At 45.4% G+C, this 263,286-nt stretch overlaps 1 protein-coding gene and 2 pseudogenes across 7 annotated transcripts; all 3 read right to left on the minus strand.

Annotated features, from left to right (window-relative positions):
• Positions 1-31,817: 31,817 nt before the first annotated feature.
• On the minus strand, positions 31,818-196,180 carry INSR (insulin receptor). Of its 7 annotated transcripts, none has more exons than XM_036315560.1 (22): positions 196,113-196,180; positions 181,707-182,258; positions 98,007-98,328; positions 93,472-93,620; positions 92,270-92,414; positions 89,032-89,246; positions 87,976-88,102; positions 79,200-79,450; positions 78,718-78,885; positions 72,475-72,676; positions 71,004-71,039; positions 65,727-65,998; positions 64,708-64,847; positions 58,235-58,394; positions 54,745-54,847; positions 52,831-52,898; positions 50,996-51,240; positions 49,615-49,725; positions 49,371-49,530; positions 47,636-47,765; positions 39,193-39,327; positions 31,818-36,605 (listed from the first exon to the last, which is right to left on the minus strand). In XM_036315560.1, the coding sequence occupies exons 2-22, from the start codon at positions 182,245-182,247 to the stop codon at positions 36,263-36,265; spliced, it is 4,023 nt and encodes a 1,340-aa protein (XP_036171453.1). In that variant the 5' UTR covers positions 182,248-182,258; positions 196,113-196,180; the 3' UTR covers positions 31,818-36,262. The 7 variants fall into 7 exon arrangements, with proteins under 7 accessions (XP_036171453.1, XP_036171449.1, XP_036171448.1 ...); XM_036315556.1 differs by lacking the exon at positions 196,113-196,180 and adding an exon at positions 195,685-196,106 and having other exon boundaries at positions 54,745-54,844; XM_036315555.1 differs by lacking the exon at positions 196,113-196,180 and adding an exon at positions 195,685-195,784.
• LOC118657818 lies at positions 59,489-61,009 on the minus strand (annotated as a pseudogene).
• Positions 196,181-241,230: 45,050 nt separating the features above from the next.
• LOC118658022 lies at positions 241,231-241,611 on the minus strand (annotated as a pseudogene).
• Between the last annotated feature and the right edge of the window lie 21,675 nt (positions 241,612-263,286).

A 263,286-nucleotide genomic window follows, 5' to 3' on the forward strand; every position in this document is an offset into this window, starting at 1 on the left:
GTTTAACTTTGGATCCTACTAATTGCCAAATTCATTTATTAAGTCTTGTAATTTTTTGGTGGAGACTTTAGGGTTTTCTATGTACAATATCATGTCATATACAAATAATGAGAGTTTTACTCCTTCTTTCCAAGTTGGATGCCTTTATTTCTTTTTCTTATCTGATCACTGTGGCTAGGACTTCCACTACTATGTTGAATAAGCATGATGAAAGTGGGCATCCATGTCTTATTGCTGTTCTTAGGGGAAATGGTTTTAGTTTTTGCCCATAGTGTATGATGGTCACTGTAAGTTTGTCATGTTGAGATATGATTATGTTGAGATATGATCCCTCTATTCCCACTTTGCTGAGAGTTTTTATCAAAAAAGGGTGTTGGATTTTGTTGAATGCTTTTTCTGCATCTATTGAATGATCATGTGATTTTTGTCTTTCAATTTGTTATGTGATGCATGAAGTTTATTGACTTGTGAATATTGTACCAGCCTTAGAAAAATCCTACTTAGACATGTTATATGATGATCTTTCTAATATATTGCTGGATCGATTTGCTAATATTTTGTCAAGGATTTTAGCATCTATGTTCATCAGGGATATTGGCCTGTAATTCTCTTTCTTTCTAGTTGTGTTCATCTGGTTTTGGAATTAGGATAATTCTGGCCTATAAAAAGAGCTTGGAAGTGTTCTTTCCTTTGGAATTTTTTGGAATAGTTCTTCTTTGAATGTTTGGTAAAACTTCCCTGTAAAGCCATCTGGAACCCAGGCTTTTTATTTTATTACTGCTTCTATTTCCTCAGTTGTGATTGGACCATTCAGGTTTTCTGAATCTTCCTGATCCATTTTGGGAGACTTTATTTTCTAGGAACTTGTCCATTTCCTCCATATTATTCAGCTTGTTGACTTATAGTTGTTCATAATATGTCTTACAATCCTTTGTATTTCTGCGGTGTCACTTGTTACTTCACTTTTGTTTCTGATTTTATTTATTTGTGTCCTCTCTTTTTGTTTCTTGATGAATTTGGCTAATGGTTTATCAATGTTATTTATCTTTTCAAAGAACCAGCTCTTGATTTCATTAATTTTTTGTATTATTTTTTAGTCTCTATGTAATTTATTTCTGCTCTAATATTTATTATTAACTTCCTTCTACTTACTCTGGGCTTTTCTTGTTCTCTTTCTAATTCTTTAAGGTGTAAGGTTAAATAATTTATTATTAATTTTTATTGTTTTTTGAGATAGGACTGTAGTGCTATAAACTTCCCTCTCAGGAGTGCTTTTGCTGTGTTCCTGAGCTTTTGAGTTGTTGTGTGTTCATTTTCATTTATTCCAGGAAATTTTTTATTTCTTTCATGATCTCATTGGTAACCCATTCATTGTTTAATAACATGCTATTTAGCTTCCATGTGTTTGAGTGTTTTTGAGTGTTTTTACTGTAGTTCATTTCTAATTTTCATTCCCTTGTGATCTGAGAAGATGCTTGATATGATTTCAATCTTCTTGAACTTGTTAGACTTGTTTTGTGTCCCAACATGTGGTCTCTCATTGTGAATAACCCATGTGCACTTGAGAAGAATGTATATTCTGAAGTTTTGGGATAAATGTTCTATAAATGTCAGTTAAATCTATCTGTTACTGTGTCATTTATTTTTTTCTTTAAATATGTTTTTAAATTATTGATAATATTCCAGATATCTCCCATTTCTACTTCTTTTACCCCCCTGTTTATCCCCCTCCAACCAGACCCTACCCATCCCTCCAGGTCTTCACCACCCTATTGCCCATTTCCATGGGCTAAGCATACAAGTATATAAGTTCTTTGATTTATCTCTTCTCATCCCCTCCCAATTCCACATCATGGTATGTCAGTCTGTTCCATGCCTCCATGCTTTGGTCTTATTTTGTTGGTCAATTCATTTTGTTCATTAAAGTCCACAAATAAGGGAGACCATGTGAAATTTGTCTTTCTCAGATTGGCTTATTCCACTTAGCATAATACCAGTATGTCATTTAGAGTCACTGCTTCCTTGTTAAATTCCTTGTTCTTCCTTGTATGGAAGATCTATCCAGTGAAGTCAGCAGGGTGTTAAAGTCCCCTACTATGACTGTATTGTTATCAATCTCCACCTTAAAATCCTCTAGAAGTTTTTTAAAAAATATTTTTAGGTGCTCCTATATTGGGTGCTACATGTTTCCAGGGTTATAGCCTCTTGTTGGATCAATAAATTAAATATTATGTAGTGACCTTTGTTGTCTCTTGTGATAGCCTTCATTTTGAAGTCTATTTTGTCAGATATGAGTATTGCTACCCCGGGTTTTTTTTTTCATTTTCATTTGCATGGAGAATTTTTTCTGACCCTTCACTCTCATCCTGTGTGAATCTTGCTCTGAAGTTGGTCTTCGCAGATGGCATATAATTGGGTCATGCTATTGTATCCATTCAGCTACCCTATGTCTTTTGATTAGTGCATTTAATCCATTTACATTTAAGGTTATTATTGATAGGTACTTATTTATTGTCATTTTAAATTATATATGGCTAAGTTTCTCTCTCTCTCTCTCTCTCTCTCTCTCTCTCTCTCTCTCTCTCTCACATTACAGCAGTCCCTTTAGCATTTCTTGCAGTGCCAGTTTGGTGGTGAATAACTCCTTTAGCTTTTTTTTGTCTGAAAACTCTTTATTTCACCATCTATTTTGAATGAAGGCCTTGATGGATATAGTAGTCTTGGTTTCAGATACTTGCTTTTCATTACCTTGAATACTTCATGCCATTCCCTTCTGGCCTGTAGAGTTTCTTATGAGAAATCAGATGACAACTTTATGGGAGTTCCTTTGTAGGTAACAGTTTGCTTTTCTCTTGCTGCCTTTAAGATTCTCTCTTTGTCTTTAATTTTTGGCCTTTTAATTATGATGTGTCTGAGCATGGGCCTGTTTGGGTTCTTCTTGCTTGGGAGTCTGTGCCTCCTGGACCTCTCTGACTTTTTCCTTTACCAGGTTAGGGAAATTTTCTGCCATTATTTCTTCAAACATATTCTGTATCCCTTGCTCTCTTTCTTCTCCTTCTGGCACACCTATTATATGAATAGTATTACATTTCATGTTGTCCTGTAGCCCCCTTAAGCTGACCTCCTGTTTTTTAATTGTTTTTTTCTTTTGTTGTGTTGTTCTCTGATTGAGTGACTTTTTTTCCTACCATCTTCTAATTCACTGTTCAGATCCCTTGGCTTTCCTTAATCTGCTGTGGATTTCTTCCACTGTGTTATTTATTAGTTCTATGTCATTCTTCATAGTTATTATATCTTTTCTCATCATTGAGCATCTTTGCCACCATTATTCTGAACCCCATGTCTGCAAAATTTCTTAGCTTCATTTCATTTAGCTCTTCTGGAGAATTCTCTTGTGCTTTCATTTGTGGGTTGTTGTTTTTATCTCCTATTTTGGCTGCCTGTTTGGGTTTGTGACTATGTATTAGGTAGATCTGCTACAACTTCCAATCTCTAATGCAAGACACTGTCATACACCATTTCTGACTAATTAGATTAGACAAAGTCTCAAAGCTTCCAGAGACCCATCTCTTCCTGCAGACCGATTGGATTCAGTCCTGACTAGCCTCAAGCAATCATCCACAGCTGGAGTGAGAAGTTTTCCAACAGGGTGGGCAATTTCTTCTGCCTGGAGGCTATTTATTATTGTCAGTCTCTAAATGGGCCTTAGAAGCTCCACAAGGTTGGGCAAGGGATTTTCCAATAGGATGGGGAAACTATCTTTCCCCAAGGTAAAAACTGCTTGGATAGCAAAGGCCTGCCTGAGAAAAATGTCCTCTGCACCATGAGGGCTCAGAACCAGAAACCAGGATAGCTCTCTTCTGAGCTCTAACACCAGAGGCCCAACCCTGACTTCTGCTCACATAGCTCTAGTCCACTCTGCCTTCCTTCTGTTGGGCCACACATCAAATTTTGTGTGTTGGCCCTTTAAGAGGGTGCCTGACTTTCCAGCTATCTCTCCCTAACAGATAGCACCCCGGCTGCTTTTCACAGCCAGATGTTGTATGGGCACCTTTTTCAGTTCTGGTGCTCTCTGCTGGGAGGCCCAGATTTGGGTTTAGACCTGAGAGGCTCAGTGGCAACCCCCTACAGCTGAGATATCTCTCTGGAAATTCAGTTGCTGGCTGTGGGAGCCTGGCCAGCCCTTTTGCACCTCTGCACTTCCTACCAGTCTCTATGCAGTCTCCACTTTCCATCCTTAGTTATCAAGGTTCTTTCCAGATAGGCTTCAGTTTATTATCCTGGATGGATTTTTTTTTTGTATTTTAGTTATAACTTCATTTTGGACCTGGGAGCATGTTTGTGTAGCATCCACTTACTCCACCACCTGGTGCACGAAATTTGTGCATGGGGGATTCCCCTCAGTCAGCCTGCACCCTCTCACAATCCGGGACCACTGGCTCCTAACTGCTCACCTGCCTGCCTGCCTGCCTGATCGGCCATAACTGTCTCACCTGCCATCCTGATCAACCTTAACTGCCTCTGCCTGCTGGCCTGATCGCCCCTAACTGCCCCTCCTGCCGGCCTGGTCACCCCCAACTGCCCCCTGCCAGCCTGGTTGCCCTCAACTGCCCCCCACCACCAGCCTGGTCACCCATTACTGTCCCCCCTGTCGACCTAGTCACCCCCAATGGTCCCCCCTGCTGGCCTGGGTTGCCCCCAATTGCCTTCCCCCCATCAGCCTGGTCACCCCACGCAGCTTGCTGTTCGGTCATACGTCTGTTGTTTTGGTTGTGATGGCCACTTGGTTTTTATATATTAGGATGCCATTGCTCCCCTCTCTCTCACACACACACTTCCTCCTCCTCCTCCTCCTCCTCCTCCTCTTCCTCCTCCTCCTCCTCCTTCTTCTTCTTCTTCTTCTTCTTCTTCTTCTTCTTCTTCTTCTTCTTCTTCTCCTTCTTCTTCTTCTTCTTCTTCTTCTTCCAATAGTTCCTTCAGCATTTCTTGCAGTGCTGATTTGGTGGTAACAAGCTCTTTCCACCTTTTTTGTTGTTGTCTGTGAAGCTTTTTATTTCACTTCAATTTTGGATGATATCCTTGCTGGATAGAGTAGTCTTGGATTCATTCCCTTGCTTTTCATTAGTTTGTTTACTTCATGCTACTCCTTCTGGCCTGTTGAGAAATCAACTGATAGTCTAATAGGAGCAGGTAACTTTCATCTCTCTCTTTCAGCCTTTAAGATTCTTTCTGTTCTTTGTTTTTTCCCCCCATTGATTTCTAGAGAGAGAGAGTTAAAGGGAGTTAGGAGGGGGGAAAAGAGAGAAACATTGATGTGAGAGAGACACATCAATTGGTCACCTCTGTCATGTGCCCCAACTGGGGCCAGGGAACCTGCAACTGAGGTACATGCCCTTGACTGGGATTTGAACCTGTAACCCTTCGTTCCACAGGCTGATGCTCTAAACACTGAGATAAACAAGCTAGGGCTCTTTATTTGCCTTTAATGTTTGCCATTTTAATTTTGGTGTGTCTCAGTGTGGGTCCTTTTGGGTTCATCTTTATTGGGACTCCCCGTGTTTCCTGAAATTGAGTGATTTTTTTCCTTAACCTGGGTTGGGAAGTTTTCTGTCATTATTTCTTCAAATAGGTTCTCTATTCCTTGCTCATATTCTTCTCCTTCTCCTTCTGGGACTCCTATTGTGCGGATGTTGTTATGTTTTATGTTGTCCCAAAGCTCCCTTAAACTCTCCTGCTTTTTAATTTTTTTCCCAATAGCTGCTGTAATGGGTGTTTTTTCCTACCTTGTCTTCTAATTCCTGATTTGGTCCTCTGCTTCTAATCAACTGTTGATTCATTCCAGGGTATTTTTATTTCAGCTATGTAATTGCTCATTTCCACTTGATTCTCATTCATGGTTTCTATCTCTTTTTTATGTTGGTGTAGTTCTCATTAAGTTACATAAACTTCTCATTAAGATGCGTATAGTTCTAAGGTTTTTGAGCACCCTTATAACCATTACTCTGAATTCTTTCTCTGACATATTGCTTGCCTCCATTTCATTCAGTCCTTTTCTTGTGATTTCTCCTTTTCTCTCACTTGGGTTTTTTTTTTTGTCTCCCCATTTTTGCTACCCCTTTGTATTTGTTTCTTGTATTGGATCGAACTGCTATGCCTCCCAGACTTTTTGGGTGGCCTTTTGTAGTAGGTGTTTTGTGGGACCCAGTGGTACAGTCTCTTAAATCTCCTGAGCTGGGTGCTCTAGGAATGCCCCTTGTTTGTGTTATTGGGTTCTCCCATGGTAATTGCATCTTGAATGTTGTTGCCTTATTTGTGGATAGATTCTCCTCTCAGGCTGGCTGACTATGAGACTCCCCCCAGACAATATCATGTGAGCTATTGTGGAGCTGCTGACAGAACAGAATGCAATAACAAAACCACAATAAAACAAAAACATACACAAGACTCCTACCACATCAAAAGCAACTACAAAAGAAGAGAGGATTATGAAAAAGAATGGAGAGCAAGAATGATAGAAGAAAAAAATACGAGAAAAAAAGGGGGAAGTAAAAGGAATATGAAGGGAAAGAGATGTAATATAAAAATAAGGATAAAGAATAGGGGAAGAAAAATGGTATAAAAGGAAAGAAGAATAAAATAATTTGAAAAGGAAAGTAGAGAAAAATCAGATAGAACAAAATAAGAAAAAAACAGATGATAAAGCAGGAGAAAAAGGAAAAAATAGAGTAGGAGAAAAATTATATATATATATATAACAATAGAAAAATTATATATATATATATATATATAACAATAGAAACTAAAATAATAACAAATCAGTAAAGCATACAGATAAAGAAAATTTTTTTTTTATTGCTTAAAGTATTACAAAGGGTATTACATATGTGTCCATTTTATCCCCCCGCCCTAGACAGTCCCCTAGCCTCCCCTATCCCCCAATGTCTTATGTCCACTGGTTATGCTTCTATGCATGCATACAAGTCCTTTAGTTGATCTCTTACCCCCCTACCTCCTGCCCCGCAACCCTCCCCGGCCTTCCTGCTGCAGTTTGACAATCTGTCGAGGCAGCTCTGCCTCTGTATCTATTATTGTTCAAAAGTTTATAATGGTCTCTATTATCCATGAATGAGTGAGATCATGTGGTATTTTTCCTTCATTGACTGGCTTATTTCACTTAGCATAATGCTCTCCAGTTCCATCCATGACGTTGCAAATGGTAAGAGTTCCTTCCTTTTTAGAGCAGCATAGTATTCCATCGTGTAGATGTACCACAGCTTTCTAATCCATTCATCTACTGATGGGCACTTAGGCTGTTTCCAGATCTTAGCTATGGTGAATTGTGCTGCTATGAACATAGGGGTGCATATATCCTTTCTGATTGGTGTTTCTGGTTTCTTGGGATATATTCCTAGAAGTGGGATCACAGGGTCAAATGGGAGTTCCATTTTCAGTTTTTTAAGGAAACTCCATACTGTCTTCCATAGTGGCTGCACCAGTCTGCATTCCCACCAGCAGTGCACAAGTGTTCCTTTTTCTCCACATCCTCTCCAGCACTTGTCGTTTGTTGATTTGTTGATGATAGCCAGTCTGACAGGTGTGAGATGGTACCTCATTGTTGTTTTGATTTGCATCTCTCGGATGATTAGTGACTTTGAGCATGTTTTCATATGTCTCTTGGCTTTCTGAATGTCCTCTTTTGAAAGGTGTCTATTTAGGTCCTTTGCCCATTTTTTGATTGGATTGTTTATCTTCCTTTTGTTAAGTTGTATGAGTTCCCTATAAATTTTGGAGATTAGGCCCTTATCAGATATGACATTGGCAAATATGTTTTCCCACACAGTGGGTTTTCTCGTTGTTTTGTTCATGGTTTCTTTTGCTGTGCAGAAGCTTTTTATTTTGATGTAGTCCCATTTGTTTATTTTCTCTTTCGTTTCAAGTGCCCTAGGAGCTGTATCAGTGAAGAAATTGCTTCGGCATATGTCTGAGATTTTGTTGCCTTTGGATTCTTCTAGAATTTTTATGGTTTCCTGTCGTACATTTAAGTCCTTTATCCATTTTGAGTTTATTTTTGTGTATGGTGTAAGTTGGTGGTCTAGTTTCATTTTCTTGCATATATCTGTCCAATTTTCCCAGCACCATTTATTGAAGAGACTATCTTGGCTCCATTGTATGTTCTTGCCTCCTTTGTCAAATATTAATTGAGCATATTGGTTCGGGCCGATTTCTGGGCTCTCTATTCTATTCCATTGATCTATATGCCTATTCTTGTGCCAGTACCAGGCAGTTTTGAGAACAGTGGCTTTGTAATACATCTTGATATCTGGTATTGAGATCCCACCTACTTTGGTCTTTTTCAGGATTGCTGCAGCTATTCGAGGTCTTTTTTTATTCCAGATGAATTTTTGGAGAGTTCGTTCTAGATCTCTGAAGTATGCCGTTGGTATTTTAATGGGAAGTGCGTTGAATTTATAGATTGCTTTGGGTAGTATGGACATTTTAATGATGTTGATTCTACCAATCCATGAACACGGTATGTTCTTCCATCTGTTTATGTCTTCCTCTATATCTTTTTTCAACGTCCTGTAGTTTTCTGAGTAGAGGTCTTTTACCTCTTTAGTTAAGTTTATTCCTAGGTAGCTTAATTTTTTTGGTGCGATGGTAAACGGGATTGTTTTTATAATCTCTCTTTCTGAAAGTTCACTATTGGTGTATAGAAATGCCTTGGATTTCTTGGGGTTAATTTTGTATCCTGCTACATTGCCAAATTCATGTATTAAGTCCAGTAGCTTTTTGATGGAGTCTCTAGGGTTTTGTATGTATAATATCATGTCGTCTGCAAATAAGGAGAGTTTTACTTCCTCTTTTCCAATTTGGATGCCTTTTATTTCTTCTTCTTGCCGAATTGCAATGGCTAACACTTCCAGTACTATGTTGAACAGGAGTGGTGAGAGGGGGCATCCCTGTCTTGTTCCTGTTCTTAGGGGAAATGGTGTTAGTTTTTGTCCATTGAGTATGATGTTGGCTGTGGGCCTGTCATATATGGCTTTTATTATGTTGAGGTATGATCCTTCTACTCCCACCTTGCTGAGAGCTTTTATCAAAAATGGGTGTTGAATTTTGTCAAATGCTTTTTCTGCATCAATTGATACGACCATGTGGTTTTTTTCTTTCAATTTGTTTATGTGATGTATCACGTTTATTGATTTGCGGATATTGTACCATCCTTGCATCCCTGGGATAAATCCTACTTGGTCATGGTGTATGATCTTTCTGATGTACTGCTGGATCCGATTTGCTAAGATTTTGTTGAGGATTTTGGCATCTATGTTCATGAGGGATATTGGCCTGTAATTCTCTTTCATTGTGTTGTCTTTACCTGGTTTTGGTATTAGGGTGATGCTGGCTTCATAGAATGAGCTTGGAAGTGTTCCTTCCTCTTGAATTTTTTGTAGTAGTCTGAGGAGGATAGGTTTTAGTTCTTCCTTGAATGTTTGGTAAAACTCCCCTGTGAATCCGTCTGGTCCTGGGCTTTTGTTTGCTGGAAGCTTTTTGATGACTGCTTCAATTTCTTCCATAGTTATTGGCCTGTTGAGATTTTTAGATTCTTCCTGATTGAGTTTTGGAATGTTGTATTTTTCTAGGAATTTGTCCATTTCCTCCAGGTTGTCTAGTTTGTTGGAGTAGAGCTGTCCATAGTATTTTTTAACAATCATTTGTATTTCTGTGGGGTCTGTTGTTATTTCGCCTCTATCGTTTCTGATTTTGTTTATTTGGGTCCTCTCTCTTTGCTTCTTGGTGAGTCTGGCTAGAGGTTTGTCAATCTTGTTTATCCTTTCAAAGAACCAGCTCTTGGTTTCATTGATTTTCTGTATTGGTTTTTTTGGTCTCTATGTCATTTATTTCTGCTCTAATCTTTATTATCTCCTTCCTTCTGCTCACTCTGGGGTTTTCTTGTTGCTCTCTTTCTAATTCTTTGAGTTGTAGAGTTAGATGATTTACTACCATTTTTTCTTGTTTGTTGAGATAGGCCTGTAGAGCTATAAACTTCCCTCTCAGGACTGCTTTCATTGTGTCCCATAGGTTTTGGATTGTTGTGTTTTCATTGTCATTAGTTTCCAGGATGTTTCGAATTTCTTCTTTGATTTCATTGGTAACCCAATCAATATTTAATAGCATGCTATTCAGCTTCCAGGTGTTTGAGTATTTTGGGTTGTTTTTATTGTAGTTTATTTCTAATATTATGCCATCGTGGTCTGCGAAAACGCTTTTTATGATTTCAATTTTCTTGAATTTGGGGATACTTTGCTTGTGACCCAATATATGGTTTTTTTTTAATATGTCCTATGAGCATTTGAGTAGAATGTATATTCCCTGGCTTTCGGGTGAAGTGTTCTGAAGATGTCTATTAAGTCCATCTGATCTAGTGAGTCATTTAGGATTGCTGTATCTTTGCTGATTATTTGTCTAGAGGACTTATCCAGTGCTGTCAGTGGTGTATTAAAGTCCCCTACTATGATTGTATTGTTGTCGATGTCTCCTTTGATATCTTCCAGGAGTTTTTTTATGAATTTGGGTGCTCCTGCATTGGGTGCATATATGTTTACCAGGATTATATCTTCTTGTTGTATTGATCCCTTTAGTATTATGAAGTGGCCTTCCTTATCTCTTGTTATGGCCTTCACTTTGAGGTCTATTTTGTCCGATATAAGTATTGCTACCCCAGCTTTCTTTTCCTTTCCATTTGCCTGAAAGATATTTTTCCATCCTTTCACTTTCAGTCTGTGTGAGTCCCTTCTAATGAGGTGGGTTTCTTGTAGACAGCAGATGTATGGGTCATGTTTTTTTATCCATTCAGCCACTCGATGTCTTTTGTTTGGAGCATTTAGTCCGTTTACATTTAAAGTTATTATTGAAAGGTACTTGTTTGTAGGCATTTCTGTTTTTGTGTGGCTGTTTTCTTTCTGAGCTTTTTATTTCTTATTTTTATACCAGTCCCTTTAGCATTCCTTGCATTGCTGGCTTGGTGGTGATAAACTCCCTTAGCCTTTTTTTGTCTGTGAAGCTTCTTATTTCCCCTTCAAGTTTGAATGATAGCCTTGCTGGATAGAGTATTCTTGGATTCAGTCCTTTGCTTTGCATCACTTTGTAAATTTCCGTCCATTCTTTTCTGGCCTGATGTGTTTCTGTTGAGAAATCATTTGACAATCTAATGGGAGATCCCTTGTATGTAACTTTCCGTCTCTCTCTTGCAGCCTGTAAGATTCTCTCTTTGTCCTGAACATTTGCCATGGTAATTATGATGTGTCTTGGTGTGGGTCTTTTTGGGTTCACCTTGTTTGGGACTCTCTGGGCTTGTGTGACTTTTTTCTTCCCCACCTCAGGGAAGTTTTCTGATATTATTTCTTCTAATAGGTTTTCTAATCCTTGTTCATCCTTCTGTTGTTCTGGTACCCCTATTATTCGTATGTTGTTTCGTTTCATGTTGTCCCAAAGCTCCCTTAGGCTCTCCTCCTGTCTTTTCATTTTTTTCTCCAATTGCAGTACGTTTTGGGTGTGTTTTGCTTCCTTGTCTTCTAAATCACTAATTCGGTCCTCCGCTTCTCCTAGTCTACTGTTGATACTTTCAATGGAGTTTTTCATTGCAGCTATATCACTCTTCATTTCTACTTGGGTCTTACTTAAGTTGTTGATTTTTTCATCTGTTTCTTCTAGCTTCTTGCTGAGGTTGTCAATTTTTTCCTCCATCCGGTTTATGCACTCTAGGACCCTTATTCTGAATTCTTTTTCTGTCATGTTGCATGCCTCTGTATTACTTAGCTGCTTTTCTGGAGAATCCTCCTTCTCTTTCCTTTGGGGGTTTCTTTGTCTACCCATGTTTGATCTCACTGACATACCTAGACGTTGAGTCGTTCAGTGGCTGCTCCCTTGGTGGCAGTGACTCCTTGGTCTGCGGTTGCTCTTCGGGCGGTTGCGGTAGCAGCTGCTCTTCAGTTGGCAGCAACTCCTCTGGTGGGTGCTGTTCACAGCTGTGGTGGCTCTTCTGGCTGGTGGGGCGAGGTTTCACGTACAGCTGCTGTTCCTCAGCAGAGGGTGTGTTGCTCAGGAGGTTGCTGTTGCTTGGATCTGCTGTGTTGATTTAAAGGCATAAAATACAACACAGCAAGGCACCACGTACCAGGCACTATACACAAATATATTCACGATATTAATAACCCCAAATAAAGGTGACCACCTGAATTAAGAGAATTAGGGGATAAGGAAGAAGGAAGAGAAAAAGAGAAAAGAGAAAAAAGAAAAGAAAATTAGGGACCAAAAAAAGGAGTGCAAAAATGAAATTGGGAAAAAGGAGGGGGGAAAGTAAAAGCGAGAAAAGAAAGGAAAAGAAAAAAAAAGAGCGAAAAGAGAGAATGAAGTGGAAGAGGGGAAGAGACTTTTTTATATGAGGAGAATACTCCTATAGAACAGCCATTAATCCCAACAAATTCCAGCAACAGCTCCCTGGAGATGAATGCAAACTAGAAACAACCAATAATATAACGATGAAAATAGAATGGAGAACACTAATCCCAAAATAAAATAAAGAGAAAATAAAATGGCACTTTAAAAAAAAAAATGGTAAAATGGTAGCAGTAATAATACTGGTTAAAAATAAGAAGGTAGTAATTAAAAGGGTAAAATCAGGTGATGGAAAAAAGAAGAAAAAAAAAAGAAGAAGAAGAGGAAAAGAAAAAAAAAGAAAAGAAAGAAAAAAAATTGGTTTCTTAGTTAAAAGGTGAAAAAAGAAAAAAAATATTGCAGTAGTGAAGGTCCTTCGGATCTTCTATTCTTCAGTGTGGCTCGCCTTAGACCTGCCAGGTATTCAGGAGAGTGTTGAGTTTCCCTGCGATACACTGTTCCTCTGTGTTGTAAACCACAGTCCTTATTTTAAAGCAAGCCGCATTTGTTTCCCAGACTGCCTTATTTTGTGTTTAGCAAAGAGTCAGTTTGTGGGTCAGCCTCTGGGTGGCAGTGTTCTGGGGTTGGCCTCTGAGGCTACAGGGCCTCTCTGTCCAGTGGAAGTTCACTGCCCAGAGCTGGCTGCGTAAGAGTTACCAGTGCTGTGTTGTTGCTGGGATTGAAAATCCCTCTATAGGAAAATTTTTAAAAAGAGAAAAAAGTGACGTGGCATTCATCTCAGTGGAGTTTAGTGCCTCCTGGGAGCTCTCTTTTGATCTTGCTCTCTGATAACTGTGGCTGACCTGTCTGCAAATTCTGGGCTTCCCGGGAGGTACTTAGGTGCTAACCACTATCAGAAACTCATCCTTTGTTGTTCAGCAATCTGTTTGAAGCTCCAAGCATTCCACAGTTCGTATCCATCTCCACAGGAGTTAGCTGTGCATGGGAGAGGCCAAACTGCCCTCTAAGGCTGGGTTGTTAGCAATATGGGCCAACAGCTGGGTCAGAAAACTTCCCCATGTTCCCCAGGGGTAACATGCCAGCCAGTCCTTCACCTGCCAGCCAGTTGTCAATCTTAATTGCTCCAGTCTGTTTCTGAAGGGGCTTTAGGCAGGATTCCAGTATAGACCTTTGGCATTCCTGTGAGGGGGAGGTGCTGTTCAGATTTTAGGGAAAGTGGTGGGTGTGTTTCCCCATCCTCGAGCTACTCCTCTGAGAGTGTTCAAGAATATTACCCTGCCCTTGGCTGGGCAGATCCTTGTATGCAATCCAGAGGGGTTAACTGGATACCAGTAGTTTCTATCAGCTCTCCTGTGTGGGGAAGCACCAGTCAGGTTCCTGGGATGGGGGGTGGACGGCTTCACCCCCAATCCAGTCGCTGATGTTTCCTAAGACTGTTCAAACCTATAGGCTTGGCCTCTGCTGCTCTCTCCTCTGCAAAGGTCAAGACGCAGGGTATGGCAGTGAAGTTCCTGAGGGTGTGGTGGGCTGTATCACCTAGGGAAGGGTTTTTCCCTTTTCCTGAGCCATGGCTTCTTTGAGATGCTAGTGCCTCTCAGGAAAAATGGCCCTTTTGGTTTGGGGGAGGGTGGTGTGACTGAATGCAGGACTCTGGGTTGCTGCTTTTCCCCATATCCACCCCCTCCCCCAATGCTTCCTACCCTGGCTGCTCCTTAGGACCTGGAGTTGGCGCACCCCTCTCTGGATCAAAGCCTTGGGTGAGTACCTGCTAACATAACTCCTGTGCTCTGGATTAAAAAACCTGTCTCCAGTCTACAGCTCGTCTCCCAGGTCGCCAGAAGCCCTGCTGCCCTTCATGGTTAATGTTATGTGGGTTGCTGCTCTCGGCTGTAGTGTTCTGGCCTGTGGAGCTCAGACTGGGTTCTAGCCCTCAGTCTTCTCAGGGAAACAACCTTCCCATAGTTGAGAGATCCCTCCTCACACTCAGCCTGCTGCCCATGGGAGCTGGGTCAGCCTCTCTAGGGACCTCGCCCTCCCGACCAGTCCAGGTGTTTTCTATCCCTTCTTGGTATGTCTCCTCAGCTGGAACTCAGTTGGTAATTCCGGGTGACTCTTCCTCAATTTAGTTTTATTTCCAGTTTGGCCCTGGGAGGAGGTAAAAGGTCTACTATTTGGCTGCCATCTCTCCTCTCCTTAACCCATTTTAAAAGCTCAAACCCTCACCTCAGAGTTAACTCTCACCATAACACTGAACCAAAGAATAATTCTAAACTCAGTAAAAAAATTACTCTAAGAATAACCTTAACCATCATGCTTAAGCTACTCATTATGCAAATTTAGTGAAGTTTGAACACACTTGTAAATGATATAGACCAAATGGAAGTTTTGAAACTGTTTTTATATATTGTACATCCAGTGGCCAAAACTCGTGCTCATTAGGTAATAATTATAGTTAAGTGTATACTCTCAGAGGTAATAAAAACCTATTAACTAAAAAGGCACTTGCAATGTGTTCAACACCACGAGTTTCAATGAATGGAACTTAGTAACGAATGTAGTAAATTGTTTTCATTAATTGTTACAGTGATATCTCTAAGATGATATTAGTACTCGAGAACACTATGTTCAGCATAGGATTTCCTAGTAAATGCAACACCTCCATTCTGTAATATATGTAGTGTGTGACCTACTACTTATGTAACTGCTCAACTGCCTGCCACCACGGAAACCAAACTTTCGAGACAAATGCTGGTGAGAAAGGAAATAGCTTTATTTGAGTGCCGGCATCTCCAGAACATGGGGGACTCTTGTCCAAAGCCTGTCTTAGCATCTCAGTGCAGTCATGGGTTTTTATAAGGAGGGAGAGGGGAAGCAGGACAAAGCCATCAGGAGGAGGACTGTGAGGAGCAGGCAGTGTCCTTGCTGGTCCCGATATGGATGTAGCGTCAGCATCTGGAGCTGGTCAGTGCGAGCCAGATCCCTGCCACTAGGCAGCTGCATCAACCAAAGTCATGGCCGAGGCCGTCTTTTGCACAAGCGGTCACTGGAACTGCTGATGCCTGCAATGTGCTTGTAAGGCAACTGTCAGTATGTGAGTTCCTTCTATCCGTTTTGGGGTGTTTTTTTTTGGTACATTTTATTCTACTTCCATTTCATAGTTAGAGTAGTATAAAGTTTTATTCCCTGTTACAGTTATAAATATATTTTTTGACCACCTATTGCCACACTGATCCCAATATTGTGTTCTCTCAGTAAAAGGAAAACACAGAACATTTAGTGCTGAAATGGGGGAACTATTGCAATCAGTGTGGCATGAGATGTAGTAATGAAATACTAAAACAACACTGCGCTGAACAGTTTGTCCATAGTTTGTTTGTTAATCCTCACCCGAGGACATTTTTCCATTGATTTTTAGAGAGAGTGGAAGAGAGAGGGAAAGACAGAGAGAAATATTGATGTGAAAGAAACACATTGATCGGTTGCCTCCTGCAGAAGCCCCAACCAGGGCACAGGCCAGAGAGGAACCTGCAACCAAGGTACATGCCCTTGACCGGAATCGAACCCAGGACCCTTCAGTCTGCAGGTGACTCTATCCACTGAGCAAAACCGGCCAGGGCATCCATAGTTTGTCTTTGAAATGCACTGATTGTGTCTTACCATGTAACTAGTGAGCTAGCATGCTGGTAGCTTCTTTCAACACATTGCTACACTACAGTTCCATTTAATGAGTAAACACTGTGATATGTACAAGTCGCAAGTAGCTGTTTAGAAAGGATTCATTATAACTCAGACCATAGGTTAATACATGCACTCACTGAACAAGCACAGTGCTTCATAACCTGTGCCAGTAACGGCTTAAAACAATTAATTACCAGTCACGTCAAACATTTTACAATGACCAATACAGACTGCATAATAAGTATTCATTATAAATGTTTGATAACGAGTGTGTAGAAAGCTTTATCATTAAAATATTGGTTTGAGTTCAGTTTACTAAAAGAACACAGAAGTGTGCTAGAAGCTTATTGAAAAACCATTTTACAAGTCTGTACAAACACATTACTACATATGTTCTGGAATATGTATGACTTTCATTAATTGAAAGCACACATTGTGTGTTTTATTTACTAAAACATCACTGTCCTATGGAGTTTGCATGTAGCTTTTAAAAATCAAGTCTTGCAAAATGTTTTACTACATTTATTACAGAAAATGTAGTATTACTTGCAAGTAGCATGTAGTGGGCTGAATATCTTTCAGTATCTTGTTAAATACAGAAATTACAAATCATTTTGAAACACAATACTACATGCATTTCAGGTTTGGTTTTAGTACAATTCACTAAAATAAAGACAATGCTGAATGTAGTATGCCACTATGCTGCTAGGCAAGAATCAATGATGGTTATGTTAAGAATTATTGATTTCAATTTTTAAACACATTTTACTACATGCTTTCAAATATGTGTTTTAATTCAATTACAAAGAAGACAACATGCTGAGATAAGATTTGCTAGGTTTTGTTAAAATGACATTTATTACAAGTTCTGTGTAACACTATATTACATACCTTTTTAAGGTTATTGCTAAAAACATTTTTTTACAATCTTTGCCAAACGTTTCAGTATATGCACTGAAGGAATACTACCTAGACAAGCCATTTTCAAGAATTTTGTAAAAACTCACTTTATGGGGTTGGTTCTACACTTCTGCACATGTATTTAAAAGTAGGTATTAAATTTATTCTTTAAAATAACACTAATAATATCACGTTCAGCTATCCTGTTAGAAATACTTTTAGAAACCTTTAAAAAACATTTTTTTTTATTTATTTTTTTTAATTAAATCTTTATTGTTCAGATTATTACATTTGTTCCTCTTTTTTTTCCCCCCATAACTCCCCTCCTCCCAGTTCCCGCCCCACCCTCCGCCCTCACTCCCCACCCACTGTCCTCATCCATAGGTGCACGATTTTTGTCCAGTCTCTTCCCGCATCTCCCACACCCCTTTCCCTCCCAGGAATAGTCAGTCCATTCCCTTTCTATGTCCCTGATTCTATTATAATCAACAGTTTATTCTGTTCATCAGATTATTTATTCACTTGATTCTTAGATTCACTTGTTGATAGATGCATATTTGTTGTTCATAATTTGTATCTTTACCTTTTTCTTCCTCTTCCCCTTCTTAAAGGATACCTTTCAGCATTTCATATAATCCTGGTTTGGTGGTGATGAACTCCTTTAGCTTTTCCTTATCTGTGAAGCTCTTTATCTGACCTTCAATTCTGAATGATAGCTTTGCTGGATAAAGTAATCTTGGTTGTAGGTTCTTGGTATTCATCACTTTGAATATTTCTTGCCACTCCCTTCTAGCCTGCAAAGTTTCTGTTGAGAAATCAGCTGACAGTCGTATGGGTATTCCCTTGTAGGTAACTGAGTTTCTTTCTCTTGCTGTTTTTAAGATTCTCTCTTTATCTTTTGCTCTTGGCATTTTAATTATGATGTGTCTTGGTGTGGTCCTCTTTGGATTCCTTTTGTTTGGGGTTCTCCTCGCTTCTTGGACCTGTAAGTCCATTTCTTTCACCAGGTGGGGGAAGTTTTCTGTCATTATTTCTTCAAATAGGTTTTCAATATCTTGCTCTCTCTCATCTTCTGGCACCCCTATAATTCTGATGTTGGTACGCTTGAAGCTGTCCCAGAGGCTCCTTACACTATCCTCGCATTTTTGGATTCTTTTTTCATTTTGCTTTTCCGGTTGGGTGTTTTTTGCTTCCTCGCATTTCAAATCATTGACTTGATTCTTGCGCTCCTCTGGTCTGCTGTCGGGAGTCTGTATAATATTCGTTATTTCAGTCCGTGTATGCTTAATTTCTAGTTGGTTCCCCAATATAAGATCGAGGGTCTTATTAGTTTTCTTGTAGATCTCATTAAGTTTATCGACGGCTTCTAAACAGTTCTTGAGAGACCTTAAAAGTGTGGTTCTGAACTCTATATCTTCCATTGACAATTTTGTCCTGTTTCTTTGTCTCCGCATTTTGTTATGCTTCCTTGGTGCACCCCCTAGTGGTCTTTGTTCGCAGTCTTATAGTTAAATCTTGATTGTTGTAGCTAATTCCAGGGAGGGTTTGACCTCCAGGCCAAGTGGCTATGAGAATCAGCTGTGTCAGCAGTGAGAGAACTTCTGTCCTCTAGGGAGGTGCTAATCTGGCGTTTGCCTGAGGCTATCCGGCAAATGCCTGTGTGCAGGGCTTGGGCGGGGCGGGTCGCACAGGCTCAACAGGGTGGGCCGGAGAGAGCAGTTATGGCGGCTCTCAGTCCTGTCCCCAGGGGCTCTGCCTCTCTGAGTCCCAGCACCCGCTGCAAACCTCAGAGAGAAAGCTGCACTCGCTCTGACCGAAGCCAGACAGTCCCGCTTCTCCCGTTTGAGTCTGGGTCCCTAAAGACTCGCCGGGATCTGGAGCTCAGAGTCTGCGACTCCCTCCCGATTGAAAACGCCAACCGCGCCCTCCGCCGCCAGCCCGCTCGCGCACTCCGCACCTCAGAATTTGACTTCAGCACTGCGCCTCCTCTGAGTGTCCGTATGCGTTTCTCTTTCCTCCTAGTTGTAGGACTTCCACTCAGGCAGCGTTCCTGTGGTTCTGGGTGATGTCCCTTCCGTTTTTTGGTTTCACTTTTGAAGTAGTTGTTCAAAGCAGCAAACTCCAGCGTTAACCTATGCCGCCATCTTGGTTCTAAAAAACATTTTTCTTCATTCATTACAGACCCTCTATGCATCCCATTCACAGAGAGAACAAACACTATGAGAATTTTTCGAGTGTCTTATTAAATTCACCTTCATTACAAGCCTTGGGAAACATTTCAGTGCATGTACTTTTAAATGGGTACATAAGTTCCATTCACTGAAAGGACACTATGTGAAAAAAAACCCGAAACACCCACTTTAAAGTATTTTGTTTCAACTTTGTGTAGCACAAGCCTTGCACGTGGGTTCAATTAATTTGAGAGTATACTGTGTTTTAACACAATTTTTAATTTCTTCTTATAACAGTTTTCTCATAAACTGTTCAACACACTGTTCTTTTAGTGAACAAAATGCTATACATTCTGTGATGCCCGTAGAAAAGTGTTTTAGGAGACTTTGGGTTCTACATACTAGCAGCAAGCTCTGTTCAGCACCGTGCTGCTTTATTAACTAGAACTCATCCGGTGTGCCGTTAATGAGTGAAACATACACATTCGAAAATATGTGTGGAGGGGGATCCAAGATGGCGGCAGAGTAGGTAGATGTTACACTCACCTCCTCACAGGACCAAAATGGAATTACAACTAATATATAGAGCAGTGATGGCGAATCTTTTGAGCTCGGCGTGTCAAAATTTTGAAAAACCTTAACTAACTCTGGTGCCGTGTCACATATAGACATATTCATAATTTTTTTTAATATTTGCAACCATAGTAAAAAAAAGATTTATATTTTTGATATTTATTTTATATATTTAAATGCCATTTAACAAAGAAAAATTAACCAAAAAATATGCATAAAATGAACAAAAACAGAAAAACAATGTACATTTAGGAAAAAATAATAATAAAAACAATGATAATCAAATGGTACGAAAACTAGAAATTACATTCTGTGATGACTTTTTTTAAAAATATATTTTATTGATTTTTTTTACAGAGAGGAAGGGAGAGGGATAGAGAGTCAGAAACATCGACCAGCTGCCTCCTGCACACCCCCTGCTGGGGATGTGCACGCAACGTAGATACATGCCCTTGACCGGAATCGAACCTGGGACCTTTCAGTCCACAGGCCAACACTCTATCCACTGAGCCAAACCGGTTAGGGCAATTAGTGACTTTTTTGCTGCTGAAGTTTGTCTGCTAATTCTTCAATTGCAGGTTCATACTAGATAAACTTCAAGGCCAAGCAAGCGCCACTAACTTCATCTGTTAGCCGGTTTCTTTTGTTTGTTTTAATATTATTTAATGCTGAGAACAAAGTCTCACAAAAATATGTTGATGAAAAAATTGCTAGCAAAGCCATCGCTAGATTTTTTATGTCGCTAAAAGTGTCAGGTACTCTGTTCCAAGCACTCAAAATTTCTTCTTCGTAGTTGCACTCTTCTTCATTATTCAAATGATTTTTTTCCAGATTTTCAAGTTTCGACCTTAAGTTGACAAACACATGAATCCAAATGCTACCTTGAAAATCTGCAAGTTGGGAGAAACCAAGATGGCGGCATAGGTAAACACCGGAGTTTGCTGCCTCAAACAACCACTTCAAAAATACAACTAAAAGACGGAATGGACATCATCCAGAACCACAGGAAGGCTGGCTGAGTGGAAGTTCTACAACTAGGAGGGAAGAGAAAAGCATACCGAGACTCAGAGGAGGCGCAGTGCTGAAGTGAAATACTAAGGTGTGGAGATGCATGCGGAGCGGGCTGGCGGCTGAGGGCGCGCTTGTCTGTTTCAATCGGGAGGGAGTCTCAGGCTCTGAGCTCCAGTTCCGGGCGAGTCTCAAGGGACCCAGACTCATACAGGAGAAGCGGGACTATCTGGCATCGCTCAGAACCCTAGGGCAGCTTTCTCTCTGTGGGGCTTGCAGCGATTCCTGGGACACTGAGAAGCAGAGCCTCTGAGGGCAAGACTGAGAGCAGCCATAACTGCTAGCCCTGCCCTGTTGATCCCGTGGGACCCACCCCACCCAAGCCCTACAGGGAGACTTTTGCTGGATAGCCTCAGGCAAAGGCTAGATTAGCACCTCCCTAGAGATCCAGGAGCCAGGAATCCCACAGGTAAGAGTGGGACCATCCAGTTTGCAGCTCAGTGGAACCATAAAAGACACACTCAGGGGGCAGACTCAGTGAGCACCAAAGCCCCATCGAAGCAAGTCTAGCTCCAGAGGGGTGTCTCCAGCACAGAAGTTCTCTCACTGCAGACACAGCTGATTCTCACAGCCAATTGGCCTGGAGGTCAATTCCTCACAGTGATAACTACAACAATCAAGGCTTAATTACAACAAGACTGTTCACAAAGCCCACAAAGGGGTGCACCAAGAGTGTCTACCTCAGGTAATTGGGACACTTAGCACAGAAAGGCACTCTATCGACACAGCAAAGCATAAAAAATGCCAAGACAAAGAAACAGGACACAAACAACAGAATTGGAGGAAAGCAAACTGTTTGATATAGAGTTCAAAACCACACTCTTAAGGTCTTTAAAGAACTATCTAGAAGCCGCCAATAAATTTAGTAAGGCCCTCGAAAAGACTGGTGAGACCGCCGATAAATGTAGTGAGATCCTCAAGAAATCTAATGAGACCCTCGATGTTGTGATAAAGAACCAACTAGAAATTAAGCATACACTGACTGAAATAAAAAATATTATACAGACTCCCAACAGCAGACCAGAGGGTCGCAAGAATCAAGTCAAAGATTTGAAATACGAAGAAGCAAAAAACACCCAACCGGAAAAGCAAAATGAAAAAAGAATCTGAAAATATGAAGATAGTGTAAGGAGCCTCTGGGACAGCTTCAAGCGTACCAACATCCGAATTATAGGGGTGCCAGAAGAAGAGAGAGAGCAAGATATTGAAAACCTATTTGAAGGAATAATGACAGAAAACTTCCCCTACCTGGCGAAAGAAATAGACTTACAAGTCCAGGATGCACGGAGAACCCCAAACAAAAGGAATCCAAAGAGGACCACACCAAGACACATCATAATTAAAATGCCAAGAGCAAAAGACAAAGAGAGAATCCTAAAAGCAGCAAGAGAAAGAAACTCAGTTACCTACAAGGGAATACCCATACGACTGTCAGCTGATTTCTCAACAGAAACTTTGCAGGCCAGAAGGGAGTGGCAAGAAATATTCAAAGTGATGAATGCCAAGAACCTACAACCAAGACTACTTTATCCAGCAAAGCTATCATTCAGAACTGAAGGCCAGATAAAGAGCTTCACAGATAAGAAAAAGCTAAAGGAGTTCATCACCACCAAACCAGTATTATATGAAATGCTGAAAGGTATCCTTGAAGAAGAGGAAGAAGAAGAAAAAGGTAAAGACACAAATTATGAACAACAAATACACATCTATCAACAAGTGAATCTAAAAATCAAGTGAATAAATAATCTGATGAACAGTATGAACTGGTGATTGTAATAGAATCAGGGACATAGAAAGGGAATGGACTGACTATTCTTGGGGGGGAAAGGGGTGTGGGGGTAAGGGAAGAGATTGGACAATAATCGTGCACCTATGGATGAGGACAGTGGGTGGGGAGTGAGGGTGGAGGGTGGGGTGGAAACTGGGTGGAGGGGAGTTATGGTGGGAAAAAATAGTAACTAATGTAATAATCTGAGCAATAAAGATTTAATTGAAAAAAAATTAAAAAACACAAATAAAACTTACATAAAACAGCAAAAAAAAAAGAAAGAAAGAAAACCTGCAAGTTGCATCTCTAAATCGTCAATTTGCATCCATTGGAAATCCTTTAATTCCAAAGTACTGTAAACAACTACATCCGGATACTTAATTATTTTAATGGTCTGTTCTAGGCTTCTAAATTGGTTGAATCTTTCACTGAACTGTTCAAATAACGAGTTTACTATATTCTGGTACATACGTATGGACTCCATTACACTCGTAATGGCCTTCTCGAAATACTTTTTTATCCGAGGAAAATACTTATAAGTTTCAGTTTCAATATCTTGCTTGAAAATTTTAAGTTTACTTTCAAAAGATTTGATGTATCCAAACATAACATCAATACTTTTGCCAAAACCTTGTGATTTTAAGTTCAGTTCATTCATATGAACAGAGAGATCTGTAAAAAACATCAAATTGCTGACCCACTTATGATCATTGATCTGAGGAAAGTTTTCCAGATCCTTATTCTCAATAAATACCGTAATTTCTTCAAAGCACTCCACAAATCGCTCAAGTACTTTACCTCGACTCAGCCATCTCATGTTATTGAACATCAGTAGTCCACTGTAGGTTGAATCAACTTCCTGTAAAAGTGCAGAAAATTCTTGCTTGTGAAAGGGTCGAGAAGCTATAAAATTCACAATTTTTGTTACAACTGACATTAAATCATTCAATTCTGAGAATCCCGATTTGGCACACAACACCTCCTGATGGGTAATGCAATGAAAAGGTACAAGTGGATGTCTAATAGCTTCCATAAACAATTTCAGGAATCCCACATTTTTTCCCACCATATTTGGTGCCCCATCTGTCATGACTGACACGATTTTAGAGATATCAATGTTCAGGTCACTGAATGTTTTTATAACAACCTTATATATTACGTTTCCTGATGTATTTATTGGCACTGATTCTAACTTTATCAACTCTTATCTCATTGTGAGACCATCAGAATATTTAGCAATAATGGCCAACCGAGCATTTGATGTGACATCAGTAGTTTCATCAAGAGAAATCGAAAAATATTTACAACTATTTAAGTCTTTTTTTTTGTTTGTTTAAATATATTTTATTGATTTTTTACAGAGAGGAAGGGGGAGGGATAGAGAATTAGAAACATCGATGAGGGAGAAACATCGATCAGCTGCCTCCTGCACACCCCCTATTGGGGATGTTCCCACAACCAAGGTACATGCCCTTGACCAGAATCGAACCTGGGACCCCTGAGTCCACAGGCCAACGCTCTATCCACTGAGCCAAACCGGTTAGGGCTTTAAGTCTTTTTTTAATTGATGTTGTACGTTTTTGTTAAGATCTATTATTCTGTCTTTGATAGTATTTCTACTGAGTGGTAACTCAGAAATTCTTTTAATAATATCATCTTTATTTTTCATATCGTGAAATAGAGCTGGTGCACATCTTAGAAATGTTTCCTTAATAAATTCTCCATCACTGAGGGCTTTTCCATGCTGAGCTATGGAGTGAGCAATACAGTAACTTGCTGATGTTAAATTTGTAGAGCATCTTACAAATTTAATGATGGAATTTGATTGACTTTTATAGAGGTGTAGCTGCCTAGAAATGTATTCCTTCTTTTCATCAATACTTTTTTTTCAAGAGCTGACAATGATTAGTTTCAAAATGTCTCTTTACATTCCATGTTCTGCTTCACTACCTTTTCATTACACAGTATGCACAATGATCTGTTGTTTCCGTCGACAATCCTGTACATCTCGGTCCAAATGTCTTGAAAGGGTCAGCTACTGCTACTTCCACTTCCTTTATTATTCAATCTTGCTTTTTTATTTTTTTGATTCTCCATCACAAGGCTGCAAAAATAAATAAATATAAATCACGGCATTTTTTATAAAAGGTTGATAGGTTTCTTACCTATTAACTTTTTGCAGTATTGTTGCACTGACTCCTGGTGCAAAACAATTCAAAGATAGTATGTATAACCAACAAATATATGGTGCTGTCCAACACACGGAATGTCTCGTCGAGCACTGTTGCACTGTATATCTTTTTTCTTCTAACCCTCCCACTCCTGTCTCCTAACGAACATGGCAATCAAGTGTGTCCGTTTGCCGAATGCACCCGAACACACGGGAAGCTTACCCAAGGCACATGTTGACAATAACGAGGCCGTTTCCAGAATTGGGCATTTTGTCACTCGAGTAAAAATAAAATGTCATGAGTAAAGATTAATCTTTTTATAGTGCAATTCTTAACCTTTTTATATTAATGTCAATATTGGAAAAATGTATCTTGGATGTTTTCACTATGTATCTTTGCTATGCAACACCGATGTACATGTTTACATCCGGTTTTAGAATTGCATTATTGATCATGAGTAATATGAGTAATAATATTACTCGAGTGATGCCCAACTCTGGCCGAGAGACAAATATTTGAATTATGCAATTTTTTGTCTCTGTCGATGCGTGTCACCCAAAATGAGTTCGCATGTCCCCTCTGACATGCGTGTCATGGGTTCGCCATCACTGATATAGAACAATCAACCTGAATAAGCAATGGAAGACCAGCTGAACAGAAGTCTTATAACCAAGGATTTACAGAAGAAGCCACATCAAGCCTGGTAGGAAGGGCAGAGACATGCGAAGAGTTGGCCCTGCTCCCTCAGGCAGCAGCTGAGATTCTGAAGAGCTATCTCAGCTGCAAAGCTTCCCTCCTGAGAAGCATGGAGTTTCAGCCTCACACCAGGTTCCCCAGCTAAGAGCACCCGACCTGGTAAATACATCACATCCAGCTGTGAAAATTAGCGGGGATCCTGTCCATCAGGGAGAGACAGGAGACTGCTAGATATTCAAAGGCCCTCTTAAAGGGCCAATGCACAAAACCTCATTTGTAGCCACTCACCTTGGGCTCTGGTGGAGGGAGGGCAGAGAAAACCAAGGGATGTGTGAAGAGAAACTAGGGTTTGTAGCTCTGGAAGAGAGATGAATATGCAGCCACCAGGATTCCTATGCTTCATCTCCCACACTGCATACTCCATCTTTCTTGGGTAGAGCATGCCCCTCCATTTGGCAAAAGCCTGGGGAAAGTTGTCCCATCCTCTGGAGTCCCTCCCTCCCAAGCAGAGCTTGGGCCCTGCTGAGGAGTCTGCTGCCTGGGTCAGGGTGTAGAGTTCCAAGCAGACACAGGGGTGTAAGTGATTGAATTATGTGGCTTTCAGGTACAGGCCACTCCTCCCACTTTTCAGTGAACCTGACCAGTGGCACCTCCCCTAAATGGGAGGTCCACTAGGCCCACCCTCTCAACTCCTGGTGGCTCCACCCTGCTGAGGTCTGGGCAGGATCTGGGACAAACTGAGTTGTGTGGCTCTTGAGTGGGGGCCACTCTCCCAACCGTCCCTTAAGCCTGACTGACACCTCCCTCTCTCCTAATACCCAGCATCCTCACGCTGCTGAGATTGGCTCCTGGCAGAACCTGGAACAGACCGAGTTGTGTGGCTCTAGTACAGGGGCCATTTTTCCCTTGCACACCCAACCAGAGAAGAACTCTCCCTTCACATACCCAAATCTTGGTCTGTCTGGGCCCAATCAACTCTGCTGACCTCATCCCAATGACGTCCTGAGACCTCGCCCAGCCACAAATGTGTGCAAGCACCCGGGGTAGAAGGTGCACTTGGTATCCCCTGGGATATTTGCTGAGTGGCCTCAGACTCAGCACTGCCACCGAGTTTTAACCTGTATAGATCTCATGAACACCATTCGCCTTTACCTGGTGACTAACTGAGAGCATACTTCATGCAATTTGAGTACTGCCAGAGGGTCTTTCACTGAATGAGCCTAACAGGCAGCCAGGAGGAGGATGCAGGCACAAGTGGATCTTGTGGTTCCTTGGAAATTTTTGCTGATCTGTTCTGGGGCCCAGTGCTGGGATAGGCCAGTCCTGGTGTGCAGCTTGATCTCCCACCACACACCCAGGTCCAGCAGAGGCAGCCACAAACTGTGGATCACATTCCAGCTCCAAAACAGGTTGCAAAAGACCATGCACAGCAGCATATGACATTGGCCTGAAACAGAGTCCCTCTCAAGAGGCCCCAGAATCAAAACACCCAGTCAGCGTCAGACCTCAGAGCAGAATACAATCACTTTTACAAGTGGCATATCGAAGAGAGATCTCAGCAGGTGCCAGACCCTGCTGAGGTGAATTACACTCCATGTGGTGCACAGCAGTCAGGGTTGTACCTCAAATACAGGCAGCCTGAGTGTTGACCTCACACATGAACCAGCCAATTGCAAAGAAGACTCAATTAGAAGAGGGGGGCCCACATAACCCACACAAGGGGCATTGCTGGAGAACCAGCTCAGGTGATCAAGGGGATTGTGCCACTGGTTACCATAGGACACCTATTACATAAGGCCACCCTACCAAGACTGGGAGTCATAGCAGATCTACCTAATACATAGAAATAAACATAAATAGGCAGCCAAAATGGGGAGACAAAGAAACATGTCCCAAATGAAAGAGCAAGAGAAATCTACAGAAAAAGAGCTAAGTGAAATGGAGGCAAGCATTTTACCAGATACAAAGTTCAAAAGGAAATTAGTGAGAACTATAGTAGTATAAAAAGAAAATAGGAAACATAAAAACAACCAGGCCTGACCGGTTTGGCTCAGTGGATAGAGCATCGGCCTGCGGACTGAAGGGTCCCGGGTTCGATTCCGGTCAAGGGCATGTACCTTGGTTGCAGGCACATCCCCAGTGGGGAGTGTGCAGGAGGCAGCTGATCGATGTTTCTCTCTCATCGATGTTTCTAACTCTCTATTCCTCTCCCTTCCTCTCTGTAAAAAAACAATAAAATATATTTAATAATAATAAAAAAGAATGTAAGTCTCTGTTTTTGAAAGATGATTTTCAGTTCTCCTAGCGGTTCAGTGGTCCATTGTTCTTCCGGTGCTTTTTTTACTGTGGTGTGATGATCCAAAGTTTTATTCCTGCCAATTTCATTGCAGTTGGAATAGTGAGGAGTACCTCCCAAAGTCCGGCCCACTTTTCTTCTAGTTGGCTTTCTGGGGATCCTGTCTTGGGGGGGGGGGGGGCGGGCAGGACCTTATCTCCATGCTCAGAGGAAGTTACTGAGTGTGTGAAAGAGAGGTCTCCAATACAAGCAAGGCCATTAAGTACAGCTACGGTCCTACTTAAAAGTTGTACATACTTTTTTACCTTCACTTTTGTTTTTGCTAATCCTCACCCAAGGATATTTTTGCCATTGATTTTTAGAGAGAGTGGAAGGGAGGAAGGGGGAAGGAGAGAGAGAGAGAGAGAGAGAGAGAGAGAGAGAGAGAGAGAGAGAGATCAGTGTGAGAGAGACACATTGATTGGTTGCCTCCCACCGCACCTCAAGGGGAGCCGAGGATTGAACTTGCAACCAGGGTATATGCCCTTGACTGGGAATTGAACCTGTGACCCTTCAGTGTGCTGGCACTCTAACCATTGAGCACACCAGCCAGGGCTACCTTCACTTTTTGTAAAAAATATATTTTTATTGATTTCAGAGAGGAAGGAAGGATAGAGATAGAAACATCAATGATGAGAGAATCATTGATCAGCTGCCTCCTGCACATCCCACACTGGGGACTGAGCCTGTAACCTGGGCATGGGCCCTGACCTGGAATCAAACTGTGTCTTCCTGGTTCATAAGTCGATGCTCAACCATTGAGCCATGGGCTACCTTCACTTCTTGATTTACATACATATCTCCCACCCCAATCATATCCTGAAATGGTTGCCTGTAGGCAATTTCATAAGGACTCAATTGAATCCCACTTCAAGGGTTCTGAGCAGGGCAATAGGTAAAACTTGATTCCAATGGAGATGAGTTTCTTGACACAGTGTAGCTATATTTTTCTTCAAGGTGCGATTCATCTTCTCTGCCTCCCCAGAAGCCTGTGGTCTCCATGCTGTGTGGAGTCTCCACTTGATTCCTAAAAACTTACTAACCTGTGTCATTTCTGAAACAAAAGCAGGCCACTCTGGATGCTTCTGGGTAGGCCAGAGCGATGAGTTATTTCCTTCAGTAAGGCTGTCACTACCTCTGAGGGTGTCTCAGCGCGAGCAGGATAGGTTCCTACCCATCCTGAAAAAGTATCAACAGAGACTAACAAAGATTTCCACTCTCAGACCCTTGGCATCTGGGTAAAATGTATTTGCCAGTCCTCAAATGGGCATTGTTCTTGGTATTCCTTCCTTCTTTCTTTCTTTTTTAAAAACTATATTTTTATTGACTTCAGAGAGGAAGGTAGAGGAAGAGAGAGATAGAAACATCAATGATGAGAGGGAATCATTGACTGGCTGCCTCCTGCACGCCCCTTACTAGGGACTGAGGCATGTGCAACCCAGGCATGTGCCCTTGACCGGAATCGAACCCGGGACCCTTGAGTCCACAGGCTGACGCTCTAAACACTGAGCCAAACCAGCTAGAGCTCCCTTCTTTCTTTTTATGGGGATCTGTGTTGGGGTTGATCTGGCACACAACACACCTAGGTATTATTTTTCATATGACTGTGAGCCACGGTTTAATATAAGTAGCTGTTTCCTGGTAATGGGAATTTCCATTTGAATTATGGCTTCTTTTCTGTTTCCATTAAGACTGCTTTTGCCAGGTTCAAGCAGGAACCTAAGAAACCTGCTTGTTGGCAAATCCGGGACTTCTGTGCTGAAACTTTATAGCCACAAGATGCCAGATGGTTCAAGGTAGCTATAGGATTAAACACTGCTGAAATGATGTCCCGGCAATTAAGAGGTCATCGACATACTGTATTGTAAACAGTTCCTCCTTCTAGGTTTAGGTCCTTTAGGTCCTTGTCTCAGAGTCTCCTCAAAAATCATGGGGGAGTTCTTGAACCCTTGTGGTAAGACTGCACAGCGCCACTGAGTCTTGACCCGAGATTCCAGGTCCTGCCATTCAAAAGCAAACAATGGTGGAGAGTCTTATTCAATTAGATGCAAAAGAAGGCAGCCTCTAAGTCTGGTACTGAACGCCAGGGGCTGTCCCTGGGTGTACTGTTCACCGAAGTGTAAGGATTCAGGGTAGTGGGGTGAATGTCCTGTACAATGTCATTTATGGTCCTAAATCTTGTACAAATTGATACTCATTTGAGTGGGGTTTCTTAACAGGCAATATGGGTGTATTGTGCGGGGAGCGGCAGGGCCAAGTCAGTCCATATTCCTGAAACCTCTGAACTATTGGGCATATTCCTTCTAGGCTCTCTTCCTGCAAGGATTACTGCCCCTTACTGGGAGCCCCTGTCCTTGGCTTGAGGTCAATTGCAACAGGCCTGTGTGCAGGCCTTACACAAACAAACCGTTGTATCTCCCACAACAGCCCTAAGATCGTTAACAGACAAGGAATTGGGACATAGGGAGATCCTTATGGCTCCTCATGGCAGAGATTCCAAGCCAGGCAGAGGGCTTCTGGCGTGGATGCCCGAAACACTAAGACAAATAACGATTTCCAGGTGGCAGGCAGGCAGGCAGGCAAAAACCGAAGCTGAGCCAGCCACGTCCCCTGGGGGAGGAGGGCGGTCATTAAAAGGTGGGCCCAGGCCTTGCCCCATAGATGCTCTGGGGCCTGGGTGTAGCCCAAGAGGGTACCTGTCTTGTTAACAGGTTGGGATGCTGACAAGCAGTCCCTCTGAGACCCAAGGCCCAGGATGAAGCTTCAGGACCCCATGGACAGATAGACACCTGCCACTCCAGGCCAGGGCCCCAGCGACGCTGCTAAGCTGCACCTACATCACTTGACCAGGAGTTTGAGGAGCCTGCATGGCCCCTCTGGTCAAACAGACCATCCACCCACCTCATCCTGAGATTCAAGAATCCCTGAGACTCCTTCCTGGGGAGAAAAACATTGTCATTTTCCAAGACACTGCTATTGAATTTCACCCACCCGGGGAGGCAGAGGTGAGGCTACCGACACTTCCAATTAGCAGTGGCATCAATTTCTTAGAGAACAGGAAACTTAGAAAGGTTTTGGGATGTGGGAAGGACGTCCTGGGAGGAGCATGAATAAGCCTTCCCTCAACTGAACTTCACTACTGTCATGTGAAGCAGGGTCTACCATCTTCAACCCTAGATGGATAAAGGTGACTGTTGCAGGATTGACTCCCAATTGGTTCACACCTTCCTGTATCCAACCCTCCTATGGCCCCTCCCCATTCTCACTCCATGTTGACTCAACCCCTTGGCAATGGGACAGTAGCAAACACTACACAAGCAAAACTTTGGAAAGTGCTTGCATATTTGGGGCTTGCTCTCTCATCCAGGGATACATTGCAACCCCCGCCGTATGAACAAGCCCCGGCTAGCTTCCTGGAAGATGAGCCATCCCACCTGCCCCAGGAGAGGCTTCAGACATAGCAGTGAAACTGTGCTGAGGGCTGCCTAACTAGCACACAGAACTAAAAAATAAATGTGGTGTTTAAGCCACTAAGTTCCGGGACTGTTTGTTACACGGCAACAACTAACACGAGAAATAATGTGACTTGTTCAAAGTCACACAGGCTGGTGAAGGCAGGGAGTCTGTCTCCTTGGCACAGCACTCTTTATTCAGCTCAAGAAAGGGTGTTGAATCTGCAGTGCCACACTGGCCACCACCCTGGGGACAGGGCATGTTCCCAGAATGACACTGAAAATATTTAACATGTAAGTCTCTAGCCTGTTGAAATGGAGCAAGATCCCAGAGGCCCCCTGGTATTCTTGGAATGAATCCTAGTGCTGGGATCATGGCAGGTCCAGGGTCCTTGTGGAGCAGTTATATACCAACTGGTGTGGAAACAGCTCATGATTTAAGCCACCAACTCAGCTGTGCAGGCAGGTACCCGTGCATCGCCAGGCCTGCTGGTGACCACACTTAACCTCCTGCTTCATTGCTTTGAAGACCCTAGGGCTTTGTCGCACAACTTCCTGGATTTCCCTCAACATAGCCCACCCCATAGTCACACCACATGAAAACAAGACTATTCTCAGATAATTTATTCAGAATTTTCATATAAACAGGTAATTACCCCATGTCTTACATGCAGAGCAATTTCAATACCCCCACCCCCCAAAGGCATATTCTATACATGGCATTACTTGGCTCTTATAGAAAAACATTGAAAATAATGATAATTGAGCTATTTGGTGTGTTTTGTGTTTCCAAGTTTTTTTCCACGTAAGCCGAGGCACATTTGATCCTGTGAGGCTGAGGGTGGACGGAGGTGTCTCCTGCTGACACACGGCTGAGGCCAACCTCCCCAGACACACGAAGTGGGAAAACGAAAGCCATTTGTCACACACTCATGTTGGGGGCCACTCCTTCCTTCTCAAATGGAGCGAAGAGCCTCAGATCCGCGATCTGTTTTTAACAGGGACTTACAGGGCGCATGCCCAAATGGAAGTCTGGCTGGAGGTTGGTTCTGGACCTTCTCCGGAACCAGGTGACAGAGAACAGTCATTGTTTCCCTTTGTGGGGTGACCGTAAGGAAACATTCGCCTTCAGTTGCAGCCCCTGCAACTTGTTTTATGTGTTTGAGACGAACACACGCCCATCTTCTTTCCATTTCCAACCTCGCCTCCAGCGCAAATGAGAATTCTGAAAAACATTCTGGAAGGTTTTCTCAAAGGACACCATTCTACATGCACCCTTTATATACAACCAGTCTTTCCTCGTCCCCCACCTCCAACAAAACCATCATTTCTGAATCGCCTGAGGTGTCAAGGACTCGCCAGAAAAGCATCCAAAAGGTTTTAACACCAAACGTCCACCAAAGCAAAATGATTGTCGCTGAGACTACAGCACAGCCACTCACCCCGACGGCTGGCAGGGGCCAAGCCACTGGCCAACGTTACACGGCTGCACGCAAACACCCTCCCGCCGAGCAGGCACCCTCCCGGCAGCCTGTCCACTCCTGCGGGAGACGCGACAGCTCTGTCCGTGCTGGCAGCAGTCCGCGTGGGCCTGGGTGGCATGCCCAGACCCTTGCGTCAGTTCCCGAATTTTCTCTCAGCAGCTCACCGTCTCTCCAAGGGAACACCGCCTTCTTCCCTTCCTCCCGGCCGGAAAGAACGGGAGGGCACCCAGGACAGCTCCCCGACGTGTTGGGTGTCACCGGTCCAGGGAGAGTAATAGGTGTTCTCTTTCCAAAAGAAACAGTGTGGATTTCACCACGTGACTGAAAAGTTTTCATAATAGGGGGACATCTTCAAAACAAACCAAAGTGTCAACCCAAGCTGGCGTTGCTGCGTTGTAAGCCGTCGCTACAACCCCCAGGACACCATGACTTTCTAGGATCAAAGTTCTGTTGTCAGAGCCAACCTTGTTTCAGAAGGTTTGTGACCCCACAGCTGCTCACACGGCAGCGGCAGAGGCAGCTAAATAGCCTGTCAACCCCATTTGCAAGGGCCGCCCAGCACTCTGCCTGCCTCTCCAGGGCAAGCGGACAGTGAACCCTCAGGGGCGGTGCCTAGAGGCACTGCCAGGGCAGCAAGGCTTGGTGAATATGACAGTAGCCCGATAGGCCCCGTCCAGACATCCACACGGGTTCGCAAAGCCCCACAAGGTCAAAGAGCATCGGTTTGAAATCAAACTACAACAGGGGGCGCAAGGTTTTGTTGCTAAACTGTGTTCCGTATGCTGGTGGGTTTGGGGTTGAGATTCCCCAAATATCTCCTGGGAGGCAGTCACTGCGTGTTTGCATGTGAGGTGCCCATGAGTGTGACTGGGTCCACCCTCAAGTAGCATCTCAGCCAGAAAGGATAAGTCAGGGAGCACGTTGGCGCTCACTCCAAGGGGACGCCAGCTCGGCACAAGGCCTGCTCTGCCCTGGGGGAGACAGGCAACAGCTCCCTCCGCAGGTGGGCAGCTCAGGTCTGGGCACCCCGCACATCAGATACGTAACCATGGCCTCACATTTGGTACCTGTTTGGGAAGCATGGTGTCAATGGAGATTAAAAAAAAAAAGGAAAATTAAAATCAGAGAAGATGATTACCTGTTAGAAAAAAGGATCTGTGCTCACAAAAGGCCACACTTTATCCCAAACCCCTCCCTCAAATTTCTGACTGGTCCCTGGCATTCGGAATCAGCCGATACAGATTTTCCCTGATTCAGACTGGATCCTGGCAGAAATCTGAAGCCTCGAAAATGTCCATTCTTGAACCTCATCCTGACAATGCTGAGGTAGACTGTGCTGGAAAAGAATCACTGCCCCACATTCACCTGTTTATTTTTCTTTGATAAAAATGTATGTGCCCTCCATTTTTTTTTTTTTTTTTGGAAAGTGATTTTTACAGTGATTTTATATATTAAAATAAATTATTTTCCCCCTAATGTAAGAAAACCTTTCTGAATTAGAAAAACGTGAAAATTGCTGCAAGTATAGTCTACAGCCACTATTAATTTACTATGAAAAGAACTAAATACCTAGGCCTACGTGTTGTTTGTTTTTTAATGTACGTACAGACCCTCTTCTATGTACAGAGTAAATTTGGTGTAAAGAATTTCTGTACTCTTGCGCCTTGTACCCAATCATGGAGGCTCCCAGAAATATTTCACGTGCTCTGATTTCGCAAATCGTCTCGATAAGAGAGCAATAGACAATGGGGATTTGTGTCGCCCTGTGTTCTGACCAGGAGTTGAGAAGTTTGGAGTTGCCACTGCATCTCTATCTGTTGTTAAGCCCACAACTTTGAAAAGAAGAAGGCAGCCAGCGAAACTTGTGAGAAAATGCACCCAGGGAGGACCCGGGTGATGATTCTGATGAACCAAAGACAGGTTCACCCTGTCCTTTATCTGGGCGGCTGTGGTTCTTCTCCCCAAAGGGAAGAAGCTGGCTTCTCCCTGGGCTGGAAGTTCTGGGGAGTGGGACAGTCCTTAGCGGTTTCTCCCCTGGGCTCTACTTCCTTAAGGGACTGCAACATCGAGGGCAGCTGGGAGTTCTGCTCAGGCCTCACAGCTGGCCCAGCCGAGCTCTCAGCACAGGGCAGCGTCTGGAGGTCAGTTCTGAGGACAGCTGGGTGCCCTGAGGGTGGAGGGGACGGCCTGGCAGTGCCTCTCGCGTCGTACTGCTTAGTGTTCTCTGAGTCCGTTTGTGCCATCACACTTCGGGGCCTGACCCTGTCGTGTCTGCAGAACAGCTGGAGGACGTGCACACCCCGTGGGAAGAGCATAGGTGCACACAGGGAAGCAGGAGATCCAGGAGCCACAAGTGTGTTTGAAGGCAGGGCTCAGCACCACGTGGCTTCCAGCTTCCCCAGCAGAAACCTAGCCATTCATCAAACCCAACTGCCCACCCCCTCAGCGTGGCCTCACAACACCCCAAAGGGTTAGCAGCGAATGTGGCTTTATGCCTTGAAGACCAAGCAAGGAGGCTCCTGGTGCTTTGCTTCTCAGGCCCAACAGGCAGACCAACACCAGCCCTCCCCCAACCAAGGAAATAGTCAATAACTTATGAGGCTGACTGGAGATAGTTAAAAAATTAAATATGTTATAAATATATTCTCAAAACTCTTTGTCATCTCGGGAGTTTTTTTCCTTTTCCTTTTCTTTGTTATGTCCTGGCTTTGTTTGGTCTTGAAAAGACCCATTATCACTCCAAACCACTCCTCTGCCCCTAGAGAAACCTTTTCACCAAAGTTAAGGGAGAGAGGACTCCTGAGGCTAGACTAGGGCACATGAGAACCTGCGGGGCACAGCCTCCCAGTGAGGACGGAGAGCGGAGGGGAGCCAGGATGCTCACACACGTAAAAGTGGAACCTTCAGGAGCCAATCCCCAAACTTCATCTCAGCGTGAGTGCTTTGCACGCACGTGCACACACACACACACCAGCTGTGTCTACTCTGAATACACATGCACACACACCTGGGACTGCAGAATCTTATCAAAAGTACAAAAGCAGCAGCTATTGGTCAATTTGAGAAACTACTTTTGTGAAGGAAAAAAAAAAGTTCAGCCTGGATGAGAAAAACCTTCCTAAAATCCACTTCCTAAAGCTTTGAATTCTACTAGAACAGGGTTTGTATGTTTTTTTTCTTTCTTTCAAACTTTTGTTCCACAAACAAGTTACACCAGCCCCTGTCCGCAAAAATAAAATAAAATGAAAATAAAAAAGAAAAGAAAAGAAAAAGCCTTTGTAAAAACAGGTGCTTTCTTTCAATTGACTAGAAAAAGAAGTCACACCCTGGCTTGAGCCCGCAGTTGCTGGAAAGGACCCCTTCTCTCTATGTTCACGGTTACATTCTCTGATCACTAGTCAGACTGGCGATCAAACATGTGTTTTAAGTTGTACCATAAACAGAAATGGAGAGTAATGATCTCTTAGCTCCACTGGACACTGGCAGAGTTGTGGGAAAATCCTGAGTTTTCTGGAGACCGTCAAACCAGAGGAGAGTGAAGTTGGGATTCCCTCCCCAAAACAGGTGCCGTTAGGAAGGACTGGACCGTGGCAGAGTCAAGACGCGTCCGTTTTTCTTGCCCCCATTCATGTGGCTGTAGGACATGTGATCCTCGTAATTCCGCTTTAGGGCCAGCGAACATCCCCCATCCTCCTCCCTCTGACAGTGTGAGGACCGATCCAGGGGTACACTCTCCATGTCCTCAAACTCCATCTCCAACTCATCGTTCTCAGGTGCCTTGTTCTCCTCACTGTAGAAGAAGGAAACTTCTGGAAAGCTGGGGTGCAGGTTGTCCTTAAGCAGGTCAACGACCTCCAGGAAGGTCGGCCTCATCTTGGGATTGAAATGCCAGCACATGCTCATTAATTCACTGCTGTGGGACAGAGAAAGATGCTGGGGGTGAGTCCAGGAGTCCAGCCAAGCAGTCCCGCAACCCCCAGTGGCTCACACCACAGATGACCTGTTCATTTCAGGCAGTGGCTACATGTGCAGGTAACCATCAAGCGAAAGCAAGTAAGTCTATTGGTGCTGAAAGGGGGTTTTAAAAAGAGGGCCCAAGAGGCTGCCCTATTCCAGAACCATTTCAAGAAGGGCCTCTCCAGCATGGCCAGCGTGGCTCAGTGGTTGAGCCTCAACCTATGAACCAGGAGGTCAAGGTTTGATTCCCAGTCAGGGCACATGCCTGGGTGTTGGCTTGATCCCCAGTGGGGGGTGGGGGGGCATGTAGGAGGCAGCCGATCAATGATTCTCTCTCATCGCTGATGTTTCTGTTTCTCTCTCCTCCCTATCTCTCTGAAATCAGTAAAAAAATATATATATATTTTTAAAAGAAGGGCCTCTCCTGATGTTGCCACATGTTGAAGACCACAGTTCCTCATTTGATCATTTGCTGTCTCCTCACACCTGGCAGCTGTAGCTCTGTGGACTGAAGCCAGAGGGCCGTCCTGCAGGCCCAGCTGTCACTCTTTTGAGGATGGCCAGAAAGCATCACAAGTTTACTCAGCCAACAGCAAACAGGGCAGGGGCTGAGGGCTTAGGATTTCCATTTCACCTCTTCCTTTCCCCACTTCTTCTAGGGCAAGGTTGCCAAACTTTAACCCCTGAACCAAACCTGGCTCCCTGAGTGTTTTTGTATATAAACTTTCATTGGCACACAACCACACACTATGGCTGCCTTCCAGCTACAGTGGCAGTGTTGAGGAGCTACAACTGAGAAAAGCATGGACCACAAAGCAAAGATACTTAGAAATGGCCCTTTACAAAAAGTCTGCAGACTCCTGCCCTAGGGCCTCCTGAATCTCCCTGGTCCTGGAACCACAGCTGGCTGCTAACTGGCCTGACTAGCAAAGGATCTTCATGAGGCAATGTTTCAAAACACTTTGCTCAGAGACTCTAAATGACTCTGCATCATACTTTTTTCCATACAAGGTCTCTTCAAACTAGATTTTTAAGTTGATGTCTTATTCTATTGGGATGGAGCAAAGAAATGGCCTCTGCCCATAAATTTTCAGGTCAAATTTTTTTCTTAAGAAACAATGATAACAGATTTTATATGTAATAGATGCTCATTCTATAAAGTTAAAAAACACCCCAAAATATAGGGGAAATGCAGCTCACACACAACTCTCCTTCAGATATAAGCTCTTGTCTTTTCTACCTGGACATATTTGGAAATGTAATACACACACGCTTTTTTCACTTAATGTATTAACAGGTTTATCCACTGAGTTATAAAACATTTTTTAAAAAATATATCTTTATTGATTTCAGAGAGGAAGGGAGAGGGAGAGAGAGATAGAAACAACAATGATGAGAGAGAATCATTGATCGGCTGCCTCCTACACGCCCCCCACTGGGGATAGAGCCCACAACCTGGGCATGTGCCCTGACTGGTAATCAAACTGTGACCTCCTGGCTCAGGTTGGCCGTCAACCACTGAGCCACTCCATCCTGGCTTTAAAACATTTTATAAGCATCATTTGAAATTTCAACTGCTATAACATTATATTAATGTACAATTTACTTGGCAATTTTCATTTTGTTGATCAATTTTTAGATCATTTCAATTTTTTGAGACTTTAAATTGCTCCGAGTAGCTCTTCTAATGGGGCAATAAGAATGGTTATCTAGCCATGCCATTGCTAATACTGAGTGTTAAGACTCACCCTGCTTTCTTTCCTCTCCCTCCCTCTCTCCATTCCTTCCTTCCTTTTTTTATTTGCTAATTAAGGAAGAGAGTATTTTCTTTATTTTATTTTATACTCATTGAACTATTAGTGGGGCTGAATAATTTTGCAAGTGTTTAATGGTATGTGTTGTCCATTTGGTCCCATAAGAACTATTTAAAACAAAATATTTTTTAATGTTTATGCTTACTGACTTATTTTTTCCAGTATTATTGAGATATAGTTGAATATAACATTGTGTTACATTCATGACAGAACTTTAAGTGTATAAAGAACAGAGAGTTAAACATAAGTCTCCCATCCCAGCTCCCGAGTTCCCTTCCCTTCCAAAGATATGATATGCAAACACAAGGGTCATACCAAGATAAAATATGCAGCTTACACACAACTCTCCTTCACAAGCATACATATAGACATATGATATAGAATCATAAGTATGCATGTGAACACATGATATGCAAATACCAACATGCATGTACATATATGTGCAAACACAAGCATGGATGTATACATACAATTAAAAACACCAGCACTTATCCATGTAAACATATGATATGTAAACACAAGCACACCTGTAGACATAAGACGCAAAAACAAGCACACATGTAGACATGATATGCAAACACAAGCACACAGGCAGACATGATATACAAACAGAAGAATGCATGTAGAATATGATACAAAAACATAAACATTTATGTAGACATGACATGCAAAACAAACGTGTATGCAAAATGCAATGCCTTTTAAATGAACACCCCTTTCTATACTTACAGTCTCTCTGGACAATTGTCAGGGATATCCAGATACCCTCCATCCATAACGAATTTCAACACCTGCTCATTAGAGAGGCCTTGGTAAGGCTGTTCTGCCAAGCTGGTGATTTCCCAAAGGACCACACCGAAGGACCTGCCAACAATAGTTGAGAGGAGTAACAAGAAGCCATTAAAACACACACACACATAATTGTCTTGGTTTACTAGAAACTGGCTGGCCAGTTAATTAAATAATTCAGATTCACTTCCTATCAAGATGGAGGAGTAGGTAAACTCTGCTCATTTCTCCCATGACCATATGAAAATTACAACTAAACTGTAGAACAATCAACCTGGAGAACCATCTGTAGACTAACTGAACAGGATTATAACTAAGGATATAAAGAAGAAGCCATGTCACGACTGGAAGGAGGGGCAGAGATAGGGAACAGGCTGATCCCACACCCCTGTGTGGTGGTTGAGAATCAGAGGGACATCTCAGCTACAGAGGTCTCCCCGAGAAGCCAGGAGTCCTAGGCCTACACTAGATTCCCAAGCCCGGAGCATCAAGGCTGGGAAGAACAGCCCACAAACATCCAGCTGTGAAAATCAGTAAGGAGTCCATCCATCTAGGTGAGAGGAAAGGCTGCTGGAAAACCCAGGCATTCTCTTAAAAGGCCCATGCACAGACAGCACCTGGGGAGCTGTTTGTGGGGGTGGGCAACAGAGACATACAGGGAGAAGCAAGTTGTGTGGCCTCAGGGCAAGGGTGGGGAGGGATAGCCGCCATTGTCCCTGAGTTGAGCCCTCTTCCTCGGCCAAATCTTAAACTGCATGACTCTGATGAACTTCACTTGCCAGAGCCTGACAACTCCCTGTGATTTGGCCTCACCCGACTCACCTACCCGCTGAGAATCTTGCAGCAGCTGAGCCACATGGGCAGCTGGTAGGCAGCTATAGGCCTTAGGATACCCTGCGCCTTTCGCTGAGCAGCCCAAAGTTCGGAACTGGTGGCAGGAGGCCTCGGTTCACAGCATGGCCCATCCCCTGCACCTCTAGACCCAGAACAGGAAGCTACCAACCACAGAACACTTTGTAGTTCTTACCAGGTAACCCCATGCCAGTCACAGGCAGTGGCTAACATAGACCTGCAACAGAGTCCCTCTAAACAGACCCCCAAAACAACATACCCAATGGCCGGCTTCAGACCACAACTCCCCACCAGATAAGCTAAACAAGTGGCTTGCACCAGAGTCCACTCAGGCAATTCCCAATCTATGAGGTCAGCACCCACACAGAAGCTCATTCGCTGTGGTTGTGGCCAATCCTCATAACCAGTAAGCCTGAGGGTCAATCCCACCCACTGACATGACAACAGCAATCAAGACTCAATTATCACAGGAGGGCACTCCTGGAGCACTCAGCTTAGGTAATCAGAGAGAATGCACCACTGGGTGCCACAGGTGACCTACCACATAAGGCCACCCTTTCAAGACTAGGAGATGTAGCAGATCTACCTCATACCTAAAAGCAAACACAAAAATGCAGCCAAAATGGGGACAAAGAAACGTGTCCCAAATGAAAGAACATGAAAAAACTCCAGAAAAGAACTAAACAAAATGGAGGGGAACAATCTACCAGATTCAGAGCTGAAAACACTGGTTATGAGGAGGTACAAGGAACTTAGGGGAAGAGTAGATGAACTCAGTGAAAACTACAACAGATAGTAAGCATAAAAAAGGACATGGAAACCATAAACAAGAACCAGTCAGACATAAAGAGTACATTGGAATGAAGAATACACTAGATGGAATCACAGCAGATTAGATGAAGCTCAGGATCAATTCAGCAATTTGGAAGACAAGACAATAGAGAACACCCAATCAAAACAGGAAAAAAACGACAAACAAATTATTAAGAATGAGGACAGTTTAAGGGACCTCTGGGACAACATCAAGCCTAACAACATTCACACCACAGGGAGACCGGGAGAAGAGAAAGACCAAGGGATTGAGAACCTATTTGAAGAAATGGAAAACTTCCCTAATCTGGCAAAGAAAATAGCCACTGAAGTTGAGGAAGCGCAGAGAGTCCCAAAGATAAACCCCAAGAGGCCCACACCAAACCACATCATAATTAAAATGGCAAAGGTTAATGACAAAAAGAAAAGCTTAAAAGCAGAAAAGAAAAGAAAAAGCAGTTACTTACCTAGAAGCAATTCTAATACTGTCAGCTGATTTCTCAACAGAAACTTCACAGGCCAGGAAGGATTGGCACAATATATTCAAAGAGATAAAAAATAAGGAACTACAACCAAGACAACTTTACTCAGTAAGGCTATCATTTAAAAATTAAAGGAGAGGTAAAGAGCTTCCCAGACAAGAAAAAAGTTAAAGGAGTTCATTGCCACCAAAACAGTACAAGAAAGGTTGAAGGGATTTCATTAAGAAGAAAAATATTTTTAAAGATCATAACTATAGGATTCCAAGACAACTGCAGAGTAGCTGGAAATTCCATCTGCTTGCTCCCAACACTAGACTGGACTTGCAGCCAAACTGCAGAGCAAGCAGCTTGAAAAGCCAGCTAAAGTGTAGCTGATCTGAAATACTGAAAGCAGGGAATGTGGGGAAAGACAAGAGAAGATGCAGAGAGGGTGAGTCAACTTGCGCAGTTGCACAGCTAGAAAGCTGGAGGGTATGGCAGCAAAGCCCTCACCCTCTGGAAGTGTGGTCTCAGACCAACACAGGGATCCTCAATCCAGAACAACAGAGAGAGAAGCGCAGGCCACACAGTATCAGATAGTGGGGATCAGTGGGGATTTTGTCCACCTGGGAGAGACAGACCACACCCATCCTAGGCAAAGAGCAACTTCTTTGTTTCAACACCAGCCTGGGAAGTGAACTTCAATCTGTGCATGCTGGAGGGGCCATGCAGCAGAGCTGGGGGGCAAGTGGAGGGGTCTGATTAGTACACGCAGCAGTGATTCTGAGGGACCCTCTTTTCTTGGGAAGACCTTTGAGCAGAGAGCCAGACAGGGTCTGGTCTGTGTGAATTGGAAAAGAGGACCCGTCTTGCTGACCTCAAGCACACCAGTGGTGCCCTGTCCCCTCACCTGCAAAACTACTAGGTCTGCCCCATGCTGCTCTGATCCAAGGCAAAGGGGAATGGCGTTGGGCTGGAAATGCTGCTCTGTTTGATGGTGCCACGGACTTGGACATTTGGCCCGGAGGGGAGGCTAGGCTGAGGCCCCACTTAGCAGGGGCTAGCCATGTGAAAAGATTAAAGTGCCAAGTGAGGATGAAGTTTTTTAATCCCCTCCTACTTGGTGTGGTGGTGAGGGGGTGCCAGAAAGCCAGGCAAAGCTGAAGTACTGCAACTGTGTCTTCTGGGTGGGCTTCTGTCCAGGAGACAGACAAGCACGGGCTGGGCTTTTCGGATGCATTACGGGAAGTAGACAGAGGTCCCTAGTAAGTTCAGACAGCACAGCCCTGGAGAGGAGAGGAAGTACCCGCCACCCCTCCTACAGGTTACAGACAACACTCCCAACACTGTCTGTTTAAACCACCCTGGCCAGATCCCGGATTCCTCCACGGAACACAGTTTCATGGGGTAAGGGAGAGCATCTCAGAGCAGGGACAGTCAAGGCATAACCGGAGACAGACCCAGACCTGGGCTCTGGAGGCATTGCCACCGAACTACTTGGGGCTCCACCCTGACAAGCTTCAGACAGGTTGCTGAGTGCCAGGCAGGGATAGTGACTGACACTGGCCTGCACCAGAGAACCTCCAGAAGACCTGGAATCAGCACACCAAGTGGCCAATTCGAACAACATCAGAGCAAAATCCAGCAAGCTCCACAAAGAGCAGATCCATTCTATTTTTTTCATTCTCTTTACTTTCTTCTTTTTTTCATGTTTTTCTTTTCCTATTCTATTTTTCATTTTACATTACTATTTATTATTTTTCATTATTATTAATACTTCATTTATTTTCTTATTTTCATCTTTTGTCTTTCTTTTCTTTCAGATTCTCTTTTTTGGTTTCTATTTTCTTCCCTAATTTTTTGGTCTCATGTCTTTTAGTATCTTTTTCTTTCTTTTCTTATTCTATTATTTTATTGTTGTTGTTTCTGTTCTGATTGTTGTTTTGTTTTTTCTTCATGTTGGTTTCAGTTTGGGCTTATTTTGTCTTGTTTTGTTCTGTAAGCACCTGTATAACGGTTGGCAGATATGGTTGGGATTGAGCCTCACAGGACAGCCAGAGGGTTGAGCCTTCCCATGAGTGAGAAAATAGCAATCGAGACCCAAATACAATAGGAGGGCCAACATAACCCACACAAGGGGCATTCATAGAGCACCCAGTTCAAAAGATCAAGGAGACTACACCACTGGATCCCACAAGACAACAACTACAGAAGGCCACCCCACCAAGACAGGTAGAAATAGCAGTTCTATGCAATACATCAAAACAAACACAAAGAAACAGCAAACATGGGAAAACAAAGAAACAGGTTCCAAATGTAAGAACAAGAGGAATCTCCAGAAAAAGAGCTAAATGAAATGGAGGCAAGCAAATTATCAGAAAACAGAGTACAAAGTAATGATTTTAAGAATGCTCATAGAAACCATGAAAAACAACCAACTGAATAACATATCTTAAATAGAGGAATAAACAGTAGGTTAAAAGAAGCAGAGAACCAAATCACCAAATTAGAAGACAAAGTAGGAAAAAAATCATTCAATCAGAGCAGCAAAAATAGTAACAATAATAATTAAAAAGCATGAAGATAGTTTAAGGGAACTTTGGGACAACATGAAACATAACAATATCAGCATCATAGGGGTATCACAGGGAGAAGAAAGTGACCCAGGGACAGAGAACCTGTTTGAAGTAATAATGACAGAAAACTTCCCTAAACTGGTAAAGGAAAAAGTCACACAAGTTCAGGGCACACAGAGAGTCACAATCAAGATGAACTCAAAAAGAACCACACCAAGACACATCGTAATTAAAATGGCAAACATTAAAGACAAAGAGAGAATCTCACGGGCAACAAGAGAGAGACAGGTTACCTATAAGAGAGTTCCAATAAGGTTGTCAGTTGATTTCTCAAAACAAACACTACAGGCAGATGAGAATTGCGTAGGCATTCAAACTTATGAAACGCAAAGATCTGAAACCAAGACTATTCTATCCAACATGGCTGTCATTTTAAATTTAAAGTGAAATAAAGTGCTTTCCAGACCAGGGGGGGAAAAAAAGACTAAAGGAGTTTATTACCACTAAATTAGCACTGCAAGAAATGGTAAAGTGAGTGCTGTAAGAATAAGAAGAAATAGAGAGAGGAACATAGGCATAAATAATAAGAATGGTGATAAGTACCTATCAATAACAACCTTACACATAAATGGATTAAATGCTCCCATCAACAGGCATAGGGTAGCTGAATGTATAAGAAAACATGACCCATATGTATGCTATCCACAAGAGACCCACCTCAGAACAAAGACTCACACAGGATGAAAGTGAAGGGGTGGAAAAAATTTTCCTTGCAAAAGGAAACAAAAAATAAGCTGGAATAGCAATGCTTATATCTGACAAAATAGGCTTCAAAACAAAGGCCATAACAAGAGTCAGTGAAGGTCACTACATGATACTAAAAGGATGGGTCCAACAAGAGGATATAACCTTGGTAAACAAATAGGCACACAATATAGGAGCACCTAAGTATATAAAAAAACAAACCTCTTGAAGGACTTTAAGGGAGAGATCAACAGCCATACAATCATAGTACACAGTGTTAACACCCAATGACATCACTGGATAGATCTTCCAGAGAAAAGAGCAACAAGAAAACAGCGACCTTAAACAACACTGAATCAGATGGATTTAATTGACATTTACAGAACATTTCAAACCAAAGCCGCAGAATATACATTCTTCTCAAATGCCTATGGAACATTCTCAAAGACAGATGAAACGTTAGGAAACAAAATGAGTCTTAACAAATTCAAGAAGATTGAAATCATATCAAGCATCTTCTCAAGTCACAATGGCATGAAACTAGAAATTAACTACAATAAAAAACCTTAAAAACATTTAAACTGTGGAGGCCAAACAGCATGTTATTAAACAATGAATGTGAGATCAAGGAAAAAATAAAAAATTTCCTGGAAACAAATAAAAACGAACACACAACAATCCTGAATCTATGGTACACAGAGAAAGCAATCCTGAGAGGGAAGTTCATAGCATTACAGGCCAACCTCAAGAAACAAGAAAAAGCTCAAATAAACAATCTAACTGTACAGCTTAAAGAACTAGAAAAAGAACAACAAGAAAACTCCAGAGTAAGTAGAAGGAAAAAATAATAAAGATCAGAGCAGAAATAAATAATATAAAAACAAACAAACAAAAAACAAAAAATCAATGAAACCAAGAGCTGGTTCTTTGAAAAGATAAACAAGATTAAGGAATGTTTAGCCAGATTCATCAAGAAAAAAGAGACAGGGCCCAAATAAATAAAATCAGAAATGAAAGAGGTGAAGCAACAACTGACATCACAAAAATACAATGGATTGTAAGACATTACTAAGAAAAACTATATGCCAACAAATTGGACAAGCTGAGGGAAATGGACAAAATCCTAGAAACATACAGTCTTCAAAAACTCAATCAGCAAGAATCAGAAAACCCAAATAGGCTGATTAAAAATAATGAAATTGAAGCAGCAATAAAAAAAAAAAACTCCTAGCAAACAAAAGTCCTCGTCCACACTTCACAGGCAAATTTTACCAGACATTCAAAGAACTAACACCTACCATCCTCAAACTATTCAAAAAATTCAAAAAAAGGGAAGACTTTCAAGCTCTTTTTACAAGGCCAGCATTACCCTAATTCAACAACCAGATAAAGATACTACAAAGAAAGAAAATAACAGATCAATATCCCTGATGAACATAGATTCTGAAATCCTCAACGAAATATTAGCAAATAGAATCCAGCAAGACATTAAAAAGATCATACACTAAGTGGGATTTATTCCAGGGACGCAAGGTTGTTGCAATATTTGCAAATCAATAAATGTGATACATCACATAAACAAAATCAAGGACAAAAATTACATCGTATCAATAGACACAGTAAAGAATTTGACAAAATCCAATACCAGTTTATAAACAATCTCTCATGAACCTCTCAGCAAAGTGGAAATAGAGGAATCATATATCAACATAATAAAGGCCATATATGAAACGCCTACAGCCAACATCACAATGGGCAAAAACTCAAAGAGTTTTCTTTAAGATAAGGAGTAAGACAGCAATGCCCTTTCATCACTTTTATTCATCATGGTACTGGAAGTCCTAGCCACAGCAATCAGAAAAGAAAAAATAAAAGATATTGAATTGGAAAGAAGAAAATAAAACTGTCATTATTTGCATGTGACATAATATTGTACACAGAAAACCCTAAAGCTCCACCAAAAAAACTACTAAATTTAATAAATTAATTCAGCAAAGTATCAGGACACAAAATTAATATTCAGAAATTGATGGCATTTTTATACACGAAAAATGAACTCTCAGAAAGAGAAAAAAATCCAATTTACCATTGCAACAAAAAAGGTACCTAGAAATAAACTTAACCAAGGAGGTAAAAGACCAATAGCATATTGAAACTATAGCATATTGAAAAAACTATAGCATATTGAAAAAAAGAAAGTGAGGAAGATAAAAGTGCCCATTAATAGACAATTGGATAAAGATGTGGTACATACATGCAACGGGATATTACTCAGCCATTAAAAAGAACAAAATCTTACCCTTTGCAACAACATGGATGGCCTTAGTGGGTATTATGCCAAGTGAAATAAGGCAGACAGAGAAAGACAAATACATTGTGATTTACTTACATGTGAAATCTAAAAAACAAAATAAGCTAACAAAACAAAAACAAACTCTAGATACAGAGAACAAACTGAGAGTTAACATGGGAGGGTGAGTTGGGGGTTTTGGATGGAAAGGTAAAGCAATTCAGAGGTACAAATTGATAGTTACAAAACAGTCACAGTACAGCATAGGGAATATAGTTCATAATACTGTAATAAGTATGCATGATGCACTAGACTTATGGGGGGATTGCTTCGTAAATGTTACAGATGTCTAACCACTATGCTGTATTCCTGAAACTAACATAATATTGAATGTGAACTGTAATCGAAAAACAAACACATAAGTAAATAAAAATGAAAAAAAAGATTTATGCTGCCTTCAGAAATGCCTATAAAATTAGTCTCCACTGGAATGTAGCAGTAGCTGTGCAAGGGTCCTCAGACATGACCTTCCCTTCATTTTGTTGATGACCAGGAGGAAGGCAGGTGTTAACTGCCCCTTTTACTCAAACTAGAGGAGCATCCTGGAATTCAAGCCCAGCGCTCTATCAGCCGGCCCACGCACAACTCACCACATGTCGGAAGAAGCGGTAAAGACCCCGTCCTTCAAAGATTCAGGTGCCATCCACCTCACAGGAAGCAGACCTTTGCCACCTTTCCGGTAATAATCCGTTTCGTAGATGTCTCTGGTCATTCCAAAGTCTGACAACAAACAGTTCACAAACTCTTACCTTCAGCCTGTGGCTCAGGTGTCCACCATCTTCACAGCCCCACCCCTGGCCGAGCCCTCACACAGGCTCACCTGCGGCCACCAAATCCCAGGAGAATGGATTCTGAGGGTGCTCATGGGACGTGGAGGAAGAGGAGGGCCACCATTTACAGGAGCAAAAACCGATGTTCTGGCCGGAGCTTGGGAATCCCATTCTCAGAAACACGTCCTCCTCACCCATGACTCACATGTAACCCAAATCGAACTATTAACTCTCTGCAGCCAACCTACTTCCCCCCACTGGATATGGCCCCACCTAACAGCCAGTTGCCCCGCCAGAAACCCAGAGTTGGGTCCTCTTTCGACCACCCCCTTTCCTCACAATGAGAAACAGTGGGGAGTCCTACCCACTCTCATTCCACACCCCTCTCTAACTCTCTATTTCTCTCCATTGTCCCAGAACCCACCAGGCCTGACACCCTCGCTCACCTACAGGACCCTCCCTCCATCCTGACTGACAGCCACTGACCAAGAGAAGCTACATACATAGAATGACATCACTTTGCCATTTCCTGCTTCCCTTGCTGATACAGGATAAGATCTTTGGGGATTATAAAGAGGATAACATCATTCCTTGCTTCCCACTGACTGCTAACGAAGGGGAATGTCTTTTTTTGGTTCATAAAGAGAATCACATCACTTCCCGCTTTGCTCGGACGGCCTAGGATAACGTCTAGGTGACTTGCCGTTACTTGCAAGATCCTTCTGGGTCTGGCTCCTGCCTCTCTCCCTAACCGCATAGCTCCTGCTGCTCTGTACCCTCCACATTCAGCCATCGCCCGGCCTTGTGGCCTTTGCATGTGCTGTAACGACCCCTGGGATGCTGTCACTCAGGTCAACTTCTAATCCTCCCAGTCTTGAAATGGTGCCTCTTTTCAGAGAGGAAGTCCATTTCCTTCCCCACCGTCTTTAGCTTGTCTGAGTGTGAACTATTGTATTGTTCACCTAGAACAGCTCTGTCCAGACTGCCTGTGGTGATGAACACGGTCTATACCCACACCGTCCAATATGGCAACCACTGGGCTCAAGGTGGCTACTGGACACCTGAAATGGCCCAGGCACCAGCAAGCTAAATTTTTAATTTTACTTAATGCAAGTTAACGTAAACGCAGGTGGGCACAAGCGGCCAGTGGCTACTGTGCTAGACTGTGTGGATAAGGACTGCAAGCTCATGAGGGCAGAAAAGCCAGGGGGACTTGCTCAGTGGCTTGCACATACAGGGTACACTAACGTTATTTAAAGAAGTGAGTGGGTGAGTTAGCAAACAAATGCAATTAAATCACAGGGTGGAACTTTGTAAAGTACACGATTGTCAAAACTAATATGAATGTAAAATGCAATTAAAAAATAAAAAAATTTAAAATTTAAAGTAAAGAAAAAGAACTTTTGGGAAAAAAAATTACAGTGTGGGGATCAGGGGCCCATCCCAAGCCTTGCCCCTTTGCACTGGAAAAGCTTTAACAACCCATGACAGACAATTACTTCTGAAACGGAACGTGACCTGGGCCATACATTCCCAAGCAGAAAGGCAGACAAACCTCCAATTTTGACGGTAAAATCGTGGGCGACCATGCAGTTTCGAGCTGCGAGGTCCCGGTGCACAAACTTCTTGGCGTTCAGGTATGCCATTCCGTCAGCAATCTCCGCTGCCATCTGAAACATCTCTTGCAGGGTCGGGGGAGGTCGGCCAGGGTTATTCTAAAGTCAAAACAGGAGGCTGTGCTCAGCGACACTGGGTCAGGGCCAGGAGGGAGCGCCCTGTGGAGCACCCGGGCAGCTCACCTCAGCGTCAGGCCGCAGGGAACGCAGGTGGCTCTTCAGGTCTCCGTGAGTCATGAGCTCCATCACCACCAGTGTAGGCTGGCCTTTGGACACCACCCCGAGGAGGCGGACCTGCAGGGCAAGCATGTGGGGGGTCAGGGAGGTCTCGGGTGAGGGTCTATGGGAAGATTTCAACTCGCAGGGGCCTCCCTGTCTGGTCACACACAGCATCCTGCTGCCGGGTAAACCCTAGCCTGTCCGATCAAATGCCAGGGTCAACACCTGGGGAGGGAGAACAAGGAGGGGGAATTCAGAACTCCCAGTGGTGGGTGGCGCATTCCCACAGTCAGACCTCTGCACAGCTGTTCCCTCTGCCTGAGGCTCTGTGCCCTCACATGTCCACATGGCTGTCCCTGTATCTTTTATGTCTTTGCTCAAATACACCTTCCCCACTCCCGAATTCCCAACCCCTGCCCCCACCCTGCTCTCCTTTGTGCCACAGCGGCGCCTCCTAACAAGGGACCCAGTGGGGTTGGAGCGCCCGGACAGCTGGGCTGGAAGCACCACAAGGGCAGAAGCTGACTCATCACAGACATGGGAACGGGGCTTGGCACAGAGCGGGAGCTCTGTGAGGGCGCGTGGGGCGGAGGCAAAGGGACGTGAGGTTCACGGAGAACCGAGGCAACGTGGAAGCAGAAGGCAGGAAGAGTGTGTGCCGACCTGTGGGGGCGGGGCAGTGGGAAGGTGCACCACTGTGTGTTTCAGGGTTAAAGAGGTGCTGAGAGGACGATGAGATGGAAGATTCGAGAAAGCACTCGGGCAAAAAGAGTTTGGTTCCAGGTGAGGTGGGACTGGAGAAGGGCTGGGGCGGGACAGGGTCCACACCCGCTGTCCTCATGCTCTGTGCACAGGGGGGGAGAGCAGCAGAGCGGAGTGGGAGAGGGAACCCACAGGCAAGTGATGATGGAAAGAAGTAAAAGGAAGGCGCATCACTGGAAGGGTCGCTTTGAGAGGGCTGTGAGGCCGAGGGAAGTGGTGCTTCTGCATGTCTCAGGCCTCCGTTCTTGGAGCTGCTCCTCACTTGCTAACCCGCTGCTAAACTCAGCGCCAGGCCAGGTCATAAACATCCTGGAACAACACGGGCCAGTTTCCACCCCCCAACTAACCAGCCTGGTGACCTGCCCCCTGCCTTTCCGGGAGAATTACACCAGCAGTTTCTGCCTTTATAAATCCTGCCCTTCTTCCTTCTCTCTGGAGCGCAGTGTAGCTGTCACCTGAGTTTGGGTCTCTTGGGTTACAACTCTTTGCTCAAATCCATGCCTTTTTTCTCCATTACTGCCAGGACCTCTTCTCCAAGGAACAGAGGTGCCTTTGTCTGCTCCCAGGGCACTTCGGGACTCACCACGTGATGGCAGGCGAAGCCTTTCATGACGGAGGCCTCGTTGAGAAACTCGATCCGCTCCCGCATGCTGGCCGACTCGTTGACTGTCTTCACCGCCACGCGAGTCTCCGCCTCGCCCTTGATGATGTCCTTGGCGTTGCCCTCGTACACCATGCCGAAGGAGCCCTGCCCCAGCTCTCGCAGGAGGGTGATCTTCTCCCGCGGCACCTCCCACTCGTCCGGCACATACACAGAACATGGGAACACTGCTCCTCACTTATCCACACCGTGTCTTCGGGGGACCCCGCCACCTCCCACCCCAGACCCCACAAGTGTTCATTAAGTGACTTCTGTGATCCAGGACCTCTGCCAGGCACACAGCCAAGAATAGGACACAGCCAAGTATTGGTCCCTGCCCTCATGGAGGGCATGGCCGACACTCAGAGAGAAGCCACCCCAGCCCAGGGTCTTTCCCGGTAAGTGCCGAGCTGAGCCTGCATCCCACCCCATCTGTCTGATTCAGAGACCCACTGTCCACGGATGCCACTTCCCATCTAAGGCTGCTGTTTCTGCAAAGTGCCAAGGGGCTGGGGACCACCAGCCTGTGAAACCCAGACACGGAAGTGAGCCCATCCAGGACCGCCGAGCGTCAGCGGGTCCACAGGCAGGTGCGGCCACGCGGGTGAAACCAGAACTGCCAGCCGAGCACAGCCCTGGGAACAGACCCACCAAACTGTGAACTAACTAATGGTGGGTTTAAGCCACTGTTTGGGGGGCTTTGTTATACAGCAAACAAATGCAGACAAATGCACGAAGGCCGGGTAAGAAAAGCCCAATGGTCCCTGCCTTCCCCTGTGCCATCCCGGTGACGGGCTAACTGCGTCCCTCCCCAAACTCATAGGCTGAACCCCTAACTCTGGGACTCAGAATGTGCCTATATTTGGAAATAAGGTATTTAAAGAGAAAATCAACGTGACGTGAGGTCACAGGGTGGGCCTTAGTCCGACATGACTGGTGTCCTTACAAGAAGGAGATTAGGACACAGACACTCAGGGAAGACCATGTGTGGACACGGGGAGAGACAGCCATCGACACACCGAGGAGAGCAGACTCTGGAGAGGATAAGCACCTCCCTTCATGAGAGTCACCCGAGTCTGTACGTCTCATCGGAAAGGATGGAAACGAACCTGGGCACCTAAAACACCGCCCCGTCTCCCACGCCCGTGTCCTGCTGGGCAATGGTGCTCCTGCCTTAAAAGTCACTTTTTTACTTTTGTTGCATGAAGTAGTTTAGAAACTTGTCATGCAACAGGTGCCTTCCGCTGGGAAGGAACGGCCAGGCCTGCCTACAGCGGCCACTCACTGTCTTTGGGACAATCAGGGAAAGTATGGGTGTCAGACCTATGCTCCCTCCACCAGCATCACATCCAGTCTCAGCAGCCAACAGTAGGTGTGTCCCTGGCACTCACACCGCCTCCAACCCACCCTCATGTCCCTGCTTCTTGTCCTCCTCACCCCATCCACAATCTCCCATTTTGGCTCCCAATTCCCACCTCCCAGCTTGGGCACCAGGTTCAGACACTGCGTTCTCGTTCTGACCCTGAGCAAGCTCTGGCACAGTCCCCAAGCTCCATCCCCCCCAGCTGGGCACCAGGTTCTCGCCTCCCAGCCCAGCACACAGGCCCAGGTGGCCCCTAGTGCTGTGTCTCTGCAGCAAGGGCAGGTCTTCACTCCAGTGAACAAGGGCTCGTCTCAGTCCCTTGGGGTGTCAACCCTTGACTTTCACCTGACACTGATGGCAAAGGAAACCGGACAGTAGGACTCTGGCCACCCACAGGGAGCAGGATGGTACTCACCATCGCTGGCACTGAGGTACTCAGGGTTTGAAGAAGCATAGAGTGGTCCCACTGGCCCGTCTGACTGCCTGGACGAGAAAAAAGGGAGGCATCCCAGTTTGAGATTCTCACGCGACTTCATGGGTCACTACAGGCTACAGGCCTTCCCAGTGTAAACAGCACTTTTATCAGCAGCATCTACCCACTAGTGCGGCTCTGTAGCCATCTCATCCCAGGTCACAAGAAACAATGGTCAATAAGTGCTGGCGGGCTGCTCAGTGGTTAGAGTGCTGGCCTGCACACCGAAGGGCCATGGGTTCGATTCCCGATCAAGGGCATGTACGTGGGCTGCAGGTTTGATGCCCAGCCCTAGTTGGGGCTCATGCAGGAGGCAGCCAATCGATGTGTCTCTCTCACATCCACGTCTCTCTTATATTGATGTTTCTCTCTCTTCCCTTCTCACTGCCTCCTTTGCACTCTCTCTAAAAAATTAATGGGAAACATATCCACAAGTGAGGATTAACTAATTAACCAACTAACTAAACAAACAAATAAAACAGGCTTACAATTAAATAAATCATATTAAAAGCAAAGGTAATAATATTCAAAATTCACCACATCCTCATTATCATACTACATCTTACTATGATCAGTGCTCTTTTTAAAAAATACATATTCTTATTGATTTCAGAGAGGAAGAGAGAGGAAGAGAGAGATAGAAACATCAATGATGAGAGAGAATCATTGACTGGCCACCTCCTGCACACCCCTTACTGGGCATGTGCCGTTGACTGGAATCGAACCTGGGACCCTTCAGTCTGCAGACCTACGCTCTATCCACTGAGCCAAATTGGCTAGGGCTGACCAGGGCTCTTAAGGCCATCTACATCACCTCATTTATTTACATTACTAGAGGCCCGGTGCATGAAATTCATGCACGGGGGGCGGGGGGACTCAGCCCGGCCTGCACCCTCTCCAATCCAGGACCCCTCAGGAGGTGTCTGACTACCGGTTTAGGCCCGATCCCTGTGGGCCTAAACCGGCAGTCAGATATCCCTCTCGCAATCCGGGACCACTGGCTCCTAATTGCTCACCTGCCTGCCTGCCTGATTGCCCCTAACCGCCCTCCCCTGCCAGCCTGATTGCCCCTAACCGCCTCTGCCTCGGACCCTGCCACCATGGCTTTGTCCGGAAGGAGAACTGGAAGGAGGACTGGACGACCAAAGATGTCCGGTCGACCTGGTCTAATTAGCATATTACCCTTTTATTAATATAGATTCTATATGTATGGCAGAGATACTATACAATAGTGAGCAACTGCACATCCGTTCCCAACTCTGCATTCAGTGACATCATGTCTGTAGCTTGAAATTGAGAAAGTGACAGAAAAAATGTTAATAATGCAGATTAAACTTAAATGTGTCATCTGTAGCCATGATGCCGTAAATGGCACAAAATAGTGAGAAAATAGTATTTAAAAATTATTATCTGATTCTGGAAAGTCACTCCTGTTAACATATGTGTCTTATTTCAATTTTATCCTACTCTTTAACGTAAACAAAATATCAATCAACATTCATGAACACTTGTTTATCAACTGCAACCATAGGCTGGCTACAGATACAAAGGTTCAGAAAAAACAATCAACGAAAACATTTGGTGAGGGAATTTACGATAAACCCGCATTGTATATTGTATTACGGCCATTATCTGTAAACTGCAAGCTACACATCCTTGAGATCAGCAAAACTTATAACAAACTCAGATACAGCTGTATCTATATCTATATCTATATCTATATCTATATCTATATCTATATCTATATCTATCTATATCTATATCTATATCTATATCTATATCTATATCTATCTATATCTATATATCAGCTTAATTTTTCTGGAAAGCCGACTGTTCTGCATCCCCCACTGCACTAACCTCTTCCTCAGGAATAGGTAAATACTTCCAATCACAACACTGAAGAGGAAGACAAAGATGAGGGGGCCGATGATGATTTTTGCAATATTGGAGGGGACGTCTACTGAAATAGAGTAAGAAAACACATGTTTTGTATCAAAACGTGTTCACATCACAAATCACAATCACAAATGTAACAGTGGGCCACACACACTTGTCCCCCATCTCTCTTCTGTCCCTGAGCCTCTCTCTGCTGGTGTCCTAGGCCCCGTTTCCCAGCAGTCCTAAAACACCACTCGGCTCCTTGGGGCTGGGCAGGGGGCTCAGACGGCTGCGATCAGGAAGCACACCCGGCCGCCCGCTTATCTTCCCCGCCCAGGGCCAGCTTCCTCACCATGCAACCCAGGCACCACCCAGGCCCACGCTCAGGAGGGCCATGCTCTGGGCTGAATATTCCATGGTCATCATCTTGAAAGTTTTAATTCTTAGGAGTACTGCATTTTCATTTTGCACTGAGCCTCGCAAATTAAGCAGCCTGTCCTGATTCCAAACAGCAGCTCTGCGGATGAAACGTGCACCAGGGGGTGTTCTCTGTGTGCTAGAGGCTCCTGCCCCGTCTCACTCGATGGCTGGCCCACGGACCTTGGTGGGTGGCCCTGTTGCCAGGAAGAGCACCAGGCAGGATCAAGTGCATTTTCCCCAAAGAACCTCTTTTAAACTAGCTGAAGAAACGCTATGTGGCCTTTATTTTTTAAATTTGCATTAAGGCCAAGTTGTCAGAACTTGTAAACAGGCCCATTTATTCAGTCTCTTCCAAGCCAAGGAAAGAATGGGTTGGGAGAAGTCAGAGAAGGAATCTGGTCATCTGGGTCCTTCAGGAATAGCAGTTCACTGAACAGGCACTGTTTGGTGTCTCTGTGCGGCGACCGTATTTAATCGTCCCATACGGCAAGGTGGGAGGTGCTCGGACTGCCAGCTAACAGGCTGGCAAACAGGCTCAGGGAGGAGAGGGGCCTTGCCCAAAGCCCCAGAACTGGCCCACAGGGCAGCATGCGTTTGGCCCAGGCCATCGGAGTAAGCTCTGACCAGCGTCCCATCCTGCCTTCGGTGGCCAGCTCCATCCTGAGGTATCTCGCCCTCCCGCACCTCGCACCTCCGTAGCTGACAGCAAACCCAGTGCCGTGTGCGGCGGCTTCTGGCAGGCTGAGTCTCCACAGATGTTTGGGGATTGAATGTGACATGAGAAACAGAAATGGCCCGGTTCTGGGCAGTTGCCGTGCAGTTAAATATCCCTCCTCCCCTCCCTTTTTCCTAAGGAGCAGGAAAGCTGGAGGCTGATGAGGGGCTACGACTGAGCCTGTCTCAGAGCAGAATCTGAGTCTGAAAGGAACTCTTGCTCTGGGCCGTGCAAGAGCCGGTCATCCCCTGAGCGTGAGCACCCGCTTACATCCTGCATCCTGGTGCCTCGCTCTCTCCGTTATAGGATGTGAATTTCTTTAAAAAGTATAGTTGACCTTTGAACACGCGTTTGAACTGTGTGGTCGCACTTATACATACTTTTTTTCAATAAATACACACAGTATTGTAAATGTATTTCTCTTCCTTATGATTTTCTTAACATTTTCTTTCCTCTAGCTCACTTTATTATAAGAATACAGTATGTAATATATGTATGTAGTTCAGTTTTTGGGGAGTTGAAAGTTATACAAGGATTTCCAATGGCACAGGAGGGCCCATACCCCTTACCTCTGTGTTATTCAAGGGTCGCCTGTAATCTAAGTGTAGCATTTAATGGTCCAGATCTTTGGCTATTGTAAGCAACGCAGTACGGAATTTCTGTGAGCACCTGTCTGTCTTAGACAGCTGTTTCCTTCCTGTACGTTTCTAGGGCCCACGCTGTGGGCTCAGAGAGTGAGATCTCTGCTAAGACTTCTCATGCACGTTATTTAAACATGTTAGTACTCACCACCCATAGAACAATTCCATGTGCCTGAGCTCCTGGACAACACCAATTATTGTAATTATAAAATAAAGAAACCAATAACAACTTTGCCAATTTGATAACCTGAAAATTACAACTTGTTGTAATTTGCATTTTTTCTTTTTTAGTGTGAGTTTGACAGAATATGGACTTTTTTCTTATGTTTTCTATTTATTTTTAAATGGGATATCTATGCTCTTTGTTTATTTTTATGTTAGGACATCTATCTTTTCCTCACCCTTGAACAACACAAGGGTGAGGGGTGCTGACACCCCCTCCCACAGTTGAAAATATGCATTCATCTTTTGACTCCCCCAAAACTCAAATACTAATAGCCTCCTTACGAATAACATAAACAGATGAGTAACACATATTTTGTAAGTTATTGGTATTATATACTGTATTCTCACAATAAAATAAGCTAGAGAAGAGAAAATGTCATTAAAAAAACATAAAGGATAATACACTTATTTATTTTTAAAAATTTGCATATATGTGGACCCACGCTGTTCAAACCCATGGAGTCAACCATATATTCATTTATATTAAGGACATTAACTCTGTCAATGATGCGACAATCATTTTTGCCACTCGGATATTTTCCTTTGCATTTTATTCGCTGGTGTCCCTGGTTCTTAAGAGGCAGATTCCAAATCGTTGGCATCCTAAGGAGGAGAGTGTCGGTTACTGATGAGCTCTTGGAACACACCGGAGCTTATGCTAAGAGGTGGGATGACTCCGGACGGGGCTGGTCACCAGAAGAGCAAGCCTGTGATGGGAGGGTGAGACCTTCTGCCCGCCTGACCTCGAAAGAGGAGGGAGGCTCGAGATTCGGTGCTTCGATCAATCACACCTAGATAATGAAACCCCAAGGAAAACTCCGACGGCAAAGCTCAGAGGATGAATACGTGGATGTCGGGAGGGTGACATGACGTTTCCTACTCAATGAAGAGGACACGGCAGCCCTGTGTCCAGGACCCTGCCGGCCCTGGTCCTGGCTGTCTCTTCGTTTGGGTGTTCCTGACTTATCCTTCACTGTGTTTGTACTCACAGCACTTTCCTGAGTTCTGTGAGCCACTCTAGCAAAGGATCTAATAGGAAAGGGTCGGGAACCCCGAGCTTGTGGCCAGTTCGTCAGAAGGGCAGGTGGCCTGGAGAATCCCCAAACTTGCATCTGCCATCTAGGTGAGAGCAGTCTTGTTGAAAACTGTGCTCTTAACCTTGTGGGTTCTGTGCTAACTCCAGTGGCAGCGTCAGAATCACAGTGCAAGACACCCAGTTGGTGTCAAAAATCTCACCCTAGTCCTGACCCTGACCACAACCATCCCAGCAAGAATCACCCCACTTTCCATACTCCCACCACGCCAGGTACGCGAAATTCCAGCCAGCCAGGCAGAGGCCACACCCCACCCCTGCCCACCCAGGTCCCGCTCCCCCTGGTCTAGAATCTCCCGACCATTCCCAGAAATGTTCTGCTGTTCCCAGCAGCAAGCACAGCCCCAACTAGTCTAAGTCACCATGCAGACTCACAGTAGTTCGTCACATAGAAATAGGTGGGTTCTGTCCAGGAACCATTGCCCGCCAGGGAGGTGGCTCGGACTCTCACGCTGTAATTCCCGGGCGACAGCCCGCGCAGCCGGCAGCCCCGCTCCAGGGCAAAGTGCCTGCGGGACACACACAGGTGCAGCTCCTGGAAGGCAGGAGGAGACACAGTGTCGGGGCTGAGCTCCGTCCGTGCGGGAGCGCCCAGCCTGGGTAGGAATGTCATGGACAAGATCTGCTCAGGAATGACACACAAGGAGTTAAGGCCCCATTAGTGCAACATGCAAGGAACTTCGAGACTTCTGGAATTTTAGAACCTTAGCTCTACTGAAACACAGGTTACTGTGGTTGATAACAGCCACTCTTCCTAAACCACAGCCAAACATTTGACCTAGATTATTTCATTTAATTCTTACAACAACCCCATGGCTTAGCTCTCCTTAGAGACGAGGAAAGTGAGGCTTAGGGGAAAGTCAGAACTTTTGCTGTAAAGGGCCAGAGAGTAAATATTTTCAGCTTCAACGGGGAAGATGGTCACTGCCACCAACTCAACCCTGCCGTCACAAGCAGCCAGAGACAAATCCCAACCCTGCAGCATCTGTAATCAAACACAGTGGAGGCACCACACAATACTATTATTGTGTCCATTTTATTGCAACCATTTAAGATGTGGAAGCATTTCCTAGCCCACAAGTTGTACAAAACCAGGCATATAAAAATAGTTTGCCCACCGTGACTGAGGATGTGAAATGATTAGTCAAAGATCTTATAGCTGGTGAGTGGCAGGGCTGGCCTTTCAACCCTAAACTTTTTGGCTCAAAACTTCTTGCTCCCACTCTGGGATAGTTTTTTTTTTTGTTTTGTTTTGTTTTTTGAGAAAACGCAGAATATAAAACCTTTATTGCTTAACTGAAATGTTAATTCTTGGTTACAACTATTCATATAACTGCTCCATGTAGGAATCACAGTAGTCAACATTAAGTACAAATTTATTACCATACTAGAGGCCCAGGGCACAAAATTCGTGCACTGGGGGGGTGGGGGAGGGAGGAGGGTGGGGAGTCCCCCTCAGCCCGGCGTGCACCCTCTCGCAGTCCAGGACCCCTCATTCCCTACCGCCCGCCTGCTCGCTGCTCCTTAGCGCTGCCACAGAGGCAGGAGAGGCTCCTGCCACCGCTGCTGCGCTCGCCAGTCATGAGCCCGGCTTCTGGCTGAGTGGTGCTCCTGCGTTTAGCGTCTGGCCCTTGGTGGTCAGTGCATGTCATAGTGACTGGTCGCCCCACCGATCGTTCCTCCATTCGGTCGATTTGCATATTAGTCTTTTATTATATAGGATATTTCTTAAGATAAGATCATTCATGGTACACTGCCCCTTAATCCCTAAATATGCAGTTAAAGTGTTTTCAGAAGTGACTATGAAACTGGTAAGAAAGCTAAAATAATTTCTGAAGTCAAATAGCTATGAATCTGGGCCAGAGAGCTCCTTAATTTCTCATCTTCCATAAACAGCTTCACAAATCATTCAGAAAATCAGCCTAGATATAAACATAATAAACCACATTTCCTGTCCATTCTTGAAGTTGATCTTTCTTAAGAAATGATCGAACAGCACCTGTCTTTGAAGATGGCAGTGAGGCCTGACCCTGATACTCAAGCTCTGGCTCTGAATCAGCTTTCTGCGTTGGATTGGTCAGGAGTCACTTCCTTCCGCATCTTCATCAGGGAACTTAAGTGAGTGTGTGTTAATATTATCTCCTCTTTTCGCATTCCATTTTGTCACTGGAAAGGCAGAAGTGACCTTTCAGTGCAGCCAGGGCAGCATGAGTAGAAAACAGATGGAAACCAATGGAAATCCCCCAGGAACTACAGAACAAAAGCTTTAAGTGCTGCCCTTGAGTAAACCTTCAACGCCAACAAGGAAGGAAGCTTCCAAAACAACATTATTGGTAACCCCGGAGAAGACGACGGCCGAAGGACCGGCGAGGGGCACCGAGCTGGCGAGCACAGAGCACAGCGCGGCACCACGCGCACGGGTACCACGCACACGCAGCCGGTGGCGGCTCCTCTGTCCCCAGTCCCTCGGAGCCCAGCGGCGAGGACCCCTTCACCCCCTCCGTGTCCCACTCCATGGAAGTAGCGGAGGATCCGTCAATTGTCTTCGTGCCATGCCCGCTGTGGGATGTTTTCACCGGACCTCCAGACGTCCCAGAGGGCAGGAAAGAAGGAACCCCTGTCCCCTAAATCACATTTCAAGCTCCCCACTGTGCCTCCTGGCCTCTGCCTCACCAGAACCAAACGGAAACATGGCTTGATGTCTTAACAAGTTTAAATTCTCCTCCCTCCCTGACCTTTCTTCTACTTCATTTAGAAAGGCGGGGATCTGCCTAAATGTCTGATAAAGAGAGCAGGTAAGCACATACACCCCAGGGGTAAACAGCCAACTAGAGACTCACCCAGAGCTCATTAGGAGAGGCAGGAGGCTCACAGGGCCAGGCTTTGAAAACTTCCCAACCACTCCGAGCTCACAGTGCGTGCAGAGAACTGGCCAGGAAAAGTTAGAGAGCAAGAACTGAGAGCTCCCGTGCCCGTCGTGCGACAACAGCAACCGGCAAACAGACCGGCTGTAGGCCAGGCTGGGAGCTCTAGTCCAAAGGTTCTTACAAGGATGAGTCACCAAGTAGAAAGCGACAAACAAGTAAACATAGAAGCCAAAGGTAGCAACTATCCAGGACAAGGGGACATGCAACCTCCAACCTCAGTCATTTGCCCCAGATGCTTCAGGGGTGGGGACTGAGAAGGGAGCATGATGGAAGGAACTAGAACTTGATAGTCTCCCCACAGACACCATAAAAAAAAAAAAAAAAAAAAAAGAAGCCGGTGAGAGTTTTGTAAGGCTGGCAAAGCCATAGTGGTGCAAAACATTTTTAACTTTTATCAAAGCGATGCTAGACAAAAACTAAGATAGATTGTTGGAGGCCATCGACCAGTCGTGGCTATGAATAGGCTTTTTAAGAAGTTCCAGTAACCTCTCACTCTCTCCTAACCCCCCCACCCCGCACCCCCCGCCGCGCCCCCATCCCTCTGTTCCCCTACATGTTGAAAAGGGCTGGTCTGTCTGGGATCGGGGCCAGAGCAAAGGAGGATGGGGATTCATGATGGGGATCCCACTGCTGACCCATGGGCTTCAGGAACAGCAGAGGCAGGCCAGCCCACGGCAGCTGGAGGACACAGGAGTGGGTCCAATGCCAACAGGCAACCAGGGACTGAGGGGTTCCTAGGACGTAGGACTTCGTCTCAAGCCTAAAAAATTCCAGGCAGGTGGGGTAGAGTTGGTCATAGCAGCAGGAATAAAATCAGGACGGTCTGCAGCGTAAACACATGTCACTCACTGCACAGAGTCCATATTCTCCTCCTGCTTCCAACAACACCCAACTTCCTCTGGTAGCTGTACCTCCCCTTGGGTGTCTCCTGCCTCCCACCCTCCACCCCACCCGGGCTCCAGGGCTCGAAGAGTCCCATTGGTTAGGGAAGGGCACAGAACTAGACCCAAATGAGCCATCACCGAAATGCAAATCAAGACCACAGTGAGGCAGCGCCGACTGGCACGGCTCTAATAAGACAGACCAGGACAGGCTGGCAAGGACGCACAGAAATCACAGCCCGCACATGCTGCTGGTGGGCACAGAAAAGGGTGCAGCTGCTTTGGGAGAGCCTGGCATTTCCTTCAACGTTAAATGTCGAGTTACCATGTGACCCAGGAATTCCACTCCGAGGCATGCACCCAAGAGAACTGAAACATATGCCCACACAAAAACGTGTACATGCGTGTTCATAGCAGCATGATTCCTAAGAGCCGAAAGGTGGAAATAACCCAAATGTCCATCAAAAGATGAATGGATAAACAAAATGTGGCTTCTTTATACAATGGAATAGTGTCTAGTCATAACAAGGAATGAATTACTGATATAAGCTACAATGTAGATGAACCTTGAAGACATTATGCTAATGAAAAAGCCAGAGACAAAAGGCTACATATTATATGATCCACATATGACATGTCCAGGTCAGTCAGATTCACAGAGGCAGAGAGTGGACAAGTGGTTGCCAGGAACTGGAGAGAGAGGAGGCGGAGAAGATTGGGGGTGGTGGCTGGGGGAGGTTATGAACATATCCTGAAATCGGCTGTGGTCAGTGTTGTACGAGTCTGTAAATGTGCTGAAAACCATTACATTGCACATGTTAATGGGTGTGTTTCATGGTAGGTGAACGTATCTTAATAGGCTGTTATTAAAAACCCCCATGGCCCGGCCCAGCCGGGGGCACAGTTGGTTGGAGCACTATTCTGTCCACCAATTCCCTGTATGTGCACTGAGGCTGCAGGTTCCATTCCAAGTTGGGGAGCATACAGGAGGTAACCTCTCTCTCTTTCTCTCACTCCCTCACCTCCTTTCTCTCTCTCTAAAAATAAAATAAAATAAATATAAATATCAATAAACAGCTCCTCAGGTGAGGATTAAAAAATAATCCTCATCCCCATCAGCACACAGCACTCCCCTGGTCACGTGATTGGTCCCTGGGTGTCACGTGGCTCAGCCTGGATGGGCATGCTGGGACACCAATGATCTCGCTTCTGGTAGGCTTGGCGCTGAGCGGATATGAGACTTGATACCACAGAACCAAAGAAGGACAGCTAAGAGCTGCGGGGTTCACTGCAAGGACACTTACAATGCAGCTGGTACAAAGGAATTCTGGATCCAGCCATGTCTGAACTCCTTAAACTGTTCGGTTAGGGAACGAATTAGCTTCCCTTCTGCCATAAGCTAGTTTGATGGTGGAGGGTGGGGGTGGGAGGGGCTGGAGTGGGGGAGTTCTTAACGCTGGTGGAAGATGAGGATCTAACACCCAGAGCCTGTAATCTCAGCCTCTACATTATACTGAACAAAGGTCTTCCCAAACACCCTTACAAAAGGCTGCACATCCACCCACTTTATGGACATGCCCTGGTTTATGTGTCCATTTCCAACAGACATCCACCTCGTGCCTTGCACTTTTTGATGGTGATGAAAACATCATGAATAAAGTTTTACACTCCCCTCCAATTCCCAATTATTTCCTTAGGACACATGGGATTAACATATACAGAATAAGATAGTAATACATCTTACAATAATGACCCTCCATGAGTCATGCCTCCCTTTATGCAACCCTGAGAGGCCCCCTCCTATGCTGAGGCTGGGCTGGCCATTGTACTCGCAGACATACATTCTTCTTTGTTTCTTTTTACAACTCACTGCAGCCATAAGAACAGGCCTCGGGCCAGATTTGGACCACAGGCCATTGCTTGCTGATTGCAGTTTTAAATCACCGTCAGAGCTGAGTATTTGGGAACACATAGGGAGGCCCAGCTCACCTTTCTGACTCGGGAAGCTATGCTGTGCCCACCTGGTTACAGGATCGCCAATGTTCCAAGACACTGGGCAGTTTTGTTATAACCTCTGTAAGGTGCTGGCAAACGAGGCCCACAGGCTAAATCTGACCCACTGCTTGTTTTTCTAAATAAAGTTTTATTGGCACACGCTACGCCCACTCATTTACATATCATGTATATGGTGGCTTTCAAGCTACAATGGCAGAGTTGAATATTTGCAATAGACTGTCTGGCTACAAAGCCAGATACACTGACTACCTGGCCCTTTACAGAAAAAAGCTGCCCACCCCTGGATTAGAACACCAGGTAGGCTTGGGTTTGAATCCTGACTCTGTTCTTACTAGGATGACCTTGGACACAACTGAAATTCTGGAAGCCTCCGTATGAAGCTCATTTTGTTATTCTGAGGATTTATTGCCTTTCATCGAACCCAAGAAGCATTTCATCTTCACATCTGACATTTGTGAAACCGGGACGCACCCTGGAGACCACAGTTGGGGGTGGCAGTGTCTTTCTGCTTCTTAGCGGCTCCTAAAAATAACGGGGCCTCCGTGGCATCTTAGATGCAATAAATGAGATGCAGGCAAAGAGCTCAGCATGCGCAGGGCACACAGTGAGCCCTCGGGTAGCTTAGCTGCTTTTCAGTTCTTAGATCCCATGTCTTGTGCATCTTGGCGCTCACCCACCACCCTGCAGAGCGTCTGGTAGTAAAGACAGGCACCCAGCAAACAGTCACTTATTAAAGTTTTCAGTTATCTGTTCCCAGAATCAGGTAACTCTCGCTAAAGTGAGACGAGTCTCCTGTCATGTCAGGAGGGACACAAATGCAGGCAGCCACCGTTCAACTTGTAGGCAGAGCTAAAAGGCAACATGAGAAGCTGCTGAACGCAGTCTGTGGACAGGCATCTCTGACCGTCTCCCTGGAAAGGTATGTAGCAAAGCATCTAATGAGAGAAGCATTTAGGCTGGAATTTAAGAACAGGAAGGAGGCACTGACAGCCTTGCAGGTTCATGCCCAGGGCCCGGGTCTTACCTCATCTCCGTATCGCCGATAGCTCACTTCATACAGCACAATCAGACCGTTCGGGTGCTTTGGCTCCTGCCACATCAAATGAACGATGTTGTTCTCGAAGATTTCATGGGTCACGGGGCCAACAATGTCATCTGCCTTGGCTGTAAGGGGTAGTGGTTAGAGGCAGGGACCTGATCCCTGGGTTGAATCCCACCTCCACCACTTACCAGCTATTGATTTTGAGCTGGTCACATAACTTCCTAGGTTCCATTTCCCTCGCTGCAGAACGAACATGTAAAACTCACCTCAAAGAGCTGTCCACATATCTATGCCTGTCTGTGTGTCATTGGTTCTGTTACTCTGGAGAACCCAGGCTAATTCTAGAAGCCTCAATACCATATATATTTCTTAATTTTTTTTCTTATGGTTTGTGTGTATTTTCTAATGTTGATATAACGGCTCTGCATGACTAGTGTAACTGAAGATAAGAAAGGCAACACAGATGGACCTTGCAGGCAGTAGGCTAAGAAAGAGGTCAGACGGAAAGACAAGTACTGTATGACTGAAAAAGCAGAGCTCCTAGAAACAGAGCAGACTGGTGGCTACCAGGGGCTGGGCGAGGCGAAGTGGGGGATGTTGGTCAAAGGGTACAAACGTCCAGTTGTAAGATGAATAATTCCTAGGAGCGCATGTACAGCACGGTGACTGTAGTTAAACATACTGTACTGTGTGCTTGAAAGTTGCTAAGAGAGAACTTCAATGTTCACCACCAAGAAGAGCTGAGAATAATGTGACGTGATGGAGGTGTTAGCTGACGGTAGGGGGTAGGCGCAGTGTAATCACAGTGCCTATAGGACGGGGTCAAATCACCCCCTTGTAACTGTGTTACAGGAACTTACACGATGCTATATGCCAATCGTTTCTCAATACAGCTGGGAAAAGCTAAAAATAAATAAAAAGTTCTAAGGGCAGATCAGTTAGGAGGTAGGGCCCCTGCTTGGTCAGCGTGTGTATCCTGGCCCCACGGTGTGCCTGCCCACCTTCGGGCATGGTCCTGGCGCTGATGTAGGCGGCCACGCTGCACCTCTCCTCGGGGAAATCCTGGTTGCAAGCCTGCAGCTCGATGCGGTAGCCAGTGAAGTGGCGCAGGCCCGAGATGACCAGCGACTCCTTGTTCACCACTTTCTCGAAGGGCCGCGGCTCCTCCGAGCTTGTGGGCACGATGGTTGAGGTGTTGGGGAAACCCAGAGCTGTGGGCACAGCCGTCGTCACGTTCCCCTCGTCACCAAGGGCCCTGCGTTTTCTCGACGACCTGTCGCGACATCAGGACACAAAGGGTCATGCAATCACCATCTGTAAACAAATGCTGCTGGCGAGTAAGGGGCTTAGAACAAAGGACTGGAGCAGGGGATGTGAGGGAGCAGGTGAACGGCCAGGAATTACAACAGAGCCGCTTGCAAGATGCCCTTCGAAGCCTCAGCAGGAGGGGGCAGGCCCACGGAGAGGGCGCGGGGGCCGGGGCCATCGCTGTAGACTACCACGATGTTGCCCTCAACCTGCTCGATTTCAGGTTTTCATTTTGCAGAATAATAGACGACCCAGGGTGAGTGTTCAAAACACGATGCCAAAAGCCTGTAAGGATCAAGCGGACTGAAGGGTCCCAGGTTTGATTCTGGTCAAGGGCACATGCCCGGGTTGTGGGCTGGATCCCCAGTAGGGAGCGTGCAGAGGCAGCCAATCAGTGATTCTCTCTCATCATCGATGTTTCAATCTCTCCCTCCCTCTCTGAAATCAATAAAAGTATATTTAAAAAAAAACAAAAACAAACAAAAAGGACATACTAACTAGAACAGAATTTACGTTTTTCTTTTTCAATGTGAAACGAGGTTTTTCCTCATTACAACAGTAGCACATGCTCGTTGCAGAAAAGTTGGAAAACTAAAATATTCCAATTTATGCATAAGCCATAATTTACTTAGCCATCCTCCTATATTTTTAAAATGAGTGTTTTTCCAATTCTTTTTTGGTATTACAAATATTGCTTTGACCATTGTCTCACTGTCTGATTGGACCCTAAAAGTAGATTCCTCGAGGAGAAATCACTAGGTTATACTTCATACGTTGGGCTAAATTCTATCTGGACCTTAGACTGACTGTGGTCTCACCGCGGCCCCTGAGGCCCGATGTCCGCGTGGTTACTGGCTGCATTAGGTAACACTGAGTGAGGTCAGCGGGGCTGAGGTATTTTTTTGGAGCATCACTCTACTGCTTTATTTGTATCTCTTCGTACTGCTGAGTGAGAACTTTTCTTTCCTTTATTGCTTCTTTTGTGTTTCTCTAGGGAACTGTCCACCTTACCCTATTTTTCCACATCCTCACTCTTGTGTTGTTCATTCACTTAAGATATTAATCTTTACACATTGTGTTGCATGACTTCTTCTTGTTTGCCAGCAAACTTTTTTTAAATGACCCGAAATAGTCTTTCCCTGTAAAATTTTGTATCTCAGCCAGTTTTTAAATTTTTTCTTTACAGTAACTGTACATGGGGTTACTTAGGTTTTATGGCAATTATGAAAGATCTTTCTCCTTGTTTTGTATACTAATTATTGCTAGTATAGCCACAGGCTTTAGTTTCTTTATATTGTCCCTACCTTCCCATCCTCTCGTGCTAAGAGTTTCATAGTTGATTTCCTTGGGTTTTCAAGGAACACACCAGTAAACAGGTCAGCATACTTTTACCGTAAGTGCTAGAGAGTGAATATTTTGGGCTTTGTGGGACATATGGCTTTTATCGCAACTACTCAACTTTCCATGGCCTTCAAGCCACTGTGGCTTGAAAGCAGCCATGGACACAATGGAAACGAATGGTTGTGGCTACATTCCTAATAAAACTTCTTCAACACACAGGTAGCTGGGTCCTGGGCCAGCATTTGTCCAGCCTTACACTAGAATATCTGCAAATATCCATTCTTTTAAATTCTAATTTCTGTTTTGTGTCTATCTGCACTAGCTAGATACTCAGAGAAATGTTAATTAGTAATCATGACATTGGACGCCTCCTAATTCTAACAGGAACAGTTTTAAGGATGATGTTAGCTTGGTTATTGGTTACATCTAGGTAATATTTAACTTGTTGCCTCCCCCGCCTAAATTAAAATATTTTTAACATTATCCAATGAATTATATGATATTCCTTACTGGGCCTCTTGGAACTAGATTACATTGTTCATATCTCTGGATCTTAAATCATCCTTGCGCTTCTGAGACAAACAATATTGCCAACAGTGTTTTATTTAGGACATTTGGACCTAAAGTCCCATATTAGCTGGTCCTGGGGTTTTCTTTCAATGTAGCATCTTTGTCAGGTTCTGCTAAGAGGTGTTATGTTAGTTTCAGAAAGTAAGTGGGGTAGGTTTCCATAGATTTCTATGCTCGGGAAAAGCTTCCATATTATAGGAAGTTGTTGCTCTTTCAAAGTCTCAAAGGTCTTCTCTGTAACACTCTCTGGGCCCAAGGCCTGTTTTTTGTTGTGTTTTTTTTAAAAAACTTAATTGACACCTTTTCTTAGTCTTTTTCAGAGTTATTAGAATATTTAATTTTTCTACTTCTTGAATCAATTCAGATGAGTTAAAATTTCCCACCTCACTGAAAGCTTCAAATTTCATAACACAGGATTGCCAATGGAATGCAACATATTAAAATCTTCCTTAGGTCCTAGTTTTATGGCACCTTCTTTACTTCTAATTATTTTTGTGTTTTTCCCTATGATTTTATTTACAAGTTTAGCCATATTGATTTCCCCTCCCTCCCTAATACATTTATATTTTTGCATTTTTATTTTGTACTTAATCTCTGAAACAATGTATGTCTGCTGACTGGCATCAAAGCCCAGCTTTGCAATATCCTACAAGCTAAGGTATGTGTTTCACATTTCCGTATTTTTCAAATAGACTTTAGTGAAAGTTTCTATTTCTGCGTTGACCCAATAGTTATCTAAGTAACTGACCTTTTTTTTTTTTTTTTTTTTTTTTTTTGAGAGAGAGAGAGAGAGAGAGAGAGAGAGAAGAACGGAGAGGGAGAGAGAGAAACATTGATGTGAGAGAGTAACACTGATCCAGTACAGGCCCGACCGAGGGATCAAATCCGTAACCGGTTATGTGCCCTGACCAGGAATTGAGTCTGGGACCTTTCTGTGCATGGGACAATGCTCCAACCAACTGAGCCAAACCAACCAGAGCTAAATAGTTGGTTTTTAATTACCAGGAAGTAGACTTTTCTGCTCAAGCTTTTAGATTTTGTTACTGCACTGTGGTCACAAGATGTGTGGTCAGGAAACAAACCCTACTTTAGGTTTACTCACTGTCATTTTCATTGTGGTCTTTTTGTCTGAAAAGACCAATGGTTTCCTCAGATAGAAACCAAGGATATATTCATCTTAGCAAGATTCAAACCTTCCTGTATAGCTATAAGTGGGCCTTGAAAATAGTGCCAAGACGCTGAGGCCTCATGAATAATTGAGGAATTGATATCTCAACAACTGAGAACATAAGATGATCTCCTCAAAGAGGCAAAATATGTATATGCCCAAAGGATTATATCCCAAAAGACCACAAATTGGTCTTGAAAGACCTCCATGATCAAACATCAATGATCCTTCCACTTCCTACATACACAGCATTTCATTATCCCACAGGCTCACACTAGACCTGGTTCTCAACCAGGGTGATTCTGCCCAGTCCCAGAACCAGGGGACACTGGGCCCATCTGAAGGCATCTTTGGTTATCACTATTTGGGGGACGGGTTGCGCTACTGGCATTAGTGAATGGAGACCAGGGCAGTCCCTACAAATGAGAACAATCTGGTCCCAAGTGCCAGCAGAGCTGCGATCCAGAAACCCTGGTCTGGCCCAAAGCCTCAAAATTCTAGACCTTTCTTTTCTATAAGATTATATTCCAAATTGCCACTAGAGGGAAGATTGGGGCCACACAGATGCCTGAACATAAACAAACAAACAAACAAACAAACACTCTGCTTAAAGAATAAAATCGCCAAGGTGAGTGAACAAAGTGGGTGAAGTGGGTCAAAAGGTACAAACTTCCAGTTATAAAATAAATACTGCCTGGGGTGTAAAGGCACAAAACGGTGACCACAGTTGATAATGCCGTATTGCATATTTGGAAGCTGAGAGAGTAGATCTTAAAAGTTCTGATCATAATAACTTTTGTGACTGAACTTTTTGTGACTAAAGAAATGTGTGACTAAGTGAGATGTTCAATAGACTTACTGTGATTACCATTTGGAAATATATGTAATTAGCAAATCATCATGCTGTACACCTGAACTAATACAATGTTGTATGTCAGTTATATCCCAATAAAATTAAATTAAAAACCCCAGGCATGGCCCACCCTGCCTTTTCCAGTCTTGCCTCCTATTCCTCACAAGAGCCCTTACTTCGTCCCACCAGCTCGCCTTCCCCTCAGGTTCTGTCTGCCCATCCTCACCTCCTGGACAACACTGTATCTAAAAGAACAAAGGAAGTTCATTCAAAGGGAAGCATGCCTTACTGTCTTCAGTGGAATCCAGTGACATGGCACACCTGGCTCTCACCTATTGTCTCACACTTGTCACCCCAATGAAAATGTTCTGTTTCCAGCTCTATCTGGTTTGTCTCAGTGGATAGAGCATCAGCCCGTGGGCTGAAGGGTCCCAGGTTTGATTCCCATTAACTGAGCACATGCCCTGGTTGCAGGCTGGATCCCCAGCCTTGGTTGGGGCTCACATGGGAGGCAACCAATTGATGTGTCTCTCTCACATCGATGTTTCTCTCTCTGCGTCTCTCCCCCTCCCTTCTACTCTCTTTAAAAATCAGTGGGAAAATATCTTTGGGTGAGGATTAAAGAAGTAATAAAATAATGTTCTGTTTCCAGGTCAGTCCTCCCCCCTACCAGCTGCACATGGACACCAGGCTCCGCTCTGCATACACAGAGGATACACGTTCGGTGAGTGGATGCGGGGGGAACAAGTGACATCTAGGAGGTGCCCAGAAAGAAGCCCCTTGATCCTAGGTTTTAGTAAGTGTGTTAGTAAAGATTTTCCCCCACATTCTTGCCCAGATCCCACTTCAGGGTGAAGGCGTTTGAGGTGTGAACCGGTGAAGTGCCCAGTCTTGGCAGAGTGGCCCTTCGCATGCACCAAGCCACAGAAGCCCTGGGCCGTGGAGGCGGCACAGCACGCTCTCTGCTCTGCCTCCTCCATGGGCCCTGCGCTGAGTGGCCGCCAGGGGCCACCTGGGCGTCCCACGGGTGAGTCGTACCTACTGTCCTCAGCACCAGGGCCTGAAGAGATTCTTCTGTGAAAACAAAACCAACCACTTTGAGTACAGACAGAACTTCTTCAGACAGACCTCCTGCTTCTAACACCCTGGAAGCCACATTCTGCCCGAGCAGCCCCAAGGTGCGGCCCCTGGGCCACTTCCCCGTCAGCTGCACCACATCTTCCCCCACAGACGTGGAGAACTCAGCACAAGGGAGAAAAAAATCGGAGAAAACCCCCGGGCCCTAGCCTTCTGAGGTTCCCCTTGGATGCCATTTCCCCGAGTCCGGCAGCGTTTCATGCTTAGTGCCTCAATGCTTCTGTGCCATTTAGTGCTCTTTTGGCCTCAGGGTCATGGGAGGAAAATGCAAGACAACAAAAAGGATGAAGAGTTACATGCTGATGGGTCTGAGGAAACATCTAGCCTACTGGATGAGGAGTGATGGTGGGGGTTCAAGAAGACACGTTTTAGAAGCTTGTTTTATCCCAATGTAAGCCTTTTGGGGTTCGATCCACTTTGGAAATGGCCAATGGTATCAGACGTTCTGGGCAGCTGGCTGCTGAAGTCTTTAAGGGTGAAGAGGGAGGTCAAGGGTAAAAAGGCAGGAGGTGCCTCGTACATCTGCTGGGGGAACTTGGGGCAAGTCGTCGGCTCAGAAACACAGGCTTTGGACCCATGTCCGGGAGGGGCACCTGCTTCAGGGGGTGACTGTGAAGACTAATGAACTAATAGGATGCAGACGGCGCTACAGGCCGCACGGGGGAGAGGCAGGGAGGCTGCTCCCCAAGCTACAGCGCACAGGACGGCCCCACCACAAAGAATGATGTGGTTCCAAATGCCGAGAGTGCCAAGATGGAGACTCCCTGTGTGCCTCAGGCGTCTCATGACCCTCACCGGTGGGAGCTTGCTGTCTCCATTCTAGAGATGGGTAAACTGAGGCACTGACGGAGGTCTGCTTGTAGAGAAGTGAGGATGAAGAAAAGCCTACTCATTTTTACTGCAAGCCCTCTCGGTAGCAAGTCCCTCGGCGTACTAACGGAAAACACGGCATATTTAAATAGAAGTCTCCGGGTCTGAAGATGCTGTGCAAAGTCCCAGAAGGATAAGAAGCTGACAGAGGATTTTAAAAGAGAATGCTCTGAGCTTGAGACTTGGTGATAAACCAGGCCTGGCTGGCAGGCATTTCTCAGGATTGGCATCTATAACCTTACAAAGTTTGTCTCAGAACTCGGATGGGCAGGGGAGGCTGGATAAAGAGCTCTGGAGATGTCGGGAGGCAGAGGGTGGGCTTTTTAAACTTCCCCCCGCTTTGATGAATACTTGTTCTTCTTAGCAAGTTCCTGTTGAAATCACAAGCTCTCTCCCTGCATCCGGGGAAGAGGCCCAGCGCGGACTGCGCACTCTCGGGGTCCCCCCTTCATCTTATCCCCTAGGCCACAACCCCCAACCCCGAGCCAGTGAAGCCCCTGACCTGGGGACGAAGACCACATTGTGCAGGTAATTCTCAAACGTCTTCCTGAACGAGGACTCCTCCAGTTCCTTCTGAATCTGAGAGTCAGTCTTCGGGCAGGAGCAGCACTCGCCGGCAGCCTCGTCGTACTCGCTCTGGTTGTGCTTCTGGGAACCCTCCAACTCAGATGGTGGGGACCAGGTCCGGGAGGGCAGCTTCAGCCCTACAAAAGGCAGAGCAGGTGGACTCAAATCTACACACACACACACACACACACACACACACACACACACACACAGCAAAGAGGACCTGCTCTGAGCGGCTGGGCACACAGAGCTCAGGGCTGGGGTCTCCGTTCAAGTCCTACCGTGAAGAGTAAGACCTTTCTCGGGGGCTCAGCCAGTGCCAGCTGAGAAGACGCATGTCAACTGTTCCAGACACTGTCTGATGCCACATCCCCATGGGACTGGAATGGTACGATAACCAGCTCGTCCCTGCCCCCAGAAACTGCTAGTGCACAGAGCCTTCAGAATACACAATAAACTGATAATAACCGTGCCATGGCTCAGATGGCAGGGTCAAAAGAGAGGTGTCTGGGGGTGGTCTCGGAGACAGTGACTGCTGAGCAGTCCTGAATGAGGTACAGGAATGAGCCATCCACATATCTTGGTGTAAAGCAGTTCTGACTGAGCCCAAAGCAGGACTGCCCTTGGCATGCCAAAAGACACCAAGGACACCATGTGGCGAGAAGTGATGTACGAGAGAATGGTGGGAGGCAGGATGAGAAAAGAACAGGGGAGCCAAGTCACCACTGAATGAATGAATGAATGAATGAATGAATCAACTGCATAAGTAGATAGACCAGAGGGCAGAGCAGAATTCTACCAGGAATTCTGAGGGGTCCAGCTTAGAGGCCCGATGATTACACTAAGCCATCAAGTTGTAAAGCACAAATAAAAGGATCTGCAGCTCGTTCAGGAACCCAGGAGTGGGTTGGAGCAGTGGCTCTCACCCAGGGGTGATGCTGCACAACTGGACACTGGGCAAGGTCAGGAGCCATTTCTGGTTGTCAGGGCTGGGGGGGGGGGGGGGGGGGGGGGGGACTCCTGGCATCTAGAGGGCAGGGGGAAGGGGCATCCTAGAAAGCACAGGACAGCCTCACCCTAGAGAATTAACCGGCCCCAAAAGTCAACATGGCTGAGGTAGAGAAACCCTGGACTACAGACATGAGGGGAGATTACGCCCTCACAAGATGGCTGCCTATGACCAGGCCGGCAGAGGGGTTAGTGAGGGACGACCAAACGACTGAACAGCAGGCTGCATGGGGTGACCAGGCTGGCGGGGGGACCGTGAGGGGCAACCAGGCCTGCGGGGGGGTCAGTTGGGGGCTACCAGGCCAGCAGCGGGGGACAGTTAGGGGTGACCAGACAGGCAGGCAGGTGAGCGATTAGGAGCCAGTGGTCCAGAATTATGAGAGGGATGTCCGACTGCCGGTTTAGGCCCGATATTGTCGGACATCCCCTGAGGGCCACTGGATTGGACAGGGTGGTGCAGGCTGGGCTGAGGGGACCCCCCACCCCGTGCCCCCTGCATGAATTTCATGCCCCGGGCCTCTAGTTTTAAAATAAGCTTAGAAAAGGGAATGAAAAAAAAAAAACTTCTCATTGGAGCAGTGTTAATAATACAAAGCTGTTTTCTGTCTTGATCCCCGAGTCCAACCGCACAGCCACACTCTGGTACAACCTTGAGAATGCACACTATTCCTTACGGGCAAAATTCAGGACAGTCCCTTTGAGTCCCCTTTCCTGCCACCAGCCTTCCAAGCTGCTAGTGTCTGCTGAGCAAAGGAAGCTCCATCCTTCCTCTCCGCTTCAATGCATCTCATGGACAATGAGCTCTTAGTACCTTCCTGTGAATGGTGAGTAGCCCAAGTACTCACACAGCTTTAAAACCTGCAGGGGACTCTTAAAAATGCTTCTTATGTTTATTAATAGGCATGGAATAACCTGGCTGGGTAACTGTTAGAGGGCCAGCCATGGCACTATGGGCAGAAAAAACTGGGTTTCCTTAGTGATGGAGGTGGGGTGGGTTCCTGACAATTCTCTGGAGGGGCAGGGACTTTTGGTCAGGTGCAGGCTGACACCTGTTCCCTTTCCAGCACGCACCCATGACACGTGGTGTCCCATGGTTTTCCGTGACTGTAAAGCATAATGACACACCTAGGACAGCCCAAGAGGAGAATGTGGGAGCCAGGGGCTGGGGGGGACCGAGGAGTTTGTGTCTAACGGAGACAGTGTCAGTTCGGGAAGGTGAGGAAGTTCTGGAGATCGAGGGTGGTGACGGCTGCTCAACAGTGTGAATGCAGTTAACGCTACTGACTGACATTTAAATGGTGAAGAGAGTAAATTTTATGTTACGTGTATTTTACCACAATAAAAAGCCACATAGTTGATAAGACTGTGTTGTATAATTTAAATATGCTAAGAGAGTCAACATATGTTCTAAATGTTCTCACCAAAAAGAAAAAAAGATCAATGTGTGAGGTGATGGATGTTAATTAAGCAGATGGGAGGAGTCCTTTCACAATGTATGTGTGTGTGTATGTGTGTGTGTATACCAAATCAACACAATGTACACTTTAAATATCATACAATTTAATTGTCAATTATACCTCAAAAAGCTAAAAAAACCCACTAGTGGTACTAATAGGAAGCTACTACTGGTTATGGTTAGTATATTTATTTATATTGTGTTAGTAAGTTTATATATTTGTGCTTGCATTGGGTTTTTAAAATTATGGTAAAATACACATAACGTAAAACTTACTATCTTAATCATTTTTAAGAGTAGAGTTCAGGGCATGAGTACATTCATATTATCATGTAATCACCACCACCCTCCATCTCCAGAACTTTCTCACCTTCCCCAACTGAAACTCTGTTTCCATTAAACACGAAGCCCCTCCCCTCCGGCTCCCCTGGCCCCTGGCTCCTGCACCTACTCTGTCTCTATGGATCTGACTCCTCTAGGGACCCCCTACAAGTGGAATCGTACACTATCTGTCCTTAGAAAGTTCCTTTTAATTATATAAACTTTGGGATCATTAGAAATCAAACCCCATTTAAATAGTCACAATTGTAATGATATATTTAGACTTCCAGAATAAAAGTAAAATGAATTAAATAAAGTTGTTGCTCTTAAAAAAAAAAAAAAAAAAGGAGAGCTCTGACTGCCCTGCTGCCGGGTTCATCTGCTCGAATGCAGGGTCAACAGCTCGCAGCTGAGCCCACGGCTGCTTGCTCTCGAGTTATATAAAGCAGTCGAGGAGATAAATAACGTTTGCAACCCGTGGCTCAGGCAGGGAATGAGGTCACAGGCATACATATAGCCCATGACCCTACCACTGGGACAGCTCCCAGAGACCATCTGGCCTTTTGCCCCTTCTCCCGAAAATAAGGCAGCCGGTGACAAGCTCAGTGACTGGCCCCAGCCCATAGCAGGTCGGAGGTCCAGCTAAGAGCCTACCCAGAGCTCCTGGCCTCAGCCACGCCTCACCAGCAGCCCAAGGTCAAAGACCGAGGATATCACTATTCCCCCCAAATCTAAAGAAAAATAAATACAAACAAAACCAATTAAAGAAAAACATGAGAGAACCAAGATGGCGGCATAGGTTAACGCCGGAGTTTGCTGCCTTGAACAACTACTTCAAAAGTGAAACCAAAAGACGGAACGGACATCACCCAGAACCACAGGAACACTGGCTGAGTGGAAGTCCTACAACTAGGAGGAAAGAGAAATGCATACAGACACTCAGAGGAGGCGCAGTGCTGAAGTCAAATTCTGAGGTGCGGAGTGCGCGGAGCGGGCTGGCTGCGGAGGGCGCGGTTGGAGTTTTCAATCGGGGGGGAGTCGCAGACTCTAAGCTCCAGATACGGGCGAGTCTTTAGGGACTCAGACTCAAACGGGAGAAGCGGGACTGTCTGGCTTCGGTCAGAGCGAGTGCAGCTTTCTCTCCGAGGTTTGCAGCGGGTGCTGGGACTCAGAGAGGCAGAGCCCCGGGGGACAGGACTGAGAGCCGCCATAACTGCTCTCTCCGGCCCACCCTGTTGATCCTGTTCGACCCGCCCCGCCCAAGCCCTGCACAGAGGCATTTGCCGGATAGCCTCAGGCAAAGGCTAGATTAGCACCTCCCTAGAGGACAGAAGTTCTCTCACTGCAGACACAGCCGATTCTCATAGCCACTTGGCCTGGAGGTCAAACCCTCCCTGGTATTAGCTACAACAATCAAGGCTTAACTACAAGACTGCGCACAAAGACCACTAGGGGGTGCACCAAGGAAGTATAACAAAATGCGGAGACAAAGAAACAGGACAAAATTGTCAATGGAAGATATAGAGTTCAGAACCACACTTTTAAGGTCTCTCAAGAACTGTTTAGAAGCCGCCGATAAACTTAATGAGATCTACAAGAAAACTAATGAGACCCTCGATGTTATATTGGGGAACCAACTAGAAATTAAGCATACACGGACTGAAATAACGAATATTATACAGACTCCCTACAGCAGACCAGAGGAGCGCAAGAATCAAGTCAATGATTTGAAATGCGAGGAAGCAAAAAACACCCAACCGGAAAAGCAAAATGAAAAAAGAATCCAAAAATGCGAGGATAGTGTAAGGAGCCTCTGGGACAGCTTCAAGCGTACCAACATCAGAATTATAGGGGTGCCAGAAGATGAGAGAGAGCAAGATATTGAAAACCTATTTGAAGAAATAATGACAGAAAACTTCCCCCACCTGGTGAAAGAAATGGACTTACAGGTCCAAGAAGCGCGGAGAACCCCAAACAAAAGGAATCCAAAGAGGACCACACCAAGACACATCATAATTAAAATGCCAAGAGCAAAAGATAAAGAGAGAATCTTAAAACAGCAAGAGAAAGAAACTCAGTTACCTACAAGGGAATACCCATACGACTGTCAGCTGATTTCTCAACAGAAACTTTGCAGGCCAGAAGGGAGTGGCAAGAAATATTCAAAGTGATGAATACCAAGAACCTACAACCAAGATTACTTTATCCAGCAAAGCTATCATTCAGAATTGAAGGTCAGATAAAGAGCTTCACAGATAAGGAAAAGCTAAAGGAGTTCATCACCACCAAACCAGGATTATATGAAATGCTGAAAGGTATCCTTTAAGAAGAGGAAGAGGAAGAAAAAGGTAAAGATACAAATTATGAACAACAAATATGCATCTATCAACAAGTGAATCTAAGAATCAAGTGAATAAATAATCTGATGAACAGAATGAACTGGTGATTGTAATAGAATCAGGGACATAGAAAGGGAATGGACTGACTAGTCTTGGGGAGGAAAGGGGTGTGGGAGATGCGGGAAGAGACTGGACAAAAATCGTGCACCTATGGATGAGGACAGTGGGTGGGGAGTGAGGGTGGAGGGTGGGGCGGGAACTGGGAGGAGGGGAGTTATGGGGGGGGAAAAAGAGGAACAAATGTAATAATCTGAACAATAAAGATTTAATAAAAAAAAAACATGAAAAAAAAAAATAAAATAAATCTTCTCAACTTTCAAAAAAACAAACAAACAAACAAACAAACAAAAAAAACATGACCTGTTTCTCCAGTTTGATAGGGTCTTTTAAAACTTACTTTTAAAATAACCTTAAACTAATTTATACAAACTAGTTTGAGGCTTCAAATATTTTTTTGTAGATAGATGGAAGCCCATTAAATAAATAAGATTAAAAACTAAAGAAATCATCATCAGTATAAAAGCCTAACAGCAAGTACAGGAGGAAGTAGGTGGTTGCTCCTGCTGTCTCGGGTCTTTCAAACGTAAGGGTCTAAAGTTAAGGGCCAAAATCCTTCCCTGACTTTGTCAACCACCTCGCAGCTCACTCAACTGCTGTGCTCCAGCAGGGAAGTCTCCTGTGGTAACAGCTGCTCCCCCATTGGGACAGGGTGTGGGAAGGGAGGGGAAGAGTGGAAGAAGAAGGGGGGGGATTCCAGAGGGAAGTGGTGCCAAGACATGGGAAATACCTGGTTTCCACAGGAGACTTCGGAGTGTGTACTCATGTCGTGATGTTTGGAAATGTGTGTGTTTCCGTATGAGGAACAGAGTGTGTGTGCAAGTCTGCTCTTGTGCACACACTGGGAAAAGGAAGAGGAGAGGTATTTCCCTGGGCGTGGAAGAGAGTGATCAGATGCGTGTGAAACCTGCCGCTCCCACACTCGGCCTGCACTCACCTTTGAGGCAATAATCCAGCTCATACAGCTCACTGTCTTCTGCCTGCCTCTCCCAGAAAACCAGGTAGTGTGTGATGTTGCCGTTGGGGTCGGAGGGAGGCTTCCACTTCAAGATAATCTGGGATGAAGAGTTAGAAACCGAGATGGGATCCAAGGGGACGGAAGGATCTGGAAAGGTGAAAGGACACAGGTTCACTGTGAGGAGGGTGCGAGCTGCAGGCTGGTGTGAGGGGATCCACAGGCAGACGAACCATGAAGGTGTTTGCTGCAGTGCTATTTAACATCAGGGAAAACTGGAGACACGTGCATGCTCACCCAGGACAGGAGGTACATCATCAGTCCATCGCTACCACAGACCATGCACATCATGTGAGCATTCACCATCCATTTACGCAACGAACACGAACTTCATACAATGTCCTCATATTCAAGGCAAGACGCCTGACTCCCCCACAAATTCCTAAGTCACACAATATACTTACTGGTGGCATTTGTCTGGATATAGATGATATCACTCTTGGCCCCATATGTGCGGCGTTCATCAGAAAAGGTGACCAAGGTCTTCACGAAGATGGCATACTGAGTCCAGGGCTTGAGGCTCCGCATCAGCCACCCAGGATGGTTCTGTAACTTGGGGTCAGTGGACCTCGGAGGCGGGTCAATGTCCACCACTGTCCAGCTGTTGGATCCACACGCATCTTGCCCATCAAACTCCGTCACATTCCGGTAAGGGCTGTCACGGTGGAAGAGAAGACGGTTACCATTTTCAACTCTCACTCTGAGGGCCACAGAGATGCGGCCAGACTATAGGGTTGCATCCTCTTGACCAACACCCTCATGCACAAGGAAAAATGACACAGAAACGGCCTAAGAGAAAGCAGCCACCTCCCCTGATTTCTCAATAGTAATAGTATTTAATAATAGTGATAAATAATATTTAATATTTTATTTAATATTATACAATTACATGATACTATATTTAACTTTATTATATAGTATTATATAGTATGTGTAATATTACATATGTAATTATAGTAGTAAATATTAAATAATCTTTGATAATATTTAATAAATAGTAATTAATATTGTTTCCTGATAACAACAGTGATAATACTCTCAGCAGCTCCTTCTCAGCTCACAAGATTATGCCACATAATCTTGAGAAATGAAGCCAATATTGATATTAACACTATCACCACTTCCATTATCTTTTTAAAATTTCAGCACAGCTGTATACTCGAAATTAGGTGTTGTTTACTGCGGACAGAATTTCAGTTTGGGAAGATAGAAAATTCTTGAGATGGATGGTTGCACAACATCATTAATGTACACAACGCCACTGAGCTGGATGCTTCAAATTAGTTTAAATGGTCAATATTATGTTAGGTGCTTTCCCCGCATTCCCCACCTCTCTTCAATGGTCTTAATAAAGGTCAAATGCTTACGATTCAACAAGACCACGTAAAGACTGTCCTTCATTACCGCCCCCCGCCCCCAGTCTGTTCTCCCACCATGACTCACTTTCCTCCTTTTTACATGTCACTTCTTCAAACGTGAACCCCCCCGCGCCCCCCCCCCCCCCGCCCCCGTCGAGTTCTTGCAGTTGCTACTCCTCTGGCCCTTCCCTCATATTTCAGTCCATCCCCACTGCCCTAGGGAAGCCCTTTCTGACCTATGTGTCAAGTCAATTGTCCGTGATCCTGTCCTCTGAAGCACTGTAACATTTTCATTTTATTTTTTATTGAGTTTATTGGGGTGACATTGGTTAATAAAGTTACAAAGGTTTCAGATGTACAGTTCTATAATACATTATCTATATATTCTACTGTGTATTGACCACCCCAAGTCAAGTCTCCTTCCATCACCACTTATTCCCCATTTCCCCTCTTCAACCTCTCCCTACCCCTTTTCCTCTGGTAATCACAATGCTGATGACTGTGTCTCCGAGTTTTGAGGTTTTTGCTTAATCCCTTCACTGTTTTCACCCATTTCCCCAACCCTCTCCCCGCTGACAGCTGTCAATCTGTCCTCTGTATCTATGAGTCTATTTCTATTTTGCCTGTTAGTTTATTTTGTTCTTTGGGTTCCATATACAAGTGAAATCAATCATACGGTAGTTGCTTTTCTCTGGGTTATTTCACTTAGCACAATATTCTCCAAGTCCATCCATGATGGACCATTCTGACAGGTCTGAGGGGTTATTCCTTGTGGTCTTAATTTGCATTTCTCTGATGAGCACTTTTTCTATATATCTATAGGCCATCTGTATGCCCTCTTTGGAGAGGTGTCTATTCAGGTCCTTTGCCATTCCTAGTTGTTTTTTGGTGTAAGTTCCACGAATTCTTTATAAATGTTGGCTATTAACCCCTTATTAGATATATCATTAATGAATATGTTCTCCCATTCACTGGGCTTTCTTTTCCTTGTGTTGGTTTGCTTTTCTGTGATGTAGTACCTTTTGTTTATTTTTTCTTTTCTTTCCCTTATCTGAGGAAATATATCAGAAAAAAAGATTCCTACAAGAACAGTCGTAGCTTTTAAGACCTGTGTTTTCTTCTAGGATTTTTATGGTTTTGTGACTTACATGTAAGTCTTTATTCCATTTTGAGTTTATTCTCATGTATGGTGTAAGAAGATGATCTAGTTTCATTTTTTTTGCAAGTATCTGTCTAATTTTCCCAAAACCATTTTTAGACTATCTTTACCTCACCTCCTTTGCAAAATATTCACTGATCAAAAAGGTGTAAATTTTTATTTCTGAGCTCTCTATTCTATTCCACTGACCTAAATGTCTGTTGTTATGCCAGTACCATGATGTTTTGATTACTATAGCCTTGTAGTATAGTTTGATATAAGGTAATTTGATGCCTCCAAATTTGTTCTTCTTTCTGAAAATTGCTGTGGCTATTTGGGGTCTTTTGTGGTTCCATTTAATTTTTGGAATATTTGTTCTGGTTCTATGAAATACAACATTGGTATCTTGACAGGAATTGCTATACATTGCTTTGCATAGTATGGACATTTTAATGATGTTTAGTCTTCCTACCCCTGAGCATGGGATATGCTTGTTTATTTGTGCCTTCTTTGATTTTTCAGTACAGTATCTTATAATTTTCCAAGTACAGCTCTACAGATCTATATGTGGTTAAATTTATTCCTAGGTATCTTATTTTTCTTGATGCAGTTGTAAATGGGATTGTTTTCTTAGCTTCCATTTCTGATAGTTCAATATTGGTATATAAAAATTTAACTCATTTCTGGATATTTTGTACCATCTACTTTACTGAATTCATTTATCAGTTCTAGTAGTTTTTTGGTGGAATATTTAGAGTTCTCCACATACAGTATTATGTCATCTGAAAATAATGAGTTTTACTTCTTTCCAATTTAGATGCCTTTTAATTTCCTCTTCTTGTCTGCCATGGATAGGACTTTCAGTACCATTATCAAATAAGAGTGGTAAAAGTGGACATCCCTGTCTTGTGGCGTTGGCTATGGGCCTGCCATATATGGTCTTTATAATGTTGTGGTATGTTCCATCTATTCCTACTTTGCTGAGAGTTTTCATCATAAACGAATGCTAGATTTTATCAAATGCTTTTCCTGCATCTATTGATATGATCATGTGATTTATCTTCCCTTTTTTTCTGTAGTCATCACATTTATTCATTGGTGCATATTATAACAACCTTGTATCTCTGAAATAAATACCACTCAAGCACGGTGCATGATCTTTTTAATGTATAGCTGGATTTGGTTTGCTAATATTTTGTTGGTGATTTTAGAACCTATGTTCATCAGGGATATTGGCCTATACGTTTATTTCTTTGTGGAGTATCTGGTTTTAAAATTAAAATACTGTCGACCTCATAAAATGAGCTTGGGAGACTTTTTCTTGAAATTTTTCCAATAGTTTGAGAAGGATAGGTGTTAGTTCTTATTTGAATGATTGGTAAAATTCTCCTGTGAAGCCATCTGAGCCAGGAGTTTTGTTTGTTGGGAGGTTTTTGATTACTACTTTAATTTTGTAGTTCCAATCTGTCTATTCTGATTTTCTGATTCAGACTGATTTAGTTTTGGAAGATTGTATGTTTCTAGGAATTTATTCATTTCATCCACACTGTCCAATTTTGTTGGCATATAGTTGTTTGTAATATTTTCTTACAACCCTTTGTATTTCTGTGCTGTCGGCTGTTACTTCTCCTTTTTCATTTCTGATTATATTTACTTGTATTTGGGTCTTCTATCTTTTTTCCTTGATGAGTCTGGTTAAAGGTTTGTCAATCTTGTTTATCTTTTCAAGGAAAAATATCTTGTTTCATGGATCTTTTATATTATTTTTAGACTCTATTTTGTTTATTTCTGCTCTAATCTTTATTATTTCCTTTCTTCTACTCACTCTGGGCTCTGCTATTGTTCCTTGTCTAGTTCCTGTAAGTGTAAGGTAAGACTATTAGAGATTTTACTTGTTTCTTCAGTAGGCCTGAAATGCTATCAATTTCCCATTTAAACCTGCTTGTTCTGTCTCCCAAAATTTTGGGTTGTTGTGTTTTCTTTCATTTGTTTCAAGGTATATTTTGACTTCTTCCTTAACCTAAATGTTAACTCATTCATTGTTTAGTAACTTATTATTTAGCCTCCATGTCTTTATGTGTTTTCCAGTTTTTTTCTTGTTATTTCTAGTTTCATGCTATTATGGTAAGAGAAAATGCTTGACATTATTTCAATCTCCTTAAACTTATTGGGACTTGTTTTGTGTCCTAACATGTGGTCTATCCTAGGAAATGTTCCATGTGCACTTGAAAATGTATATTCTTTGGCTTTGGGGTGAAATGCTCTGAAGGTGTCAATTAAATCCATCTGATCTAGTGTGCCATTTAAGGCCACTGTTTCCTTAAGTTTCTGTCTGGAACTTCTAGCCATTGTAGTCAATTGGGTGGTAAAAACCCCTACCATAACTATGTTATTGTCAATCTCTCCCTTTATTTGTCCATCAAGGTTTGCTTAATGTATTTACATGTTCCTAGGTTAGGTACAAAATTTTTACAGGGGTTATATCTTCTTGTTAGACTGCTCCATTTATCATTACGTAGTATCCTTCTTTACCTTTTATTCTAGTCTTTGTTTTAAAGTCTATTTTGTCAGATATAATATTGCTACCCAGCTTTTTTATTTTTTTCATTTCCATTTGCATGAAATACCTTTTTCCATCCCTTTACTTTTTAGTCGTGTGTATCTTTCATTCTGAGGTGGTTCTCTGTAGACATCATACATATAGGTCCTTTTTTCCTATCCATTCATCTACCCTATGTCTTTTGATTGGAGCATTTAAACAATTTAAAGTGATTATTGATAGGTATGTATTTACTGTTTTTATTCTTTATGCCTCTGTTTCTCTATTATTTCTTCTTTTTCTCCCCCCCCCCTCCTCCTTCTAGAGTAGTGGTTGCCAACCTTTCGGACCTCACAGACCACCAATGGTCTGTGGACCACCAGTTGGCATCCGCTGTTCTAGAAGACCCTTTAACATTTCCTATAATGCAGGTTTTGTGGAAATTACGTCCTTCAGCTTTTTCTTCCTGGGAAGCTCTTTATTTCTCCTTCAGTTTTAAATGATAGCCTTGCTCCGTATAGCAGTCTTGGTTGTACTTGATTCCCGCTTTTCATCACTTTGAATATTTCATGCCAATCCCTTCTAGGCTGAAATATTTCTGTTGAGAAATCAACTGACAGTCTTATGGGAGCTCTTTTGTAACTGTTTACAACAGGTAACTGTTTTTCAGTTGCTGCTTTTAAGATTCTCTCTTTGGTTTTAACCTCTGCCATTTTTATTATGATATGTCTTGGTGTGGGCCTCTTTGCATTCATCTTGTTTGGGACTCTCTGTACTTCCTGAACTTGTGTGTCTTTTTCCTTTACTAGGTTAGGGAATTTTTCTGTCAGTTCTTCAAAAAGGTTTTCAATCCCTTGCTCTCTCTATTCTCCTTCTGGTCCCTTATGAAGTGGATGTTGGTAGGCTTCATACTGTCCCAAAGGTACCTTAAACTAGTGGTTGGCAAACCGCAGCTCGCGAGCCACATGCGGCTCTTTGGCCCATTGAGTGTGGCTCTTCCACAAAATACCACGTGTGGGCACACACGTACAGTGCGATTGAAACTTTGTGGCCCATGCACAGAAGTCAGTTTTCGGCCTGGGCGAGTCTATTTTGAAGAAGTGGCGTTAGAAGAAGTGGGGGGTGGCAGAGGGGCCACGGGATACGCAGCGCGGGGGAGGTACATTGTTTTGAGGTACGTTCGCTGAGGTCGACCCTTCCAGCTCTCCCATCCACACTCGTCTATCTGAAACAGGTACACAAGACGAGTGTGGATGGGAGAGTTGGAAGGGGTCGACCTCAGCAAACGTACCTCAATCAGACTGAGGATGTTTTTAGCAAAGGCCAGTTTAGGAGTACCTTAATTAAGTTAATAACAATGTATCTACCTATATAGTTTAAGTTTAAAAAATTTGGCTCTCAAAAGAAATTTCAATTGTTGTGCAGTTGATATTTGGTTCTGTTGACTAATGAGTTTGCCGACCACTGCCTTAAACTATTCCCACTTTTTAAAATTCTTTTTTCATTTTGCCACTCTGGATGTTTTCTGCTACCTTGTCTACCAAATCGCTGATTTGATCCCCTACTTCATCCAACCTAATGTTTATTCCTTCTAGTGTAGTCTTCATTTTGGATATTGTATTCTTCATTTCTGACCAGATCTTTTTAATGGTTTCTATATTCCTTTGCTCTTATAATTCTAAGTTCCTTGAGCATCCTTATAAGCCATTCTTTGGAACTCTGTATGTCAATTGCTTGTCTCCACTTCATGTAGCTCTTTTTCTGAAGATTTCTCCTGTTCTTTCATTTGGGGCTTGTTCTGCTGTTTTCCCATTGTAGCTGCCGCTTACTGTTGTTTCTGTGTATCAGGTGGATCTGTTATAACTCCCAGTCTGGGTAGGGTGGACTTATGCAGTATATGTCCTGCAGGACTGCAATGTGCAGTCTCCTTGATCATCTGATCTGGGTGTTGCAGGAATGACTCCTGTGAGGGTTATGTGGGCCCTTCTCTTATAATTGAGTCTTGACTGCTATTGGCCCGTTCACAGGTGGGGTCAGTCCTGAGACTGGCTGACTGTGAGGATCAATCCCAACCACAGTGTATGAGCTTTGTGCAGGTGCTGACTACACAGAGCTGAATTCTCCTCTGCAGGGTCTGGTGCCTGCCAAGATCTTCCTTTGGATATGCAACTTGTGAAGCTTACTAGATCTTGCTCTGATGTTGCCTAAAGCTGGCCAGTGGGTGTGTTGGTTCTGGGGCCTCTAAGGAGGAACTCTGGCACAGTCCAATGTCAGATGCTGCCTTTGACTATCCCTGGGCAACCTGTTTGAAGCTTCAAAGTGATCTACAGTTGTGGCTGCCTCTGCTGAACCTGGCTGTGCACAGGTAGAAACAAGCTGTGCACTATGGCTGGTTTTTACAAGTTTCAGGCCCAGGAAAAGGTCCACAAAAGTCCCAACACACCCTGAGATCCACCTCTGCCTGTCAGCTGCCGGTTAGGCTCAATCACTGAAAGAGCCACTGGCAGTACTCCAATTGGACAAGGCAGGTTCAATTGCCAGGTAGGGGTGACTGGTTTTTGCCAGATTGACACAGGTTCAAACTCAGTGCCAATGCTGGGTCTGAGGCCACTCAGTAAATGTCCCAGTGTATAGAAAGTCTACCTGCCACCCACTGGGTGCTCACACACATTTGTGATGGGGCGTGGTCAAGGGAGTCATCAGAGTAAGGCCAGCAGAGTTTATCAGGTCCAAAAAGAGCAAGATTTGGCCCTGTGAAGGGAAGGCTTTGCACCAGTTGAGCATGTAAAGAAAAACGGTCTCTGTACTAAGGCTACACAACTCAGTCTGTCCCAGAATCCATCCAATCACAGCAGGAGGATGGGTCTAGTGGCTCTCCCATGAGGAGGAGCTGTCAGTCAGGCTTGGGGGAAGGTGGTGGGAGTGGCCACACTGCAAGGCCAAGCAACTAAATCTGTCCTGGACTCTGCCCACCAGAGTCAGGAGGGTGGGGCTAGCGGATCTCTCCTGCAGGGGAGGTGCCTCCAGTCAGGTTCACCAGAAAGTGGGTAGAATGGCCTCCACTCCAAAGCTACACAGCTCAGTCACAGAAAGCCACTGAGTTTGCCTGGACTTCTACACCCAAGCCCAGGCAGCTACTCCTCAGCAGGACCCACGCTACACAGGGTGGGACAACTGGGAGTCCAGAGGGTGGTCTCATTGCATTCCCCCAGGGTAATACCATATGGAAGGGAATGCTCTCCCCAAGAAAGATGGCATCTGTGGTGTGGGAGATGGACTCAGCATAGGAATCCTGGCAGCTGTTCCTTCATCTCTCTCTCCAGAGCCACAAACCCCAGTCTCTCCTTAGGAGATTCTAATCTGCTTCACCCTCCTTCCACTAGAGCACAGGGTGAGTGGCTGAGAACAAGATTTGTGCATTGGGCTTTTAAGAAGGTGCCTGTGTATCTAGCAGACTCCCGTCTCTCCCTGGCAGACAGATTCACTAATTTTCACAGCCATAAGTTATTTGGGCACCTCTTCCCAGCTGTAACGCTCTGGCCCAGAGAGCCCAGATTGGGGTTGAGACCCCATGCTTTTATGGGGGATGTTAGCAGCTGAGATATCCCCCCAAAATTTCAGCCACTGCCTAGGGGAGCAGCACCAGCCCTTTTTGTGTCTCTGCCCTTCCTACCAGTCTTGATGTGGCTTTTTCTAAAAATCCTTGGTTATAAGACTTTTCTTCAGCTAGTCTTCAGTTGATTATTGAGGCTGATTGCTCTATATTTTAGTTGTAATTCTAGTTTTTAGTCCTAGGAGGAGGTAAGTGTAACACCCACCTACTCCACTGCCATCTTGGATTTCCCTCCCCCAACGTTTTAAATGATGGAGAAATACAAAATAGGTAAAAAATAAAATTTAAAAAAACTATTAAGTACACCGAGTGACCTTTCACTGAAGGAATCTGGTGAGATGTACATATAAAGGGCAAATTAAAATAATTTCTATTAGAGATTGGCCAATCTGGACCCCAAATGAAACCTATCTGCTTCAGTTTCTGGCTTTTCCACAAGTTTATTCCACAAGTGGGAAGACGACATAGAGCAGCCTCAGAGGGGAACAATGAGCACATACGCAATATCCACAAGTTTTTACTTTATACTTACGCCTCTTTGTAGAAGAGCATGAACCCCAGGAGGTCTCGGAAGTCAGGGGGCCAGTACGGCTCCCATTTCAGCATGATCTTGTCAGAAGATGTCCGGATGTAAGAAAATTTAAGTAATTCATTTTCACCTAGAAAAGTTTATTTTTTTTAAAAAACAAACAAACCAATATCAGTATTTCATCATTTGTTTCAGCATAAAGCAGTGATCCTACACTCCCATGACTGTCCATGAAAAGGAGATGTCAACCTGCTGTTCCATGGACAGGTCTTGCTCCTACATGTGTCTCTCAGTATGTGAGGGCAAGAACTGGTCATGGCAGTTGGCCCATACTGCCAGCCAATTACCTGGCCAGATGCTCAACTGAAAAATAGCAGCTGGCACCAATGTGAGGAGGAAAATTGGACAATAGTTAAGAGTCCTGACACAATTTTGACATACACATGGACTTTTAAGCCTGACATGTCAGAAGATGTAACTCTAGTGCAAATGAGCACATGCCAAGTGAGTTTAGATCACTATACCTTGGACAGACAATTTCTTGACTCTCCAATATCTCGGAGAGAGTAATTTCCTTTGCTTGGAATGCAAGTCTTCCCTTAAGCTCCACCCCAACCTCACTCTTCATCCTCAGAATTCCCACAGTGTGGACCACATTCTTCTGTAAAGAATCAACTCTGCGTGACAGTATTACGGAAGCCTTGGCAGCTCAATGCTCAGATACTCCTTCAAGAGAGAACCTATCACAGGAGTGCAGTCAGCTGACAGTCTCCAGCTGTAGCAACTGCAGGGCCTGTAGTAACATTTGATCCAAGGCCACATAGAAGGAGGTATTCATTCATTCATTCAATGTTTATGTAACATCTTCCAGTATCAGGCACTGTATCTGGTACAGAGACAACACCTGTCCTCAGTATTTCAGAAAGCCTATCGCACAAAGAGTTGTGTAAGCTCACAGGAGAGGCAGTGCTAATCCCTGGGGGCCGGTGTGGTAGGTGAAGGGAAGGAAGCCACACTATCTGGTCCACAGGCTGGAAGTACCGGGCCATCACCACTTACAGGACGCCTGGTCCCCATTAGTCTTCAGGGCAATGTCGGTCCTCTCCTGGCGTCCCTTAGTTCCTGAAATTTCTTCCATCTTGTGAATTTCCGACAAGCAGAGTTTGGGATTATAGTGGAAGAAGAGTTTCCCCTGAGTTATGGTGAGGTTGTGTTTGCTCCAGTCCCATAGCTGCCTTAGGTTCTGGTTGTCCAAGGCATAGAAAGAGTAGTTCCTATGGAAACACACACACCTAGTCATTCATCAGCTTGTAATCTCCAACTACAAGATGGTGGGGCCATGGCTGGAGTTGATCTTGCCCAGCAGTACATACCCAGCCCTAACCATTTGCTTGGCACATACTTAGTAAGTATAAAATGGGGGGTAGGAGGGCCAAGGGAATTTGAGGAAGTGTTCATGGCCAGGAAGGTATCCGAACTCCATCTTGTGGGGAGGAGAGTAAGACTACAATGGATTGAGATATGAATTTCACAGATGGGAAAGACTAAAAAGACAAAGGCACCTGAGCTGGGCCCACAGAAGAGCAAAGTAGCCTGCTCTGTCACTGGAGAGCTGCAGCAGGTCAAACCCTCTAGTATCCTGGATACCAAATCAAGACTAAGATCATGTGACCTTATTGGGTTGGCAGAGAGGAGCCACTGAAGGTTTCATAACAACTCAGTAACTTGATTAGACCTGTGCCCATGGGCCACCTGCACATAATGAATGAGAGAACGAAAGCATCCAGGTCTGTGCTGCACGATACAGAAGACATTAGCCACCTCTGGCTACTGAGCACCTGAAGTGTGGCCATTTTGAACTGCACTGGGAGTAAAACACACATCTTGAAGACTTAGCATGCAAAATAAGAGAGTATAAAAGATCTTCTTTATAATATTTTATATTGGTTCCAAGTTGAAATGGCATTTTAGATGTAATGGATTAAGTAAAATATGTTGTTAAAATTCATTTTACCCATTTCTTTTAACGTTTTTAAAATGTGGCTACTAGAACCCTCGGCTTGTAATCTCCAACTACAAGATGGTGGGGCCTGAAGTCACATGTGACTTGCATTATATTTCTGTTGGACAGCACTGGTCTAGTTCTAGGATGCCCAGCTTAGGATCATTGGAATAATCCAAATAAAGTTCTGACTTCAACAAAAAAGCAGTTGTATGGCAGAAAAAATCAACAGGAGCTGGTGAGTGATTCCAGAATGTAGTCTAACCAATTCTATGGATTGGTTTCTTGAAACCATTCACATCCCCCTCTTCCTGTGCCTTCCTCTACTATACAGACTGGAAAAGGTAAATATTCGCTTTCCCACTCCCTTGCAGCTAGAAGCAGCCACAGGACTCAATTCTGGCCAAGGAGATATAAACAGAATTCAATGTTGGGGGTGAGAATGTGGGAGGTTCCAGACAATGTTTTGAAAGAGACATTCTCAATTGTCATATATCTTTGTCCCTTTCCCTTTTCCCTGTCAGTTCTACAGATGTAAGGCTGCCATTCTGTGACCATGATCACATAAAGATGGAAGAGGCCTGGGTCCTATCCTTGATGACATTGTTGGATGGCCTTCCTCAGACTTCTTGTTCACAAGTCCATCTCAATCTGCATGAATCGTGGCTAGTCTGGATTTCTATTATTTTATTAACTGAAGTGGGGTCAGCGCAAACTCAAGGGTAGGAAATCCAGTAAATAAGGAAGAAAATCCAGGAGGCCAGCAGAATATCTTGGGGAGGTAGAATCCTATCGGCCAGAGGAGATAAGATTTCATTAAGGAACAGGTGAAATCAGTAGGAATGGGACCCGGACGTGAGAAGGCCCCGGAGGCAGCAATGGAAGGGTCCTGGTCAGGCTTGCATACCAACTCGCAGTGAAGCCCAGATGGCCAGGCACCGTGTCACTGCAGGTGGCGCCCTGGGAGGGCACAGTGTTAGGCTGTGCCCCTGTGACTTCCAAGAATGACTGTAGAATGGGCACCACTTCCCTGGGCTGGGTCTTCAGACATGTTCCCACACACACTGCTCTCTCAGGGTTCTCCAGGCACTTTCTCCTAGTAGATGTTTTTCTGGCTTTAAAAATCCCCAAGTTACAGAAGAGTGACTGCGGTTCGCAACCCTGCACTGAATATTTGAAAGCTGCCAAATGAACAGACCTTAAAGGTTCTCATCACAAAGAAGAACACTTTTTTGTAGCTATGTATGGTGATAGATGTGAAACAGACTTATTGTGGTGATCATTTCAGAATATACACAAATAGTGAATCATTATGGTGTATACCTGAAACTAATATAATGTATACGAACTAAGTGCTTCTATTCTTCCCCCAGTTTTACTGAGATATAACTGACATCTAACATCAGTTTTAGGCGTATTTTATAATAATGTGACATTTAGCCGAAACCGGTTTGGCTCAGTGGATAGAGCGTCGGCCTGCGGACTGAAAGGTCCCAGGTTCGATTCCGGTCAAGGGCATGTACCTGGGTTGCGGGCACATCTTCAGTAGGAGATGTGCAGGAGGCAGCTGATCGATGTTTCTCTCTCATCGATGTTTCTAACTCTCTATCTCTCTCCCTTTCTCTCTGTAAAAAATCAATAAAATATATTTAAAAAAAAAAAATAATGTGACATTTACATGTTGCAAAATGATTATCACACTAAGTTTAGTTAACATCCATCACCTCACATAGTTAAGAAATATTTTTTTCTTGTGATGAGAACTTTTAAAATCCACTCTCTTAGCATCTTTCAAATATATAATACAGTTTTGTTAACTGCAGTCACTATGCTGCACATTATATACCCAGGACTTAATTTGTAACTGGAAGTTCGTACCTTTTGCCCATCCTTCATCCATTTTGCCCATCTTCCCCCAATGCCTCTGGCAACCACCAATCTGTTCTCTATAGCTATGATCTTGGGTTGTTGTTGTTTTTGTTTTTTTACGATTCTATATATAAGTGAGATCATCCAGTGTTTATCTTTCTCTGTCTGACCTACTTCGCTTAGCATAATGCCCTCTAGGTCCATCCCTGTTGTCACAAATGGCGGCATCTCATTCTTTTTTATGAATAATATGACTGAATAGTACTCCCTGCATATGTAAATGCACATACCACATTTTCTTTATTATTCATTTGTAGATAGACACTCAGGTTGTTCCCATGTCTTGGCAAAAACCCCTAACTGTTTATAACTCACACACTTCCCAGTTAGTGCTCAGGCCATAGACACAGAATCAGGCCCACATACCCGACTTCCAAGGTATTCCCCTGAATCAGACGTAACTTCCGGAAGAAGGAAAGTGACACTAGAGCGTAGGAACGGCGGATTTTCAGATACCCTGAAATTTCCTCAATGAGGCCGAGGTTGGCCTCGAGCTCAGCTGCCAGGTTGTCTAAGGAAAAGAGAAAATACCAAGTGAGTTTTATGGAAATCTTTTAATCTTCCTATAATATCTCATAGGAAGGAGTTAAATTACAACCTGAAAATGACTTTGACATATCCTGCTCAAAATGAATCGTACTTAATTAAAATACACTCCAAAGTCCTTACTGCAGGGTCAGCAAATCCCTAAGTAAGTGCCTGCTGCTTTCTGTCTCATCTACCTTGCTCCCACTACTTCAGGCACCTGGGCCCCGCACCCTCCCATCAGCAGACCATGCACATTCGGCCTCGGGTCTTTGCCTGGCTGCCTCCTTTGCCCAGAATGTCACTCTCCCATCTATTAGCTTGGTTCGCGCTATTACCAACTCAAAGCATGGCTCCTCTGACCAGAAACTCTTCTAAACTAGCAACCTCTCATTCCGCCTCAGAGGTTTGCAAACTCCAGTCCACTGGCCAAACCCAGTCTGCTTTGTAAATAAAGTTTTATTGGCACAGAGCCACATCCATTTGTTCACATGTTCTCTACAAGGGCAGAGTTGAGGACTTGTAATAGATACCCTCTGGCCTGCCAAGCTGAATAAATTTATTATATGGCGCTTTATAAGAAAAGGGTACCATCCCACTCCCTCCATTGCCACACTTTGCTTCCCCGCATAGTGGGACCACTGCCTGAGTTTATATCATAAACTGATCTGCTTATTTGCAAGCCCCATCATGCACAGACTTTGCCCTGTTCACTAAATATTCCACAAATGTTTGCTGAACACGTAAACAAAGGAATGCCTTTTTGCCTGTGACAGTATTTCTGGAAACACAGTCCTCAGACCTGCAATAGGGAATGTTGCCGTTTGTTAAAAATGCAAATTCCTGATGTCCCAGCTACGAATGTGGAAAATCAGAATCTCAGCAGGGAGAGTGGGACCAGATGAGCTTTGAATTACAGGTCTGGTAACAACTGACTCAAGATAGTCTTAAAACCGCCGAGGAAGCAGGAAGCAAAGTCTAGACCATTTCCCTTCTCCACGGCCAGGGACCGTGGACCCCAGCGGGACACCCCCTGCACTCACTGCCCCCACGGATGTTGATGATGAGACTCCCGTTGATGACGGTGCATCCTCGAAGCTCCTGGGCAGCTGTCACTGAGTCGATGGTCTTCTCACCTTCCAGGATGTGACAGACCTTGGGACAGGGGCCCAGACACGGAGTGCACATCAAGCTGAGTAAAAAGCAAAGGAAGAGGGTCAGAGTACACAGGACCCCCCTCCACACGCAGACGCAGTTGCACAGGGTCCCAAGGGACACCCACAGCACTGCGAACAGCTGGGGCCCGAGAACCTCCATTGGGAGGGCTGTCCTGAGCATCGGGGGTGCCGAGCAGCATCCCTCAGCTTCACCCACTGACGCCCAATAGCACCGCAACCAGGGACTGAAAGCCACAATGTCTCCAGACATTGACCCCTGAGGGACGAGGCCAAATGGCCCAGGTAAAGCCACTACCTACAAGGCAGGCTCGCCCCCTTCCCTGCAGCAGCAGGTCCCAGCATTACCAGGGGACTAACGCTTCTCCCCCCAAACGGCAGGGCTCCTGCTGTGCTCCAGCCCAGAGGACTCGCTGAACCGCATGGAGACAGGATCTCACTCTACCCTGTGGGGACAGGGGACTCCTGGAGTCACCAGACCTCACCCTACCAGCACCCTGATGACAACGCTGTAACCACAGGTACAGGTAGGGTGTGCGCACATTAAGCTTTGATTGCTGAGGCATCCACTTCAGGGGACATCCATCTTGAATAAACACAACGCCAGCCTATGATACAGTGAGCAGGAAAACCACCAGTGAGGGAATCAGGCTCCTTCCACCCGTGAAGGCCCTTCTTGCAGAAAGCCCTGGGTCACCAGATACCTGACTACTTGGGTGACCGTGCTTCCCCCTTCCTGGACCCTACTTCCTGTTCTTATGCTTTAAATTCGACAATAAAGAGAGAACCAGGGCCCTAACCGGTTTGGCTCAGTGGATAGAGCGTCAGCCTGCGGACTCAAGGGTCCCAGGTTCGATTCCGGTCAAGGGCATGTACCTTGGTTGTGGGCACATCCCCAGTAGGGAGTGTGCAGGAGGCAGCTGATCGATGTTTCTCTCTCATCGATGTTTCTAACTCTCTATCCCTCTCCCTTCCTCTCTGTAAAAAATCAATACAATATATTTTTAAAAAGAGAGAGAGAGAGAGAGAGAGAGAGAGAGAGAGAGAGAGAGAACGAACCAGGAAACGGCAGATGCTTCACCCTCAGACTTATTATAGGCAGAGCCCCAGGTCCCACCCCCCTCGCTCTCTCTGCCATGTACCCTCCAGAACCTGTGAGTAACAGATCTGTTCCTCAAAGTCCCCTGGTGGTTCATTTTGAAGTGTGTCCTGTGATTACAATAAGAACCATGGGAGCCAGTCAAGCCATAAGCAGGGGCCCTGGTGGGAGGATGTCTACGGAGCTGCCTACAGGGAATGTGTGTGCAGAGCGCGTTCCTAAATGAGGAGGTACCATCAGTAGGCTCGGGACCCACAATGTATTCCACCGTGTTTTAGTTCTGTGAGATGTTACAGCAAATTATTGAACCCAAAGGGTTTGTGGGAACCCCCAGATTTATAGCCAGTCGATCAGAAGTGAGGGTGGCCTAAGGACCCCGAAGCGTGGCTGGTGTCAGAAGCGAGGGCCTTCCTGTGGAGAACAGTCTTCAACCTGTGGTTTGATACGGACTCCAGTGGCCTAGTGTCAAACTGTAGTGCAGTGCACCCTGTGGTGTCCGCACAGCTGCAGTGGATGTAGAATTGTGACCAAAAGTTTGGTTCTTTTGTTGGTCCTACAACTACTCACTGAGCACTATGTGACAGGCGACACTCTAAGCTAGAGATCCACAAACTACAGCTGCATGATAAGTCCATGGCCACCTGTTTTTTAAAGAACGTTCTATACAACCACACCCTCTGGTTTATGGGTCATGTGTGGCTATCCTCACGCCATCATGTCAGAGTAGCTGCAGCAGAGACCATATGGCCTTCAGACTAAAAATATTTACACTCTGGGCCCTGCCAATGCCTGCTCCACGGCACAGGCACACGAGGTGAACAAAACAACCGACTTTCCCTGGGGACATTATTAATGGCCACATGTTCTTTTCGGCCTCCCATCAAGTGGGGTCTATGTCCTCTTCCAGTGAATCTGGGCTTGGTCAGATGAATTGCTTTGGCCGATGGAACATGAGCAAATGCGATGTCAGTCGAGGCTTGACAAGTACTTGCACATTGGAGCATGCCCTTCCTGGCTGCCAGGACGAGAAACCACAGGGAGAGAGGCCCCGGCTGCCCATCTAGGATACGAGCGGCTGGCTATCTTACGCCATCAGTCAGGGCTGACCCTGCCCACATCAGACAAACCTTCCATCAGCCATCAGAAACCGTGAGTGAGTGTGAGGTACTAAGTGCCAGGCTGCTCTCCGGGCAGCAGGAGCTAACGGATACCCTGGTACAGCTGTTGGTGGAGTTGAGGAAAATGAATAAATTGACAATTACAATATCAGCCTGTGGTACAAGCCATGAAGAGTTAAACCTGAGTGATGTGCCAAAAAGGAGCTGGACAACTAATTCAGACAAAGTGGGCACACGGGGAAGGACTTCAGAGGAAGTGACTTACAAGCTGTGACCTGGACAAGAAGAAGGGGGCCGTGCAAAGATCAAGGGGCAGAGCATTCGATGGGGAGGGAACAGGGACGCAACATTCACCCCAAATACCGAGCCCTCCCCATCTCCGTGAGCACACACGGCTCTCGGCAGGCGTCTCCCCATGACTCCGCATGTACCCCCAGGCCTCTGCTCTGAAAACACCAAGAACTATTTCTGGATAAGCCACAAGAATGGAAGAAAGCATATCTGGTCCTATTTGATATCAAACCACATTAGAAAATGTGATAGGACTAACGTATTTCCTAAGAACATCTTTTATTTTTAAAAGCTTCAGAAGGAAAAAATATTCATTTTTTTCAAAACCTTCGAAGTAGAATTGTGCCATAAAGAGTCGTAATTAGCACCGCCTGCTTTGCCCTCTCTCACTCAGCGAAGGTCACAAGCATCGAGGGACACAGCGCCCATTTCCTGAGGCGTGGGCTCCAGGGGCCACCACACCATCAGGAGAACATCAGTGAAGGTTGCTGGGCTTCTCAGAGATAATTCCTTCTATTTAAAGCCAATGTCTTTTAAATAAACATCTTACTAGAAGATTCATTTAAAAAACAAACAAAAAGGAGTCAAAAGGAATATGGTCATTTCCCCAACCTTACTGATGAACTGGCCCAAAGAAGAAAAAGATAAGGGTCTTTCTGCCATGCAAAGTGATTTATAATTGCCTATTTTTGGTCAACAAAGCCACGGAACAGGTTTTTGTAAAAAAAAACTAATAAAACAAAACATGTTGTACTTGTAGGTTTCACAAACATTTGAAGAGAGCCTCATAAGAACTGAAATAAAGGTGTTTGGTTTTTTTTTCGGGAAATAAAACTTCCCACCGGAACTCTCATCGGCTAATTCTTGAGTCTGAAGAGGAGATTTTCTAGGTGAGCAGGTCAGCTCACCCTGGGCGTGCGCCTGTTTCTGATCTGTTTTTGTGTTGTTTTGTGGAGGGTTTTTTCAAACCCGCAACACAAAAACCAGAAAACAGATTTTTTAAGCTTGATTACAGCCCCCAAGAAACCAAAATAGCATCTAAGAAGCTAACAAGATGAACAAATGTCTGCAATGTGCATAGGCCATCTGACTCACAACAAAGAAAACCGCTTCCCAGTACGAGAAAGCCCTGGAATGACCGAGAATCAAGTCTCTTCCTTCTCGTGCCCCGGGCTCATCTCAACACGCTGTCCAGCTCCGGATCAGAAGAAACACAAAAACCTGAGCTCCGCTTTGGGTGTAAGAGCCAGGAAGTCACAGCACGGGGACAGTCCCGCGAATGTGAAGGATGCGACGGGAAGCCAGGGACTGCTGCCTGTGTGCTTTCTGCTCAGCACAGAAAGCTTTAAAAAGCATGTGCAAGATGCCAAGGTACTTCCTCTCGGGCCCTTTACAGAGACGGTTTGTCGACTCTGCTGCGAAGGCCAGAACCAAAACAGGAGGCAGACATGGACCCACGGTTCCCAAGTACATGCCCTGGTCATCACAGCGCCCTCACCCATAGCAACGGATGCTGGTTTTTCACACGGGTTTTCTGTTTTGTTTATTAAAATTGTTTAATGTTGAAATTATTGCAACTGTCCCCGTTTTCCGCCCACTGGGCCAACCTCCACCCACTCCCACCTCCCCCTCCCTTGGCCGTCACCACACTATTGTCCATGTCCAGGGGCTGTGCATGTATGTTCTTTAGCTAATCCCTTCACCTTACTTATCCAGTCACCTCAGGCACCAGCCAGTCTGCTCCATGTACCCATGCTTCCGGTTCCATTTTGTTCGTTCGTTTATTTTGTTCATTAGATTTTAACACGTAGCACCACCTCACCAGCCCCACGTTGCTTACCTGCCCCTCCCCCCTCCCCCCTCCCCCTCACCGAGAACCCACACCCGGGACTCACTTGCTGGAATTCATCGTGTACCCAGAGGGACACTCAGGAATGCACTTGTTGTTGTGAATGACATACTGATGGCAGCCCTGCCCCCGCGAGTTCTTGCATTTGTTGTGCAGGTCCAGGCAGAAGCTGAAGTTCACACAGCGCCAGTCCCGGAAGTGGTAGTACGGGGCTGGGCAGGTCTCCACGCACCTGCCGTCCAGGTAGAAGTGGCGGCAGGCCACGCACTTGGTGGGGTCGTCGGGCTCAGAGCAGCTGCCCAGGCACTCGGGGTGGCAGCAGAGGCCTTCAGCAGTGCAGCCGTGCGACTTGCAGCTGGTCGGGCAGACTGGGGAGAGAAAAACCGGCTGGTCAGTGGGTTGCCCAGCTCCTGTCCGCACGAACAGCAGTGCTAGATTAGGGAAAGCAAGCGAAACAAAATAATAACAACGGCCTCACTTCGACAGCACATGCTGGGCCCCACGCACAAAGCCATTAACGAAAGCATGAACTCATTAAGCCCCCAAACCAGTGGTGTGCCGTAAATGTTAACAACCACTTCAGAGGGAGGGGGTAAGAGAGGATCCGACCTGTAGCATCTGCCAATTTCCACGGTGTAAATACCACCAACCTCAAGTTACTGAACATGGAGCTGGTGAGAGATACATGGCACCACGGCGTAAACAGTACTTCCACCATATAGGCTGAATAGCAGCAAATAACCTCAAAAGCATAAATACAGCCGCCCTCCCTCACCTTTGGGGGATTCATTCCGAGACCGCCAGTGGATGCCTGAGCCTTGAACAGTACCCAACTCTATAGATATGTGTTTTCCTGAACATACATATGATAAAGCTTAATTTATAAATTAGGCACAATAAGAGATTAACAACAATAACTAATAAAATAGAGTAATTATAACAATAGACTGTAAGAAAAGCTATGTGAATGTGGCATTATGAAGTAAAATAGGGTCAATTATCAGATACCACGACAGTCAATCTGATAGTCGAGCCAGTACTAAATGGCCAGCGAGCAGGGAGCATATAAATGGTGGAGACACTGGACAACAGGATGAGTCGCGTCTCGGGAGGGACTGAGTGGGATGGCAAGAGGCTTCATGCTACCCAGAATGGCGCACAATTTACAACTTATGAATTGCTTAATTCTGGAATTTTCCATAATATTTTCAGACCACAGGTCACTGAAAATATGGAAAGAGAAACCACGGATAAGAAGGGACTACTTATAGAAAACTATAGTGAGGTCATTAGGATGCAGTGAATTTTGAGTATTTATTACCTTTGATTTTAATATAATTTGTTTAATTATAAGTTTATATTATTTAAATTGTAATAACAGCTTAACAAACAGTTCGCAAATTTCCTGAAAACTGAACAGTTGACTCTAGCAAGCCAGCTTCAGCGCACAACTGGTATAAACAGACATATTACTGTCTCCATTTCACAAAGGGGGAAACTGAGGCTCAAGAAGGTTAAGCAAATTGCACAACAGTCATATACTGCTTCAACAGACACGGGCTTACACTAATCTAGATACTGCAGCCACTGCAGGGCCACAGGCCCTGCCTTAGGGAGCACACAGTCTCATGAAGAAGGCATCGTAGTTACTCAAACACACAGGCGTGTAATTGGATATGCAGCACGCACTGTGCCAGAGGTGACGAGAGGTAACGTTCTTGCTGCGGCCTGAACGAGGTGACGGATGGCAGGAAAGAGGAGGCCCTGGGGAAGGCAGACGCTGTGTGTGGATTTCGTGGCTGGAGAAATGTTCTTGTTCAATGCAACTGAACTTGTCCATGCGGGCCGGGCCCCTTCCTGGCTTCCTCCAGCAGCTCATTACACATCCCCTTCCTCCCAGTGTCTCACCGCTCACTGCTTCCCAATTACCCCTGGACTTCGGCCCCCCGCATGTGGCCTGGACCCTGATGGCCAGCCCTCCCTTCCCAGACTGTCATGGACAAACGGCCTCCCTGTGGCTGGACAGACCTCGGCAGCGAGAGCCTGTGGCAGAGGGGCCTGCTTCACTCCCTCCCTGCATGCGTGAAACATGCCTTGGACACCCAGAGTGTTCTTCACTCCAAACCCTCAGGCTTCTTGCTGCAGCAAACGGCCTGAGTGGACCCGGGAGCCAGGGAGTGGAAGTGACCTCTGAAGCCCCATGTACACACGAGCGGCACGACCTGATGGAACATCCTGTGGTGACAGAAACGTTCTCCATCTGTGTGTGTCTGACATGGCAGCCACTTCTCCCCTGTGGCTGGTGACTGTGGTTAATGACACGAGAAACCCCATTTTTAAGTTGCTTCCACCTTTTGGCCATTGTCAATAATGCTACTGTAAACATGGGTGTGCAAATATCTCTTTGAGACCACTTTCAATTCTTTTATGTCTATACCCAAAAGTAGAATTGCTGAGTCTTATGGTAATTCAATTTTTAAATTCTTGAGGAACCACCATGCTGTTTTCCACAGTGGCTGAACCATTTTACATTCCTGCCAAGAGTACACACAGCTTCCAATTTCTACTGAGAAACCAAACTTTTCATTGTATTTCCATTTCAATTTTTATGACCATTGGCTCTTGCATTGGACAGCAGAGGCTTAGAGAATAAAAATAAACTCCTTGTCAAGGCCAAGAGGGCTCACGTGGTCTCAGTGCCTGCCGGCCCGAGTCCTCCCAGCCCCAGGCAGCAGCCACCCGGGTCTCCTTTCTGCCCTCACATACCCAGGCTCAGTCCAACCTCAGGACCTTTGCATGTGCTGGCTAGAGCACCCTACTTATTATCCTCCCACTAGGGGTCCAGTGCACAAATTCGTGCACCTTGAAAGGAACTGTGAGCCACAAGGCTGCAGTGGGCACAGGGGCGGGTCTCGGCCCATCCTCTGCACCCCTGCTCAGCCCCTCCAGCTGTGGCACCCGGTCCCCAGTCTGCCGGCAGCCCGCTCCCACCGTCACTGCTCCCACACTCTGACAGCGCCGGCCGTGCTCGCACCTGCTGACAGCGCAGAGCGATTGGGGCTGGTGCCAGGAGTGGGTGCGAGCAGGGCTGGCACCATCAGCGGGTGCGAGCAGCGGCTGCTGCCCCGATCGCCCCTCAGGAGCAGGGGGAGGTGGAGTAGCCCTCAGGGGTTACTGGGACCGGCAGCTGCCACTCGCACCTGCCAACGGCACTGAGCTATCAGGACTGGCACTGGGCGCCGGCAGTGGCTCTAGCACCAGCAGCAGGTGCGAGCAGGACCAGCACCAGCAGTAGGTGCAAGCTCCGGGCAGGACTGTGGCACTCGGGAGCAAAGAATTTTCAGTAACCACCAGAGGCTCACCCTGATGACAGCGACCGGCGCCCCACCTTGGTCTGGCCCTCGCTCACCTGCTCCACCATCTCACCACAGCCAAGGCCCACCATGTTCCATGCTCTGCCGCCTGCTGCCCACACCCGCCATGTTCTGCGCTCCCCTTGATGTTCAGCGCACAACATAGCGACTGGTTCGGTTGTTCCACCGTTTGTTCTATTTGCATATTAGTCTTTTATTATATACAGTGACTGGCTCTTCTCATCCATCAGGTCTCAACACCTTAGAAAGACCTTCCCTGACCTCCCCAGTGGAAGTCACTCCTTCCTTCTCAAACCACACTCTGGCATATTATCTTGTGATGCTTTTCTTATAGCACTTACCACTCTTGAAATTACCTTGGGTGCTTGTTGAGTGACTGGAGAGGCTTAGGGGGCAGGGCCACGTGTGGACCATTCACTGTTCTGCCTCTCCCCGCACCCAGAAGGAGCTCGGTAGACACATGTTCACTTATGACAGAGGAGGCAAAAGGAAGGACTTGGAACAGTTACAAGTCCCCAATTTTTAGCTGATGGCTCAAGAATTCCCAGTTGGAGGAGCTCCACAAACACCTTGAAAAACCACATGCAAAAATATGGAAAACCTATGCGTATGTGCATATTCTGACTTTCTCCATGGATCCAGAAAGAATTAAGCTGTAACAGGAGCGGGATGGGGGTTAACCCACCACCTGTGTAGTCTTTTTAGGGTTCACATACCACCCATAGTCTCTTTACTTAACTCTAACAGAGACCCCAGCAGGGAGGGGATAAATAATATTATGTCTGTTTCACAGATACAGCAGCGCCCAAAGTGGAGCCTCACTCTTTTGGCTCTGCCTCTGATTTCCTGGGTCCAAACAATGGCAAAGTCAGCCCCAGGGTCCACGCAGTCCAGGGGGAAGAGTGATGAGAATTTAGCTTTAGTGACGTAGCACCTGCTGCCACACAGGAACACCAGGAAGGTTTCTTGAAAGAACCAACAGCAGCCTTGGTTTTGTCTAGAAAAGTCCCTTGACTCCTTGTGACTAAGTGCGATGATACGGGTAAAGCGCTGCATTCTCTGTCAGACACGCTGTAGGTGTGATATCAGTCAGCTATTGTGGTTATTACTGTTATTATCACCATCATCCTTCTCAATGATCTGTCTTATCTGCCAGGACACAGGGCTGAAACACAATGGCAGGAAGCAATAAATAGAAGGCAGACAACAATGATCTAGGGCAGCGGTCGCCAACCTTTCGGACGACTGCTGATCTAGGGCCCACAGGGACCCCACCCTCTGGGAGGTCATATGTGAGAGCAGGAAGGGCCTATTTCCTGAGCTGGGGCTGCATCTGAGGGCCAGTCCTTAACTTCAGAGGAGGCATCAGCAAAGACCTAACAAGAGCCTTCCAAACACAAGGCCTTCCGGACCAGACAATGCTAAGAAAGCGATGCAACACCAGCAAACAGGCTGAAGGCTGCCACAGGACTTCCCTATGCCAAGCTGGAGAACTGTTTCTGCAGAGGACCACAAAGCAAATACGCAGGCCCTCTGGTCTTTGTCGCAACTAGTCCGTTCTGTGGCTGCAGCATGAATGCAGCCCCACACCCACGGCGTCCAATAAAACTTTATTTACAAAAGCAGTTGCCACCCCTTTACCCAGTAAGACGTACCTGTGGTTGATTTACTGTTTCTATTAGGCCTAGCCTCCGGGAAGGCAGATGTCAACTTACAAATGGATCTGCTGTAAATCATTTTACCCAGGAGAAGAGATAACCTCCCCCAATGGCAGTGTTATTGTTCATATGACATTAAGCAGCCTGTATCTAACTTGCAATCCCCTTTCAGGGATCTCAAAGCTTTGGCTTTGCCATCTTGCTGACCCCTCACTAAAGGGTTAAAGAAATGCCAGGTGTGCCCTAGCTGGTTTGGCTCAGTGGATAGAGCAGTGATGGCGAACGTATGACACGCGTGTCACCTGATATGCAAACTCATTTTTTTGATTGACTTTTCTTTGTTAAATGGCATTTAAATATATAAAATAAATATCAAAAATATAAGTCTTCGTTTTACTATGGTTGCAAATATCAAAAAATTTCTATATGTGACACGGCACCAGAGTTAAGTTAGGGTTTTTCAAAATGCTGACACGCCGAGCTCAAAAGGTTCACCATCACTGGGAGAGAGTGTCGGCCTGCAGACCAAAGGTCCCGGGTTCGATTTCAGTCAAGGGCATGTACCTTGGTTGCAGGCTCCTCCCCGGCCCTGGCCCAGCCCCAGCCCCGGTGGGGGTTCATGCAGGAGGCAACCAATTGATGTGTTTCTCTCACATTGATGTTTCTCTCTGTCTTTCCCTCTCTCTTCTACTTTCCCTAAAAATCAATGGAAATATATCCTCGGGTGAGGATTAACAACAAAATGACAGGTATTCTTCCCCACTTTGGGGTGCTGTGTGTTTTTGCCTGAATTCTGTTTTTAACTTTTGAAGAAAGTTAAACGTTGAAAATGATAAGCTCTCCCACTCTGTTTCCAAGTGCTTTATCTTATTTAATAGAAATGCCACTCAGGGCGGCCTCTCAGACTGAATTAAGAAAACCACGCGTGATCAAGATGAAAAAAAGTCCCCATGAAGAAAGGGCTGATTTTCTCTCCCCATGCTCCGAGCCGGGCGTCCTGTTCCAGACACCAAGTGAGTCCCAGTCTCAGAGGCCCACCACCTGGTGCTGCTTCTGTGAAACAGGATAGCCACCTTTTCAAGAAAATGCCCAGCAATCCAGGAGCTGTCAACCCTCCACGGCCAGGTGTGTGCTGTGCGCGGAGGGGAGATGTACCCAGCCCTCCCCGATATGGCAAGCGCCAGCCCTTCCCCCGCAAGCACACCGGTTCCCCGTCAGTCCAGCCAGCCCCCCACCTCCGCCACCCCCAAGCTATCTTGGGCTGCTGGACCTAATTTCTTCTCGTTTCGCCCCTAAAGTTTCCCAAACCCCTGGCCTCCATTTCCACTAGCAGGTGCGGCCACTGCCTTCCTGAGACTTTCACCTCAACTGGCTTTTCCACTGCACCTTGCTGAGAAGATTGGTAACTGACCTCCAAATGAAGTGGTGACATGGGCAGAGGCTGCTGTCAGCACTCTGGCTGGACCCTCTGGATGAAGTGCAACGACCCCGCCCAGAGATGCTGTCCCTAACGAGTGATCTACAGACATGCCAAACTCTCGGCAAAAGGGGAATAGAGGGAACATACCTCAACGTAACAAAGGCCACATATGACAAACCCACAGCCAACATCACACTCAATGGAAAAAACTAAAAGTGTTTCCCTTAAGAACAGGAACAAGTCAGGGATGTCTGCTTCCACCACTCTTATTCAACATAGTACTGGAAGTGCTAGCCACAGCAATCAGACAAGAAGAAATAAAAGGCATCCAAATTGGAAAGGAGGAAGTAAAACTGTCATTATTTGCAGATGACATGATATTATATATAGAAAATCCTGGAGACTCCACCAAAAAACTACTAGATTTAATAAACGAATTCAGCAGTGTAGCAGGACAGAACAACAACATCTAGAAATTGATGGCATTTTTATACACCATTAATGAGCTCTCAGAAAGAGAAACTTATATATATATATCTCATTTACCATTACACAAAAAAATAAGATACCTTGGAATAAACTTAGCCAAGAAGGTAAAAGACCTGTACATGGAAAAACTATAGGACATTAAAAAAAGAAATAGGAGAAGACACAAACAAGTGGAAGCACATATCGTGTTCGTGGATTGGAAGAATTAACATAATTAAAATACTCATACTACCCAAAACAATCTTTGGATTCAATGCAATTCCTATTAAAATACCAACAGCATATTTTACTGATCTAGAACAAACATTCCAAAAATTTATATGGAACTAAAAAGGACCCCAAGTAGCCGCAGCAATCTTGAGAAAGAAGAACAAAGTTGGAGGGATCACAATACCAGATATCAAGTTATACTACAAAGCCACCGCAATCAAAACAGCCTGGTACTGGCACAAGAACAGACACACAGATCAATGGAACAGAACAGATTCCTCAGAAATGACCCAAGCCATTACACTCAACTAATGTTTGACAAAGGAGGCAAGAACATACAATGGAGTAAAGACAGTCTCTTCAATAAACGGTGCTGGGAGAACTGGGCAGGCACATGCAAAAAAATGAAACTAGACCACCAACTGACACCATACACAAGAATAAACTCAAGATGGATAAAGGACTTAAATGTAACTCATGAAACCATAAAAATCCTGGAAGAAAACATACGCAGCATTTCTCATGTAGCAGAATTTTCATAGATGCATTGCCTAGAGCCAGGGGAACAAAGGGAAAAATAAACTATTGGAACTACCTCAAACTAAAAAGCTTCTGCTCAGCAGAAGAAACCAGCCTCAAAATGAAAAGGGAACCCACTGTATGGGAGAACATATTTGCCAATGCTACATCTGATAAGGGATTAATTACTAAAATATATAAAGAACTCATACAATTTAACAAAAGACAAGCAATACAATTTTAAAATAGGCAAAGAACCTGAATAGACACTTCTTTAAAGAGGATATACAAATGGCCAAGAAACAGGAAAAAATGCTCAACGTTACTAATCATCAGAGAGATGCAAATTGAAACTATCATGAGCTCACACTTGCCAGAATGGTTACCATTAAGTCAACAAACAAGTGCTGGTGAGGATGTGGAGAAAAGGGAACCCTGGTGCACTGCTGGTGGGAATGCAGATTGGAAAACAGTATGGAGTTTCCTCAAAAAATTAAAAATGGAACTGCCATTTGACCCAGGGATCCCACTTCTAGGAAGTACCCTAAGAATCCAAAAATACCAACCAGAAAGAATATATGCACCCCTATGTTCATAGTAGTGCAATTTACAATAGCCAAGATCTGGAAACAGCCCAAGTGCCCATCGGTGGGTGAGTGGATAAAAAGGATGTGGTACATTTACACAATGTAGTATTATGTAGCTGTAAAAATAAAAAAGATCTCTTACCCTTTGAGACTGCATGGAGAGACCTGGAGAATATCATGCTGAGTGAAATAAGCCAGTCAAAGAAAGACAAATATCACATGATCTCTCTTATATGTAGAATCTAATGAATAAAATAAACGGACGAACAAATAGGTCCAGAGGCACGGAAGCCTGGAACAGACTGACAGGTCTCAGGGGGAGGGAGGTGGGAAGACATTAACCGAAGAGCTTATATACAGAAATGCATAGCCCAAGACAGACAATAGTGTGGTGAAGGCCTGGGGTGGGGCAGGACTGGGTGGAGGGGGACAGAGGGGAGAGAGGGGCCTGGGGGACACCTGTAATACTGACGACAATAACAACGAATATTTTTTAAAAAGAGAGATGCTTCAAAAAAAAGAGAGCAGTACTTCAAAGCAAAGGAGGCAAGTGCAATGTGACCCGATATTTCTACTTCGAGGAATTAACCTGCAGACAAGACAGCATATGTGCACACAGACTACTGGACAAGGATATTCTTCACACAACAGGACATTGGTCAGTTGGGTTTATAACAGCAAAAGACTGGGAACATCTAAAGGTCCACAGCAGGAGACTTGTAATAAAGTACTGCAGATCAAGGGGGTGGCAGAGCACACAGCTATAAGAAAAACGAGAAGGCTCTATGCATCCTAGTGCTGGAGTCATTTCCAAGATAGCATTAAGTAAAAAAAGCAAGTTCAGAGCAGTGTCTAAAGAACAACATTAGGCCCTGGCCGGTTTGGCTCAGCAGATAGATTGTTGGCCTGCGGACCAAAGGGTCCTAGGTTCGATTCCAGTCAATGGCACGGACACCTGCAGGAGGCAACCAATCGATGTGTTTCTCTCACATCAACATTTCTCTCTGTTTTTCCCTTTCTCTTCCACTCTCTCTAAAAATCAATGGAAAGATATCCTCAGGTAAGGATTAAAAAAAAAAGAAAGAACATTAGTAGAAAAAGGAGAGAGAGACACACATAGTGAGAATACAAAATGGGAAGCTAGTTTAAAAAAACACTTTGATAATCCTATCTAATAAAGAGGTAATATGCAAATTGACCATCATTCCAACACACAAGATGGCCGCCCCCATGTGGACACAAGATGGCCAGCAGGGAAGGGCAGTTGGGGGGGACCAGGCCAACAGGGGAGGGAAGTTGGGGGGGACATTAGTCAGTTGGGTTTATAACAGCAAAAGACTGGGAACATCTAAAGTCTACAGCAGGAGACTTGTAATAAAGTATTGCAGATCAAGGAGGTGGCAGAGCACACAGCTATAAGAAAAACGAGAAGGCTCTATGCATCCTAGTGCTGGAGTCATTTCCAAGATAGCATTAAGTAAAAAAAGCAAGTTCAGAGCAGTGAACTCCAACACACAAGATGGCCGCCCCCATGTGGACACAAGATGGCCAACAGGGGAGGGAGGTTGGGGGGGGAACAGGCCAACAAAGGAGGGCAGTTAGGGGTGACCAGGCTGGCAGGGGAGGACAGTTAGGAATGACCAGGCTGGCAGGGGAGGGCAGTTAGGGCAATCAGGCCAGCAGGCGAGCAGTTAGGCATCGATCAGGCTGGCAGGGGAGTAGTTAGGGGGTGATCAGGCTGGCAGGCAGAAGCAGTTAGGGGCAATCAGGCAGGAAGGCAGGCAAGCGGTTGGGTGCCAGCAGTCTTGGATTGTGAGAGGGATCCCAGATTGGAGAGGGTGCAGACTGGGCTGAGGGACACACACACACACACACACACACACACACACTGCACAAATTTCGTGCACCGGGCCTCTAGTCTATATAATACAAGCCTAAGCAACCGTTATGACGCAATGACCAGAACAACTGGTAGCTGTGATGCGCACTGACCACCAGGGAGCAGATGCTCAATGCAGGAGCTGCCCCATGGTGGTCAGTGTGTTCCCACAGGGGGAGCGCCGCTCAGCCAGAAGGGGGCTCAGGGCCTGGCGAGTGCAGCGGGGGAGCCTTTCCCACCTCCACGGCAGCGCTAAGGAGCAGCGAGCAGGCGGGCAGTAAGGAGCAAGGGGTCCCAGACTGCAAGAGGAATGTCCAACTGCCAGCTGGCTGAGGGACCCCCCCCCCACCATTGCACGAATTTCATGCACCAGGCCTCTTATTTCTTATAAAGTCAAGGATATACTTCCTATCCTTACCACACAACCTACAGGTTTACCCAGGTGAAATGAAAAACAAAACATATGTTCACACATATGGGAATGTTTACAGTGGCTACATTCACATCATTGTAAACTGGAAACAACCCAAGCGCCCCTCACTGGGGGAAGGACAAACACTGCACCTCCACAATGAGCCTACTGAGCAATAAAAAAGAGAAAAAAGAAAAAAAGAATGAAGTGCCGATATCCACACAACAATGTGGATGAATTTCAAATACATAATATTGGGGTATGAAGCTGGCCTCTAAAACTCCACACTGTATGAGTCCATTTATACAACATCCTGGAAAAGGCAAAACTATAGGGACAGTGGACACACCCGTGGTGACCAGGGGCTAGAACCGAGGAGGCGCTGAGTGCAAAGGTTTCACAGGGAAATTTCGGAGGATGACGGAACCACCACATCTTGACTATGAGGGTGGTTACATGACTATACCGTTAAAACTTGCAGAACATTACACCGAAAAGGGTGAATTCTGCTGTATGTAAATTATATCTTAAAGTGGGGGTGGGGAGGGAGAAAAACACAATGGGATCTATGTCCCTCTGGAAGGGCCACAGGCTGTGCCCAAGGACTGCCCATGGACAGTGCAGCTGATTTTGATTTTGATGATGTATGTGTAGTATCCTTTTAAAACTGACATACATTTGAAAATACATGTTCTAAAAGCCTCTGCTAGACAATTAATAAATGTTATTGATCAACTGATCAACTGTATAATTCTATCCTTGAATATTCCAGCAGTGATTGTGTAAGAATAGCTGACAGGCACCGATGAGAGCTTTCACACGGGATCTCTTCGGATCATTTCTGCCTTGTTACAAAGCCAACCGTCAAGGCAACTAAACACCAAGTGTGACCCTAGACTGGAACCCAGACCAGGAAAATACATTATTGGTGATGGACAACAGGAATAGCAGGAGAGACGAACTTAGCGCCTAAAAAATACAGCCCCTTTTTTTTCTCTGCCTTTTAAAGCTCAATCCGTTTGGTTTTTCTTAAGCTGTATGGTAAAAAGCAAAACAAAACAAAAAAACAAACTACTATTAATATTTCCATAGCTTGACATATGTTAATAACATGTTGTTACATTCCTTTCCAAAGCCTGGAGTTTAAAAAAAAACCTCAAGATATGTTATTCCCAAAATGATGGCTTTCCAGAAATTTCCGAACAGAACAGTTGCATGTGGGTCTGCAGACACGTTTGCCAGAGTGCCAGAGCTCTCCCTCCAAGAGTGAATTTTACAAACTCCTGAAGATAATTTCCTTTGTCCGCATTCAAAGGTTTTTCTCTCCCACAGCATCCTGGACACGGGCTGGCACGGGCAGCCCCTGGCAGCCGGACGGTAAGGTGGGCGGGGAGGGGATGGGTGCACCTGTGACAGCTGGGTCATCAGCAGACGCCCTTTCGAGCCTGGGTGCCCACGTGGAAGCGCAGGAGCCAGGAAACCCCGTCTCCCCTCCGCCCGGGGAGGGCAGGCTGGCTTCCGAGGGCGTTTTGAATCGCGCAGCAGAATTCTTCGAAACACCGGGAGCGAAGGCCAGGAGGGGGGGTGCCGGGGCCGCCCCACCGAGGCAGCCTCGGGATTGGTCAGCTCCGGCGACTCTGTGTGCGCGTCCGCGGGGCGGGGCGGCGACCGGGGCCGCGAGGCCGCGCCCCCCTCCCCCGCCCCCGCCCCCGCCACGTGGGCGCCGCAGAGCCCAGCGCGCTCCGCTCCGGGCTCGGGGCTCCGGGCCGGCCGGGCGGCGGGGCGGCCGCAGCACCGCCCTCGGCTCAGCCAATAGGCGGGCCCCTCGGCTCAGCCAATAGGCGGGCGCGGTGACAGTGACAGTCGCCGGGCCCCGAGCGGGGCGACAGTGCGGCGGACGGCGCTTTGGCGGAGGTGGAAGGAAAGGAGAGCCCAGCGCGCAGGCGGCCCCAGGCCCCACGCAGCCACCGGGCGGACTGGGCCGGCGCGCGGAGCGTGGCCCACGGGAGATCGGGCACCGCCGGCCACTGCCGGCTGGCAGCTCCCGGGAGGGGCGCCCTGGTCCCCGGCCTCATTCTGGAGGGTCCAGAAAGGAGTCACATGGCATTATCACCCAAATTAGGGGTAGTGAAGGTCCGCACTCCGGTACCCCACACCCCAGTGTTTCCACCCGCCACTCCCCAGAACACCAAGGGCCATACTCATGAATCATATTCCTAAGAAAACTTACAGGATACTTTTTTGGGCTGCCCTCCAGGCCAGCCGATGTTTCCTGTGCATGTGAAGATGGCAAACCTGTGTGCTGCACGTGTGTTTGCAATTCCAGTAAACCGAGGCAGCGAACGGGCATTATCTCTAACCCCCACACGCCCAAGGAATACACTTTGAAATGTGGATCCATTTGCATAATACAATGTTCAACACATGTCGGTTAATATGCTCTTATGGACTATTATTCAAGTAACCATCTCCATTACTGATGTGGAAACCGAGGCAGCGAAGGGCTGTTTTGCTAATGTCAGATCAGCTAGCAAGCAGCCGTGCTAAAACTCGAACCCAGGTCCCCCCGGGAAACCTGGACTGGGTGTGGCATCACGGAGTTAGACTGTGGGTTGGATTCACCTGCCCCCCTCCCCCGCCCCCGCCCACCTGGACCTGGTCCCTTCTAGGCATTGGGGTACAGAAATGATGGCTCTGCCCTCCCAGGAGGCACAAAAGAGACAGGTAAGCCCTATGAAGGGGAGGGCCTTGTCTCTCTTATTACCGCATCCCAAAGCAAGGCACACAGTAGGTGCACAATAAAGCTCCTTCAAAAGAAGAAAGAAAAGATGGGGGAACGGGTGACTGGCTTTATCCCAGCAGGAGAGAGGCAGTCCGTGCAAATACACAAATCACCAGGGAACTCTGAGCACTTCAGAGCTGAAGAAGGGCCAAGCCTAGGGGAGGCGGCGTGAGGGACCAGGACAGACAAAAGGGGAGGGAGCAGAGGGACCTGGACATTGCCCGCAGGAGGAACCGGCCAGAAAAGATACCAGATCCACGTCGGGGGCGATTTTCTGGTTCTCGGTGGAGGGCTGAGGAAGGCCAGGGAACAGGAGGAAGAGGGACTGGCTTCGGAAGCCCTCAGGGAGGTGAGGTCATGGAGACTTATCACCTGGGTGACTCCCAAGCTGCCACCTTGAAACTACAGACAGGGAAGCGAGGAGCTGAAGCTTGGAGGACCCGCCTCTGAGGTGTGGCGTCCAGGGTGTCCGGGCTTCTGCACACGCTGTGGTTGTGGGGCTAAGTCAGGCCTCCAAACACCCAGTTCGCTCCTGCAAACCACTTGCTAAGGTGCATGGGTCCCTGTTTGTTCACTGTGGACATTTTTAAAGTTTTTCTTCATTTGTGTACACAATACACACAAATTTTAGGCAATTAACTATAGCAAGAGTTTTTCAAAGTTGTGGAGTGTCAGTCTGCTCAGGTTTTCTGTCTCTTGAGCCAATTTAAATTTTACAGGCTATTTAGAAATTAATGATGGCTAAGAGTGCACCTTATGATATGGAGACATAGCTATTTGCGGGAGGGAGCAAATTCAGAGCCATAATTTCTTGCAAAAGAAAATAATTAAATAAGTACTTAAACCAGTAAATAAAATTATTTTAATATTTCCAAATGACTTATCATTAGAGCTATCTTTATCAATTTTTTATGAATTTTAAGTTACATCTCCATTTTTATCCTTAATTTTACTTACACACAATATTTGTTCTCCCCCTCCCTTTTCTCCCTTTTTCTTAGTTACTATATAGATACTTCCTGCTAAAACAGCACAGTCAAATAAACTTTCTAAATTGACAGAAAAGTTTTCTATCTGTGTTGTCCAATTCAGCAGTCTCTAGCCACATGTAGCCACCAAGTGCTAAAAATCTGGGTAACGTGACTGAGAAATTGAATTTTCCTCTGGCTAGTAGCTACCTTATTGGGCACTGAAGTTCTAAAAGATCCAGCTCTTGAATTTGTCAGTTCTGTTTGTTTTCTAATTAGTCCCTGTTAATTCATGATTTCCTTCTTCCTGTATAGATAGATTTCATTACTCATTGTGTCATTTATATACTCATTTAACACTCTCATTTGTCTCTGCAACCACATTTGCAGTTTTGAGATCCTCCTCGACCAAAGTTAAGAGTTATGTTTTGTTTTTAATTATCACATGGTAGGAGTTTGTCTTCCATGGTTGTTTGGTTAAGTTTTTAAAAACTAGCCCTAACTGGTTTGGCTCAATGGAAAGAGCGTCAGCCTGCGGACTCAAGGGTCCCAGGTTTGATTCCGGTCAAGGGCATGTACCTTGGTTGCAGGCACATCCCCAATAGGGAGTGTGCAGGAGGCAGCTGATCAGTGTTTCTCTCTCGTTGATATTTCTCTCTATCCCTCTCCCTTCCTCTTGGTAAGAAATTAATAAAATATATTTTTTAAGAAGTTTTTAAAAACTAATTTTCAGTTATATTTACTTGCTTTTTGGAATGTATTGCATTGGGTTGGGGGGGTTGGGTTTGGGGTGGTTGTTTCTTTTTTTTAGATTTAACAGATGATTAATTTTTCTAAATATTCCAAGAGCACTTTAAGGTGTGTATTGTTTGCAGAGTACAAAGTTCCATCCATATCTGTTACTACGATCTTATTTAACAACCTTATTATTCAAACTCCTTGTTGCCTAATTGAGGTTTATCTACCTCATCAAGGTTGTGTTTGAGTCCCCACTACTACCGCCACAACCACCCCACCCCCGAACCCGCTTGTAGCTCCCACACTTTGCTCTCTAAAGTTTGGTTCTATGCTACAGCTGAGCTGCACCAAGGACGGCCTCTTCGCACAGTGCAACTGCTCTTCCCTCCTTACTGATGCGTTTTGCCTTAAGTTGTTTGCATTCTTTCTCTGTTCATGTTTAAGCACAGGTTTAAGTTTTCTGTGTCATTTTTGGAATTAGGTATAACCATTTTCTAGGAGAGAGAGAGAGAGAGAGAGAGAGAGAGAGAGAGAGAGAGAGAGAGAGAGAGAGAGAGAGAGAGAGAAAGAGGCGCCTCTATGGGAACAATGAAGTGGGGATGGGAAATGTCGAGTTTGAAATCTGTTGCTGTGGAAGACCTGATTGAAAGGAGAGTTTCCCTGGGGATAAGCTCAACGATCAGAAGATCCACTCACATGACCCATGGCAATGGCTTTTTAATAACAAGTAGTGGTGGCCTTCAGTGTGCACAGGTTGACAGAAGTCGGTTTCCCAGGAACTGCTCCACCCACAAACCAACAGAGTTTCCGCACAGTGCCAGGGGCAGAGAAAATCCCCTCACCTCATAAAGGACAAGAGCAAACACCAGAATGTACCAACTTTCTGCGGAGACACCATGAAACAGAACTGCGCGTCAGTGAAACTACACCCATTTCCAATTCCATGTGACCAAAGGGAGAGACCTTTTGGCTTATTTCCTTATTGAGTTCGTTCCTAAAGCCAGTCTGGCTGCTTTGTTTTCCATCTAGAAAAGAGGAAAACTCCATGCGTCCTCTCCAGGACAGCAGCCTCCTGGCTGTTCCAGGACACTGCTATTCTATTCTGAAAAGATGGGGTTCTCTGGTTGGGGGAAACCCAGTTTCTGCCCATGTTTATTTTGACTAGAGAAAAGAATGCGTTTGCCCCTTGGCGGCTGGGTCCTGGGACGTCACTGGCTCTTCAGACCCCCTTTGCAGCCCTCCATCCACCGGAGCAAACCGCCAGGGGGTGCCCCCTGGAACTCCAGCTCCACCTCTCTCGAAGCTGCCCAGCCCCTGCACACACCTGGGGGAAATGTGTGAAGGAAAATAAAACTGCAAATGTTTCCCATCAGACTGGATGCTGGGCAGCATCTTAGACAGGTAGCATTTCAACACCAAAGGAAGTCAGCTGATGGGAAGAAAGCTTATTGGCAAAAAGCCTCTTTTGCATACAGACGAGGACCACAGAGGAATTGTGTTTCCTCACCAGAATCAACAATGCCCACACCCTCTCTCTCTGGCCAATATTTACTCACAGGTGGATTGTTTTCTGCACCATGGAGATGCCCTAGAAACCTCTTCGACCTTTTCAGACCGGCTCCCTGACTGCAAACTCTCCCTTTTACGAAAAAGTTTACTAGGTAGCGAAATACATCTTGTCATAGTCCCATCACCGTCTTCCTGCCAGTGCCCTCAGTCAACAGCCCTGCGATCCCACGGAGGAGCAGGCACCATTCTAAGCTCTGGACACAAGCTGCTAAGAAGCACATCCAGTTCTACCACCTCCTGGGGAGACAGACAGACATCCGCTCACCAGCACAGGGACACTCAGTACAAACTGCTGATTCGCCGAGTAAGTTCACAAGGGGCCGTGACAAGCCTAGGCTGTTAGTGTCCTCAGAAGCTATTCTGCAAAAGCTAAAGTGTTTCTTTCTTGCACTGATTACCCAGAGAGCCAAGTGACATCTTCCGGCTGAGCCCTCCGCCAGTCTTAGTCCCCAGCTTCCCTTTCCGTCTCTGCCATGCAGTGAGGCTCAGAGACAGAGGGACAGTTGGCACACACCCCAGTCCTTCAGCCTCCAGGACTGAGATGGGGACCGCATTATGGGCTCAGAGAAACTGGACTGTCCAAATCTATTCTCTCAAGGCTCTCCCATCAGACCTGCCATACACAGTTCAAATCGCCCAAGTGTGCAGGGCAAAGAATTATGGCGTCAGGCAGATCACCTCCTGATTGCATGACTCTCTGTGCCTCAGTTTCCCCATGCATGCATGGAGACAGTAATAGTACCTTGGTCTGTCCAGAGGAACAGGTGGAATGATGCCCAAAACAAGCTCAGCACAGCACCTGACCCCTAGCAGAACCTAAGAAAGATTTTTCAGAAGTGTCAACACCAGCAGCTATTTCAGGCACCTCATCCCTCTGCTTTGGACTCCATAAAATAGCAGTAACTAACTCCTGCATGCCATGGGGGTGTGGTGGGGGGACGGTTTAAATTACCAAATTTAAACCATGCCCCAAGAAATGTTCGTTTCTTCCCCCTTGAGGGGTTCTTGGGGAAACTGTTCATCCCACTTTTATGTGTGACTCCTCAAATCTGACAGGTTTTGGGGGGAGGATGACTGAGTCGGTATCGCTGGTGACCAGGGACTGGTGGCTGGTCCTGGAGATCCAGCCCATTGCTGTGCTCCATTCAATCAACAAATGCAAGTCAGTGTCTGCTCTGTGCCAGGCAGGCCAGGCACGGAGGCTGACGCAACTGGAGTTGTCCCTGCTCTCCAGGAGCCCCAGTCCGACACAGAAAGGTCCTAGCAGACACTTGTGCACGTCCATTTCTATCTGAATCCAAAATCTCTCTGTTCCCATCAACCCCACACTCACATCCTCCCCCAAAGGAAACAGCCGGCAAGAACTTTCCAGGGCACTGTTAAATAAAACTCATGATGTGCTCTAAAGCCCAACTACTGTGTAAAATAACCACACTTCCCAATGGCACCTTTGGGACCCCTGGGACGTTTCTAGAAGAGCTGACCCACCAAAGCAGAACACTGCAGGCTGAAAGGGAAAACACAAGATGCCCAATTTTCCTCTCAGAATCCAGATTTAATAGGCTCCTCGGGAAACCATAATTGGAGGGCTATTGGGCGCATTCCTCCCTGAGGCCTGTGATTATGCAACTCCGAAGAAGGTTGGGATTTGGGGCCTTGAACAATATTGGGCTCAAACTAAAATGAGTGAAAAAAGCAAGAGGTGTAGCTAAATCCCACCACACACACACAGACATGGGGAGGAAGCTGGATGGGGCACAAATAGGTTGGGGAAAAAATCTCCACGAACAGAAAGAAAGCTCTCAAGTAAAACATGATCCACCCGTTACATCTCCCGCCCTGGCTGAGGAAGGGAGAAGTGCAAGGAGCGTGGCCTCGGACATGTAAGAGATTTATGATGAAGACCTGCCCCCTCCCTCCATTCCTGCTCTTGTGCCCCAAAACATCTCATGTTGGCTCATAAACGTCTGCTTCTTGTTACTGGTCTACAGCAAAGACAGCAAAGCCCTCTGAGCTGTCACTGATCCTGTGCCATGTGACCCTGTGTGGCCTCCAGAGCAACTGCAAGGTTGGCCTCCCTGGATAGATTCCTAATTCCTGCTCCCACCTCACCTTGAGTTCCCCACTTTGAAATCTGAAGATCAAAGAAACTTCTTGGTTCTCAAAAACTTCCCCCTGAACTTCCTTCCTGTGTCCTTGGCAATTCTCATTCCCAGCTGCCCGTTACTCACAGAGTTCCACAGGGTGCGAAGATAAAACGCAATGCACTTTTCCTTAGCAACAACCACCACAAAAAAGAAAACTTTTGGAAAATTAAACACTGGGTAGCTAAATAGAAACTTTGCGTTAGAAAAATGGGGTCTGACACACACTAGCGTCATAACCTTGACCAACTTCAGAGATCAAGTACCATGAATGTGAGAAACCAACAGCTGGAACACGGAACCATGGAGATAGGGCTGGGTGAGCCGTTAAGATAAGCACAGGCCCGCTGGTGCTGGAGCCAGCACCCCTCCAAGAGAGGTGAGGAGGAGGCTGCTAAGCTGCGGGAGGGGGCCTAACGGAGGGGTATGAGGCAGTGCTGTCCTGACACCCCACTTGGTTTCCCATTTAGCGAAGAGTGTGCCAGTGTTTAGAAACTAAGGCAGAGAATAATATCCAAGGTGGAACCTGCCACTCCCAGACTCTGAGCTCTTGGCAGGTATCTTAGCTTCACCAAACTTCCACTTCCCCTTCTGTGGAATGGAAGGTCATCAGGCCACCTACTTTGTAGAGATGCCGTGAGGTTCATTCCATGGCTCAGTAGTAGCAGCTCAGAACAGCCGGCACTAAAACCTGTTTCTGAAAAATCACTAGGTCCCCCCAGGGCTTTGCACGTACAGGTCTGGCCACCTAGAATTCACTCTGCCCCAAGCGCCTCCCACAGCAGCTTCTCCTTTATTCCTCTGGTCTCGGTTCAAATGTCAGCCTCGGAGGGGTTCCCCCAATCTCCCTGTGTTTAAGGAGACCCCTCCATACTCCTCATCTTGTTACCCTGACTTAATTCCTTCGTAGGACTTACCACCACCTGAAATTATCCTTCCATCGGAACGCTGACCTGCTGACTGAGTGCCAGGAGATAAGGCCCCTTGCGATTTTCATTCCCCATCAGACCCCAGAGCCCAAGAGCTGTACAAACTGTAGCTACTACTTTTAAAAATGTCCTCACGTGGGCTAAACCTTCTGCTGGCTCCCAGTGACAAAACCGATGGGCTGGGTTGCAGGGCCGCGCCCGGTCTCAGCTCCCTGTTACTATCTGGGAAGTAAGTATAGCCCGTTCTGTTACGTAAGCATTCCTAAAAATCACCACATGTGTGGGGAAACAGGGTTAGGTCACAGCACTCAAACACGTCAACAGTGACACATAATGAAATAAAATGGGAATCTAATAAATAAGAGTAACGCTGTTGTTCTGCACATGCCAAACGGTTACGCAACACACAGCCACAAATCGGAGGCACGTGACCCTGCAGAGGCCTGAGGCTTGCTTGTGTGGAAGTGGGTGTCGGAGGGTTGCCGCTGTGAGGGATGGTGACAGGATGCTCTAAAATGGATGTGAAGTCCGGACGCCAGGTGCGGTGTTGGGCACTCATAACCCCTGCAGGGTCCGAGAGAGGGTGTATGTTTCAGATGTGAGCATGCTTTTCGCCTACAGGACATGGTTCAGCGGGTGGCAGCTTGCTGAGCTCAGTTCACCCACTTTTCTCTGAGACAAGACGGCCAGAAGCAAAGGTGAAATTTACAACATGTTTAAACTTGGCCTTAGCACCACCATCAAGTTGGAACAAATTCAAGTCTTCAAATCCAGCATTTGTACAAAATCGGAAACAGGTCAGAGCAAGTAGGAGCGTTGAGGATCACGACCCACAACTGGAGTTTGGTCGCATCACCTTCCTGAGGCCCATGTGGGTCTCAGCAGGAGCCCGGGCCTCACCTTAATAATGAAGGCTTAATCCCTCCCAGCACACTTTGCAGAGAGCAACCCATGCATCACGCACACCTCGCCGCAGCAGCCTGCACCAGCCAGACATTCATTTGTGATCTCCAGCTTCTGCTCTCCATGTATGCAAATGTTGAGGTCAACACTGTACAAGTCGTGTGTTTTACTCCATAGAAGATCCATGTGGTTTGAGGATAAAAATACAGTAAGACCTCGATATAACAGACTAGTTAGGGCAAAGGTGTCCATTAAAGCTGCAAATCTGTTATATAGTAGGTTTTCTGAATAGGTATGTTAAAAAATTGACAAATTAGTTATCTGTTTTTACTTATATAGATGCATTTGTGTAATTAAAATTAAATATGTATGAAAAGTTTAATCTCACAGAAAAGTTTTCTATATGTAGTACAGTACTTTCATATTTATACTGAATAGGTCTAGTAAATGCGGGCATTCACCAGTCACCACGAGTAAACAAATGCACATGCTGGGCATGGCTTCCCGCAGTCAGAACATCCGCCCCACTCATTAAAACGGCTGCAGAAAGTCACACCACACAACAACAGAACCAATTACCAAACTTGGTGTGGTGTGATCACATGCTAATCATTCGCCAAACATCGTTACCAGCGGTGAGTCTTGGATTTAAATATGAGACTATAGTTGAAGATATGTCATATTTATTTTGTCGGTGAAATTATTACAGTGTTTTCCCCCCCAACATATGGCCTATTCACTAAAATTTGTTAAAAATAATGGTGAATTAATAATAAAAAGATAACCTGTTAAATATAAGCAAATCTTGGTTAAAAGCATTTTAAAATTAACAGGGTGTTAATTTTCATATATCACATATGGACTGGAAATTTTGTCTATTAAATCGAAGTCTGTTAAATTGATGTCTGAAAAATTGAAGGTTTACTGTAATGTGTGAATAATTTACAGAGTAAAATGTAGAACGTCCTGACCTACCCCCATCTTTTAATACTACTTTCTCTGCCTACTCTAGTTCAAGAGCAAAGTCTAGGGTGTTCTCAGCACTCAGGGAGAGAACCCCCACAAAAAACTCTGTGCATGTCAAGTATAAGAACAGACAACTGCTTCACCATCCTATATAATAAAACCCTAATATGCAAATTGACCGAACAGAGGAACGACCAGTTGCTATGACGTGCATTGACCACCGGGGGCAGACGCTCAATGCAAGAGCTGCCGTGACGCGCACTGGCCACGTACAGAGAAATGGCACCGCGGACCTGGCACCCACAAAGCAACACTGGGCTTCCCCCAAGTGGGACACAGGCCCCACCACCCCGGAGCGACAGCCCACCAAATCACAGCTGACGCTGCTGAGACCCCACGGAGCAAAATGCGGCCCCCAGCCCAGCCCAGCCGGGAAACGGTCGCTGTGGGCCCGGGTAATGACGTCACACAGCAAGGCCTGGCTTCCTCTCCCTAGCAACAAATAGCCTCCTTGCAGTTTCTTCAGCCCAGGAACCCGATTTGCTTTATAGCCCGGTGCAAACATTTCACACTTTAACCAAATGTCTGTGAAGCGTTTTTCCGTGCATCATCTCATTTGATCCTCACAGGAGTCCTGGAGCAGGTAGACAGGAGACTCGGTGGAATCCTATTTTCTTTTCATTGGCCGGAAAACAGAGATTTAGAAAGCTTAGAAACTTGACCCGACTGAAAAGAAGAAATGCTGGACCTTGAAAATGACTTCAAATTTTCTCGCTGCACAGAATATAGTCAAACACTGCTGCATATTTTACCCTTTGTTCTCCCTATGTGATCTACAATAATCTGCTTCATGTTGATATTTACTGCTGTGTTGCTGACAATTACCTGAAAGAGAAGTTTGGGTGCTTCACTGGGCTGGAAAAAGTTTAGCTAAATCAGAAAGTAGGTCTAATTAAGCAAGTTTATCTATATACTAGAGGCCTGATGCATGAAATTCGTGCAAGAGTAGGCCTTCCTTCCCCCAGCTGCCAGCACTGGCTTCCCTCTGGCACCCGGGACCCAGGCTTCCCTCCGGCTGCCAGCAGGCACCCAGGACCCAGGTTTCCCTCGCTGCCCCAGCTTCGTCCAGAAACATATTACGCTTTTATTATTATACATATAAAGCTCTCAATGGCGCCAATCACATGTGTGTGTTTTGATCTGTCACTGTCAATTGTGAATTTGGTTGACACTTGTATTTAGAGAAAGGGTGAATAGCAATATTAAAATATTTCTTCTAATTAATTTCCTTTCAATGTGCACATATTCGTGCACTGGGCCACTAGTTATAATAAAGAGCTGGAGATGTCCACAGACTGAGGATTGGAGAAAGACATTACAAATGAATGTGGCCACAAGAGAAAAAGATCCAGACAGCTTCCAAGGAATGTTATTAAGGGAGAAAGCCAAGATGCAGGCAGCAAGGAAAATATTTGTGCTGAAGGGGGACAGGCAGGTGTGTGTGGCATCCACACACACATACATAGAATTCTCTCTGGGTGAACAGACATCTGGGGAGAGGGCAGACATGGAAAGGTCTTAAGCCTCTTTATAATGGTTTTAACCATTGTATGTATAATAACCTTTAAAAATAGGTTGAATGGATAAACAAAATGAGATAGGTAGATATACAGATAAATAAATGGATGGATAGAGACACACACACACATATCCAATCAATGGAATATTCATCAGCTTTAAACAGAAAGGACATCTGACACCTACTACAGCAAGGATGGAAGAAGCCAGACACAAAAAGGCAAATACTATGCGATTCCATTTATAGGAGGTCCCTAGAGGAGTCAGATCAATAGAGACGGAAAGAAGATGGTGGATGCCAGGGGCTGGGAGTTAATGTTCAATGGAGGCAGTTTCAGTTTGGGAAGATGAGAAAATTCGGGGGGTGGATGTTGGCGACAGCTGCACAGCAATCCGAACGTACTTGGTCCCAGTGAGCTGTGCACTTGAAAATGGTGACGATCGCACATGTTATGCTATGTGTACTTGACCACAGTAAACATCTTCATTAAAAGTGAAGAGTGCAGCGGGAGGCGGGATGGCTGCAGCCTGGGAAGTTCGGCCGCTTCCTCCCAGCGCCGTAACTGGGCTGGCGCTCAACTACAGAACATTTGACTTGAAAAACCAGCTGAAAAGCAGCTGGTCTGAAGTGCGGCGGGTGGGAGCAGGAGCGGAGACAGGAGAAGGCGTGGAGGGGGTGAGCCAACTTGAGCAGCGGCACAGGGAGGCTGGGACCGGAGGGCACCCCCTGGAGCGCAGGGATCCCCAACTCAGAGCAACAGAGACGGGGAGAGGAGCCCACGTACCACCGGGAAGTGGGAATCAGCGGCGACTGGGTCCATCTGGGAGACTCGGACGGCACCATCCCAGGCAAAAGGCAATGCTTAGTTACCACAGCTGGGCCGTTCTCCCCATCCGTCCGCAGCAGTCACCGGCGGCTTTCCCGGTGGGTGGAGGGTGGAGGCTGGGCCGGGGCGCCGGCAGTAAATCTGAAGGTCCAGTTATTCTCTGAAATAACTTTTGGGGGAGAGCGGGACGTGGGCTGGACAGAGTGCCCTGGGCAAGGGAAGCGACCCTCCCCGCCTCGAGCAAAGAGGAGTCGCCTCTGCCCCCACCTATGGGACAGCTGGGGGCGGACACCTGCGCCCCTGGGGCTGGGCCTGGCAGCACCCTGTCCAGCGAGGGCCGGCCATGCTGGTTTGTTTGTTTTGTTTTGTTTTGTTTTGGGGGGGAGGGGGTGTTGTTGTTGTTTTGTGTGCTGTGTTTTTTAACATCCCCTCCTGCTTGGGTGGCAACAAGGTGGTGACAGTAACCCCAGCTCAGGCCCCACCCCCCAATCAAATCTGTTTAAACCATCTGACCAGGGCCCGCTACCCCACATGGCCCACTTCCACGGGGGAAGGGAGAGCAGCTCAGAACAGGAATATGCAAGGTGTAAGCCCCAGGCAGACCCAGCCTCTAGGCTACCGAGGCCCTCCATGGGGATCTGCCCTGCCCAGGCCAGGCAAGGACAGTGACTCACGCTGGCTGGGCCAGGAGGCCGGACTGACAGACACACCAAGGGGCCAGACTCAATAACATCAGAGCAACACCCAGCAAGCTCCACACAAGCAAATCCAAAGGGGTTTTTTTATTTGTTGGTTTTTGTTTTGCTTTGCTTTGCTTTCTCTTCTCTCTTTTTCTATCATATTCTGTTATTTCTATCTTAGTCTATTCTTTTTTTTCTTGATATTTTAATTTTTTATTTATTTTTCTTTAATCTTTTCTTTTTCTTTCTTTTCCTATTCTGTATTTTATATTATTCATTATTATTACTTTAAAAATTATATCATTTATTTCTTTTCTTTATTTTCTTTTTATACTTATTCTATTTTTTTGTCTCTTTCTACATTTCTTTCATAGTCTCTTTTTTCCTCCTCTACTTTTTTGTGGTGTGTCTTTTGCTATTTTTTTTTAAATCTTTAATTGTGGTGGTGGTTGTTTTTATTATTATTGTTTTTCATGCTGTTTTTGAGATGATCTAGTTTGTCTTGTTTTGTTCTGTCAGCACCTGTGTAACAGCACAACATGGTCAGGGTTGAAACTCACAGTCAGCAAGCCTGAGGGCCAACCCGAAACAATCTTTGGATTCAATACAATCCCTATTAAAATACCAATGGCATACTTCTACGATCTAGAACAAATATTCCAAAACTTTATATGGAACTAAAAAAGACCCTAAAAACCTGCAGCAATCTTGAGAAGAACAAAGTTGGAGGGATCATAATACCAGATATCAAAATATACTACAAAGGCATTGTAATCATAACAGCCTGGTACTGGCACAAGAACAGGCATACAGATCAATGGAACAGAACTGAGACACCATATATCAACCCATACCATATGGTCAATTAATATTTGACAAAGGAAGCAGGAACATACAGTGGAGAAAGACAGTCTCTTTAATAAATGGTGGTGGGAAATTTGGACAGGTACATCCCTTTTCCCCCCCAAAATGAAGCTAGACCACCAACTTACACCATACACAAGAATAAACTCAAATTGTATAAAATACTTAAATGTAAGTCCCAAAACCATAAAAATCCTAGAAGAAAACATAGGCAGCAAAATATCAGACATCTCACATAGCGGAATTTTACCCATGCATCACCTAGGGCAAGAGAAACAAATGAAAAAATAAACAAATGGAACTCCATCAAACTAAAAACCCTCTGCACAGCAAAAGAAACCATCAACAAAATGAAAAGGGAAACCACTGTATTGGAGAACATATTTGCCAGTGATACATCTAATAATGGGTTAATTTCCAAAATACACAAAGAACTCATACAGTTTAACAAAAGTAAGACAAACAATAGAATTAAAAAATGGGCAAATGACCTGAATAGACATTTCTTCAAAGAGCACATACATCCTGAAACATCAATCAGATAGAATGTATGCGCCCTTATGTTCACAGCAGCACTATTTACAATAGCTAAGATCTGGAAACAGCCCAAGTGCCCATCAGTAGATGAGTGGATAAAAAAGCTGTGGTACATTTACACCATAGAATAGTATGCAGCAGTAAAAAAGAAGGATCTCTTACCCTTTGAGACAGCATGGAGGGACCTGGAGAGCATCACGCTAAGTGAAATCAATCAAAGGCAAGTATCACATGATCGCACTCAGATGTGGAATCTAAGTAACAAAATAACCTGATGGACGGAGTGGATCCAGAGACATAGAAGCATGAACAGAGTGACAGGTATCAGAGGGAAGAGAGTTGGGGGAAGACGAGATTAACCAAAACACTTATATGCATATGACAACAGTGCAGTGAAGGCCTGGGGTGGGGAGGAAGCTAGGTGAAGTGAGGCAAAGGAGGAAAAATGGGAGACATCTGTAATACTCTCAACAATAAAAATAAATTTAAAAATAGAAAATAAAACCCAAGCAACACCATCAAGGGGTGACAGATAAAAACAATGTGGTCCATCCACACAATGGACAGAATATTAAAAAAGAAGGAAATCCTTGGCGACATTATGCTCAGTGAGAGCAGCCAGACACAGAAGGACAAGTACTGTGTGACGCCACTCACATGAGGCCCCACGAAGAGTCCGATTCATAGAGACAGAAAGTAGATGGTGGGAGCCAGGGGCTGGGGAATGAGTGTTCAGTGGGAATGAGTTTCAGTTTGGGAAGATGAGAAAGGTCTGGAGGTGGATGGTGGTGATGGCTGCATCACAATGTGAATGTACTTAACGTCACTGAATTGTGCAATTTTAAAAATTGTTAAAATTGATAAATGTCACACTCTGTATATTTTGCCACAATAAAAAGAAATAATAAAAGACGCAACAATGGAAGCCAACCCCTCGCCAGTGGTGTACCAGGGGATCTCACCCCCTGCTAACCACAGCAGGTACAAAATCATCCTCTTTTTGTAAATGAGGAAACAGGAGGTCAGTAATTTGCTCAAGGTCACACACTGAGGATGTGGGGGATGGAGCCCAGATCTGAACCCAGGCTGTCTGCTCCAGAGTCAGAACTTTTAATGCCCACGTTGTAGAATACTCAAACTCAGGCTTCCTCGTTGCAGTCTCTGCCAATACCCCCTACCAGCCAGGAAATTCCTCCCCTTCCTGTGTGAATCTCCAGCCACGGCTGCCTCTCTGTGTGTGATCTCTACTAGTAAGACACACATGGGAATTGTACAATTACAGGACACGCCCCCCTCACCCACCACCTCCAGCCCACCACACACACTCCTCTAGCTCGCTGGCCCGAGCCAAGAGGCTCTAGGGGCTCCCAGCCCAGTGGGGAGTACAGACCTGACACTCAACTAGAGCTCAGCTCAGCTGAGTCAGGCAGACCCCGTTCAATGACCAACTCTGCCCTTACGTGAAATGGGAAAGTGAGTCCACATCCCTGGCCCTCAGTTTCCCGTCTGTAAGACAGGGGTGATGAACAACAATACGGTTTTTTAAAGGAAACAATGCCTAATACATAGGATAAAGGCACTTGAACTTCCCAAGACCCAGGGTGGACTGTCTGGAGCAGCTCCCGATGAAGGTGTTTTCTGTCATTAAATTACATCTCGTCCAAAGGGGAAGTGCAGGATGAGAAGCAAACAAGGGCCAGAAGCAAACCAGCCCGGTGGCCTGGTCGGTTTGAGTGTCGTCCCATAACAACCCCAAGAGGTTGCGGATTCGATTCCAGCTCAGGGCACGTACCTAGGTTTGGGGTTCAATCCCCAATGGGGGTGCATACAGGAGGCAACCAACAGATCAATGTTTCTCACATCAATGTTTCTCTCTCTCTCTCTTCCCCTTCCTCCCTCCCTCTCCCTTTTTCTCCCTTTCTCTCCCTAAAATCAATTTTTAAAAGTATCTCGGGTGAGGATTTTTTTTTTTTAAAGCAAACCAGGTGTGAGAGGAAACATTTTCCATGGAGGGAGGCAGTGACCTCATTCCCTCCACCGGCCCTGAGCCTACTCCTTCCAATGCCTTTTCATTTCCTTGCATGTCCGCCAGTGCCTGAGAGAGCAGGCTGGGTCCTATTTCCCCCGTGTCTGCTCTCCAAAAATGTGGACCGAACAAATAAACCAGAGGGTTTGGAGGCAACAGAAACCCCAAGACGCCCGAGTCGCCTGTCAGCCAGGGGAACCAGTTTTCAGCACTCTAAAAGCTAAAAGCTAAAAGCTGTGCCCTGGCCAGTGTGGCTCACTTGGTTGAAGTGTCATCCAGCGCACCAAATCGCTCGCTGCAGGTTCGATTCCTAGTCAGGGCACATAACCCAGTCGCAGGTCAGGGTACATAAGGGAGACAATCAATCAATCTCTCTCTCTCAAAAAAAATAAAAAATTAAATTTAAATTAAATTTTTAAATAAATCAACAAATAAAATGGCACTTTCTCTTAAAAAAAAAAAGTTAAAAGCTTTCCCAAGGCCATGGAGCCGGGCCTTTAACCTGCCTGAGGGCTTTGTCCCTCTACTCTGCTCACCCAGGACAGAACTGGCCCTGCAGATGGCCAAAAGTTTGGGGGCCTTAGGCCTCCTACAGTGAGAGCCCACGGAGAAATAGCGAAGGCCAGCTCCATGGCAGGCACTGGGCTGTCTTTGGGTGGTCTCATTTAAACCCACTCAAAGACAGTGTGGGGCGGATCCGATTATTTATTCCAATATTTATTTTTAAATAGAAGAGGAAACAGAGGTGTTAAGTACGGCCAAAGGTCACACAGCAAGAAAGGGGGGAAATCAGCATTTGAACCCAGGACTACAGGCTCCCCTCTGCTTGTGTTAATGTGAACACTGGTCAGCTCAGGCCACCCGGGCTTCCAGAGTGCCGATGAGTCCAGGGAGGTCATGTGTGTCCTGTGTCATTGTCTAAATCTGGAGGAAAGAATCATGACTGAAACGCCACGATGATCTTCCATACTCTGGATCCAGACAGAGCAGCCGCTGCTGCCCCAGCTCCCCACATCTAGGCACACGGTACGTCCTTCCCCATTCCACTCGGCTGTGACTCGAAAGCCTCCCAGTGCAATGCTTTACATGAGTGGCCAGCAGGCCTCCTCTGCTCAGCTGATAGCAGAATGAGAAAGGAAAAGTGGCACCAGAGCTTGTGGGGAGAAGGGACCAACCTCTGGCCCAGCTTGACCCTTGGGCTGCAGCCTGCACTCAAATCCCTGGTCTCTGACGACCTTGAGCTGCCTTGGCCTGAATCCTAACCCTGAATGTTTCCTATTTACTCCACCAAGGCCTAACACTTGACACTCGACACCTGGCAGCACCAGTAAATACCCATGTGCTTCCCTAATTGATGGGGATTATGTTCACCCACAGTTCTTTGGGGCCAACAGCTATGTCCTTGGGGAGGGCCGGGCTGGACTAATTATGCGGCTACAGGAAAGCCTGCCCACGCCAGGGTCGGAGTGCCAGCTCCCACACAGAGCGGGTGAAGAGGGATAAAACTCAAGGGGTTAGTGGGGGTCAGGTGTTTTGCTTAGTTTGTCACAAGCATGAATTACCTCATTTAATTCTCACCCAAACCAAGAAATGGGAGAGTCTAGAACAGGGGTGTGGAACATCTAGCCCTCAGACCTTGTAAGACCCACAAAATCATTTGGTCTGGCCCTGCCAAGGCATTAGGGTAAGTTAAGTAAAGGTTTGACCAAATATAGCAGGCTAATTTTTAAGCTGATAATTTTATATGGCCCGTGAATGATGTTATAAATATCCACATAGCCCTTGGCAGAGAAAAGGTTCCCCACCCCTGGGCTACAGCAGAAACCAAGCATGATGATTCAAGGGGGCATTTGGATGACCACTAGGAGGAATGAATAAAAAAGAAGTCCGCAGGCCTCCAGGCTGTGGTGTCAAATTCTGCCGCTGGGTGAAACCTAGGATGACCAACTTCCCTGGTTATCCTGGGACTGATGGTTTTTCCATGAGTCAGGGCTCTTAATCCTAAAACTAAGAAAGTCCTGGGAAAACCAGAACACATTGGTCACCCTAGTAGCCTAATTCTGGTCTCCAAATATTGGCCACAAACTCCTATTTGCCCTTCAAAACCCAATACAAAAGCCCCCCTTCCTCTGTAAGGCAGAATATAGCAGGAAAAACTGAATATCTGGGTTTAAACTCTAGGTTTAAATCCTAGCTCTATGAGGAGGTCTTATCAGGGCCACGTTCCTGGTAGATGGTGCTTATTAGAAAGTATCTTATAGATCAGTGGTTCTCAACCTTGGCTGCACATTAGAATCACCTGGGAATCTTTTGAAAATTCTGATTGGTGGGCCTCATCCTCCGGAAATTCTATTTCTTTGTTACTAATGTTGTGGCCCCACCCCATAACAAAGAAACAGAATTTCCGGAGGATGAGGCCCAGAAATCAGGATTTTTTAAAAAAATTTATTTTATTGTTTTTTTTACAGAGAGGAAGGGAGAGAGATAGAGAGTTAGAAACACCGATGAGAGAGAAACATCGATCAGCTGCCTCCTACACACCCCCCACTGGGGATGTGTCCGCAACCCAGGTACATGCTGCCCTTGACCGGAATCGAACCTGGGACCTTTCAGTCCACAGGCCGACGCTCTATCCACTGAGCCAAACCGGTTTCGGCAGAAATCGGGATTTTCAAAAGATTCCCAGGTGATTCTAATGTGCAGCCAAGGTGGAGAACCACTGTTTTGGATGTTCCCCGGGCTTCAGAGCCCTTAGTCTGCTGTATCTGTTACCTGTCCTTGTCTTCCTTTAGACTCCATCTGCCCTTCCCTGAACCACCTGAACAGACTAGCAAACAAATTGAAAAATAAAAAATAAGATAAAATCTCGTAACATGCAACCCAATGAACACTAATCTTCACTTCAGTCTTTCTCCATTACCCTCGTCCTGACACCAAGCAGAGCCGTTTTCCACTTGGCTTTTCCTCTCCCAGTGATTGCGCAAGAACCCACAGAGAGGCGTGCAGCGAAGTAAACAGAGACGCTCTAAAAACCTTTCCACGGGCAGCTCAAAGGTGTCAGGCAGCTCGGTTGTGTGGCCGAGACGTCAGCCCCAGAGACAAGGAGCCTCCGTGAAGCCGAGGAGACTTGCCGACGGCCCCAGGAAACCACGCCACAGCTCGGCCAAAGGAACCAGAGTGCACAAAGGCAGACACTGTCGCTGCTGGAGGACAACGGCCATGGGCGGGACACACTGCAAAGGGCAAGGGAGCCCTGAGACTGGCGTCCCAAGCGAAGGGAGTTCTCATGAAGGGAGTCCACCTCTGAAGTGGAGACGGGCCTGGCTACCCAAAAGCAGGTGGTTTCTGCACAAAGAAACCAGGGCCTTTGTCACGGAGACGTGGGGGCTGTGCAGAGGACTCGAAACTCCGTTACAGGTCCAGGTGATGCTTGTCTCCAGTTGGCTAGCTGAGGGAGGCCTCACTGTACCAGTGGAGAGGGGAGAGAAGGAGAAGGGGTGGAATTGGGGGGCTGGGGTGGGGTAGAGAGGTCACAGCCCACCAAGGAAAGGAAAGAGGACAGTGGAGTGAGAGAGAGATGAGCAGTTCCATCGAGGCAGCAGCAGAAAGGACAGTCTGTGGCCATAGGCTGGCAGACACTCAGGATTTCCTGCGTGCCAAGCGCTGTTCCAATTATTAACCGTCTATTTCTCCTGACAACCTTATCCCCATTTTATGGGTGAGAAAACCGAGGCACAGGGAGGTTAACCTGCCCGTGATTACTTAACCTACTAGCGAGTAGCCAAGCCACAGAGACAATCCATGTGGCCATGGGCAAGCTGCCATCCTGGGTATCAGATGATCGATTCCTTTTTATTCCGCACCCTCCCCGCCGTGTGTGAAGCACTAGAGGGAAAACGCTGACTTCCTCCAGATCAGCTCAGGGGCACTCGCGCTCCCAGCCCCTACCCCACCAAATAAATCGGAGCACGCCCTGTGCTTTCCTGTCTACAGTGTCGCTCATCAGGCGTTTCAAGGGCAACATCCAAGAGGGCGGGCCCGTCTGCTTCGCTCCCCGCTACTGTCTCCTCACCTCCTAGCCAGGCACCTCGAAAACCTCTAACCTCACCTGCCTTGGACCGTTATCACATTTCCTGAGATTCTTCAGTGTCCCCAGTGTGGCAATGTGGTTTCTGTCAGGAGGCAGCACTGAGCGCCAAACCACTGATCTGCACACACATGGCTGACAGCTGGCTCCTGTTTTCCATTTTGCCATGAAAAGGAGCAGAGAACTGAGCGCCCATCCTTCCCCAGACTCAGCCATCTTGTTCCAGTGGCTCTCAAAAGGAGAAATTGTGCCCCCCAAGAGCCAGTGGCAATGTCTGGAGACATTTGTGGTTGACACAGCTGTGGGGAGGGGTGCTCCTGCATGGAGTAGCAGAGGCCAGGGATGCTGCTCAACACCCCAAGATGCCCGGGGCAGCCCCACCACGGAGCACTATCCACTGCGAGTCACAGGCGGCACGGCAGAGGCCCTCTTTCCCCGAGTGAGAAGATGCCCCTCTCTACGGCACCAAAGCCAAGATCACGGCATCTCCAACTGTGACCTGAGCTTAGGGGGAAAGTCTTATCTTTCAAACGACTGGCTGCAAAACGGAACAATAAAACTAAAAGCCCAACAGAGGAGGTAAATTCTTAGAAACCATTCCAATTCCATTCCCACTCCAAACAGGTTTCCAAATGGCAAAAAACGCTGGTTAAATCCCTTACACCTGACAGAACGCCGCCTCCCTGCTCCCGGCAACACCTCAGCACTCCACTTGGACGCTGGAAACCTATGCCAGGAGACAGCACCTTCACTCCCTTTAGGAACCGTTCAAATCTGACCGCTGAAATCATGACACAAGGAAAGCCAGCCACAGGCTGTGTGGAATCCTTTCCTCTCCATGCTAAGCATCAGGCTTTCTGTAACTTTTGCTGGAAGTGGCAAACATGGATGTTTCTAGAACAGCGTGAGTTCTCCAGCATAAATACTTTCCGTTTATTTCCAATAGGCTCGGTGTGAAAGATTAGGTGACCAGGAAATAGAAGCAACGAAGATTAGACAATGACTGCATTCACGACTGGCTGCTTGACAGCCTCTCGGGGCTGGAGTGTGTGTGAAGTCGCCGCTGCTTAATTGAGGGGACCTTTGCATTCTTGCCTGAAGGTCACGTCATTTCAAAGGCATGTTGGGGTTTTGTATCCGTCACAGCGGCTCCGAACACTTCCCGACATCGGCCTCCCCTTCGCCAAGAGGGAGGGCCAGCAGCTACTACGCAGCACCTTGCCAGTTACACAGCAGTTTGCCCATCGCACCGCACAGGGCTATGGCCTGAAAAAGCCCGCCTCCGTGCAAACCACAGCATCGGTATAATTCATCTGTCAGCGTCGTCTGGCTACTGTGAACAACGCTGCTATGAACATGGGTGTACACACATCACCCCGAGTCTCTGCTTTCGCTTCTTTGGGTACACAGTCAGAAGTGGAGGGCTGGATCACATGGTAGCTCCATGTTTAACTTTTTAGGAACCACAGCGGCTGTGCCATTTTACATTCCCACCAGCATTGCACACGGGTTGCACTTTCTCTTCACCAACACTGTTTATTTTCTGTTTTTCTGGTGGGTGTGGAAGTGGCACCTCCTTGGCCTCCAGCTCATTAAGGGTATTAATGACTACCCTTCCCCTGATGATATGTCAGCCTCACAAGGGCAGGAACCCTGGTCTCTACTGTTCTCCGCCACATCCTGAGAGCCTAGAACAGCACCTGGCACTCACTAAGGGAATTGAGCAGCCTGGGGAGGGAAGATGGATTTGAAGGCTGGTTAAGGAATTAAAGAGAAAGGCCTCAGTGACTGACAGGGTAGCTGGGTGAGGGAGAGATAAGTGTCCAGCACTGGGCCCAGATCAGTCTGTGAGGGAGAAGCAAAAGCTACAGCCCATCTTGGTAGCAGCTGGGTCCCTGTAGCGTAGTCCTGATTTTTCTGTAAGCCTCAAGTTCTTCCTTGGTGACATGGGAGTGGATATAATGGTGTCCGCCCGAGGAGTCCGTGAGCTAATTCACGCGGCGTCTGGCTTGCAGCACGGCACACCGCCCTCCATGAATGTTAGCTCACAGCCGCCTTTAGGAGAGCTTGATAAGGCTGCTCCTCACGCAGCAAGGCCCTGCAGCAGAAGCCCGGAGGTCTGTGCAGAGGAAAAACTATCTAGGGAATGTGTTTTCAACAAAGCAAATGCCAAAGGAACACGTGTCTATACTCAGAACCGTGGCCTTTAAAAGCTTCCAGCTTCCCTGCCTGGCTCAGGGCACAGAGAAACTTACTCCCTTGGCTGGCCCAGACCTTGGGCGGCCTCGGCAGCCACGCTGGGAGCGGGGAGAGCGGCACCAGCTGCTGAATCGCAGAAACTCAGAACTGCCCCTTCAACGGCACAGCCCGCACCGAGGAACCGGGAAGGAGGGGGTCCTCGCGGCACATTCTACCGCTCTCAACCTCAACTGGCTTCTGCAAACATTGGTTCCAACGCTTCCGCAGCCTTGATGAAGTCCAAAGTCACTGGGTGTCCAGGCTGAGCATCCGCCACGCATCCTTCTCTCCTCAGCCACAGGCTCGTCCCCGAGTTCTCATGGCTCGTGGCACTGAACCTCATCTACACAAATGCCAACATCTCTTCAACTTTCAACAAAACTTTTAGGCCATGTCTCAGGCTTCTCGTGCACCTTGTGCATGGAAAGTGTGACAAGGCTGGAGTGCCAAGGATGCCCAGGTGGCCAGCTGCCCCATTATTTACACACTTCTTCTCCACTCTTCTCTTCAAAACATAAACTGAACAATAAAATAACGATAATAATGTAGTAACACAGCATGCCCAGAGGCTGGGGGGTTCACTGGAAAGGAGCACTAAAGAACTCCTGGGTTAATGGTCATGTTCCCTATCTTGGTTTTGGTCGTGGTTATACAAGTGTATACACTTGTCAAATTCACTGAACTGAACACTTAAGACCTGTGCATTTTATTATATACTAGAGCAGTGATGGCGAACCTTTTGAGCTCAGCGTGTCAGCATTTTGAAAAACCCTAACTTAACTCTGGTGCCATGTCACATATAGAAATTGTTTGATATCTGCAACCATAGTAAAACAAAGACTTATATTTTTGATATTTATTTTCTATATTTAAAAGCCATTTAACAAAGAAAAATCAACCAAAAAAATGATGTCATAGGTTCGCCATCACTGTACTAGAGCCTTGGTGCATGAAATTCATGCACGGGTAGGGTCCCTAGGTCTGGCCCAGCGATCAGGGCTGATGGGGGCCTTCCTTCCAGCTGCAAATCAGGGCCTCCCTTCATTCCGCGCCACCCCCTGGTGGTCAGTGCATGTCATAGCGAGAGCGGTCAAACTCCTAGTCTCCCAGTCGAATTCCCGAGGGGACACTTTGCATATTAGGCTTTTATATATATATATATATAGATTAAATGTCTTGGTTGTTAAAATTAACTAAAAAGAATAACACAACAGCAACAATATGACTACAATCATCCCCCCTTATCGACAGGGGATTCGCTCCAAGACCCCAGCAGACATCTGAAACTGCAGATAGAACCCAACCCTATACATACTGTAATTTTTCCTATACATACATACCTATGATAAAGTTTAACTTATAAATCAGGTACAGTAAGAGATTAACAAGAATCTATAATAATAAACAGGTAATATGCTAATTAGACCGGATGTCCTTCCTAATGAAGCCGGGCAGGAGGGAAGGCCTACTCTTGCACGAATTTTCATGCATCAGGCCTCTAGTAACTAATCATAAAAGAGAACAATTATAACAATAAACTGAAATAAAAGTTATGTGAATGTGGTCTCTCTCACTCTCAAAATACCTTACTGCATTGTCCTCATCTTTTCACTTGAAGGAAGCACTACGGCTCCTCTGGCATAGCTAAGCTGCCGGCATCGCTGCTCCCGGGCTTTGGGCCCCTGTGACGTAAAATGAGGGCCATCTGAGCACCAGCGTTGCGGATACCATGACGGTCGGTGTGATACCTGAGGAGGCTAAGTGACTACGTACATATCGTGGGGACTGGACAAAGGGATGAGTCCGTCAGGGCCTGCATTATCTCATTTGATCTTTACAACCTTGTGACAGATTCCTCTTCCCATTTTACAGCTGAGGCTCCTGAGGGACCCAGGAGAATTCCAGGAACCTGCTCAGGTCCCACAGTAAGGGGCAGTGCCGGCTACAATCACAATCCCCGTGTGCCCTGGCATAGACGATGTAGGAAGGACAACAAATAAAACGTGACGGCAGCTTTGCAAGAAATGTCTGCACTGCAGCTCTAAAGCCAAGTGCTGTGAGCCACCACCATGGACAGAAACTCACACACGCACACACAGCCCACTGAACCTCCCTACCATCCTGGATATCCAACTCTTTCATATTCAGAATGTCAGGTCCTGGCAACTTTGAGCAGCCCAGGAAAGCTATCTTTTTTTTTTTTTTAATCCTCACCTGAGGAGAGAGGAAATTTTTCCCATTGATTTTTTTTCTGTTTTTAGAGAAAGAATGGAAGGGAGGGAAGAAAGAGACAGAGTAGAGAGAGAGAGAAATATCAATGAGAGAAACACAAATCAACTGGTTGCCTCCCACATGCACCCTGACCAGGGGTGGGGATTAAACCTGTGACCCTCTGGTGTGCAGGCCAATGCTCTAACCACTGAACACACCGGCCAGGGCCAGGAAAGCTATCGTTTATTTTTTTTTTCCTCCTAACTAGTGAAAGATCTGTTTATTATGACTCTTTTTTAAATTATCTTTTATTTATTTATTTTTTAATATATTTTATTGATTTTTTACAGAGAGGAAGGGAGAGGGATAGTTAGAAACATCGATGAGAGAGAAACATAGATCAGCTGCCTCCTGCACACTCCCTACTGGGTATGTGCCTGCAAAGACCGGAATCGAACTTGGGACCCTTGAGTCCGCAGGCCGACACTGTATCCACTGAGCCAAACCGGTTAGGGCCTTTTATTTATTTTTTAAACATATTCTTATTGATTTCAGAGAGGAAGGGAGAGGGAGAGATAGAAACATCAATGATGAGAATCACTGATCGGCTGCCTCCCACACGCCCCCACACTGGGGATTGAGCTGCAACCTGGGCATGTGCCCTTGGCCGGAATCGAACCCGGGACCCTTCAGTCCGCAAGCCAATGCTCTATCCACTGAGCCAAACTGGCTAGAGCTATTATGACCCTTTACAAAGTTCTTTAGCAACCCAAAGCTGCAGACCATACATTTGTGTGTGTGTGTGTGCGCGTGTGTACGTGAGTGTGTGCGTGCATCTGTGTGTGTGTGTGTGTGTGTGCATGTGTACATGATGTTTTGTTCTTAACAAAAAAATTTAGAAAACTAATTTGAGGTTTTTTTGTGGCTTAAAACAACATTTAATTTCTCACAGTTTCCATGGGTCAACAATTTAATTGGATCCTCTGGCTCAGGTTTCTCATGAGCTACCACCAAGGTGCTGCAGGGGCTGCAGGCATCTCTGGGCTCCATAGGGGGAGAGTCGCTTCCGAGTACATCAGTGGATGTTGGCAGGATTCAGTTCTTCCTGGACTGTTGGGCGGACGCTTCAGTGCCCTCCTGGCATCAGCTGGAGGCTGCCCTCCGTTCTTTGTCATGTGGGCCTCTCCATCGGGCAACTCACCAGGAAAGCTCAATATGGAGTGAGGCAACGAGAACAGCAAGATCCGAGGGGCATGGATCCCCGCGGGCAGCTCACGAGGGACCACCTCCCGGAGGCTGCCTGCCCAGAGCTGTACTGTCTGTGAGGAAAGGTCTGTACTTTAAGTAGTTGTACTTCAACTTTTGAAAGGTTTGTATGTGCCAATCATCTTGTTATTTCTTTATTTTTTGTTTTTTCTTTATTTAAATCATTTTTATTTTTCAATGACAGAATTGAGATACAGTATTACATTAGTTTTAGGTGCACACCCCAGTACTTGGACATTATATAACTTACTAAGCGATCATCCTGATAAATCTCGCACCCACCTGACGCCATAAAAAGTTAACACAACATTGCTGACTCTATTCCCTATGCTCAAATCTACATCTCCCTGACTATGCTGTACCTGCCGACTTACACTTCTTAATCCCTCCACCTTTATCACCATCCCCCACCCCCTACATGGCAAGCATCAAATGTTCTCTGTCTCTGAGTCTGCTTCTGTTCTGCTTCTTCATTTATTTTGTTTATGAGATTCAATCATTGGATAGGTATTTATTGCCATTTTATTGTTCATATGTTTTACCTTTCTTTTTCTTCTTCTTCTTCTTCTTCTTATTATTATTATTATTATTATTATTATCATTATTATTATTACTAGAGGCCCGGTGCACGAAATTCGTGCATGGGTACGGTCCCTATGCCTAGCGTGCGATCAGGGCCATCGTCCCCAGCTGCCAGCAGCCAGTCTTGCCACCCCCCAACCCCTGTTCCCCATTCGCCATTGGTGATCAGAGCCTGACAGCCAGGGGGAGGGACTGAGAGGTTGGCCGTTCCCACCCACTCGCCGGCCCCACCCCTGCCGCAGGTTGCCCTCTGTGTGTGGGGCAACTGGCGGGGCAGGAGCCTTGGCCTGGCGCCATCTGCAGCCCCCACCACCCACCCCCGCGTCCCTATTCGCCATTGGGTGATCGGAGCCTGCTGGTCAGGGAAAGGGACCGAGAGGTGGTCAGTGCAACTCATAGTGACTGGTGTTCTGCCGTTATGGTTGCGTCACTGGGCTTTTATTATATAGGATTATTATTATTAAAAAAGACCTTTTAACATTTCATGTGATACTGGTTTGGTGCTAATGAACTCTAGCTTTTTCTTTTCTTTTAATTTATCTTTATTGTTGAAAGTATTACAGATGTCCCCCTTTTTTCCCTGTTGTCCCCCTCCACCCCACACCGCCCCCCTGGGCCTTCTCCACACTCCTGACAGTGTCCGTGGGTTATGCATGTAAGTTCTTTGGCTAATTTCTCTCCACCCACCATCCCTATGAGAGTTATCAGTCTGTTCCATGTTTCTATGTCTCTGGATCTATCTTGTTCATCAGTTTATTTTATTACATAGATTCCACATATGAGTGAGATCATGTAATACTTGTGTTTCTCTGACTGGCTTATTTCACTGAGCATGATACTCTTCAGGTCCCTCCATGCTGTCTCAAAGGATAAGAGGTCCTTCTTTTTTACAGCTTTAACTTTTTCTTGTCTGGGAAGCTCTTTATATGTCCTTTGATTTTAAATGATAGCTTTGCTGGGTAGAATAATCTTGGTTGTAGGTCCTTGTTTTTCATCACTTTAAATATTTCTTGCCACTCCGTTCTGGCCTGCAAAGTTTCTGTTGAGAAATCAGCTGACAGTCTTATGGGAGCTCCCTTGTAGGCAACTAACAGCTTTTCTCTTGCTGCTTTTAAGATACTCTCTGTCTTCAACTTTTTGCATTTTAATTATCATGTGTCTTGATGTGGACCTTTCTGGGTTCATCTTGTTTGGGACTCTCAGAGCTTCCTGGACCTGTAAGTCTATTTCCTTTACCCAGTTAGGGAAGTTTTCTGTCATTTTTTTTTCAAATGGGTTTCCAATTTCTTTCTCCCTCCTCCCCCTCCTCTTCCTCTTCCTCCCCCTCCTCCTCCTCCTCCTCCTCCTCCTCCTCCTCCTCCTCCTCCTGCCCCTCCTCCTTCTGGCATCCCCATAATGCAAATGTTGGTACACTTCAAGTTGTCTCAGAGGCTCCTTACACTATCTTTGTCTTTTTGGATTCTTTTTGTCTGTCTGCTGTTCTGATTGGGTGTTTTTTGCTTCCTTGTATTCCAAATTGATGATTTGATTCTCTGCTTCATCTACTCTACAGTTGAGTCCCTGTAAATTATTTTTCATTTCAGTTAGTGTAGCCTTCATTTCTGACTGGTTCTTTTTTATGGTTTTCATGTCAGTTTATTGCTCATTCTTATAACTAGTGTTATGAACTCTGCATCTAGTAGATTGCTTTTCTCTATTTTGTTTAGTTCTTTTTCTAGAGTTTGGTTCTGTTCCTTCATTTGGGACATGGTTATTTGTTTCCTCATTTGGCAGCCTCCCTGTGTTTGTTTCCATGAATTAGATAGAGCTGCTGTATCTCCCAGTCTTGGTAGAGTGGCCTCATGCAGAAGATGATCTGTAGGGGCCAGTGGTACAGCTTCCCTAATCACCCAAGCTGGGCACTCAGGTGCAATTTCCCCCTCCCATGTAGGCTGTGTACACCCTGTTGTTGTAGTTGAGCCTTGGTTGCTGATGGCACACCTATGGGAGGGATTTACAACCAGGTCGATTGGCTGCAAGTACTGGCTGTGACCACCAACCGCCCTAGAGAATCAGCTGTGCAGAGGCCCACCCCACACAGCAGGACGTACTTGAATGGGGCTCTGTGCTTGCTGAGTCTGCCCCTTGAGTGTGTCCCTTGTGGAGGAGATCGGGTGGTTCTTTGATGTGGTTTGAAGCTGTCCACCAGGTGCACAGGCTCTGGGGCTTTCCAGATGGTATAGGCCAAGGTCACCACCACCTGTGTTCTGTCGAAGGCCAGCCTGCATGAGCTACAAAGCGATCTGCAGATGGCAACTCCTTGTGCTGGGCTTGGAGGCGCCCAGGCAAAGCCAAGCTGTGAACCAAGGCTGGCTGCTGCTAGTGCCAGGCCTGGGGCCCCTTAGTGAGAGGTACGGAGCTTGCTGAGGCCCTATGTTGCTTGAGAGATTTTAGGAAAGTCTGGAGCATGAGCCAAGACAAGCCATTGGTATGGGAAAGCCACTGAAACAGCCTACATGGGTCCACAAGTTGGGTAGGGTGGGATCTCAGGGAATCACCAGGCAGGGCAAACAGTATGAGCCAGGTTGACAGAGACTCAGATATGGTGCCTGCCTGCTGGCTTTGTTGGGGGAGGACTCAGAAAAGGAACAATAGCTTCTGCCAGCACTTCTACCTGGGATAAGGCTGCTCCCCCAGCTCTCGCCCTGATGCCAGACAATTCGGTTCCTCCTCATATGTCCTGGTGCCTTCTGAACTACTGCCCCAACCCTGGAGCTCAGTGGGAGTGAGTCTGAGTAAGTCCATGCATGGGCCCTCTAAGAGGAACTGCCTGGGACTCCAGCAGCCCTCCGTCTCCCTCTGCCACAATCCCCACTGGTTTTTACAGCCAGAATTATGGGGACTTTTCTTCCTGGCACTGGCACCCTGGGCTGGGGGTGGGGCTGGTGTGGGTCTAGGATCCCTTGCTACTTAGGGGGGATCCTGACAGCCTAGATATCCATTCCAATTTTTATCTATCACACATGGCTGTGAGATCAGCCCATTCCATGCCCCCTCAGTCACAATGTGGCTTCTTCTTCTCAGAAGTTTCTGAATGATGTCTGTTCTGTAGTTTAGATGTAATGCTGATGTGGTTGTGGGAGGATGTGAGTACATTACCATGCCACCATCTTGACTGGAAGTCCCTAACTTGTTGTTAACATGGTTGATGCAGACTGCTTTCTCCTTCACTCTCCTTACCCTGAACCGTTCTGCCCTGGCTCTAAACGACTGACTACTCACTACGTGCTAACTGTCTCGTGTGCATTATCTACAACTCCAGGAGGAAGCCTGGACTATATTTTCCATTTACAGGTGGGACAGCAGAGGCCCCAAAAGGATAAACAACCTGCCCACAGTTGTTGCTGATTAACAGTGGGTTGAGATTTAAACTCATGTAAGCCCTTAATCACGATGACAAAGTGTTTCCTCGAACATGGTTGCCAAGTTGTTTTGCTTTTAATCTTTAATTTTGGTGATTTGATGTTTGTGAACACAACCCAGTTAATGAAAACTTCGGAACAACCTGTAACAATACAGCTGTGTATTCTTAATGCATCAGCCCCTTTATGTATCAGGCTTACTGCTTCACATCTTTGCCCCAGGGTTCCCTAGGACTTAGCACAACACACCCTTTGGACATGCATCCATGCTTTGTGTTTGAAATGTGGTATTAAGTCACTGTCAAAGGGGACCCTTGTGGAGACCCAAATGCCTGATATACAAAAAGAACAAACTCAGCAAAATTCACCCGACCGGGCTCTAAGGTGTTGAAGAGTTAGAATGCTGAGCCATTCAAAATGGATGCAGCCCTGTGTGGAGGTCGACACTTGGTTGTTAAAAAAATATAGTTTTGGTGTCACTTAAAAAATACAGGTATCCTCCATAAGCATATTCAAGTACTTGATAAGGGAGCCAAGAGCACTAATGGGGAAAGGATAGTTTCTGCAACAAATGGTGTTGGGAAAAATGGGTAACCACATGCAGAAAAATGAAATTGGAACCCTATCTTATACCACTCACAAAAATTAACTCAAAGTCAAAGATTTAAACATAAGATTAGAAATCATAAAACTCCTAGGAAAAAAGATCCTCTACACTGGTGTTGGTAAAAACTTTTTAAATATGACACCAAAAGCACAAAAACACAAAAGAAATATTCAACAAGTGTGAGTACATCCAACTTAAAAGCATTTGCAATACAAAAGCAACAACCAAAATGAAAACGCAACCTATGGAACTGAAGAAAATATTTGCAAACCATGCATCTCATAAGGGGTTAATATCCAAAACTGATAAAGAACGCATGTAACTCAATAACAAAAAAAGACTCTAAACAATCCAATTAAAAAATCAGGCGAGGACTAAATTGCCATTTTTCCAAAGAAAACATCCACATTGTCAATAACTACATGAAAAGGGGCTCAATTTCACGAATCACCAGGGAAATGAAATCAAATCCACAGTGAACTGTCTCACCTCCCACCTGTTACAATGGCTATCACCAAGAAAACAAAAAATACCAAGTGTCGGTGAGGATGTGGAGGAAAGGGAGCCCCTGTACACTGTGGGCGGGAGGGCAAACTGGTTCAGCCACTATGGGGACCAGTATGGAGGTTTCCCAAAAAATAAAAAACAGAACTACCACACAATCCAGCAAACCCATTTCTGGGTATACATCCAAAGGAAATCAAAACAGGGCATTGAAGAGATATGTGCACTCCCATGCTTATTGCAGCATTATCCACAAGAGCCAAGATATGTTCATTAATGGAAGAGTAGATAACATGTGATATATATGTCCAATGGAATACTACTCAATAATGAGAAAAGAGAAAATCCTGCAATTTGCAACAATGTAGATGGAACATAAAGGCATTGTGCTAAGTGAGACAAGTTAGACAGAGAAAGACAAATATGTATCTCTTATATGTGTAATCTAAATAAAGTTGAGCTTGCAAACACAAAAACAAAAAATACAGTTATCTCTGGGGAGATGAAGGGAGTTCTGATTTAAAAGTGACATGCAGGGGTTGTCTAAGGAGTCCAGAATGTTCCAATACTTGGCCCGAGTCCAACTCTTTACAATTACTTGCAAAATTGTAAAAATGTTCTTCACACTGCCCTTAGGCATGTCTCACAATAGAACACAGTCAGGAGGCAAAGAACTGAGAAAACTGACAATTCAGAGTGTCAAGATCTATGGATAAGATTTCAAAATACTCATATTCATATGTTCAAATCATGAAAGAAAGGGTTTGTTCGGGTGTTTCTGTTTTACTGCCTTCTTTAGCATATTTCTGGAAATAGATTTTCACAGATGTTCATGAGAGCACGTGCTAGAACCAGATCAGTCGTGGTCAGTGAGCCCTAGCTCGCCTCGGCACTCACTCGCTGAACTTTAAGCCCAGTCAACAGTGTGAAAACAAGGCAAGGTTCAACTGCCAGCTTTTCAAGACACCCTGCAAAGACACTGATCATTCCACCACTAAATGTTCCCTCTCTTCAAAGATAGTGGTAAACTACTTAAATTCTGAGTCCTTGCACTTACAGATGAAAATCCCCCCTTAAATCTTTGCTCTAAACTCTCTCATACATGAAAGAGAATTTCTACTACTCTATAGAATAAAATTCTGGGAGTTTTCTCAAAAAATTAAAAACAGAACTATCATATGATCCAGCAATTCCACTTCAGGGTATTTATCTGAAGGAAACTAAAACACTACTCAAAAAATATATGAATAGCCAAGACATGGAAACAACCTAAATGCCCATCAATGGATGAATGGATAAATACAATGCAATGTATATATAGAAATATATGCATAAATAGAGAGATGTAAATAATGGAGTATTATTCAGCCATAAAAAGGGAAGGAAATCCTGCCATTTGCAAAAACATGGCTGGCCTTGAGGGTATTATTATAAGTGAAATAAGTTAGACAGAGAAAGACAAAGATCATATGATTTCACTTATATGTAGAATCTAAAAAAACACACCAAACTCATAGATACAGAGAACAGGTGGGTGGGAAAGTGGGCAAAATGAGTGAAGAGAATGAAAAGATACAAACTTCCAATTATAAAACAGATAAGCCCTGGAGATGTAACATACGTAATGCACAGCATGTTAACTATAGTTAGTAACAATGCACTGTATATTTGAAAGTTGTAGACCTGAAACTAATATAACGTTACATGTCAATTATATCTCAATTCAACTAAAGAATAAAGTTGTGGAAAGACGGAGGAATGATCAGGTGGGCACAGGCAATGATGGTTATTATGATGGTAGATATGTGCCATTACACACTCGTCAGCACCCAGAGAATGTACAACTCAGGCAGTGAATCCTAATGTAAACTACCGATTGTGGTTCATAATACTGTGTCAATATTGGCTCATCAATTATAGCAGACTACACTCATAAATATTTTAATTACCACACTAATAAAGGTGTTACTAATAAGGGAAACTGTTAGGGAGAATGAGGGACTATATCGAAGTATTTTTTAACTTTCTGCTCAATTTTTCTGTAAACCCTAAACTGGTTTAAAAAATAAAATTTATTAATAAACAAAAAAAAAGAATAAAATTCCACAAACGTCTGTGTGTCTGGGGCTAGAGTTTCTGGAAAATTCTCAGAGCCACAACTTGGAGCTAATTAAATTAATAACCTCACCATGTCAAAAGCTGGCTGCTCTTCAAAAGACAGTTACGGTGGGAGAGGGTCAAGGGGATAAACGGTGATGGAAGGAGCCCTGACTTGGGCTGGTGAACACACAATACAACATACAGATGATGTGTTGTAAAATTTTATGCCTGAAACCTACATAATTTCATTAGCCAATGTCGCCCCACTAAATTCAATTTAACACCAAAAAGTCAGTTAAGAACAATGAAAGGGTCAAACCACTAGCTGGGAGAAAATAGCAAAATACCTCTTCAGACAACATCCTTTATTCCAAAGTATATCAACAATGAGACAAAAACCCAAAAGAGAAAAAGGGAAACTGGGGAAAGATTTTAATATTCACTCCACAAAACATACAAACCCCAATACACACATCAAAGGTGTGCAACATCGCTGGTCATCAAATGCAAATTAGAGCCACAGTGAACACCCATTCACACCTACCAGAATGGCTAATACTAAAAAGACTGACAGTACAAGCGCTACTGAAGACGGGGAGCAAGCAGCAGGCGCGCACACTGCCGGGGGCACCCAGGGAAACGGGCGGTTTCTGAAACGTCCATGCCATTCCTCGGTGTGTATCCAAGAGAAAAGAGCGCGTGGGTCCTCACAGAGGCTCCTGCACAAATGGTCCCAGCAGGTTGGTGCACAACAGCCCAAACACTGAAAACAACCCAAATGTCCGCCAGCAGGTAAACACAACTCTCTGTATGTCCACACAGTAAGTGCTCCTCAGCAATTTTTAAAAGGTTAGGCTCTTGGTAAATACAGTACTGTGCATGAGACTCAGAACATGATGCTGAACAAAAGAAGCCAGACAGGAGAGTACACAGGGTGAGGCAAAAGTAGGGTGACTGTTGTGAGTACAAGAAACAGAGTTTACTCGTGTCTTATCATTTATTAATTACTTGAGGCCCAGCGCACGGAATTCGTGCGAGGGTATGGTACCTAGGCCTGGCCTGCGCTCTGGGCCATCTTTCCCAGCTGCCCACAGCCAGCTCCACCCCCACCACCACCCACCCCTGGTTCCTCATTGGCCATCGGACCATTGGAGCCTGATGGCCGGGGGAAGAGACCAAGAGGTCAGCCATTCCCGCCCGCTCACCACGGGTTGCCCTCTGTGAGTGGGGCAACCAGCAGGGCAGGGGACTTGGTCTGGTGCCGCCCGCATCCCCCACCACCCACCCCCGGTTCCCTGTTCACCATCGGTGATCAAGCCTGCTGGCTGGGGAAAGGGACTGAGAGGTGGTCAGTGCACCTCATAGCGACTGGTCGAGTGGTCGTTCCACTCTTAGGGTCAATTTGCATATCACCCTTTTATTATATGGGATTGTATTATTCTCCATACAAACCACTGTAAGCTTGCCTTTGCCCCGCCCTGTGTTTCATTCGCATGGAGCTCTAAAAGGCAAAGCGAACCTATCGTGACAGAGGGCAGAGAAGCCACTGCCTCGCGGGAGTGCAAGGGGGACTGGCTGCCAGAGGCAGGAGGGGACTCTGGAGGGTGACGGAATGTTCTGTCCTGGTCGTGGTGGCAGTTACCTGCGTGGGCACTTTTGCCAAAACTCATCCAACTGTACACTTAAAATAGGAACATTTTTGAAACTGTGGTAAAATACAAACATAAAATTTACCATCTGAACCATTTTTAAGTACACAGCCCAGTGGCATTAAGCACATTCGCACTGTTGTGCAGCATCCCCATCCTCCATCTCCAGAACCTCCTCATCTTCCCAAACTGACTCTGTCCCCGTTAAACACCGCTCTCCCTCCCCTCCCCCAGCCCCGGCACCCCGCACCTACTTCCTGCCTCTAGGATTCTGACTCCTCGAGGGGCCTCCTAGGAGTGGACCTCACAGCTCTTGGCCTTCTGTGACTCATTTATTTCACTGAGAATAATGCCCCTAAGGTTCATCCATGTTGTAACAGGTGTCAGCATTTCCTTCCTTTTTAAGGCCGAATCCTATTCCATCGTATGGATGGACCACATTTTGTTTATCCATCATCCATCGATGGACACTTGGGCTGCTCCCACGGGGCTTCTTCTGGACTTTGGCATCAAGCCACTGTCCAATGAGACTGTCACCTGAAATATTATGGGCTGAAGGTTCAAAATTCGTATGTTGAAGCCTGTTGGGGGGCGCACCCTAATGTGATGGCCTTTGGGAGGTAAACAGGTTTAGGAGAGATCATAAGGATGGGACTGGGATGATGGCATTAGCGCCCTTAGAAAGGGAGGGAGGGAGGGAGAGGGAGAGAGCGAGAGAGAGAGCGAGAGAGAGAGAGAGAGAGAGAGAGGTCTCCAAGAGCAGGCACAAAGGCAAGGCCACATGAGGCACAGTGACAAAGTGGCCCATGTATAAGCCAGGAAGCTGGCCCTCTCCAGGGACCGATCTGGTGGCACCCTGACCTTGGACTTCCCAGCCCCCAGAACTCTGAGCAGTGTCTGTCGTTAAGCCCCTCAGTCCATGGTATTTTGTTACAGCAGCGGCATCTGACTAAGACACCTCTCCAAGGCCAGCAGACACTGGCTCCACCTTCCTGGCTCTGCTGCTCTGGTTTCTCAAGAAGGAGCCCTGGGCTTGGAGAGCCAGGCAGACACGTGCTGGGTAACATTACCCAGCCGAGGGCGGGGAGAATCACCCTGGAGAGCCCCAGCAGATGGTAATTAGAATAACTGGGCCCCATCTCCACGTGACATCCAGACCCGATGATGAGGGCCCTGCAGCAGAGACCTGCCCAATCCGCTCCATGCAGGACACAGGCCCGGCGTGCCAGGGCAAGCTTCATCTCCCTGCAGAGCGGCAGAACCCTGACACCCACTCTCAGGTCCCGCAGGGTTTCACAGCTGACAGGACAGCCTCACACTCCGCCTCACAGTGGAGTCCAGCAGCCACACCGCCGGTCTGGCAGCGAGACGGCCTTGTGCCGCAGCCCGGCCGATGGGAACACGGAGGACAGCACTCGCTGGCACTCACGGTGGGTGACGTTGCCACCAGGCGCTGCACGTGGTAGGTACGCACCTCATGGCGTAGAGTGGTCCAGAGCTGTGATTTGGGGCAGGATGCCCTCATCCGTAAGGTAGGGAGACTAAAATCTTTTCCCTCAGAAGGTTGCCATGAGGATTGGCCTGCCTCTGTGCACACAGTAAGGACCAAATGCCTGTCACACTTTGAATCCTGGGCTGTGTTTCTTCCTTCTGACTTCAAACCCTATAAATCCTTCACATCCCCAAAGCACCAATAATCACACAAGTATAGTCTTATAAACCAGGAGGAAATAGAGTTAACCCACTAAGTTCATCCCAACACGCACGGGTGCCCCTGGAATGCCCAGCTCCAAATGGCTTGGGGGAAGGGGCTGCAAGGAGAAAGGAGCCAGTCCCCAGCTCAACTGTCTAAAGAGGAAGACCACTGGGAATGGCCACTGGATATATAATTTAGGGGGAAATCGATACTAAAAGTGGAAACGCTCAGGTACAGTGTATTGGAGATCTGGGGCCACAACCGAATGGGGGCTGGTGGGACACGAAGCTTTCAGTGGCGAGATTCCGTAAGTCAGGGAGCACAGGGCTAGAACTAACTGCTGGCACCACCACATTACCACTGACCTTAGCAATAGCCAATGGAGGTGCTGCTATCCCATTTTACAGGCAGGGAAACCGAGGCTCATGGGTATTTGGTTACTCACTCATGCAAGATCTCAGAAGTGTTAGAACCAGGAGAACATAGAGGTTAGAAGGAAGACTCCATGTATTATGTGTGATCCTGAGAAAGCTACGTGGTCTCTCTGTGCTGTTTCTCCATCTCTAGAATGGGAATAACAGTAGCACCTACTTCTTTGGGTTGTTGAGAAGATGAAATGTATCAACGCATACAAAGCTCTAGGAATAGTGTCAGGCCCTGGCCAGTATGACTTGGTTGATTGGAGTGTTGTCCTATAAACTGAAAGGTTGTGCATTCGATTCCCAGTCAGGGCACATACCCAGGCTGTGGGTTCTATCCTCAGTCAGGGGACATATAGAGGCAACCAATTGATGTTTCTCTCTCATCTCCTCCCTCCCTCCCTCCTTCCATCCCTCCCTCCCTCCCTCCCTCCCTCCCTCCCTCCCTCCTTCCCCTAAGATCAATTAAAATTGTTTAAAAAACAAAAAAAAGGAATAGTGTCTATCACAGAGTGAGCACTCAGGAAACAAGGCAGATTTTGTATCTAGATCTGATTCCACCCAGAAGAAAATGAAAGTCTCAGAAGACCTATGAGAAGGGGCCAACATGATGTGCAATGTGTGTGGGAAAGATCTGAGGGAGAAAGTGGGGGTTCAAGTGAGTGATGAGGAGCATCGATGTAACACAGGGAGTGGTTTAGAAAAAGCCGAGTGTGCCCTGGGGGAGGGGAATGTTGTAGGAGACACCAGAGTACTTTCAGGGTTGATGGAAAGTATATCTTAATTGGGGCAATAGTTACAGGCGTGTATATTTTGTCTTCAAACCGTACATTTCAAATGTATTTTATGGTTTTTAAACTATATATCAATAAAGCTGGATAAGACAGAAGTGGAAACAATGAGAGCAGTGAACAAGCCCTGGCTAGTGTGGCTCAGTGGGTTGGAGTGTAGTTTCATACCCCGAAAGGTTGTGGATTCAATTTCCAGTCAGGACACGTACAAGAAGGCAGCCGATCCACGTTTCTCACATCCATGTCCTCAGGTGAGGATTATAAAAAATGTGAACAAAAATAAATATATAAATTTTTGTCACAGCAGTCTTTCATGTCAATGACAAATTAGAAACAACCTCAAAATGTCCACCAATAACGAAATTAAAAGATGGAAGGAGACCTGACTTGGGTAGTGAACACACAATACATTATATAGATGATGTACTGTAGAATTGTACACCTGAAACCTATGTAATTTTATTAACCAATGTCACCCCAATAAAGTCAATTAAAAACCATAAATAAATAGCCCTGGCTGGTGTTCTCAATGTTAGAGTGTCCACCTGCGCACTGAAGAGTCTCAGGTTCGATTTCCAGTCAAGGGCAGGTACCTGGGTTGCGGGTTCACTCCTCACCCCTGGTAGGGCTGGAGCGGGAGGCAACCAGTCGATGTGTGTCTCTCACATCAATGTTTCTCCCCACTTTCATCCCTCCCTTTCACCCTCTCTGAAAAAGTGATGGAAAACATTTCCTTAGGAAAGGCTTAAATAAATAAATACCCCCCCAAAAGAAATTAAAAGTGTGATACAGATTCATATTTGCATAGTCTTAGTAGATCTAAAAGAAAAAATTAGATTGCAACCTAGATATCATTTGACATTGTAAAACCTCATGATTTTCTTTAATGCATAATAGGATTTCAATTGACATGTTTGCAAGAATAATAATGGAAGATTTCATATAAAAATCAAGAAGTCAAGGCTCTGGGAGTGTGAATTTTAGGATGATCTGATATATTTCCTCTTATCTATATGTTCCTGAAATAAACATGAATAACTCACAAAGATAAAGAATATTTGCGTTTTTTGTTGTCATTTTGTTGTTTTTAATATTTTATTTTTCTTAAGATTTTTTTTAATCCTCACCCAAGGATATATTTATTGATGAGAGAGAGAGAGAGAGAGAGAGAAAGAGAGAGAGAGAGAGAGAGAGAAATATCAATGTGAGAAAGAAACATTGATCGGTTGCCTCGTATACATGCCCCAACTGGAGATGGAACCCACAACCTTTCAGTTTATAGGATGATGCTCCACCAACTGAGCCACACTGGCCAGGGCATTATTTTTTTTATTTTTCAGTTACAGTTGAAATACAATACTGTATTAGTTTCAGGTGTAAAACATAGCGACTAGACATTCATACACCTTACAGCGTGGTCATCTGGGTAAGCCTGGCGCCCATGTGACACCATGCGCAGTCACGCAGTGTCACTGACTCTATGCCCTGTGCTCTAATTTACGGCTCGTGGCTATTTTGTGCTTCTTAATCCTTTTCCCTTTGCATGCACCCCCCAACTTCCCCCCATCTGGCAGCCATCACAATGTTCTCTGTGTCTATGAGTCTGTTTCTATTTTGTTTGTTCAAATGTGTTTGTTTTTTAGATTCCACATATAGGAATCTAAAAAACAAAAGGTATTTGTATTGAAATCATATGGCATTTGTCTTTCTCTATCTGACTTATTTCACTAGCACAAAACCCTCTATGCCCATCCATGCTGTTGCAGACGGCAAAATTTCATTCTTTTTTATGACTGGGTCTATTCCATTGTACATATGCATCACTTCCTGGTCCATTCATCCACTGACGGACACTTAGGTTGCTTCCAAATCTCACTATTGCAAATGCTGCTGCAATGAACACGGGGTGCATGGGTCTTTTCCAATTAGTGTCTTGGGTTTCTTTGGATAAATACCCAGAAGTGGAACTGCCGGGTCCTTCCTTCTTTGTCTCTTCTTATAACCTTTGTTTTAGTCTGTTTTGTTTGGTATGAGTATTGCTGCCCCAGCTTTGTTTCTGTTCTGTTTCCGTTTTTCATGTTCATGAGATATCTTTTGCCACTCCTTTACTTTGTCTGTGTGTCTTTCTATCTGAAGTGAGTCTTTTTCATTGTTGACACTATTACAGATGTCCTCATTTTCCCCTCCTTTGGCCACCTCCACCAGCCCTGCCCCCTCCCCTGGCCTTCACCACACTATTGTCTGTTTTCATGGCTTATGCATATATGTTCTTTGGCTAATCTCTTCTCCTTCTTTTGTCCAGTCACCCGCAACGCCCTCCCCTCTGAGATCCATCAGACTGTTCCATGGAGCCATACCTCTAGTTCTATTTTGTCAGCTTATTTTGTTCATTAGATTCCATATATAAGTGAGATCATATGGTACTTGTCTTTCTATGACTGGCTTATTTCGCCTAGCGTAATACTCTCCAGGTCACAGAGTTCCTTCTTTTTCACAATCATGTACTACTCCATCGTGTGAATGTACCACAGCTTTTTTATCCATTTATCTACTGATGGGCACTTGAGCTGTTTCCAGATCCTGGCTATTGTAAATAATGCTGCTATGAGCATAGGGGTGCATATATTCTTTCTGGTGTTTCAGGATTCTTAGAATGTATCCCCCAAATGGGATGGGCAGGTCAAAGGCAGTTCCATTTTTAATTTCATAAGGTAATTCCATATTGCTCTTGTAGGCAGCATATGTATGGGTCTTGTTTTCTTATCCCTTCAGCCACCCTAAGTCTTTTGATTAGAGCATTTAATCCATATACATTTTTAAAAATTGTTGATAGATATGTAGTTATTGCTATTTTATTATTCATATTTTCTTCTTCTTCTTCTTAAAGAAGACCCTTTAACATTTCATGTAATACTGGCTTGGTGGTGATGGACTCCTTTAGCTTTTTCCTTGTCTGGAAAGCTCTTTATCTCTCCTTCAATTCTAAATTATAATCTTGATTGTAGGTTCTTTTTCTTCATCATTTTCAATATTTTGTGTCAATCCCTTCTGGCCTGCAAAATTTCTGTTTAGAAATCAGCTGACAATCTTAGGAGATCTCCCTTGTAGGTAACTACCTGCTTTTCTGTTGCTGCTTTTAAGATTCTCTTTGTCTTTAACTGTTTGCATTTTAATGATATGTGTTTTGGTGTGGGCCTCTTTGGGTTCATCTTGTTTGGAACTCTCTGCACTTCCTGGACTTGTATGTCCACTTCCTTCACCAGGTTAGTCATTACTTCTTCAAACAGATTTTCAATTCCTTGCTGTCTCTTTTCTCCTTCTGGTACCCCTATGATGTGAATGTTGGTATGCTTCAGGTCCCTTAAACCAGTGATGGCGAACCTTTTGAGTTCGGCGTGTCAGCATTTTGAAAAACCCTAACTTAACTCTGGTGCCGTGTCATATATAGATATTTTTTGATATTTGCAACCATAGTAAAACAAAGATTTATATTTTTGATGTTTCTTTTATATATCTAAATGCCATTTAACAAAGAAAAATCAACCAAAAAAATGAGTGTCATAGGTTTGCCATCACTGCCTTAAACTATTCTCATTTTTTAAAATTCTTTTTGCTGTTTTGACTGGGTGTTTTCTGCTATTTTATCTTCCAAATCACTGATATGATCCTGCTTCATCTAATCTACTGTTGATTCCCTGTAATGTATTCTTCATTTCAGTTACTGTATTCTTCATTTCTGACTGTTCTTTTTATCTTTTCTATCTCTTTAAGTTCTCTCTGAGGCGATTAAACATCCTGTGGTTGTGCTCTGAGCTCTGCGTCCGGTAGATGGCTTGTCTCCATTTTGTTTAGTTCGTTTTCTGGAGTTCTGTTCTGTTCTCTCACTTGGGACATGTTTCTTCGTCTCCTCACTTTGGCAGTTTCCCTGTCTTTGTTATCATGAATTAGGTAAAATGCTACATCTCCCAGTCTTGGTAGAGTGGACTTACGTAGCAGGCCCTGTGGGGGCCAGTGGCATAGTCTACCCGGTCACCTGAGCCAGGTGCTCCAGGTGTGTCCCTTGTGTGGGCTGTGTGTCCTCCTATTGTATTTGAGCCTTGATTTCTGTTCACACATCAATAGGCTGATCAGCTGTGAGTACAGTGGAGGGGTTGCTATGCAGAGGCTGACTCCATAGAGCAGGATCCACTTCAGCGAAGCTTTGGTGCCCACTGAGTCTGCCCTTTGAGTGTGTCACTGGCTGAGATGGGGGGCAAGGGGGACGTACCCTGGTGAAGTCTGAAGCTGGCCACAGGGTGTGTTAGTTCTGGGGCCTCCTGGGACATATAGGCCAGGTCAGCCACTGCCTATACCTCTCCCACTTGGTATAAGCCACAAAGCAATCTGCAGTTAGATCCCCTTGTGCTAGGCTTGCAGGTGACCAGGAGAGGCCAAGCTGCGAACGGAGGCCAGCTGCTGCTACTGCGCGGCTTGAGGGGCTTAGCGAGAAGTTCCGGGCATACCGAGACCAGATACGGCCTGTTCGGGTTTGTGGACCTTTGAGAGATTTTAGGAAAATCCATAGCAAGAGCCAAGACAGGCAGTTTGCATGGAAAAACCAGTGGAAGCAGCTTGGGTGGGGTGGGGTCTCAGAGAATCACCAGTGTCAAGCCAGACAATTCAGTTCTTCATGTATGTCCCTGGAGCCTTACAAGTGCTGCCCCAAGCCTGGAGCTCAGGACGAGTGAGTCCAAGAGAGTCCGTGTGTGGGCCCTTTAAGAGGAAAGCCTGGTCTCCAGGAGCCTCCGTGTCACTGAGCCACAATCCCGACCGGTTTTCACAGTCAGAGTTACAGGGGCTTCTCCCAGCAATGGGACCCTGGGCTGGGGCCTGGGAACCCTTGCTCCTTAGGGGTGACCTGTAACTGCGATATCCCTCCCAATTCTAACCGCCACAGGTGGGTATGGGGCCATCCCTTTCCTCATCTCCACCCTCCCTACGTGGCTTCTATTCTAAGTTACAGGGTTTTTGTTCAGCTAGATCTTAGGCAGTTCTCCATGATGGTTGTTCTATAGTCCACTTGTAATTTTTATGCGGTTGTGGGAAGAGCAGGTATACTGTTTACCTGCTCCACCACCTTGACTAGAAGCCAAGAAAATGCATTTTTCTAAAGACACAAATGTTTTTTGTTTTTTAAGATTAAGCCATGTGTCTTTGTTGATGTTTTTATGAACATGTGTTTGTCTATGTGTTTATGAACAAAGTATGCAACTCTGTTCATAAAACTATACAGAAAAGCAAGGTGGTAATCACTATAAAAGTCAGGACAGTGGTTAACTTGGGGCGAGTGGTAGGCACTCAGACCAGACAAGGCCCATGGATGGACTTAAGTGAGAACTGGCAAAGGTAATGAGGGTGTTCACCCTAGAACAGTAGTTCTCAACCAGGGGACTTCTGGCAATGATGTCTGGAGACATTTGTGGTTGTCACAAGTTGGGGGTGCTACTGGCATGTAGAGCATGAGGCCAGGGGTGCTGCTCAACATCCAACAATACACGGGATGGCCCCAGGACAAAGAATGATTCAGCCCAAATATCAGTAGTGTTGTGGTTGAGAAACACTGCACAAAGTAATTACATTTTAAAAAGACAACATGAATGGTCAAAACCACATTTAAAAGATGACCAACTTTGTTAGTAATCAAGACAATGCATGTTAAGGCCACAATGATAACCATCCACACCCACCACTCTCACCCAAACTAAAAAGTCTGACATTATTAATTGGGAGAAGAGGTGTGGAAGAAATGCTGACTTTCATTCCCTACCAATGCAAGTAAAAATCAATGTTTTCATTATTGATAACTTTAGAAAAACTGTCATTCTCCATTTTGTTCTTTCTGTGTTCAATATTTAATTTTTTTTTTAAGAATAGTTTATCACCCTAGCCGGTTTGGCTCAGTGGATAGAGCATCGGCCTGCGGACTGAAGAGTCTGGGGTTCAATTCCACTCAAAGGCATATGCTGGGGTTTCGGGCTCGATCCCCAGTGGGGGCTGTCCAGGAGGCAGCCGATCAATGATTCTTTCTCATCATTGATGTTTCCATCTCTCTCTCCCACTTCCTCTCTGAAATCAATAAAAATATATATTAAAAATAAATAAATAAGAATAGTTTTTAATTTTTAGAGAGAGAGGAAGCAAAGGGGGGGGGGGGAGAGAAACTGACATGAGAGTGCAACATCAATCGGCTGCCTCCTGCACAACTGTCGGGGATTAAGCCCACACCCAGGCATGTGCCTTGCCCAGGAACTGAACCGGCAACCTCCTGGCGCATGGGATGACACCCAACCCACCGAGCCACACCATCCAGGGCTCAATATCTAATTTAAAAAATGTCTTTAAACCTGCCTATGATTCTATATTAAATAAGACAAAATGTATGACATAAAATTGTAACTCTGGAAACATTTGCATGTTGTGTATCTCTGAAGCCATTAAAAAGAGAAGGTTTGGGTCTAAAGAAAGAAAGGAAAAGAAAAGAAATCCAGGGCAGGACCCCTTAGGACCAGCACCCTGCTCTCTGTCTCCCCGCACAGCCAAGACAGAGAAAATGAGGTTTGGGGTAATGGAACCAGTCTTCCGGGCGGGTGTTAACACGATAGCCAAACCCCTTTCCCAGCCCTCCACCAACACCACTCTTAGTCTGAACAATAAAAAAGTGTAAGGAACACAGACTCCAGGTGGCAGATTAAAACCTTTACTAGATTTCAACCGAAAACTCCTCCTGTAAAACTGCTGCTAACGTGATACTAAAGATGAATCACAGCCCAATTTAAGGGAAAGGGTGGATCACTTTAAGTCACAACAAGTCACACTGACTTGCAGCAAGTCCTGCTGAAAGCAAGACCCTGAAACAGAACCAAAGGCTAAACGGCAGGTCAGCCCACAGTCAGTCGTACCCGGCCCGGCCCTCAATCTAATGAGCCGGCATCACAAAACCGCACGCACGTGACGACGGACAGAGAGAGAACGTGTGTTTGGAAAAAACAGTTCCAGCTCTTAGGAGGCAGGGCCGCTGGATGACAGAGCGAGTGTGGAGTGAGAACTCCCCAGAAACAATTCGTAACTCTGCTGGGGCGACACTTGCCAGCACAGTTAAGCCTTTATTTCCACACTCCACGTGCACGTGGGTCCAGGGGAAGTTCTCCTTGTGGAGCTGCAGATTCTGAGCTCTGGCTCCGAATCTGCCAGCTCTTCCCGCCTCCATCAGCATGCACAGATGATGAAACAGTCACTCAGCTAACAAGAAGCCACAAGCAGGTCTAATACGCAGAAGCTCTACAGGTCACAAGTTAATTATTTTTAAACCCCATCAACTTGGAGATTAAAATAACTCATTAAAATGAACAGTTAATTTTTTTAAGCCCTAACAACTAGTGATTAAAATTCACTCACCCGGAAAGGCAGTGAGGCACAGTCAAGAAGCACGCGGTTTAGAATCACAACAGAGCGCGGTCTAACTGCACTCCTACCCTTGCCCCCGCCCCATTATCCGTGTGGCCTTGAGCAAGTCACTTAACTTCTCCTGAAGCTCAGTTTCTTCTGCTGTTAAAAGTCTGTTATACAAGAATAATTCCTAGGGTTGCTATGAAGATTAGATTAGAAAATTAATATAAAGTGATTGAAACATCATAGGCACTCAATGGCAGATTTCATAATAATGACTATCAAAAATAACAAATTCTTCATTCATTCATTTTCCAATTTCTTCCAAAAAAGATTTAAGTGTATGATGAGTCATCTAAACACTTCACATGGGGGGGCGGGGGGAGAGTTAAGAATAATCTCAAAATGGGAAGAATTAAGACTATAATAGTAACTAGTAAATTGTGGGATGGGGGGGGGGGGATTGATAAATAAATCCAAGATCTGCTTTTCTGGAAAAAAAGAAAAAGCAAAGCTGGCAAATCTAAATAGATGTAATGGAGAATATACCGACAAGATGAACAGCATGCTAGTAAATCTGAAAATCTCAATGAAATGATGCCTAAGAAAATATAAATCACAAAAGGTGAATTGGAAGGACCCAGAAATTCCACTTCTGGGTATTTATCCAAAGATACGCAAAACACTAATTTGAAAAGATATATGCATCCATAGGTTCACTGCAGCATTATGTGCAATAGCCGAGATAGGGAAGCGACCTAAGTGTTCACCAATGGATGAATGGACAAAGAAAAGCGGTGCCTGTGTACAATGGAACAGACTCAGTCATAAGAACCAAACAAAACAACAAACTCATAGATAAAGAGAACATTTTGATGAGTGCCAGATGGTAAACAATATTTCATGCAAATTAAATGAAAAAAATGCTGTGATGGCAATACTTGTATCTGACTTTAAAACAAAGGCTATGGTAAGACACAAAGAAGAACACTACATAATGACAAAGGGAGCAATCCAACAAGAGGGTATAACCCTTGTAAACATTTATGCACCCAGATCAAATGGATTTCACTGATATCTTCAGAGCATTCCAGCAGAATATAAATATAAAGCAGCAGAATATAAATTCTTTACAAGCACAAATGGAATGTTTTCTAGGATAGAACACATGTTAGAACACAAAACAAGTCTCAATAAATCTGAGAAGACTGAAATCATATGAAGCATTCTGTCTGACCGAAATGCTATGAGACATGAAATCAATCACAAGAAGAAAACAGAAAAAAGCACAGTGACGTGGACACTAAGTAGCATGTTACTAAACAACGAAGGGCTGGCCCGGCCAGCAGGCTCGGCACGGCCCATGGGTGAGCACGGACCATGAGCCAGGAGGTCCTGCTCCGATTCCCGGCCAGGGCACATGCTGGTTGTGGGCTTGATCCCCAGTGTGGGTCGTGCAGGAGGCAGATGATCAATGATTCTCATCATTGACGTTTCCATCTCTCTCCTCTCTTTCCCTCTCTTTGAAATCAATAAAAACATATTTAAAAAACAACAACAATGAATGGCTTAACAATAAGAACAAGGAAGAAATCAAAAGATACCCTCAAACAAAAGAAAATGAAAACACAGCCCAAAATCCTAAGAGGGAAAGCAATCCTAAGAGGGAAAGTCATAGCATCACAGGCCTATCTCAAGAAACAAGAAAAAGCTCAGATAAACACTCTCACTTTACACTTAAAGGAACTTGAAAAAGAGTAACAGACAAAGCCCAGAGTGAGTAAAAAAAGAAATGAAATAATAAAAGTCAGAGCAGAAATAAATGAAACACAGTAAAATAAAGAAATAAATAAACAAATAGGTCAATGAAACCAAAAGCTGGTTCTTTGAAAAGATAAACAAGACTGACGAACCTTTAACCAGATTCAACAGGAAGAAATAAAAGGCATCCAAATTGGATAGGAAGAAGTAAAAATGTCATTATTTGCAGATGATAAGATATTATAGAGAGAGAATCCAAAGATCCCACCAAAAAACTCTGAGAGGTGGTAAATGAATTCAATTAAGTAGCAGGATACAAAATAAATGTCCAGAAATCAGTTGCATTTTTATACACCAATAATGAACTATCAGAAAGGGAAACTAAGAAAACAATCACTCACAATTGCTTCAGAAAGAATAAAATGACTAAGAATAGACTTACCCAACAATATAGAAGACCTGTGCTTGGAAAATTGTAAGACACGGAAGAAAGAAACTGAGGGAGATACAAACAAGTGGGAGCAGACACCGTGCTCATGGACGGGAAGCATGAGCATCGTTAAAATGGCCATACCACCCAAAGCCATCTACAGGTTCAACGCAATGCCTATGAAGACACCAGCAGCGTATTTCACAGAACTAGAACAGTGTTTCCAAAATTTACATGGAACCATAAAAGTCCTCGAATCACAACAGCAATCTTGAGAAAGAAGAACAAAGTTGGAGGAATCAAGCTACCTGATATCAAACTATATTACAAGGCCGTAGTAATCAAAACAGCATGGTACTGGCATGAAAACAAACATACATCAATAGAACAGAATAGAGAGCCCAGAAATCCATGCCTTTATAGTCAATTGTTATTTGACAAAGGAAGCAAAAACATACAATGAACTAAAGATAAGTCTATTCAAAAAATGATGCTGGGAAAATTGGACAAATAGGTATTTTTAAAAAATGAAACTAGACCACCTTCTTACACTGCACACAAAAATAAACTCAAAATGGATTAAAGATCTAAATGTTAGACTCAAAAGCGTAAAAACCCTAGAAGAAAACACAGGCAGTAAAATCTCAAACATTTTTCATAGCAATATTTTTTTCTGATATATCTCCTTGGGCAAGGGAAACCAAAGAAAACAATGGGACTACATCAAACTAATGGGTTTTTGCACAGCAAAGGAAACCATTAACGTAAAGACAATCCCCTAAATGGGAGAACATATTTGCCAATGATATATGTGACAAGGGGTTAATATCACAAATTTATAAAAAACTTATAAAACTCAACACCAAAAAAACAAACAATCCAATTTAAAAATAGGCAACAGACCTGAATAGACCCTTCTCCAAAGAGGACATACAGATGAACAATAGACATGAAAAGATGCTCAACATCACTAATCATCAGAGAAATGCAAATTAAAACCACAATGAGATATTACCTCAAACCTGTCAGATGGCTATCATCAATAAAGAAATCAACAAACAAGTGCTGGCGAGGATGTGGAGAAAAGAGAACATGTGCACTGCTGGTGGGAATGCTGACGGGTGCAGCCACTGTGGAAAGCAGTATGGAGCGTCCTCAAGAAATTAAAAAAGAAACTTCCTTATGACTCAGCAATTCCACTCTGGGAACTTATCTGAAGAAATTCAAAACACTAATTGGAAAGAATATATGCACCCCTATGTTCATTTCAGCCAAGATTTGGAAGCAGCCCAAGTGTCCATAAGGAGATTAAGCGGATAAAAAAAGCTATGGTACATTTACACAACGGAATACTACTTTACCCTCTTGATAACTGCTGGGGTCCTGCCCCAGCAGGTCCAGGGGTCCCCAAAGGTGTGGACGGAGTCGGCGAAGAAGGAATGACACGGAGACAGTGTTCAGTTGATCAGCAGCCTAGCCAGTATCTCCAGCCAGGATCTCCAGCCAAGTTCTGGTCTGGATCTCCAGAGAGGTTCTGTGTCCATGTTCTCTTGCTAGGTTCTCCAGCCAGGTTCTGTAGCCATGTTCCCTCACTAGGTTCTCCAGCCAGGTTCTGTCCAGGTTCTCCAGCCAGGTTCAGTCACCAGGTTCTAGTCAGGTTCTCTTGCCATGTTCTATCCAGGTTCTGTAGCCAGGTTCTATCTCTAGGTTCTTCAGCCAGGTTCTCTCACTAGGTTCTGTCTCTAGGTTCTGTTGCCAGTTTCTGTCCAGGATCTTTTGCCATGTTCTCTCCAGTGAAGTTCTTCTGTCTCTAGGTTCTGTGTAGGTTCTGTCTTCTAAGTTCTGTCTTGTTACATCTGTATTTATACCAGTTGATTCCAATCCTATCAATCTCTATTCCAAAGATTAGGGCGTTTCTTATCTCCATTCCAGGGAGTAAAGATTATGTAGCTTAAACATGATTGTTCATAGTTAAAGTGATTAATTACCCGCCTGGCACTTAGTTAAGAGGTTTTATTCCCTCCCTAACTTCAGGGGAAAATCCCTACCTGGGGAAACAACCTTTCTCAGAGACCTTGGTTAAAACACATAGTGCCAAGAAGGTGAGCAAACATATTAAGAACAGTATGCCATATATGCCAGGTCCCTTGAAACAGCAAGCATGGACTGGCTCCCGGCAGATAACATGGATGAATCTGGAGAACATTATGCTAACATGAATAAGCCAGTCAGGGAAAGACAAGCACCATATGATTTCACTCACATGTGGAAGTTAATGAACAAACTGAAGTACCAAGCAAAATAGAGACCGACTAATAGGCAGCAGGTAGACAGCTCGAGAGGGCAAAGAGGGCGGGGTACTGAGGTGGGGGTAGAGGAATTGAGCAAAAAATTAAACGAGAGAGAGAGAGAGAGAGAGAGAGAACTCCTAGACACGGACAACAGTGAGGTGACTTCAAGGGATAAAGGTGGAAGAGGGTACAGAGGGGATAAATGATGAAAAAAAAAGAAAAGAAATATACACACTTGGAAAAAGTGTAACAGGAAAAGAATTGATCAACCACAATAAAATATCTTCTAAATCTATAGTAATTAAATCAGTGTCATAATGGGATAATAGATACAGGTGAGTGAAATAGAATTGATATCCCAGAAACAGACCATGATTTTTGGTTGAATTTAATAAATGATAAATCAAAAGTCACTGGGAAAGGATCTGATTATTCAATAACTGGCATTCAGAAGGTTAAGTAACTACTTGGGAAACTGATTTAGGGTTCTCAGTTACACCGTACACAGATCTAAGTCCTGGTTAAAATGTTTCATGAGTCCCATTGTGTTCCTCACACTGGGGTCTGGGGTAGATGGAAAAAACAGCCTAAATGCTTCCTTTTTGGATGGTGAGAAAGATACCTCCCAAGCAGGGCTCCTGGTAGGAGAGCCTCGCCCTGGCTGGTCTGTCTCAGTGGTTAGAATGCTGGCCCACGGACCAAAGGATCAAGGGTTCAATTCCCCGTCAAGGGCACGTGCCTCGGTTGCAGGTTTGATCCTCCCAGCCCCAGTCTGGGCACAAGAGGAATGCAACCAATCAATGTAAGAGACACAATGATGTTTCTCTCTCTCTCTCTCTCTCTCTCTCTCTCTCTCTCTCTCTCTCTCTCTCTCTCTCTCTCTTCCCCTCCCCTTCTTTCCATTCTAAGAAAAAACAAAACAAAAACAAAATCAATGGAAAAATATCATTGGGTGAGGATTTAAAAAAAAAAAGCAGAGCCTAACAGCCATTTCTAAGCTGGGGCCTCTCACCCAAAGCACAATTAGGAAAAAGCCTAAACTACGCTGCCTTCCTGCACTGTGTTCCTGGCATCTGAGCTGCCTTTATAAAGAAGTTCCTGAAATCATTTCAACCAGTAAGATTGAGGCACTGCCCATCTAAACTAAGCTTTGCACCTATACATATTCCTATCAAAATCTTCACCAACCACTCAGAGGGACTCCATTCTGACCAATCAGGACAGTGGTCTTTGGACCAATCAGACTGCAAGGATTTGAAGTCCTCATATGCATGAGGACTGACCAATCAGGGAACAGGGGCAAGACTTCTGTCTATATAAATCATCCCTCCTCTAGCTCAGGAAGCCTTACCTTATCCTTTCCACCAAACACTGCAGACTGCACTCACCTGGCTAGAGCGGAAACACCAAAGATGAAGCAGGAAAGATGTCTCACTGGACCCGAGTGGAGAAGAGCAGGCAGGCAGAGCAGAGCTGTCTACTTGAGGGGCCTGGCCGCAGGGCCTCCTCACAGCCACGCGGCTTCATAGCTGAGCTGTAACGCTAACTGAGCTGTTTTCACTGAACAGAGTCTCCCTCACGGTACTCCAGATTGGGGATGCCTGTTGGCGTGGTATTGATGCCACAGACCACCAGTTGACACTCTCCAATCCGTAGATGGAGTCTGTATCCTCCCTCTTCCTTCAAGCTTGCCTTAGCCATGTGACTTGCTCTGACCAGTGGAACATTAGAACACCTGATACAGAGAAAAGCGCTTGTGCACTAAGGATTCATCTCTTGCTCTTGGGACCTCAAAACTACCATGAGATCCAAATACAAGCCAGCCTACTGCAGGATGAGCGGCCACGGGGAGAAAAACCAAAACGTACCAGCTGACAGCCAGCACCAACCGCCAGCCTTCCGAGTATGGCCATGCTACCTCATCTAGCCACCAGCCATCTCACCAGCTTATCCCAGACCCAGGAGAGAGCCAAGCCTGTGTCTGTGGTCAGCCTGTGGTCCAGCCCAGAAAACCTCCCCAGCTAATCCAGAGAATCGTGAGCAAAATAAGTAACAATTGTGTAAAGCCATTATGTCTAGGAACGGTCTGTTACACGGCGAAAGGCAGCTAATACAAGTTCCAAGAGAAAGCCCTATGTCCTCCCAATGAATGGCCGCCTGCCGTGGTTTAAGCTGTCTGAGCAGCTGCCTATTACCCGCAATCACCAACGTGACTGAGATGCTCAATGCTAAGCCTGGAAGACAAACTCAGGCTGAGGTTCCCTCCCTCAGTTTCTTGCCCATCTTGACTCTACTTCCTCTCAACTCAGCCATTCATTCTACTTACACTGAGAAGCACTCTGTTCCTATTGCCTGGCGAGAGGGGAGAAGCCAGGAAGGAGTTGACACATTCCTCATTCTCGGTCACCCACAGACACGATAACACTCTCAGCCCCAGTCAACACACCTACCCCTTCCTTGTTCCTCTTCTCGCTCAAATGTACCTATAATAGCCTCTTTGTTTTATCCAACTGTCCCAAGACACTTCTTTGTCTATTTCAGGACTCTCAAATGGGTACAGAGGTTGGGAAGAAAACATTCATTTAAGGGGGAAAATCAAAGTAAAGAAGGGGAATGGATCTTTATTTTCATCAAAAGAGAGAATATCAGTTAAAAGTTGAGAAACAAAAACATTGAGACTGAGTCTCCTATAATTTCCTCATTATCGATTAGGAAACAGACTGAGAAAAGCTAGGCACCTTGTCCAAGGTCACACATTTACAGGATTCAAATCCAGGTCCATCTGACTGCAGAGCTATCTTTTACCATGAAATGAAACGTCCTAGGGCAGTGCTGCCCAACAGAACTTTCTGGAATGATGGAAATGTTCCACATCTGCATTGTCTAAATGTGGTTAGTGCAACTGAGGACCAAATGTTTGATTTTATTTCATTGTAATACATGCAAACTTAGCTACATGTGCAGCTCTAGAATGTCATCAAGTTGGTTCTACAATCTACACTGCCATCAAAGGTGGGGCCCTCAACATCCTTACCCTCCTAAACCCCACTCACCCACCCAGAAGTAGGAATTGAAAGAAGATCTTAAGGGGAAAATAGCATGAGGGAAGCAGGGTTGCTACAAAGCCTAGGGAAGCCCTCTATAAATATTCTAATGTCACCTAAAATAAAATAAAGCGACAGCCCATGCCATCTTACACTCATTCAGTTAGCAGCAGCAGGTCCTGAAGAACTGGTTCCCACTGACCATTCCAGGCTGGCTAGACCTTCCTCAAGATGGCCTTTGCGGAGTTAGGGAAACTTAGAAAGGCTTGCCTCAGTGCAGGCAACATTCGCACTCTGGGTCAAGGGGGAGACAACTGAGGGCATTTTCTGACTTCTTGATTCTGAATCTGTCACTCTCGACCCGGGTCTACTTGAGCCACCCTTATCCCTCCTCCCGAGAAGTCAGGGCCAGCGTGGCCACATGGCCTTCACTGTCTCTCAGGCCCCAACACCTATGTGTCATTCTACCAAATGCCCACTGTTGTCACCTGCAATCCCCATCAGGAATCACTTGTAAATGTAACATTTTCAACTGCAAGAAGTTTCCAAATCAAGTCACGCAGCGCTGTGGACCTCTTTCAAAAGCATCCTTTCCAAACTGGGAAGACAGTCTGTGTGAAGCATTGTGCCCTCCTCTGGACTACATGAGCATCTTGTTTTGTTGTTGATATTCACCGGAAGATATTTTTCCCACAGATTTTTTTAGAGAGTGGAAGGCAGGAAGGGAGGGGAGAGGAGGGAGAGGAGGGAGAGGAAGAGAGAGATACATTGATGTGACAGAAACACATTGATTGGTTGCCTCCCCCAACATGCTGGGGATCAAACCTGCAAACCAGGCAAACCCACAGCCCTTTGGTGTGTGGGCCAACGCTCTAACCCAGAGGTTCTCAACCTGTGGGTCGCGACCCCTTTGGGGGTCGAACGACCCTTTCACAGGGATCACCTAAGACCATTGGAAAACACATATATAATTACATATTGTTTTTGTGATTAATCACTATGCTTTAATTATGTTCAATTTGTAACAATGAAATTGAGGGTCACCACAACATGAGGAGCTGTGTTAAAGGGTCACAGCATTAGGAAGGTTGAGAACCACTGCTCTAACCAGTAAGCTCAACAGCCAGGGCACTATATGAGCATCATTAAGACAACTTTCCAACTTCTTTCTTCATCAAACTCATCCTCCCATGACACATATTTCCTTTGCCAGATCTATTGTTTTCCTTCCGTCATGTGTCTCGAGGTTGGCTGCCCACTCTGTCTTACTTATAACCACCAACCCTAAGATGAACATGTGTGTTTTCTTGCCCTTGTAAAATTCCTTCGCAATCACCCTCAGACCTTGTGCCTATATAAAACATCATTTTCTCAGCAAAACTGCCTTTGTGAAGAAGACAGTTTCATTATGATGTCCAATCTGTGCCTTGTTCATTAAAAAGCTGAGAAAGGGAGGTCCATGGCTACCACTAGGCTGAGTAAGGAAATTGGCAGATTTAAAAAAAGGAAAACTAGCCAGAGTGCACACCACCACCCACAACCATGCTCAAGGGAAGGAGCGAAAGAATCACCTCTGGAAATGGCTGACTGCGGAGCGCTGGGGTGGGGCAGCCAATGACAGGCCTGGGTCTGACCCTGCCTCTGGGTCCAGAGGACAGAGGGCCATGAGCGTACAGCCAGCAGCACTCACTCTGCGGGCGAGTGCAGAGGAAACCTGCAGACCAGAGCTTCTCGAACCAGGGCTAGGAGCCGGTCAGGCCTGGGGGAAGGAATCTCTCTGCGCTGGAGCGTGCTGAGCGGCAGCTCTGGCCCCCACTCAGTGCCAGAAGCTCACCCTCCCAAGTCGAAACAACCAAAAATGTCTTTAGACATTGCCGAATGTCCCCTGGGAGGCAAAATCACCTCCCTCCTCACCCCCCGCCCCCCCCCGTTGAGAATCACTGCTGTACATCCGAAGAGACATACCAAATATTTCAATGGGCAAGACTAAACTATACAGTCTAGAGCAGCGGTTCTCAACCTTCCTAATGCCGCGACCCTTTAATGCAGTTCCTCATGTTGTGGTGACCCCCACCCATAAAATTATTTTTGTTGCTACTTCATAACTGTAATTTTGCTACTGTAAACAATATGTAATTATATATGTGTTTTCCGATGGTCTTAGGCGACCCCTGTGAAAGGGTCGTTCGACCCCCAAAGGGGTCACGACCCACAGGTTGAGAACCGCTGGTCTAGAGATTCACCACTTGAGTAGTGAAACTGTACAGAAAGAAGTGACCCGTAGAAGAGACAGAACAGTGACCACTCTGGGGAGGGAGGAGGGGCTGTGACTGGGACGGAGCCTGCGAAGGGCCTGGGGGGAGGCGGGGAGCAGGAGGCAATTGCTGCTGGCAAAGTGTTATTTCTCAACCACGTGGGAGTTATAAGGCTGTTCCCCTTAGAGCGATGGTTCTCAACCTTGGCTGCACATTAGAATCACCTGGGAATCTTTTTAAAATCCTGATTTCTGGGCCTCATCTCAGGAAATTCTGTTTCTTTGTTATGAGGTAAGGCCACAACATTAGTAACAAAGAAACAGAATTTCTGGAGGATGAGGCCCAGAAATCAGGATTTTAAAATGATTCTAATGTGCAGCCAAGGTTGAGAACCACTGCCTTAGAGTAATTCATTAGGCTACATTTGTTTGTGGTTTTCTGCATCTGTGGTTTGTTTGACAATAAAATGGTGTTTTTAAAATTAAAACCAAAAGGAAAAAAAAAGGAAAGGAACCTTGACTCAATAGTTATACACAGAATTACCAAATGACTCAGCAATGCCACTCCTAGATATATTCTCTCTCTCTCTCTCTCTCTCTCTCTCTCTCTCTCTCTCTCTCTCCCCGCCCCCACACCTCTTCCACTCTCTCTAAAATCTATGGAAGAAATATCCTCAGGCAAGGATTAACAACAACAACAAAAGTCACACAACTGTATGATTCTATTTGTAGGAAACCCAGAAGAAGTGAATCCAGAGAAGGACAGTAGATCCGGTTGACAGGGGCCCTGGGAGGGGCTGGAGGCAGGGGGGGGGGGGGGGGGGGGGGGGGGGAGTGATGCTCCTGGGCAGTTTCCTTGTGAGGGGATGATGACACCCTTGTAATTAGCCGAGTTATTAATAACAGGAAAGGAGCAAAGGAAATGCCAATTATTACAGACATTCATTCAGGCAGCTTCGCCAGGAGGCTACAGCATTCCACTCCCCAAGGAGCCACGGGTCTAGTCCCCGCAGGTCAGTGGGGGAAGGGACTGGACGGGGGAGGAGACACATGCCCAGGAAAGTTGGGGGGACTAGCGAAGTACCTGCTGTCAGTCACACCTGGTCAGAGTAGGCGTGGCACTCCAAGCAGGAAGGTTTGAGATGTTTAATCCCCTAAACAAAGGAGTTCGCTCTCTTGGCTCTCGCACTCGTGGCTCCCGGTTCCTCTTGGCTGACTCCGGGCTTTCGGGGCTCTCACACTCCTGCTCCCCGGCATTCGCCCACACGCCATGGGCTAATGGCCTGTGACGGCCTGATGCTGAACTGGACCCAGCTGCGACATGCACGGAGCCTCCCAACACTGGCTTCGCTTTAGCTCCACCGAGTATCCCAACCGCACTTCTTCCAGGACGGGACTAAGGAACAGGGGACTTTGGAAACTCAGAGATGTCGTTCCACACAAATAAAAAGCACTCATCCTCCCATGAGAGTCTCAGAAAATTCTTTTCCTCGAGCTATCATAAAAACACCACCCCAATCATCCACTGGGGAAAGGGATACTCCACACATCCACTGACAACGAGGAAATGTTCTGGAACCAGTGGCAATGGTGGTACAGCACTGCAAATGCGCTAAATGTCACTCAATAAAGCTTATGGGCATTTTACAACAACAAAAAAGAAAAAAAATACATTGTTTTTTACAGAAATCTTGAATGCTCCAGGTCCAATTTGTCTTGTTCTGCATATTTCCTGCTATATCCAATTGCTTTGCCAATGTGAAAACCCTTAACCTCATCACCATGAGTGAGGTAGCCCGTGACAGGAAGCCCGTTTGTGCACGGACAAGCGTGGCGAGTGGTCAATGACCACCATCAGGCTGCTCACTTGCTGTGCCATTGTGACTAAATAGCAGGTCTTGAAACCTGTTCTTATCGGATCTTCTAATGAGAACAGTTTCATTCATAGATGACCACTTGGAAGCATTCCACAGTTAAAGCCCCCCAAGCAAACCCTCTTTCTAGACTGCAGCTATCTTAAAGACTAAACACCCTCCCTGAGGGACAAAACCAGAAGCAAAGAAGCTTCCATCATAAAAGGTCAAATAACCCTTTACCCAACACCCTCCGGCCACTTGAGGATTCTGGGCTTTCTCGCCCAGCCCCAATCTGATGACTATGCTCCATGCCTGCTTCAATGTCCTGTGGCTTGTGGTTGGGTTGGGAGATCTCAGTCCACTTCCTAAACCTGGAACTGGAGGAAAGTAGCCCACTGGTATGGGCCCCCCCCCCCCACAGTGGACAACGTGGCCAAAGGGAAAGCAATTCTCTTATCAGTTTCCCACTGTCAACATTATTTATTTCTAAGCATATGCAGACATTTAACCTAAAGAGAGGGAAAGAGCGGGAAGGGGGAGGGGGGAGAGGAGATAAGGGATACGATTTGGAAACCATAGCACCTCACCAGTTCTCTTTATTGGGAAAGAGAACATTGTATCAGGTGCAGGTGAGTGGAGCTAGAAGGCAGGACCACAGAGAGCACCTGGGCTGAGGGCCAGGGACCTCCCCGAGGCATTTCAGGCGATCAGTCAGTCACAAAGAACAGATTTCAATTCTGACAAAGGGTCTGGTGACACAGTAGGAAATGTCAATGAATTTTGTCAAGTATGTGGGAGAAGAAGAAAAACTCGTCAGACCAGTTGCCAAGTCTCCAGACTGCCACCTTTGATAATGAGGATTTAACTCTATCCCACCGTCTGCCAAAGGAAGGACTGGGCCAATTTAGTTCTCTAAGCAAAAAGTTAGCTAAATTGGTATCCCTGAGCCCCCTCCAAGAAGCTGGGCCCCTGCTAAAACGGAAAGTCTGGGTCTTCACTACTCAAGATTTGGACAGTACTGTCCCCAGAAGTCCACGTGGCCAACTGGTCTACCAGTCTTCAGTGCACCCTCGAGCCTACTGAAAGCCTTCATGCCTACCTGGCTTAAAACCTTACAGTTACTTCTTTGACTTTCTCCCCCACTCAACAAGGACTTTGGGGTCCTAGCAACATCCTGGCTCAGCACATATCAGTATCAGTGGAAACAGCCCATCCTGAACCAGCCCTGGGATAACCTGCATGATTTTCCCATCATACCTACAGGAAAATGCCTGCCACTCAGCACACAAAATGGTCCAAGCCTCTCCTCACATGAGGCAGCCTCCTTACTCTAGTGCAGTGGTCGGCAAACTCATTAGTCAACAGAGCCAAATATCAACAGGACAACGATTGAAATTTCTTTTGAGAGCCAAATTTTTTAAAATTAAACTATATAGGTAGGTACACTGTTATTAACTTAATTAGGGCACTCCTAAGCTGGCCTTTGCTAAAAACGTCCTCAATCTGATTGAGGTCCGTTCGCTGAGGTCAACCCCTTCCAACTCTCCCATCCACACGCCTCTTGTATACTTGTTTCGTCTATCTCCTTTCCGAAAACCGACTTCTGCGCATGGGCCACGAAGTTTCAATCGCACTGTACGTGCGCGCCCGCATGTAGTATTTTGTGGAAGAGCCACACTCAAGGGGCCAAAGAGCCGCACGTGGCTCGAGAGCTGCGGTTTGCCGACCACGGCCCTAGTGCACAATAGACCTCTGCTTTTGTCACTGCCTTCCCACCCACCTGGCACCCTTCCCTCTTACTCTCTGTCGGACCATTATTGCCATCCAAACCACATTTTTATAGCCACTCCCATCTGGACCAGTCTCCTTCCACATATCCCACCGGCATCTTACTTATCATCAGTCCTGGGAGGGGGGAGAAGGGAGGAAGGCTCAGAAACATTCACACTAGCACTACTTTCCCACTATCAAAATCCAATCATCTGCAAAACTAAAAGTCACTTTCAACATTCCAATCATCTTAAGGATAAAGAAATCACAATGGCCACAGAATATTTTCAGTACAGTGCTTTTAATTCTGATCTAGATTCTTAAAAAGATCTGTAACAATACAAAAAGGAACATAAATTTAAAAAACTCACATGGCCCATCATGCTACACAATCTACTGTCCTTTTAAAATTTACTATTACCATTCAGTATCCATGTGCACATGCTAGAGATTTCTATTTTCTGCAGGACTACAGTGGCACACCCACGAAGGAATTTAATTTACCAACATTCTGCCGCGTTGTCTAGAGAATATCATGATTCCCAGGTGTGCCAGCTCTAAGGTATCTGGACCCACCAGCCAGATGACTCCCTTGGAGGGAAAAGGGGGTCTGCCTTGTCTTGCGACATCTCCTGCTGGCTACCTGCCTTGAATGGTTAATTTGCTCCCGCCTTCTAACTCCCCAGCTAAATCAAGAGCTCCTGAGGGTCACGGATGCCTCCCACGGTTGGTAGCCCCTTGGGGCCAGAAAGGGGCAGGCGTACTTTGTTGGCCTAATGCTGTGATGTTCCCAACTTCCTCTGAAAACAGCGTCCACCCCGTAAGGGCCCCTCATCTTGATAAGGTACATGACCAAGAGCAGGGGTCACCAAGTTTTTCTGTAAAGGGCTGCACGGCCTCGCTTGCAACTTCCCAACTCTCTCCTCAGGGCCCTGAAACAGCCACACGTAAATGAATAAATGAACCACGGAAACGTGATTGAGGGACCCTGAAATGCTTATTTCATATCATTTTCACCTCTCACAAAATATTATCCTTTAGATTTTCCCCCCAAAACTTTTAAAAATATAAATAACACTCTTAGCTCACGGGCATACAAAACCAGCCAGCAGGCTGGATCTGGACCAAGCATAGCAGTTTGCTGACCTTTGTCAAGGGCACCAGATAACCAAGGGTCAACCAATTACCCAGCAAGCTCTGCTAGAGAAATTAATTCCTCTTCAAGCCTCAGTGTTCTTTTTATAAAAATGGGAGTAACATCCTCTCATAGGCTGCGGTGAGGATTCCGTGAGTTCCTAGTACATAGTAAAGCTCAGTAATATTAGTCATGAATGGTCAGGATGTCTTCATGGCAGGTGCGGGGTCACAATAAACGCCAGTCCCTATATTTCAGGGAACTCAGCCTGAAGGGGAAGCAGCCAACTGCAGACAGAATGAGAGGGCTCTTCAGAGGAGGCAGCCAGAAGGCTGGCAGGGGCACATTCTAGGGGACTGCCTACCCCCAGCTTCTTTGCTCTCTGCTGAAGAGCTCAGATTCTCAGCCAGAATATCCAGGTTTCAAGTTCGAATCCCATCTCTAGTACTTACGAGGGATATGGCCCAGAGCACGCAGCCTAATTCCTCAGGGCCTTGGTGGCCTCACCAGTGACAGGAATTGCTGGCAGGACTGAATGCAGTATCATGAGCAAAGCACTTACACCAGTGTCCTGCACAAAGTAAGCATTTGTTGCCAAGGAAATTCTAAGGCAGAACTAAAACATAAATGAAGGAATAAAAAGTTTCAACATGACGCTGAAACTTCTGACTAAAAGCAAACCCTTCAAGAACAGGCATGCGTTTAATTAAATATTTAACGTTCAGCCCTGGCCAGTGTTCTCGGTGGATAGAGTGTCACCTGCGCACCGAAGGGTCCCAGGTTCGATTCCTAGTCAAGGGCACATACCTGGGTTGCAGGTTCTATCCCCAGCCTGTGGGGGTGTCGTGTGGAGGCAAGCCATCGTGTCTCTCTCTTATCGATGTTTCTCGCTCGCCCTCTCCCTCCCTCCCACTCTTTCCCTCCCTCTACATTAAAAATCAATGGAAAAAGAAGCCTTGGGTGAGGATTAACAAAAAAGAAAAAAAGAAATATTTACTGTTCAATGTAAATAGAGCCCCCAACTTTCAGAGGATCTGAAACACAAATGGAAATGCAAACTCAGGAAGCAGAGACCTGCCCTGTGCCTCCGCTTCTGCCCTCTTGCTGTCTGTATGTGGCATTGCCAGCCATCTTCCTGGCACCCAGCATGCCCCAGCCTGACCCACCCTCTGACTGGCAGCACCAGCTGGGGTGGCCTCCCAGGGGAAAATGCCAGTGAGTTTGGCGAGAGCAGCTGGTCCGGCCAGCCCTGTGGTTTCTAGTCCCCCCAAAAGCACAGCGTGGGGTCTGCAGAGCTTTGGAAGCTGGGGCGCCAGGCGAGCAGAGCGGAGCAGGGTAGGCCCAGCACCCAGCCCTCATCATGTGGTGGGCGCTCCTTTGCTACCCCTAGACCAAAGCCAGAAATGCAGCCAAGGCTTGGCAGGTATTCACTGACTCAGTGGTTTGAGTGGCCAGAAAGAGTGGTGGACCAAGGGCACTAAGGAGAAGCTTCCAGAACACTCACAGAGGTACTGGGCTAAGTGCACCTCCTGCACCATCTCATTTAACCCCCTAACCATAACCCTAACAAGCAGGTCCCTGCTGGGGTCCAACCCCAGCAGGCCCAGGGGTTCCCAAAGGTGTAGACGGAGTCGGCGAAGAAGGAATGACACGGAGACAGCGTTCAGTTGACCAGCAGCCTAGCCAGCATCTCTAGCCAAGTTCTGGTCAGGATCTCCGGCAAAGTTCTGGTTAGGATCTCCAGCCAGGTTCTGTGTCCATGTTCTGTCCAAGATCTTTTGCCATGTTCTCTCACTAGGTTCTGTCTCTAGGTTGTGTGGCCAGTTTCTGTCCAGGATCTTTTGCCATGTTCTCTCCAGTGAAGTTGTTCTGTCTCTAGGTTCTGTGTAGGTTCTGTGTCTAGGTTCTGTCTAGGTTCTGTCTAGGTTCTGTGTCTAGGTTCTAGAACAACCAGTTCTAGTTGTCTTGTTACATCTGTATTTATACCAGTTGATTCCAATCCTATCAATCTCTATTCCAAAGGTTAGGGTGTTTCTTATCTCCATTCCAGAGAGTAAAGATTATGTAGCTTAAGCATGATTATTCGTAGTTAAAGTGATTAATTACCTGCCTGGCACTTAGTTAATGGGTTTTATTCCCTCCCTAACTTCAGGGGAAAATCCCTACCTGGGGAAACAACTTTTCTCAGAGAGGTGACCTTGGTTAAAACACATAGTGCCAAGAAGGTGAGCAAACATATTAAGAACAGTATGCCATATATGCCAGGTCCCTTGAAACAACAAGGATGGACCGGCTCCTGGCAAATCCCGTAAATCATTCCCATTTTTCAAATGACAAACCTGAGGCTTGATCCAGATCATGACCAGTTCATGGCTGACAGGACTCCAAGGCAATTCTGCCAGACCCACACATCCTGTGACCCATCTGGGACAGACAGTGAGGCCAACTTCAGGGCCTTCATGACACGCCAATTCTGTGACCCCAAAGATGAGTTTAAGGCTTCAATCACGCCTTCACCCGCAGAGACAGCACTGTTGTAACTCTCTCCACAAGGTACTCGATCACACACGCAGCGTATTTGCCACCAGAAGATCCTCTCCAAGGAGGCAGGGGCTGGCCCTCCTGCGACCCCAAGCTCCCTCCCCCCTCAATGCCTAGCACACAGTCAGCTCTCGATGAGCGTTGTTTCCGGATCGGGCTTCTCCTCCCGCACATGCAGGGCTCCTTGTATTTGGCCTCTCTTGGCATCTTCAGCCGAAATCTATAGACAGTGATGGAGAAGAATGTGGAGCCACACACCAGTGACTTTCTCTTTTTAATTCCCCTGACCCTCCTCTGCTCTCCCGCCTAAAGCGTTCTCGTTTCAGGGCCGGGCGGAAGAAGGGTCACTGCAGAGGAAGGCCGAACACCTTCATCCCACAGGCACACGGGCCCAGGAGCTCCCAGAGCCTTGCCAGCCTGAGAAAAGGACAATGGAAGCTTGAGGACGTGTCTGGGAGGATTCTCTGGGAGGATTCTCCGGTGAGAGGAGCTGTCAGTTTTCTCAGGTCTGCATCTGTCTCCTGAGACAGGGGGGTGTCTTCCGAGGGCTCGTTTCAGTCTGCTCTGCACTCAGAAACCCCGCGAAATGTTAACCGTAACTTCTGAAGCCACAGCAGCATTTAAAAAGCTGGAGACATACACCATGTTCACAGCAGCATTCATCACAATAGCTAAAATGGGCAGTTGCCCAAGAGCCGATCCGTGAATGAATGAAGAAACAAAATGCGGTCCAGCCAGACACTGGAACATCACTCAGCCGTAGAAAGGGAAGAAATGCCGGACCTACTATAACATGGGTGAGCCTTGACGACATTATGCTCAGTGAAATGAGCAGTTACAAAGGACAAATGCCGTAGGACTCAACTCGCAGGTCGTTCCTAAAGGAGTGAGATCCACAGGCACAGAAGGCAGAAGGCGCGAGCGAGGGGCTGGGAGAGGGGAAGGCGGAGTGTTTAGTGGGGACAGAATTTTAGTCTGGGAAGATGAGAACGTCTGTAGCTGGATCGTGAAGATGGATGCACAACAGTGCGAAAGTACTTAGTGCCACTGAACTGAGCACTTGGAATGGTTAAAATTGTAAATTTTATATAATGTGTATTTTACTACAATAAATTGTACTCACCAGACAGGGACACCAGTTCAAAGCACAATCACTTGTTGACATCTGTCCCAGGACAGGGCAATGCGTCACCCATGGGACCCCACCACCGATAATGAACCAGGACCAACTGCACGGTGTCCAGATGCCAGGAGCTCAGAACCCTCATGAAAGGGCGAGGGCTATGCCCTCCATCTTACCCTGGATCCTCCATGTTGGGGCAGAGGCCATGTGCTCAGAAGAGTGCCTTCTTCCTGGAAGCCCAGGCCCCTGCTGGCCACGCCCGGGATTTCTTTGAACTAACCAATGACAAGCAAGGGATGTGCGCGCCATAGAGATGACCACATCCTGTGTAACAAGACCCGACTTGCGCCTGGCCAATCGGCAGGGCCCACAGTCAGCTCTCCTCCCCTCACTATTAAAGCCCTGATTTTCTCATGGGTGGCACTCGGTTTCCGGTCGCTGCGTCAACTGGAGGCCTGGGTCGGGTTAGCTAACTCAATAAAGGACCTTCTGCTTTTGCATCGGACTGGTACCCTGGCGTGGTTTCTTGGGGATCTTGAATTCTGGGCATAACATTTTGGGGGCTCGTCCGGGATCCCCAACACCATCGAGGGGACCCCCAGTCCGGAGGGCCTGACTGACCGCGGTAGGTCTTGTTTGTGTCGTGTCTGTTTTGTTTTGTATCTATCCGGTGTGAGCTCACTTCTGAAATCTGTAAATGCCTGTAAATGCCTGTAATAATGATCTAAGTGGATGCACAGGATCAACAGGCGGGAGGAGCCGGGGGACGCCTCGATCCTCCACCTGAAGGGGTATAGCTTTGCTTCCGCGGAGTCGGAAGGTCTGTAGAAAACCCTTAATCTGAGACAGGCAGGAGGAGTCGGGGGGCGCCTCGATCCTCCATCTGAAGAGGGGAAATTTTGCTTCCGCGGAGTCGGAAGGTCTGTAGGAACCCCTCAATCTGAGAAAAGGCGGGTCGCTCCTGCTGGTTGGCGCGCAGCCATCGTCTAGCTTTCGGTTTTTGCTTCCATGGAGTTGGAAGGCTGTACTTTTTTGGGCCCTTTAGTTGTTTGTGTTTCCGTTTTATTTTGTGGACTTGCTGGATTAATAATTTCAAGGAGATTGGGGGAGGCTTTAGAGCTCCCTCAGGAATGGGGAAGTTGTTAGGAATTTAATGGATTGTTTAAACTCTGAATGAATGTCTGGTGAAAGTGTATGAATGTGGAGGGAGGGGGACTGCTCTCACCCCTCCTTTGTGTGGCAGTCGGGCGGCCGCCTGAGTGAGGGTCTGTGGAAACAGGTCACCCCCTCCCCAAGTATTCTAAAATTAAAATCCTTCTTGTAATTGAAAAGCGTTTACAAATTTATAAATGCATCCGGGATTTCTGTGCACATGTAAAGGGAAAAGGCCAGTTTAAAAACGAGTGCGCATAGTTTTGAGCTGAACTTGACCTTTTGCTGTGTACAGAATAAAAACCCGAGACTGTTTTGGTCTTAAAAAAGGCGGAGATGAACCTGACAAAGAAATACAGGCAGGTTTCCCAAGGCGATTTAAAGTAGCTTTTGAAATTTCCCGCCCTGAGGCAAGTACCACCAGGAAGTTGATAGTCAAGTTTACATGTGAATAGCTATGGTTTTGTTTCTTGACTTCCCCAACAGGAAAATTGTGACCATTTTAGCAGCTATGCCAGGCTTATTGGCTGGAAATTTAAAGCTTTTAAGCTCAAATCATCTAAAAGCATTGAAATTTATAATACTGAAATGTTGATCTAAATATGCCTAATATGAGGTCTAAATGATAGAAGTTAATCTGTTAATTGAAAATGCCTTTGCTTATTAATCTGATTGAGAAGAGAGGATTGATTTTGTGACCTCAACTGAAGATTTTTAATACAAAAACCAGTTTAAACTTAATTGATATTAAGATAATTATAAAAAGTATAAACAGCTAATGAGATTTCTGCTTGTCTGAATATAATGTTGGCCATCTATCTTTTAGGGATTTTGGTTTGCTCTTCCCTTGTTTATTGTGAGAATAAGGAAATCATCTTTTCTGTCAGAGAACAGTGTAGACAGCCACAATGTTGAGCTGTGTGACTTGGCAGCCACCATGTCAGCCACATGGCATGCCGCACCCCTGGGGGCCGCCATCTTGGAACAACAAAGGCCCCGCCCTCTGACTTAGCCAATCACAAAAGGCGTGTCTGCTTACTAAGGGAGGATAGAATTTCAGAGGTGGAGTTTTAAGGCGGAGTTTTACTGCGGAAATGCGGATGGGGCAAAAAGTGTGCTAGCCTCTCGGATTTATTTAATACTTAATAAATTAGCAATCACGGTCTTAATATAATTTCAGTGGTATGACAGCAGTAGAACCACAGTTATACATAATATCATAAACAAATTAAGAGTAATTGATTCCATGGTCAAGACTAAATCCTATTATGTTGAGAACTGTTTTTAAGTGTTGAAAATGTTTTCCTAAGTTTTACCTAGGTTACCCAAGAAAGATTTTTCTTTTTTCTGTGTCTCTTAAAATGTATTGGTAATCACCTAAGAATTAAGGCTAAGAGTTCTAGCTACCTGGAAAGCATGGCCTTGGTGTGATAGGAGAAAAAAAAGAAATGTTAAGTGAATAATATACCAGTGAGCTGGGACTGGTCACTAATGATGGATTGTGAGAAGGGCTGAACATGGCCTAATTTCTCCTTCCTTGGTACCCCTGAAACGTCAGAGGATCCAATGTGTTTAATCCTCTTGAAGGACATTGAATGGTTCTTTCCTTCCTCTTTAACTTTTAGGGGATTGTATAAATGGATTACTGATGTAGATTATCAAGAATCTCTAAGGGACTTGTCCTGTATCTGGAGGAATGGCTTCTAGATGATATTCACAGTCTCTGGGACTTCCGGAGGGAAGTCGAAACTCGGACTGGCTAAGGGTTTTAGAAAGATAGAAAAGAAGCATTCCTAGACAGTTTTCTACCGCCTCTGTTCAGGGACTTGTTCTGTATCTTGACACAACTGAAACTGATTTGTTGGTATTTTGTGGTATAAATGTGGCATGCACCTCAAAGTTCTTAATGGGGAATGTATCTAGTTATCATGTCTATTTAGTCTTGATTTCCTGGTTCAATATGAGTACCGTTTCTATCTGGATGAGACATAGGTCAAGAATCCCGTCCTGGGACGTGGGAAAGGGAGGCCCCCACATCTGTTCCTGTCAGGCCCCCATCAGGGGACTTGGGCGGTGTTCCTGTTACCTGCTCAAGATCCCAAGACTGTATTTGTTTATGTAAGTGTGGAAATACATTCTGTGCTAGGTTGGGATTTTGGAATTCTGGGGTAGATTTAAAAGATATTTGTGACTTTTCTAGTCTGATTGGGACATTTAAGGGTGGGGCTCACAGTTCCTCAGGGCAGAGATTCCATGGGCCCTTCCCCCTGCCTGTGCTGAATTAAATAATACAGGCCAGTGTCATTTAGCTTGCTGGTTAAAGGAAGACAATGGACCTTAGAATCTGTAAAGGTGGGCGGGAATGAAGCTGGTCAAATGTACTGAAAGAGTTTGGTACCTGTTGCTGCTAGCAAAGGAGGGGCTGATACCCACTTCTAGCGCACTCCCTTGAAAGAGGCCTGGTTGCTGCTCTGCCACAAACGGAACTGGTAGAAAGACAAAAAAGCAGAGCGCTGTAACTGATAAACAGGGTTACCTAGAAGCCATCAGGACTTGGAAGTTCTCCAAGAGAGGAGGAATCTGACTCAGAGACTGGTGAGGACTGGGTGGCTTTTCTTTAACAATCTCTTTCCTTGAGAGGGCTCCAGAGGGTGCACGAGGACATTTGGCCGCGCCTCCGCGCCATCTACCGGACCAGCCCAACCCCAACTCCTCATCAGCACAGACCAGGAGATTGGGTCTACATCAGAAGGCACTGCTGGGAGACCCTAGAGCCACGTTGGAAGGGTCCCTACACTGTGGTGCTGATGACCCCCACCGCTCTCAAGGTAGACGGCGTCGCGACCTGGGTCCATCCAGAAAGACTTCATCACCAAATGGAGCATCGATCGATCAAGATCAAGGCAACCCGCTCAAGCTCAAGCTACGGAGTGCTTGACCTGCCTGATGCCGGTAACATGACTCGCGATCGCTCCTGTCACCAGGAGCCCCCACAATACTGTGTAATACACTTAGATAATGCCTGCATCTTCATGGACATGGCTCCAAAGAGACAAGGACCATTTATAGGATCACATGTTTAGTGATAGATTTGGCTACCTAAAGCAGCCATGATGCCAATATTATGTTTCATTGTATTGATATGTTATATTAACCTTTGATTCTTTTGCAGGTTTGAATGTATGTTGGCTGTCCTGGAAGGGAGCTGTGTGGGGTGACCCCCAAAAGTAAAGGGTGTCTAGCTGCCAAGAGGACAAGTGCCCAACTGGGCAGGGAAGGGTGCCCATCAGGTTTTGGTCTCTGTTGAGAGACAGCTAACAGTTGACAGCCTGTAATACTGTCTTGCAGGCCTGAGTCACCATGCCCATGTCAGGGGTAGTAAAGCTGGAAAAAGCCTGTTTAGACTAGAAAGTCTGAGGCATGGACCAACAATTACTGTTTTGTTTTAAATCCATGAAAAGAAATTAGCAAGGAAAGTCAGAAAATCTTAGAGTAAATCAGTATGTTTTTCTCCTTATGTAATTCCTCCGAAATCTGGCAATGCTAAGTAAGTACGTTTCTTTGCATAGATTCAGTAAGACTGGTTCCTAGTAGTGGTTTTATTAACGGAAAACTTTGACTGAGTATCATGTTTTGAAGAGCCCTATCTGAGCTCTAAAGACTTGAAGCCACTAAGAATGCCACGAAGAAAGCCTGGTATCCTGCCTGGGAGCCCTGAAGATGGCTGGCACTGGAGCGTCAGGCCCATGCCCTACCATCACTGGCGGTTGGTAAGAGTAGAAGGGGAGCAGTAAAGATGCCTCTGCATCCCTGCAGAACCCCCACACACTCTGGGCCGCAACGAGTAGGAGGGCTACTGAGATGGGCCTTAAAGCCTGGAGCGTGGGCTCAGGTGGAGTTGCTACAGGTGAGGGATTCACCTAACTCAGCAGATACTGCAGGCAGGCCTGATGGCAGCTGGATGGCTTGGCTTCCTGGCCCTACGGGGCACATTAAGGTTCAACCATGAAATTCCAGCAAAGGTAGTCAGTTACCATTCTTGTTGTGTTTATGCAAACATCAGGACAGTAAATAAATTAATCTTGATTTGGCTTTTTAATAGCCATGGAGGAATTTTAAGAAGAAAAATCCTATTTCAATAGAAGTTGTTAAAGCTAAAATGGTTTCTTTCCCTTCCACCGGACCATTTGTTAAGTGTATAAAATAGTTCAGTTGATAGTTCTGTGTGCTCACTACGGGCCCCTAGCGACGGTGAAATAAAAGTGCAGTCCGTCTCATGATTGGTCGGAAGTTCCAAGACACGGGGGGAATGAAAGGGCAAGGGCTATGCCCTCCATCTTACCCTGGATCCTCCATGTTGGGGCAGAGGCCATGTGCTCAGAAGAGTGCCTTCTTCCTGGAAGCCCAGGCCCCTGCTGGCCACGCCCGGGATTTCTTTGAACTAACCAATGACAAGCAAGGGATGTGCGCGCCATAGAGATGACCACATCCTGTGTAACAAGACCCGATTTGCGCCTGGCCAATCGGCAGGGCCCACAGTCAGCTCCCCTCCCCTCACTATTAAAGCCCTGATTTTCTCATGGGTGGCACTCGGTTTCCGGTCGCTGCGTCAACTGGAGGCCTGGGTCGGGTTAGCTAACTCAATAAAGGACCTTCTGCTTTTGCATCGGACTGGCTCCCTGGCGTGGTTTCTTGGGGATCTTGAATTCTGGGCATAACACCTCACAGGTGTCAGTCACAGCAATGTAACCCCCAGTGCTGAAAAACAAGCTTTGTTCTCAAACGCAAAGGAGTTAAAAAATTAAAAAATAAAAAGCCTGCTGAAAATATCAGGGCATTTGCTGATAATGCGGTCCTGGATATTTTGACTAAAATGGATACAAAAATAAACCCACAGAAGCATGCCTCCAATTATATCCCAAGACATATGAGCCCTGGGCATTTTAAACAAGCTCCTAAATTTGGAGAACTCAGCCTTGGGGTAAAAGTGTTCACTGTTCTCCCTGCTTCCCCCGCCCCATCCAGAAGTAGTTTCTGAACAAAGGGGTCACACAAAAACATACATGCTTTTTTGTGTCTGAGTTGGTGCAAACCCCAGCGGTCTTTTATTAGCTGTGTGGCCTTAGGCAAGTTAAGTAACCTCACTGGTCTCTAAATCAAGGATAACAGAGCTCCCCTTGCAGCTGTAGTTTAGCTTCTCTCTGTCCCTGACCTACCAACATTCTCAAGATTTTTCCACAATATATTAATCATCATATCATCCCTTCCTCCAACCACAAACTTCCAGTCTCTTTCCCTTCGCTGCCCGACCTCTCCTCAGAAGAGGTGCGGCGGTCCCACTGTCTCACCATCTCACAGATGTTTCCTACCACCCAACATCTGTGCGGTGGAAAGGCTCCTCCCTGGGCTCCGATGGAGTCCTCACTGAGAATTCCACAGATTCTACTCAGGACTCGCCTTGTAGGGCTTCGAGGTAGCTTTGGGCTCAGGTGAGAAGACCCTGATGTGGGAAGCCGCCCATTGTCTTCTCTAGCGGACAGGTGTGGATAAGGAGCCCGGGAGGCTGGTGACCCTTGAGCCCTGGCAAAGGTCAGGGCTATGCACCCACTGTTTAGTCCAGACAATGGTAGCTGAAGCAACTTCCCCACCAGATAGATAGCCATGTAAATCCTTACTGATAAGATAGTCTGTCTGTTACTGGAACTTGCCTGCCTAAGGGCTATAGGTGGATCCCAAACTGAATAAAAGGATGGCAAGGCCTGAGCACAAGCGGAGTCCATTCCATCCTTTCAGAATGGGCTCTCGCCTGGCCCCCCAATTTCCAAATTATTATTTCTTGTCTTGTCTCTTTCATTTGCGTGCGGCCCCTCTTCCAGAGCCTGAACCCTAAACCACGCGGGACGTGGGTCACATTCACACCCTCCTTTTTCCCTTTCCTTATCTCTTATGATACAACCCATAAGCCTTCCACTCACTTTCTCCCACCTCAATCCCATGTTCACTAATTCTTCCCAGGGAATTTCAGTGTAGTAAGGGGTAGAGGAGACAATAAACAAGTAGCAAGTGTATTTATTGGAACTTCCCACCCTGGATATCAATACATTATAAAACCACAGGGATCAGAACAGTATGGCCCTGGTGCAAGGAAAGACAGATGTATGTATGACTACCTAGAATCAGACCCCAAATCAACGATGAAGGGGTACATTTCTGCAATAAACAGCATTAAGACCCCCCCCCAACTTGTTATTTTGGGGACAATGGACATCCTTTCAAATCATACACACAAACAGATCCCAAATGTCCAAGGTGGTTTTTTTTAACGATGATAACGGAAATAGAAAATTTGAGGAAAAAACATTTATTTTATGGATAGAAAGGAACGCTCTAAGCATAAAGTAACGTAAGAGGCATGTGCAAATCCAGCTCTAAACTCAATCAACCCTGTAAGTTTCTCTGTCAACAGACATCTAGAGCATTTAAACAAAATGCCTAAAAACACAATTGGTAAAGGGTTAATAGCCTGCATCTATGAAAACTGCACACAGCTGAATATTTCAAACACCACCAAGGTCCTAAAAGACAGATGGACAAAAGACATGAACAGGAAGAGAAAACCCACAGGACAAACATGTTTTAAAAGGTTCAACCCTGATAACAATCAAAGAAATGCAAATAGAACGGCTCCTCCCTCCAGTGAATTATGAAAGATTCTCTCAAACAACACTCAGAGCTGGCCAAGGTGTCCCTCCACACCAATGCTGAGAGGAGCTCCGCTGGTACAGCATTTCCGGAAAGCAATTTGGCAATCAGGATCAAGAACCTTTGACCCAGAAATGTCACTTCTGGAAAAGCAAGGCTTAAAGGAACAAATTCCCCATTAAGCTTTGTTCATCCCTCTCTCTGTGAAAATTGGAAAGAATCCTCACCCGAGGATATTATTCCATTTGATTTTTAGAGAGAGTGGAAGGGAGAGGGACCGACGGAGAGAGAGAAGCATCAATGTGAGAGAGACACATTGACTGGGTGCCTCCCGCACGATCCCTCCCCCCTCCCCCCAGGGCCTGGGATCGAGCCTGCAACCAACGTACATGCCCTTGACTGGAACTGAACCCAGAACCCTTCAGTCCACAGGCGGACACTCTATCCACTGAGCAAAACCAGCTAGGGCTGTAAATAAAGTTATTCACCCACAGCCATGTACACTCATTTATGTACAGTCTGCAAAGTCTAAAGCATTTCATATCTGAGCCTTTGCAGAAAAGGGCTGCCACTCCTGGTCCAGGTAACGCCTCCAGCTTCTCTAACAAACAAGGCACGAGCAAAGCGTAGACCCCTGCACACCCCGGCGTACCTTTCTGGCAATGGCTGTGAGTCCAACACCGTTCGACAAACTGCCCGTTGATGACAGTGGCAGGGCAGCTGGTCTTGCCCTTCGCAGTGCCTGGACAGATGTCCCCACACTCTTCATTGTCGTCTTTGTTCAGCACGATGTAATTATCCTCCACCGAGTCCAGGATGCGCGACCAGTCGATGGTCGCCAGGTAGCAGAGATCGTTGTTCTTCTCAATGCGGACAGACCCCCGGGTGATGTTCATCAGGCTGTAGAGGCCCAGCTCCTTCAGGTGGACCATCTCGAAGATGACCAGCGCGTAGTTGAAGAAGAGGCGGGAGCCCCGGATGACCGTGAGGTTGGGGAATAGGTCCTTCAGGCTCTCCAGCCCATACACCCGAAACAGCAGCAAGTAATCAGTGATCATGATGAGTTTGGGGAAACTGAGGTCTCGGAAATCCTCAGGCCTTGTTCTGAACATCAACAGTATCTGCAAATGTCCTTCGATGATCGAGCAGTTAGCCAGCTCATGCAGCCTCGTGAAGTTGTTCCGGATATCCATGCTGGGACACACTAGAGTAAAAATATGCAGAAAGTATGACAGGTGAGCTAACACACAATGGTGGGTTTTAAGAATTAGCAGCAGGGCATTGCTCAGAGGGGCCTGCCCTTGGCTAAATCCCCTTCCATACATCTTAAAATCCTTACATCATTCTGCACTGAGACCTACAAACGCCATAGCCAACCCTGATTGGTAGTGTTCCCTGCAGTGTCTGTGTCTAAGGTACCTGTTAGAAGTCTTAATGCCATCACGTGGAATATGACATAATGGAGACACTGGAGGGATTACAGGGGATTATGTAACACACAAGAGGAGTGGGGAGCCGTCTCCACTGAGTCGAAGTGAAGATATTCAGGAAACGGATTTATGGGGATCAGGTGCTCACAGGAGAGCTGAATCTGTCACTTTCCCACCTCACTGATTCCCCTCACCCTGCCTTCCTTCCAGGCAGGAAGCCAAGGCCTCGTCACCTTTTACCTGGGAGTGCAAGGGCTTCCAGCAAGTCTGATCTCTCCGTCACAAACACCCAGTGTGCCCGTTCTCCTGCAGGTGGTCCCCCCGGCTCTGACACCCTCCACAGCTGCCCATGACCCTGTACTTTCCTCCTGCAGCCTTCAAGATTTCGTCCCTCCCTCCCCTGCACCACACTAAACAGACCAGCCCACCACTCTCACACGATTCCAAGGCTGTGTCCAACGTGTGAGTAAAATAATGCAGGAAGGCCCACAAGCAGTGCCTGGCACATCGTAGGTGCTTATTAATGTCAGCTATTTTGTTATTGTTTATTTCTCCCAAGTATTATCAGCCATCTCTAGATGTTGTGTCTTCATTCCCCTAACCCAAGCCTGGGCAGACGTTGTCTATGAAGGCTCAGGTAATAAATATTTTCAGCTTCGCAGTCAGTCTGCATTTAGACTCCTCCACTCTGCCATTACAGCCCGAAAGCAGCAGAGATGATATGTGAATGAATGAAATTGGCTGTTCCAATAAAACTTTATTTACAAAAACAGGCAGCAGGCCAGAGTTGTGAACCCTCTGGCTGTAGTTTGGCGCTCCAGCCCTGGTCCAGTGCTGTCCAACAACTTTCTGCGGTAATGGAAATGTCCTGTCTCTGTACTCTCCACTCTGGTAGACACCAGCCATTTGTGGCTCTCAAGCTCTTGAAATGTGGTAAGACTGAGGAACTGAGCATTTCATTTTACTTTAGCTAATTTAAATGTAAATAGACACATTAGGCTAGTGGCTACTGCACTGGACAGGGAAGACCTTGCCTTGTTGGCTATTAACGTCCTTTTCTTGTGCCCCTTATGCTAGAGTTGACATTCACCAGAATCAAACTCTTTAGATAGCTTCTCCTTGCCAACACACACACACACACACACACACACACACACACACACACAGCCCTCAGCATCTGGACCATAAGGCTCAGAACATAACCTGTACTTACTGTATTCCAAGACACTACCCCTTCCCTTCCTATCTCTGAGGCAAACAGATTGTTCTAGAGAAGAGTAGAAATCCTTTTGCAAACGCACCCTGAGAATGACGACAAAAGCAGCACAAATTAGAAAGCAAACAGCCGAGCAAAAATCTGAGGAAAACAAAGCAAGAATGTTCCGGGGTCACATTCCGAACAGCTTAGGCTGGATCAAGAAAACACATACTCGCTGGCTCCCCCCTCGTTAGGAAGCTGGAGGCACCTCGCAGAGGACAAGGACACCAGTTCCAGCCCCACACTCACACCACCCAAGCCCGGGACAGCACGCGCACACAGGCCTCTGCGGGCGCTGAGTAACTGACACCTCTCTACAAGCCCCATCCCCACCCCGACGGGAAACCGGACCTCCAAGGAACAAAGCCAATCACCCACGGGCACACAGTCCGCCGGTGACAGGCACGGTTGCCAGATCTGGCAAATAAAAATGCAGGATACCCAGTTAGATTTGAATTTCAGATGAAACAATGAGTAATTGTTCAGGATAAGTATAATCCAAACATTAGGTCCTAAAAAAGTACTCATTGATTATATGACATTCAAATTTAATTGAACTGGTGAATGAATTAACAAAATGTGATCCATCCACACAGTGGAAGATTATTCAGCCACAATGAGGAATGAAGCAGGCACTCACTTCAACACGGATGAACCTTGAAAACATGATGCTCAGTGAAAGAATCCACTCACACAGACCAGAATGGGGTGTGAGTCCATTTACATGAAATGTTCAGAACAGGCAATCCAGACAGACAGAAACAGATGAGTGGTTCGAGGGGCTGAGGAGTGAGAGCTAGAGGACGGTATTTCTTTTGGAAAAGGTGAACATGTTCTAAAATTGATTGTAGTGATGGTTGCACAACTCTGTGGATGTACTTAGAACCCCTGAATTGTAAACTTGAAATGGGTAAATTGTATGCTATTGAATTATATATAGCTCAATAAACTTATTTTAAAAGGTTAAATGACTATAATTATAGGGGACAATCAAGACTTGACTTTTTGTAAATTTCCAATAACTTTAACTCAATTCATTAAAGCCATATGTGTCCCTATTAGTCTAAAACAATAGACAAACTTATTGCTGGGACAGAAATTACCCAGAGGATGTCAGAAATGGTGCCAGAAATACATACACGTAGGGCCTTTGCTGACTTTTAATGCCTCAGTTTGGAAACCAAGGATGCTTCAAGTTTTTAATAAGTGGCAGCTAATACCTCACACACAGGTAGGGAGGACGATAAGCAGCAGGAGGCGGCAGGGGACCCTGGTGACAGCGAGTATTTTCTGAGCACCTTCTCCGTGCACTCGGCCCATGCCCTGGAGCACATGTTCTCTCGTTGAATTCTAAAAATCATCTGCAGAGGAGGTGTCTGTTTCACAGACTCACACAGGCTGTTTGAGATGGTGCCACTAGGACTGCAATCCTGCAATCAAATGCTAAGTCTGTGCTGTAACTGCTATGTTAGTTTTACCATTATTGTTTTTTCAAAAATATGCCTAATGAAGAAGCATGTGGATTGGATTTAAGGAAACAATGAAATAGCTGTCATGTAATGACAACCTGGAGAAAGACAGTTAAAGAGAATTTCCTTCATTCACTCCTTCAGCAAAAATCTGCTGAGGACCTGTTCCATGCCAGATGCTACTCCAGGTACTGGAAGTTCTACAGGGAATAGGACAAATGCTGCCCTGGATCTCACAGACTTGGAGTCACTATTAACTACCCAAAACAACTTAAAATATAACTGAGAAGGATGCCATCAAGGAGAGTTCCACGGGCTAGAAGAGTTCATAAAAATGAGCTATTTGCAACAAACAACAAGTACTGGCGAGGATGCGGAGAAAAAGGAACCCTCATGCACTGCTAGTGGGAATGCAGACTGGTGCAGCCACTGTGGAGAACAGTGTGGAGTTTCTTCAAAAAGTTAAAAATGGAACTGCCATTTAACCGACCCGGTAATCCCACTTCTAGGAATATATCCCAAGAAACCAGAAACACCAATCAGAAAGAGTATATGCACCCCTATGTTCATAGCAGCACAATTCACCATAGCTAAGATTTGGAAACAGCCTAAGTGCGCATCATCAGATGAGTGGATTAGAAAACTGTGGTACATCTACACAATGGAATACTACACTGCTATAAAAAAGAAGGAACTTTTACCAATTGCAACAGCATGGATGGAACTGGAGAGCATTATGCTAAGCGAAATAAGCCAGTGGGAGAAAGATAAATACCACATGATCTCACTCATTTGTGGACTATAATAAACAACATAAACTGATGAACAAAAATAGATCCAGAGACAAGGTAACACTGAACAGACTGTCCAACCAACTTTCATGTTTCAAAGAGAAACATGAAAGTCAATGTATTTTACTTACTCCAGTGTATAAAAAAACTTCACTTCAACATGTAAGCAATACTAAAAAAAAGAGAAGGCAGGGGAGGGGGCGGTTAGAGATCAACCAACGGACTTGTATGCATGCATATTAGCATAATCAACGGACACAGACACTAGGGCGGAGGGGCCTTTCCTGGGGGGTGGCAGTGGTGGGAGACGGGGGTCAATCAGGGAATAAGGAGACATATGTAATACTTTAAACAATAAAAAAAGAAAAGAAAAAAAATGAGCTATTTGACTGGGTCTGGGACAATCAAGGAGGAGGTGATGCCAGGACTGAAACCTAAACAAACAATGCAGTAAGAAGTATTCAGTTCTGCTACTTCATTGGAAGGTCAAGGGCGATGGCAAATTATAGCTCATCATGCTGGATGGCCAGGGCGTGTAGGATCTACAGCAGCAACATCTGATAGAAATATGTGAGCTACACATGGCGTTTTAAATTTTCTCTAAAACTGTAAAAAGAAACATGAAAGTCAATGTATTTTACTTACTCCGGTATATTACAAAACTTCACTTCAACATGTAAACAATACTAAAAAAAATATTAATGAGATCCTCTATAGGATTTTTACCACACTATGCCTCTGAAGTGCCACTGTACTCTACACGTGCAGCTTGTCTCAATTCAGATGCTAAAATTTAATCAGAAATGCTTGCTCTATAGAGGTGGGTTTCACAAAGTGACTCACTGAAAATGTAGGTTCATAACCTCAAGTTATTCCAAACATACAAAAGAGTTTTCCAATAACAGAATCAAGTATTGATTTTTTTAAAATTTAAATAAGCTAAGTTAAATAAAACTTTACATTTGCCTTTAAATGAGCTAAATAAAAGTAAAAATTCAGCCAGGCGCTGGCCACAGTTTCAAGAGCCCGAGTGTGGACAGGGGCGCCGCCCTGGACAGCGCAGCCACCGACATGCCCACCAATGCCGAACGGCCTGCCGGGCCGTGCTGGGCTCCCGTTCCCCCGTGGCCTCTGGAATCTGAGACTTTTCCAGAGAAGAAGACTGACATGACAGCTGTCTTGGAAAATGTCCCCTCTCCCCTGGTTTTCTCTCCAGCATGAAAGCAGCAAAGGAAAAGTGTAAGGGGCACAAAAGAAGGCATCTAGAAAGTTCTGAAAATCTTCACAATGCTAAGAGTTTTACACTTTCTGTTTTCAATCATGAACGCACTCATTCCTTAGAATCGGCATTCTTAATATGTGCCCCAGTGACCTACTCTGGGTCACGTGCTCCTCTCTGCATTCTTTCCAGTCTTAACCCTGCTCTCTCCAAAATCCAGGGGTCCTGCACCAATAAGCCTGGGTTCAGGGGCCAGGCCACCACCCGTACCAGCTTTGGGGCACAGTAGAAACCCAACAGATCTGGCTTCCCACGCCAGCACTGACACCTGCCAGCCGCGTGAGCCTGGGCACCATCCTCAATTGCCGTAAACGACGACAACAGCACAATCAAAGCTATGAGGAGTAGAAGAGAAGTGAGCTTCGTTGTCCCCATGGAGCTACATGGAACCAATTCCCAGATTTATTGTCTTTAGAAATTAAAACTCGGGCACACCGCATTATCAGAGACCCTTCAGGTTCTCTGCCTGCCTGAAAGACCGGCTCTTAAAACTGACTTCCGCAAAGGAGGCGGTTCCGGAACTGCAGTCAGCCACGTGGAAATCATCCTTTATCCGCTCAACAAATGTTTGCTGGGCATCGCGCTGGGCACGGAGGCTGTCAAAATAGATAAGGTGAGAGCCTTACAGTCCCCAAAGATTCCTGTTCTGGCAATCCGCTGCAAGGCAGGGACGCAATATGAGCCTTGTGCCGGGTCATCCAACCCAGCACAGTCCATCCGGCCAAAGATGGAAACAACATCGCTGTCCATCAAAAGGGGGCGGGTTAAATCAATGATGATCCGTCCACGTGATGCAGTCGTTCTCAAAGCAGGGTCCTGGGACCAGCAGCATTCGCTCCATCTGACAGCCTGTTAGACATGCAAATTCGCAGGCCCACTCCAGACCTGCTCCATCAGAAACTCCAGGGGCGCGGGCCCAGGGATCTGCATTTCACCACACCCTCCAGGTGACCTGGAAGCACCTCCAGGTGCTCAGGTGCAAGAACCAGTGACAGAATGCAGGGGTCAGCAAACTTTTCCTGTAATGGGCCAGAGAGCAAATCTTTTTGGTTTTGTGGGACACACCATCTCGGTCACTACTCAACTTTGTCCTTGTAGCGCTAAACCATGACAACACGTGGCATGCTTGTGCTCCAATTAAACTTTATTTAGAGACCATGAAATTCAAATTTCATATAATTTACACGTGTCACAAAATCACAGTTGGAGTTTTTATCCAACCACTTAAAAATGTGAACACCTGTACAAAAGCGGGTGGTGCACCACATGTGGCCCACGGGCTCTGCCAGCCTCCGATGAGACAGAATGCCACACAGCTGTAAAAAAGAGCAAGGAGGCTCCTTACGGCGATACAGAAAGATCTCCAGAATGTGATCTTAATGGTAAAGAACAAGATGATCAATCTGTGCGATATGCTATTACTTATATGGAAATAGATACATCAGCTTATATGTGCAAACACTCGTCTCTAGAAAGGTAAACATGTACCAAAACAGATAATTGCAAACGGACTGTCCTTGGGGAGAGGAAATGAGTGGCCAATGACCAGAAGGGTTCTAGGACACATCTTCAATGAGCAGACCAATGTTTCCGGGGACCCAGAGAGGTACTCCCAGTCTATGCTGAAAGGGAATGAGAAGGGTGGATAAGGAAGCCAGGTAAGAATGGAAGGAGGCCTCTGACCAGCTTCTGTGAGGAAGAAGCAGGTGGCTGTGGGCGCAAAGGGAGAAGAAGGATGTGTGAAGCACAAAAAACTCAAGTGAAGGCAGGAAGGACAGAGAACCCCAGGAATTGCAGCCATGTGCTTCGGGAAGTAAGACTGCACGCAGCTGGGGCCAGACGCAGATGCCAAGGGAAGGGATCTAGCTGGAAGCTACGGAAGGGACCAAGGAGATAGTAGAGAAATCACTGTGGCAGCCGAGTGGAGAAGGAATGAAAGGGGCACACTGGAACCACCACTCTGTCTGGCCTGGCCTAGGTGGTCTATCTTAGGAGGTGGGTACAAGAAGAGGAGCAAGACTGTGGTGAGGCTGGGGAACTGGAATCAATTGGACTTGGTCCTCAGAGAGGTGGAAGAGAGGCAGGAGAAGGGAAGTCACCAATGAATCTGAAGAGGCTGATACAGGACCAGTTTTGGGGGGCAAGGACAAGAGGCTCGGTTTGGGGGCATGTTGAGTGTGTGAGGGCTTTGGGGGGCTCGGTTGCTGGGAAGGTGTGGGTCTGGAGCTTGGGGAAAGGGGCAAGTGAGTGCTGGTGGAAGTGGTGACAATGGGTGATATAACGAGATGGAACAACTGAGAGAGAGGAAAGAAGGATGAGAGGTGGGGGTTGGGGGAGCACAATATTTAAGGACAGGGAACTAGAGAGGGGACTAAAGACCTGTAGTCACCCTGACACCAACACCTTCTATATCTGAAAACTCTGGAAAACCTAGGAACACCCAAGGCAACTCCTCCAGTCAGTACCACAGTTTTGTAACCCTAAGGACATCACACATCAAATCTCAGGCCCCACCCATCTTCAGGAGTCCCGTTCACACATGGGGACGGAGCCAGCGGCCTGCTTCCACACAGCGGCCTGAGTACAGCTAGAAAGGAACATCTCCAAGCACATCCCTTCTCTGACCTTCTGCAAGGTGGACTCATCTTTGAAAACAACTGGCAACAAAGAACCATGGAAAGGCCTCAGAAAACAGTGGCCCCACTGTCTTCATCCCTTTGTGTCCAACCACTATCTTCCCCACAAAGTTAAAGGACGCAGTTTGGGGAAAGTACCCGTTTTCCACATTCTCGCAGAGGCATGGGAGAGAAGCAAGCATCTCCTGGGAATACAAAACAGGTGACTGTGCAACTGTGACATGACAACACACCCTTGTGGAGTTGCAAGAAAAACCCAGATTTGAAATCGAATTTTAATCCTCACAAGCCTGCCTTAAACTCAAATTGGAACTCATACCCTGTTGACGTTTGGCAACACAAAACAGAAAAGCTTATTGTTGGAAAGAAAATTCCAAAAGCCACTGGGGCACCCCCGCCCCCCAATAAAAGACCAGGGTCTAGTGAACAAAGGGCGCCCCTCCATGAAACACCTTAATTCATAGACGTTATTGATTCAGCGTTAAGCACGAAGCACTGTAGCTCATCTGAGCAAAGCCTACCCAACACACGAGTTTCTCTGCGAGGTGCCCCGCAGCCTTCTCACGCTTATGAACACTAGACAGCACCTCCGTACTGTGCATGGGGGCCACATAAAACAACACAATCACCAACAAAAAGCACAAAAATGAGGAAACCACAGCACTCAATATATCACAAGAAGGGCACTTGTCTGAATCACTGTGTGAATCACGCGAGGAGAGCTGAAACGGGAGAGCAGAGCCGCCATGGCTGACCTCGGCTACTGTCAAGTCAAACTCCACGGCTCTGGGTGTCTGGGAGTGACCACACAGGTGTCTGGATGTTGACTATAGAGTTACAAATAAATTCCAGCAAGTAGGCAAATTCACAAATATGAAATCCGGGAATAATGAGGATCTTATGAGTACTTAAATTAAAATTTTCAATTTTAGGAATATGAACCAATTATAAGATATTTTTTAAAGTCTGGAGAAAACTAGGGATGAACAGGTCAGTGTTGGCGGGGATGAGGCGGAGGGATGAGGGGTGGGGACAGTGTAATGACAAAGGGTGGCCCCAGGGAGTTTAGGCAGTGATGGAAGAGATTGTTGTGGATCCTGACTGCGGGGCCACCACGCAACACTAGGCATCGTTTACAATTAAAAGCTGCGCACCAAAAAAAGAGTCAATTCTACTGTATGAAATTTTTTTTTAAATATATTTTATTGATTTTTTACAGAGAGGAGGGGAGAGGGATAGAGAGTCAGAAACATCGATGAGAGAGAAACATCGATCAGCTGCCTCCTGCACGCCCCCCACTGGGGATGTGCCCGCAACCAAGGTACATGCCCCTGACCAGAATCGAACCTGGGACCCTTAAGTCCGCAGGCCAACGCTCTGTCCGCTGAGCCAAACCGGTCAGGGCACTGTATGAAATTTTTAAAAATTTAGAAAGATACATGCAAAACGAATAACTTGTTTTTCCCCCTCTCTATACTTTTTTTATTTTTGCAATGAGAATGCATTACTTGTCATTATTCTAATTCTAAAACACATAAGTTCAGTCTGATTGCAAAACATAAACTAACCATCCCTGACTTATTCTTAATAGAAATGAACACAAGGGCTCTTGAAAGAAAACCTCATAGCAGACACCACTTTCTTTTGGGCTCTGGAGACAGAGCTGATGGTGCAGAATCCTCTTTCAATGCCAAGATGACTCGAAATAAATAAATCCTAAGATCACACACACTCAGCTAATGAGGGGACATCACTGTTATTTTCTCACCATCAGAACCCATATTTTCAGCACAGCAAATACATAAATTTCTTTAATAGGGCTTCTGTAAAGAAAAACCACAGCACTCCTGGATGCTTCATTTAACTTGATTCATTCAAGTTGTACCAAAGACCATAGGAGCTATTAGGCATGTCATCCTGATCCTCAAGGAATTTGTCCCAAATCAAGGGTCAGCAAACTTTCTCTGTAAAAGGCCAAAGTGTAAATATTTCTGCAGGCCATGCGATCACAAAATCATCTGCGTTGGAGAACAAAAGCAGCCATAGGTAATGTATAAATGAATGAGTGTGGCTCCTATCGATAAAACTTTATTTGCAAAAGCAGGCATGGTGGGCAGGATTCGGCCCTCTGGTTCCAGTTCGCTGGCTCCTGTTCTAGATGAGAGAGTTTGACCGTATATAAACGTAAAACGAGGATCAGAGTAGGGAATTGGCCTGCTATGGAGAGAGCGCTGACATCATCTTAGCCCAAGAGAGAACAGGGGAGGGGAAGGGAAAGGACCGGGAGAGCCCATAGCAGGTGAAAATCTGCCAGGGATCAGTGCCTTCCAGGAGGGAACGGGCAGTGGCAAAGGGAGAGGTCGACTGGGGTGAGGCTGCAGGAAACAAATTAGGGCAAGGCATTACCATCTCTAGAGCCATCAACAGAGCAATGGAGACACAAGCCAGATGCAGGGGGTAGAGCATTGGGTTAAAGGCTAGACAGCGATTGGGGGTGGTGGGGGGAGATGGCAGGGCAAGGCCAGAGGTGGGTGGTGGGTAATGGGGTTCAGAGGAAAGAGTAAGGCTCCCAGGCAGATGGAAATCCCTGAACAAACAGGGGAGACGGCAGGGACCCAGGTGGGCCAGGGCACTAGGTGAGAAAAAAGTTATCTCCCCAATGCAGTGGCTTTCTATTGGAGACAATGTCTGGAGACATATGGCTGGTTGGCAGGACTGGGAGTGGAGAGGTGCTATTGTCATCTAGTGGGTGGAGACCAGGATGCTGCTCAACATCTCACACCACACAGGTCAGCCCCACAAGCAAGACTACCCAACCCAACGGCAAAACCACCGAGTCCGAGAGGATGTGTTCTAATCAAATAAGGATGGAAGTCAATGATGGGGTAGGGGGGACCCCAGGGGGCTCACCCCGATGACCTCTATGAGTGAGTTGACGGGAACAAGGGGCAGGTCTCCAGGAGAGAAGCAAAGGTTAGGAAGAGCCCCAGGGAGCTGATGAGCAGGAGGTCGTTCTGTTCTCAGGGTCCTGGAGTGCACGAGAGAAGACACACCAGAAACATCTCATGCTACCGTGAAAAATTAGGGGGATCTGGAAGCAAGGGTCTCCCACCTCAATGAGCACTGGACCCCCGCAAAGCTCTGTAGGTTTTTATTGTACTTCATCCCACATTACCCTCCCTTTCTGACTGTGCGATGGCCGCGGGTATTGTTGGGCCAGAGCCAGCTAACCCAAGGAGAAATAGAGAAGCCACTGCCAGTTCAGAAAAGCAACAAGGGCCGAAACCGGTTTGGCTCAGTGGATAGAGCGCCGGCCTGCGGACTGAAAGGTCCCAGGTTCGATTCCGGTCAAGGGCATGTACCTCGGTTGCGGGCACATCCCCAGTAGGAGATGTGCAGGAGGCGGCTGATCGATGTTTCTCTCCCATCGATGTTTCTAACTCTCTATCTCTCTCTTCCTTCCTCTCTGTAAAAAATCAATAAAATATATTTAAAAAAAAGAAAAAAGAAAAGAAAAGCAACAAGGGATTCCACAGAAGATGAACTGGGGGGACAACTTTGAGAAAGAGCCCCTCATTCCTTAACACTCACAATGATCTCCCTCCACCCTCACCCTAGTCAGGATGCCCCACTGGCTGACATCAGAGATGAGTGATCTGTAGAGTTTCTCCCTGTCCCCAGCCTGCAGGGGTACACTCGTGTTCATCCGTTAGGCCTTTGTTCACCATTACTGCAGGGCTGGGGTGCAGAGGCCCAGGCCCCAAAGAACTGCTTTGTAGGGAACCAGTGCTCTGGCCCTGGACGGGTGGCTCAGTTGGTTGAAGTGTCCCCCTATACACCAAAAGGTTGCAGGCTCACTCCCCGGTTTGGGGCACGTACAGGAGACAACCAATCGATGTTTCTTTCTCACATCTATATTTCTCTCTCTCTCTCTCTCTCTCTCTCTCTCTCTCTCTCCCCTGCCCCCTTCCTCTCTCTCTAAATATCAATTAAAACAAAAACATATCCTCAGCTGAGGATTAAAAAAAGAAGAAAGAAACCATTGCTCTGAACACAGACTAGCTGGGGTTCTAATCCCAGCTCTGCTACCTGCTGGCTCTGTAACCTAATCAATTTCCTCACCTTCTGGGAAATGAATAATAAACTCTATCTCATAGGGTTGTGATGAGGATTGACTGAAATTATATATGCAAAGCAAATATCACAGCACCCACCAAGTATTTGCTATTACTGTTAGTTCAGTGTTGTCTGGAGATAAAGGAGTACCCATGGGAGCATAAGGATAGGAGCTAAATCAAGAACAAACATTTACCGGACAGTTAAGGCACTGTTCTAGGCTCTGGAAATGCTGCAGTGGACGGAAGGAACATAAAGCTCTGCCCTTGTGGAAACTAGCCCGGTAAAGAAGTGATATGCCATCTACTGACCCCTGGAAGCCCAGGCACAAACCCACAATCAATCACCAAAACTGGGAGGACCAGAGGGGCAGGGAGCCACACAGGAACGTGTGCACACAGACACAAAACCTGGGGAGGTCCAAGAATCGTCTTGTGCTTTCTTAGCAGGAACCCTTGTTTGAATGCCTACTGTATACCAGGCGCCGAGGGCTTTGAGACATTGCGTGATTGGCAGAGGTGCCCAGCAAGCCCACTTTGTCAACTCCAGAGCCTGTGTGCTTCCTCATACTCCTCATTCGCCACTCGGGAACTCAGGAGCTTCCGTCCCTCCTCTCCCCAACCCCTTCCTCATCATGACTGATTTCCTGTGGACAAATCTGAAGGAACCAAACTGATATCTTTAAAGACATCAAGGTGCAACACCCCAGCTACAGCCTCGTAAATGATTCTTCAGTCGCCCCACAGCCAGAAAGTCCAGCCCTCATGCCCCAAGGAGGGTGCTGAGGACGGGTTTGCCTCAATCTACTGACAGCACAGGGAGCCAGGAGGGCGCAGGTGGTATGAGAGGGTCACCCGAGGTTAGAGACCTCCTGGGGCGCTGTAGGGGGAAGGTTATCAGGGAGAAATGGGACACGGGCAACACACAGCGAGGTTCAAGTCCTCCCCCTGGCACTGACTTTGGGGCAATAAGTTGTCTCCTCCCTGAGCCGCCTACTCCTCTATGAAATGGGTGAACAACAGTATCAGCCTCCAGGGGCCACTAGAAGAATTCAAAGAAATAAGATGGGCCGCCCGGTGGCATTGGGAGAGATGCTAATTATAATAAGCATGGCAACAGCCGCCACTGCGTCTGCCAGGACAACTGTGCTGTTGCCACGGCGCTAGAGTTTGCCTCCGGACATCTGGAAACACGAAAGCGAGCCAAAAGGGTAAACATGGACCCGAAGTCCCAGGTGGCCGAGGGCCTAGAGCTCAAGAAGAGGGGGGAGGTCACCATTTCCCAACCCTGGCAGCGTCACCCACCAGGGGGGACCCCAAAGGACCACCCAGTGTGTGTGCCGCGGGCCCTGGGTTCTCACAGGCCGCCCGGACCCAGGGACCCCCCTTCTCCAAGGCGACCCGCAGAGGACTGGGCACGGGCGGGAGGCGCGCGGAGAGAGGGGCCCGCGGCGGGGCAGGCACTGGGGGAAGGTTCCTCCCGCCTGGGGCCCGCGCAGGGGGCGCGCAGCCGCGAGCCCAGGCGGGCAGCGGCCAAGGTCAGCCTTCCCGCCCCCCACCGAGAAGGGCTGAGTCCCGGAGGCCGCTCCGATTGACCAGGAGTCCCCTCCCCACCGCGCGGCTCCCCACCCGGCCCCGGGCCCCAGACTCACCCTCTCCGGGGTACAGGTGGCCCGCGGCGCCCACCAGCAGCGCGGTCAGCGCCACCAGCAGCGGCGCGGCCGCGGCCCCCCGCCCGCGCCCAGGGCCCATGGCAGCGGGAGCGCGGTCCCGGTCTCAGAGCGCGCCGCGCCGGGCCGCCGGGCTCATGCTCCGGGGCGGCCGCCGGGGGGCACCGCGCGTTCCCCTCCTCCGCCGCCGCCGGGGAGGGTCCCCGCTCCAGCCCCGGAGCGGCGCGCGGCCTCGGCCGCTGGAAATCCGGCGGCGCGGCCCGGGCCGCGGCCGTGAGCGCAGGGCCTGGGTCCCCGCGCTGCGCCCTGGACTTCTCGCTCTCGGCCCGAAACGCTCCGGACCACGGTCAGCGGGCGCCCGGACTAACGGACAGGCGGACGGAGAGACGGGTGGACGGGCGGGCGGGCACCTGGGCCGGCGGGCGGGCGGCGGGAGCGAGGACTGCTCGGCCCGTAAACAACGCCGCGCGTCAACTGGGCCCCGTCAGGCGGCGAGAAAAGACGGCGCGGATCCAAACTCGGAAGGGACTGGGCGCCCGCGGAGAGGCCTTCGAAGGGGAGAGGGAGGCCGGGCCGAGGGAGGTGCCGCCCCTCCCTCCCTCCCCGCTCCCGCCCTCCTGGCTCTCCTCGGCTCCGCGCCCGAGGCTCCGGGCACGCCCGGCGCAGGGCGCCCCCATCCCTGCCCAACCTGAGCGGCGCGGCTCGGCTCAGAGGTTGCGCGCCCCAGAGGCCTAACTCGGGGAGGCAGATCCCGTGTGTGATATGTTGCTATATTGCTCTTCGTGGCCTTTGGGGCATTGCTTTTCATTTTTTATATATTGCATTAAAATCTACTTATCCTGGTTACTTGGATGTTTGATCCTCTTAATGTCCTCCCAGCCCAGCCAGCGAGTCTGGACCCAGCGCCCCTACCGCACCCCGGAGGCCCCGCCCCGCGAGTGCTGCGGCTCAGCGCCAGGCCCCTGAGGACAGCCACGTGCGCCCCTGCGCTCAGCGTGTTCCTGGCCTGGGCCCCTCTGGGCGGCCTGTGGTTCAAGTTGGAAAAATGACAGCTGGGAGAATGTGCAGGCCTCGCCAAAGTGCAAACCAGGCTAGACATCCTGGGTACCCGGCACACCCCTCGCTGCCAGCGTGACCTCGAACCACGGACTTCACTCTCTCTGAGTTGGCCCCTCCTGCATGCTGGATGTGACAGTTACCTGCCTGTCAGAGTCGATGAGCTGCAGGAGGAACAGAACATGAGAAGCCACCCAGCACAGCGCTAGACCCAAGGCATGCCTTTTCGGTTTGCCAGGAACTTGGCCTGCTGGTCCTCGCAGCGGTTCTCAACCTGTGGGTCGCGAACAATGAAAATACCTCCTGCATATCAGATATTTACATTACAATTCATAACAGTAGCAACATTACAGTTATGAAGTAGCAACGAAAATAATTTTATACATGAGGAACTGTATTAAAGGGTCGCGGCATTAGGAAGGTTGAGAACCACTGGGTGCGAAACCTGTTCCTGTCTCCAGGCCTTTGCCCTGAGGTCCCCCCTGCCTGGCTCCACCTCTGTTGCAGTGAGCCTTCCCTGACCACACTAGATAAATGCCCCTCCCCAATCCCTTTGTTCCGGTCCCTGTTATTTACATCACACCTGGATCTCTACCTAAAATTTTTATTTGTTTTGTATGTGTGTATCTTCCTCTCTCCCCGTGCAGGCAGAAATCTTGTCCACCTTGTTCACTATTTTATACCCAGTGCCTGACACTTCTGTTCTTAACAAATATTTGTTGAATAAAAGCATTAACATGCAATAAGTAATAAGTAATGAGGATTTACAGTAAGCAAGATAACACAATCCATTTCCTTGTAGATTCACATGGTGGGAAGAGGGCCATTAATTAAAGAATCATTTGAGGGGAGATGTTTCTCCAAGGAAGTGATTTTGAACTGAAATCTGAAAAGGAGGAGTAACCAGCCAATGGAAGCATAAGAGAAGTGTTCCAGGTAGAAGGAACAGCATGTGCAAAGGCCCAAGGAGGACAAACAGGTGTTCTTGCAACTGAACTAGGCACTGTAGCTGGAGCACAGAAGGGAGGAAGCTGACCTCATGGGCACTCTCTCTGAGTTGGCCTCTCCTGCATGATGACAAGAAGGGGCAGAACCTCAGATGCACCATGTTAAAATCCATGCCACCCTTATTCTAAAAGCAATGGGTAGGCATTAGACGGTTTACACAAAAGGGTTAACATAATCAGCTTTTTGCCCACCATCTGCTATAGGGCAAGAATGGACCAATGGAGGAGAAATAAAGGCTGACACAGTGTCAGAGTGCCAGGAAGTATGATTTGATAACGCTGTGCCCCTTCCTCTTGTGCAGACCTGTCCAGAGCTGTGGGCTTCCCTCTGACCCCCGGGAGCCCCCAAAGCCACCACAACTCCAGGCAGGCAGCGTGTGCTGAAAAAGATCTGCAGGGACCATGCTGTCCTCTGGAAAGCCTTCATGACATGGGACTTCCCTGTCGGGTATAAAGTCAAAGAGTCATTTCAGTTCTGACTTGCTGGGAGACAATTAAGACACCTCTTCCCAGAACCACTCATTGTTCCTATTGGATGCCTCCCTCCACCCCTCAAAAAAAACAAGCATCCAGAAATGGACAGTCAACCTCTGCCTTTTATTAAAATCATTGGAATAGAAAAATCGCCATTTGGCAATCTCCAAAATAATTGATTGAGGCAAGAACCATCAATGAATGCTAAAACTAGTGGTTGGAAGTTTAAGAAGTAACAGAATACTTCCATGGTCTTCAAGTAACTCTCTGAAAAATATTTGTCAATAATAAAAGGAAGAAAAATGGTAGCTTCATGGAGGAGAAAGCTGGCAGATACCCTTAAATAAGGGATCAAAGTTAGTCCTGAATTCTTTTTTTAATAAAAGACATTAAGGGGACAGTTGAAGACTAAAACGGTCTTGTGTCAATATTATTTTTGATTATTGTACTGAGGTGTCAGAGGATGTCCCTGGCTTTAGGAGATATACATGAACGGAGTATGCAAGGGACAGGGGGCATAATGTCAGCAACTTACCCCCAAATGTTTCAGGGGAAAAAAGAGACAGAGAGAGAGGACAACGCAGATGATAAAAGTGATGAGACCGGCGAATGGAGAAGAGGGTGCCCGTGGGCTCCCTGTACTGTTTGTGCAGCTTCCTGGAGTCCTCATGTCAACATTAAAAACTTAAAAAGTTTAGAAAAACCATTTGGGACTTTTTGTTTTGTTTGTTTTTCTTCTATTGCCTTTGGTTTGAGAGTTAAACACATTGTGCTCTGATGTATGATCTGGAGAGAGAGATCGTTTTGTTGCCAGTGGAAATGGGTCCTTTCACAGAGTCACGAGAAAAGCATTTCTGGGGACCCATGCATAGGAAGCTGCGGAGCAGTGGTAAGATTTATTGGGATAGAAATAGAAGCTGACCCCAGGTTCTCAATGTCCATCTCAATCCATCCCGCTGTGGGAAAAAGTCCAGCCTTGTCCTCATCAGGCCTAGAACAAAGGCCAGTGTCCTGCGCCATGACAAAGCTTAGCTTCTGTCCTTGTCCTTGTCTGGTCTCTTCCCAGCTGCACTCCAGCTGGCACTGCAGCGGCACGGAGCCTGCGCTTCGAGTCACGCAGCTGCTGGCGTAGCCTGCTAGGGCTGCATGGATGCTATGGCAAGAAAACATGTGAACAAATGGGCAAGCGTATGTTATGGGGAGGGAGGGAGAGAGAGGGAGGGAGAGGGAGAGAGAGAGAGAGAGAGAGAGAGAGAGAGAGAGAGAGAGAGAGAGAGAGAGAGAGACTTTGTAACGCTTGGATTATCTTGGGCTTGAGAAGGACTAGGTGGTTTTTCAAACTAACTGATCAATTTCCCAATCCTTCTCGGTTAGGTTTTGGTCCTCCCCACAATCAACCCATTTCCTAGTTTTCAGGGGTTCTGTGTTCCTATCCAGTCCCATCCTTTTCCAGGCTAAGTTCGGCCCCCCTTTGTGGTGCCATCTTGGTCCTACTGCGCATGCCTCGTAGTAGAAGCACCCGCCCTGTGCCATCTTGGCTTCTATTGGGCATGTGCCCAGCAAAGCAACTTCCCTCTTATTCCTTCCCCCCATCGTCTGGGCAAGTGGACCAGTTGTATATTGGGGAGATTGAAAAACTGGCTCTTCCTCTCCATGGGGGGAAGGGAGGACACTAATCCCCTTGAATTCATGGGTGGGGCGCCCCTAGATGCTGCGGTTTCCTAGTGAAGCAGGCTTACTATCAGTTCAGCTCCTAGTTGGTTGGGGACGGCAATGTCTGATTCTCTGGGCTCCCTTTCTGTAGTAATAGTCAGCTACCCATGCTAACAACTTCATGTTCATGAACATCAACACCTACTACTCTGCTTTTGTTTCTCCCCATCAAGGAGAGCTTGGGGAGGCCTCCACCACCACCTTGCTGGGGTCTTACTTTAGCATGTCCCTTCGGCACAATGTCCCTCCATCCAGCTGCCTTGCATTTCATTAAAGCAGGAAATTTAATGTAAATCCTAACTCCTGTGTTGTCAGGGAAACCTGTTTTAATACATTACATGTGAATAATAGTGTAAAAACCCACTGTCAAGAATTTACAACAACCCTAGCTGGTTTGGCTCAATGGATTGAGCGTCAGCCTGAGGACTGAAGGGTCCCAGGTTTGATTCCGGTCAAGGGCACATGCCCGGGTTGCGGGCTCAATCCCCAGTGGGGGACATGCAGGAGGCAGCTGATCAATGATTCTCTCTCATCATTGATGTTTCTATCTCTCTCTCCCTCTCCTCTCCTCTATAAATCAATAAAAATATATTTTTTTAAAAAGAAGAATACAACACAGCTCAGACCAGGAGGACAAAGATGGTTCAATGCTAGGAAGTCTAGTCATTGAGATCCCTGGACTAATAGGTCAAAGGACTGAAGAAGGGGCATGTTCCTACTACTAAGAATTTATTTGATGGCCCTGGCTGGGTGGTTCAGTTGGCTGGAACATTGTCCCATAGACCAAAACATAAAAATAAAAAAGGTTGCAGGTTTGATTCCTGGTCAAGGCATGGGTTCAATCCCCTGTCAGGGCACATATGAGAGACAACTGGTCAATGTTTCTCTCACATTGATGTCTCTCTCTCACTCTTCCTCTCTCTAAAATCAATAAACATATCCTTGGGTGAAGATTTTAAAAAAATAAAAATAAATAAAAATGTATTTGATGAATTTTGTCACTATTCAGAACTGCAACCATAAGATTCTACATTGTGGAAATTTTGTCTTATAAATTCAAAGTAGGGAATATCTCTTTAAGCAAAACACAAATTCAAGTCTAAAAACATTTGACTATGTAAACATTAAGATTATATCAATAGAAAAAAATTGCACAAAAGTCAAAAGTTATTTTTAAAGTGAGAAAAAATATGCAACTTAACAGATAAAAGGTATGTATTACGTTATTATTCATAATATCTATCTATATATCTATATATCTATATCTATGTAGATAGATAGATAGATATAGATATATATAAAAGCCTAAGTGACTGTTACGACCAGTTGACCAAACAACCAGTTGCTATGACTTGCACTGACCACCAGGGGGCAGATGCTCAAAGCAGGAGCTGCTCCCCGGTGGTCAGTGCACTCCCACAGCCAACTTCCCACAGCTGGCCAACCTCCCACAGTCCCTCCCCCTGGCTGGCTGGGCACCCTCCTACCCCCTGATCGGCCCCAATCCCTGGCCAGGCTGAGGAACCCCACCTGTGCATGAATTCGTGCACTGGGCCTCTAGTATAATACATAATATTAATTTTTCCCATTGAGAAAAATAATTAGTTTTCCAAAATTTTAATGGCAAAGGATATGAAAAGACAGCTCAAAGAAACAGACCACTGAAAAGAAAAAAAAAAGAGAAGAAATACAAAGGTGTTTAAACATAGAAAAGACTATTTAGCCTTCCCCGTGTCACTGAGTTTGCCAACACTCAGGAAAACAGGCAACACCATGTGGGGTCTGTGAGGAAACAGACACTCTTGGCATCACTGGTGTAAGCAGTTCAATCCCTGGTAACAGTTCGGCATTGACTTTCAACGTTTAATTGCGTTGACCCTCTTTCCCACTTGTCTCACCTCTAGCGATTTATATGCGGTACAGATACAATCCCATGAGTGTGTAAAGAAGCATGTGCCTGGCTGGTGTGGCTCAGTGGTTGAGTGCCAACCTATGAACCAATAGGTCGCAGTTCAACTCCTGGTCAGGGCACATGCCCGGGTTGCAGGCTCCATCCCTGATTGATGGTTCTCTCTCGTCATTGATGTTTCTATCTCTCTCTCCCTCTTCCTTCCTCTCTGAAATCAGTAAAAAAATATTTTTAAAGAAGTATTCACAAGGATATTCAATATAAATAACTTTTTTCCCAAGAAACAGGGAAACCTATACATTCGCCTCAAAAACTACCTAATCAATTCAAATATTTCAAATTTTGCTTGTTCTTTCACTCTTTCTTCTCTGATACCCCTCACCTATGATGTGTATAGTCTTATAGTAATGGGCAATATTTTCATATTTTTCATGGATTTTTTTCCCTTTTTGAAATTTTGAAAATACAAAGCCAGGCTGTGAAATTGATATAAGAAAATGGACATCTTGAACTTGTAAAAACAGTAGAATGGTATTTACCAGAGGTTGAGGGTGGAACTGGGGAGACATTGTTGAAGATCACAACTTCTAATTAGTAGGTAAATCCAGAGACCTAATGAACCATTAGGATTATAACCATTGTGATTATAGTCCTTAATACTACGGTATCAACTTTAAAGTTGCTCAGAGACTACATCTTAACTGTTCTCAACACATACAAAAGGAAATGATAAATAAGTGACATGAGTGTGGTGTTAGCTAACACTGCTGTAGTCATCTGCAATATATAAATGTATCAAACCAACACACTGTAAATCTTAAAGGTGCACAGTGCTATATGTCCATTACATCACAATTTTTTTAAAAGAAAAAATACAGGCATCTTATACTTACACAGCTGGATGTCTGTCCATCCTCCTCCCCACAGGGCTATATTTCAACACTTCCATGGAGCTTTGTTACTCTTAAAATATACACTTCAGCCCTGCTGGTGTGGCTCAGTGGTTGAGTGTCAACCTATGAACCAGGAGATCACAGTTCGATTCCCAGTCAGGGCGTATGTCCAGTTGCAGGTTAGATCCTCAGCGTGGGGCGCGTGTAGGAGGCCGCCAATCAAGGATTCTCTCTCATCATTGATGTTTCTATCTCCCTTCCTCTCTGAAATCTAATAAAAAATATTTAAAAAATAAAATATCCACTTCTGACCCTTATTCAAATACTTTGGGTTATTGTTGTTGTTTGATTATTTTTATTGTAGTAAAATACATATAATATAGAATTTGCCATTTTAAAGTGTGCAATTCAGTGACATTCAACAGACGACATTGTGCAACTATTACCATGGTCTAATTCCAAAATTTTTTCATCGCCCCAAATGGAAACTCCATTCCCATTAAGCAAACACTCCTCATTCCCCCTCCCCTCAACCCCTGGCAACTACTAACCTACTTTCTATCTTGATGGACTTACCTATTCTAGATGTTTCCTATAAATGGGATCAGACAATGTGGTGCCCTTTGTGACTGGCTGGTTTCTCTCCTCAGCATAACGTTTTCAAGGTCCAGCCATAGTCTGTAGGTGGATTAGTGCTTCATTCTTTTTTATGGCGGAATGACATTCCATTATCCATTTGGACTTTGGATTATCAGAGCTGTGCCTGTCTCCTATCCTGAACACACACTTCCTTTTTTTATTTTTTTAAATATATTTTTATTGATTTCAGAGAAAAAGGGAGAGGAAGATAGAAATATCAATGATGAGAGAACATGAGAATCATTGATCGGCTGCCTCCTGCATGTCCCCCACTGGGGATCGAGCCCGCAACCCGGGCATGTGCGCAAACCCGGGCATGTGTGACCAGAAGCAAATCTGGGACCCCTTAGTCCACAGACACACACTCTATCCACTGAGCCCAACTGGCTAGGGCTGGAACCCACACTTTCTGAAGCCTGCAGGGTGGCTGAGGTGCAGCCCAGGGGGCTGGGGTGATGGGTTTCTTCTGTTTTCTGATGCTGCTGAGGCCACTGTCAAAACTGAGGCTTCGTCATAAGTTTCAGATAATTTAGATAGCAACTAAACTCATTGGATAAAGATAGTTCTGTTGAGAACTATTTATTTGTACCTGAATAGGACAAAAATATTAAGGAAGTACCACCAACTTATCAGAAGATACAACTATTGTAGTTTGCCTCTATTTCTGCCTACTCACCGTCCCCATCGCCCTAACCCTGGCCCAGTATAGTTTTCAAGAAAGATAAAAGATGTAATGAAGCCCTTGAAAACATTTTCTATTTCTCCAAAGCATTTCTTTTCTTAGTACCAATAATGTACAGGCCCCTTTCCTACTGGCTGAGAGTAACAGATACCCAAATCTAGGTAGAAAAGTATTATGTAAAAATGTATAATTAAAGGAAAACTGTTTTCTTCTTCTTTTTTATTAAATTTATTGGGGTGACATTGATCAACATGATCATATAGGTTTCAGGTGTGGGTTTCTATGTTACAAGATCTGTATATTGTACCCTGTGCCCGCCACCCAAAGTCAAATCTCTCCTGTCAGCATATATTAGGACCTCCTTCTCCCCCACCCCTTCCCTCTGGTTATCCCACTGCTGCCTGTTCATGAGTTTCAGTTTTATATCCCACATGTGAATGAACTCATATGGTTCTTAGCTTTTTCTGACTGACTTATTCCACTTAGCATAATGCTCTCAAGGTCCATCCCTGTTGTTGCAAATGGCTCTATTTCATCCTTTCTTATGGCTGAATAGTATTCCATTATATTTAGGTACCACAACTTTATCCATTCCTCTATCGCGGGACACTTTGGTTGTTTCCATGTCTTGGCCACACGAATAATGCTGCAATGAACATAGGGGCGTATATATCTTTGCAAATACATGATTTCGAGTTTTTTGGATATATACCCAGGAGTGGGTTGCTGGGTCATATGGTAGCTCTATTCTTAATTGTTTGAGGAATCGCCAGACTGCTTTCCATAGTGGTTGTACCAGTCTACATTCCCTCCAGTAGTGAATGAGGGCTCCCTTTTCCCACAACCTCTCCAGCACTTGTGATTGCTGTATTGTCGATAATGGCCACTCCAACAGGTGTGAGGTGGTAGCTCATTGTCGTTTTGATTTGCATCTCCCTGACTGCCAGGAGGTTGAACGTGTCTTCATGTGTCTATAGGCTGTTCATATGTCTTCTTGGAGAGGTCCTCTGCCTACTTGTTGATTGGGTTGTTTGTTTGGTGTTGAGTTTTATGAGTTCTTTATATGTTCTGGAAACTGAACCTTTGTGGGAGCTACTGTTTGCAAATATCATATCCCATCTGGTTGGCTGCCTATTTGTTTTGTTGTCAGTTCCTGTTGCTGTGCAGAAGCTTTTTAGTTTGATATAGCCCCATTCATTTATTTTTGCCTTTACGTGCTTTGGGGTCAAGTTCATAAAATGTTCTCTATGACTAAGGTCCATAACTTTGATAACTATATTTTCTTTTATGTCACTTATTGTTTCAAGTCATATATTTAGGTCTTTGATCCATTTTGAATTAATTTTTGTACATGGGGACAAACTGTAATCCAGTTTCACTCGTTTTCATGTGGTTTTCCAGTTTTCCCAGCACCATTTGTTGAAGAGACTATCTTCACTTCATTGTGTATTTCTGGCTCATTTGTCAAAAATTATCTGTCCACATACATGTAATTTTATAGCTGGGCTCTCTGTTCTGTTCCATTGATCTGTGTGTCCATTTCTCTGCCAATACCATGCTGTTTTGATTATCATAGCTCTGTAGTATAATTTGAAGTCAGGCAGCGAGATACCTCCAGCTTTGTTCTTTTCTCTCAGGATTGCTTTGGCTATTTGGGGTCTTTTGCGGTTCCATACAAATCTGATATTTCTTGTTCTATTTATTTTAAAAATGACATTGGGATTTTGATGGGGATTGCATTAAATCTGTATGTTGCTTTGGGTAATATGGCCATTTTAACTATGTTTATTCTTCCAATCCATGAACATGGGATATTTTTCCATTTTGTTGTGTCTTTTTCAATCTCTGTTAATAATGCTTTATAAATTTCAGTATATAGGTCTTTCACATTCTTTGTTAGGTTTATTCCTAGATTTTATTCTTTTGGATGCAATTGCAAAAGGAATTGCTTTTTTCATTCCTTTTTCTGAAGTTTTGTTGTTAGTATACAGGAAGGCAATAGAATTTTGCACATTGATTTTGTATTCTGCAACTTGACTGTATTTGTTTATTGTTTCTAATAGTTTTTTTTGGTGGAGTCTTTAGGGTTTTCTATGTACAGAATCATGTCGTCTGCAAAAAGTGGCAGTTTTCCTTCTTCCTTCCCTATTTGGATGCCTTTTATTTCTTTCTCTTGCCTATTGGTCTGGCGAGGACTGCCAGCTCTGTGTGGAATAGGAGAGGTGAGAGTGGGCATCCTTGTCTTGTTCCTGATCTTAGAGGAGAAGCTTTCAGTGTTTCACCATTGAGTATGATATTATCTGAGGGTTTATCATATATAGCTTTTATTATGTTGAGGTACTTACCTTTTATTCCTATTTTATTGAGTATTTTAATCATAAATGGATGTTGTATCTTGTCAAATGCTTAGAAAAAGGAAATATGATCTATTGACAAGATCATATGATTTTTATCCTTTCTTTTTAAAATATTTTTAAATGTATTTTTATTGATTTCAGAGAGGAAGGGAAAGGGAGAGAGAGTTAGAAACATCAATGATGAGAGAGAATCATTGATTGGCTGCCTCTTGCACGCCCCCTACTAGGGATTGAGCCTGCAACCCAAGCATGTGCCCTTGACTGTGATTGAACCCGGGACCCTTGAGTCCAAAGGCCGAGGCTCTATCCAGTGAGCTAGACCAGCTAGGGCTTTATCCTTTCTTTTGTTAATTGATTGATCTGCACATTGATTGATTTGCATATGTTGAATGATTCTTGTGCCGCTGGAATGAACCCCATTTGATCATGATATATTATTTTTTGATGTACTGTTGTATTTGATTTGCTAGTATTTTGTTTAGGATTTTTGCATCTGTAGTCATCAGAGATATTGGTCTATAGTTTTCTTTCTTTGTGTTATCTTTGCCAGGTTTTGGTATCAGGATTATATTGGCCTCATAGAATGTGTTAGGAAGTTTTGTCTCTTCTTCAATTTTTTGGAAGAGTTTGAGAAGGACAGGTTTTAAATCTTCTTTGAACATTTAGTAGAATTCGCTGGTGAAGCCATCTGGTCCTGGACTTTTATTTTTTGGGAGGTTTGATGGTTGTTTCAATTCCCTAACTACTGATCGGTCTATTTCGATTTTCCAGTTCTTCATGATTTAGTCTAGGAAGGCTATATGTTTCTAAGAACTTATCCATTTCTTCTAGGTTATTGAATTTGGTGGCATATAGTCTTTCATAATATTCTAGTATGATCCTTTGTATATCTGTGATGTCTGTGGTGACTTTTCCTCTCTCGCTTCTGATTTTGTTTATATGGGTCTTTCCCTTTTTTCCTTAGTGAGTTTAGCCAGGATTTTGTCAATTTTCTTAATCTTTTCAAAGAACCAGATCTTTGTTTTATGAATTTTTTGTATAGCCTTTTTGTTCTCTATTTCATTCAATTCTGCTCTAATTTTTATTATTTCCTTTCTTCTGCTGACTTTGGGTTGCCTTTGTTCTTCTTTTCTAGTTCTTTAAGATGTGATGTTAGTTTGCTTACTTGGGATTTCTCTTGTTTCTTGAGATAAACGTGTAATGACATAAACTTCCCTCTTATTACTGCTTTCACTGCATCCCAGAAGTTTTGATATGCTGTGTAGTCACTCTCATTTGTCTCTATATATTTTTATCTTGTCTTTTATTTCTTCTTTGACCCGGTCATTTTTTAGTAGTGTGTTGTTTAACCTCCACATATTTGTGAGTGGCTTTACTTCCTTTTTGCAGTTGATTTCTAATTTCACGGCATCATGGTCAGATGTAATTTCAATCTTCTTGAATTTGTTGAGCCTAGTTTTGTGACCCAACATATGACCTATCCCTGAGAATGTTCCATGTGTACTGGAGAAGACTGTATAATCTGGTATTCTGTGATGAAAGGTTCTGTAAATGTCAATTATGTCCATTTGGTCTAGTGCCATGGTCGTCAAACTGCGGCTCGTGAGCCACATGCAGCTTTTTGGCTCCTTGAGTGTGGCTCTTCCTCAGCCTTAGGAGTACCCTAATTAAATTAATAACAATGTACCTACCTATATAGTTTAAGTTTAAAAAATTTGGGTCTCAAAAGAAATTTCAATCGTTGTACTATTGATATTTGGCTCTGTTGACTAATGAGTTTGCCGACCACTGGTCTAGTGTTTCATTTAAGGCAGATATTTCTTTATTGATTTTCTGTTTGGTTGATCTGTCTAGTGCTGTCAATGGAATATTAAGGTTCCCAACTATGACTGTGTTTTGTTCTGTTTCTCCCTTTAGTTCTGTGAGTAGTTGTTTTATATATTTCAGTGCTTCTGGTTGGGTGCATATATATTAAAAAGTGTTATGTTTTCTTGATGTAATGCTCCCTTTATCATTATAAAGTGTCTATCTTTGTCTCTTGTTATCTTGACATCTATTTTGTCAGATATAAGTATGGCTACACCTGCTTTTCTGTGGGTGTTATTTGCTTGGAAATCATTTTCCATCCTTTTACTTTGAATCTACCTTTGTCTTTTCAGTTCAGATGTGTCTCGTGTAGGCAGCATACTAGTATGCTGGCTTTTGTTTTTTGATCCACTCTGCTATTCTGTGCCTCTTTGTTGGTAAAAATCAGACCATTTACATGTAGGGTAATTATTATATATGAGGATTTCCATAGCCATTTTATCTTTTGTTTTCTGGTAGCTCTGTGTCTTCATTCATTCTTTTCCTTTGTGTTTCTGTCTGTTATTATTGTTGGGTGGTATTCCATACTTCTTTCCTCTGTGTCCCCTTTTTTTAAGCTATGTATCCTGGTTTGGGGATTATGTGTGTGGTTACCATTAGGTTTATCTACACTAATAAAAGACAAAGATGATAATTGATTGTACCTTCGCTACACCTTAAGTCATGCCCACCAGCCAATCAGAGTGACTATATGCAAATTAACCCAAACAAGATGGCGGCCAGCAGCCACGGAGCTGGAGCAAGCAGGAGGCTTAGTTGCCCAGGCAATGGAGGAAGCCAAGCTTCCCGCCAGCCCTGAGCCAGCTGTGGCCTCTGCTAAAGGCAACAAAGTTTCAATTATAGAAGCTAAATAAATCCCAGATACCTGCTTCCAGCCAGCCTCTCCACTGGGAGCTTGGGTGGCTGGGTCCACACTGGGGGGCTTAGCCAGCCTGAAAATGGCCCTCAGCCCCTCACCCAGACTGGTAAGGCACCCCAGCAGGACCCCCCACCCTGAAGGGTCTGTGGCCAACCTGCAAACAGCCATCAGCCCCTCACCTAGGCTGGCCAAGCACTCCTATATAATAAAAGGATAATATGCAAATTGACCCTAACAGCAGAACGACTGGGAATGACTGGTCACTATGACACACACTGACCACCAGGGGGCAGATGCTCAATGCAGGAGATGCCCCTCGTGGTCAGTGCGCTCCCACAGGAGGAGCTCTGCTCAGCCACAAGCCAGGCTGACGGCTGCCAGTACAGCAGTGGTGGTGAGAGCATCTCCTGCCTCCTCAGCAGCACTAAGGATGTCCGACTGCAGCTTAAGCCTGCTCCCCGCTGGCAAGTGGACATCCCCTGAGGGCTCCTGGGCTGCCAGAGGGATGTCTGACTGCCAGCTTAGGCCCAATCCCCCTAGGGAGCGGGCCTAAGCCAGCAGGTGGTCATCCCCCGAGGGGTCCCAGACTGCGAGAGGGCACAGGCTGGCCTGAGGGGTCTCCCCCCCTCCGAGTGCACAAATTTTTGTGCACCGGGCCTCTAGTCTATATATAAAAGTCTAATATGCAAATTGTCCCCTCAGGAGTTCAACTAGGAGACCAGGAGTTCAATCGCTTGCTATGACATGTGCTGACCACCAGGGGTCAGCACGGTATGAAGGAAGGCCCCAGCCGGCAGCCAGCAGCCAGGGAAGGGAGGCCCTATCTGGCAGCTAGAAGGAAGGCTCCGCCTGGCAGCCGGAAGGCCCTGATTGGCCGCAATCACCGGCCAGGCCTCAGGACCCTACCTGTGCACAAATTTTGTGCACCAGGCCTCTAGTAAAAAATAAAGTTGCATATATACAGTAGTTTTTTTTTTTCTTTTGAGTACATCTGATCTTCATCCTCCTTTGCCAGTTCAAACCTTCCTCCCCAGCCCACCCCCCCTGTTTTTGTTGTCACAAATTATCCCTGTTTATGCTCTAAGTTTTTTGGTGATCTTACTTTTCATGTTGTGACCTTATGTTCTTTGTTTCAAGTAGAATAATTCCCTGACAATGGAGGTTTTCTGATGATAAAATCCCTTACCTTCTATATGTCCAGGAATGTCTTCATTGCTCTTTCATAGATAAAGGATAATTTTGCTGGATATATTATTCATAGCTGGCAATTTCTCTCTTTCTGACATTTGAATATTTGGTTCCATTCTCTTCTGGCTTGTAGAGTTTCTGCTGAGAAGTCAGATGAAATTCTGGTGGGTTTTCCTTTATAGGTCACTTCCTTCTTGTCCCTGGCAGCTTTGAGAATTTTTTCTTTCTCATTATTTTTTAACAGTTTTAATACCCAATGCCTTGGAGAGGGCCTCTTTGGATTGAGGTAACTAAGGATCCTGTTTGCTTCTTGGATTTGAGGATCTAGTTCTTTCCATAGGTTTGAGAAGTTCTCATCCACTATTTGCTTGAATAGACTCTCTGTTCCCTGCTCCCTCTCTTTCTCTTCCAGAATGCTTATAATTCTAATATTGCTTCTAAATAAGCATCAAGCCCTAACCGGTTTGACTCAGCGGATAGAGCGTTGACCTGCAGACTGAAGGGTCCCAGGTTTGATTCCGGTCAAGGGCATGTACCTTGGTTGCGGGCACATCCCCAGTAGGAGGTGTACAGGAGGCAGCTGATCGATGTTTCTCTCTCATTGATGTTTCTAACTCTCTATACCTCTCCCTTCCTCTCTGTAAAAAATCAATAAAATATATTTTTAAATAAGCATCAAGAAAAGTGATCTGGGAAAAAAAGGTTATTGGGAAAGGCAATAACATTCCCACATATAAAAATATTTAAATCTTGTAAAGCTAAAATAAATGTAAATAGGCACAAGGATAGGCAGGTGAAACAGTATATCAGTAATATACCCCAGTTTTTAGTAATTTATTTTTTTAAGTATGTGGAGCTTAATTGAATTTATTGGCTAATAAAATTATATAGGTTTGACGTGTACAATTCTATAATACATCACCTGTGTATAGTGTTGTGCTCACCACCCAAAGTCAAGTCTTCTTCCATCACCAGTTATCCCCTCCTTACCCTCTCCCACCGCCCTCCACCCCTTCCTTCGGGGAATCACCATGCTGTGTGTCTATGAGAAGTTTGTTGTTTGTTTTTGCTTACTCCTTTCACCTTTTTCACCAGCACAACAACGCCCATCCCATCTGACAACTGTCAGTCTCTTCTCTGTATCTACGAGTCTGTTTCTATAATGTTTGTTAGTTTATTTTGTTCATTGCATTGCACATGTAAGTGAAATTCTATGGTACTTGTCTTTCTCTGACTGGCTTCTTTAACTTAGCATAATACTCTCCAGATCCATTCATGCTATTGCAAAAGGTAAGATTTTCTTCTTTTGTACAACTGAGTAGTAGTCCATTGCATAAATGTACTACAGCATTTTTATCCACTCATCTCCTGATGGGCACTTGGGCTGCTTCCAAACCTTAGCTATCTATAATAATAAAAGCGTAATATGCTAATTAGACCGGACATCCTTCTGGACATCCTTCCGGATGAAGCTGGAGCTGCAAGGGCCAAGGCGGTTGCCACGGCAGGTGGGGGCTAAGGCAGCTGCAGCAGCGGGGGCTGAGCCCCTTGCATGAATTTTGTGTATCCGGCCTGTAGTCTATATATATAAAAGCCTAAGCAACTGTTCAAACATTTGACCGGTGTCTATGATGCACACTGGGGAAGGAGGGAGGGCAGGAAGAGATTAACCAAAGATCTTATATGCATACTAGAGGGTGAGGTCCCTCAGCCTGGCCTGCGGGGATCGGGCCGAAACCAGCAGTCTGACATTCCCCGAGGGGTCCCAGATGGCAAGAGGGCTCAGGCCAGGCCGAGGGACCCCACCAGTGCATGAATCCGTGCACCAGGCCTCTAGTTGTAAATAACGCTGCAATGAACATAGGGGTACATATATGCTTTTGAATTGTGTTTGGGGTTTATTCAGATATATTCCTAAAAGTGGAATTGCTGGGTCATAAAGCAGTTCAATTTTTAATTTTTTGAGATAATTTCATACTGCTTTCCATAGTGGCTGCACCAATCTGCATTCCCTCCAGCAGTGCACAAAGATTTCCTTTACTCTACATCTTAACCAACAGTTGTTGTTTGTTGATTTAATGATAGCCATTCTGGCCGGTGTGAGTGGATATCTCATTGTGGTTTTAACTTGCATTTATCTAATAATTAGTGACCTTGAGCATTTTTTCATATGTCTATTGACCATCTGTATGCCCTATTTAGAGAAGTGTCTATTCAAATCCTTTGCCCATTTTTTAATTGGATTGCTTGGATTTTTTGGTGTTGAGTTTTATAAGTTCTTTATACAATTTGGTTATTAATCCCTTATCAGATGTATCATTGGCAAATATGTTCTCCCATTCAGTGGATTGTCTTTTCATTTTCAAAGTGGGTTGGCTTCCTTTGCTGTGAAAAAATTTTAGTTTGATGTAGTCCTATTTGTTTATTTTTTTGTTTTGTTTTCATTGCCTGAGGAAATGTATCAGAAAAAATATGGCTACAAATATCCTAGATTTTACTGCCTATGTTTTCTTCTAGGATTTCTATGATTCCAAATCTAACATTTGAGCCTTCAATCCATTGTGAGTTAATTCTTATAAGAAGGTGGTCTAGTTTCACCTTTTTTTGCACATATCTGTCTAAATTTTCTAACACCATTTATTGAATAGACTATCTTTACTCCATTGTATGTTCTTGCCTCCTTTGTCAAATACTAATTGACTGTAAAGGCATGGGTTTATTTATGAGCTCTCTATTCTGTCCCATTGATCTATATGTTGGTTTTTATGCCAGTATCATACTGTTTTGGTTACTGTGGTCTTGCAGTCAGTTTGATATCAGATCGCATGATTCCTCCAACTTTGTTCTTCTTTCTCAAGATTGCTGTAGCTATTCGGGGTCTTTGTGGTTCCATATAAATTTTTGGAATATTTGTTCTAGTTCTGTGAAATCAACATTGGAATCTTGATAGATATTGCTTTGAATCTATAGGATAGTATGGACATTTTAATTATTGTAATTCTTCCTATTGATGAACATTAATTTTCTTCGATTTTGTTACATAGTGTCTTATAATTTTTTCCAAGTACATGTCTATTACATCCTTGGTTAAATTTATTCCTAAGTAATTTATTTTTCTTGATGCAACTGTTTTCTTCGTTTCCCATTCCGATACTTTATTATTGGTGTATGAAAGTGCAACTGGTTTCTGGATATTTATTTTGTATCCTGCTGCTTTGCTGAATTCATTGATCAGTTCTAGTAGTTTTTGAGTGGGATCGTTGGGTCTCTCCGTATCTAGTATCAGGCCACATGCAAATAATGACAGTTGTACTTCTTCCTTTCCAATTTAGATGCCTTCCATTTCCTCTTCTTGGCTAGGACTCCAGCACTACGCTGAATAAGAGTGGTAAAAGGGGACATCCCCGTCTTGCTCCCAATCTTAAGAAAACACTTTTAGCTTTTGCCTATAGAGTATGATGCTGGTTGTGGGTTTGTCATACATGGCCTTTATTATGTTGAGGTATGTTGCCTCTATTTCCACTTTTCTGAGAGTTTTTATCATAAATCAATGCTGGATTTTATAAAATGATTTTACTAGATCTATTGATATTATCATGTGGTTAATATTCTTCCTTCTGTTTCTGGGGTTTATCACATTTATTGATTTCAGAATATTGTAACAAACTTGCATCTCTGGAATAAATTCCACTTAAACATGGAGTGTGATCTTTTTAATGTATTGCTGGATTCAGTTTGTTAATAGTTTGTTGGGGATATTAGCATCTATGTTTATTAGGGATATTAACCTATAAAGTTCATTCCTTGCAGGATCTTTATCTGGTTTTTAAATTAGCGTAATGCTGAGCTTGTAAAAGGAGTGTGGAGTCTTCCCTCCTCTTCAAATTTTTTGGGATAGTTTGAGAAGGATAATTGTTAGTTCTTTGAACGTTTGGTAACATTGTTCTGTGAAGTCATCCAGCCCAGAACTTTTGTTTGTTGCTAGTTCTTTAAAATTATTACTTTGATTTCATTAGTTGTAATCTGTCCATTCTGATTTTCTGATTCTTCTTGATTCAGTTTTGGAAGATTGTATGTTTCTAGGAATTTATCCATTTCTTCCAGATTGTCCAGTTCATTGGCATATAGTTGTTTGTAACAGTTCCTTACAATCCTTTGTATTTCTGTACTGTCAGTTGTTGCTTCTCCCCTTTTATTTCTGATTGTATCTATTTTGGGTCCTCTCTTTTCCTTGATGAATCTGGTTAAAGGTCTGTCCATCTTGTTTATCTTTTCAAAAAAAGAGACCTCAATTTCATTGATTTTTATATTGTTTGACTGTTTTGTTTTTTTCTGCTCTGATCTTCATTATTTCCTTTCTTCTACTTACGTTGGGCTTGTTTGCTGTCCCTTTTCTGGTTCCTTTAAGTGTAAGGTTAGGCTGTATCTGAGATTTTTCTTTTCTCTTGAGGTAGGCCTGTAATGGTATCAATTTCCCTCTTAGAACTGCTTTTGCTCTGTCCCATAGATTTGGGATTGTTGTGTTCTCATTTTCATTTGTTTCAAAGTATCTTTTGATTTCTTCCCTGATCTCATTGCTAACCCTTTTATTGTTTAGTAACATGTTATTTGACCTCCATGTCTGTGTGTGTTTTTCAGCTTTTCTCTTCTTGTGATTGACTTCTAGTTTCATAGCATTATGGTCAGAGATGCTTGACATGATTTCAATCTTCTTAAATTTATTGAGACTTGTTTTGTGTCCTTGCATGAGGTCTATCCTAGAAAATGTTCCATGTGCACTTGTAAAGAATGTATATTCTGCTGCTTTGAGGGTAAAATGTTCTGAAGATATCAATCAAATGCAACTGATCTAGTGTGTCATTTATGGCCGTTGTTTCACTGTTGACTTTCTGTCTGGAACTTCTATCCATGGTAGTCAATGAATGTTAAAATACCCTACTATGACTATATTATTGTCAATTTCTCCCTTTATGTCCATCGAGATTTAATTTATATATTTAGGAACTCCTAGGTTGGGTGCATAAATGTTTACAGGGGTTATACCCTCTTGCTGGATTGCCCCCTTTATCATTATGTAGTATTCTTCTTTGCCTCTTACTATAGCCTTTGTTTTAAAGTCCTTTTTGTCAGAGGTAAGTATTGTTATCACAGTATTTTTCTTTTCATTTCATTTGCATGAAATATTGTTTACCACCCCTTTACTTTTAGTCTGTGTGTACCTTTCATTCTGAGATGGGTCTCTTGAAGACGGCATATTCATGGGTCTTATTTTCTTGTCCATTCAGTTACCTATGGAGCATTTATGCCATTTACATTTAAAGTGATTATTGATAGGTACATATTTATTGCCACTATATTCTTTTAACTATGTTCCTTCTCCTCCTCCTCCTCCTCCTCCTTCTTCCTTTTCTTCCTCTTCTTCTTCAATCCTTTAACATTTCTTATAACACTGTTGGGGGTTTTTTTGGTAACAAACTTCTTTAGTTTTTTCTTATGTGGGAAGCTCCTTACTTCTGCAGTTTTTTATTATTGTTATTAATCATCACCTGCAGATATTTTTACATTGATTTCTAAAGATTGGAAGGGAGGGAAGGAGAGGGGTGGATATAAAGAAAGAGAGAGAAACGTTGACATACAAAAAACACATTAATCAGTTGTCTCCCACGTACACCCTGACCAGGGCCAGGATCACACCTGCAACCAAGGTACATGCCCTTGACCAGGAACTGAACCCGAGAACCTTTCGTGTGTTAGTCAATGCTCTGACCACTTAGCAACACCAGCCAGGTTCTCCTTCCATTTTTAATTAAAGACTTGCTGGGCAAAGTAGTCTGGGTTGCAGGTCCTTGCTCTTCACCACTTTGAATATTTCATGCCAATCCTGGCCTGCAATGTTTCTGTGAGAAATCAGCTGACAGTTTTATGGGAGCTCCCCTGTAGGTAAATACTGTCTTTCTCTTGTTGCTTTTAAGATTGTCTCTCTTCTTTTCATGAGCCCAGCATTAGCCTAATTCCAAAACCAGATAAAGACACTACAAAGAAAGAGAATTAGAAGCCAATGACCCTGATGAACATAGATGCTAAAATCCTCAACTAGCCCTGGCTGGTTCGGCTCAGTGGATAGAGCGCTGGTCTGCGGATTGAAAGATCCTGGGTTTGATTCCAGCCAAGGGCACGTGCCTGGGCTGCGGGCTCGGTCCCCAGTAGGGGTTGTGCAGGAGGCAGCCGATCCATGATTCTCATCACTGATGTTTCTCTCTCTCCTTCTCCCTTCCTCTCTGAAATCAATAAAAATATATATTTTTAAAATCCTCAAGAAAATATTAGCAAATTGGATTCAGCAATACATTAAAAAGATCATACACCGTGACCAAGTGGGATTTATTCCAGGGATGCAAGGCTGGTACAATATTCACAAGTCAATAAACGTGATATACCACATAACAAATTAGAAGACAAAAATCACATAATCATATCAATAGGTGCAGAAAAACCATTCAACAAAATCCAACACCCTTTTTTAATAAAAACTCTCAGCAAAGTGGAAATAGAGGGAGCATATCTCAACATAATAAAGGGCATATATGACAAGCATACAGTGAACATCATACTCAATGGCAAAATCTAAAACCATTTCCTCTAGGAACAGGACCAAGCCAGGGATGTCCGCTTTCACCACTCTTTTCAACATAGTACTGGAAGTGCTAGCCACAGCAATCAGACAAGAAGAAAAAATAAAAGGCATCCAACTTGGAAAGGAGGAAGTAAAACTCTCATTATTCACAGATGACACAATATTGTACATAGAAAACCCTAAAGACTCCAAGAAAAAAATTACTTGATTTAATAAATGAATTAGGCAGTTTAGAAGAATATAAAATTAACATCCAGGAATCTATGGCATTTTTATGCACCAAAAATGAAATCTCAGAAAGAGAAACTAAAAATGCAATCCCATTTACCATTGCAACAAAAAATTAAGATACTTAGGAATAAACTTAACCAAGGAGGTAAAAGACCTGTACTCAGAAAACTGCAGGACACTGAAAAAAAAGAGATAGAAGAAGATATAAACAAGTGGAAGAATATACTGTGTTCGTGGATTGGTAGAATCAACATCATTAAAATGTCCATACTACCCAAAGCAATCTATAGATGCAGTGCAATCCCTATTAAAATACAAATGGCATATTTCACAGATTTAGAATAAATACTCCAAAAAATTTTATATAGAACCAAACAGCTGCGGCAATCTTAAGAAAGATGAACAAAGTTGGAGGGATCACAATACCAGGTATCAAGCTATACTACAAAGCCATTGTCATCAAAACAGCCTGGTACTGGCACACGAACAGGTATATAGATCAATGGAACAGAACAGAGATCCCAGAAATAGACCCAAGCCATTATGCTCAATTAATATTTGACAAAGAAGGCAAGAGCTTTAATGGAGGAAAGACAGTCTCTTCAATAAATGGTGTTGGGAAAATTGGACAGGTACATACAAAAAAATGAAACTAGACCACCAACTTACATCATAAACAAGAATAAACTCAAAATGGATAAAATATTTAAATGTAAGTCATGAAACCGTAAAAGTTTTGGAAAAACCATAGGCAGCAAAATCTCAGACATCTCTCCTAGCAATTTGTTAATGGATACATCTCCTAGGGCAAAGGAAACTAAGGAAAAAATAAACAAATGGGACTCCATCAAAATAAAAAGCTTCTGCACAGCAAAAGAAACCATCAACAAAACAAAAAGGGAGCCCACTGTATGGGAGAACATATTTGCCAATGATACATCTAATAAGGGGTTAATTTCCAAAATATATAAGGAACTCATACAACTTAACAAAAGGAAGACAAACAGTCCAATTAAAAAATGGGCAAAGGACCTAGACACTTCTCCAAAGTGGACATACAGATGGCCAAAAGACATATGAAAAAATGCTCAAAGTCACTAGTCATCAGAGAGATGCAAATTAAAAAGACAATGAGGTATCACCTCACACCTGTCAAAATGGCTACCATCAAAGGAGGATGTGGAGAAAAGGGAACCCTAGTACACTGCTGGTGGGAATGCAGATTGATGCAGCCATTATGGAAAACAGTATGGTGTTTCTTCAAAAAATTAAATATGGAACTGCCATTTGACCCAGTGATCCCACTTCTAGGAATATATTCTAAGAAACCCAAAACAACAATCAGAAAGAATGTATGCGCCCCTATGTTCATAGCAGCACAATTTACAATAGCTCAGATCTGGAAACAGCCCAAGTGCCCATCAGTAGATGAGTGGATAAAAAGCTGTGGTATATTTACACCCTGGAATACTGTGCAGCTATAAAAAAGGAAGGATATCTTACCCTTTGAGACAGCATTGAGGGACCTGGATGATATTATGCTAAGCAAAATAAGCCAGTCAGAGAAAGACAAGTATCACATGATCTCAATCATATGTGGGATCAAATTAAGAAAACAAACTGAAGAACAAAACTGATCCAGAAACATAGAAGCATGGAATAGACTGACAAATCTCAGAGGGAAGGCAGGGGTGGGGAGGGTGGGGAATGATTAACCGGGAACCTATATAAATATATGTAGAGCCCGTGGACACTGACAATAGAGTGGTGAAGGCCTGGGAGGGGTGGGTGCGTGTGGAGGGAGTCAATGGGGAAAAAAGGGAGGACATCTGTAATACTTTCAAAAATAAATATAATTTTTTAAAAATATATTATCTTTTTCTTAATTCTCACCAAGGACATGTTTTTGTTGATTCTAAAGAGAAAGAAATGGGGAGGGAGGAAGAGGGAAACAGAGAAACATTGATGTGAGAGAGATAAATTGATCAGTTGCCTCCCATATGCTCTCCAACCGGTGATTGAACCTGCAACCTGGGTATGTGCCCGGACTGGGAATTGAACCCATAACCCTTTGGTGCACAGAACAACGCTCTAATCAAGTGAGCCACACCAACCAGGGCAAGATTCTCTCTTTGTCTTTAACCTTTGTCTTTTTAATTATGATGTGACTTGATGTGGGCCTTTTTGGTTTCATCTTATTTGGGGACTCTGCACTTCCTGAACTTGTGTGTCTTTTTCTGGTTATGGAAGTTTTCTGTCATTATTTCTCCAAGTAAATTCTCAATTCCTTATTCTCTCTCTTTCCCTTCCTGTACCCCTATTATGGGGCTGTTGGTACACTTCATGTTGCCCCAAAAGTCCCCTAAACTATCCTCATTTTTAAAAAAGTCTTTTATTTTGCCATTCTGGGTGTTTTCTGCTACCTTGTCTTCCAAATCGCTGATTCAATCCTCTGCTTCATCCAACCTACTGTTTATTCCTTCTAGTGTATTCTTTATTTTGGGCATTGTATTCGTCACTTCTGACCAGATCTTTTTAATGGTTTCTATGTCCTTTTTTGTGCTCTTGCATTCCTCACTAAATTCCTTGAGCATCCTTATAACCATTCTTTTGAACTCTATCGCTGCTTGCCTCCATTTCACTTAGCTCTTTTTCTGAAGCTTTCTCCTGTTCTTTCTTTTGAGGCACGTTTCTTTCCATTTTGGCTGCCTCTTTCTGTAGGTAGATCTGCTATGGCTCCCAGGCTTTGTAGGGCAGCCTTATGTAGGATGTGTCCTGCGGGAACCTGCTGTGTAGTCTACTTGACCACCTGAGCTGGTGTTTCACAAATGTCCCTTGAAGGGATTATGTGGGCCCTCTTGTAATTGAGACTTGATTGCTATTGGCCCATTCATGGGTGGTCTCCACCCTCAGGCTGGCTGGATATGAGAATCAACCCTGACCACAGTGTACGAGCTGCTGTGCAGTGCTGATCACACAGAGTGAAATTCTCCTCTGCCGGGTCTGGTGCCTGCCAAGATCTCCCTTCGGATATGCCACTCGCAAAGTTAACTGGATCCTGCTCTGATACTGTCTGAATCTGGCCACTGGATGTGTGATTCTGGGCCACTTGGGAGGGACTGTGGCACAGCCCAGTGTCAGGTGCTGCCTGTGACTGGCCCTGAGCAACCTGTTTGGAGCAACAAAGGGATCTACAGTTTGTGGCTGCCTCTCTGGGTGTGTGTGGTAGAACCCACCTGTGCACTAACGCTGGTGTTTTTAGCACCAGGCCCGGGGACAGTCAGCAAAAGCCCCAACGCACCCTGAGATCCGCCTCCACCTGCCTCTGCTTGCCGGCTGCCTGCTAGGCTGAATCACTGAAAGAGCCTCTGGCAACACTCCAAGTGGACAAGGCAGGTTCTCAGTCACCAGGTAGGGTGAGTGGTGTTCAAACTCGGTATCAGTGCTGGGTCTGAGGCCCCTCAGCAAGTGTCCCAGGGTTACCAAGTCTAGCTGCCACCCACTGGGTGCTCACACACTTTCATGGTGGGGCAGAGTCTAGGGCAGTGATGGCGAACCTTTTGAGCTCAGCGTGTCAGCATTTTGAAAAACCCTAACTTAACTCTGGTGCCGTGTCACATGTAGAAATTTTTTTATATTTGCAACCATAGTAAAACAAAGATTTATATTTTTGATATTTATTTTATATATTTAAATGCCATTTAACAAAGAAAAATCAACCAAAAAAATGAGTTTGCATGTCACTTGACACGTGTGTCATAGGTTTGCCATCACTGGTCTAGGGAGTTGTCAGGGTGAGGCCAGCAGAGTTTATCAGGTCCAAAAAGAGCAAGATTTGGCCCTGTGAAGGGAGGGTTCTGCACAGGTCAGGTGTGTGATAGGACAATGGTCTTATTAGAACCACACAATTCAGTCTGTGCCAGAGTCTGTTCAATCACAGCGGAGGGGAAAGGGAGGCTGGGGCTGGTAGATTTTCTGGGAGGGGAGGAGCCAGTCAGGCCTGAAGGAAGGTGGCGTGAGTGGCCCGGACCCCAGAACCACACAGCAAGTCTGTCCTGGTTGTGCCCAGACCTCAGCAGGGGAGAGCAGGAGTCAGGAGGGTGGGCTCACACATCTCCCCTGCAGGGGAGGTGACACCAGTCAGATTCACTAAAAAGTGGGTGGAATAGCCCCCACTTCAAAGCCACACAACTCAGTCACTGATACCCCTGTGTCTGCTAGGACTTCTACACCCAGGCCCAGGCAACTAACTCCTCAGCAGGGCCCACGCTCTTCAGGTTGGGTATCAGGGAGTCAAGAGGATGGGCATTGCATTCCCCAGGCTGATGCTGCATGGAAGGGAGTTCTCCACCCATGAAAAGTAGTGTCTTCTGTGTGGGAGATGGACTCAGCACAGGAATGCTCTTTAGCTTCCCTGTAGCCACAAAGCCAGTCTCTTCTCAGGCAACTCTATTCTCCTCTGCCCTCCCTCCACCAGAGCCCAGAGTGAATGGCTGCGAATGATACTTTGTGTATTGGCCCTTTAAGAGGGTGCCTATGTATCTAGCAGATTCCCAACTCTCCCAGGTGGACAAAATCCCCACTTATTTTCACAACCAGATGTTATGTGGGTGCCTCTTCTCAACTCTGGTGCTTTGGCCTGAGGAGCCCAGCTTGTGGTTGAAACCCCACACTTCACAGGGGGGCCCTTTGCAGCTGAGATCCCCCCCTAGAATCTCAGCTGTCACCCATGGGAGTGGGATCAGCCCTTTTTGCATCTCTGCCCTTCCTACCAGTTTCAATGTGACTTCCTTTCCAAATCTTTGGTTATAAGACTTCTCTTGAGCTATTTTAAGTTAGTTGTTCAGGTTGATTGTTCTACACTTTAGTTTGGTCCTGGGAGGAGATGGGTGTAACATCCACCTACTCTGCCACTATCCTGGATCTAGTAATTTATTTTTAAAAGTACCTCCTACTCAGTTGGAAAGAAGAAAATTTTCTCTAACACCATCATTCAATAAAAAGGGGTGAGATAATTGCCTGGTAATTTAAGAAGGAAATCTATAGCATCTTTAATGAATAGATTTAAAAACTAGATCTAAAAGTGTCTTTAACTATAGAAAAGAAAAAAGAAAAAGAATCCAAAAATATGAAGATAGTATAAGGAGCCTCTGGGACAACTTCAATCACACCAATGTTCGCATTATGGGGGCACCAGAAGGAGGACAGAGAAAAAAAGATATTGAAAACTTATTTGAAGAAATAATGACAGAAAACTTCCCCTACCTAGTGAAAGAAATAGACTTACAAGTCCAGGAAGCACAGAGAGTCCCAAACATGAGGAACCCAAAGAGGCCCACACCAAGACACATCATAATTAAAATGCCAAGGGTTAAAGACAAAGAGACAATATTAAAAGCAGTAGGAGAAAAGCAGTTAGTTACCTACAAGGGAGTGACCATATGACTATCAGCTTATTTCTCAACAGAAACTTTGTAGGCCATAGGGGAGTGGCAAGAAATATTCCAAGTGATGAATAGCAAGAACCTACAACCAAGATTACTCTACCCAGCAAAGCTATCATTTAGAATTGAAGGTCAGATAAAGAGCATCACAGACAAGAAAAAGCTAAAGGAGCTCATCACCACCAAACCAGTATTACATGAAATATTGAAGGGTATTCTTGAAAAAGAGAAGGAGGAAGAGGAGAAGGAGGAGGAGAAAAATATAAGCAATAAAATGGCAACAAATACATATCTATCAAAAACTGAATATAAAATCAAAATAAACAAACAGGATATCTGATGAACAAAATAAATTGGTGAGTAAAATAGAATCAGAGGCATGGAAACATGGAACAAACTGACGAATCTTAGAGGGAAAGGGGCCAGGGGGAGGGAGAGGAAAGACTATGGTCACAGACAGTAGGGTGGTGAAGGCTTGGGGTGAGGATGGAACTGGGTGGAGGAGGGCAATGGGGGGGAAAGGGGGACATCAGTAATACTCTCAACAATAAAGATTTTTTAAAAAATAATCTGCATTTTCGCAAGCCTTCTAGGTGGTTCTCATGCACATTGAAATGTTCTATATGTTTAAACATAAGAAGAAAGGGATCAATTCCAGCATAAAGGAATCCTATCTAATAAAGAGAAGAAATGCAAAACAACCGTCGCTCCGCCACAAAGATGGTGGTGCCCATAGCGGCCAGGTGGGGCGCTGGCATTGTCGCCCGGGCAACGAGGCTGATGGTTTGCCCGCTGTATCTGCCTCCCAGGGGCGCCTGCGCCAGCGGCTCCTACATGCCATTCCAACCACTGAGGAGCGGTCAGGCCCCAGGGCCACCGTCTCTGCTGAGAACCAGGAGGCCGCTGCCCGGAGGCCCAGGTGAGAGCACGACTCTGCCTCCTGCTTTTCAGACCCACCGGGACACAGGAGCAGAGCCCTGTGGAAGCAGCCCCCGGGCAGGCGAGCGGGCTGGAGGTCGTGCCTCGGGCGCCACCTTCCAGCGGTCGGGGAAGAGGCAGCTCGGCTCCTCCTCCTCTCCCAGTCCCCCCCCCCCCTTTCTAACCATGGTTCTCACTGGGAAGGTAACTTTCTTTGTTCAAAGAGGGAATTCCAGACAACGATGGTCCGACCTCTGCGAACCCAGCGGGAGAACACGTCGGGAGGGGGTGCCCCCGCCCACCCAGGGCCAGGCAGTGGCTGTGCACAGCACACACCTTTCTTCCTGGAAGATGGGCGCTGCTCAGAGATCTCTGTGGAACAGCAGGGATCCGCTGAGCAGTCCCCGGGCATCCCCGAGTCCACCTGCGAAGAGGTTACTGGAGAAGGGTGTCTCTCTGCCGCAGGCGCTCCCCGCCAACCCCTCTGACACCCCCAACGGCGAGGTTTCCCACGGAAACCGCAACGCAGGACGAGACCTGCATGTCCTCGCCACTGAGCTCTCTGAGAAACTAAGAAAGCGGCTTCCAAATTGTGACTGTGAGCGCTTCACGCAAACCCACACGACCGCCTCCCCGGCCAGCTCCCGGTGCCTGCTATCACCCCGGGTCTTCCATGTTCCCTCCACCCAAACCTATGACAGCTCTCCTCCATCACTGCGAGCTCAGGGGACCGTGACGGAAGAAGGCACCATAACTGCTCCAGGGACACAGCAGTGGGGCGACTCAGGGTGCAGAGAACTGGCCGCATTCCTAATGCCCGGATCTGGTATCTGCGGGATCAAGGCTCCGACTCCCCAGGTGTGCCTTCCCGCAAGCTACGCACAGCCCCAACGGGCACCGCACTGCTGGGCAGCACGGAGCAGATGCATGAAACCCCCCAGCCCAGGAACGAGCCAGTCTCAGGCAGCTGGTCATGAGCTGGCCACTGCAGGGATGGCCCAGCTGGGTGTCCCCGTAGTCAATTGCCTGCTGAGGTCCTGACCCTATGGTTTGGTTCACTTCTCTTCCTCCTCAGCCTCCTCTAGAGACCCGAACTTGTATATATATAATCATCTGAAGAAAGAATGATTCAAAAATTTCCAAATTTGGCAAAATAATAGTAAAAAATATAAACCCACAGTCAAAGAAGCTCAGTGAATAGCAAGCATAGGATATAAAGAAAGCTACATCAAGACACATAAAGATCACATTGCTCAACACCAATGATGAAAAGAAAAAATTTTTAAGTAGTCAGAAGAAAAGAAACACACTATACACAGGAATAAACATAAGGATTACAAAAGATTTCTCATCAGAAACAGTTTAAGGGAGAAGATAGTAGAGCAACATCATTAAAGTACTCACAAGAGGGGGAAAATCCTCTCAATTTATAATTCTAGGCTGAGTGAAAATATTTTTTAAAATAGTTAAAATATATTTTTCAAATATAAAAGATTAAATTTTTTTTTTATCACCAAGAGATTTGTAGTGTAAGAAATGTTAAAAGAAATCCTGCAAGCAGAAATAAAATTTTTCCAGATAGAAATAACGATCTATGCCAAGAAGTGGAAAACACCAAAGACAGAAAATGCATAGGAAAAAATATAATAGAAGTTTCTTATTATTTAAATATATTCAAAGATAATTAACTATTTAAACAAATAATAATGTAATGTCAGTTTTGTAACATCTGTGAAAGTAAAATACATGACACCAATAGCACAAAGATTGCCCCGGAAAAGTGAAATTTTGTTACAGTGAAGTTTCTATACAAGATGTGAAGTGGTATAATATCCACTTAAAAATAGACCATGAGAAGTTAAAATCCTATATAATAAAGAGCTAATATGCAAATAGTCATCACGCCCTCATGCCATCACACCGTAACAGCTCAGACACTCAACACTGGGGAGAGAGGGGTGGGGACCAGCCAGGCTGTGGCCCGGGAGAGGGACAAGCCACCCACCTCAGGGTCCCGGGCACCAACAGCTGCGCCTGTGCCTGCAGCCCAGGAGAGGGACAAGCCACACACCCTGTGGTCCCGGGTGCCTGCGACTGCAGCCTGGGCAAAGCCACCACCCACGGTCCCCTGCGGCTACGGCCGGCCTGGGTGAAGCCAGCCCAGGTCCTGGGTGCCTGTGGCTGGCCAGTGAGAGGGAAGCCCAGGTCCTGGGTGTGGGGTGAGGCAGAGGCAGTTAGGGGCAATCAGGCCAGCAGGGGAGCAGTTAGAGGTGATCAGGCCAGTAGGGAAGCAGTTAGGGGCCATCAGGCAGGCAGGCAGAGGCAGTTAGGGGAAATCAGGCAGGCAGGCAGGTGAACGGTTAGGAGCCAGCGGTCCCAGATTGCGAGAGGGATGTCCAACTGCCGGTTTAGACATCCCCCAAGGGGTCCCCGATTGGAGAGGGTGCAGGCTGGGCTGAGGGAAGCCCCTCCCTGCCCCGGCCCCGCCTCCGTGCACAAATATCGTGCACCAGACTACTAGTCAGAAAATAACAGAGAAGAAAGTCGGGAAAATTTTATGACTTTCTCCAATAATGATTAAGTGACCAGGAAGAGAGAAAATACTATTAGACTCCTCTTATAGCTTCCCTTTAGCATATTACATTGCAGAGTAATCATTTAAAATTGAAGATTAGGTAGAAACTCATAAATTGCACTTAAATGAATTTCAAAATATGGAAAGTCCTTTGTACTTGCATTAAGTTTCAAAACACTGCTGGAACTATAGTTCAAGCTCAGAAAATACACCTATGTGTAAAGCAACTGGATGTGGCTTGTGATTGAAACAGCATTAGTTGTCATCGAAATGACTTTACCATACTATAAGTTTTGCCTGAGCGCTGTATTATCCTGTAATTTTAGGTTGAGTTTATTAGACATTATCAAATCTGCAGCAAAAACTAATTTCCAAAGCTATTTATTTAGTGTTCATTAATAGTAGTTGAGGGCAAGTTCTTCTCTGTCAGAAAAATTTCAATCTCAGCCTGAAAAAATTGCAATAAAAACTTTACCATTGCTAAGCCATTGAACTGCTTTGTGGGAGGGTGAGTCGGACTATTCAGACCATTCTTTAGGCATTTTAAATTCAGTATTGACACCGCAAATAATCCAAAACTATACAGTATCTATAATACCTGTTGACCCATCAAGAGGTAAGGAAAACCACTCAACATCATTTGCCTTCTTATTTAGTTGCCTATTGATATTGCTTCCAGCGTCCTCCATGGTTAGAGCAACTCTTCACACCAAACGGCTAATAGTTTTAAACAAGTTTGTTTTTTTCTGGACACATTTCTTCAGCTGCTGTAATTAAACATGATTTGATTAACTCACCATCGGTAAATGGCGTTCCTTGCTTGACTGACAAATAAACCAGCAGAAAACATTTTAAAAAAATAAAAATAAATAAAACTTGTAAGGAAACAACTCCAGTCTGGTTACCTCCTTGAATATTTGGTTTGGTTTGGTTTTCAATATATTTTTATTGATTTCAGAGAGAAAGGGAGAAGAAGAGAGATAGAAACACCAATGATGAGAGAGAATCATTGATCGGCTGCCTCCTGTACACCCCTTTCTGGGGACTGAGCCTGCACATGCCCCCAGCTGGAATTGAACCCCAAGCCCTGCAGTCCCCGGCCAAAGTGGCCAGGGACCTCTTTGGATGTTTGCATGCCAACTGTCACCTGTGAGCTTTATAAACGCCCCTTGAAGGACACAGGTGATTAAGTGAAAGGGTGAGCGGCAGCTGGCTTCTAGAAACTGCATTCTGATTAAAATTACCAAAAAGACCAGAAACAACAAGTGCTGTCGAGATGTGGAGAAAAGGGCGCCCTCGGGCACTGTTGGTGGGATTGTGAAGCGGTGCAGCCACTGTGGAGAACAGGAGGGAGGTTTCTCCAAGGAATAGAAGTACAGCTCCCATGTGATCCAGCAAAGCCGGTCCCTGGGCATCCGCTGACGGACATGGGAACACTGTCTGGAAGCGTACCTGCTCCTTGCTTGCACTGCAGCCTTCTTCACAGCAGCCCCGCTGTGGAGACCACCCAGTGTCTCGGACAGGTGAGTAGATAATAAAATGTGGTCTGTGCTCAGGGAACGCTTTTCAGCCACAGGAGGAAATCCCACCAGTTGCACCCACATGGATGGACCTAGAGGGCATTATACTGAGTGAAGTCAGGCCGGCAGGGAAAGACAAGGCCTGGATGATGCAGTGTAAGAGGAAGCGAACCAACACAAGAAGCAGAACAAAACCCGGTTCCTAGGTAGGCGGACAGATGGTTGGCTGCCACATGGGCGAAGGTGGTCCGAGGCAACCAACTTCCCGCCCGGGCTGTGTGGCTCCCACGCGCTGCAGGTGTGATTCCTGGTCATGGCACACACCTGGGTCTCGGGTTTGATCTCAGGTCGGGGCGCGTACTGGAGGCAACTGATGAATGCTTCTCCCTCACGTTGATCTCTCTCTAAAATCAATAAAAATACACTCACGCGGGGATTCGTTTTTGTAAGAGGCCCAAACCTCCAGTTATGAAATAAACTGGTCTGGGAGGCCATGCAGCCCTGCTACATTGTAAATGGGAAACCTGCTAAGAGACCAGGTCTTTGAAGTCCCCAGCACACGTTCTCAAGACGCAGCGGAGTAGCTCCCCCCGCACCAGGCTGGTCGGGAACGTTCGCCCTGAATGACCACGTGAAGGCAGGAAGGGGGGTGCGGGGGGCTGGCCTTGCCCGCGGAGGCCGAGGCTGTGCGGGGCCTCTCCGCTGCCGGAGGGGTGAGGGGGCCCCGGGCTGGGTTCCAAGCCCCGAGCACCGGAGCGAGCACCGGGAAGGGACGGACCAGCGGCGGGGCTCCCACCTGCCGGGGACAGAGGACTTTCTTAAAGGGCCAGAGCACAGGATCTTTGCTCGTAGCCACGCCCCCGGGGCTTCGCGGAGGGAGAGTGGGGTGGATGGGGGTCTCCGGAGGAGAGTCTCGGGTGGGAGGCCTGGGGAGAGGCCTGGAGAGCAGCGGCCAGGCTCCGTCTCTCGCCCGGACCATAGCAACCGCCTTTCCCGGGGCTCCCCCGCCCCGGCCCCAGCAGCCTGGGAAAGGCGATTACCCCCATCCCTGGGACCCAGCTCGCCCCACCCTCAGGAATCCGCTCGCCCCACCCTGCATTTTGATCCCTGCTGAGAAGGCGGCCATAGAGGCCAGGCCTCTGGGTCTGAGCCCTCACAGCGGGGCCTGTCCCCCCACTTTCCCGGGGAAGCTGACCGGTGCTTCTCCCTCGGGAAGAGCTGATACACTCTCCTGGCCCCCGCAGACCCCGTGGCCTGCCTACCGGCGCCTCCACGTGGCCGAGGTCAGGGGAATATTCTGGGACAGGCTCAGACGCGTGGCCCTGGGACAGGGGAACACTCCCCACATCTTCCCTGCCGCCTGGGTGGCACCCCCACCACGGAGGAGCCAGAGGTCCCACCCTCCCAGTCCCCCCAAAGCCTCTGCAGTGACCGAACGTCAGCCGCCCAGCAGGCGGAGGCAGGTGGAGGCGGAGCTGGGTGCCTCGGGCCGCGTGCTGACCTGTCCCTGGGCCCCGCGCTGCTAGAAAGCCGGCCTTGGCGTTGGCGTGCCTCTCGGCCCGTCCTGTGCGCAGCCCAGCCCAGCCCAGCAGCGGCAGCCACACGCCGTGCGCTGCTTCAAGCTCCAAACACGCTGCCAAGAGCAAAACGTGGACAGCGTCTGGCGCTGATTAGCAACAGAGCACCCCCCGGAGGCCGAAGCTGGCACACGGCACAGTCGCTCAGACACCACAGAAGCAGGAGCCAAGGGAGAGCCGGGGATGCTCTAAACTGCTGAGACACACTAGGCTCAATTATTTCTCTTCACTTTCCGTATTTGTTCTTTTAAATGGCTTTATTATTATTATTTTCTCTCTTTTTTCCTTAACAGCTCATGTTTCTCTTTCCTTTTCTTACTCTATTTTTTCCTTCTCTTCTTTTTTCACTTATTCTCTTATTTCTTTTTTCCTTTCCTTAATTTTTCTTTCTTCATTTCTTTTTTACAATTTTTCTTTTTCTATTATTTATTTTTGTTTTTCTCTCCCTTCTTTCCTTTCATATTCTTATTTCTTCAACTTTTTTCTTCTCATATTTTTTATTTTATTATTCTTGTTCCCTTTTCTCGTTCCTAATTCTTTTTGTGTGGTTGTTATTGTTGTTGGGTTCTTTTGTATGTTTTTGTTTCTTTCCTTTTCTCTTTTGTTCTGTCAGCACTCATACAACGGCTCACACTATGTGGCTGGAGTTGAGACTCACAGTCAATCAGCCTGAGGAGAGACCCCACGCCCGAATGAGACACAATGATTAAGACTCAGTTACAACAAGAGGGCCCAAATAGCCCACACAAGGGACATTCCTAGAGCATCCAACTCAGGAGCTCAAAGAGACTGCACCACTGGGTCCCATGGGACACTTTCCACATAAGGCCTCCCCACGAAGACACAGAATCATAGTAGTTGTATCTAATACTCTACTACATATAAACAAACACAAAGAGACAGTTAAAATGGGGAGACAAAGAAAAAAAATGTAAGTAAATGAGGAAACTCTAAAAAAAAGACCTAAATAAAATGGAGGCAAACAATTTATCAGACACAAAGTTCAGAGTAATGGTTATAAGGATGCTCAAGGAACTTACTGGAAACCACAAGGAATTTAATGGGAACTATATACAACTTAGTGGTAACTACGTCAGCATAAAAAAAGGACATAGAAACCATGGAAAGAACCAGTCATAAATGAAGAATACCATATCTGACATCAAGACTACACTGGAAGGAATTAAAAGTAGGGTGGATGAAGCAGAGAATCAAATCAGCAATTGAAAGACAAGGTAGAGTAAAATCACTCAATTAGAGCAGCAAAGAGAAAAAAATGCATAAAAAGCCCCAGGATAGTTTAAGGGAACTTCAGGACCATGTGAAACAGAACACCTGTCTGTATCATAAGGGTACCAGAGGGAGAAGAGAGTGAGCAAGGGATTAGAGAACCTGTTTGGAGAAATAATGACAGAAAACTTCCCTAACCTGATAAATGAAAAAGTCACACAAGTTCAGATAGCACATAGCCCCAATAAGGACGAATCCTAACAGACCCACACCAAGACACATCATAATTAAAAGGGCAAAGGTTAAAGACAAAGAGAGAATCTTAAAGACAGCAAGAGAGAAACATAGTTAACTCAAGGGAGTTTCCATAAGGCTGCCAGCTAATTTTTCAACAGAAACACTTCAGACCAGAAGGGATTGGAATGAAGTGTTCAAAGCAATGAAAAGCAAGGACCTAACCCAAGACTACTCTATCCAATAAGGCTATCATTTAAAATTGAAGGCTGAATAAAAGCTTCCCAGATAAAAAGAAAGCTAAAGAAGTTCATTACTACCAAACTACATTGCAAGAAATGAAGAAATGCTAAAGAGACGGCTTTAAGAAGAAGAAGAAATAGACAGGGAAGCGGAGGGTGGAGAGGGGGTAGGGGGCGGGGGGGGGGGGGGGGAGGAAAGACTTTGAAACTCTCTTTACAAGGCCAGCATTATCCTAATTCCAAATCCAGATAAAGACACTACAAAGAAAGAAAATTATAGGCCAATATCCCTGATGAACATAGATGTTAAAATCCTCAACAAAATATTAGCAAACCAGATCCAGCAATTGAAAAGATCATACACCGTACAGCTACCCTATATCTTTTTATTGGAGTGTTTAATCCATTTTCATTTAAGGCTATTATTGGTAGATACATATTTATTGCCATTTTTATTCTTTATACCTTTCTTCCTCTCTTCCTCTCTTCTCAGACAAAAAAGACCAAAGGAGTTTATTACCACCAAACCAGCACTGCAAGAAATGCTGAAGGGTCTGCTGTAAGAAGAAGAAATAGAGAGGAAGAAAGGAACAAAGTCATAATGTTGTCTATAAGAGACTCACCTCAGAACAAAAGACACACACAGAATAAAAGTGAAGATATTGGGGGAAGATTTCCATGCAAATGGAAATGAAAAAAAAAAAAAAAGCTGGGATATCAATACTCACATCTGAAAAAATACACTTCAAAATGAAGGCCATAACAAAAGACAATGAAGGTCACTCTATAATACTAAAGGGATCAGTACAAGAGGATATAACCCTGGTAAAAATATGTGCACCCAATATAGAAGCACCCCCCAAAAATCTGGAGGACTTTCAGGGAGAGATTGATAGCAATACAGTCATAGTAGGGACCTTTAACACCCCACTGACATTGCTAGATAGATCGTCTAGGCCAGTGGTCGGCAAACTGCGGCCCCTTGAGTGTGGCTCTTCCACAAAATACCACATGCAGGCGAGCACATACAGTGCGATTGAAACTTCATGGCCACACTCAAGGGGCCAAAGAGTTGCATGTGGCTGCTGGGGTCTAGCCCCAGCGGGTCCAGGGGTTCCCCAAAGGTGTGGACGGAGTCGGTGAAGAAGGAATGACACTGAGACAGCGTTCAGTTGATCAGCAGCCTAGCCAGGATCTCTAGCCAAGTTCTGGTCAGGATCTCCAGCGAAGTTCTGGTTTAGGATCTCCAGCCAGGTTCTGTGTCCATGTTCTCTTGCTAGGTTCTCCAGCCAGATTCTCCAGGTTCTCCAGCCAGGTTCTGTAGCCATGTTCCCTCGCTAGGTTCTCCAGCCAGGTTCAGTCACCAGGTTCTAGTCAGGTTCTCTTGGCATGTTCTATCCAGGTTCTGTAGCCAGGTTCTGTAACTAGGTTCTTCAGCCAGGTTCTCTCGCTAGGTTCTAAGGTTCTGTGGCCAGTTTCTGTCCAGGATCTTTTGCCATGTTCTGTCTCTAGGTTCTGTGGCCAGTTTCTGTCCAGGATCTTTTGCCATGTTCTCTCCAGCGAAGTTCTTCTGTCTCTAGGTTCTGTGTAGGTTCTGTGTCTAGGTTCTGTGTCTAGTTGTCTTGTTACATCTGTATTTATACCAGTTGATTCCAATCCTATCAATCTCTATTCCAAAGGTTAGAGCGTTTCTTATCTCCATTTCAGGGAGTAGAGATTATGTAGCTTAAGCATGATTGTTAAAGTGATTAATTACCTGCCTGGCACTTAGTTAAGGGGTCAAGGATGGACCAGCTCCCGGCATGTGGCTAGTGAGCCGCAGTTTGCCGACCACTGGTCTAGGCAAAGAACCAACAAAGAAACAGCCACTCTAAATGGCACATTGGATCAGATGGATTTCATTGACAGTTACAGAATTTCACCCCGAAGATGTGGAATATAAATTCTTCTAAAGTGCACATGGGACATTCTCAACGATAGACATGTTAGGACACAAACTAAGTCTCTACAAGTTCAAGAAGATTGAAATCATATCAAGCATCTTCTCAGTTCATATGGCTTAAAAATCAACTATAATAAAAACTCTCAAAAACAATCAAACACATGGAAGCTACATAGCATGTTATTAAACAATGAATGGGTTGCCAATGAGATCAAGGAAGAAATAAAAAACTTCCTGGATATAAATGAAAATGAACACACAACAACCCCAAATCTATGGGACACAGAGGAAGCAGTTCTGAGAGGGAACTTCATAGCACTACAGGCCTACTTCAAGAAACAAGAAAAATCTCTAATTAAATATCTAACCCTATGATTAAAATTATTAGAAAGAGAAGAACAAGAAAAGCCCAGAGGAAGGAAAAGGAAAGAAATAACAAAGATCAGAGCAAAATAAATGACCTAGAGACTAAAAAGAACAATACAAAAGATCAATAAAACCAAGAGATGGTTCTTTGAAAAGATAACAAGATTCATGAACCTTTAGCATGACTCATGAGGAAATAAAGAGAGAGGACCCAAATAAATAAAATCAGAAACAAAACAGGTGAAGTAACCACTGACACAACAGAAATACAAAGGATTGTAAGAAAACACTATGAACAATATGCCAACAAATTGGATAACGTAGGCAAAATGGACAACTTCCTAGAAACATACAATCTTCCAAAACTCAACCAGCAAGATTCAGAAAACCTGAACAGACCAATAACAACGAATGAAATTGAAGCAGTAATCAATAAACTCTCAGCAAACAAAAGCCCAGATCCGGATGGCTTCAAAGGGGACAAAAACACTCAAAGAAAAACTAACACCTATCCTCCTGAAACTATTCCAAAAAATTCAAGAGGAAGGAGGACTTCCAAGCTATTTTTACAAGGCCAGATAGATAATACAAAGAAAGAGAATTACAGTCCAATATCCCTGATGAACATAGATGCTAAAATCCTTAACAAAATATTAGCAAATTGGATCCAGGAATATATTAAAAAGAGCATACACCATGACCAAGTGGGATGTATTCCAGGGATGCAAGGCTGGTACAATATTCACAAATCAATAAATGTGATACATCACATAAATAAATTGAAAGATAAAACTCACATGATCATATCAATAGATGCAGAAAAAGCATTTGACAAAATCCAACACCTATTTTTGATAAAAACTCTCAGCAATGTGGGAATAGAGATATACCTCAACATAATAAAGGCCATATATGACAAACCTACAGCTAACATCATATTCAATGGACAAAACCTAAAAACATTTCCCCTAAGAATAAGAACAAGACAGGGATGTCCACTTTCACTACTCTTGTTCGACATAGTACTGGAAGTCCTAGCCTCAGTAATCACACAGAAGAAAAAATAAAAGGCATCCAATTTGGAAAGGAGGAAGTAAAACTGTCATTGTCATGGATGACATGATATATACATAGAAAACCCAGAGGACTCCACCAAAATACTATTAACTTAATAAATGAATTTGGGTATGTAACAGGATACAAAATAAATATCCATAAGTCAGTTGCATTTTTATATACCAATAATGAACTATCAGAAAGGGAAACTAAAAAGCAATCCCATTCACAATCGTTTCCAAAATAATAAAATACTTAGGAATAAATTTAATCAAGGATGTGAAAGACCTGTACTCAGAAAATTATAAAACACTGAAGAAAAAAATTGAAGAAGATACAAATAGGTGGGAACATATACTTGTTCATGGATAGGAAAAATTAGCATAATTAAAATGTCCATACTATCCAATGAAATCTACAGATTCAATGCAATTCCTATCAATACCAATTTCACAGAACTAGAACAAATGTTTTAAAAATTTATATGGAATCACAAAAGACCCTGAATTGCAACAGCAATCTTGAGAAAAAAAGAATAATGTTGGATAAATCATGCTATTTGATTCAAACTATACTACAAAGCCATAGTAATCAAAACAACATGGTACTGGCATAAAAACAGGCATATAAATCAATGGAACAGAGTAGAGATCCCAGAAATAAACCCATTGCTTTATAGTCAATTAATATTTGACACAGGAGGCAAAATCATATGGACTAAAGAGTTTATTCAATAAGTGATGCTGAGGAAAAGGACACATACATGCAAAAAAAATGAAACTAGACCACCTTCTTAAACTACACACAAGAACAAACTCAAAATGGATTAAAGATTTAAATGTTAGACTCGAAACATAAAAATCCTAGAAGAAAATATAGGCAGTAAAATCTCAGACGTTTCTCTTAGCAATATTTTTTTCTGATATATCTCCTTGTGTAGGGGAAACAAAAGAAAAAAATAAACAGGACTACATCAAACGAAAGAATTTTTGCAAAGCAAAAGAAACCATCAACAAAATTAAAAGACAACCCACTGAATGAGAGAACATATTTGCCAATGATGCATCTGATAAGGGCTTAACCTCCAAAATTTATAAAAACATAAAATTCAACACCAAAAAACCCAAATAATCCAATTTTTAAAAATGGACAAAAGACCTGAATACACACTTCTCCAAAGAGGACATACAGATGGCCAATAGACATATGGAAAAATGCTCACTAATCATCAGAGAAATGCAAATGAAAACTACAATATGATGTCACCTCACACCTGTCAGATGACTATCATCAATAAGTCAACAAACAAGTGTTGGCAAGGATGTGGAGAAAAGAGAACCCTAGCACATTGTTGGTGGGAATGCAAATTGGTGCAGCCACGGTGTATGGAGTTACCTCCAAAATTAAAAATGGAACTGCCTCATGACCCAGGGATTCCACTTCTGGGAATTCATCCAAAGAAACCTGAAACACTAATTCAAAAGAATATATGCACCCATATATTCATTGCAGCGTTATTTACAATAGCCAATTTTTGGAAGCAGCCCATGTTTCCATCAGTAAATGAGAGGATAAAAAAGCTGAAGTACATTTACACAATGGAATACTTCCTGCCATGAAAAGAAAGACAATTTCACCCTTTGTGACAGCATGGATGGACCTAGAGAACGTTATGCTAAGTGAAATAAGCCAGTCAGAGAAAGACAAGTACTACAGGATTTTACTCCTATGTGGAATCTAATGAACAAATTGAACTATGAAGCAAAATAGAGACAGACTCATAGAGAGCAAGCAGACAGCACAGAGGGAGGGCTGTTGGGGTGGATGGAAGGATTGAGCAAAATATGTTAAAAAGAGAGAGAACTCATGGACATGGATAATATTGCAGGGAAGTGAGGGAGGTGGGTGGAGGTGGGAAAGAGAATCCTATCTAATAAAGAGGGAATATGTAAATTGACCATCATGCCATCACAAAGATGGCAGCACCCATAGCAGAGATGGACGGGGTTTCCGTAACACAAGATGGCTGCATCCACAGTGGAGGCCAAGTTCCCCTAACGAGCCTTAACGAGCAATCAGCAGGGACCTGAGGCTGCGTGGCACTGGGCTGGGGCAGGGGACCTGAGGCTGTGTCCCCCGCCCGGTGGAGCTTGACAGAGGACCTCAGGCCATGCCCCCTGCCCCGATGCCACACTGGGGGACCTCAGGCTGCGCCCCCTGCCCCGACACCAGGCAGGGGGACCTCAGGTCACACCCCCCTCCTGGCAGGGCTTGACGGGGGACCTCAGACCACGCGCCCAAACCCAGCGCCATGCTGGGGGACCTCAGGCTGCACCCCCCAACCTGATGCCAGGCCGGGGGACCTGAGGCTGCGCCACCCTCCCAGCACTGGGCTGGGGAACCTGAGGCTGCGTCCCCCGCCCAGCGGGGCTTGACAAGGGTGGGGCTGGCCGGGCCTGGATCTCTCCCAATGGGGGTGGGGCCGGCTGGGTCTGGGTCTCATGTGATTTTGAGGTGCCGCTGGTGGGCGGGGACTTGACTCTGGGTCCTGCGGCGCACCCCAGACTCTGACAGGAGGAAGATTTTCATATACATTTTACTAATTTTCTTTCATCTCTGACACTTCTATTATAAAGAAAGGGCAAATAGCAATATTAAAATATGTCCTCTAATTAATCCCCTTTTAATGTGCATGAATTTTGTGCACTGGGCCACTAGTAGAGGGGATAAATGGTGATGGAAAACAAAATAAATAAATATAAAAAACATATATGCATTGGCCATAGACACAGACAATAGTGTTGTAAGGGCCAAGGAAGGAGGGCAGGGGCTCAATGGATGTGAGCAAAGGGGCCGTTATTGAGGACATCTGCAATAGTGTCAACAATAAACAATTTAAATTAAAAGAGATAATTTTTTTTCACAGTCCTCATAACACACACAAAAAATTGTAACTATGTCAGGTAATGGATGCTAACTAGATTTACTGTGGTGAGCATTTCACAATATATACGAACTAGAGGCCTGGTGCACAAAAATTCATGTACTGGGAGTGGTCCCTCAGCCCAGCCTGCCCCCTCTCACAGTCCGGGACCCCTCAGTGAATGTCTTACTGTGGGAAGCGGACCTAAGCTGCGGTCTGGCCTCACTCTGTGGGAGGTGACCGGGCTCATCAGGGGAAGGTGCCGCCCTCATCACCCCACTGCTGCTGCCACTGCCGGCTACTACAGCCGCCAAAGTGTTTTCATCAACACAGAGTCCAGTCCCTTCACCACAAAAAAATGACAACTTTCTTTAGGCATTTTCAAGATGTCTCTTTCATAGGAAATGACATTTCTTTCTTTTTTTTTTTTTTTTATCCTCACCTGAGGTTATTTTTCCATTGATTTTTAGAGAGCATGGAAGAGAGAGGGAAAAACAGAGAGAAACATCAGTGTGAGAGGAACACTTCGATTGATTGTCTCCTGCATGAGCCCTGACCTGGGCCCTGGCCAGGGAGGAGCCTGCAACTGAGGTACATGCCCTTGATCAGAATCAAACCCAGACCCTGCAGTCCACAGGTCGAGGCTCTATCCACTGAGCCAAACCGGCTAGGGCAGGATATGACATTTCTTAGCCCCTCCAGCAGCAGACCTACGTTTTTTCCTCCAGGAGTGAGGTGGAAAAACCCTAGATCACCTTCTTGGATTCTTATTACCCAGGTTACCAAGAATATTACCAGTGGCGTACAGGGAGCTTAGCCAATGAGCGGTCAGAAAAGGTGTTTCCTCTGTAACTCACATGCAGAGGCGGACGGCCAGCACACCGCAGCTGGCAGGGCCTGTTCTCTCCGGACCTGCACCATCTGTGGCTTGCCTCACAGCGCACACAGTCCCCTCCCGCCCACCTGTGCACGCAGCCTCCTCCTGAGCGGTCGTGATGTTACAGCATCCTGGACAATTTGCATATTACCTCTTTATATAGATAGATAGATAGATAGATAGATAGATAGATAGATAGATAGATAGATATAGATATTGAATCATTGTGTCATATACCTGAAACTAATACAATGTTATATGTAAATCATTTCTGAATTAAAAATAAAATTTTTAATCTGCATGATCTGAATCATACCTCATAAGATTGGATGAACACTGAATCAAGTTATATATATATATATATATATATATATATATATATATTATATGTAGTTTTATATATATAGTACTAGAGGCCCGGTGCACAAAAATTTGTGCACTCGGGGGGAAGGGGGGGGTACCTCAGCCTGGCCTGTGCCCTCTCGCAGTCTGGGACCCCTCAGGAGATAACGACCTGCTGGCTTAGGCCCGCTCCTGGGTGGCAGAGGGCAGGCCCAATCCCTAGGTGCAGCCCCTGGTCGGGCTCAGAGCAGGGCTGATTGGGGAGTTGGGGCGCCGCCCCTGTCATGCACAGAGCAGGGCGGATTGGGAGGTTGCGATGCCACCCTCAGTCACGCTCAGGGTAGGGCCGATTGGGGGGTTGGGGCGCCGCCCCCGTCACACTCAAGGCAGGGTCGATGGGCAGGTTGCGGCGCCACCCCCTGTCACGCACAGAGCAGGGCCAATCAGGGGGTTGGGGAGCTCCCCCCTGTCACTCACAGAGCAGGGCCCATCAGGGGGCTTGGGGCTCCGTACCCTGTCATGCACAGAGCAGGGCCCATCAGGGGGTTGGGGAGCTCTCCCCTGTCACTCACAGAGCAGGGCCCATCAGGGGGTTGGGGAGCTCCCCCCTGTCACTCACAGAGCAGGGCCAATCAGGGGTTTGGGGAGCTCCCCCCGTCACTCACAGAGCAGGGCCAATCAGGGGGTTGGGGAGCTCCCCCCATCACACACAGAGCAGGGCCCGGGGCGGGGGGGGGGTGTTTGGGGCACCGCACCCTGTCACACACAGAGCCGCAGGGCGATCAGGGGGTTTGGGCGCTGCCCCCTGTCACGCTGATCCTGGTGCTGGGAGGCCTCGCAGCTCCGCTGATCCCGGTGCTGGGAGGCATATTACCCTTTTACTATATAGGATAGAAGCCTGGTGCATGGGTGGGGGCCGGCTGGTTTGCCCTGAGGGGTGTCCTGGATCAGGGTAGGGGTCCCCACTGGGGTGCCTGGCCAGCCTGGGTGAGGGGATGATGGCTGGCTGCAGCTGGTCACACACCCTTCAGGGTGGGGGTCCCCACTGGGGTGCCTGGCCAGTCTGGGTGAGGAGCTGAGGGCTGTTTTCAGGCTGGGGGTAACTGAAGCTCCCAACCGCTCCTTTTATTCTTTCTTTTTTTTTTTTTATTCTGGGCCAGCTTTAGCCCTGAAGCTTTGCTCCAGCTCTTAGGCCTCCACTGCTGAAAGCAGGTTTCTGGCCTTTGTTTACCTTCTGTATTTGAAACAATGTTGCGATCCTGCTGGCTGAAGCCTGGCGGACTAAAGCAGGTTTCTGGGGTTCTGTTTAGCTTCTATATTTGTAACATAGTTGCTTTGAGTTGCACCTCAGAGGCCGGCAGCGGCAGGCGGGGAACGTTGGAGTCCTCTGTCACTGAAGCCAGCAAGCCTCATGTTCGCTTAAAGCTGCCTGGCTGCTGGCTGCCATCTTGGCTGGCAGCTAATTTGCATATTGCCCTGATTAGCCAATGGGAAGGGTAGCGGTCGTATGCTAATTACCATGTTTCTCTTTTATTAGATAGGATATATACATATACTACATATATATATATACAAGGTATATATATATGTAGTTTTATATATATAGTATATATACATATACTACATATATAGTGTGTGTGTATTTTTAAATTAATATTAGTGTTAGAGAGAGGGTCAGGGTTTGGCCTTTCAGTTAGAGTTAGGATTAGATACAGAGAACAGACTGACAGCTGTTAGAAGGGAGAGGGTTTGGCGGGCTGGGTGGAAAAGCTGATGGGATTTAGAAAAAACCTTGATGCCTTTCCTTGCCTCTCTTCTTCCCTGTTAGGCGTGCATCTCCTAAACTCTAAGGGACCCCACGAGACTTGCAACCAGGAGAGCAGTGGGCAGCAGCTGCTCGTCCCAGGCTCACCCCCTGAACCTGACCCAAGGCTCCCTTTTCTCTGACTTCCCAGTGAACCAAAGCATCCCGCTGCTGTTGCCTCTTTTATCGTAAGTCCTTTCTTAAAAGAAATAAAAATTTAAAAATCTCAGAGACACAAACAACAGTGGGGTGGTGACCAGAGGGAAAGGGGGTGGGAGGGGACAAGAGCGAGTAGAGGGGGGATAAATGGTGATGGAAGGAGACTTGGCTTTGGGTGGCGACAACACAAAACAACATACAGATGATGTGTATAGAATTGGTTATATCATTTTATTAACCGATGTCAACCCAATAAATTCAATAAAAATATTTTTTAAAGTAAGAAAAAAGAAAAAAATTATTTACTCACGTTGTAGCGAGTGTCAGTGCTTCACTCCTTTTCGTGGTCCGACGATATTTCATTGTCAGGATGGATCACATTTTGTTTCTTCCCTCATTGGTTAGCGGACATTTCGCTTGTTTCCATGATTTGGTTTTTGTAAATAATGCTGCTATAAGCATGCACGTACCGTGGGTTTTTTGTTTGTTTTTGGGGTTTTTTTTAATCCTCACTCAAGGACTTTTTCCATTGATGAGAGAGAGAGAGAGAGAGAGAGAGAGAGAGACAGACAGACAGACATTGTTTGGTTGCCTCCCACACGTGCCCCAACCGAGGCCAGAGATTGAACCTGCAACCCAGGAATGTGCCCTTGACCGGGAATCGAACCCGAAACTCTTTGGTGCACAGGCCAACACTCTAACCACTGTGCGAACCGGCCAGGGCAGGTACAGTGTTTGTTTGAACACTGTTTTCAACTCTTTTTTTTTTTTTTTTTTTTTGCAGCTATATAACTTTATTCGACCATCAGCATTAGTTCTCGTCCACATTAACAGTGTAGATTTTTGAAAGTGGTGACAGGCACATAGATGATCAATGTATACAGCTTGTTTGGTGAGTCTTCAGCCTCATTTCGTTTTCTGGACAAACGTACCCGGATACGACATGGGGCATCTCTTCCTCCTCCCTTCCTCCTCCCTTCCTCCTCTGGCCCAGAAGCTTTGTTGAGCCTGGTGTACGTCCGCAGTCCCCACCTCCTTCAGGGCGACTTTCCGGGTCTCCCTGAGTGCCCGAGGGGCGCGCCTTGAACCCCACGCCCTGGGTGCGCTTGTGCATGTAGATGGTGTGCTCCCTGGTCACCACCTCGGTGATGGCGGAGCGGCCCTTCTCGCCTCCCTTCTTCGCGGGAGCCATCATGCCCGGCAAGTTGGAAAGAAAGAGCGCGGGGTGTTGTGGGAGAGGGAACTGTTTTCCATTCTTTTGAGAATATACCCAGAAGTCAATCTCCTAGGTCAGACGATAATCCTTAATTTTTTGAGGCCCTGACAAGCTGTTTTCCACAACTTGTGCACCGTTTCCCATTCACACCACCAGTGCAGGGTTCAAATTTCCCCACATTCTGGCCAGCACTGTCGTCTTCATCTTTCCTTTGTTTTCAGTGACAGCCAGGCTCCTGGGTGTGAGTTGGCACTTCAATGCGGTTCAGCCGTGCGTTTCCCTGGTGACTAGGGCGGCTGGACCTCTTTTCAAACACTACCGTGCGTGCTCTGTGGAGGCCTGTCGGGTCCTTGCCCATCGGCAGGTATTGCTTTGGAAATCTGGTCGTGTGCCCCAACATATACCTTGCGCCCCAGCTCCTTCTCCGCCCGCCAAGCGCCGCAGAGCCATGTCAGCCATGTCCCTAACCACTGTGCGGCCTGGCCTTCCTCCTGTGGGCTCGGTCTCTGCACACCTCTGGGCCACAGGAGGTCTTGAAAAGAGGCTCCAACTGGCTGAGGCACAGAAGACACAGCAACCAGCTTTCACATGAGGTCTCCAGGCCTGGGGAACAGTCTTTCCCTAATTCCTGGTCAGCTGCCACCTCCGGTGCTCGTTACAGCGGGGTTCAGCCCTCTCATTCTCCACTCCCACAGCACCCCCCCTCCTGTCCACCCCACACATACACCCGCTGTGACCTCCCTCCCACTCCTGAAGGGAAAGAAGTCATGGAGAACACCCCGTGCCCCCCCAGCCGGTACCGGTCCTCCATCGGCACCTATTCGCCCTGCTTCCCTCCTCCCCCCAGGCCCCCTGTTCCCATCTGGAGCTGGTCCTTCCCCCACATCTGGTCCTTCCCCCACACCTGAAGGATGTCACCCCTCAGTCAGCCCAGCTTTTGTGTGCCCCGACCTTCACCACTCCATCCCCCCTCATCCCCCCCCCCCCCCCCCCCCCCCTGCTCTGCTGGGGGCTCAAACAGATCCAGCCCTGATCCCGGCTCTGCCACGTTCTGCCTGAATGAGAGACGGATCCACCTCCCCAAACCTCAAGTTCCTTGTCTGTAGGACGGGGCTTTGCCAGGCTCAGGTGAGGGTGGCGGGAAGGAACACGTGGACAGGGCAACACTGGCCAGCTGTGCAGTAAATACATCGACTACTGTGTTTGCTGGTTACGTCCTGTTAGTCAGCTTGGGGTGCTGTAAGCAAGTACCACTGCCTGGGCAGCTGGCCGTCCACGATCCAGGTGCAGGCAGAGTCGGTTTCCTCTGGTCTCCGTGGTCTTTCCTCTGGGTGCACCGCATCCCTGTTGTCTCCCTTTGTGTCCTAATCTCCTCTTATGAGGACCTCAGTCAGATTAGGGCCAACCCTGACAGGCTCATTTTAACTTAACTATCTCTCTAAAGGCCCAATCTCCAACTACACTCACATTCTGAGGTACTAGGAGTTGGGGCTTCAGCATATGAATCTGGGGGGACACAGTTCAGTTCATAACACGTCTCATTGGAAAGCGGGAGTCCGTTCTCTTTCAACTTTAAAGTAACAGAAACAGCTGCTGCCCCATTCATCTTGCCTTCCCATGCGTATTCCTTTATCTTTGTTATTCAGATGTCCTGCTGGAGAAAATCAGGCGGAGGGGGATAGAATCACCGGGGGCGATGATGAGATTTTAAATAAGGTGGTCAGAGAAGTCCCCGAACGAGTCAAGAACAAAATCATGTGGACATCTGGGAGAATACTGGTGCAGGCAGAGAGGATAGCATGTGCAAAGGCCCTGAGGCAGAACTGTGCCAGCATGCCGACAGAACAGCAAAGATGTGCATGGGGTTGGATCTTGAAAAATGGACCTTCGTGAGCAGTCCTGGTAATAAAATAATAACCTCCCACCATCACCACCAGGTTATCAACAGCCAACAAAGCTCCTGGGACTCAGCCTCAGCCTCACCATTCTTCAAGGTAGCCTGATCTCAGAGTCCAAGGGGTGGGTCTGACACCTTGATGCATGTTCTAAACCCAGGCCAACCACTCAGTCAGTTTGGAAGTCACCCAAACTCTGCCCACAATCAGGCAAGGCCAGAACAAACAGCAGCTGATAAGCTGTCTCTATTCTGAGCAGTTCCCATGCCCAGCCCTGACTCGATGAAAGCCACTTCTCTCTCCTTGGCTAAGAAATGTGAATTTGCTCAATGGTGGAGAAAAAAAAATCTATATATATAAAAAGCCAGCAACCAGAACACTGTAACGACCAGAATGACCAGTCGCTATGATGCCCTCTGCAGCCAGCAAACCAGTCCGATCGTGGGTGAGGCCGCTGGCCAACCTCCTGTGGCTCCTCCCCCTGGCTGCCTCCACCCCCGATCGTCCCCTACTACCCTAATAGGGGGCAGGGCCATCCGGCCAACCACCTGCAGCCCCTCCCTGCAGCTGGCCCCGCCTCCATTTGCCCCCCACTACCCTGACAGGCCCAAGGCCCCAGCCTGATTGGGCCCCGATTGGGGTGGGCTGGCCAGCCAACCTCCACAATCTCTTCCTCCTGACAGGCCAGGCCCTGATCTGCCCCGATCAGGGTCGGGCCTGCCGGACCCCACCCATGCACGAATTCGTGCACTGAGTCTCTAGTAAATAGATAAAACGATTGGAAATGGGAAGTTTATTAAGTTAGGACAGGATTTCAGTTGACTTTGGGGTCCTGTGCATTATAGGATATTTAGCAGCATCGCTGGCCTTTGTTTTCAGATGCTAGTAGCACCCTCTTCCCGGTCAACAATGTCTCAGACTTAGCCCAATGTCCGCTAGGAGGCAAAATGATCACTGCTGAGAACCACTATGCTAGAATGCTAGCTGCTCTAGCAAATAAACCCCAATGTTTTAATTATTTCATGCTCACTTATGTGATCATCTCTTTCTAGGCCTCAGTTTCTACATCTGTAAAGTGGGTGTTCACAGCTGATGGATGATGATGCAGGGATGCCACAAAACAAGGGCCAGTTGTGTTTTTTTTTTGTTTTTGTTTTTAATATATTTTATTGATTTTTTACAGAGAGAAGAAGGGAGAGGGATAGAGAGTTAGAAACATCGATGAGAGAGAAACATCGATCAGCTGCCTCCTGCACGCCCCCTACTGGGGATGTGCCCGCAACCAAGGTACATGCCCTTGACCGGAATTGAACCTGGGACCCTTCAGTCTGCAGGCCAACGCTCTATCCAATGAGCCAAACCGGTTCGGCAAGGGCCAGTTTTTGTAAATAAAGTTTTATTAGCACACAGAAATGCCCATTCATTTACGTATCATTGTGGCAGCTTTTTTGATACAACAGCAAACCTGAGTAGTTGTGACAGATACCATTTGATCTGTAAAGCCTAAATATTTACTCTCTGGCCCTTTAAGAAAAAGTTTGCCAAATCCTGCTATGGAATATTACACCATCCTTAAAAGTAGCATGCTAAGTCATGTTTTCCAGTAATAACATGGAAAGATAAGCATGATCTATTACTAGGTTGAAAAGAAGTTGCAGAAAAGTATGCATAGTAAAAGCCCAGCTTGGCAAGATTTATGGGTGATGGTATTTTTTTCAGCATTTTATTGTATTTTTCATTTAAATTCTTTATTGTTTAAAATATTACATAAGTCTCCTTTTTCCCCCGTTGACCTCTCCCTGGCCACTCCCCCCCCCCCCCCCCCAGCACATGCCCTCACTCACCTACTGTCTGTGTCCACTGGTTATGCTCATATGCATGCATACAAGCCCTTTGGTTGATCTCTTAGCCCCCCGACCCCCATCCCCTGCTTTCACTCTGAGGTTGGACAGTCTGTTCGATGCTTCTCTATTTCTGGATCTATTTTTGTTCATCAGTTTATGTTGTTCATTGTATTCCACAAATGAGTGAGATCATGTGATATTTATCTTTCTCTGACTGGCTTATTTCACTCAGCATAATGCTCTCCAGGTCCATCCATGACGTTGCAAATGGTAAGAGTTCCTTCTTTTTTACAGCAGCATAGTATTCCATTGTGTAGATGTACCACAGTTTTCTAATCCACTCATCTGCTGATGGGCACTTAGGCTGTTTCCAGATCTTAGCTATGATAAATTGTGCTGCTATGAACATAGGGGTGCATATATCCTTTCTGATTGGTGTTTCTAATTTCTTGGGATATATTCCTAGAAGTGGGATCACTGGGTCAATAGGGTGATATTATTGATTTGAGTATAGAGAACATAAGAAAATACATATGCAGGTATGTATTTGTGTTTATTGCATTCTGGGAGGATATACAGGTTCATAGTGGTTGGGATCACTGCATAGTGGTTGGGGTTTTTTTTGCAATATGAATTACTTTTTTCAATCCAGCAACTTTTAAAATTCTTAAATTGTGGTAAGATACATATAACATAAAATTGACCATCTTAACCATTTTTTAAAATATTTTTTATTGATTTTTAAAGAGAGAAGAAGGAAGAGGGAGAGAGAAACATCAATCAGCTGCCTCCTGCACACCCTCCACTGGGGGTGGAGCCCAAATCCCAGGCATGTGCTCTGACTGAGACTGGAAGACTTGAACCATTTGGTGCGTGGAACAGCGCTCAGCCAGCTGCCCACACCGGCCAGGGCACAGCTCGACCCTGTGTAAGTGCAGAGCTCCGTGACATGAAGTGTACGCACAGCGCCGCGCAACCACCCCCGCCACCGGAATGTTCTTCATTTTGCAAAACCGAAACCCTGTCCCCATTAAACACTAACCCTCCACCCTCTCCTGCAGCCCCTGGCACCCACTACGTTCTTTTTTTAAAAATTAAATTTATTGGAGTGACATTGACCAATAGGATCATATGGGTTTAAGTATATATTTCTATGATACAAAATCTGTATATTGCACTGTGTGCCCGCCACCCAAAGTCAACTCCCACGTATGAATGAAATCAGGTGGTTCTTGGCTTTTTCTGACTGGCTTATTTCACGCAGCATAATGTTCTCAAGGTCATCCATGTTTTCGCAAATGGGAGTATTTTGTCTTTTCTTATGGCTGAGCAGTATTCCCCTGGGGGGACAGTGTGTCCCAAAGTCTCATTGTGTATACAGACCACATCTTCTTTATCCAGTCCTCTACCGAAGGACACTTTGTTTGTCTCCGTGTCTTGCTCACCGTGAATAATGCTGTAATGAACATAAGGGTACATATATCTTTGAGAATACATGTTTTTGAGGGGTTTTTTAAGTATATACCCAGGAGAGGGATTGCTGGGTCATATGGTGACGCTAGTTTTAATTTTTTGAGGAATCGCCAGACTTTTCCCATAGTGACTGTGCCGTCTACGCTCCCACCAGCAGTGAATGAGGCTCCCTCTTCTCCACAACCTCCCCAACAGCTGTTATTTGTATGTTGATAGTGGCCATTCTAACAAGTGTGAGGTGGCAGCTCATTGTAGTTTTGATTTGTATTTCCTAATTGCCAGTGAAGTTGAACATCTTTTTATATCTCTGTTGGCCGTTTGTATGTCTTCTTGGGCGCGGTGTCTGTTCAGGCCCTCTGCCCTTTTTTAAATTGGGTTGTTTGTTTGTTCGTTTGGTGTTGAGTTTTATGAGTTCTTTATATATGTTGGATATTAAACTCCGGTTGGAGCTACTGTTTGCAATTACTACCTCCCATTCGGTCAGCCACCTCTGTGTTTTGTCGGTTTCTTTTGCTGTGCGGGTCTTTAGTGTGACATAGTCCCATTCATTTATTTTTGCCTTTACTTCCCTTGTCTTTGGGGTCAAGTTCATAAAGTGTTTTTTGTGACCAAGATCCACAAGTTTAGTGCCTGTTTTTTTCTGTGTGATTTATTATTTCAGATCTTATACTTAGGACTTTGATGCATTTTGAATTAATTTTTGTACATGGGGACAAAATGTAATCCAGTTTCATTTTTTTTGCAGGTGGCTTTCCAATTTCCCAGTCCATTTAATGAAGAAGCTTTCTTTTCTCCACTATGTGTTTCTGGCTTCCTTGACAAAAATGACCTACCCATATCCATGTGGTTTTATTTCTGGGCTCTCAGTTTTGTTTCACTGATCTGTGTGCCTGTTTTTTTCTGGCAATACCATGCTGTTTTGGTTATCATAGCTCTGTAGCATAATTTGAAGTCAGCGTGATATTTCCAGCTTCGTTCTTTTTTCTCAGAATTGCTTTGGCTATTAAGGGTCCTTTGTGGGTCCATACAAATCTGATTTTTTTGTTCTATTTATTTTTAAAATGACATTGGGATTTTGATGGGGATTGCATTAAATCTGCATATTGCTTTGGGTAATATGGCCAGTTTGACTGTGTTGAGTCTTCCAATTGATGAACACGGAATATTTTTCCATTTTGCTGTATCTTTTTCAATCTTTTAAAATAATGCTCTGTAGTTTTCAGTATATAGCTCTTTCACATCCTTTGTTAAGTTCATGCCCAGGTATTTTATTCTTTTGGTTGTAATTACAAAAGGAATTTTTTGTTCTAAGGGTTTTGTGCACCACATCCCCTGGGGGGCAGTGTGTCCCAAAGTCTCGTCTCACATGGCCGCAGCTTCCTCAAGTACAAAACAGGGCCGATGGGACCTGCCTCCCAGGAGGGCTGTGAAGTTAAATGAGTTGACATAAGCCCCATAGAAAGCGTCCAGAGAGTGAAGACCCCACTTTTATGATCCATAACCAGATCTATAATCAGAGCCACTTTGGGGCGCATCTTACAATTGAAAGTATGAGAAAACAATACTGTGCTTCTGTGGGCGTCTTTTATGGGGACGCTGGGTTCTGTAAAGATGTGGTTTCCTTGCTGAAGCCCCTAAGTTCCCCCGCGGCGTCTCTGGGAGTTCCATCGCAGGGGAGGGGTAGTTCCTGAGCAAGGAATGGGCCGGAGGAGGAGTCCAGTCTCCCCCAACCTCATGCTTCTGCCTGGACTCGGGAAACCAGCCCCAGGGTCTGAGGGATTACCACAGAGGGTCCCTGAGTAGGGCCCCTGTTAGCTAATTGCCACAATTAGCAAATACAAATATATTTTCTCTGGCAACACTGGATCCTTAGGTGGGCTGGGCACTCTCTCTGGACAGAATAAATACGTAATGTCTCCTGCACATTTGTAAGTCTATGTTTTGTAATGTGGGCAGGTGTCATTTTTGTTTTTGAAATGCAAATGGATTAAAGGCATGAATGAACTAAGGGTTTTGCCTGCACACACAGACACACACACACACACAGAGACACACACACAGACACACACACATACACATACACAGACACACACAGACACACAGACACACACAGACACAGACACAGAGATACACACACACACACACACACACACACACACACACACACACACAGAGTTATGCAGTTGAAAGGAGACCAGAATACTATTCCCACGAAGGGAACTGCACGTGCCGAAGCCCTGCAGCTGGACAGCTGCTGTCAGAAGGAGCTGCACGAAGGCCTGGCTGCGGCCTGTGGGTGCCAAATCCTGTTCGGGGCCTTCGCCCGCATTGTCTCATCTAAACCGGTGACATGGGAATATTACCAAGTAGGAGCTGCAGCACAGACAGGTAGGATTAGGCCCACACAGGCCTCACAGCCAGTGATTGGCAGGATGAGGTAAGCCCTGACCCCTGCACTCTTAGCTCCTGCGGACTCTGTAACCTCTATTCTCCATTTAGAATATTAAGACTGAGAGGCAAGCATCCAAGTTTTCTGACGTTATTAAGGGACCCTAACACAAGGAGAGACCACTACACACCAATGGCTAAAGTTAGAAGGTGACAACACTAAGTGCTGACAAAAGTGTGGCTCGTGTGAATGTTAAATGGTACATTTTTCAAACCATTTGGAAGACAGTTTACCATGGGACCCAGTGTCGGAGAGCTAGAGCGCTGCTCAAGCCCACTGCTCGGAGTTGCTCTGAGTCCATGTGTTCTAAATTCTTCCCGACTACACCAGAGTAGGTTCCTTCTTGAATCCTACACTAACTACACTAACTGTTGGGAACTTAGTCCAAGTTCCTCCTTTATCCTCTGCTCACTAGTTATAGGTGTCAGGTCCAAGCCTCTCTGCCAGGGGCTGGACCTCCTAGGATGCCGGGTCTTAGACGGAGAAGCCATGAGAAGTTGTAGGTGTGTAAGAACGAGTCTTTAGTGCAGAAACCAGTGGTTATAGTAATCAGACAAAGCAGTCTTTACAACAAAGTCCATACAGGCAACCACACACGGCTGGCAAATACATGTCCCTCCCACACAGTAGTAGGAGTCTCTGTGCCCACAGCCGTTATCTGAGCAGCCGCACGCTGCCTCCAGACCTAGAGCTTTGCACAGCAATAGTACCTGAGCTCTCCCTTAGCGCTCCAGCCTCAGTAGCCTCTCCAGCCTCTCAGGCTCAGCAGCTTCCTGTCTCCTGGCCCAGCACACTGGCTGGTCTCTGTAGCCTCACACAGAAACTCTCTGAGCTTCACCCTCAGCACACTGGCTGGTCTCTGTAGCCTCACACAGAAACTCTCTGAGCTTCACCCTCAGCACACTGGCTGGTCTCTGTAGCCTCACACAGAAACTCTCTCTGAGCTTCACCCTCAGCACACTGGCTGGTCTCTGTAGCCTCACACAGAAACTCTCTCTGAGCTTCACCCTCAGCACACTGGCTGGTCTCTGTAGCCTCACACAGAAACTCTCTCTGAGCTTCACCCTCAGCACACTGGCTGGTTAACGTGGCAGCTGTATCTGAGTTCTCTGTGAGCTCGTAGCTTACATCTTAGCAGTACCAGCTCTCAGCTCCATCTCAGCTCTCTAGCCGTTTCCCTCCTCTCTAGCCTACTAGCTGGTCAGTACCATGTATTCTACTCCTTGGACAAAAGAGGCCTCTAGCCAACAGTGCATCAATCATTTGGCTAGAGAAGGGCACAGCGTACCATGAGATCACTGTGGCCTTGCAGCTGTGTTCGGAGTGGCCCTGGACATTCCGGAATACTATCAACAAGGCCTCCACACTAATTAGCCTTGACTATCTGGGGACTCTGGCATGGTTTCCACACCCAGCAATGCCATTCCTAGGTATTTTCCCAAAAGAAATTAAAACATATATTTACACAGAAAACTCCTCACAAATGTTTATAGTGGCATTATTCGTCATTGCCAACAACTAGATATAAGCTAAATGACGTTCAATGGGTGAACGGATAAACAAACAGAGGTATATACTGTGCAATGGAACACTGCTCAGCGGGGAAAAGGACTCACTGATGCACACAGCAACATGGGCAACTCTCAAATGCCTCGTGCTAGGTGGAAGAAGTCAGACTCAAGGGGGACTACACGTCCACTTATATGCTATTCTGGAAAAGACAAAGGTATAGGGACAGAGAAAAAGACAGGGATTTCAGGAGTAGGGGATGCCTACAAAAGGGCACGAGGGAATTTGGGGTAGGCAATGGAATTGTTATACCAAGTGTATCTTGACGGTGGTGGTGAATACATGATGGTGTATGGATTAGTCAGAGCTCATGGAATTGTATGCAAAAGGATTGAATTGTACTACAGTGGGGCCTTGACTTAGGAGTGTCCCGACTAACGAGTTTTTTGAGATACCAGCTGTCTCTCGGGGGAATTTTTGCATTGAGTTGATAGAGTAATTTGAGTTAACGAGCTCCTTAACGAGCTCGGTCGCTGAATGAATTAAACTCGTAAGTCAAGGCCCCACTGTATATACAAATCGCATCTCATTGTTTAAACATCGAGAGAAGGGGGAAGCCAATACTGAGAAAATGTAACGCTACTGGGTACCTTCCTCCTCCCATCTCACAGGAAATGGGATGGGAGATTATACACAACCCCGGGGAGTGAGCTGTACCCTGAAATAAGATGACACAGAGCAGAGGCTGCTGGCAGGTGGCCTCAGCTGTGACTGTTTATGGTCTCCCGTGGTCGGCAAACTGCGGCTCGCGAGCCACATGTGGCTCTTTGGCCCCTTGAGTGTGGCTTTTCCTAAGCCTTAGGAGCACCCTAATTAAGTTAATAACAATGTACCTACCTACATAGTTTAAGTTTAAAAAATTTGGCTCTCAGAAGAAATTTCAATCGTTGTACTGTTGATATTTGGCTCTGTTGACTGAGTTTGCCGATCACTGGCTAGACTCCTTAGCAGTGGTTCTCAACCTTGGCTGCACATTAGAATCACCTGGGAATCTTTTGAAAATCCTGATTTCTGGGCCTCATCCTCCAGAAGTTCTGTTTCTTTGTGATGGGGTGGGGCCACAACATTAGTAACAAAGAAACAGAATTTCCGGAGGATGAGGCCCAGAAATCAGGATTTTAAAAAGATTCCCAGGTGATTCTAATGTGCAGCCAAGGTTGAGAACCACTGCCTTAGAGCAAGAGTTTCCAATTATAGGACAACTAGTGGCCAGGTGCACGATTTCGTGCATACTGAAAGAAAATTAATTAGAAGAAATATTTTAATATCACTATTCGCCCTTTCTCTATAATACAAGTGTCAACCAAATTCATGATCGACAATGACAGACTGAAACACACGCTCCAGCAAGAGCTTTATATGTATCACACATGTGTGAGCCAACAGCCTTTTATAGGTATAGAATAAACTTGCTTAATTAGACCTGCTTTCTGATTTAGCTAAACTTTTTCCAGCCCAGTGAAGCACCCCACTTCTCTTTCAGGTAACTGTCAGCAACATAGCAGTAAATATCAACACGAAACAGATTATTATTGCAGATCATGCAGGGAGAACACTGAGTCTCCTGTCTACCTACTCCAGGACTCCTGTGAGGATCAAATGAGATGAGGCATGGGAAAACACTTCACAGACATTTGGCTACAGTAAAGTGTTTCTACCTGGGTATATAGCAAATCGTGTTCCTGGGCTGAAGAAACTGCAAGGAGACAGGTGTCGCTAGGAAGAGGAAGCTGGGCGTTGCTACTTGACATCATTACCCGGACTTTCGGACACTTAGCATATTAGCCTTTTATATAGATAGATATGCATCTCTGCCACCAGAGGTGAATCACCTTTATAGGTTTGTTGTTTTTTGTTTTGTTTTTTCAAGCAGTTGAGCACAAATATTTTAATTCTTTAAAATGAAATTTTCTCTAGACAGCCAGCTGGCCTGGAGGTCAAATCCCCCTAGTATTAACTACAACAATCAAGGCTTAACTACAGGAGGACTGCACACAAAGACCACTAGGGGGTGCACCAAGAAAGCATAAAAAATGTGGAGACAAAGAAACAGGACAAAACTGTCAATGGAGGATATTCAGTTCAGAACCACACTTTTAAGATCTCTTAAGAACTGTCTAGAAGCCGCTGATAAACTTAATGAGATCCTCAACAAATCTAATGAGACCCTCGATGTTATGATAAAGAACCAACTAGAAATTAAACATACACGGACTGAAATAACGAATATTATACAGACACCCAACAGCAGACCAGAGGACCGCAAGAATCAAGGCAAAGATTCGAAATGCGAAGAAGCTAAAAACACCCAACCGGAAAAGCAAAATGAAAAAAGAATCCGAAAATACGAAGATAATGTAAGGAGCCTCTGGGACAGCTTCAAGCGTACCAACATCAGAATTATAGGGGTGCCAGAAGAAGAGAGAGAGCAAGATATTGAAAACCTATTTGAAGAAATAATGACAGAAAACTTCCCCTACCTGGCGAAAGAAATAGACTTACAAGTCCAGGAAGTGCGGAGAACCCCAAACAAAAGGAATCCAAAGAGGACCACACCAAGACACATCATAATTAAAATGCCAAGAGCAAAAGACAAAGAGAGACTCTTAAGAGCAGCAAGAGAAAGAAACTCAGTTACCTACAAGGGAGTACCCATACAACTGTCAGCTGATTTCTCAACAGAAACTTTGCAGGCCAGAAGGGAGTGGCAAGAAATATTCAAAGTGATGAATACCAAGAACCTACAACCAAGATTACTTTATCCAGCAAAGCTATCATTCAGAACTGAAGGTCAGATATAGAGCTTCACAGATAAGGAAAAGCTACAGGAGTTCATCACCACCAAACCAGGATTATATGAAATGCTGAAAGGTATCCTTTAAGAAGAGGAAGAAGAAGAAAAAGGTAAAGATACAAATTATGAACAAAAAATATGCATCTATCAACAAGTGAGTCTAACAATCAAGTGAATAAATAATCTGGTGATCGTAATAGAATCAGGGGCATAGAAGGGAATGGACTGACTATTCTTGGGGGGGAAAGGGGTGTGGGAGATGCGGGAAGAGACTGGAAAAAAATCGTGCACCTATGGATAAGGACAATGGGTGGGGAGTGAGGGCGGAGGGTGGGGCGGGAACTGGGAGGAGGGGAGTTATGGGGGGAAAAAAGAGGAACAAATGTAATAATCTGAACAATAAAGATTTAATTAAGAAAAATAAAAATTAAAAATAAAAATAAAATAAAATGAAATTTTCTCTAAGAGTTAACTATAGTTCAAAGCTCATTTTTATGGGATCTCACATTCATCACCCTTTTAAGAGACATCCTATATAATAAAAGGCTAATATGCAAATTGTCCCCTCAGGACTTCGACCACTCACTATGATGTGCGCTGACCACAAGGGGGTGACATGGAACGAAGGAAGGCCCTGGCTGGCAGCCGGCAGCTGGAGGAAGGAAGGCCCTGATCAGCCCTGATCACTGGCCAGGCCTAGGGACCCTGCCCATGCACAAATTTCATGCATCACATTCTCTAGTCCTATATAATAAAAGCCTAATATGCTAAGTGTCTGGTCGTCTGGTCAGCCATTCAACCAATCAAAGCATAATATGCTAATGATATGCTAAGGCCACTCAACCACTCACTATGACATGCACTGACCACCAGGGAGCAGACAATCAGTCAACCAGTCGCTATGATGTGCACTGACCACCAGGGGGCAGATGCTCCAACTGGTACGTTAGCTTGCTACTGGGGTCTGGTCAATTGGGACTGAGCGAGATGGGCCAGACAAGCTCTGGAGCCCTCCCATGGTCCCTCCCTAGCTGGCCAACCTCCCACGTCCCTCCCCCAAGTCATGCACTGGTGGGATCCCTCACTCTGGCCTGCACCCTCTTGCAATCTGGGACCCCTAGGGGGATGTCGGAGAGCCGGTTTTGGCCTGATCCCACAGGCCAGGCTGAGGGACCCCACTGGTGCACAAATTCGTGCACTGGGCCTCTAGAAACATTATAAAAGGATATCAGTAGAAGATACCTAGACATTTCAGTTAAGGGTTAAGATAAAGTTAAGGGTATTTTCAATGTGGAAGTCCAAAGAAGACAATGGGAATGAAACAAGTTTCACATGGTCCTACAAATCTTGGTAAAGGAACCAGGTGGAAGCCCAGGCTGGTGGGCAAGTGGGAGAAGGCAAGAAAACATGGTTCAAACAGATGGCACGAGGCAACCGGTATCTAGATAATCCCTATTTTTTTGGCATAGGTAACTCTAATAATAGTCCTGTTGTTACCAAACCAGTCTAGATCCTACCAAGTTAAAAAGAAGTTCCTTACCCTAGCTGGTTTTTCTCAGTGGTTAGAGCATTGGCCCATGGACTGAAAGGTTGAAGGCTCAATTCTCTGTCAAGGACATGTACCACAGTTGCAGGTTCCATCCCCAACCCCCATCGGGGTGCATGCAGGAGGCAACCAATTCATGTGTCTCTCTCATGTTTATGCTTCTCTCTCTCCTTCTCCTCCCTCTCTTCCACTCTCTCTAAAAATCAATGGAATCATGTCAACCAATGTCACCCCAAAAAATTTAATTTTTAAAAAATCAATGGAAAAAATATACTCAGGTGAGGATTTAAAAAATAAAAAAGTTTTAAAAGTTTTAAAAAGAAGTGCCTCATCAATTTATTGGGTGTAGGTAGTAACCCATGTCCTTCCACACCAAGCTGGGTCAGTTCTGGCAAGAAAGTCTCACCATGCCTGAATGGTACTTTGGGTAGGAAGCCAGAGGCCAGGCACATCCCAGTGATGCTCTGGTGACTGAGATACCAGGTGGGAGGAGAGTGGGTCTTATTACTCACTTGGATTTTTGGCCTTGAAGAAGCAATGCCGGTAGAAGCGCAGTGGCTAGTCCAGAGAGACAGAGCATTGAAAAGCTGCTGAAGTGAAGGCCCGAGTGTTTGTAACTTTTTGATATCACACCTCTCCTCTTCTCACTTCTTTGTGGAGGAAAAATCATTAATGATAGATTCCAAAAGGTCTTCTAGGCATCATAACTCCACTTCTAAAGGTTTGAGACCCTCAGCTTTTGCAATCACTTCATAATGTTTCCACCTTCACTCTGTGCTTCACATCTGGAATCACAAAGTGCTCAGGTATCCACCATGTTCCCTTGCTCTCAAAACACACTTTCGAAAGTGTCATAATCTTCGGTGGTAGAGGCAAATTTCTCCTTGGTTGCATCTTCCTTGGATACCGTACATGGGCAGCAGAATCTGTGACCCTCCGTGGGTGAGCAGGCCACCGCACCCCAGGGTGGTGGGTGATCTCAGATGTGCCCATCACCAGAAGGCCCTAGTGCATCTCTTCAGGGAGGTACTTGCAGGTGGAATGAGATGGCGAGGACCCAGCTGAGCAGGAGCAAAGGTGGCCACACTAAGTGGCAAGGGCAGTGCTGGGGTTGTGGGCCAGACAAAGCAGACAGGGGCTGGCACTGTTCACCACGGGCCGCTACGCTCCAGAAGTGGCCCTTTTAGGTTTCTCAGCACCTTTTTTTGTTTGTTTTACATGTTTTACAACAACTGCTTGAAAACTTTCCTTCAATTTTAGAAAATATTTGAAATCATGGACAAATTAGAATTTCGCACATTTTCTGATTTTTACCACAATTTCAACTACAATAAGGTGATAATCAAATACATGCTGTCACTCTTCTGTTGTTGCTGTTGCTACTGTCCTGGGTGGGAAATGACAGCCCGTTATTCCTGAAATTCACACTTTCTGGGCTCCGAGGCTATATTTTCATGTTCTTTGTTCTTGGTTCTGAGATGTTTATATCCTTTCTCAATTTTCTATTTATGTTTGTCTTTTTCTTCTCAATGTGTGGAAATTCTTTATACAGGGTGTCCCAAAAATGTATACACACTTTAAATGACTATAAAGTCGGTGTGTATGAATGTACAGTCCATTTTCAAAATTTAAAAGAATCTACAGAAATGAATACTTTTTTGTCAATGCCTGTTTTCAAACTTATGGCCGTTCTGGTCTAGTCACTGCTGATAACGCAAAGCAATGGAATTGTAAACATCAGGAATAATTTCGTTCAGGATTTATAGGCCATCGATTCATCGACTACTGCCCGTTTTTTACTGTAATATTTTATGGATCACCATAAAAAAAAGTCTAGTGGCACTTTAGGATAAACTGTCTTTGTTCAAATTTTAGTCTGGCTTCACCCATTATTTCATATTAGTTAAACCTGAAAAGAAGTGAAAATTAATGAGTTATCAGCAGTTAAAGTGTGTATACATTTTTGGGGGACACCCTATATATATATGAATGTATTAACCCTTCTCAGACAAAACAAAATTGATCGTTACTTATTGGTTTTGTTTATAATATTATTTCCCTAAAATTTTTATTAATCAGTTATTTCTATCTTTTCATTCATAGCTTCCAGGTTTCCTGTCTTCATTTTTTTTTTTTTGTTTTCTTTTTAAAAATATTTGCAACCCTTTGTTGTAAAAATCGACTTGTAGCCCAGCCAGCATAGCTAAGTGGTTTAGCATTGACCTGTAAACCTAGGAGGTCATGGTTCAATTCCCGGTCAGGGCATATGTCTGGGTTGCAGGCTTGATCACCAGTGTGGGGTGTGCAGGAGGCAGCCAATCAATGATTTTCTCTCATCGCTGATGTTTCTATCTTTCTCCCCCTCTCTTCCTCTCTAAAATCAATAAAAATATTTTTTTAATAGCCTTGTAAATTCTTTCTACTATTTTTATTAGTTTTGTTTTGTTTGCATTTTATCTTTAGTCCATCTGGAGTTTGTTTTATTTTTTTCTGCAACACAGATATATTTCACTCAGCCACACCTCTATTAATGGTGGGAAGAGGCAAAGCAACCTTAATGGCTTCCTGTGTCCCACATCCATGCCCCTCACTAACTCAGGCATGGCCTGGCCCCTGGACGGTGGGTCCAGTCCATCCCTGGTTTTCTGTTTTTGACCTATGGTCTTAGCTTTGCCAGAGAAGTCCTGGGAAAGCACTGCCCTCCAGTGGCCAGTAGCAACTACAATCTGATGACAAAGACTTCTCTGAACGCTGAATAGATCTGTTCATGACTGGGCTTAAATTCTCCAGGAGTATATTCCCATAAGGATTGAAATCAGGGACTTGAACATATATTTGCACACCCATATTCATAGCAGCACTATTCATAGTAGCCAAAAGGTGAAAACCACCCAAGTGTCCATCAACACATGAATGGATAAATGCAGTGTTGTCCATCCATATGATGGAATATTGTTCAATTATAAAAAGGAGGGAAATTCTGAGAAAAAACCCCAAGATGGCGGCATAGGTAAACACCTGAGATTGCTACCTCTCACAACCACTTCAAAAATACAATTAAAAGACGGAACGGACATCATCCAGAACCACAGGAAGGCTGGCTGAGTGGAAATTCTACAACTAGAAGGAAAGAGAAAAGCTTACCGAGACTCAGAGGAGGTGCGGTGCGGAAGTAAAATACAAAGGTGCAGAGGTGCATGCGGAGGGGGCTGGCGGCTGAGGACACAGTTGTCTTTTTCAATCCGGAGGGAGCCTCAAGCTCTGAGCTCCAGTTCTGGGTGACTCTCTGGGGACCCAGACTCATACGGGAGAAACGGGACTGTCTGGCATCGGTCGGAACTCGAGAGCAGCTTTCTCTCAGAGGTGCTCGCAGCAAATGCCGGGACACTAAGAAGCAGGGCCTCTGAGGGCAGGACTGAGAGCAGCCATAACTGCTTGCTCCACCCTGTTGATCCCCTGGGACCCCGCCCCGCCCAAGCCGTGCACAGAGGCTTTTGCATATGAAAGGCCTGGCCCTTTGCAATCTGAAAATTACTTAACAAACTACAGCTGGCCCAAGGCCCCATGGCAATTTACATTGCTTCACAGCTGGCTTCTACTGGGTAGCCTCAGGCAGAGGCTAGATTAGCACCTCCTTAGAGATCCAGGAGCCAGTGTGCCCAGTGGTCAGAGTGGGACCATCCAGATTGCAGCTCCTCAGATCCATAAAGGACACACTCAGGGGGCAGACTCAGTGAGCACCAAAGCCCCACTGAAGCAAGTCTTGCCCCAGAAGGGTGTCTCCAGCACAGAAGTTCTCCCACTGCAGAAACAGCTGATTCTCACAGCCAATTGGCCTGGAGGTCAATCCCTCCCAGTGTTACCTACAACAATCAAGGCTTAACTACAACGAGACTGTGCACAAAGCCCACAAGGTGGTGCACCAAGAGTGTCTACCTCAGGTAATTGGGGAGACTGAGCCACTGGGCCCTATAGGACACTTAGCACAGAAAGCCACTCTATCGACAGAGCGAAGCATAAAAAATGTCCAGACAAAGAAACAGGACAGAAATACAGAAATGGAGGAAAGCATACTACTGGATATAGAGTTCAAAACCACACTTTTAAGGTGTTTCAAGAATTTTCTAGAAACCGCTGATAAACTTAATGAGATCCTCAAGAAATCTAGTGAGACCCTCGAGGTTGTGATAAAGGACCAACTAGAAATTAAGCATACACTGACTGAAATAAAGAATATTATACAGAGTTCCAACAGCAGACCAGAAGATCACAAGAACCAAGTCAAAGATTTGAAATATGAAGAAGAAAAAAACACCCAACTGGAAAAGCAAAATGAAAAAAGAATCCAAAAATACGAAGATAATGTAAGGAGCCTCTGGGACAGCTTCAAGCGTACCAACATCAGAATTATAGGGGTGCCAGAAGATGAGAGAGAGCAAGATATTGAAAACCTATTTGAAGAAATAATGACAGAAAACTTCCCCTACCTGGTCAAAGAAATAGACTTACAAGTCCAGGAAGTGCGGAGAACCCCAAACAAAAGGAATCCAAAGAGGACCACACCAAGACACATCATAATTAAAATGCCAAGAGCAAAAGACAAAGAGAGAATCTTAAAAGTAGCAAGAGAAAGACAGTCAATTACCTACAAGGGAGTACCCATACAACTGTCAGCTGATTTCTCAACAGAAACTTTGCAGGCCAGAAGGGAGTGGCAAGAAATATTCAAAGTGATGAATGCCAAGAACCTACAACCAAGATTACTTTATCCAGCAAAGCTATCATTCAGAATTGAAGGTCAGATATAGAGCTTCACAGATAAGGAAAAGCTAAAGGGGTCCATCACCGCTAAACCAGTATTATATGAAATGCTGAAAGGTATCCTTTAAGAAGAAGAGGAAGAAGAAGAAAAAGGTAAAGATACAAATTATGAACAACAAATAAGCATCTATCAACAAGTGAATCTAAAAATCAAGTGAATAAATAATCTGATGTACAGAATAAACTGGTGATTATAATAGAATCAGGGGCATAGAAAGGGAATGGACTGACTATTCTTGGGGGGGAAAGGGGTCTAGGGGATGCGGGAAGAGACTGGACAAAAATCGTGCACCTATGAATGAGGACAGTGGGGGGGAGGTAAGGGCGGAGGGTGTGAGGGGAACTGGAGGGAGGGGAGCTATGGGGGAAAAAAAGAGGAACAACTGTAATAATCTGAACAATAAAGATTTAATTTTAAAAAAAAAAAGGAGGGAAATTCTGCCTGGCCGGTGTGGCTCAGTGGATTGAGCGCCATCCCACGCACCAAGAGGTCACCAATGCAATTCCGGGTCAGGGCACGTGCCAGGGTTGCAGGTTAGATTCCCAATAGGGGGTGTGCAGGAGGCAGCCGATCAATGTTTCTCTCTCATCAATGTTTCTATATCTCTCCCTCTTCCTTCCTCTCTCTTTAAAAATCAGTAAAAACATATTTTTTTAAGGACGGAAATTCTAACACTTGCTTCAGTGGGGATAAACCTTAGGGATATTATTCTCAGGGCAGGGGATTGAACCTGCAACCCAGGTAGGTACCCTTGACTGGGAATAGAATCCGCAACCCTACAGTGCATGAGCCAATGCTCTCACCACTTAGCACCACCAGCCAGCACAAAGGCTCACCAATCTTGTTTAACTTTTCAAAGAGCCAGCTCTTGGTTTCATTAATCTTTTGTCTTGTTTTGTTTCTGTTTTTATGTCATTTATTTCTGCTCTGATCTTTATTATTTCCTTCCTTCTACTTACTCCAGGCTTTTATTGTTCTTTTTCTAATTCTTTTGGATATAGGGAAGGAGTGTTTATTTCAGATTTTTCTTGCTTTTTGAAATAGGCCTGTAAGACTGTGTACTTTCCTCTCAGGACTGCTTTCACTGTGTCCCATAGCTTTTGGGTCATTGTGTGTCTGTTTTCATTTGTGTCCAGGTAATTTTTTATTTCTTCCTTGAGCTCATTGATAACTCATTCTTTGTTTAATATTGTGCTATTTAGCATCCAGGTGTTTGAACATTTTTTAAGTTTTTTTTTTTATTGTGGTTGATTTCTACTTTCATGCCATTGTGATCGAGAAGATCCTTGATATGAGTTCAATATTCTTGAATTTATTAAGACTTATTTTGTGTCTTAACATGTGGTCTATCTTTTAGAATGTTCTATGTGCATTTGAAAAGATTGTATATTCTGCTGTGTTGGGATGAAATGTTCTGTAAATGTCTGTTAAATCCATCATATGTAGTGTGTCATCTAAGGTCACTGTTTCCTTGTTGACTTTTTGTATGGAAGACCTATCTGGTGATGATACGGGTGTTAAAGTTCCCTACAATGACAGTATTGCTGCCAATCTCTCCCTTAAAGTCCACCACGAGCTCTAGCTGGTTTGGCTCAGTGGATAGAGCATCGGCCTGTGGACTGAAGGGTCCTGAGTTCGATTCTGTTCAAGGGTAATACCTTGAGTGCAAGCTCCTGGCCTTGGTCAGGGGCATGTGGGAGGCAACCAATCAATGTGTCTCTCTCACATTGGTGTTTCTCTCTGTCTCTCCCTCTCCCTTCCACTCTCCCTAAAAGTCAATAGAAAAATATCCTTGGGTGAGGATTTAAAAAAAAAAGGAAATCCAGCAGGAGTTTTGTTTATATATTTAGCTGCTCCTAAATTAGATGCTTATATGTTTACTAGAGGCCCAGTGCATGAAAATTCATGCACTCGGGGGGTCCCTCAGCCTGGCCTGTACCCTCTCACAGTCCGGGACCCCTCAGGGGATGTCCACCTGCCAGCTTCAGCCCGCTCCCTGGAGGATCGGGCCTAAGCTGCCAGTCAGACATCCCTCTGGCAGCCTGGGAGCCCTTAGGGGATGTCTGACTGCAGCTTAGGCCCACTCCTCTGCAGCCACCTCTGCGGAAGGCGTGGTCTGGGACTGGGACCTGCCCCGTGCTGCAGCCTCTCCCACCGCCTCTGCGGAGGGGGAGAGCTGGGACCAGGCCAGCACCACTGCCTGTGTGGATGCAGGGTGCCGGGACCACCATGCCTGGCCTGGCAACATAGGCTTGCTATCCCCGCCCCCCGCCCACTGGTCATTCCAGCAGGTCTTTCCAGAAGGTCATTCTGCCTTCTGGTCTAATTAGCATATCAGCTCTTTATTATCCTATATAATAAAAGCCTAATATGCAAATCAACTGAAGGCGGAACGACCGGTCACTATGACGCGCACTGACCACCAGGGGGCAGACTCTCAATGCAGAAGCTGCCCACAGGCCCCAGGCAGAGGGAGGCAACTGGCGGTGGTGGGGGGCGGGGCCGGTAAGCAGGCGGCGCAAGGCTGGTCAAGGCAGGTGCCAGTGGGGGCTCCCTGATTGCCCTGCCAGTCACCCCACAGATGGGCCCTGATCGCCGGCCAGGCCTAGAGACCCTACCCATGCACGAATTTCGTGCACTGGGCCTCTAGTATAGGATAAGGATTATATCCTCTTGTTGGATCAGTCCCTTTAGTATTATGTAGTGACCTTCTTTATCTCTTTTATGGCCTTTGTTTTTAAGTCTATTTTGTTAGAAATAAGTATTGCTCCCACAGCTTTTTTTTTTTTTCTTTGTTTTCCCATTTGGATGGAATATTTTCCCCAATCCCTTCACTTCAGTCCGTGTGAATCTTTTGTTATGAGGTGGTCTCTTATAGACAGCATATATGTGGGTCATGTTTTCTTATCCATTCAGCTACCCTATATCTTTTGATTGAAGCAGTAAATCCAGTTACTTTTAAGGTTTTGATAGGTACTTATTTATTACCATTATTTTCTTTATGCCTATGTTCCTTTCTCTCTCTATTTCTTCTTCTTCTTAAAGCAGTCCCTTAAGCATTTCTTGCAATGCTGGTTTGGTGGTACTGAACTTCTTTAATCTTCCTTTGTCTGGGAAGATCTTTATTTCACCTTCAATTTTAAATGATAACCTTGCTGGATAGAGCAATCTTGGTTGCCAGTTCTTGCTTTTCATTACTTTGAATACTTCATGCCATTCCCTTCTGGCCTGAAGTGTTTCTGTTGAAATATCTTCTGAC

The sequence above is a fragment of the Myotis myotis genome, unplaced genomic scaffold (genome assembly GCF_014108235.1).
Source record: "Myotis myotis isolate mMyoMyo1 unplaced genomic scaffold, mMyoMyo1.p scaffold_m19_p_6, whole genome shotgun sequence".
Taxonomy (NCBI): domain Eukaryota; kingdom Metazoa; phylum Chordata; class Mammalia; order Chiroptera; family Vespertilionidae; genus Myotis; species Myotis myotis.

Coding starts and splice junctions, on each gene's coding strand:
- INSR (XM_036315555.1), bottom strand. CDS start 195,784: ATGGGCCCTGGGCGCGGGCGGGGGGCCGCGGCCGCGCCGCTGCTGGTG. Junction 78,886..79,199: donor TATCCAGACAAATGCCACCA/GTAAGTATATTG, acceptor TCACCTTTCCAG/ATCCTTCCGTCCCCTTGGAT. Junction 58,395..64,707: donor ATCGGCGATACGGAGATGAG/GTAAGACCCGGG, acceptor CCTGCCTTCCAG/GAGCTGCACCTGTGTGTGTC.